At 38.4% G+C, this 288,358-nt stretch overlaps 1 protein-coding gene across 1 annotated transcript; it reads left to right on the top strand.

Annotated features, from left to right (window-relative positions):
• Positions 1 to 38,230: 38,230 nt before the first annotated feature.
• Positions 38,231 to 164,650, top strand: DKK2 (dickkopf WNT signaling pathway inhibitor 2). Its single transcript, XM_004009640.6, has 4 exons — positions 38,231 to 39,187; positions 157,995 to 158,145; positions 159,407 to 159,562; positions 162,257 to 164,650. Exons 1-4 carry the CDS (start codon positions 38,966 to 38,968, stop codon positions 162,505 to 162,507), a joined length of 780 nt encoding a protein of 259 aa, XP_004009689.2. The 5' UTR covers positions 38,231 to 38,965; the 3' UTR covers positions 162,508 to 164,650.
• Positions 164,651 to 288,358: the final 123,708 nt, after the last annotated feature.

Genomic DNA, 288,358 nt, shown 5'->3' on the forward strand with positions numbered 1-288,358 from the left:
AATTTCCAAGCTTTCCATCAATATTCACACTGCCACCAGGCTAAGTTTTCTAACCATACTGCTCCCTCTGTCTGAACTACCTTGCTCCCTTGATCCTCCTGGAAAACTTCCACATGTTCTGACCTCCTGTCATAGTGATCTTCCTCTGATTGTGATCTTTGGCTTCTCTCTCCACCCATCATACTCCCTGTCTATAAACTGTCTGTATATTGTACGTATATCCACTATTTTACATTGACAGTTTTACTGTAGTGATTTGTATCTCTCTTTCTTCTGTTGGCCTAAACATTTTGAGAGTAAATACTATACCTTATTCAGCATTAGCATAGTGCCTGCCCTGTAGGATGTGCTGAATGAATAGGTTTAGAATCCAGCAAAGGGAGCTCATAAATCCCTCTAAATTATTTCTTCATTCATAAAGTAAAATGGATGATCTCTTAAGTTATCTACTGTGATGTTGTATTAATTGTAAATCTGTATCACCACACCAATAATTTACTTCTTTCAAGCATAATCACAAAAAAGATTTAAGGAAATTTAGGGAAAGACACACACAGTTGGGGGTAGGGGACAGGGAGGGAGGGAGGGAAAGAGAGAGAGCAAGAGAGAAAAATCCATGTATTTGTAGTTTGATATTTAAGTGCAAGTAATATTAACAGAAGTTCAGAAAGGGAGGACCGGAGAGATGTGGGACATTTATATTTAGAAAGTGTGAGAAAGAAGATCAATTCAGGGAAGATTTGGGTAAGAATCTGTGTTGAGAGGAGGGGCAGAGGACTGACAGAGAAGCCAAGGGAAGGAGTGGATCTCACCAAGAGGAGGGACAGCAGTGTCACTGAAGCAGAGCAGTTAAGATGAGAATAGAGAGGAGAGCAAATGCTTGGCTACATGTTAAATAAGAGCTACAATTTGTACTGGGCAGAGTGAAATCGTAGATCTACATGGTTAAATGTATTAGAACTGTTACAGTGACTTAAGATGATTTAAAAGGCAGCATAAGCTTTTGAAGACTTTTAAGAATTTATTTCTAAAGCATTTTCAAAATCTTTATTCAAAGTGAAAAGGTCTTTAAATGTAAAATTTTCATACATTTTTGTCATAATTACTAAGTATCTATATAACTTCATATATTCTCCCTTTGTTTATTCAGGATAAATCTCCATTCTCTTTGGAAAGCATGAACTTAATAAATGTTATATTACTTCAAAAGTATCAAATATACTTTCAGGATATACTCACTAATTTTATATGCTTCACTCCAAACACCAAATTCTGATAGTTGATGGTTTCATTGTATCAGAGTGAAAGTCAGGGTGGGCTTAAGAAAAAAAAAAGTGAAACTTTCAGAATGAACATTTGCTGTTGATTATAAGAATGTGTCAGATATGTGTGTGGGGAAGGGGGAAGGTGTATGGTGGTGGGTAGTTGCATGATCTATTAATAAGAAACAGTTTAGTGCAGGAGATCACTAAAGCATGGCTAATTCTGAAGCCAAAACCCACACATTCTTAACTTTCCCTCCAGCTTTAGAACCACTTTCCACACACTCAGTACAGGAACTGGAACATTATTCTTTGAAAGCAAAGCCAGTGTTTAGAAAATCTGAAATTGAGCTAACAGCACAGCATATAGAAGTCACACAGGATGTTATTTTAAGCTGTAATGCAGAAATGTCAGTTCATTTGATATCTTTATTTGTTACATGTGGGCTTGAAGAAAGCATGTTATATACATTTTTGCTTTACAGATACTCTGTTACAGGGTATATTCAACTGTCAGGAAATTTTGAGATCCATCAAAGAGACAGAATCTTTATGGAACAGCTTTGGAGAAAGGAACATACAGTGATTTATCTCATCCCTTCCCCTAGAAGAATGTATATTTAAAAATATCACTCAGGAGTCGTTCAGGAAGGATGTCCAGCTGGGTGAATCGCATAAATGTAATGGTTATGCAGTCTAAGCAGCTAGCTTGTGTTCTATCAACATGCTCCCTCTCCATTGCACATAAGTCAAAGACTTACATACACAGCTGGATCCAAAGACAGGGTTGTGCAATATCCAGAGGTAACGAACACGATGTTTAATTGGATGCACTTGACTAATGCTTGTGCTATTTTACAGACACTTCAGTCCAAATATCTCACCACCTCCTATATTTACGTTTTCTCTTTTTGCTTCATTACCAGCTTTATGTGGTTACTTCAGAATATTAAATCAGATGGTCAGTTGGTGACCTTCTACTACTTGATTAGCTGCTGTAAGAGGGAAAAATGAAATGTAAATTTTAGAATCAAGGACACATGCTTTGATGTCCTAACAGCCTGAAGATTATACATCTCTGTTTTGTATAAAATGTACAAATAGGACAGGGTTGAAATTTTCTGTGTCTCTGTATTATAGATAAGCAGAAAATTATTTTGGATGTAACAGTAAAATAAAGCAATCTTTGTCAATTTTTGTTGAATTGCTTCTAAAGGAAAAATAGGAAAGTTATTTCTCTTTAACAAGGATATAAGAAGAGAAAAACATGGAGTGAGAAAGGACCTTACTTGTATTGGTAGAAAAAAATAGAAATGAATTTCTGTAAGCTAGAGCTGTATCTATATACATTCAGTTCAGTTCAGTTCAGTTCAGTTGCTCAGTTGTGTCCGACTCTTTGCAACCCCATTACATAGATATATAGCTGTAGGGATGGAGAAACTACAGTTTGGTGAAGGCTCTACCAGTGGGTGATAGTGGTTTTGCATCTTGTCAGAGGTCTGTGTGTGAGTTGCCAGAGCACATTGGAGATAATGTACTACAATGTCTGTCTACTGCAGTTTCACTGAAAGAATACACCTATAAGTATAGATAATTAAAAAATATGTGATGGGCTATTTTACATATTGTGTGATTATTTAAAACTTTATTACCTTTCACAAAACATATTTTAAAAATTTTGTTTACTTTTGGCTGTACTAGTTCTTTGTTGCTGCACATGGGCCTTCTCTAGTTGCAGCAAGTAGGAGCTACATTTTTTTGCAGTGCATGGGCTTCTCATTGGGGTGGCTTCTCTTATTGTGGACCACAGACTGTTCATGAGCTTCAGCAGTTGTGGCACACGGACTTAGTTGCTGCATGGCATGTGGGATCTTCCCAGACCAGGGATCAAACCCATGTCCCCTGCATTGACAGGCAGATTCTGAATCACTGGACCACCAGAGGCAGCCCCAACAAAATATTTTGATAGGACCACATCTCTTTCTTATAAGAGTGAAAACAAGCAGAAACAATATTTAATGTGGAAAGATTTTATAACTATGTATGTTCAAAAAAGTAAAGCAAGCCTGTTTTTAAAATGATTGTATTTGTTCAAAATATGTGAAACTAAAGATACTGAATAAATTTTATTTAAAAATGTGTTTAAAGCTGCTTATGTAGGAGAGGTGGGTATTGTATACGCCCACACGTACATGTTGCAAAAAAGAAAAAAAGAGAGAGAGAGTAATTAGGTACCAATCAAGAACAATTTTGCTGAAAACTATTAAATTCCCTACAGGTTTTCATTGTTTTACAATTCTATGTTTTTACTTATATCCAATTATCATTTGTGGTGAGATAGGTGGTGTTTTATAATGATTTAAATAATGATAGGCTGTACAAATCACTGTCAAAAATGTCAAAAAGTATTTTTGACAATGAATACATATTTTATCGAAGAATCTGAATAGCTCTTGTCTTTAAAATGATTGTATTTATTCATTCATATAATCATCCAAAAAATGTATGTTTTATGATCTTTATCTACTAAGCACTGTTTGGGCATAAAGGTTAGAGTATTCACTAGTTCATATATAATTGACGCTTGAATGCTGACCCAGTACACAGTGGAAAATCCACTTGCAACCTCACAGTTGACCGTCCATGTCTGTAGTTCCACACCCTCGGATTCAACCGAGGCTCATGTAGTGCTATGGTACTTGATGAAAAAAATCTGCACAGAAGTGAACCCTCGAAGTTCAAAGCTGTGTTGTCCAAGGGTCAGATTAGTTTCTGTCAGTCATTTTCCTGGGATTCATGTTCTGATAGGGGTGATAGGGCTGTTTTGAAGAGAATGAAAAGGAGTCTTCTAGGGACGTGGTATCCCTCCTTCTGTGGACCAGCTCATTATTATCTTTAAGTACATCTTATCTTTTTTGGGTTTTTTTTTTTTTTTTTGGTTCATTTTACTCTATCTTCTCTACTTCAGTCTGTTATGGCTCTTTTGCACTATTCTAATTTCCAAACTAGTTTCCTTGATTTCTTCCAAGCCATTGCTGCACAATATGGGCAGACTGGACTTTTCAAGATATGGTGGTTCACGTTGTTCCTCTGTGTAAATCTTTTCAGTGGTGTCTCTGTTTTTAGAATAAAGTGCTAACTCCGTAGCATAGCCTGCATGATGTGGCTTCTGCCGGCATGTTCTTCTCACCTCCCATCACGCTTCATCTCTCACCTTGCGCCTCCATCTACCTTGCTCTTCTCTAGGTCAAGCTAGCAGAACAAGCTCATTCCTGCTCCTCTCATGTGGTCCCCGTTGCTCGGAATGCCTTTCCACCACTCCAGCACTTTTCTTTAACCTGATTTGATGCTATCCATCTTATCCTAACTTCAGTATTACTTTATCCAGGAGAACTCCAACATTCCAAGTTTGTTTATCCTTACTTTCTCTCTAAGTGTCCTGAAGTTTCTCTTCCCACCTTAAGGTATTCTGAAGCTTCCCATGATAGTTATCTAAATTGCAGATTTATTGTTTGCTTGTTCAAGTCTTTAATAATGCAGCTGAAACTTTAGCTAAGTCTAAGACTGTGTCTTCTTGCTTATTTTTGCATTTTCTGGCACAAGGTGACTGATCACTTATTTCTGAATAAATAAATGAATGAGTACTGCTGCCTTCACTAGGAATTTGGATGTTAGAAAAAGTCCCTTACCCTCCTCTTCAGGTTATCACAGTTCACCATTTACTACATGAGTTTGGACATTAGCCTCAGCTTTAAACTCTGTAGCTAGCAGAGAAACTGACTGAGAAATTTAATTATTTCAAACCAAAATATGACAAAATATTCATTCATTTAATCATCAAAAATATGTGTGTTTTATGACCTTTATCTACTAAGCACTGTTTAGGCATAGGGGTGAGAGTATTCACTATTTCTCTTATGGTAAAATAATGTGATTATATGATTTTATAATTGAAATGTACCATCAGTTACTTTGGGTACATTATTTATGGCCATCTGTAATTTTGTGTTCAATAGTGGAAGGTTGGGCATGTTAGTTAATCTCTCTTTGACTTGATTTTCTCATTTTTAAGTTTGACTATATGCTTGATCATCTACCTAAACTCTTTAAAGACATTCTTGGACTATAGTACAAACTCAATAAATTATAGACGTTCTTTAAGATCTTTTTATTAATATTTAAGCCAGATATAGCAGCTATACCTGAGAGCTGCATATATATAGCAGCTGCATGTAAAAGCTGCACATATATATTGAAAAGTCTGTAAATAAGAGCATCCATTGCCAGCATGCTCGCTATAGCTAACCTAAGAGCAAACTATGCCATATGAAGGGACCCAGAACAGAATTTGGTATATAGCGGGTATGAAATACATGTTTGTTGAATGAATTAATAATAGCATGATAATAAATAATTAATAATAGTAATACTATTCTTACTATTCATAATAGTATTACTATCATTATTATAATACTACAGATCTTCCATTTCTTGGATATATAGGAAGAATGGAAGTAGTTTCAAAACTAAAGGGTTAATTTAGCAAAGTTAGGGTATTTAAAAATCTTCCATCTCCTTTGTTGATTGTTTAGTCATTAAATCATGTCTGATTCTCTGTGACACCACAGACTGCAGCACACCAGGCATCCCTGTTCTTCACCATTTCCCTGAGTCTGCTCAAACTCATGTCCATTGAGTCAGTGATGCCATCCAACCATCTCATCCTCTGTTGTCCCCTTCTCCTCCTGCCTTCAATCTTTCCCAGCATCAGGGTCTTTTCCAGTGAGTCGGCTCTTTGCATCAGGGGGCCAAAGTATTGGAGTTTCAGCTTCAGCATCAGGTCTTCCAAAGAATATCCAGGGTTGACTTCCTTTAGGATTGACTGGTTTGATCTCTTGCAGTCCAAGAGACTCTCAAGAGTCTTCTCCAACACCACAGTTCAAAAGCATCGATTCTTTGGCACTCAACCTTCATGGTTTAACTCTTACATCTGCACTTGACTACTGGAAAAACCATAGCTTTGACTAGACAGACCTTTGTCAGCAAAATGATGTCATAGCTTTTCTTCCTAGGATCAAGAGGTTTTTAATTCCTTGGCTGTAGTCACTGTCTGCAGTGATTCTAGAACCCAAGAAAATAAAATTTGTCACTGTTTCCAATTCTTCCCCATCTATTTTCCATGAAATGATGGATGCCATGATCTTAGTTTCTGAATGTTGAGTTTTAAGCCATCTTTTCACTCTTCTCTTTCATGCTTAACAGGCTCTTCAGTTCCTCTTTGCTTTCTGCCATTAGAGTTGTGTCATCTGCATATCTGAGGTTGTTGATATTTCTCACAGCAATCTTGATTCCAGCTTGTGAGTCATCCAGCCTGGCAGAGAACCCCAGGAACAGTACAACTCCATATTGGTTGATAAATTTATTTCTTTCTATTATTTTGGATTTTAAGTGTAATATCTGTATTATTAAACATTTAAATTAAAATTGATAAAGAAGTCTTGATATGCAGCAATATGAATTATTTTCATATGGAGTTAATTTTTAAAAATCTCTTTAATGCTTCCTAGTTGTGATGGAATCCCTCTCACAAGGGTTTAATTCCTATGTTACTATTTCTGACCATGGACCTTGTTTCTAATTGTCTTATGTTGGAGATTTAAAAAAGAGTATAGCTATCATCTATGTCAAATGTCCCAGAAATAGTAATAAACATAAATATTTAAGGTTTACTTGAGTTAGTTGGCATTCTAGGTGTATCTCATGAAGAAGTAACTCTGTTTCTGACTTCTCTTGGAGCAGATTCAACTAAGTATTGATTACTATTGCCTTCCTTAATAAAGTTGTTGATCTCATGATACAGCTTCTGCGTCCCTGAATTGATCTTAGAAGTATGAAGCAGATGAAAGGTAAGCCTCTGCTTCTACTATATTCAAGTCATGAAGTGGACTGCTAAGAACATATTTTCTTCTGATGAATTAGTTGGATGGTCATGTTGAATGGAAGCTCTGTGGAGTGTCTGAGCTCTGGTCAAAAACAAGGGAAGCCACAAGTGACATTCTAGACCTGTACGGTTAAGGACAATGCAAGAGGCAACCCGACTTTCCCATTTACCTTTGTGTGGAAGCAAAGAGGATTCATGTAACCAAACATAGCTAAGTAGAGGCATTAACATCACACAAGTCAAAAGTGACAATTATCCCTAAGAGGTATAGCAGGAACTGATCCTGGGATAGAGCCTTGAGATAGAAAGGGAAGCCTGGGAGTACGTATTACTGGTGCCACTATTCACTGCATGCCCTCCACCTCCAGAAAATAAAACTTTATGATCTATTTTTAAGTGCTATGAGCTGAATATTTATATCTCCAAAATTCTTTTGTTGAGAGCATAATTCCCAGTGTGATGGTATTTGAAAGTGGGGGCCTTTGGAAACTAATTAGTGTTCTTATAAAAGAGGAGGTGACATGAAATCTCTATGTCTTCACATGCACACCAAGGAAAGGCTGGATGAGGACAAAACCAAGAAGGAGGCTCTTGAACTTGACCAAACTAGCAGTCTGATCTCTGACTTCTAGCCTGCCAAATCTTGAGAAATAAATGTTTGTTGTTTTAACAGCCACCCAGTCTACGATAATTTTTTAATTGCAGCCCAAACTGACTAAAACAGTAAGTTCCTAGAACTGATAGCCCAGTTCATGCAAACTGTCAAGATCATTTTGGGGGTAATTGTCTTCCAAATCAAGTAACTTTCTTGAGACCCTTTCTGAAAAATGCCTTGGTTGAAATAATGAAAATGTTAGATTGGAAGCATGTAAACCTAAAGAACATGGCAGAAGTCTTAAGTGTACACTGAGGTGCAGAGTTAGAGGTGGTGCAAATCAGATTTCTTACTCCTACACAAGCTCTACAGTGGAATTCTAAGTGCCATAGCTACACAGCACAGTCACCAGCTGGAGCTTACCAGACAGGAAATAAAACTGTTACAAAAAAGCAGAGGATGTGGAATCAGACCTGCCAACCTTCTTTACCACTAACAATTTTATGTTGATTTAAGACAATCTGAGTCAAAGGTCAAAGAGCAAATCATGGACATTGGTGGAAACAAGCATATTTTATAAGATAATTTATCACTTTGTAAAATGTTTAACCGGAGGATCGTTGGTAAAGAGAACATAAACATATACAATTAAAAATAGTTAACCTCTTGGTAATGAAGTCACTGTCCATTGTGAGATTGTTACTCTTGTGCAAAAATATCCATCTGTCTGTAAAATTAAGAACATAGTAACTCCAGACCAACAAATTTCAAATTCTTTTCCATGAAATTCTGGAGTTTAAGCAATAATTTAAAGAGGTTTATTGAAATACAATGTAGCCAAGGAAGGCATGCTTTAACACCACCACTTTGGGGACTTGATGCTGACAATGAAAGTACATGAGGGACAGCAAATAAAACTGTCTGTTCTGGTTTGGGGGATTTGGATCTGTGTTAGGGAAACAGTGACTGATTTATGATAGGTATTTGGAGAAGAGATAGTCTGTCAAAATAAACATATCTCCCTTTTTTCTTGAGAGGAAGCAAGCTGTTTTATGGATTTCCTTGGAATTCTTAAAAATAGTAGGGAGAGAAATGTTTCCATTATTAGCAGCACGCTTCAGTTTTGCAGACTGAGCAGGCGAAAAGCATTTGTACTTGTACAGGTAGAGCTGGAAAGTTCCACACCATGTTGGATATTGAGCTCTTTAAGGATGAATCACATCAACAGCTTACATCCCCCACATCCAAGATGTCTGGGCTTCCTCATTCAAAGGGCTTTGGCATGACTTAAGCCACACATGGACTCTGAAATTTAGGAAAGTCAGACACAGTAGCGAGGAGGACACAGCACAGGGTGGCCCCGCTCTTGGTGGATGCGAGTGCTTGCTGTCCTCCTGGGTATAAAAGAGGCAGAATCAACGCTTCAGATGCTTTGGTCACCTTGCTTCAGACCGGTTAATCTACCTGAAAAGTCCTCCGTATTTTCTTTCCTCCCATCCTCAAATTTAGCCTTATAGTTTTGTGAAGCTTCTGAAGACTCTTAATTCTGGAGTTCAAACCCTCGTGTCAATTGGGTATTATTTACTTGCAAGGAAGCGATAAAGACCAGATGGAAAAATGTATATGCAGCCCTCAGTGAAGGGCCTGGCATGCAATAGGTACTCCATCAATGATTTTTGTTGTTGTTCAGTTGCTAAGTCATGTCTGACTCCTTGTAACCTCATCAATGATAACTTTACTAAAAAATACTAGCACTTGCATCTATATTCTTTGAACCAGTGACATAACAATATTATCCCCAAATGATTTTTCCTTTATTGTATCCTCGGAGGCTACTTTCAGTGCACAGTAGGAGAGCATGCATTAGGTCTTTGATTCTGAAAACGAATTCTGAATATTTAAAGACATATAGGTCATGCCCTGACCATCTCTGGAGTAGGACAGCTATACAAAAACAACCTTCACTCTACTAGAAACAAATGTGCAGGATAAATTTATGGATGGTATTTGGCAGATTAAGATCCTTTTGGAAGATATGGAGGAAAATAATGCTTCATAATTATTGTAAATTCAATTTAAAATTGATTTAAAAGGCTTTCTCTTTGATTATTATGATTGTTTAAGTTCTGGCCCTTCTCCTCTAATTGCCATGATTTCTGGCCCCTTGTACTCCTTTATTTCTTGCCAAAAAATAAAATCAAACCCTGCTGTGATGATCCTTCTTCATTTTTCCAAACAAGCATTGTCTTTTCAGGAATACAGAGAGTGAAGTAGGGGAAAGTGAGCTTCTGGTTGAACTATTTAGCTCAGAATTCCCCTCCTCTGGGAAATTTTCTTCTATACTTTCCTTCCCTCGAATCTCTATAGAAGTAATTAGTCATAATTATTAATTTTTCTCTGCTACCTCTGCAGTTTGCTCAGACTCTTCAGCTTTCACTTCACTGTACTGTAACTTATTTCTTTGCATATCTGCCTCCCTTCTGAGACTGGGGGCCGTTTGAGAGTAGAGACTATACTGTAAACATCTTTGTATCCTGACTTGCTGCTTGACTATACATGTGGCAAGTATTTACTGAACTGAATTATTGAGTTCTTGAGTCGTTAAGTGAACACATAGTGAAAACATTCATTTTCAAAACAATGATGACTATGTGAATAAGTCATGGTTTTGAAAAAGTTCTCTTTGTAACACGTTTATATTTTCTACTTGTCAAAGTTAGGGTTGTTGTTATGCTTTTTATTTCTAAACTCTTGGCAGTGAATTACTGCTGCTTCACATTGCGGTTTTAAACTCTTGGTGAAAATTTTCCTGCCTGTTCTGCTGTTTGTGATGAATGTTTTCCTATTGTGTGTGTGTAAGTTATTTACTTTTCCTGTAATGACAAATTTTGTCCAACTATATAGTGCCTCTCTACCTACATTGTTATATAAATATCTTAGATTTAATTGTCCCTAAGGAACTAGCCTGAATTTAAAAGATTCATTTTGTCTCTGTTGTTCCTCTGATAAATAAATTCAGCAGATCTAGGAAGACTGTTCTTTGGAATATTGTGTACAATGTTTTTGTTTAACTACTTCAATTTTTTTGAAAAGATAAAGGTGAGAATATATAAATTAATAACTGAATTCTGTTTCTCTCTCTTCCTTATTTTCAACATTTACTCTTTAAAATTTTACTTTATAAACTTCCAAAAGTAACTGCATCAGAGTATTAATACTGTTTTTCTTATACTCAGGAGAGAGAAAATCAATATATATATATGTGTGTGTGTGTAAATATATATATTTACACACATAAATTTATATGATTAATGGTATGACCGTATATTGACAACAGTAAAATAATTTTCTGCATATAGTTTGGGAAAAAGGGAAGAAATTCAATCATTACACAAAACTATTGTCTGCATAATAGCAAACAAGTGAGATAAATGTTATTTTTAGAGTATTTAAAATTATACTTAAAATGACCTCTGCATCCTGTTATATTACGGGACTTAAAGGGACAGTTGTGCTAGTTAGCTTAATGATGAAATTAAGTTACCTGTCCAGGGTCACACACCTAGTTCATAGCAGTGTTTGCCTGACTTGCAGACCAAGCTCTTATTATTTTTAGGCAGGCAAATCAGAAAGAGATATGAGACCATGTATTGTCAATCCATTTCAGGTATTTCATTATTAACCATGACAGTTACATAACAGGCTATGCTTTAGTGCCCAGTTTTTATTAATTTTCATTGCAAGGCCTTCTAGAAATAAGCAGAAAGTTACTGCTTAGCATTTGTTTCTTCTTTCATTAAACATTTATTAAGCACCAGCGGTGTGCTGCATGGGGCTAGGCACTGAGGATACCGAGTGGCAGAAAGTAGCTCTCCCTAAGCAGGTATGGCTGCAGAAGAGCCACCCCTGTGAGCACGTATTTTGAATGTTAAAAATCCTTTTTAATATTTGATGAAGAGTGTGTTTGAGCAAGGACAGGTGATATTCCTGGAGTTGTCCAGGTTTAAGGAGATAAACTTTCAGGGGAACATAACTGGACAAACCTGAAACTGTGAAATAAACCGAGGGTGTGGCACTCTCGTCCTTGCCTGAGACACTGGTTTCCCGGAACTGCTGCTTTACAGGCTCCTCGCATTTGTCTCCAGTCCAGCCTGAGCTCTGCCCACTCAGGCTTGCAGCTCAGTGTCTTTTTTGTTCCTCTGGCCTCTGTCACCGTCCTCTGGTTCACTATTTCCTGTTCATTCCTTAAATCTCAGGTCAGATATCATCTCTGCTTGGAAGCATTTTTTTGGATCCCCCCTTCAAAAGCTGAGCTTATTACTCAGTTATCTGAAATGCCATATCTAGTTGAAGAGGCCACTCTTATAAAATACTCATATATCTACTTAGTTTTCTTGTGATTTTGTACTTTGTTAATTAAATACTAACACTTTTCTAATACAACAAATAACATGTGACTCTCATTAGGACAAATTTGTCTTCTTCCTCAGAAATTAGATTGTAACAATTTAAACCATTCTTGTTTTGTTTCTAATAGTGATTATTTAAATAATCAGTCCTTCCAATGAACACCCAGGACTTATTTCCTTTAGGATTGATGGGTTGTATCTCCTTGCAGTCCAAGGGACTCTCAAGAATCTTCTCCAACACCACAGTTCAAAAGCATCAATTCTTCTGCGCTCAGCTTTCTTTATAGTCCAACTCTCACATCCATACGTGACCACTGGAAAAACCATAGCCGTCCCATAGCCGTGACTAGATGGACCTTTGTTGACAAAGTAATGTCTCTGCTTTTTGATATGCTGTGTATGTTGGTCATAACTTTCCTTCCAAAGAGTAAGCGTCTTTTAATTTCATGGCTGCAGTCACCATCTGCCATGATTTTGGAGACCCACAAAATAAAGTCTGCCACTGTTTCCACTGTTTCTCCATCTATTTGCCATGAAGTGATGGAACCGGATGCCATGATCTTAGTTTTCTGAATTTTGAGCTTTAAGCCAACTTGTTCACTCTCCTCTTTCATCAAGAGGCTCTTTAATTCTTCTTCACTTTCTGCCATAAGGGTGGTGTCATCTGCATATCTGAGGTTATTGATATTTCTCCCAGCAGTTCCTTTAATCAGTCTCTTTCTTAAATTTTTCCTGTATTTAAACATAAGCATAATTTCATGTCCAGATTGCTTCATTAGTGAAAAATCATCAAATCACCTTTATAAGCTTGAAATACTAAGCAGTTCAGTTCAGTTCAATTCAGTTGCTCAGTTGTGTCTGACTCTAAGCCTAATTTCATGTCCAGATTGTTTCATTAATGAAAAATCATCAAATCACCTTTATAAGCTTGAAATATCAAGCAGTAGAGAAACCCTAAACAGTTACAGCAAGTATTGTACATTTTCTATTTTATATTGTTGATTGTTAATATGTCATTTGCTTCTTTCATCTTGTGAACTAATATCGTTTGCTCAATTGCCTCATCAGTACTCCTTTTAGTAGAGATTATTTCAATATGTCATATTTCAGAAAAAATATCAGATCTCTGAGAGCTTAAATTTTTTACTTTAGTTTCCTCCAAAATTGCTTTGCATATTAGGTCATAAAGATCCCCTAAAACTAAATCAGATGCATTTGATTTTGTATGGTTATAATTTCTTTGCTTTAGATAAATATTATCTATAGCTATATGAATATGTTTTAAATTATTTTATGATGTCTTGAGAAATTAGGTTGGTTGTAACATCAGAAACAATTTTGAATTTTTCAATTGATTTTGTAGGTTAGTCGTTGATTTTTTTTTTTTTTTCATTTCCTTTGTCCCTCCTCAACTTTCCAGTGAAACCAACATCTCTAAACAATTATCAGAGTGAATGTAATGTCTGGGTTGTTTTTAAAATCTTTCTTTTGTTCAGAAATATACCACACATTAATGAATGCTATAGAGGTAATACTGTTGATTTTCAACTTTCTAAAACATAATGGACAGAATAATTTTGAACATGTCTAAAGAATCTTCTAACTTATGTATATTTTAATTTACTCTTAATAGAAACCAAAGTGCTCTGTATGGAACACAAACCATGCAATAGTACCCTGAAAGTATGACTTAATGATTCAAATCATTATTATTTATTTTGTAAGGCCATCTCCTATAATTTTAATATGTTCCCCTAGTGAGAATGAATGTAAATATTTTTGTGGTAATCAAGATTATTTATATATTACTCTCTGCAGTAGAAAAATTAATCCCTGCCTCCCTCCTCACATGCTTTCTGAAAAGTACCTGTCCCCATCGGACGCTTCCACTATGGGAAATGGTGAACCCAGGTAGATTCTTTGTACCAGATGACCCTGCCCCCAAAGGGAACCAAACAGATTCTCTTAACCAGGAATTTGGAATTTAGAAAAATCAAACTGAGTGATTCATCCTGCTAAGAAAAACTGAGTCCCAAGATAACAAAGAAATATTACTGGAAGTTGGCTCTCCAAAAAAAAAAAAAAAAAAGCCAAATCCAGTTATAAAGAGAAGACTACAACAAGTCAGCAAAGAAGTGTGGTTTTCAGAAAAAAAAAAAAAAAAAAAGCAGAATTAAGCAGTAGCACAAAGGTAGGCAAGAACAAGAAGCAGAGAGTCTGATGAAAACCAGAGGGTTCTCAGTTCTCAGGCCTAGGCCAGTGTGATCGAGCTGAATTGTGCTTCTCTGTCTTATTCTCAGGTGCCAACACATTTCTTCTCTCACGTGCTTCAAACTTTCTGTGCAGACTTGGGTAAATTTTTGTTTATTGCAACCTAATGATCCTGAAAGTGAAAGGTTAGTTGCTCAGTCATGTCTGACTCTATGCAACCCCATGGACTGTAGCCTGCCAGGCTCCTCTGTCCATGGAATTCTCCAGGCAAGAATACTGGAGTGGGTAGCCATTCCCTTCTCCAGGGTATCTTCCCAACCCAGTGATCAAAACCTGGGTCTTCTGTGTTGCAGGCAGATTCTTTACCATCTGAGCCACCAGGGAAACCCTTAATAAATACCTCTTAGGAGAGGTATTTAAAAATCAAAAAGTATTTATAAATTGAATAACACATAATACTCATTAAAAATCGAAAGAGTTTAAGAGATTCTCCTTACAATTCCATTTCATATTAAATTGCCAGATCCAAAGTATGTGAATAATAAAATACATTTGAATCTGAAAAAGAACTTTTTAATCTTAAGGTATATTTCCATATTAGAAAATCATAAGCAATTTTGGTATCTATCACATAGGATGATAGTTCTCTAGTAAATTCTCAAACATCTTCTTGGCCCTAGTTAAACCTGAACTCTAGTTTCTGCTAAGCTTAAACTTAATGAAAGTATACTTATTTGCTCAAGTAACAAATGTTGTCTATTTGTTTCTAGACTGGAAAATTTTAACTGTTTATTCCAAACTCAGTGTATTTTTTTATGACCTCTTTTGACCTGCGTGGCAAAATCCTCTACCTTGAAATAACTTAGACAAGAAGGAAAGTTTATCAGTTCTCATGACAGGTCCTCTTATATTAGACTTCAGATTTGGCTCAGACCCTAACTAGTAACTTTTCTCTTTCTCTTGACTCGGTTTTCTCCTTGAAGAGCCACCTTTCTTGAGTAGGTGCTTTCCTATCTTAGGTAGGTAAGTAGGTTTAGTTGCTCAGTCATGTCCAACTCCTGCAACCCTATGGCCTGTAGCCCGCCAGTCTCCTCTGTCCATGGGATTTCCCACTCAAGAATACTAGAGTGGGTTACTATTTCCTTCTCCTGGGGATCGGATCAAACCCAGGTTTCCTGTATCGCAGGCAGACGCTTTACTAACTGAGCCACCAGGGAAGCCCTCCCCTATCTTACCTCTTGCAAATTCAGAAATCTTGGCAGGAGAACTTCTCATTCCACTGTTTCCAGCAAATGCCTGACCCTGCCGCTAAGAATCAGCTTCTGTGGCCAAGGATAGAATGCTCTGAGTTTCAAGGTCTGGGTCCTGTGTCCACTCTGAAGTCACATGAACTAAGAGTAGGGCAATGGGGAGTGGGTAATTTCACCAAGAAAAACAAAGATGCTTTTATTATGAGAAGGATAGGTGGTGCTGGGAGGCATAAGCAAAGATATCCTCTATATCTACCCACTATATTTTGCATTTTTGTAGTTATTCTGACTGCGTGCCCACCACAGTTATTACAGCTTTGTTCTTATCAGTTGTGGTCTGTTAACCTACACATTCTTATGTACTGTGTGTGTTAGTAGCTCAGTCATGTCTGACTCTTTGCGACCCATGGACTGTAGCCAGCCAGCCGCCTCTGTCCATGGAATTCTCCAGGCAAGAATACTGGAGTGGGTTTCCATTCCCTTCTCCAGGGATTTTCATGACCCAGGGCTCAAACCCAGGCCTCCTGCATTGCAGGCAGATTCTTTACCGTCTGAGCCGCCACTGATAGTGCATTATCTTCCACATTAAGTGAAAGTTACTCAGTCGTGTCCAGCTGCAACACCATGGCCTATACAGTTCATGGAATTCTCCAGGGCAGAATCCGGGAGTGGGTAGCTTTTCCTTTTTCCAGAGGATCTTCTACCAATTGAAAAATCACTCATCCAGTGACAGTCTTAGGAGCTGAGACCTTTTATGTAATATGATTCAAAGAGAGCCTGGATATTGCCTCTTTTCCCAAATATTCCCTCCTACTACCTAACATGGAGATGTACTGTTTTGTATCCTTGGGGTCTCAGAGTTTTCCAGTTTAATTTAAACACAGATATCTCCTTAGAGCTGCAGTTATCTTAAGGCACTCAGAGTTGGTGCTCTAGCTGGGATAGCTTATGGCTAGTGATAAAACAGTTTTCTGAGGGACAGTGTCTAAGAGAGATGGAATAGTAGATGATTTTTGTTGGCACAGCATCAAAGATTTACTTGGTCTAACTTCACAGTTTTCTTATGGTTATTCCATCTCTAAGTCATCTTTTGTATTTCTTCAACTCCAATGGAAAAATGCAGATAAATTATATTGTATAAAAGAGAAGAAAGTTACAGAAAGATTTATTATTCATAGATGCTTTAAAAAGAAAGGGGACTTCAAGTGCCAAACCACAAGGAAGACATGACATGATGGCTATCCATCAGTGCTTGTGGAATAAAACTCTATGTCAAAATAATGTTGTTATCTTTGCAAGGTTTTCTGGTAAGAAAAACTCACTGAATAACAGATGTTGAGATCATGAAAAATATTATTAAATTCAAGTACAAAGCAATAATGTTTTATTGAATTAAACTGCAGAGGATTTAATTAAGTCTTTTAACATTTAGTACCTTTTCCCTGCCAGGCATTAATCTAGGTGTTTGGGCTACAGTGATATGAAAACAGACTGACATCCTTACTCTCATAGAGCTTATATGTTAGTAAAGGACATAGACATCATGTACTGATTATTATCAACAAAACAAATAAGTAAACTATGTAGAATAGAATAATAGAATTTATACATAATAGAATTTATACATAAATGCATGGAAAAATAAAACATAGAATAAGTTAAAGAAATAAGATAGGATGTGTGGCATGGTATGTGTGTGCTCAGTTGCTCAGTCGTGTCAGAGTCTTTGCGACCCCATGAACTATAGCCCACCAGGCTCCTCTGTGCATGGGATTTCCTAGGCAGGGTAGATTTGATTGGGGAGATGACATCTGGGCAAAGACTTGAACCTCTGAGGGAATGAGCTGTAGGATGTTGGCAGGAAGAAATTGTGGGCAGAGGGATCAGCCAGTGAGAAGTTCCTGGTGAGAATGTGTCTGTAGGACTCAGGACTAGCAATGAGGCTGGAGTGCTGGGATTGAGTGACCGAGGAGAGTGGGAGGGAATGAGAACACAGACGGTTTTATTATATTGTAACTATTGTTCAGTTGCTCAGTCATGTCCCACTCTTTGCCACCCCAAGAACTGCAACATGCCAGGCTTCCCTATCCTTTATCATCTCTTGGAGTTTGCTCAGACTGATGTCCACTGAATTTATGATGCCATCCAACCTGCTTTAGTACAAATTAGTTGTATCCTCTGAGGTTCCAAACGTTCAGCTATTACATTTTTAATGTATTTTTCTTTGTAATTATGATTAAATCAACGAGTTCTGTATGGACTCCTTTGGTTTGATGTTAGCCTTACCCGTTTTAAGCTTCCTCAATTTGTAATCTCATTTTTTAAATAAATATGAGCTAAAAACCACCACCACTACATATGTTAGAAGAACACTCATAAAAATGTGTGGTTTTGATAGGGCCAAAGGATAGGAAGCTGCCATATGTGACTATTCACAGCAGCCGACTGGATGGTGATGAGAAGGACATAGCCTTGCTGCAAAATCCACCTAAAAGTGGATGACTGCAAACAATCTCCCTCTAGTGTCCAAGAAAGAAAATGTGCAGACCTTGTTCCACTGGAATTTGTTGGAAATGCAGCTTAAGTGAAGTCGAGATAAAGTTTAGTTTAGACATGACCACTGAGGCGCTGGTCAACTATGGGCCAAGTATTTAAGACCAGAATCTTAAATACATGAAAAGGTCTGATGAGACTATTGTGAAGTAACTTAGTAGCTGATTAAATTTATCTGAGATTAGTTTGGCAATTGGCAATTATAATTCATATGTGATCATTTCATAAATATTTGTTAATATGAAACCCAGTGGATGAAGCTAAAGAATTTGGGGAAAAAATACAAAACCAGAAAATCAGAGTCCCTACTCTTGATAACTATGATATATTTTGAATTTTCTGTCCTGAGTATATATTCCCAGCCCTGCCTTTGCTGCTAAATGACACAATTTATGGCTTCTTTCTTCCAGGGAATGTGAATGCTTAGAGAATAGCAATTTATTTAGTGTTAGCCTAAGTAAACACAAGAGAGCAGGTCTGTGAAAGGAAATAAAATATTACATCCCCAAAATGGGTCTTATGCTTTTACTTGTTTCTTTTAAGAGTTAAGAATTGATAATTTTTTTAATTGGTAAAATTTTAAATGTTTTACTAATTGTTTTGAAGTAAAAAATTTTCCCCTTTAGGTCTTGGGTTCTTGCTCAGTATTTCCTGGATATTGACAGTTATAAAATTTGTTTTTCTATCCACTTAAATATTCTGTGAATATAAGTATATCTTAACATTTGTATAAGCAAAACAAAAATGCAAGTTGATCTAGAAAAATTAAATAATATTGGAATATATATATAAATAATAATAAAAAGCACCCTTCAGCAGCCTATTTCCCATCAGTACTACATTCTTTCCCATGGTGAAACCAACCTATTAGGAGTATGAGTTTTATTTATTTAAATGTTCAGTTTTTGTGTACATACACATAAATAAAATGTTTTACTTCATTTTGCATTTCTCATTATCTGCATAACTTGGACATATCTGTGTGTAATAATTATTCAGTTATCTCTACCATTTTATCTCTATATCTATTTACCTACTTATCCATCCAGCCATTTAACTATTTGATCTCTCATTTTCAACATCATCACATAAGCTTATCAGTCATCTCCACCTCTTTCATCAATCATCTCCATTTCTTTCTGCTTACCTGCATCAATCTCTCTCCCCAAAGACTGACTCACTTTCCTTCTTGGTTGCAAGACAGAAAATATCACCAGCTGATTCTGAGTTTGCATCTTATATCAAGAACACACATAGAATCAGACTATTATTTTTAATGCTGATTCCCAGTTTCACAGGGAAGGAAGGGGCTCACTGGCCTTATTAGCTCAGATGTGACACCAAATGGAAATACCATGTGGCCAGAGGCAGATGGTGTTGTGGCAACATGACTGCCAGAAATCCTGTTCTCCAGCTGAATGACAAACGTTACTTCTAAGTGGGATCTACAAAATAACACAAGTGAATCTAGATACAAAACAGAAACAGACTCACAGGCATGGAAAACAAACTTTCGGTTACCAACGGGGAGAAGGACGGGGGAAGGACCAACTGGGAGCATGAGATTAACAGATACAAACTACTGCACATAACATAGATTAGGAATAAAGATTTACTCTGTAGCACAGGGAACTATATTTCAGTTCAGTTCAGTCACTCAGTCGTGTCCGACTCTTTGGGACCCCATGAATTGCAGCATGCCAGGCCTCCCTGTCCATCACCAACTCCCAGAGTTCACCCAAACTCATGACCTTCGAGTTGGTGATGCCATCTAGCCATCTCATCCTCTGTCATCCCCTTCTCCTCCGGCCCTCAATCCCTCCCAGCATCAGAGTCTTTTCCAATGAGTCAACTCTTTGCATGAGGTGGCCAAAGTATTGGAGTTTGAGCTTTAGCATTGGTCCTTCCAAAGAACACCCAGGACTGATCTCCTTTAGAACGGACTGGTTGGATCTCCTTGCAGTCCAAGGGACTCTCAAGAGTCTTCTCCAACACCACAGTTCAAAATCATCAATTCTTTGGCGCTCAGCTTTCTTCACAGTCCAACTCTCACCTCCATACATGACCACAGGAAAAACCATAGCCTTGACTAGATGGACCTTTGTTGGCAAAGTAATGTCTCTGCTTTTGAATATGCTGTCTAGGTTGGTTATGACTTTCCTTCCAAGGAGTAAGCGTCTTTTAATTTCATGGCTGCAATATCTTGTAATAACCTATAATGGAAAAGAATCTGAAAAAAATATTTCATGACTCATTTTACTGTATACCTGAAACTAACACAATATTGTAAATCAACTATAATTCAATAATAAAAATTCACGTATCATGTAATACCAAAAAGGAACTGCAGATGAGAGTCTGTTTTCAGTGAAAATGGTTCCCTGAGAAAGAGATGGGGGTCTAGGCATACAGCTCACTCAGGGCCCACTTATAGGTTGTTGTGTTGTGCTCAGTCGTGTCTGACTCTTTGTGACCCCATGGAGCCCACCATGGAATTTTTTCAGGCAAGCATGCTGGAGCAGTGGCCTATTACTTAGCCGTAAAAAGGAACACATTTGAGTCAGTTCTAGTGAGGTGGATGAACCTAGAGCTTATTATACAGATTGAAGTTAGTCAGAAAGAGAGAAACAAATATCATATATTAACACATATATATGAAATCTAGAAAAATGGTACTGATGATCCTGTTTGTAGGGCAGCAGGAGAGATCCAGGCATACAGAACAGACTTGTGGACATGGTCAGGGAACTAGAGAGAGGGATGAATTGCGAGAGTAGCTTTGAAACATATATATTACCCTAGGTAAAATAGACAGCCAGTAGGAGTTTGTCCTATGACCCGAGGAGCTCAACTTGCTGCTCTGTGACAATCTAGGGGGATGGAACGGAGTTGGGGGTAGGAAGGAGTTTCCCGAAGGAGGGGGCATGTGTATACCTGTGGCTGATTCCTGTTGATGTATGGCAGAAACAAACACCACATTGTACAGCAATTATCCTCCAATTAAAAGTAAACAAATTAAACAAAAAAGAACACTGGAGTGGGTTGCCAACCCAGGAATTGATCCCCTGTCTCTTTCACCTCTTGCATTGACAGGTGGATTCTTCACCACTGTGCCACCTAGGAAGCCCCCACCACTTTTAGGTTATGTCCTCTTAAAAAAAATTTAATTCAGTTGTAAAACTTACCTCTCAAAGGTAAACTCTAGTATCAATAGGATTATTTTGCGTATTTGTACAGGAATTATCTTCTACAACTATTTCTAGGGTAGTCTTCTATTCTTCTCTAGCTTCTAAACCTGCATTACAATTATGCATTCTGTGCTACAAAATGCAATGCTTTGGGATCTGAGTACACTCTTCCTCCACCCGCCCCCAAACTAAATCAGAAAACATAGTCTGAGATGTTATTACTGAAACAAAAACTATCACTGAAATTGGATGTCACGTAAAAAAAAGAAAGTCAAAACGTGCTTGTTTTTGATATGTCTCCTGGTAAGAAATGTAAATGGATAGTGGCAGTGAAGCCAACTGGTCATGGCAGAAGGATTTACAAGAGATTAATTCCTCATGAAAACTTTGAGTTACAGCCCTAATATTTCAGTGTTTCCAGTTCTCTTGAAGAGTTTAGAAGAATATGAAATGATATAATCAATATTCATGAAGATACTTTGCTCCAGAGGCCACCTGTTTGTATAATTGGAGTTTTTGCCTTTAATATCTTATTGTTATTGCTATTGTTACTTTTGTTTATGGAAATTTTCATAACTATAAAAATAGAGTATACTTACAATGAATTCTTATATATATGATATGTACACATCACTGAGCTTCAACAATTACCAACTCATGACCAAACAGGTTTCACTTAATCCCAAAATCCCTCCTTGAGATTGTTTTCAAGCAAACTCCTGACATAAAGCCATCTCATCTTGTAAATATTCTAGCATGTATATATATCTTTAAAAGATAAAAATTTTCTGCAAAATAAAATTCATTCACAGAAACTACGATCACATCTTAAAAATTAATAATAGCTTCTAAATTTATCAAGTATCCATCATATAATTATTCATTTAACTTAGATCCATATATGATGCATGCATTACAACCGTTTAGTGTGACTCAGTTATCCTTTAATTTATGAGTTTCTTCCTTTGTCATATTGTTTCCTTGAATTTTTTGTCATTTTTTCTGCTGTTCATAAAAATTGAGTCATTTGTTATACAGTTACACATGTAGTCAGGGTTTACTGATTTCATCCCCATGGTGCTATTTAATTAGTTCCTCCATTTCCTATATCTCTGAAAATTCATACTTCAATATAGAGGCTTGGTCAGATTCAATATTTTGGCAAGACACCTTGATAGGTTGTACATAGGTTGTACCCTTGAACAACTCAGAGGTTAGGGACACCAACCCTCCACACAGTAAAAAATCAACATATAACTTCACAGTCAGCCCTCCAAATCCTCGGTTCCACATTTACCAATTCAACCAACCTTAGATTATGTAGTATCATAGTGTGTATTTATTGAAAAAAACTTTGTGTATAAGTGACCTGTGCAGTTCAAACCCATGGGTGTACTGACATCAAGTAGTATTTAATAGTTGGCAGTCTCAATATTTGTAATATAATCAAACATTGATGATAATTGCCTAGATTCCATAGTTCCTTAAGGATTACAAAATGATAATGTTTTAATTCTATCATCTATTCTTCACATTTTAACCCCTATACCTGGAAAACCCTATATGAAAAGCACATCTTGATAATTTATTTGGTTACCCTGAAGTATTGTGAGACTAGAAAAAGCATAATAAATGCTTGTTTTTTCTTTTTCTTTTATCATTTTCAAAATAATTAGCTTGGTCTTTTATAATTTCCTTGCTGTCTGATTTGTCAAGATAATAAGGCTGATTTTGTATATTTCCTACTTTAGCCTTTTCTATAAAGAGCCCTTAGTCCTTTTAGTAAAAAAGTTAATAATGATACTGAAAATTCAAATTCCAGTGAAGTGAAGGAGTACATCAAGGCTGTATATTGTTACCCTGCTTATTTAACTTATATGCAGAGTACATCATGAGAAATGCTGGGCTGGAGAAAGCACAAGCTAGAATCAAGATTTTTGGGAGAAATATCAATAACCTCAGATATGCAGATGATACCACCCTTATGGCAGAAAGTGAAGAAGAACTAAGTAGCCTCTTGATGAAAGTGAAAGAGGAGAGTGAAAAAGTTGGCTTAAAGCTCAAGATTCATAAAACTAAGATCATGGGATCTGGTCCCATCACTTTATGGGAAATAGATAGGGAAACAGTAGAATCAGTGGCTGACTTTATTTTTTTGGGCTCCAAAATTACTGCAGATGGTGACTGCAGCCATGAAATTAAAAGACTCTTACTCATTGGAAGGAAAGTTATGACCAACCTAGTTCAGTTCAGTTCAGTTCAGTCACTCAGTCATGTCCGACTCTTTGCGAGCCCATGAATCACAGCGCGCCAGGCCTCCCTGTCCATCACCAACTCCTGGAGTTCACTCAGACTCACATCCATCAAGTCAGTGATGCCATCCAACCATCTCATCCTCTGTCGTCCCCTTCTCCTCCTGCCCCCAATCTCTCCCAGCATCAGAGTCTTTTCCAGTGAGTCATCTCTTCACATGAGGTGGCCAAAATACTGGAGTTTCAACTTCAGCATCATTCCCTCCAAAGAAATCCCAGGGCTGATCTCCTTCAGAATGGACTGGTTGGATCTCCTTGCAGTCCAAGGGACTCTCAAGAGTCTTCTCCAACACCACAGTTCAAAAGCATCAATTCTTCAGCGCTCAGCTTTCTTCACAGTCCAACTCTCACATCCATACATGACCACTGGAAAAACCATAGCCTTGACTAGATGGACCTTTGTTGACAAAGTAATGTCTCTGCTTTTGAATATGCTGTCTAGGTTGGTCATAACTTTTCTTCCAAGGAGTAAGCATCTTTTAATTTCATGGCTGCAGTCACCATCTGCAGTGATTTAAAGTGCTGTACTCAATATGCCAGCAAACTTGGAAAACTCAGCAGTGGCCACAGGACTGGAAAAGGTCAGTTTTCATTCCAATCCCAAAGAAAGGCAATGCCAAAGAATGCTCAAACTACCGCACAATTGCACTCATCTCACACGCTAGTAAAGTAATGCTCAAAATTCTCCAAGCCAGGCTTCAGCAATACGTGAACTGTGAACTTCCAGATGTTCAAGCTGGTTTTAGAAAAGGCAGAGGAACCGGAGATCAAATTGCCAACATCCGCTGGATCATGGAAAAAGCAAGAGAGTTCCAGAAAAACATCTATTTCTGCTTTATTGACAATGCCAAAGCCTTTGACTGTGTGGGTCACAATAAACTGTGAAAAATTCTGAGAGATGGGAATACCAGACCACCTGACCTGCCTCTTGAGAAACCTGTATGCAGGTCAGGAAGCAACAGTTAGAACTGGACATGGAACAACAGACTGGTTCCAAATAGGAAAAGGAGTACATCAAGGCTGTATATTGTCACCCTGCCTATTTAAGTTATATGCAGAGTACATCATGAGAAATGCTGAGCTGGAAGAAGCACAAGCTGGAATCAAGACTGCTGGGAGAAATATCAATAACCTCAGATATGCAGATGACGCCACCCGTATGGGAGAAAGTGAAGAGGAACTATAAAACTTCTTGATAAAAGTGAAAGAAGAGAGTGAAAAAGTTGGCTTAAAGCTCAACATTAAGAAAATGAAGATCATAGCATCTGGTCCCATCATTTCATGGGAAATAGATGGGGAAGCAGTGGAAACCATGTCAGACTTTATCTATTTTGGGGGGGCTCCAAAATCACTGCAGACCAACCTAGACAGCATATTAAAAAGCAGAGACATTACTTTGCCAACAAAGGTCCGTCTAGTCCAGGCTATGGTTTTTCCAGTGGTCATGTATGGATGTGAGAGCTGGACAGTGAAGAAAGCTGAGCACCAAAGAATTGATGCTTTTGAACTGTGGCGTTGGAGAAGACTCTTGAGAGTCCCTTGGACTGCATGGAGATTCAACCAGTCAATCCTAAAGGAGATCAGGTCTGGGTGTTCATTGGGAGGACTGATGTTGATGCTGAAGCTCCAATACTTTGGCTACCTGATGCAAAAAGTTGACTTATTTGAAAAGACCCTGATGTTGGGAAAGATTGAGGGCAGGAGGAGAAGGGGACAACAGAGAATAAGACGGTTGGATGGCATCACCAACTCAATGGATATGGGTTTGGGTGGACTCCAGGAGTTGGTGATGGACAGGGAGGCCTGGCGTGCTGCCGTTCATGGGGTCGCAAGGAGTCAGACACAACTGAGCAACTGAACTGAACTGAAGAAGTGAAAGTCACTCATTCATGTCTGACTCTTTGCGACCCCATGGACTATAGAGTCCATGGAATTCTCCAGGCCAGAATCTGGAGTGGGTAGCTGTTCCCTCCTCCTAGGAATCTTCCAAACCCAGGGATTGAACCCAGGTCTCCCACATTGCAGGCAGATTCTTTACCAGCTGAGCACCAGGAAAGCTTACACTTAGCCTCATAGATCTTACATCTGTTTCTTCTGTCTCTAGTATCTCCAATATCAAAAGTCCTGGCCCCCACCACACAACTTACAATTAAAACCCCATAGAAACCACAGGAAAGTCTCAAGATAATGATACTACCCCTACCACTAAGAATCTGATGATTGAAATAGTTCAGTAATGAATAATTGGGCTTCCCTGATTGCTCAGTCAGTAAAGGATCCACCTGCAATGCGGGAGACCTGAGTTCGATCCCTGTGTTGGGCAGATCCCCTGGAGGAGGGCATGGCAACCCACTCCAGTATTCTTGCCTGGAGAATCCCATGGACAGAGGTGCCTGGTGGGCTTCAGTCCATGGGGTCACAAAGAGTTGGATGCAACTGAGCAACGAAGCACATGAATAATTATTTTATAGTTATGTAAAGTACTTCTACAGTGACAATGCCAATTAGTGGAAATGAGACTAATTTATATTCATGGTGCCCTCTACTCTGTTTCTGTCCTCCATTTTAATTTTTGTGGTGGCTTATCGTTAATATTTTTTAAACTGTAAGCAAAGACAAGTAGATAGAATTACCGTTGTAGATACATATTTGTAACTATCCTTTCCTAGTTGAGTGATAGTGCACAATTTCCCATCTTGCCTTTTTCAGTTAATGATGCATCTTGGAGATCACTCTATTAAGTATATTAAACATTTTACTTACTCATTTTTAAAGACACATAGAAATTCATTATGGATTTGTGGATAGGTTCTGATGGCTCAGACAGTAAAGAATCTCCCTGGAGCTCAGGAGACCTGGGTTCAATCCCTGGGTCAGGAAGATTCCCTGGAGAAGGAAATGGCAACACACTCCAATATTCTTGCCTGGAGAATTCCATGGACAGAGGAGCCTGGTGGGCTACAGTCCATGGGAGTCACAGAATTGGACAGAACTGAGTGACTTTCACTTTTTTCTGAGTTTATTCAACCAGTGCTTTGCTTATAAACATTTACATTCTTTTCAAAGCCTGTTGTTACAGACAGGGCTATAGTAAACACTGTTCTGTTAGTATATGATCTTTCTTTTAGTATCTTTGGAATAGAGTCCTAAAAGTGGGATTACTCACTAAGTCACAGGTAAACGCATGTGTCGTTTTACTAGGTTGACAAAACCCTCCATGTGGGATACCATCACTTTGTATTCCCATCAACAAAGCTGCTTGTTTTCTAACAGGCTTGTATAGAGATATTGTCAAACATTAGGATTTTTTCAGTCTTATAGATAAGAAGTCATATATTGTGTAGTTTTAGTTTATATTTCTCTTATATGCAAGTGCTTTTCCACATTTTCAAAGCCAATTGCTTTCTTTCTCTAAATGCTGTTCATATCACTAGGCTATATTTAATTAGAGCTATTGGATTGTTCTATTTTTTAGAAGCTCTTTACGCATTAAAGGATAGTCATCATTTATCTCTGACAAAAGATCCAATTACTTTTCTTGTTTGTCATTAATATTTTATCTTTGTTTATAGTGATTTTTCACCATGAAAAATCATCTTTTTGATATCAAAATTTTCAATCTTTCCCTTGGTTACTTCTGGATTTTAAATTAGGTGACTGTTAAATTTCAAATTGTTATTATTGTTAAATATTACATTTAAAAACTGATTCTTCGGTGAATTCCATTTCCCTGGTTAAGGAGGAATTCAGTTTATGGAGGAACTAGTCCATGTTTTCTTTTTACCTCTTGGATTATTTGGGGTTTTTTTACACTTAGAATTTATCTATTAGGGTGTGAAGAATAGATTCATTTCACTTTTTTCCCCCCATATGATTATCTAGTTAAACTAATCATCTTTTAGCCCACTCATTTGGGATGGTACTTTTATTATATACTCAGTGTCCATATGCAGTTGGGTAAATTCCTGAGTTTTCTGTTGTTTTATGTTGGTCTCTAAGTCTTTTTATGTGCCAGTAACAAACCATTTTTATGTGTCAGTAACAAACGAATGCCTTTTTTAGAGGTTTTAATTTCTGGTGAGTTTATCTCCATCTTTCCAATCACTATTCTTCTTTTTTAGAGTTTTCCTGACCTTTTTTGTTTACACTCCTGAAAGATTTTTAATCCAGTGAATTTTAGAAACAACTTTGTCAGTTTTGGGGGAAAAGAAACATGATGTATTTTTTATTGAGATTACATTAAATTTGTTAATCAATTCAGGAATAACTGATATCTTTATAATGTTTGGTTTTCTGCTCCAGGAATAGTGTATTACTTTCCATTTGCTTAAGTCTACTTATTTTTTTTTTAATGTTTCAGGAGTATTGGAAAGATTAAAAGATTAAATATTTAAAAAAATACTTTGTACATTTTAGGTTATGTTTATACCTAAAAATTGTATTATTAGTTTTTGGCAATTGACATGAGATTCTTCACTTCCATGATAACATCTAAACACTTTTTTTCTTATATATGAAAACTAGAGATTTTTAAATATTAAATTTAAAAGCGGATTCCTTGGTGAATTCCATTTTTTTTAGTTTTCCAAATATATACTTACATTATCTTCAAATACTAGTTTCATTTTAACCTTTCAAATTCTTACAGCTATATTTGATTTCTGTTGCTCAGCTGATGGCTGCTACCAGTAACACAGTGCCCATAAGTTGTGGAGATTGTGATCATCCTTATCTCATTTCTGACTTTCTCATTTAAGCATCAAGCGATTCTATAAAGTAGATTCCAAATTTTGTAATGATTTCTCTGTCCCTATTAACTTGATCTTGTCTAAGTCCATCCCTATGTCTCTATCTCTTTACCTATACCTATATGTATACCGATACCTATACAGTTGGTCCTTGAACAATGTGAAAGGATTAGGAACACCAACCCTCTGTGAAGTAAAAACATCTGAGTATAGTATGTAGTCAGCACCCTGTATACACAGTTCCTTTATATTCAAGGATATAACCAGCCAAGCTTCTGTGGTACTGTGGGAGTCATTACTGGAAAAAAAAAAATCTACATAAAAGTTGACCTGGGCAGTTCAAACCTGTGTAGTTCAAGGGTCAACTGAATATAGTTCCATAAATCCCCATTTTATTGAGGTGATTTTTAACATGAATGGATTTGACTTAGTATTGCCAAATGCTTTTTCTGCAACTATGCTACTGCTGCTGCTAAATCACTTCAGTTGTGTCCGACTCTGTGCCACTCCCCCCCTGCACTTAGCTCTATTATACTGATGAAGCATATTAATGGATTTTCTAAGTACATTACATTTCTGAGTAAACCCCATTTAGTCATGGTGTATTGTTCGAAAGATTTTACTAGAATTTTGTTTACTACAACTTTATAGAAGACTTCTTCATGTTCATATACATAAGTGCGTGCGCTCACTCTCCTGTTATTTGTTATCATAGACAGACTTTATATAATACTACATCCCTCTCTGGAGACCATCCTGTAGTCTTAGCTCTACAGGTAAATTGTGTTTTCAGTACCTTGCTTCATTTCAGTGTCTCCCAAATCTTTGTGGTTGTCCAAATCTTATTTTCTGGCAAATTTCGAAGGAAGGGGTTATGTGATAATGTTCTCTGACTCTTTGGATTCACAAACCATTTCTCTGAAACTTTTGTCCATAAAGATCAGTTTTAGCTGTATTTAAAACCCTTGGTTCATATTTTCTTTCTTTGAATATCTTAAATATGTTACTTAATTGTCTCCTAGTATAAAACATGGTTGATTCAAGCGACACAACTTTTTTGCCTACTTGCCAAATTGTATTATTTATTTTTCAAGTTCAGTAGTTTAACTAGAATATGTTATGGGGTTGTTCATTCTAGGCTTTCTCCTGTGTAAAATTATCATATGTAATTTTAGATCTTTTTGCTTTTGTTCATGTTATTTTAGAACACTTTCTTATTTGGGGTTTGTTTTGTTCCATTGCTTGGTTTTCTTATTTGGGAAAACTATTTTAAGTATGTTGAATCAGCTTTTCCTATCTCTGCATTTATTTTTTTTGAACTCTTTTCTTTCCTTCTTTCTTAATATATCAACATTCTTCCTTTTTATCTGATATTTTTCCTAAAGATTTTCTTTAGGAGATTCATTCAGTCTTAATTTGTGAAATGATTTTGCTTATACATCTCTTTTTATATCTTTCTTTTCTTGAAACATGTTATTAAAGTTTTCTAATCCTGACATGTGTTGTTTCATAGTTACAAATTTTTCTTAATTTTCTTTATCATGTTTTGGAATATTAGGTTACTGTTTGAAATATTAGGTTACTGTTTTTATGTGTGTACTGGGCATTGTATTTTTTGTGTTTCTTTTCTTTTTTCTTTTTTTTCTTGCAGGTAGTGTTGCTATTCTAGTCTGTATTTTTTTTTTTTGCATATTAAGTTTATATAGGATTGGACCATAACCCTCTTTTGTTGCCCATTGTTAATTCAGATAAGCATTTCTTTATATTAGAGTTTTGGGATAAAATAACTTTTCTAGCTACATATCTCTAGCATTCTCTCTTCTCTCGTGTTTACGAAGTGATTTAAAAACTGGTCTCATATTTTTGAGATCTACTTTCTCCCTTTGTTCGTTTTTACCTAGACTTTTTCTTTTGTCTTGATTGCTCTTGCAAATTCTATTTCCAAAAGTTACTCTTCATTGAGGGGCATATAATACATTTTGATACCTAAAAGGCAAACTGATCAAAGATTTAAGAATGTCATTCTCTTGTTAATTAAAATATACAATACTGGTATCAAGAGCAAAGGTAACCCAATTTTAGAATATGGAAACAGTTATTGTGTTCTATGAGATGTTGTTTTATCTTCGTTACATACAAATCTGCACATACATTCTTGACAGCAATAATCAAATGGCATTTTATGGGTTTTAGACTAGATTGGGTGTGTTCAGGGTGGTATTGATGTAGATAAGTTTTATGGATCTCAGGGGAAACAACAACAGTAACAACTAAAAAAAATGAAGTTTGAGCTTATTCTAACTCAGATTTCTTAATAACTTAAAAACCAAGTGGTCAAAGTGCACATATATTACAAAATGATTTCATGAACAGTTTCAGTGAAATTAGATAGTCCCTCTGCTTCAACATATTTAACGCTGCCTTGAATTAATTAAAGGTACTGTGATTCCAAGTGACTATTAATTTACTGAGTAAACTGAAAAAGTTAAATTAAATAAATGGATAAATTAAGTTATTAACAGAACAATGTGCTGATTGCTAGATCACTCTATTTTTGATGGCTGCTTCCTTTTTCCTTGACCTATAATAACTTCATTTTTGTATCATTCACTCCTGTATTTTATTGTTTCCATCTTTCATTAACAAAGTGCTGTTTTTAAATGTAGAAATGATCTTATCTTCTTGGCAAATAGCTTGTATTTTCTGTTGTCTTTCTCAGGGCCCCTGTGGAATCTCGACGTTCACATTTAGACTCAGCTGCGTTCATATTTGGCCATAATTTACACAGAAGAAAGGTGAAGAAGTTAATATCATTAACACAGGTAAGAGGTAAAATGAATGTAGGAAAATTTTAAATAACACTTTCAATTAAACCTATATGCCACTGCTCCCACATTATGTTTAGGAACTCTGGTAGAGTTCCAGAAATGTTACCCTTTCCTCAAATGTCTTATATTCCTGGTGTCTATAAATCCATCTGTTTGGGGCTGAACTGCATGCCCCCTCCCCAAATTTATATGCTGCCACCCTAACCCCCAGTACCTCCATAACTCCTTTAATGCCTTTGGAGATAAGGCGTAATTACATAACTGCCTTTGGAGATAAACTTTTTCAAAAGGTAATTAAGTTGAAAAGCAGTCTTTAGGATAGACCCTAATTCAAATATGGCATGTATTCTTTTAAAAAGAGGAAATTTGGAGAAATGTCTATTTAGTTCTTTGGCCTATTTTTTGATTGGGTCGTTTATTTTTCTGGAGTTGAGCTGCATAAGTTGCTGGATGGCTAACAAACACATGAAAAGATGCTCAACATCACTCATTATTAGAGAAATGCAAATCAAAACCACAATGAGGTACCACTTCACACCAGTCAGAATGGCTGCGATCCAAAAATCTGCAAGCAATAAATGCTGGAGAGGGTGTGGAGAAAAGGGAACCCTCCTACACTGTTGGTGGGAATGCAAACTAGTACAGCCACTATGGAGAACAGTGTGGAGATTCCTTAAAAAATTGCAAATAGAACTACCTTATGACCCAGCAATCCCACTTCTGGGCATACACACCGAGGAAACCAGAATTGAAGGAGACACATGTACCCCAATGTTCATCGCAGCACTGTTTATAATAGCCAGGACATGGAAACAACCTAGATGTCCATCAGCAGATGAATGGATAAGAAAGCGGTGGTACATATACACAATGGAGTATTACTCAGCCGTTAAAAAGAATTCATTTGAATCAGTTCTGTTGAGATGGATGAAACTGGAGCCGATTATACAGAGTGAAGTAAGCCAGAAAGAAAAACACCAATACAGTATACTAACACATATATATGGAATTTAGGAAGATGGCAATGACGACCCTGTATGCAAGACAGGGAAAGAGACACAGATGTGTATAACGGACTTTTGGACTCAGAGGGAGAGGGAGAGGGTGGGATGATTTGGGAGAATGCCATTCTAACATGTATACTATCATGTGAATTGAATCGCCAGTCTATGTCTGACGCAGGATGCAGCATGCTTGGGGCTGGTGCATGGGGATGACCCAGAAAGATGTTATGGGGAGGGAGGTGGGAGGGGGGTTCATGTTTGGGAATGCATGTAAGAATTAAAGATTTTAAAATTTAAAAAAATAAATAAATAAAAAAATAAATGCAAAAAAAATAAAAAATAAAATAAAATAAAAAATAAATAAATAAAATTAAAAAAAAAGAGGAAATTTGGACAAAGATGGAAGGAAGGCACAGTGAGAAGAGGGCTGCTGCAAGCTAGGGGAAATGCCCCCAGAGGAAACCAAACCTGCTAACACCTTGATCTTATGCTTCCAGACTGTAGAACTGTAAGTAAAGACATTTCTGTTGTTTAAACAGTCCAGTCTGTAGTGTTTCACTGTTGCAGCCTGAGCAGATGAAGACACCATCTTTATAACAGAGAGTCTTTGTAATATCATTGTTTCCGAGAGGCTTTTACTCTATTGGTCGAAGCTGCGATATACATACTCATCCACTTGTATTGTTGGTGTTATTTTTGGCCCTTTATCAAAGGATTAATCTTGGCTCTTTTGGAGGAATCAGTGTTTAAGTCCTCCTTCAGTGATGCAAAGGTGTCTCCATTTTCTTCAGATGAATTCTCCTTTTCTTAGGTGCATTCCATGTTGTTGCCACGATTGCACCTCTGTAAGTACAACTGAGGGCCTGAGGTGCTGCAAGTTATTAACGTTGGACATGTCTTTAAAGACATGAACTGTGGGATACAAATAAGAGATAATACATGTAATACATGTAATGTACCTAACAAGCCTGGCCCATAGGAAGCATTTTGTATATTTTGGTTATTATTATATTTTGTTATTCCTGTATCTTCCAAGCCAGTTACCTGTAAAATCCCTTAAACTGATTGAAAGTTTAGTACCTTGATTTTTTTCATACCTCAAGCTGATTTTGAGTATTGGAGCCTATTTGCAGGGTATCAGAAGGTAAGATCTGTTACAGAATGATCATTTTGAAGATGAACAACACAGCAATTCCTGTTACTAAGCCTGGTTAGGCTTCAAACACAGATTTTAAATTGCCACTTAGAAACTTTTTCCCCTAGTTTTTTGCAAATAGTTTTCCTATTATTTTCAAGTCTGTGCCACAATTTATTTTATAGTTGAAGCTTTTCTGTTTTTATACTCATAGATTTAGATAACTGACCAAGAACAAACACATTTTACCATGACTCGGTTAGCTACTCTGCCCTTCCATTGTTTAGTATTCTTTACTTCAAATGATCATATCTGACTGGAAAAACTGCCAGATTTTCAATAGTTTCTTCCTTTGAGTAATGTTTGTTTTGGAAAACATCTGCAACAGTAACAGGATAGCAATCAGTCCATGTAGTTGGCAGGTTAAGGGCTCATACAGAACTTTGCCCAACTCATTGCTGCATCCATATCTATGCAGCTGATTAAAAACAACCAAGCAACTAACACAGCCCTCCTCCAAATAAAAACAGTAGCAAGACAGGCATTTACAAATCCATGTTGTTGGAGCCATTTCCCATGAGATCCTGTCAAAAATAAGAGCAGGTCTCACTTCCTTGTCAGACTTCTGCAGAACTCTGGAGATCCAAGGAACAGAGTTTGGAAACCACTGGCCTCTGTCAAGAATTAAGTAGAATTCCCTTTTGCCACCAAGTCTAGTACTCTTTCCAAAGATGAATCTTGAAACAGCCTGCCAGAGCTCAGCAGTAGAGGTGTAGAACCAGCAGAAATTGTGACAGGTTTGGTGTTAAACATTTGATGATATCTAATTTCAGTTCTATTTAAGGTCACTCGTATGCACAAGAATCAATAGAAGTTTCTCTACCTGAGTTTCTGACTATATTATTTGCATGCTTTTTACAGTTGGATTCAGTCTCTTGGGGAGGGACTACTTTAATAAATTTCTTTCATTTGGGTGGCAGATTAAGTATTGAGAAGACTGATGTGTTAGGATCAAAAAACAAGACATTGGCTAAGAAATCATGTTTCTGATTGATTTACTCCAAAATAAACTTGAACCATTTCACCTGTGGTTGTTTATATCAAGTACAGCTAGTGCCTGAAATGTGAGTGACATGGTCTTTTCTAATGAGCTGGTTCTGTTGTTTAGGAGATCAAGTCAGAAGAGAGTGAACAGCTGAACTATTGCAAGGATAGTGTGTACAGGAGATGCAATTTTTCATATCTGGTAATGTGTACAGTACTAGTGCTAACAACTATTTATTATGCATTATTTAAAATGTAATTGGTGCTGACACATGGTACTGTTTTTCCTTAGGCAAAGTGAGAAACATAAAATTGTCATTGGTAAGATCCAGAGTCTTGCTAGAATAGAGGACCAGTTAGGCTGATTCACTGATTTATTATGGAGAGAGGAAACCTACAATAATATAAATTCCAAATCCTTTAACACCAGCAGGATGAAGATGTTTCATGTCTATCTCATGTGAACAAAATGATTGTGGACCTATGGTTCCTACTGAAAATTAGTGTCCCTTTCCAAGTTTACTGTAGTACCCTACTTCTATTCTTATTTAGTGTCATTTATCTGCATTTAATCACAAATATAGGGATACTGTCTCCCTGTATGCTATTAAAATGCAATTCAGGAGAAAAGACATGACTCTGGAGGGACACTCCTAATACTTTTATTTCCATAGTCATGTGAAAATTCAGTCTAGCTTGGAAGATCCAAATACCCTCTTAGAGACTGAGGCTGGCAGAATTCAGTGGCAGATGAGAACAGAGGAGGGTCATGGCAGCAACTCCTGAGATGGGTGGAGGCAGATTTCAGTAAGTCAAGGCCTTCACAGTGGAATGTGAGCCCCTCTAATGCCAAGGCCCTTACTTGCTCACTTTTATATACTCCAGGCCCTACGTTTAATAAATTTACAGTGAATAAATGAGCAGCTGATAAATAGATTATTGTTGGAAGTAGTTGCTAATGTAGGGAGAGGTAATAGGATGAAAAACAAGAATCAGGCAATGAGGTGCACACTGAGCTCACATTGGTCCTAAGTATTCAGAAGGAAATCAAGACCTGGTAGGAACTACTGAGTCAGTTGTGATTTTTCTGTGGAACCAAAGTGACCCTACGCTGAGGAGCAAAAAGAGGGAGATTATGGCCAAAGGAGAAAGAGGCACTTTCACAGAGGCACTTTCCTCTGGTCAAGAGGACACTATACTTCTGTATAGTGTTGCTTTTATACATTTGCTTCCTAATGATGTTATTGCAAAAGGTATAAAAGTCTGTTTTTGTAGAATATGAAATTTGTGTCTTCATACTTACAAAAACACATAAGAAAACACGTGTGGGATCATGACAGTAATCCAAAGGATGATGTTTATTTGCAGTTAGTTGATTGTGTGTATGCGTATCTACTTGTCTGCATGTGGGTTTTGTGTGTCTGTTTCTGTCTTCTATACAGTGTTACAGAGAGCGTCTGGATCATAAATGAAGTGAGTTTTCTACCTCCTTTTTAGCCTCAGGTGTAGTTGTGTGTGTTTTAGCAGTTGATTTTGTTTTATATAAAAGGGACAGTGTTTGTGAAAGTGACTTTCATGTGAACTTTGATTTTTAACTGTATTTGCAAAGTTTGCTTTTGGAATTTGTAGGATCCTGTGTAAACCTCTGAGATAATCTCTTTATCCTGATATCCAGAGCCTAGGGGTTTCTCAAGAGTACGTACGCTGAGCTTTACACTTATTTCTTTGTAGAACATGCCAGGAGTTAGGTTCTGACTATGTAGCATCTTACTTTGATTGGTGGTAAAGAAAGAGGGAATCATCAGAAACAGGCAAAGTATCTTCAGATTTTCTTTTGACTCATTTGAGGTGGTTCTTCAGCAGATTGTATCCACACTCTTCAAGTGGAGGTTAAGCAATTTATTGCTTACATATTTAACTCTCTTTTCCTCTTGCTTTAAAATACTCTTGAAAAATATACAAACCTTTAGGCTCCTAACTTAATTTTCTCTATTTCTCTGATTGGCAAATCCCCATGAAGACAAAAGATACCCCCTTGTGTAAAGTCTATGCGTTGAATCCCAAGTACTGATCTACAGAGTGTAAGTCAGTTTTCTTGCCCTCCAGTAGTGCCTGGAATGTTTCACTTGTCGTTACAAACCCATTTCTTGGCACATTTTTAAAAAGTGAAAAAAAATTTTTTTTGAAGGTAAATCTCTTATATTCTGAGGAAGCACATGGCAATCTGAAGAAAACATACCTGAGGGCTCCTCAAATTTTAATCTTTTGCTTGTGTATTCAAAAAGAAAAAAAAAAATCGTTCTGAAAATGAATTCCACACACAGATTCACACATCAGGGCAGAGAAACATGCAAGGCTGGTGCAGCCTGGGGGACCCAGCTGTAAATTTACACTTTAGACCTCAGCCCTTTTGCGGGAAAAGAAAGGAATGGCTAGCGTTCTCAGTACCTCCTTGACTGTGTGCCCCTGTCCGTGCCCTTGTGTGCCAGGATCCGGTGTGAAAGCTGAGGAACTCAGGTCTGAAAATTCGACAACGTGTTCCCAAAGAACAGCTTCCTGAGTGGTGGTGCCGCACAGCCTCGGCTTCTCTGTGCACAGATGGTAGCACACCAGAGAAGGAGAAATGCAACAATTTCCTGAGCCCTCTGGTTGTTTTGGAAGCCTGGGCGCTCTATTGCCTCTGATCGTCTCCAAACCAGGAGATTGCCTGGGACAGTTCTCATCTCTAGCTTACTTCCTCGCCTCGCCAGCTGCCACTGGCGCCCCCAAGCGCCGCGCTCCAGCCCTTCTCTGAACCTCTTTCCCGCCGAAGCAAAGACCAGGCGAGCCTCCGGGTCTCCCAGGAAAGGCACTGAATATGATTGCCAGAGGCGAAGAGGCAGAAAGCAGAACCTCAGAGACTCCCTAGCCCGCAGTTCATTCCTGTCTTGGATTTCCTCTTTGCAAAGGAGGAGTTGCCTAGGATGGTAAAGATGCCCGGTAGAAGTGTGAGGTTCAGAGCTCAGGTCCCCTGCCCCCATGCCTGCCGCTCCTCAGAGACAGACAAACAGCTCCTTGTGTGGTGGGGAGGGGGTCTGTAGGGTGAAGAAGGAGGAGACGAGAAAGTGCCAAACGCCTCTTGGTAGCATGGTGGGACTTTCTTTCCCCTTCTCTGATGCTCTTCTTCCCAAAGCCCCATCTGGATCGGTTATACACTCCCTAGCGCACCAATACAGCGCCAGCCTCACACATCCTCTGGGAGGCACAGGCTAAAACCCAACTGTACACAGACCATTAACGCCCAGATGCTCATTTTCCTTAACCTTCTATCGGGCTTTGCTAGGGCTCCTCTCGGAGTCAGGGACTGGAGGTGGGTTGGGGAACCCATGGAAGGGTGCTGGCAGTCCTGAACCGCGGTGGCGGTTCGCCCCTGCTCACTTCCACATTTGCCCTCCGTTTGTTGGCAAAGGCTCTTCCACCCTCTGGAGTGGTTGGTTGTCAGGAATTAGGAGTCCGCCTGTTACTCTAGGGGTGAATCCCATCTTCTCAGTTGCTGTTCGGTGGAAGGGTAGGGGGAGGGGGCGAGGAGAAGCAGAAGGGGAAGCCTCAGAAGGAAAAGCCTCAGGAAAAAGAAAAGGGGGGCGGGCGGGGACGTGGGGGTGATAGAAACGGTTTTACTCTTTGTCACTCTTGAATTGGGGGCGGAGGGAACCCCCCCCCCAACCACCCCGCTGTGAGAAGCTATAAAAAGCAAAGGGGGCGGCGATGAGAGAGCAGATGCAGCGAGGGAGCCGCGAGACCGCGCGGAGCACAGGGAGCGCAGGGCAGCTCCGGGGGCGACGCAGCATCCCCGGCAGCGTTTGGCTGCGGGCTGGTTGAACACCGCTTCGGGCGACTTTGCATGCGCGTGGGAAACCTTAGCTGGCTTCTGATCTCCAGGGTCCGGTCTGGGGGCGGTTCCTGATCTCCCATATTAGTGCCCGCTAACTTTGAAAAGGAGGACTTGAGTCCCACAGAGGTTGAGACGTAAGAGGTAGAGAAGGACGAGAGGAGAGAAAACGCAACTGAGGCCGAAAGAGAACGAACTCATGTGGACCTCCTGAGCAGTTAAGAGGAGGACTGGACCTCTGAGAGCCGAGGCAGGACCTCGGAGGAGGTGTGGGCAAGGAGCAACGGAAGCGGTGCGGTCCGTGGGGCTGGGTCTGCCTGCACCTCGGGTCACGCCTCCTTGGCGAGAAGGCGCCTCGCCTTTGATTGCTTCCAGTTACTGCAGAACTTCCTGCCCTGGCGGAGAAGCGGGTCTTGCTTGGGTCGTGCTTCCTCCGGGTCTGAGGCTTGAGACTGAGTTCACACGGTGCTGGGCCCCCAAAGCCAAGTGGGGTTGGGGGAACAGAGTCTGCGAGTCCCGGCGCCCCGAGTGCAGGGCCCCGTGTTGGGGTCCTCCTTCCCATTTGTATCCGTATCCTTGCGGGCTTTGCGCCTCCCCGGGGGACCCCTCGCCGGGAGATGGCCGCACTGATGCGGGGCAAGGACTCCTCCCGCTGCCTGCTCCTACTGGCCGCGGTGCTGATGGTGGAGAGCTCACAGTTCGGCAGCTCGCGGGCCAAACTCAACTCCATCAAGTCCTCTCTGGGCGGGGAGACGCCTGCCCAGGCCGCCAATCGATCTGCGGGCACTTACCAAGGACTGGCTTTCGGCGGCAGTAAGAAGGGCAAAAACCTGGGGCAGGTAGGAAAATACCCCCAATACACTCTTCAACCAGAAGAGGTAGGGACCCGGGCTCTTGGGCACTTCATTTGACTTAGCCCACAAGGAGTGCGCCCCCAGGTGTGGCGCGCAGGATAGCTGGGGAGGGGTTCCCAGATGCACGATTGCGCTGGCGGAGATGGCTGTGTGGGTGTGGGTGCTGGAGGATGTGGAGCGGGCGGGATGGATAGGGGATAGGGTACTTTCTCATCTCTGTTTTGGGATATGGGCATGTATGGAGCGCTAGTGAGTACCGATGGGGAAAATGGCCAGAACGGTCCTTCTCCGCATTTAACACAGCGGATGTCGAGGATGCTGTTACTAGCTAACACAGAGCAACTATTGGGTGTCAGGTATTGTTCTATGAGGTTTCCATATATTTAATCTTCACCACCCTATGAGCTTGGCGCTGTTACCATGCCTTCCCTGCAAATGAAGAAACTTAGGCAAGGAGTAGAAGCTATTTGCCCAAAGCATACACTTCGTGTAGGTGGCAGAGCGGATTCCAATTCGGACAGTCTGAGTCGTTTCTGGGCTCTTATCCCATGCACTTTACAATCCGAAGGGAAAATTGACCGTTTTTCAGGTTCTCCTTCCTTCTCAGTTCCGGGAAGTAAGGTCACATACAGAAAACCTCAGCACATGTGCACTTCTCACGTCTGGATATAAATCATCCCAGAGGAAACAAAATGATGAGCTGACAGAGGTAGTATCAGGTGCGGAGGACCAGGGTACCTGGGACATGGCCAGGAGAACTCCCGAGGTATGTTTTCCAGTGAAAACTTGCCCGAGCACCTTTGTCTGTCACCCAGGCAGACAGGGAGATTGACAGTCATGCCAGTAGTCACACAAACAGGCACACACAGAGAGAGACAAGAGCTCGCATGCTCCACGCGGCGCCCACTGTGGCCAGCATACAGCGGCCAGGAAAGGGGGCCCTGTGGGCACTGGGAACCACTACAGCTCCCCCTTCCGCTCCTTTTGTGGGAAGCCAAGACTGAGAGCCAGTTTGCCCAGCAGCACCGGCATCTCACACAGCCCAACTGTCAATTCATAAAGGCAGCTCATTGCCCCACAGATCGTGGGTTTCCTTGTTTTACGAGAGGAGCCTGCTGCAGCTGCTGTGCGCGCTCTCAGCAGCGTCTTCCACTGCCCATGCCCGCGGCGCAGGCATCAGGGTGAAGATTGACAGCCAAGCCCGGTGCTGGAGGGACCGCAGGGAAGAGTCTGCTCCACTTGGCCCCCTACTGCCCTCTCACGGGAGAGTTCTGCTAGTTCTGCAGTTCCAGAATGCTTCCTGGGTTCTGAAGTGTCAAACATTTCAGCTCTCCTCTGAAAGGATAACAAAGTCTGCAAACACAGGATTCTTTTTAATGACTCAGGGGAAATAAACTATACATCTGCATACACACTACAGGCATACATGTCCGGTGCATATTCTCACACATGTGCACACACCTCCATCCACACTTACAAGACCACTCTCGTTGCCTTTTTCTCCTCGTTAGGAAATGCTCTGCCGTTTTCAATAGGAACTGACAACATTCTCTTAGAAACCCATCACACAATGGGTCAAAGCTTACAGAGAAAGGGTGCACTCAGTCCAAATCATCTGACTTTTCCCCCTAATGTTACTGACTTCAAATTCCACCTTATCAGTTGTTGAAAAGAGCCGTGTTGAGTTCAGCCAAGAACAGAGGGATGGACCCAGTAATCTTTGAGGTTCCTTTTGATTCTAACCTATGTACATTCTATGAATTTCTGTAAAGAAGTTTAAAAGTTTCTGTTTCTGACACCGTGGGCCCTAACACCTAATGTTGCTCAAATTATCAGTTGTCAGTACTGCCACTAGCCATAGAGTTATATGGGCTAGACTGTGGGATCCATCTAAAAACCTGGCTTATCACTTATGTGTTGATATTACATCCATATACAAATATGTTTGCTTATTTTTCTCTCTCTGCAAATTTCTGCTCCTTAAAAAGTATGTGAGTTATGTTGCATGTCTTCAAATTGAAGATTTCTTTTATACATCAGTTGAAGTTCCTTCTTTTTTTAGTTGAATATCTTGTATGCTCTCCATATCTTAGTGGTTCAATGGAATATATTTCATTATATTCACTTAATTGTAATACAGGATCCTTAAAAATTGACATCATATTTGTGAGAAAATTGTAACATATTAGAGACAGTGGGAACATGGAATGAAACATTGAGTTGAATCATAGGAAGATAGCTGGAAAATAAAATTATTATCTTTTATATATTCTGGCTTTGCACTTGTTTATCGGGTGGTCTAAAATGTGTACTGCTGTGAAGGAACAAATAGAAAAAAAAATCTTTTTCTTGTAGAGGTAGAGGAATTCTTTGTATACTTATGGATCTCTTTATCTTCTTTCTTCCACTTCTTATGTGGTTACCAAAAATTTTAGCACTCTTATTTTCAACAATGGAATGGAAATTAGAAAGACTGTTCCAAACGGAAGATGCCACATCCTTTTATGGAGAAAAACTACAAATAAAAATCAGTTGAGCTGAATTTTTATCCATCACAAAATAATTGATTGAGGAAATTTGTAAGTAAAATGCCAACTGTTAAAACTAATTATATCGTGTCATCTTGAGGCCTAATAAGTCTGTCTCCCATCCCCAATCTTTGATTGATGATGGCCTGTCAATCAGTCACTGTCTTGGTCACTCAGTCATTTCTGACTCTTTGCGACCCTGTGGACTGTAGCCCGCCAGGTTCCTCCGTCCGTGGGATTTTCCAGGCAAGAATACTGGTGTGGGTTGCCATGCTCTCCTCCAAGGGGTCTTCCCAACCTAGGGATTGAATCCAGGTCTCCTTCATTGCAGGTGGATTCTTTACTGTCTGAGCCGCCAGGGAAGCCCTGAACAGTAATACAGATACAGGGACCAGAGACTGTAAGATATAACCTCAAGGATGAATGTCAGAAACTTAGTCTTTAGTCTTTTCCTTAAGTGAAAGTTGAATGATTGTCTACTTTTCCTGATTTATTTTCATAATGGAGAATAAAAATAAAAATGTTATTGCTATTGCAGAAGAAATTATTGAAAAAATTCAATAATTCATTAATCTACCAATGTGAAAATGAGACTAAATGGGCTCCAAGGTTTTCTTGATCCTCCGTAGTCTGATCTCATATGAAGAAAATATTCTTATTTATAGGAATTCTACTTGTCTTGTCAGCAAGGTGGATTATTTGTAAATCACTTCTGGAAAAGTTGTCTTTGAATTTCAGGAAAGATTTAGAGGGCACCCAGAGAAAATGCACTGTTCTCCAAGGGTGTTAAAATTCTCATCCTTAGGTTTGTTTTCGAAGACAATAGTTATGAGTTTTGATTCAAACTGCCATAGAAAGTTGAAATGTCTTAGTCTTCATTCAGGTGGTGGAAACAGAAGTAGCAAAAATTATTTTGGTGAATTATTCACATTGTTTTAATTTGACTTTCCACTTGCATCTATTATTACTGATGAGTTTTAAAAGGTAGTATGCGTTTGTATATGTTTATTGGATAAATTAGATCATAGGACTATAACTAGCATGTATATGAATAATGTATACATCTCAATTTATGAAGAGACTTGCAAACTTTCTAAATCAAAAGCATTATTAGACAAAATTTTCAATATCATGTGAACAAATATATTCTGATTAAGTACACTTTTGCTCAACATCACCTCAGTTGTATGAGGTACCGATTTTTAAAGGCCACTTTAAACGCAGATTTTTTTTTCAAAAAGCAATTTATAAAATCAGTTTACGCTTGAAATGAACAGTGATTTTTTATATGTGAATGAAAAATCTTTTGAATGTGTTTGTAATTGCTTCTTTTAGCCTTTATTCCTTGTTTTGTCTTTTTGAGACCAGCAGATTTAATTTGAACACAACGCTGTATGAATTTGAAGTATTTGTAAAACTTATGATGAGAACTGTGAAAAATAATTATATTTTAAAGGTAGAAAAGCTTCTTGGTATATGTCCCTAAAAAGAAGGTGAAATTGGTTTCATGTAAATTCAGATTCCATTATTTTCTAATATAATTTGGACATTTGAGGGACAGTGGTTTGATGAAATTATGTTGTAAGAAAAGAACGCTTGAAATACACTGAAATGGAAGTTTGAGGAAGTTGGTAAGAGAACACTAATATTTTTTTTTAATTTCCTTTAATAAAAATGCCATATCTTTTTGCATCACTCATGAAAATGCTCATTGAAAAAAACTATATATCCTATTTTCTGTAGGTGATCGCTTAACTTTCTAAAATTAGCCATGACCTGTTTTTTGAAAACCCCAGCCCAACTTTCCCCTCTTAGAGGTTAAATATTTGCTATCTCCTCTGTACTTCAGTTGACACTAAACATAATCAGGAAAACAAGTCATCTCTAAAATTCTTTCAAAACAAAAAAAATATTTGAAATAATCTACACTACACTATTTCTTTTTCTTTCTCTATCGATAGTAGAAAGTTGATGGTTGATACAAGTGATGGTTACCTAGTGAATAGCAAGAAAAGCATTTTAATGATAATCTAAGTGGGGACATCCATCATTTTATTTCTGTGTTAGAGAAGAGAAAGCAAAGGACAAGGTTACTTAAACTCACTCCAGCTGTGACTCTGACCTTACCATAGTCTTCTTGAGTACTCCTCTCCGATACAAACTCCTTCCCAGGATGTTTCAAATCGTATAATTTTTAAAGTAGAGAGAGCAGTGTAATAGAAGGGTACCTAGGAGACTATCATGCGCTCTTCTTTTCCCTGCACAGTTGCATGAAGTGTACAGTACAATGACCTGCTAAATTACAGAGGCCTTTATCATGGTCAGCATATTTAGGATTTTAGACTCAGGCTCTTCTGGCTGTTCATTCTTTGGTATTGATGTAGCACTGAAAAGAGTTACAGTCTTATTTCTGTGATTTCCTGATGGCCCTTTTAAGTCATTTTGCTTCATTATACCTCTAGTCACTTGTATTCATCTATAAAAAGGTGATAAAGCTACTCCTAGTTAATTATTGAATTATTGAAAAGATTTATGCAATATTTATATTCCTCTTACAGTCATTGTTTAAAAATCTGAAGCAACCTCCCCAAAAAACAAAATTAATAATAATAGATAGGTTTTTGTGTCATGTAGCATTGCTTTAAGATTACATAGAAATATGTTAATATGGAACATAAAACAAAAATTTAGTATTACTGTTTAAGGAAAGCAGAAGTTAATTTTTTTTCTTCCTCTGTCCCCACTTTACTTTCCAGGAATTAGAGAACGATACATTTTTCTCTAATAGCTGTTTTTTTGTTTGTTTGTTTTTTTTTTAAATTTTTCAGAATAAATTCTCCCACACACAGAGGTCAACTGATATTAAAATATGGGTAATTTTTTTTTTTTGATAGGAACATCTGTCCACAGGAGGAAAGTCAACATCCAAATATTTTAAATAGTGGCTTCCCAATGAGTCTCTCACGTTAACAATTTTGGGTCACTGCTCACTTCTTTGGGTTCAAAACAAGAAAGGAAAACCATGAGTAACACTAACGTCTAATCAGAGTCCTTAGGGACAGTTCATCCTGTAAATCCTTGTCTTTGTAATGGTAAATTAAATCAGAAACCACTAAGGCAGAAGAGATTTCAATATCAGATGTAAACTGCCGTATTTTAACTCAGTTTATGCTGCACTAAAAACAGAATTAGTATTTTAATTTTTATCCACAACCAGTGAACCTGATTAGGATAATACATTTGTGGGATTTTAATAGTAGCTTAGATTTATCTATGTGCTTCAATGTAGGAATAAAATCAGCAAAACAGAAAAGTAGTAAATATTTTAATAAGTTACTTATCTTTTCTACAGTCAGATGAAAGGGACAGATGTGCATCAGATATCTTTTGAAATATATTACAGGGTCTAATTTAATTGGTTGATTCTACTTAAGTATAATTTTGGCACATACAATAGGTTAAATTTAAATATTTCATTATCATACATTTTAACTATCCCACCCTGTCTAAAGCAAGAAAATAAATCAAAGCAGGGAATGAATATGAACATTAATTAGAAAAATAAAGCATTACAATTAGGGAGAGAGACTTTTTGAAGTGTTAGATTTATCCAAATATCTCCTAAAAATTTTATTCTCTCTGTTATGCTTTACCATGTAGAATAATAATGTTCTTCCCAGGACTGGAAGACAAGAGTGGCTTTCAGATATCATTTTCTTAAATTGGCTTGCAAGTAGGTATAGGACACATAAAATTATAGTAAGAGGTTCCATTTGTTACTTATTTACTCTGCCAGGCATTGCTTCAAATACTTCATTTGAATTAATTTTTTCATTCTCTCAGTAGCCCTTTGAAGTGATTAAGTCCTAATATCACCCTTATTTTTATAACTGATAAAGCAATAATTCTCCTGGGACACAGAGAGGTTTTGCAATTTGTACAAGTCACACAGCAGTAGGTGCAGAAAGCCACAACATGAACCTAAGTGATGTAGTGTTAGAGCCTGAATATTTACCTACCAGGCTGCACTGCCACAGAATCCAGCCAAATGAAACATGGTACACTATCTGTACAGTATGGAGTTAAGAGGAAACATGGGCCTTTATTTTATTCTTCCCTATTCTATTTCCAACTCACACAGGTATGACTCTAGGTTCATTAAAAATCATAGCAAAACCCAAACCCTCTGCTGATGCCAACTGCTACTCTGAGTAGCCAGAGTATGAGAATAGTTTATGGACTTAAAAGCAGGCACAGAATAGTACATGAGTGTCATCTCTGCCTTTACTTGCCTCCCTGCCAGAGAAAATTCACTATCAACAAGGCACACGCATGTGCGCGCACACAGACCCCCCCCCACACACACACCCTCTTTCTTTCTCCTACTCTGCTTCATTAAATTATTGCATTGCCACAAGTAGAAAGGAACGCTACTGCATAAATCCTATTTTGCTCTTGGTAACCACCACATAGCACCCATCCCCCTGCCTCTGAGTGACACCATGTGCCCACTGACATCAGCAAAGTGGGGGCCTTCCCAGCGGCCTCTCTGCAGTGACTTTCCGTTGGTCTGGCTGGCATCCATCACACTCTGATCAGAGAGGGAGAAGCCATTTCGAACCTGCTATTGGCTTTGTTTTTCCTTTACTTTTGACCTCCTCCTAACTGCCTTTCAGATAATCGGTTGATTTGTAGCAGCACTAGAGTTTCATAACAATTCCTAGGAGAGTTTTTCTCAATTGCATCTGGCTAGCTTAATGGCTTTGGAAAAGCCACTTAATCTCTGGTCCTTTTTAAAAAATCTGTAAAATAGGATAATAATAACAATAGCAGCCATAATAATAATAACAGTCAACTTACTGGGCAACAGGGAGGAAGAGGAAAGTGCACTCAGTCATTTAACTGATGTTATTATTTCTGTTACCATTACAGAAATATGGAAGGTCAAGTGCTCCTGTGAAAAATAGAAAGTGGTTACTTAATTTTCCCCACCAAGATGGGCAGGAGTGACTAAATGAATGCGTATGATATACATGAAGGAAACAAATGAACTCAATTACACCAATGCCAAGAATTGTAAATCAGGAGAAAACAAGGCCAAAAAACATACATGTACACATATACATATGCCGTCATGTTTCCTGTACTGCATGTCAGCATTAAAAGTGATAATAGGTCAGTGTTGTGAAAGAAAGCAAAATAGTGCATAATTGAATAATTTGTGAGATTACACAGAAGCAAGAGTGTACCAGACATTAAAAATACAACCATGTTAGGAGGGGGTCCTAACAATGATGGAAATATTAGTTATTTAAACATAGGAACCAAACCCAGTTGAATAACATGTTAGAGTCAGCTGCCAACAGCATTAATTTGATATTCTCCAAAGTAAGACAGGCTGTGTAGAGGCAAACTTCTTGACACTTTATGCAGAGTGCTTGGACCCTGAAGAGCTTGCTAAGAATTTGGAAGACTTAAAACCCTCTTTGAGTGTCAGCCTGTTATATACAAAGCAGACTCAGAGATTTAGAGCTCATTATTCCCATTTCATCCCCTTGTTTGTTTTGAGTTCTTTTTTTCAAGATTCAGGTAACCTGGAAATATTTTGATAATGTTAAATTGAGAGTGAAAGACAACTCCCTGGAGTATGTAATATACTTCTTTCAATGTACTAGATATAAACTGCCAGTAAGAGTTTCTATCTGGTAATGAACTAAAAAACTTCATTCCGATGGGGAAACTGTCATTCAAAATCAACTGAGATGACAGCTCACAATCAAATAACAGTGCTCACTTCTCATTCTCATTTCATCTCAGCCTTTTGAAATTTGGCTCAACGAGCACTGTGTTAATTTGTCACTTGAAATCCAAAGTCTGTTTTCTAGTAACCATCCTGTATACTCTGTAGCCTGTTATATCTCTCTTACACCTGATATATTCCCCTACTTCTGTAATATTACACATTTCTCTCTTCCTCTCTGGTTCGTTCCTCTTTCTAGTTTTCGCTGATTCCTCCACGACGTTGTGCCTATAAATGTGGGCATTCCTTCACCTTCTCTCCCCAGTCCTCTTTTCTTTCTGTTCCATGTTCTTTTCTTTCCTTGTGTGCTGGTGTGCTGTGCTTAGTCGCTCAGTTGTGTCTGACTCTTCGAGACCCTTTGGACTGCAGCCTGCCAAGCTCCTCTGTCCATGGGATTTTTTCAGGCAAGAATACTGGAGCGGATTGCCATTTCCTTCTCCAGGGAATCTTCCACTCAGGGATTGAACCCGGGTCTCTTATGTCTCCTGCATTGCAGGCAGATTCTATACTATCTGAGCCATTAGGGAAACCCATTATTTCCTTATTTGAAATCGTTTGTCACTTATGGAGGTATGCTTGTTTAAATTACGAAGCCTCCTTGCCTACTCAACTGGTTCTGGAAGTCCTTCCAGAAACAAACAAATCTCCATATCAAAATTTAACCTTTTATGGGTAACATCAAATTGTCAGGAATAAGGCAACCAGGTCTTTTTGATTTCTAACTGTTATAAAACAGTCTGCTAGAAAGTCCGGGGTCAGACTAATGCAGGTCCCAAGAATCAAGTCTGATTACCCCAGCTTCTTATGCTCTGGTCTGTTTCATCACTCGCTGCTGATGAAAGAAAGCTGTGTACATTCCCATCAATGCTTTTGTTTCTTTACCTCTGTGTATTTGAATCCTTGGGATTTAAATGGCCTCCAATTTTTTCTCTATGATGAACTTGTTACATTAATATCTGATGACAAGAGGCAAGTATCTATTATTTATGCTCAGGAAATGTTACATATTATAATATGCACACAAATATTTTAAGCAATATGTAATGTTCATTTTTATAGCTTGAACTACTCACTAAAGAGTCATTTTTTGCTACTTCCAATCTTATAAATAACTATTAATTTTTAGAGTGAGAAACCTCAATGTTTACATAACATTTACCTCAACATTTACTCAACATTTATCTGATGCACTCTTAAAAGTGCTTGATATTTAATAACTGAATAAGAAGATTCTTAAAGTGTACTTAATCACTATTAATCAAGATGGAGAGTGTTAAAGAAAGAACCAAGAAAAATTTTTATCACCTGCAAGTTTCAAGAACTTGTATAACAGACTAAAGTGGGCATGCTTAGAGCTGGGATATACATTAGAAATCACCTAGTTTAACACAGCTTATTTTACATATGAGGGAAGCAATTTAGGAGATTGTTGTGATCTGCTCTAATACTACAAATAATACTTTGCCTGTGACAAAGAAACTTCTGCTGAAACTTGTATCTTCTGACATTTAACAAGGGCCTTTCAAATAATAACAAAGCTCTGTAGACGAATTAATTTCAGTTGATTAAAAAAACTAATGGGAGATAAATTATATGTAGAACCCCCTTTCAGCTCTCAATTTGTGTGTGTCAAAATGTATTAGCAAAGAATACAATACCATGATGACAACTGTGTCAGTAGGATTTAAAGAAAATTAATGAAAGGACAGGGCTTTGGCTATATTTTCCTTGCCTGCTCTTTTAGTCATGATACTTTAATAATGCATTTAGCAGGAAGCCTGGCTGAAGAGTCTCTACCAAAGAAAAATATTTCCCCTTGTAATCAAGAACATGCATGCACGCATGCACACAACCCTGATAGAAGTTTCAACAATTAATACTCTTAAGATGCAGTTGTGTTCAGTCGCTCAGTCGTGTCTGACTCTTTGTGACCCCATGGACTGCAGCAGGCCAGGCAAAAAAAAAAATTTCTTTAGTCCTTTCCTTCTATTCCATGCTGTGGTACTCTCTTGCTCTGTTCTCTTTGCTCTTTATCTTTGAATACTGGTCATCACTATAGAATAGATTGACCAAAACCTGTTTTTTGAAAAACCACTGAGCTGTCTGCTATTGCCCTTGCCTTGCAGCAAACTCAGGGCATGATGGTTGAAGATCGGTAGTACTTGAGGAGTCAGCCCCAGTGAGGGAAGGTAGACGGCAGAGGCAGGCAGGTTTTCATGGAATGAAGCATCCATCATCTCAGACTGCTCCCACCTTCCCTTCTCAGCTGCCTGTCAGCCTCTGGTCTCGATGGAGGGGAGCTCTTCACCTGGGATGGACCGAACCTCTGCCTCTCTCTCTATTTCAGGAGTAATTGGCTTAAAACAATGCTGTGTTTGGTACTTGGATGTTTCAGACATCTTAGTGTTAGTCTGTTATCCCACATTGGTATTGTTCTTTCTGGGTGTGTGCCCAGAATGTGTATCATCATACTTTATTTCTAAGAGTATACAGCTGAGCATACAGTTTCTACACAGGATAGCAGGGGAACGTGACAAGGCCTGGGATATAGATTGAGAAGACCTGGTTAGCCTATTGTCTAACATGCCGGACATGAAGAAATCATGACACCTTCAAGCCTTAGTTTTCTCATCAGAAAAGTAGGGCCTGTAATGATGGTGTTTTATCTTATCTGTTTGCAAAATATAAAGCATTGCTTATTTACATGATATCTTTAGAGGCTGTTTTAATGAAAAAAACTAAGACCTTTCCACTCTGAATTTATGAACGATAAACCTGAATTAGTGTTAAACCAAGAATAAGTTATTCTAGATGGATTTTATGATTCTGGAATTATAAATTCAGTTTCTGTTTTGATAAACTGCCTCTTTTTTTTTTTTTTTTCCTTTAAGAAAGACCGAGTGTGGAAGGTGTTTCTTTGCTTTTGTTTTCTTTCTTTGCCTTTGTTTTCTTTCTTTGCCTTTTTGTCTTGATTCTCTTGGGTTTCTTGGGAAAAAATAAGTGCCAGTAGTAATACTTCCACATTTCTGACTAGAACTTGGTGATGTTATAATGACAATTATTATTTTTATTCCTGCAGGCTACAGACAGCCTGCTATTAGAATATCCTGCCTATGACTTCAAGAAGAGCCCTATGCATTTTTATTCTATCATGTATAAGATATGTTACTGTTTATATATTTTTAAAATGTCTTGGAAAGGCATAATAAGGGTCTCAATAATAGAAGTAAGTGTATTTTAAAGTTCTGGAACTAAACTTGAGCATCATATTTTGGGCACGTTATATGTTATAGGGTTCACAAAGCATACATTTCAGGGAAACAGCCAATTGTAAAGTCAAGTTGTATGGCTGTGAGATCACATGAACTGTGACAGACAAAATATATTTTTGCCACAAACCCTTCAAACAGGAAAGTGGGTATTTTTCAAAGCTGGTGAAAACATACTATTGTGTTGCTAAGTTGGCATTTCCTAGTGAACAGTGTAGTGGCTCTGATCTTTCATGTTACATGTGCACGAATCTCACCCAAACATTTGTTGAGGCTGTAAACAGTGCAGGCTTCCTGCTTGCCGTTCCTGCTCCTAAGTAATTATCCTCTGATTTAGAGGATTCTTCTTCTTGTTCAATAATGATTGCTTTTGTTATTTTATTGTCATCCCAAGTGTCATGGCCTTGATTCAGACCATTATCATTTCCCAGGGGAACATTACACTATTGTGGTAGTTTTTTGCTTCTCCAAACCATCCTCCACACTATTTCAGAAGTGAGCTTTCTAAAGTCGAAACTCTGTTAAAGCTGTTCTAGAAATGCTCACTTCTAGGGCATGAAGTCTCCACTTCTCCACTTGGCACACAACATCGTCAGTTACCTTATTTCTCATACTTTGGCCCTGAGACCACCCAGCTGATGAGTGGCAGAGCTAGGGTTTAAAGCCAAGCAGTTTTACTTGAGTCTACTTAGTCGTGCTATGCTGCAGCCTCATATAAATTGGAGGCCAGAGAATCCAGCTAAAGACTTTTTACTGGTATGTTTGAGAATTCAGATGTGATGAAATGCTTCTGGTAAGCCAGTCAGCTTGCTAATTGCTTACTTCTTAGAGGTATTAGATGCTACGGTCATAGTCAACAAACATTTATTAGACACATATATTCTACGGGGTCCTTGGTATAAGTAGCCATAAAAACAAATATAGTGTATCTGAGGAAGCCGGTTGGAATTTTAAGGTTGAATGAGACCCCTAGATATTGTCCAGTTCAAGCCTCAATTTTCAGTACAGGATGAGAGCTGAACAGTTTGACGAGCTTTCCTTTTTATGAAGATTTTTAAGAGGAACACTTGTATCTCAGTTATCTGGTTACCCTGACTTTAATTCTGGTAAGAACAGGAACCTTCTCTGTGCTGCTGTAAGTGAAACTTGAATAAAATGAAGCTGGATATCGATCTCTGTGTAAAAACACTTCCTCGCTAACAGAAAAAGTATCTACTTATTTTAGCCATTTGTCACAGAATATACTCTGGTTCCTTTGACAGAGAGCCAGGTTGTCCTTGAAGAGTTATACTGTATTCATCAACCCGTTAAGAAAAGGTCTGACATGCTGGACATTATGGTGCTCATGTTAAGAGGTGGTGCCTGCCTGCCTCTTTGGTTCCAAATATTTTGGAAAGAATTAAATTTTTATTATTTTTTCCTGTTTGTCAGTGCCTCACTGCTCCTGGAGGAAGCCAGATCTTAATTTTATCATTTACGAAAGCACTTTGGAAACATAAGTGGGAAGAGGCAGTTGTTGTTTAGTAGCTCAGTCATGTTTTGATTCTTTTGCAACCCCCATGGGCTGTAGCCCGCCAGGCTCCTCTGTCTATGGGATTTCCCAGGTGAGAATTCTGGAGTGAGTTGCCGTTTCCTCCTCCAGGGATCTTCCTGGCCCAGAAAAAGGCAGGCTCACAAGGAATTAGAAGCATGGTAAGAACCAACAAAATAGTACTAGTAGAAGGTAAGAGTCTGGAGACTTCAGAATGGATGGTAGAAAGGTTGTATTAATTAAAGTGGGCAAGTTCTTACAAACTGGGTGGAGGAACAGGTGGACTGAAATGTATCAAAGAAAGAATGTGGTAAAGTGCAAGTTTAAAATGATGTCATATGTTTTTTTAAACGAGCACACTCAAGCATTTATTCTTCCAAATTAGTCACTGCAGAAAACTTATTCCTTTGATATTGTCATGTAGACCTTTCTTTTGAAATCAACTTCAGAAATAATTGACATGTTTATTAAAGGCCATAACTTTATGACCATAAACAAGTGGTCATATATACTGGTGGTTATATATACTGATTAACATACCGTATTCAAAATCCTTGATACTGAGTTGCCTTTGTGTTGTTTCCATAAACAGAATATCCCACGGAAGGTGAGGACATCGAAGAAATGTGGTACACTGGGTGAAACCAATTCCAAAAGGCTCCAAAAGGCATTCGGAGTCACAGAATCAGTATTGTAGTTATAATTGTAAACAGTTCAATGTTGATTGCTTTAAGGTGGTATACCCCAGTTTGGTTGATAGCCTTAAACAAATCTGTCATGTCACTTTGTAATCAAGTCCACTCTAGGAGAAAGAACCTGGCTGGAATTTATGTAATATGGTTACCATTTCTCAGGGAAGCGGGAACTTCAGGAAGCAATTAATGAGTGCAAGCCACGAGTATGTTCCCCACCCAAAACCCACTCTTTCTGTGAAAGAGGAAGCAAAAGCAAATCATACCAGTGCATTTCCCTAGAGTCCAGTCTGATGACACTCATTACTTCATGTGCCGCTTTTTAGTTAAAATATATGCACTGAGGTCAGGGGGGGGAAAAAAAATATGGTCTGTCAAAAGTTATTTTTTTAATGCAAAAACATCCTATTAAAGTTTCACAGAAAAGACTAAACAGCCTAACTCAGTAAAAATGTTTTTCAATTGTTCAAAATTAATCCAATGCTTCCAAAATGCTCTTTGGAAATCCTTGTAAATTTCCTTGCCTATGTGCCCTCCTGCTATCTTCCCAACACTCTTTAGAAGGAAATTGTTTTTTAACAGAAAATATCTTCTTGAAGTCACATTTCCAATGGGGTCCTGGCCACACCAGCTGCAACGCATTGTGACTAAACCATTGTCTATTTTGGTTCTCATTGTTAAAAGGACAAGTGACCAACACTCAGGTCTTGTGCCATAGCCACCCCAGTGATTGATTACAAATTGGATTTGAATGTGTGCTGTGAATTTTATTGTTAAAAAAATACAAGCTTTCAACACAAAAGAACAACTCTATTTGATAGCCTGTCACTTAAAAAGTAAGACCAAAGTACAATTCTGGTTCTTAGTAGACAGCAATAAAAAAATGTAGCCCAACCTCACCAGTAATTCTGTTTTATAAAAAGTCCATTTCTGGGAGAGTCAGAGACTAGCTGAAGAAAATGCTCTAATTGTGGGAGTAAGATATTCCTAATTTTTAAGAACTCTTTAAAATATCTCAGGGAATCAAGGCAGAGTGGCCAGAGCCTTGGACAAATTATTGATTTCAAATCCCTGATGGCAGATTAAAGAATGGCATGTTCAATGAAGAGCTAGTATCAATCATCATAATAAGATTTAATATGAGAAATTGAAGGAGTGATATTCTGAAGCTAAGATGCATGGAAAGGAGAGGAAGATCATAAATGATAGCTATTTGTATCTTAAACACAAAATTAAGCAGGATAAACAGGCCAACCTCCAAACTTTAGTCGCCCCATGGATAATGTAGCCTGATATTAACCATGTTGTGACTATACCTCTCTAGCATATTTCTACCAATATCTTACAAACAGCATCAGTGTGGTTGGTACTGTAGTTGGATTCTAAGCAATACACAAGACCTTGTTTCTAGAAGATAGTGCAACCAGCATTTGTTGAGAACCTACTTTATGTCAAGAAATTTCTGTTAATTTCACTGTATTAATAACATTAGTTCATTGTCTCAATACCCTATAGCACCTGTTATGTGCAGAGCCCTCAGTAAATACTTGAGGGAGGCAGTCAGGCAGGAAAGAAAATGCTAAAAAAGTGACCATATGCATTGTAAGTGAGCTCAGTATTTGGTATCTGTGGTCCCATGATGGATCAGCTTCAAACTCAGAGTTATTTGAGTATAGTTTTAATACAGAAAAGTTTTGTCTTGATGAGTGCAGTGGAAAGAACACACTTTTTTTTTTTTTTTTAAAGTGAATGAGACTTTTCCATATTGGGTTTTATTTATTTTTTTCAGGAATTTAACAGCTTTATAGAACTGTGCATATAAGCTCTAGAAACTATACTGAACTTTGTTTTCTCATCTCTGAAGAAGAAATCATAGTTGCCACAAGCTTCAAGTGGAGTAGAGTATATATATCCATTAAAAGAAATACAAACCTTTTAAATATATAATAATTACTAATGGTCACTTAAAGATAACAACAGATTGCTAGGTAAGCACCTAAAGATAGACTATAGGACATTCAGATCCCAAGCTGCAAATAGTTTATACTATTCTAGATGTCAGTTTTAGTGGGGAAGAAAAAACAATTAATACTAATTAATTGTTCAGTTGCTCTGGATGGTCCGCCATGTTTTCTCTGACCAGAATTTCATTAAAGGTTAGTCAGTCAAGGTAGGGGCCAAATGGCTCTTTACAGCTTAAGGGAACTAGGGAAGAGAGAGAATTCCTTGCTGGTCTGATTGTTGCAAACCCGGTGACAAGAACACAGAGTATTTTTGGAATTTGCACATGCTTAACACCTGGAATATTCTGAGAGTTATAGTCATACTTCATCAGTCACCAGAATGAAAAGCCAAATGCTGATCTGAAGGAGAACTTCTGAGGCAATTCTTCTGGAGCTCACTATATACTCTACTTGTCATCTTTCAGACATAAGCCTTTAATCCCCTCTTCCTAAAATTGTTTATTTTAAAATGTGAGAAAGGCTAAGGATGTCACAGCCGAGTGGTGAGCTTTCCCTTTAAAGAATCCCATCCTTCAAACCCATCTTTAGCAAAGAAACTGGCATTTCATGTGCTGAGCAGATGACGTCCCGCGGCCCCGGCCAGCCCGCCTGTGCAGCTGCGCCTGTCTGGCATACAGGTGTCCTGATTTGGACCTTCTTGAAATTCTGACACCACGTTTTCCTCCACTGGGAAGTATGACTTGGCTATGCTGTTTTCCAGTGACAACAGATATAGCGGGCTAACAATAACAGCCCCAAGTAAGGTGATAACATAACCCTCTAACTCATGCTTAGCTGGGACCCAGGGTACAGGGTTTGTTCTAGGAGTCTGGGCCAACTTTTTGGTTTTGATTTCCTCTTTTATATTGTGTTTTGTCGTTCGTGTTCCCTCCTCTCACCTCTTAGGATTTGGGAGGCATCTCAGAAGGATGGGAAAGTTTCTTAGAGAAGGAAAATACTGCTGTAATACATAAACAAAGCTAAAAATTGTACATACATAGTATGATAGTCTTCCAATCATTAGTATGTATTGAGCAACCACATTCCAATGTTAAATAGTCTTCAAGGGTTTAAAAATAAGCAAAACTAGACAGTTTCCTAAATACTTTTCATAGTATTTTACAAAAACAACTGTGAAAGTAAAAGATATTTTTCAAATGCAGGCAACAAGGAAGAAATTTAGTTGTTCTTTTCTGCATAATCTTTTACATAGTCATTTCGGTTTCACCAAAAATATTTCTCAGTGCAGAGCCCAGATGTTCTAAAGTTTTTTTTTTTTTTTTAAAGACAGCAATATTTAAGAACTTTCTCATTCCTTTCCATCTTAGTAACAGCTGCTTCTAACAACCACTTATAATGAATGTGTCTAAGTAGGAAAAACATAAGTGGGAATAATGAGGGAAGTAGATGGTAACATATTTAGTGCCATAGATTGTGTTCCTGCCCTGACTCTGATTCTCCCTCACAAAAGATAATTCTGAAAATGATGTCTTCTTTGCCAAAAGCTATTCATCTTTACGCAAATATGTCCTACAAATCTGATCGGCTTTGCCTTTAGATAAGTAGACATAATTACTCGCTCAGCTCAAGAAAGAAAAGTTTATTACTCAGAAGTGATTTTATCCCACTGCTTTAAGATAATTCAGCTATTACCTTTGACCTAAAAGGAATGATATAATATGGAAGAGATATCCTAATTTTCAAAAAGTGATGGTTTATTCCATAGAACGATGAGTTTGATACTGATTGTGGCCTACATTGCAAAGCAGATTGTAAAATTAAGTACTTATGGAAATAGATTTACCAAAGGAAAGACACAGGTTTACTTAGATTAAATCATGACAAGCTAACTTTATAATTTCTTGAACATGGGAATCAGTCTGATGACACTATGATGCCATTTATAGCCATTTTCTTTGAGAGGAAATTTGTCTTTAAATACCACTATATGCCAGTGACTCTCATATTTGTATTTCTTAGCAATACGTCTCTCTTGAACTTCAGAATAATAAATGTCAACCTAACATTTCCAGTAATATATATTTTACACTGACCATATCAAAATAATCTTTTCCCTTTTCCAAAGCTGTAGCACCCATGGATTTCCTCAACCCATTTGATGGTAAATCTGTTTCTCTAATTGCTCAACCAAAAAGGCTTGGATTCATCTGTAACTTCTTTTTTTCCCATACATTCATGTTCAGTCCCTCAGGAAAGCCCCTTAGCTCTATCTTAAAAACATACCCATAGATCAAAACAGGCATTTCAGCTTGTGAATTAATAGTAGTTCATAGAAAATTGACTTAGGAATTTAACTTAGGACAAGATCAACCCTGAATATTCATTGGAAGGACCAGTGCTGAAGCGGAAACTCCAATACTTTGGCCAACTGATGTGAAGAGCCGACTCATTGGTAAAGACCCTGATGCTGGGAAAGATTGAAGGCAAAAGAAGGGGTGGCAAGGATAAGATGGTTAGATAGACTCACCGACTCAATGGGCATGAATTTGAGTAAACTGTGGGAGATAGCAGACAGGGAAGTCTGGTGTTCTGCAGCCCAGGGGGTTGCAAGGAGTTGGACAGGACTTAGCAACTGAAAAACACCATCACCACACAGGGCAGAGCAGAACTTCCCGAGAAAATACCTTAATACAAACATGAGAAACACGTTTATATTATAGTCTAGAAAGTGTTATATCTGTATACATTTAGAGTATTAAAAAATCTGGTACCCTAAAAACCAGTGCTATCATCAAGTCTACATTGCCAGGGCAGGAAAAATTACTCAAGTAGCATTTACTGACCATAGCCTATAAAAACAAAAACATTTTGAAAATCCTGTTCTTTGTTATACTGTATTCCTCAGTCATTTTTTTAGTGACCAGACAGAATCAAAACCCATGTCTTAGTTGTGTTTTCTTGACAGTTCTCTTTGGCTTTTGGGGGTCTTCTTCTTTTGGGTTTTTATAGCTAGCAGACAAAGAAGAATGATTTCTTAGATTGGCCACTGGGTTCTCTAACAGTCTTATAGGGACTTCCCTTGTGGCTCAGATGGTATTGAGATGTGACTTAGTTCTCCAAACTCAGACTTTTAAATAACTTTTGCTCTTGTTTGATTATTTGAAAGAGCAGGCCTAATTTATTGTTTAGAAATAGGGGAAATGATACCACACAAGAAATGTTATGATGTTATTATGCCATTTATCCTGGTCTCAGTTTTTATCATAATTATTCAATTTCTCTTTTTTAGTGTTCACTTATATTGGAGAAGGAAATGGCAACCCACTCCAGTACTCTTGCCTGGAGAATCTCATGGACAAAGGAGCCTGGTGGGCTACAGTCCATGGGGTTGCAAAGAGTTGGATACGACTTAGTGACTAAACCAGCACCACATTACCAATAAATGATTTATCTGTCATAGATACCTGAGGAAAATTGTATTTCATTTTAACACCAAAAAATATTTTATTTTGCCAAATTTTCAGGTTATTCTGTAATCCCATTTACAGGAATTAGTATTTGTGTCTTGAGATATGAAAAATATCAGACTGTGTTAGTTGATCTTGTGATATTGACAGATTAACCAATGAAACAGATTAGAGAGTCAAGGAAAAGATTGAGACACGGATCATTAAGAGAAAGAGGAACTATTTAAAAACTGATCCTGAAAAAAAAGAAATAAAATAAAAATAAAAACTGATCCTGGAAAATTGAGTATCTATATGGAAAAATCTGATATTGTAACATTATCATACTAAATACAAAGATTCACTCTAAATGAATTAGTATTTTCATGCAAAAACAATAAAATGAAAATATTTAGAAGAAAATATAATAAATATTTTTTGAATCTTAAAAAGGAGGATTTTAGAAAGCAAGGCACCAACCAGGAAATAGATGATAAATTTGGCTATGTTAAAAGTAACAATGCTGACCTACCCAATGATACCATAAAGGAAAAGTATATCACTAACTGGGCAGTACATGGAACTGGATAATTGGAAGTAGCACATGTAGCCAACCCAAATCTTGTATGACTAAGGATTAGTGTCTAGAATATTCAACAGATTTCTGTGAGTTAACAAGAAATTAAAACTAGGTTAAACATTCCATAAAAATGAAAAAAAAAACATGAATAGGCACTTAACAGAAGAGTAATAAAATGGCCAATGAAAATTTGAATAAAGTATCGATATTAATTAGTAATAAAGAGAATGCAAATTAAGATACTGACTTTCCTTTTAATATACACTGGATGGTGAAAAATTAAAAACTTGATAATACCAAGTGTGTAAGAGAATATCTGGAATTTCAGTATATTGTTCATGAGTGTGTAATCACTGTATGCACATAAGCCCCTGGCTTCGTGCTTGTGTGCAAAGTCACTTCAATTTTGTCCGACTCTTTGTGACTCTGTGGATTGCTACCAGTCTCCTCGGTCCGTGGAATTACCCAGGCAAGAATACTGGAGTGGGTTGACATTTCCTTCTGCAGGGGCTCTTCCCGACCCAGGGATCAAATCACAAACTTTGACAGGCAGGTTCTTTAACACTAGTGCCACCTATAATCAGTTGACAATGCCTTGTAATTATGAATGTTCCTATAATCTCTGATCTAGTAGTTCTACTCCTAAGACTCCTGAGGATATAACCCAGATAAATGTTTATTTATGTGCAGCAAAAGATATGTATAAAAAGGGCTATAGCACCATGGTGTGTAGTATAAAAAAACAGGAAACCAGCAAGCTCATAGACAAAAGAATGTACATATAAATTATGGTATATTAATGCTATAGAGTGTTATGGAACAGTGAAGATACATAAATGAACTATAGCTAGAACCAAGCACAAATGAAGCTTTGAAATATAATGGTTAGTGCCAGGAAATAATATATAAATAATATGGAAGACAGTGTTAATTTTGGAGAGTCAGGAGGGTTGGGATATAGGAGATACACTACATTGAGATGAATTATTGATATTGTTCTAGTTCTTAGGTTGGATGGTGTGTTCATAGTTACGCTTTGTAATGTATAGGTATTTAAATATATTTTGCATGTACCAAATATGTTTTAATATATTTTAAACATAAAAAAATAAAAGGTAATAAAAAAGAGAGATCTGAGAACCCTTGTATAACTTGGGGATGATCCACTAAGGTGAGATATAGGCAGATGAGAGTTGAGAGAGAGGTAATTATCTCTGCTGCTGCTGCTGCTGCTGCCAGGTCGCTTCAGTCGTGTCCGACTCTGTGCGACCCCATAGATGGACCAGGCTCCCCCGTCCGTGGGATTCTCCAGGCAAGAACATTAGAGTGGGTTGCCATTTCCTTTTCCAACGCAGGAAAGTGAAAAGTGAAAGTCAAGTCGCTCAGTCGTGTCCGACTCTTAGCGACCTCATGGACTGCAGCGCACCAGGCTCCTCCGTCCATGGGATTTTCCAGGCAAGAGTACTGGAGTGGGGTGCCATTGCCTTCTCCAAATATCTCTGAGCATACCCTTTAAGAAATATTATCATTTTAAAAGTGATGTTTGGAGGTCATATGTTGACACTATGGTAAACAGATTAGGGAGAGTTGAATAAAAGTAGGACTCAGACCTTAGAGAATGTAGTTAAAGCCTTTATGAGTTTCCTACCCAACCAGGGATGAGCCTCTTTCCCTCTCACCTATCCCGCCTTTTGGCATATTCCCCTGATCTATGAGCCTAGATATCCCTCTGCTTACTCACCATCTCTGAAAGTATTATGATTTGGGGTATTTTCTCCCTAACCTCTTTCCTAATCCTTAGAAAAGGATTCATGGCTTCAGTAAGCAAGCCTTTCTACAAAACATGTCTCTATCCTATTACTGCAACTTCTTAGGCGATTCAATAGAGATTAAATTACTTATTAGAGATGAAGAGAATATTAATGCTAAGGCCTCAGTGCTGAAGCTGATATGAATCCTGGATGGATTTAATTACATGTAGGAAAACCTTTTGCTGAACTCTTCTATTGGGAATTTTATTAAATCTATTTGCTTCGTGGGTTCCTTGCTTGTAAAGTAGGTGATAATTCTTAAGCTGTAGTAAAGCAGATTGAAATATCTTTAAAACCTGTGTTAAACTTTTGCTTCAGCAAGATGGCTTGTATGGGATATGAGCTATGTCAGCAGTTCAGCTTTGGATGCATTTTGCCTGTTGCATTTGCTGAGTGTGATTAAAGTGATTTTTATTACATGAATGGTAGGTTATATCTGGTTAGCTACTTCCTGTTCTAAAGAGAATAGAGGTGGATACTGATTCTTTTCTTTAAGAGTAAAAATTACTTTTTCTAATTTATTAGCATGAAAATATTGCCTTACATAAGTGGTTCTTAATGTTTGGTGCACAGACTCTTGGGTATATCCAGGACTTAAGATGTTATTTAATGTGTTATAAAAAAACACATTGCAAAAAAAATGGTGAGTAACTTGCTGGTGCCTTAGCATGAATCAATGTAATGGCACCAAATTGTGCCAATAGCCATTGTGTTCTTCACCAATATACTCATAATAAAGTTATACTTACATACATGCATACAAGCATATGTATTTTACCTTAAGAATGTCCTTGAAGAAGCGGTAAAATTTAATTGTGCATATATTCAAACATTCTGTGTGATGAAATAGAAAATACGCATAAAGCACTTCTGTTGCACCTCATTATACAACTGCAGTACTTGAGTTGCACGTGGAACTTGCTGCTGTTTTTTAGTGACAGCAGTTTTTTTTTTTTTTTTTACCTGAAAGAATTATTGAAAAACAAGCGGTAGTTATTCAGACTTAGCAAGTATTTAGCAAGTGTTTTCTCAGAAATGGACAAAATGAACCTGTTAATTCAAGGAAAACAGCTCATGATATTTGCTGCCATGATAAGATATGATTTTTCAAGGTCTGTATAAGTCTGTGAACCAACATTTCCTAAAAGATCAATGGATGATGTTGCAAAGGACAGCAAAGGATTTTAATGTAATACAGTATGAAAGACTCATTAATATGGCCTTGGGTTCTATATTGTAACTAACCTTTAAGAAACTACCATCTATTGAGTTTTGGTATAGTAATCAAAGAAGAATATTCATAATTATATGAAAAGGCTATTAAGATACTCCTCCCCTTTTGAACTACATATCTAAGTGAAGCCAGATTTTATTTATCTGCTTCAACCAAAACAACATATCACAAGAGATTAAATGCAGAAGCAGATAAGAGAATCCAGCTGTCTTCTGCTAACTCAGACTTTAAAGAGATTTTGAAAAATGTAGAACAATTTCATGCTTCTCACTACAGTTTTCTCCTGTTTTAGAGAATATAGTTATTTTTCATAAGAAATAATGGGGTTAAGTTATTCTTTTGAAATGAACTATTAAATATTGTGCCTTAAAAAGCTTTTCTGTCTGATGTGGTCATTATTGATAGCTGTCACAAACATAAAGAAAAGGTTTTGGGGGCCCTCAATAGTTTCGAGGATTCTAATAGGGTTCTTAGACTCAAAAGTTTGAGGATAATTCTCTTTTGCAAACTCTTGGTCTTTCTATTTCAGTGGTTTGGAGCAAAGTAAATAGAAAACTTTCAGGAGTTTTAGTACTTAACAGGAGAACTAGAAAGGCAACTTAATCCATTCTCTTTATTTATTTATTTTTTAATTTTTATTTTTACTTTATTTTACTTTGCAATACTGTATTGGTTTTGCCATACATTGACATGAATCCACCACGGGTGGTTCTAAGACTTGTCACCTCTTACTAAAATTGAACCCAACATTTATTCTCTTAACCACAAATTTTTGAGAACCTTTTATATGACAAGTATTGCCCTAGAACTGGGAACATAGAAAGAAAAAAAAAAAAGACAGATGTCCCTGTCATCTCTTAGAAATGTTATTTAAATTAAATACTGGATTTAGCTTAAATTGATAATAGTGAAAGATTGTGTGAAGGTACTTCATGTGTATTTTGTCAACCAAAAAATAAGACCATTGCTGTAAGGTGACAAAAGCATTTATTTGGGGCCTTAGGAATTATAATTCTGGAGACACAGAATCTGGCAGAAACCCAAATGTACTCTGAGGAGAGGTGAAAACCAAAAGGTTTTTAATGGAAAAAGGAAGAATCTAATATAAGTCGTATTGCAGAAATTATGATTGGGGCTGGCTGACTGGAACCATTTTTGTCTGTACTTGATTAGTTGCTAAGGTGGTTATTATTCGAGAGTCTGCTGTGTAAGCCTTCTTTCAGGACACTGTGGCCCAGTTCAAAGTTCATGTTCCATCCAGGTGCAGTGTTCATAGATCTGCTTACCCAGAGGTCTCCTGGCTCCATTTTAGTGCTCTCTTGGCATTGTAGTTAGTTAGTTAGTGTTAGTGGCTCAGTTGTGTCCGACTTTGCAGCTCAATGGACTGTAGCCCTCCAGGCTCCCATGTCCATGGGGTTCTCCAGGCAAGAATAATGGAGCAGATCGCAACGCCCTCCTCCAGGGGATCTTCCTGACCCGGTGATCAAATCTGGGGTCTCCTGAATTGCAGGCAGATTCTTTACCATCTGAGCCACTTGAGAAGCTTTAGCATTGTAGACTCCATTTTATTCATTCCTTCACAGATGACTTCAATTTTAAACAAGGAATAGAAGTATTATCTATTTTTATTGCCTAACAGCTCTCATGTTTATGTATTTTAATACATTTGAATCCATTCTAATGAGGTGGATGAAACTGGAGCCGATTATACAGAGTGAAGTAAGCCAGAAAGAAAAACACCAATACAGTATACTAACGCATATATATGGAATTTAGAAAGATGGTAATGATAACCCTGTATGCGAGACAGTAAAAGAGACACAGATGTATAGAACAGTCTTTTGGACTCTGTGGGAGAGGGAGAAGGTGGGATGATTTGGGAGAATGGCATTGAAACATGTATACTATCATGTAAGAGACAAATTGCCAGTCTAGGTTCGATACAGGATACAGGATGCTTGGGGCTGGTGCACTGGGATGGCCCTGAGAGATGATATGGGGAGAAAGGTGGGAGGGGGGTTCAGGATTGGGAACTCATGTACAACCGTGGTGGATTCATGTTAATGTATGGCAAAACCAATACAGGATTGTAAAGTAAAATAAAAATAAATTTAAAAAAATGAAAAAAAAAAGTTAACCTATACTTTGAAAGGGAATCATGGAATAGTGTATAGTCTTTAGTTGATGAGGGTTTAATCAAGACTTGTGGCTGTCATCTAACTCAAAGCACACACACGAGTATAAATGTTATTATATCATTGTTGGCTTCCCATCAGTAAATAAAAGCTCTGATAAGCACTGCAATAAAAGGATCTGTTTAAGGTTAAAAAAAAAACAAAAACAAAAACAAGACAGCCGACTTGATTTAAATGGGAGAAATAAAAAAGTATGCTTTTTTTTTTTTAGTGTAAAAAACAGCTCATTTAAACCGATAAAGTGATGGTACACTTCACAGATGGCAAAATGCTTTGGGATCCTTAGAGGAAAATAAATTCTTTTGAAGTACGAACTTGAACAATTGAGGAACAGTCAGTCACCTGGGGCCAAAATCTTATTCCTTGTAATTGAGAATAATTCCCACAGAATTACAGAGATTTAGAAAACTGGTTAGCAAGTACTCTTTAAAAGAAAAATCTCTGTTGTCCAAGGAGCCTAAAACTGTTTTTTGTTCGCATAAGAAAATGCCTTAGTCCACTTTGATACTGATTCAAGAACGTCCCTTCCAATGCTGTCAAAGTGAGGGTTTGCATATTTTATTAAAGTGACTTACTTGAAAAATATTGCTGTCCCTTTGCCCTCCCCCAGCTGCAAGTTCCCTTGTTGAAGCATGATTTCATAAATTTATTCTGAAATAAAATTTCTTTTTTCCTTTGCTCTACCCCTTCCAGCTGCAAACTCCTACCATGCTTTGTTCAATAATTAATACATATATTGAAAATAAGAACTCATCTCCCCCCCACCACCCTTCCAGCTGGAGATTTCTAGCCCTTTCATGGTTTTTTCCAGCTTCTTGTTTGTAGTAATATTTCATAAATACAGAACAAGTTCAGATTCTCTGGTTCCTCTTTCCAAACCCACACTGTTCTCTGGACTCTCAGTGGTTCTGATTGTTGCCAGTGGAGATTATCCCAGGCCCTTCCTCAGCTGCAACATTACTTTTGAATTCCACTATTTTTATTTTACTTTTGAATTCCTCAGTCCTAAAAACATTACTGAATGAGCATTAGCTAAGGAAGGGCATGTTATAATTTTCTAGTGTGAAAAGTGAGGAGAATTTTCTTTCTGTGCTTGAAGATGATAGACATGGACCTTTTGAACTGGTCCATTAGTAGGTAATCTAGAATTCCTTTTTATGAGTAATGTTAAGCGTATGAAAAGATTTCAGTTGTTGAGAACATTTATTTGGTTCTACTTTGATAATCTTTGATGTTCATGTTCATTTTCGTTTATCAGGTTGCAAACAGCATATTCTGTTATTTGGCATTTCATGAAAAGACATTACAAATAACGAAATATCCCTGATAGCAGAGTGGCAAACTGATACTTCTGTTATATAATCCAGTTTTGATTATATTTGTTCATCATCTTTCTAAATACTCTTGAAAACATCTGTCTAGTAAAATGTCAAGTCTAGGAAACCATTCTATGTTATTACTACTAGTAACAATTTTATTTGATTTTTAATTTTCTTAGAATATTAAATCCTAAAACTTGGAAACAAGTATAAGTCTTACTTGGCACTAAAATAACCTGAATTGTACAGAATGTTCAGTTTGTGTGTGTGTGTATGAGACACTAAAAGAGGTTTGGCCTCTTGCTTTGCTATTCAATTTTGTGGCTGGAATGAACTTTCTAAATTGCATATCTGATGGTGTCTCTCCCCTTTAAGATAAAGTCTAACTGCTTGACCATGACTTACAGGTCCGTGTTACAAGAGTGTTTATTTTCGCCTAACGTGTGGGCTGCTTCTTTTTCCCATTACACGTTTTACTTGGATAACTCTTGCTCATCCTACAGGCTTTCCTGAACTTCTCAAGAGAAAGTACGATTCCTAGGTGTTCTATCAGTTCAGTCGCTCAGTCGTGTCCAACTCTTTGCAACCCTATGAATTGCAGCATGCCAGGCCTCCCTGTCCATCACCATCTCCCGGAGTTCACTCAGACTCATGTCCATCGAGTCAGTGATGCCATCCAGCCATCACATCCTCTGTCGTCCCCTTCTCCTCCTGCCCCCAATCCCTCCCAGCATCAGAGTCTTTTCCAATGAGTCAACTCTTTACATGAGGTGGCCAAAGTACTGGAGTTTCAGCTTTAGCATCATTCCTTCCAAAGAAATCCCAGGCTGATCTCCTTCAGAATGGACTGGTTGGATCTCCTTGCAGTCCAAGGGACTCTCAAGAGTCTTCTCCAACACCACAGTTCAAATGCATCAATTCTTCGGTGCTCAGCCTTCTTCACAGTCTAACTCTCACATCCATACGTGACCACTGGAAAAACCATAGCCTTGACTAGACGGACCTTAGTCGGCAAAGTAATGTCTCTGCTTTTGAATATGCTATCTAGGTTGGTCATAACTTTTCTTCCAAGGAGTAAGTATCTTTTAATTTCATGGCTGCAGTCACCATCTGCAGTGATTTTGGAGCCCCCCAAAATAAAGTTTGACACTGTTTCCACTGTTTCCCCATCTATTTCCCATGAAGTGATGGGACCAGATGCCATGATCTTCGTTTTCTGAATGTTCGGCTTTAAGCCAAGTTTTTCACTCTCAACTTTCACTTTTTTCAAGAGGCTTTTTAGTTCCTCTTCACTTTCTGCCATAAGGGTGGTGTCATCTGCATATCTGAGGTTATTGATATTTCTCCCGGCAATCATGATTCCAGCTTGTGTTTCTTATAGCATCCTGTATTTACCTTCACTATAATTGTTGCTGCTGTGAATATTTTTGGTCAGTATTACTGCTGAGCCCGCCTTCCCACTCAGACTGAAAATCTTATTTTCACTATTGTTTATCCATCCTTCATTTAGCACAGACACAGAGTGGACATGTAGTAAATATAACTTAAATGAATGAATAAGTGTTGAATTGTAAATCTTTTAAAGTACCTCTTAAATATGGAATGTGATTCCATATTGCTTTTTTATGTTGTCTATTTAGTTTTTATTGGTGGTAATTAGAGAATACCTATTTTCTTTTATCCTATTTTATCAAAGGCTGAAACATTAAGTAGGGAGATTACTAGTAGAGAATACTGGAGTTGAATCAAGCAAGGTACAGCCCGGAAAGGAGTAAAAGTCAGGAGATGAGATGGGGGTCTAGTTTGGAAGTTTCTCATTCTGAAAGTAGGTATTTCCCAAGGAATCAGCAACCACGTTTAATGGCATGCACTCGCCTCCCACTGTTCACGACAAGTCTTTCCAATATCAAGTATGTCATTATCTATCTTTGCCCAAAGCATGACTTCATCCACTAGTATATCAGCTCCTAAACTTAGCTACATACTAGAATCATCAGATTCCCCAGTTGCCCCTCAGAACAATGAAGTCTCCTGGTGTAAAATCCAGGCATGGTTAGTTTTTAAAGCTCTTAAGTGAGTGCAATATGCAGCCAATTTGAGATGTGATGTACTTGAAGATGACAACAGAGCTGCTGCCTTGGAATTACATGAAACTCCATGAGCATACTCAAGGAAGGGCATCTTTGGGTTAGAAAATCGTCTCGAGTTGTGAGCCATAGCACCACTTCAAGTCTTTGATTTCTTAAAACATTTCTTATTTTGTAGTGGTATAATTTAAAACTGTGTTTATTTGTACTAATGGAGTCACTATATTTTCAGGAATGCTGAAATAAATGTCTACTTTGTGAAGAAAAAACAAATACATATGAAAAAATAATCTATTTTCTTACCTTTCTGAAACCTGTGCCACAAATTTTTCATGACCGTATAGATAAAACAGAGCCTCCATTACTCTTGAGTCCATTGACACAGAGGTCATATTAAAGTTTCATGCAGGAGCTTAAATTTAAGCACAAACTTAAAGAAAGAACAAATCTTCTGTGTTTTTTTTTTTAAATGAATTCAGGATCATTCTACATTAATTAACCTATAAAAGCAAAGTTACTATGATAGGTGCTCCTTCAGAATGCATGTGCTAACTGATTTTATCCATTATCTCTGAAAATGTAAAGTGAAGTTCTGTTTTAAAGAAAGTTTCTCTTTATAATATCTAAAATACTATCCTTTTGAAAGGTTTACAGTTTATCAATGTTTGACATATTTGTCATATTAACATTCCTTATTTCCCTTTACTTTCTCCTCCAAAATAGCTGCATTTTACTTACAACCAAGGAAGATTAAAATTTTCTTTTAATTTGCTCTCAAAATTCTGTCCTTTCCAATCAAAATTTGAGAACAATATTTTGCCAAAAGATTCTTACTTAACATCCTTAATTTTCACGTGATTTGCTTTGTCTAGTAACAGGACCTAAGCCAGAGATTGTCACCTGACTTTTTACTTCTTTCACTTAAGTCAGATTGGGAGGTGGGAAGTATAAGTGAGGGGAGGGGATGAGCAGAGCATAAAAAGAAAAGAAAACATCTGCACTCAATTCAGCCATCAAATGAATCACATAGAACTGAATACTTGACAAATAACTGTGCACTTAACATGATCTTGGAGTCACTAAAGGTTTCAACCAGACTCTAGAAATTTTATTCAAACAAACAAACCTTCTTGGTTACCCAAAGATTGTTTGCTGAAGGTATTCTCCCCCCCCCCCCCACAACCAGGTGCATCTAAGCATGGAGAGAGGAGCTAAGAAACCAGGGAGGACTCCCTCCTGGGGTTTAGTTAGGTATACAGAAAAGTGGACTGCTTTGAAATGTTGAGATGTTGGAATTCTGAATCATGCTGTAACACTCTATCCACTTTATCAAAATTGTATATTTAACTTTATGATAATCATTAATAAAACAGAAAAAGCTGCTTTTTTTTTTCATTTTTTGATTCATTTTAATGTGAGCCTCAAACCATTACCCTCCAGCCCTTCAATTTTTATTTCCAACATTTACCTTCCAGCTCATTAGTGACATTCTAGTTCTTTGATTACCTTCTCAGCTCTTTAGTTTTTATTTCTAACATTTTCGTAAATGAATTGTCTTTGAAGCCAGGACTGGGTTTTACATAGAAGGGTGTTATTTACTTTAAACCCCCATTACAATTCTAGTTTCTGTATAGTTGTGCTGTTTTAAAACAAGAGGAGACCATCATCTTCGTTGAGGAGCTTGTCCAGTGATTATGGTAAGCCGCCAGATTTGGAAACGCATTGCTCTAGAAAACGAAGTATTTACTAAGTGAGATTTAAAAACTTCTGTTGACTAGTGTAGCGTAGTCAGTGAAACTACTGATAATTGTAAGATCATAATGTAATTTGTCTAACAGTATGTATGAGCCCATAGGATATTGAAAGAATAGAAACTTCAAATCTGTGCATTTTATCCTCCCACTTAAAAACAAATACTGGAAAATAGCTTCTACCTCTTAAGTTGCAAGTTCGAAATAATAATGCAAGTAGACTACAAGAGATGCGGAGGTGAATTAAGAGAATCGTGCTCATCAGAGGCCATAGAAAACACCAAAAATGCCGTGGTGTTAGAACATCATCCAAGTATTTCTGTGTATTTTGGGGAGGCATCAAGAAGGAAGAAACAGATGTTCTAGGTCTCTCTGCTGTTTTGTTTCACATTAAAATTTTTTTCTATTTCTTGTTTTCTCTTGCTGCCATAACAAATTAGCATAAACTTAGTGGGTGAAAGGAAGTTTCCGAGGAACTTCAACACCCTCTTTCTCGTGGAGATACTTCTTCTCCCCTCTGGATGGCCTCAAACAGAAGGTGAAGAACTGGTATTGCCCTCTAGCACCCAATGGAAGATTCTTCTTTTTTATTATTATTTTACTTTACAATACTGTATTGGTTTTGCCATACATTGACATGAATCCACCACGGCTGTACATGAGTTCCCAATCCTGAACCCCCCCTCCCACCTCCCTCCCCATATCATCTCTCTGGGTCATCCCAGTGCACCAGCCCCAAGCATCCTGTATCCTGTATCGAATATAGACTGGCACCAATGGAAGATTCTTAAAACTCTACATCAAACTTTCCGTTTGGTAAAATACTTACCAATTTGCTAAGAGTCTTTTCAAGAGAAAAGGATTAATAGAAACTATAAGCAGATTGTTAAAGGATGTGAAGTCTGTCAAAAGAATAATCCCCATAACAACCAGTCAGCTCTCCCAAATTTACAGCTTACAGGAAGATATCCTGGAGGGGACTGGCAGATAGACTTCACTCACGCCAAAAGCAAAGAGACATCAGTGCCTACTGGTTTGGGTTGACTAGAGAAGGTAACAGCAACCCACTCCGGTATTTTGACCTGGAGAATTCCATGGACGATCTATGGGGGTCACAAAAGAGTTGGACACGACTGAGTGACTTTCACTTCACTAGTGGGTTAAATCAACCATTTAAATCAATCAATTATTTTATAGATTTATGTGTCAGAAATTCAACACTAGTCTCACTGGGACTAAAGTCATGGTGTCAGCAAGCCTGAGTTCCTTTCTACAGCCCTAGGGGAGAATCCATTACCTGGACTTTTCCACTTTCTAGAGGTTTCTCACATTCCTTGTCTCACTGGACCCCTTTCTTCCATGTTCAAAGCCAGAAACAGAGGTTGAATCATTTCACACTGCATCACTCTGGAATCTTTTCCAGTTTTAAAATCTGTGTACCCCAATATTCCAGACTAATCTCATCCCAAGGGATTTACTATCTGCAGAGTCTCTTTTGTCATGTGAAGTCACATGTTCACAAGTTCTAGGGACTAGAATACGGACATCATTGGGAGGACATTATTCTGCCTGCTGTATGTGTGATTTCTAGTCATACATTGTGTATACCGCATCTTCTTTAAGTTTATTATATCATTTTAATACAGTGAGATACATTTTAAAACTGTAAAACAATATTTTGGCAACTGCAGATGACTTGTGGTTCATGGTAGAACAGACGTTAATAAATTTTTAACTGGGGCTTTGGTCCAGACCACTCTCACAAATCTCTTAGGAAGTCATCATTATGGACCTCAGCATAGGCCTATCAATAATAGCTAATACAATCCATTTTTCTTCATGATTGGAAAGGACCACTAGAATTATGATCTGTATGAGCATCAGACACAGTAGTTAATAGGTTGAAAATGTATTTCTCCAAACATCTGAGTCACAGTGAAATGAAATACCATGTCACAAAATATAAGAAGCGTTTTGAATAATTCAGTAGCGTATTCATACACCCAAACCTCATTCACTCTGATCACACAATTTGGAATGGTGGGCTTAATGTAAATTATTCTCTCTTGAATTCTGTTTTGTAGATTCTTGCTCTCTTTCAATCTACATAGAATTATTAATATGTTATGCTGAACCATTAGTTGCTTTATCACTTCTAATTTTGACCATCACTCATAAGAAAATAAATAAGTAAAACAAACAAGAGTATATGAATTCCATCCCTATGCGTTTTTCCCCCATCCTGTAGTTCAGTTTGGAATGCAAGACTTAACTTCTTAGAGATGGCTTAGCAAATCATAATGAGCATACAGATTGCCTGGGAATTTGACTAGAATGCCGATTCTGCTTTAGTGGATCTGGGGTGGAGCCTAACATTTTGCATTATAAGAATGTCCCAGGTGATGGGTTTATGGTAGAGAATCCACCAGCCAATGCAGGAGATGCAGGAGACCTGGGTTTGATCTCTGGGTCAGGAAGATCCCTTGGAAGATGAAATGGCAATCTTACTCCAGTATTCTTGCCTGGAGATTCTGATGGACAGAGGAGCTTGGCAGGCCACAGTCCCTGGGGTCACAAAGAATGGGCTACAACTGAGCATGTGTGTGCACACAGGTCACGTGATGATGAACCCTGACCAGGACAGATTAGTTGTACCCTAATGATTTAGTTGTACCCTGATGATTTGTTGTTGCCATGGTAACACTGCCGGCAGGAAAGGAAGCTGCTAGTTGAGGCATTTGGTGCGTATTCTTGGCCAAGAAGCCAAAAGGGCCAAGCTACTATCACGGAAGTTTCTGAATGCCTCTAAGTCAGCACTCTGCCAAGGCCAGCTTCAGGGCAATGCCAGCAAGCCTGAGCCTCCTGTATGGCCTTTGGCTCAATAACAACGAAGGTTACTGGGCTGGGATCCCGAGGCCCCTCTAGTCAGCTAAGGGAATTCTGGGAACAGGAACACATTTGTTAGGATTAGAGTGACGGTAAACTTGCCTGGGCTGAATGAAGCCTGAGGAGACTCTGGTGGAGATCCATAGGCATCCTGTGCTGATCCCTCTTCTGACTTTGGCTGTAGGAGAGGAAAACTGAGCCATCGAGTAGCTAGTTCCCTCTGAAGATTCCATCAGAGTAGCAGGCACACACGGAGAATGCCATGTGAAGAGGAAGGCAGAGATCTACAAGTCAAGGATGGCTAAAGACTGCCAACAGCCCCACTCAGCACCCCCAGAAGGAACCAACCCTCCCCTACCTGTTAAATAACAACGTTTTATGGACCTGAGCTATGGAAGAGCTCACTTTCAACCTCTCCATAATCCTGTAGGAGGTGCCCTGAATTATGTACTATTAACCATTTATGGAATGTGATAACATCTGATACTACGTGCACGTGCTCAGCTCAGTCTCTCAGTTGTGTCCGACTCTTTGTGACCCCATGGACTACAGCCCATCAGGCTCCTCTGTCCATTGGATGTCCCAGGCAATAATACTGGAGCGGGTTGCCATTTCTTCCTCAAGGGGATCTTCCCAACCCAGGGATCAAACCTACACTTCCTCCATTGGTAGATGGGTTGTTTAGCACTGCACCACCTGGGAAGCCCTATATGATACTATACTAAGCATTTTACTTATGTTATTTAATTTAATCCTCACAGTGGTACCAAGGGATGGGTATTATCCCCATTTTATAGAAAAGGAAGTGAGAGCTGAGGAAAGTCAAATGATTTGTTCAAGATTACATAGTTTGTAAGTGGCACAGTCGAATTCAAACACGTTATCTGTGTTATTCTAGAACCTGGGATTTTAATCACTGTGTTATGGTAAGTAATTCAACAGAGAGTATACTCTGAACCCCAGGTCCAGAAGTTAGAATATTAGAATGAAACTGATTTTTAATTTTTCATACCACTTTTAGGGCATGCCAAATTTGCTTTTGACTCAACATTTGTTCCATGACTAGTGGTTTTTCTATGCCTTTTCCTTCTTTTTTCCCTTCCTTTTCTTTTTGGCAGTGGAAATCATTCAGCCAGCAAAGCAGATGCATGTGAAGCCCTCCAGCAGATAAACATTTTCCATTCACATTTTGAAGAGAATAAAAAGCCAAATAAAATAACCCAAATGGCAAACACTGTAAAGCCACTCCTTCATAAAAATAAATTTTTGGTGAAGAGGTCTTTAATTTGGAAATGAGATCCAGCTTCTGATTATGGAAAAAGCAAGTAAAAGGCAGGGAGAAGACCAGTTGGTCTGCTAACTATAGAGCCACACAGTGATACCCTGAGTTTCAGAATACAAAAATGTAGACTTAAAAGATCTGAACAATTTGTTTGCATATCTGTGCACTGTGAAATCAGGCATTATGAAGAAACAGCATCCTGTAGCCAATTCACTTCAGTTCAGTCACTCAGTCGTGTCCAACACTTTGCAACCCCATGAATCGAAGCATGCCAGGCCTCCCTGTCCATCACCATCTCCCAGAGTTCACTCAGACTCACGGTCCATCGAGTCCGTGATGCCATCCAGCCATCTCATCCTCGGTCGTCCCCTTCTCCTCCTGCCCTCAATCTCTCCCAGCATCAGAGTCTTTTCCAATGAGTCAACTCTTTACATGAGGTGGCCAAAGTACTGGAGTTTCAGCTTTAGCATCATTCCTTCCAAAGAAATCCCAGGCTGATCTCCTTCAGAATGGACTGGTTGGATCTCCTTGCAGTCCAAGGGACTCTCAAGAGTCTTCTCCAACACCACAGTTCAAACGCATCAATTCTTCGGTGCTCAGCCTTCTTCACAGTCTAACTCTCACATCCATACGTGACCACTGGAAAAACCATAGCCTTGACTAGACGGACCTTAGTCGGCAAAGTAATGTCTCTGCTTTTGAATATGCTATCTAGGTTGGTCATAACTTTTTTTCCAAGGAGTAAGTGTCTTTTAATTTCATGGCTGCAGTCACCATCTGCAGTGATTTTGGAGCCCCAAAAAATGAAGTTTCACACCATTTCCATTGTTTCCCCATCTATTTCCAATGAACTGATGGGACCGGATGCCATATCTTCGTTTTCTGAATGTTGAGCTTTAAACCAACTTTTTCACTGTCCTCTTTCACTTTCATCAAGAGACTTTTTAGTTCCTCTTCACTTTCTGCCGTAAGGGTGATGTCACCTGTATATCTGAGGTTATTGAGATTTCTCCCAGCAATCTTGATTCTAGCTTGTGCTTATTCCAGCTCAGCATTTCTCATGATGTACTCTGCATATAACTTAAATAAGCAGGGTGACAATATACAGCCTTGACGTACTCCTTTTCCTATTTGGAACCAGTCTGTTGTTCTATGTCCAGTTCTAACTGTTGCTTCTTGACCTGCATACAGGTTTCTCAAGAGGAAGGTCAGGTGGTCTGGTATTCCCATCTCTTTCAGAATTTTCCACAGTTTATTGTGATCCACACAGTCAAAGGCTTTGGCATAGTCAATCAAGCAGAAATAGATGTTTTTCTGGAACTCTCTTGCTTTTTCCATGATCCAGCAGATGATGGCAATTTGATCTCTGGTTCCTCTGCCTTTTCTAAAACCAGCTTGAACGTCAGGGAGTTCATGGTTCACGTATTGCAGAAGCCTGGCTTGAAGAATTTTGAGCATTACTTTATTAGCGTGTGAGATGAGTGCAATTGTGTGGTAGTTTGAGCATTCTTTGGCATTGCCTTTCTTTGGTATTGGAATGAAAACTTGCCTTTTCCAGTCCTGTGGCCACTGCTGAGTTTTCCAAATTTGCTGGCATATTGAGTCAGCACTTTCACAGCATCATCTTTCAGGATTTGAAACAGCTCAATTGGAATTCCATCACCTCCACTAGCTTTGTTCGTAGTGATGCTTTCTAAGGCCCACTTGACTTCACATTCCAAGATGTCTGGTTCTAGATTAGTGATCACATCATCATGACTATCTGGGTTGTGAAGATCTTTTTGTACAGTTCTTCCATGTATTCTTGCCACCTCTTCTTAATAGCTTCTGCTTCTGTTAGGTCCATACCATTTCTGTCCTTTATCGAGCCCATCTTTGCATGAAATGTTCCCTTGGTATCTCTAATTTTCTTGAAGAGATCTCTAGTATTTCCCAATCTGTTGTTTTCCTCTATTTCTTTGCATTGATCGCTGAAGAAGGCTTTCTTATCTCTTCTTGCTATTCTTTGGAACTCTGCATTCAGATGCTTATATCTTTCCTTTTCTCCTTTGCTTTTCACCTCTCTTCTCTTCACAGCTATTTGTAAGGCCTCCCCAGACAGCCATTTTGCTTTTTTGCATTTCTTTTCCATAGGGATGGTCTTGATCCCTGTCTCCTGCACAATGTCACCAACCTCTGTCCATAGTTCATCAGGCACTCTTTCTATCAGAATTAGACCCTTAAATCTATTTCTCACTTCCACTGTATAATCATAAGAGATTTTATTTAGGTCATACCTGAATGGTCTAGCGGTTTTCCCTGTTTTCTTCAATTTAATTCTGAATTTGGTAATTAGGAGTTCATGATCTGAGCCACAGTCAGCTCCTGGTCTTGTTTTTGTTGACTGTATAGAGCTTCTCCATCTTTGGCTGCATAGAATATAATCTATCTGATTTTGATGTTGACCATCTGGTGATGTCCATGTGTAGAGTCTTCTCCTGTGTTGTTGGAAGAGGGTGTTTGCTATGACCAGTGCATTTTCTTGGCAAAACTCTATTAGTCTTTGCCCTGCTTCATTCTGCATTCCAAGGCCAAATTTGCCTGTTACTCCAGGTGTTTCTTGACTTCCTACTTTTGCATTCCAGTTCCCTATAATGAAAAGGACATCTTTTTTGGGTGTTAGTTCTAAAAGGTCTTGTAGGTCTTCATAGAAACTGTTCAACTTCAGCTTCTTCAGCGTTACTCGTTAGGGCATAGACTTGGATAACTGTGATATTGAATGGTTTGCCTTGGAGACAAACAGAGATCATTCTGTCATTTTGAGATTGCATCCAAGTACTGCATTTCGGACTCTTTTGTTGACTACTCCATTTCTTCTGAGGGATTGCTGCCTGCAGTAATAGACAGAATGGTCATCTGAGTTAAATTCACCCATTCCAGTCCATTTTAGTTTGCTGATTCCTAGAATGTTGACGTTCACCCTTGCCATCTCTTGTTTGACCACTTCCAATTTACCTTGATTCATGGACCTGACATTCCAGGTTCCTATGCAATATTGCTCTTTACAGCATCAGACCTTGCTTCTGTCACTAGTCACATCCACAACTGGGTATTGTTTTTGCTTTGGCTCCATCCCTTCGTTCTTTCTGTAGTTATTTCTCCTCTGATCTCCAGTAGCATATTGGGCACCTAATGACCTGGGGAGTTCCTCTTTTGGTATCCTACCATTTTGCCTTTTCCTACTGTTCATGGGGTTCTCAAGGCAAGAATACTGAGGTGGCTTGCCATTCCCTTCTCCGGTGGACCAGGTTCTGTCAGACCTCTCCACCATGACCCACCCGTCTTGGGTTGCCCAGCAGGCATGGCTTGGTTTCATTGAGTTAGATAAGGCTGTGGTCCTAGTGTGATTAGATTGACTAGTTTTCTGTGAGTATGGTTTCAGTGTGTCTTCCCTCTGAACCCTCTTGCAACACCTACCATCTTACTTGGGTTTCTCTTACCTTGGACGTGGGGGTATCTCTTCATGGATGCTCCAGCAAAGCACAGCCGCTGCTCCTTACCTTGGATGAGGGGTATCTCCTTACCGCCACCGTTCCTGACCTTCAACGTGGGATAGCTCCCCTAGGCTCTCCTGAGCCAGAATGATAAAATTCAGGACAGATTTTTTTTTTCCCCTCCAACACATGGTTTTAAAATCAGAGATTTTTTGAAGGAAGATGGAAAAGTCATCATGTACCAAGTGCAAAAAATTACGTATAGAGTAAGTTTCATGGTATGTAACATTTCACTTCCTGCTTATTTTTGATTGGGTGAGTTATTTCTTGTCAGCAAAGACCATAGTGCTTTTCAGGGCTGAGGTCTGCAGTAGCCCACTGAAGGTAATGATGTAATGATAAGGCTTTCACATCCCAAAGGACAGTGATTTTTCTCTGTTGTGAATTAAAATGTTTATTTGTTCCTAATTGTTACAGAAGATTTCTTTAATACATTGTTATGTGCCTTTCCTTATGGAAAACAAATACCTTCTCATTCCTTTAGGTTAAAAAAATAACAGTTTATTCTTTTGTAAACACAACATATCATACTTTATGAGCAAGACAATGCACCAAATGGTGTGAGAGGTGGCAAGCCATAATTCTCTGCCCTGCATGACCTTAAAACTTGCAGATAATCTGAGATACAAAGGAAGAAAAAGAATGTACTATTTCTTACTGAGTAAGAGATACCACCCAGGCTTGGGGCTAAGAGCTTTAAATTTTATTTAATCCTTACAGCAATCAGTGCCAGTTATTTTTAAACTCCAGTCATGCTACCTCAAAAAGCTATTTGTTAATCTAGTCTTGAAGGCATGAATTTCATCATATAAGGGTTAAGTTGTTTATTTAGAAAATTCTTAGAAATGCAAAGCCTTAGGATTACCAAGATCTCTATTAATTTCCCAGGGCTGCTGTAATAAAGTGAGTGGCTTGAAACAATAGAAATTTAAATATTTAAGCCAAATCAATTAGTTTTAAACAACAGAAGTTTATTCACTCTCAGGTCAGGATGGGAGAAGCCTGAAATAAAGGTGTTGGCAGCACCATTATCCCTCTGAAGGTTCTAGGGAAGGATTCATTCTTGCCTCTTCTGATATTATTGGCAATCCTTGACATTCAGTAGCTTTGTATGTTGTATAGATTGATGATGCTAAAAAGTGGTAAAGCTTGGCCTCACTGAGGCTATATATTTCTAAACAAAGGGTTGTTGTTGTTCAGTTGCTAAGTCATGTCCAACTCTTTGGGACCCTGTGGACTGTAGCCCACCAGACTTCCCTGTCCTTCACTGTCTCCCAGAGCTTGCTCAAACTCATGTCTATTGAGTCAGTGATGCCATCCAACCATCTCATCCTCTGTCATCACCTTCTCTTGCCCTCAATCTTTGCTAGCAGCAGAGTCTTTTCTAGTGCTCATCAGGTGGCCAAAGTACTGGGGATTCAGTTTCAGTATCAGTTCTTCCAGTGAATATTCAGGACTGATTTCCTTTAGGATTGACTGGTTTGATCTTCTTGCAGTCTAAGGGACTCTGAAGAGTCTTCTTCAGCACCACAGTCCAAAAGCATCAGTTCTTCGGCGCTTACTTTTCTTTATGGTATAACTCTCATATCCATACCTGACTACTGGAAAAACCATAGCTTTGACCAGATGGTTCTTTGCCGCAAAGTGCTGTCTCTGCTTTTTAATATGCTGTCTAGTTTTGTCATAGCTTTTCTTCCAAGGAGCAAGTGACTTTTAATTTCACTGCTACAGTCACTGGACACAGTGATTTTGGAACCCAAGAAAATAAACCATTTTCATTTTTTCCCATCTATTTGCCATGAAGTAATGGGACTGGATTCCATAATCTTCGTTTTTTTAATGTTGAGTTTTAAGCCAGCTTTTTCACTCTCCTTTTCACCTACATCAGGAGGCTCTTTAGTTCCTCTTTGTTTTCTGCCTTTAGGGTGGGATCATCTGCATATCTGAGGCAGTTGATATTTCTCCAGGCAATCTTGACTCCAGCTTGTGACTAATCCAGCCCAATATTTTGCACGATGTACTCTGTATATAAGTTAAATAAGCAGGGTGACAATATACATCCTTGATGTACTCCTTTCCTGATTTGAACCAGTCTGTTGTTCCATGTCCAGTTTTAACTGTTGCTTCTTAACATAGTTTTCTCAGGAGGCAAGTAAGGCGGCCTGGTATTCCTTTTCTTTAAGAATTTTCCACAGCTTGTTGTGATCCACACAGTCAAAGGCTTTAGTGTAGTCAATGAGGCAGAATTTATTTTTGGAATTCTCTTGCTTTTCCTATGATCCAGTGGGTACTGGCAATTTGATCTCTGGTTCCTCTGCCTTTTCTGAATCCAGTTTGTACATCTGGAAGCTCTTGGTTCATGTACTTTTGAAGCTTAGCTTGAAAGATTTTGGGTATTACCTTGCCAGCATGTAAATTGAGTGCAATTGTGCAGTAGTTTGAACATTCCTTGGCGTTGCTCATCTTTGGGATTGGAATGAAAACCGACCTTTTCCAGTTGTGTATCCACAGCTGAGTTTTCCAAATTTGCTGGCATATTGAGTGCAGCACGTTAACAGCAGCATCTTTTAGGACTTTCAGTAGTTCAGCTGGAATTCCACCACCTCCACTAGCTTTGTTCATAGTAGTGCTTCCTAAGGCTCACCTGACTTCACACTGCAGGGTGTCTAGGTTTGCAACCACACCATCGTAGTTATCGATGTCATTAAGACCTGTTTTGTATGGCTCTTCCATGTATTCTTGCCATGTCTTCTTAATCTCTTCTGTTTCTGTTAGATCCTTACCATTTCTGTCCTTTATTGTGCCCATCTTGCATGGAACACAGTGTAGGTTTTTTGTTTTGATTTGTTTTTTGTTTTTAGCAGAGAGAAGAATTCTGTCCATATGATATGGAGAAAAGTTAAAAGAGGTTACTCCTTCAACCAGTCATACCTGGATTTTCCCTCTCAGGATGCTTCAAATCTATGATTTTAGAACCAGCTGCAGTTAGTATGTTTCAGGTAGTTGTGAACCAGAAAATAACTATTTACCCCAACTCTCACAGATTTTCAAGGTGGTGAGATCTAAACTTCCTAGCTGTGTTGTCCATGGACAAGAGACTGAACTCAAATGTCAATTTCTTCATCTGTAAAGTGGAGATAATATTCATTGCAAGAGGATTCTATGAGATATTACATTTGAAGAGTTGGCACCATGTCTTGCATGTAATGGACCATCTGTTCTCTTTGTCCTTTGATATATGTGGGTGTACTGTATCTCAGAGGGGTCACAATTTAGGAAATCTGATACAAGCCTCCTCTATTAGCATATGAAATAGAAAAGAATAGGAAGATAAAATGATTAGCATCGAGAAAGTCACTGAATAGTTACCAAGTAACAAATTGAGGTATGCAGTATAATGCCCTTTTGCTCCTTGAATAGAAGCTTGCACTCTGGGTAAAAGCCTCTGGTACTAAAAGTTTAGTGTTCAGTGTTGAAAAATCCACAAGTTTTGCTTAGATTAAAAAATCCATAGTCATTTTGTCTAAATCTTATAAACAACATTGTTAATTCTAATTGAAATGAGTGTTATATTTTTGATGAATTAAACAGAAACACTGAAATTTAATCTCTAGCTATTAACATCACTTCAAAACTGTTAGACTGGTTTTTCACACTGTTAACAGTAAAAAATAAAAATCCATAGTAAAAGCAAATTCACCATTAATCAAGGATCATTCTTCTTAGAAGTAAGAATTTTAGATATCTAGCAAATTTTAAGTCTAATAAGTAAGTTTTAGTGGATTTTTATCTTTGATGATTTTTAAAACTATGCATTGTTTTTAAAATATTTTGGCCCGTTGACGTTTATATTTTCATTTTATCACCCTTTACACACTTTCCTTTTATGCAAATATATCTACTCTTATCACCTCTTTGTGTATTTCCTTCATATTACATGTTTCATTATCACATTTATTCTTTTTCATAGTGATAAGGTTTCAAAACATTCCCTTCCTTTCACAGGCACAGTTCTTTCTCCTAGAAATATCTGAGGAGTTGATCTCTTACCATTTTAAAATACTCCAGTTTATACTTAAAATTGACATTATGCATATGTCTATAAAATATTAAAGTAAAAAGAAAAATACAAAATTTGACTTAGATTTTTTAACAAGTTATTTGTTTTTCATGTAGCCGTATCCTTTCTAACTAAAGAAATAAAAGCTGAACTAGAAAAAGAAGCCACCTTAAAAAAAGATATATACGTATATATGTATGTATAGACACACAGACACACACACACAGATTTTCTTTATAAAGTAGGGTCGCTTCTAATGTATTCTTAAAACCCTAAAATATGCAGTGACCCAGGCCTTGTGCTAGGTGATTTACATACTTTAGTTGTGATTAGTATAGTAACTCTGGAAGGTAGGTTTAGGATTGTCACCAGGAAAATAAAATAGTTTTGCCTAAGGACACAAAAGTAAGAGGTCAGGATATTAACCCAGGTCTTTCTATCTCCAAAGTCTGTATACTATCCCTGAAGCCAACTCCTACCTGTTTTTTCCCCTAAGGTCTCTGTTGTTGTTCAGTCGTCCAGTTGTCTCTGACTCTTTGCAGCCCCATGGACTGCAGCACGCCAGGCCTCCTCGTCCCTCACCATCTCCCAGAGTTTGCCTAAGTTCATGTCCATTGCATCGGTGATGCCAACCAGCCATCTCATCCTCTGATGCCCTCTTCTCCTTCTGCCCTCAATCTTTCCCAGCATCAGGGACTTTTCCAATGAGCTAGTTGTTTGCACCAGATGACCAAAATACTGGATCTCCAGCTTCAGCATCAGTCCTTCCGACGAGTATTTAGGATTGATTTCCCTTAAGATTTATTGGTTTGATCTCCTTGCTGCCCAAGGGACTTTTCAAGGGTCTTCTCCAGCACCATAGTTCAAAGGCATTGACTCTTCGGTGCTCTGCCTTCTTTATGGTCCAGCTCTCCATAACTGTAAGTGACCACCGGGAAGACCATAGCCATGACTACACAGATCTTTGTTGGCAGAATAATATCTCTGCTTTTAATACACTGTCTAGGTTTGTCAATGCTTTCCTGCCAAGAAACAATCGTCTTCTGATTTCTTGGCTGCAGTCACCATCCACTGTGATCTTAGAGCCCAAGCAAAGGAAATCCGTCACTACTTTCCCCTTTTCCACTTCTTTTTGCCATGATGAGTTACTTTTTGCCATAAGGAGTTACTATACTACCTCTCGGTTAAGTCAGAGACACTCAGTTTTAATGTTTCAGTTGTTGCTCTGCTTTTCACATATTATTCAGGAAGCTGTTTGTATCAGCTGCAGAATCACATACTTATAATCAATCTATGTGATTACCTGTGATTTAGTGTCTCAAATGTAGGCTTTCTAATATGGTCATCAATTTAAAGTACTATTTCATGTTTTCTGTAATCAGCACAAATAAATAAGATTGTTCTCTCAAAATAAGACTTAGGACTATTTTTCTGATTAGCTATAGCTATTTGTATATGGCTCATTTTAAGGAAATTTGACAATAAATTATTTGGACATACATTTATGAAAATATTATTATTTTGTAGAACTATTCCCTTTATATGAGAATACATTGAAGATTTTTTTAAAAAATTATATCAGTATTCTCTTTGACTAGTACTACTGTGTTAAATGAGATTTATTATAAATCCTTGGTGGCATTCATTTCAGAGAGTGCTTCTGTAGGGAAGACTGACTGGTGGCCCTTACTGGAGTAAAGGAACAGATGTAAATATACCTTTGTGGGCATGCTAACTTGCTTCAGTTGTGTCTGACTCTTTGCAACCCTATAGAATGTAGCCCACCAGGCTCCCCTGTCCATAGGATTCTCTAGGCAAGAATACTGGAGTGCGTTGCCATGCCCTCCTTCAGGGGATCTTTCCAACCCAGGGGTCAAACCCACATCTCTTATATCTCCTGAACTGGCAGATGGGTTCTTTACTACTAGTGCCACCTGGGAAGTCCAAATATACCTTTATGCTCCTGCAACACCAAAGAGGTTACAGTAATTTGAATCTAGAAAAATCTGGATACACTTATTTTACTCTTCTTCCAGAAGAAATTGAAGCAGAATCACTTGTTTGTGGCCAGATGGAGGCCTACAATACTGTGAGACTGAAATAGAATGGACAGAAAAACTCAGTGCATTGAAAATAGAATAGAAAATAGGATTCATTTATTTTGTGGAAAAACAGGATATCTTGAAAGCTGAAAAGGAAAAAAAAAAGTCCTTTGCTTGAATATTTCAAGTTCTCTTTGCCAGTTGTTTCGCATTCTCCTGCCTCACCTGCTTAAATGTTCAGAAAATGGTGTTTCATATGCCGAACAATTTCATCCCTGATCATCCCTGTTCTTAAACAGTCCTGGCAGCTTTAAGACTGTAATCCTGGAAACAGGAGCCTGATATGATGCATCTGCACACGCTCTCCCTTATTTCCTCCTGAAGAAAGCAATAGTTGGGTAAGGTTACACTCTAATGGACTCCATTTTCAGATGTAATTTGGTAGACTATAAAAGAGAGAAAAAAAGAAAATGTTTAAATTGAGAAGGGCAAGTATAATGCCCATTAAAAAGTGTCTGAGTAGCTGATTACACATACATGCATAATTGCGGATCTGAATATTTGTTTCAATACACCTGAGTCTTGGAAATTGAAAAGGAATATCAGTATTTAAGTTACCATGTTTATCATGGATGTTTTGGTTTATGGACTTACTATTAATATGTTCCAGTCTTCCAATATCTTTTTTTAGATGAAATTACATGGAGTATTTTTCACTGGCATGATAAAGGAAGAATTGAGCACTAAGAGAATTAAAAATAAATCTCTTGAGTGCCTGGATAGCTGATTGGCCCCAGATAAACTTGTTGATAATCTTAGTAATTTCCTGTATTTCAGGAGAAATTGAATCTATTTGCATATTTATATTATAAGCATAAGTATAATCTAAATATTCTGACCAAAACATGTGGCACTTGGCTGATAAAAAATCTGAAAATCATTTCATAGGATGAACAAATAAAATAATTGAAGCTTTTAACCTGGAAAGAATATCTAGCAGTATTCTAAGTGCTGGTATGGAGTAACTATCCATTCACTCAATTATTTATATAACAGACATCAAAAGTCCACTGCATGTTAGGACCTGTGCTAAATACAGAAAGAATTAATGCACTATATAGCTAGTATGGTGGAAACAGTTTTTCTTTGTAACTGGAAGAAAGAACTGGCACTAATAGGCATTATAGGTATTATAGAGATTACTTGAAATTTGATTAAGGTCAAATGCCAGGGTCCAGCCCCAGTGGATCCAGGGTGATTCGAAGGTGGGAGCATAAAACAGACTCTGGTTTTGGGGTTAGATGCTCGGGAACAGGGGGTTTCCTGAGGCTTGATCACAGCGTGAGGAACTCCGCCCATGGCAAAGGTCATGAGGAAGGAGGCTTGGCATAGTCAAATTTTTTAAAAGCCAGAGATTTTATGAAAGTAAGTAGGTTGTTTTGTGTTATAGAACTCTCTAGGAATGTTCTAGAGATAAATGTGCCAATTTATAGGGAATATTTAATATATACCATTATATATATTAATATAGGACTTCCCCGGTGACTCAGAGGGTAAAGAATCTGCCTGCAATGTGGGAGACCCAGGTTCAATCCTTGGGTCAGGAAGATCCCCTGGAGAAGGGAATGGCAACCCACTCCAGTACTCTTGCCTGGAGAATCCCATGGACAGAGGAGCCTGGTAGGCTGCAGTCCATGGGGTCACAGAGAGTCAGACACAACTGAGTGACTTTCACTGTTATATACATTAATATGGGAAACTTCCTATGCTTCCTCTCAACTCAATGATTTCTTTTCAAAATTACATGTAATTTATTATTAGCCAGAGTTAACTCAAAGTTAACTTTGGCCTACAGAAAAAGGATAAACTAGGTGTCAGGCACTTTTCAGAGAAGCAAGGAAGTCTACTAGCTGTATTCCTGTCACAACTGCCTTAGAAAGCAGAGACCTAATCTTGGGCAGCTGTTTTTTTGTCACCTCACTGATTTTTAGACTAGTGAAACAGGCCACTAAAGGAACTATGAAAACCTGTCTGCATCCCCTGGCCCAGCCATTTTGTGTGAGATTAGTCATCAGATCCTGTCCTTTTTTTGATGTCTTGGAGGGTGAGGGTGGTTGTAGCCTCTGAGATCTGTCAGCTTCAACATCCATGTGACTTCATAGTTTACCATAGAACTTTGGGCTCAGAACTTCATTCAAAACCCTTTCTTGACATCATATTAAATTTATAATCGTATAGTTTTGAAATAGGAGGGGTTCAGTTACCTTTCCTAGAAACAAAATAGGATCCTGATCAGAATACCTGAAATAAGAAATCTCTAAGTTTCTACTTTTTTCCTTAATAGTTGCATATTCTATGTTGTCCATAAATTGATTCACACTTAAAAAAAAAATCTGATCTAGAAATTATTGCAGTTGGGGCCAGTTTTGTATCTGAGCACTTATCAATTAAAAGACTCTGTGACTCGGAAGGTCTAAAATGACAACTATAATTTGTCTGTGTGCATTCTGTTTGAATTTTCATGACAGTTGAAAGTTTTCCAAAGTCTGCTTTTTTGGTTTTTATTCTCCAGCACTTTTCTCCATCTTAAGGATTTCTCAATATCACAGAATTGAGTTTGGGACAGATGGCTAACCAAGTAAAAATATGGAAGTAAAATTTCTTTTGGATTTCTCTTGGTGAATGGGTACCTAAAAGTACATAATGTCCTGTTCCTTAGTGACCTTATGATTCACTTTCCCTTCTACATTATGTAGCATCTTGAAAATTCATATCGGTGAACTTATTTTTTAAAGATGTCTTCAATGAAAAGTGAATGAATGAAATACAAATGAGGAAATGAGTCCTACTATCTTCCTGGAGATGTTTGAGCAGTTAACAGCATGTGTCCACGTGTTGGTCAAACAAGAGCCATTACTGAACTTTCTCTTATGTTGGGTGTGTAAGGCAGTGCTCAGAGGAGCATTGGGACTTCAGAGGAGAGTGGCTGGGCCCGAATGGGGCAAGTGGTAGCCATGAAAGAGTTAGTTTGGTAAGTTCCTTAGCAAAGTTTCTTCTTCTTTCCTGGTGACTTTCCTGTTATTTACACACACACAAAAGCCATGGTGCTGAATTATAAGATAAAAAGAATTGGTCTCTAACCCTCAAATTATTTTTCTTTTGCAGTGTCTGGTTCACTTAGTATAACCTGGTTTTTGAGTTATTTAATTCAGAATTATTACCAACTCTAATTGAGAACTGGTTATGAGGATTCATCTGTGGGAGGGTGTGTGTGTGTATGATTGTTTTGGAAGAGGGATAGATGCTCCTAAATCACAGACTAAAATCTGAAAATTTATCCTAAGTGAGTATAAGCAAATCTTCAGATCTGTTGTGGCCATACTAATCTTCCGAAGTAGTCTGCGGCATATGGGCATTGCATTGCAGATTCTGAAAGCTTGGCTTCTGTCCTCAAGAGGTCTTAGGCTGGTAAAAATCCAGAGATAAAGATAGTTAAAGGGCCCCACTTGGTGAGAGGAGAGGATGGTATGTGAAGTTAATAGTGGAGAGGCTGCTAAATACAGTGTCTGCTGGCTGTTTTCACAAACCACAAAATGCTCTTTAAGTTCTTCAAACCAAATTACTTCAACCACTAGATAAGGTTTCAATGCACGATATTATTATTCTGCAGGCTTTTTTCCCCCTTCCAAGTTAATGTCTTTGTTTGGATTTTGGCTGGGGAAGTTCCTTTGTTGGTCAGCCACAACATTTCCATTAACTCACATAAAATCCCTATCTCACAATGCTTGCCAGTTTTCTCCCTGCCCAAACAGGATAGATAACATTAGCAGTGTTGCATGAAATATCTAAAATTAAAAGTATGTTTCCCACAGCTTCTGACCACTGGATTGTGAATAGCTTTGATACTATTCACAACCTTCCTAATCAAACCAATGAACTTGGAAATACTTTTTATTTTGCCTAGGAACTAAATCTTTATGATATTAGAAATTGTTTATAGGTTTTTAAACATAAAGAGGTACCAGAGTTCCTTCAGAGATTATTTTTGATCTTGTGAAAAAACCAGTTTGGCTGTTTTAGTTGCCCAGGACACTGGTCACTGAGCCTGTATGGTATCCCCCTTCAATTCCTAATGGCAGGGAGTTACCCACTAGGCTTCAGGAGTCTAATCCAGCAATCCAATCAGTCAGCAATTCAAGAGGCCAATATATTTACTAAATACCTAGCAGATGTGAAGCAAATAGGACTCCCCTGAGAGCTGAGTTGGTAAAGAATCCAACTGCAATGCAGGAGACCCTGATTCGATACCTGGGTTGGGAAGATCCCCTGGAGAAAGGAAAGGCTACCCACTGCAGTATTCTGGCCTGGAGAATCCCATGGACTGTATAGTCCATGGGGGCACAAGAGCTGGACTCGACTGAGCAACTTTCACCTTCACTTGTGAAGCAAATTGGTCCCCATAGATACTGTGGCAATGATTACATGGGCAACTGAACTACTATCTCACAGTTTAAATAAACTAGAGACATTATTCTGTTAGTGAGATAATTAGGAACCTCCACTTACTGAGCATTTCAGCATGTATCACTCCGCTCTTCTTGCCTGGGAAATGCCATGGACAGAGGAGCCTGATGCGAACAGTGCATGGAGTCGCAAAGCTTTGGGCAGACTTAGCAACTAAACAACAAATAAAGCCATCAGTCATGGGCTAAGTACTTCACAGGCACAATCTTTTAAATTACTAACAACAACCCGGAGAGATAAAAAGATTTTAAATAATTTTACAGATTTTTTGGCACCTTTAATCAATTTGTCCAAGGGTATGTGGTCATTGGTGGAAGAGTCAAGATTTAAACCACTCTGGGCTTCCCTGGTGGCTCAAATGGTAAAGAATCTACCTGCAATGCAGGAGACCCAGGTTCAAACCCCAGGTCGAGAAGATCCCCTGAAATAGGCAATGGCAACCCCATGCAGTATTCTTTCCTGGAAAGTCCCAATGGACAGAGGAGCTTAGCAGGCTACAGTCTATGGGGTCACAGAGTTGGACATGACTGAACACCTAACGCAACACTGAAGGCTATACTCTAGACCGTTATTCCATGCAATTTAATTGAACCCTGGTCACCCAGGCTTTGGGAAGAACGGAAAAGAATAAACTTCTTTGCACTTGAACCATTTTCTGATTCAAAGGAACCCAAAGAGAGAGGCATACTTGTTCTATGCAGTATCTGTATGAGATCTTCATAACTCCTAAAAAGAACTCCATTCAATCCACATGCAGTTCTTTCTCAAGAGCACAGGAACACCAGTAAGGTCTAATTTAAACCGTGTCATGTGATTACAATGGCAATAATAAGCCCAAAGAGCACTTCTGTCAGGCACTGTTTTAAGTGCTTTCCATGCAGTAACTCATTTCTATCTTTACAACAACCCCATGAGGGAAATTCTCATTTTCTGGGGCCAGAGTTTAGGTGGGGGTCAGGAGGTGATTTTTTTCTACTCAAATATACATGTAAATGCTTCCTAGTATATCTCTTTTTAATGATTCACAGTTCACATGAGCTTAGTAAAAGCTTTGAGAATCTCTGCAGCAAAGAAGCTTATCTTTCTTCTAACCAGGGTATTCAAAATTTATTTTATTATTCACTCCTGTTGCCACTAACACCTATTAATGTGCTACAGAGTACAGGTCAAGGATTGCTGTTTCTGATTTCAGTAACAGCCTGAATTCAGAAGCAAACCCATGGACAAATCTTAATGGCTAGGAGGTGAGGAGTGGAGCAGCAGGGCAAGAGGGGTATTACTCTAGCAATTCTACAGACCATACCAGAGACACTGGGCTCTGGTGAGCAAAGCTACATTCCATGTGCCAATCAGAGAGTTGTTTGCCAGTGCAGAACTACATAGAGGGAAAGTCTGGCACTTAACTGCAGGTCAGCACTTAACCCAAACCTTTTAGCATCTCTACTTATTTCCTCAGAGAAGGCAATGGCACCCCACTCCGGTGCTCTTGCCTGGAAAATCCCATCCATGGAGGAGCCTGGTGGGCTGCAGTCCATGAGGTCTCGAAGAGTCAGACACGACTGAGCAACTTCACTTTCACTTTTCACTTTCATGCATTGGCGAAGGAAATGGCAACCCACTCCAGTATTCTTGCCTGGAGAGTCCCAGGGACAGGGGAGCCTGGTGGGCTGTTGTCTATGGGATTGCACAGAGTTGGACACGACTGAAGCGACTTAGCAGCAGCAGCAGAAGCATCTTATTTCCTAATGCAAATCTCTCATCTAATAATCCAGTGATTCCATGGCTTAAGGCAGATGATGAGCACCATGAATGTAACTGATGATAATATGATAAATCTGTTCAAGCAGAGATACTCTTGGTACATTTACATGTGACAATGGTTGGTATTTCACAACCTGCTGCTTAACTCAGGCCTCTGAGGGAAGGCTTTAGCAAGTGACCTAGATTCAAAATCTGGTCACATTTCTGGCTCCATGGGATCACTTAAGAATTTAGCATTAGGATGGAGACCGAAGGGAGCAGTGCAAGGTTGGCCATGGAAACAACTGGAGGTAGAAGATCCAAGTGGCAAATGAGAGAGGAAATGGACTCTTGCTGGAGCTCAGGGTTTGAAAATGAGGATGTAGGATGAATGGATTACCAGGCCTCAAAAGTTTGAGCCCCAGTGAGGAACCTCACTGATGGGTGGGATTTGGAAAAATTTAGAAGAAAAGCAGTATTCTGATGTGCACATATGTGTACATGCATCTGCATATGTGTGTATTGGAGGCCAGAAGAAAATGAGTTAGTGTGGGAAAAAGTACTGTTGTAAATTGAGCCTGTATTCTGAAGATTGCAATAACTTGATCTGGCTGCATGGAAATGCTCATAGGAGACTTTTGAAATGTAGGTTAAATTCAAGTGATGGAGTTCTTTGAAGGCCAGGCCAAGGGTTGGCCTTATCTTGGTAGAGAAGAGAGAGCCCTGAAGGTTCTCGAACAGTGGGATGATGGAAGAAGTGGTGTCTTAAGAAGATGAACCCAGCAGTGCCAGGTGGGATAACAAAAATACTACACGTTTTTATTGCTGACTCATTTATTCTTAAAAACATCATCCAGCAGTGCCAGGTGGGATAACAAAAATACTACACGTTTTTATTGCTGACTCATTTATTCTTAAAAACATCGTCTTAGAAAATGACATTAGGACTGTATGAATCTCAATATTCAATTTTATGAAATTCTGGAAACAAAAAAGGAAACAAGTTGGATTATAGGAAATTAATCTTTTAGGTAACAGTTTTAGTTTACACAAGATTAGTACTGTTAATGGATTAGTACTGTTACAGATAATAATAGTATTATCTATAACAAATGAAGCCAGGTTTTTAAATAAAATAATACCCAGTCCTGAGGAGTATTACATATTTTAATAGAATAAAAGCACAGTATACTTTTTGGTCCCTCTGTACTGGGTCATCTAGGTTGTCTATGTACCTTAACCAAAGGTGTGTGGAGGACACTTTCTCCACATAGCAACGCTGTTCAGGTTTCTGCCACCACCACTTCCTCTTCAGGCTTAAGAGAGAGAATGGTTTCCTTTATTTCTCTAAACCTGTACCATTCGATATGGTAGCCACCAGATACAGGAGGCTATTGACCATTTGATGGTATGATTAACATAATGGTATAACTGATGACCTGAATTTTTTATTTAGTTAAAATTAATTACATTTAAACTTAAAAGCCAGAAATAATGCTTCCCTGGTGGTGCAGAGGTTAAAGCATCTGCTGCAATGCAGGAGACCTGGGTTCGATCCCTGGATCGGGAAGACCCCCTGGAGAAGGAAACGGCAATCCACTCCAGTATTCTTGCCTGGAGAATCTCATGGACAGAGGAGCTTGGTGGGCTACAGTCCACGGGTCGCAAAGAGTCGAACACGACTGAGCCACTTCACTTCACTTCAAACACAGCTTTATTACTTTGGTAGGGCTATATTTTACTTGAGAATTTATTATTTAAACTGAGATGGACTGTAAATGTAAAATACCCATCAGATTTCAATGATTTAGTATGAAAAAAGAAAAATTTAAAATATTTATTACATTAAAATAACTGGGATAGGTTGGGTCAAACTAAGTATATTATTAAGATTAATTTTACCTGTTTCTTTACACTTTTTAAATGTTGTTACTAGAAAGTTCTGAATTACTATGTGGCTACCACTAATGAACATTCCTGCTATAAATCTTGCCCACATCATTGTAAATAGCCCCTTTATACTCTTCAGATATACACAGTTTAAATAGGCTACCACTTTCTGACTGGTAGAACCCTAACTGATTCCACTGCAACCCAAAAAAAAAAACTATGACCAATTAATTTTATTTCTTGTGAACTAAATCACCACTCTGTTTTTAAAGAGAAAAAAAATATATAGACTTCTTTGGAGGAAGATACATATATATATATACACACACATGCACATATATGTGTGTGTGTGTGTGTATGTGTGTGTGTGTGTGTGTGTGTGTGTATATTCAGTGGGTATTATATGAGTAGCTAGGCAATATGTGGCTTCTAAAGATGTTTCCTAAACAATGTTTACATTGTGGACTAGTAAAATAATCTTCAAAAACGTTTTCTGAATGGAAGTACTAGTATTAAGCAGCTATCATATGCCAGAGATTGTTTTGACAGACTATCCAGTCTATCCAGCTCCTAGACCACTTTCTACGTCTTCTGCAGCCTCATGGGTAGCCACTTTCAAACAAACCTCAAGTCAGTCGTCTCCCAGCAGTCCTTTGAGGTGGGAATGTTTTGAGTTGCCCTCATTGTACAGACCAGGAAAGTGAGGCATGGAGAGGTTACTTGTTTAAGGTCACACAGCAGGCAAGCATAGAGGCCAAATTAAGTCCAGATTTGCTTGACTTTATAGTCCAGGATCATTCTAGCACACCAAACAATAAAATATTCCTTACTCGAAGACATTTTAAACAAAATTTAAGGGGGAAATTTGTTGATTTTACCAAGTATTGATTTTAAAACTTTCCTTGCAATGTAGGTGGTCTTTGGGGCTGTATTTCTGTCCTACCCAATCTCTCAGACCACATTCCACCTCTTCAGCAGCCCCAAGGGTAACCACTTTCAAACAGACCTAGAAAAGACCATAGCTCACAAAACTTCCATGAAAAGGAGCTTCTAGGGAGGGCTTGTCAGGTCACTAGCCAGAAGGGAGAGACAGAAGTTTGGTAGAATAAATCAGGCCAGTCTAGGCAGGCTGCATTCTGTGAGCCCAGCCCCAGTCCCCGCCGCAGCCTCACCCTATCCTCAGTCAGAGTGCCATGTGCACCCTTAGATAGTCTTGCTTCCATTTAGTGACACTGGGGAAGGATGTAAACAGTATCCAAGTCACAAAAGGACAAAGGTCCTTGAGCCTGGGGTTGAAGACATCATAGTGCTGCCTCCCGTTCTTGTTTTCAATCTATGCATAGTCTGATCCTCCTGCATTTGATTCTGACTGATGATGTAATTTCTTCATGGGAGTTTTAAAGTGATGTTTACAGATGTTAGCACATGTTGCTTTGGACTTCACTATATCGTCCATAGCTAAATGGGTGTGAAATAAAAATGTGTTTTTAAATGCAGGTAGCAACTGTACTTGAACCCATGTTAATTCTGGAATTGTGTACAGCTGTGTCACAATAAACACTAAAAGGAATTACAGGAACCTCCGGATTCATTGGAAAATTGGTCATGGTTTTGTACTCTTTATTTAGTGCAAGGCATTCTTCAGGTGCACAGTGATTACTATTTAATACTTAAACATTTAATAGTTAAGTATGATCTGATTAAATGTAACAAAGAAAGGGATGTTTCCTCCTCTCTTCATTTTATATTTTTGGTCTGACCTAATATTACTGTGTGACCTTCTAGATACTCTCTCATCTAAACTCTTCTGAAACTGAAAACAGAGGCAATGTTACTTAGGGATTAAAAGAGAGCTTGAAGCAGGCAAGGTTTAGCTGTGTTGTCTAAATGTTGTATGGGTGTGGTGGGGCTCCTTCACTTCTCTACGTCTCAGCTGCCTTGTCTGCAAGAAGGTAGCGGCATAGCAGGTAGAGTTCTTCAGGTGTAAGCAACAGAAATCAGCTCTTGACCACACAAAATTATTTTTAAAAAGGAATTTACTGTAAGGATATGAGAGAGCTGAAATAATCAAATGAAAGAATGAACTGAGCCTCAGAAGAGCTCCAGGGTTCTAGAAAACAAGATATTTGGGCATTGTAAGGGCACCTCAGCCAAAGTAAGATTTCTTACCTGATTTCATCCTTTGGCTCTTCTACTCAAGATGCAAACTCCCAGAAAGAGAGTCAGTGAACTGACTTCATTTCCTTGATGAAGGGAAGGCAGGAAAAGGCAATGTGGCCCGACTGACAAACTGTAGTAAATGAGGGAGGCTGAGTTCCTAAATAAAACATCAGGGTGGTATTACCCAAGAAAGAGATATGGGCGTTGAGCAAGCAAAAGAAATGTATTTTACATGCTCTTTACCTTATAGAGTGATTATGCTATTCAGATCAGATCACTGACATAGGTCTACACAGTAACAGTACATATAAATTATCAATAATTTTTAAAAATTATCAGTAAAATAGAATTTTTGATTTATTCTTCCCATTATGTTTTCAAAGAGCATATTTCAAACACACACACACAGAGCAGTCCCTCAGATTTTACTAATGGGGGTATTGTAACAATTTGCTATCTAACTAGATAGAGATATATGGAAAACAAAATAAGTAAGAATTATGTCCCAAATAGTTTGCATACAATTATTTAACTTAAAAGTATGCCTTTGGTTTTTCAAACATAAGCCAACAATAAATCCCACGCCATCTATTTTAGTTATGGTAAATCATAGTCGTATGTGGTCATGATTATGGCTAATTGTGGGATAAAGGATTTAATTTTAGAGTATGAATGAAATAAACTGTTTCTGACATTTATGCATGACATTCTGGGAACAATAGGGGAAGTGCTAACAGCTATGTGATATAAATCCCCCTACAAAGAGAATATTAAAGAACATTTTAAAATCAAGGATTCTGATTCTTAATGAAGGTACTGATGATTCTAGAAGCCTGGGCTTTCCACATTTAGAATGTACCAACTGCTTCAAATCAGAGAGGCTATAAACTCTTCTGACATGAGTTCACTGATGGGGTGTGTGTGTGTTGTGTGTGTGTGTATGAATAAGTCTTTTCAGCTAAGTGCAAACAGAAAGTCTAGAACACTTCCCTGAACTGTTAGTTTTTAGAGAAATACATTCTGTGGTGGGCTTCCCTGGTGGCTCTGTGGTAAAGAATCTGCCTGCCAATGAAGGAGACACAGGTTTGATCCCTGGGTCAGGAAGGTCCCCTGGAGTAGGAAGTAGCTACCTACTTCAGTGTTCTTGTCTAGGAAATTCCATGGACAGAGGAGCCTGGCAGGCTACAGTCCACGGGGTGGCAGAGTTGAACATGACTTAGTCACTAAACCACCACCAATGTTCTGTGGTAAACTGCTATCCCACACTAAGATCTCCAATCTACATTGAACTATGTAACTGTATAAAGAACATTAAGATTAGAGAGGCTATTTACACTTGGCCTGAAACTGCTTATGAACTGAATGCCAATACCAGAAACTTAAAAGGAACCATCTCTATTTTTTGTCAACTTCTGCTTTCACGTGACAATGTCTTCCACTAATACTAAATGATTAGATCAGAGAACAAGATGGCAGAGGAGTAAGTGGATGTGGAGTGCACCTCTCTCCACGGATACATCAGGAATACACCTTCAGACACAGAAGTGCATGCAGACCACCAGCTGAGAGCGGACAGGAGTGCCTGACCAGCGGAAAAGAATATATAGAACCACGCACAGCTCAGTAGGATGAAGGAACTAGGGGGGAAAACAGGAGTGTTAGTAGGAAGGGACCTGCCCTCAGCAGGTGGGGGAACTGAAGCAGGGACCTGATCCCCACATCAGGGCAACTGTCTGAGTCAGAGAAACATTTAAGGCTTGGACACAGACAAGGCTTGGAGTGAAGCAGCTGATCTGTGGCAGCCTAAATGGAATGAGAATCTGACAGTCTTTGCCGCAGCCATACATACCCCAGATGACGCAGTGGCTGTGAGCTGGAGTTTAGGGACTGTGGAACAATTCCCGGGTGAGGGCTGCTGCTGACTGCAGAGAGGATTGAGAGGATGTGAGGGAGGCCATTGTGGTGGGAATGCCTGTGGAGGAAAGCCAGGCAGCCATGGCAGCAAGGCAGTACTGCTGAGTCACATGTAGTGGGTGGAGCCACCGCCACAGCCTCCCTCTCCCCACATGCCAGCATTGGCAGCTGAACAATAGAGAGGCTGGCCCATCAAACGCCTGACGCACTGAACTACAGAGTAGGACCCCCCCCCCCGCCCCCGCAGGGTGCTCCTTTAAGTGACTGATGCACCAAACAGAGAAGAACCCCAGGCAAGGAAGCCCTCTAAGTGATGTATGGGTGGACCTGTGGAGAAACACTGGCCAAAGAGGCCTTCTGATCGCCAGCTATAAGAGGCTGGAAAAAGACTGATAGGGCCATAACTCCTGCGGCAGTGGCAGTCCATGTCCCTGCACACTTGGTGCCGCCAGGGTCCCCGCAAGCCAAGCAGCTGTGCCACCTTCCTGCTCAACTCTCACTGGGGCAGAGCTGCCACAGGCAAAAAAGTCTTGCGCCTATGTGTGCAGGAGCAACCCTGTGGACTGTGGCCTGCCAGGCTTCTGTCAGGGAGGGGGTTCTCCAGGCAAGATTACTGGAGCGTATTGGCCAATACTGGCTGCCATACCCTTCTAGAGCACTGTATTTCCTGCTGCCCTAGCTGCCAACTCCCCTGAGTACCTGGTGCTGCCAGAACCCCTGCAACCCAAGCAGCTGCACCACTTCCACACCTGGCCCTCACAGGGGAAATCCCAAGTCCTCCAGGGCAGCCTCAGGAGCAACCCCCAGAGGATGACCCACATGCAGAGGTGGAGATAAAACCACAGTTGAAACCCAGGGGTAGTGTAACTAAGGAAGAAGACCCAAAACCCTCCCACCAGCTGTACAAGCTGCAGATTAAATCCACAAGATCAACTAGGCAGACTCTGTGTCTATGGAATATATGAAAGGTCCTTGAGAGCTCCCACAAAAGAAAACGTACTAGTTCTGATAGCTGTGTGTGTTGGAGGCAAGAACACAGAGGAGTAGGACCAGATCAGAATCTGAGCTGGCCCCAAAGCAGGTCTAGAGATCAGCACAGTGTTAGAGGGCATCCTAGGGAAGTGAAGTGGACTGTGACTCCCAGTGAGGTAAAGAAGTCTTGGCAGCAGTGACTCAAGAAAAACATTTATTATTCTTATGTTTTGACTTGTTCTGTAGATTCTTTTGGATTTGTTTTTTTTTTTTTTCCCTTTTTCTCCCCACTCTTGTAGTTGTCGATTTTATTGGCACTTTTGAGCTTTTTTTTTTTTTTCTTTTTTTAACTGTCACATTTTTTATTGTTAAAACCTCTGCCTCTGTGTTGGGCTTTTGCAGTTCTAGGGAGTTGTGTTTTTTTGTTTGTTTGTTTGTTTTTCTCTCTCTTTTTTTAATTTTAATTTCTAATTTTTTAAACTTATAATTATTTTTTCCAAACTTATTCCTTTGTTTGCTTTTCCTACTGTACTTTTCCCCCTGCAGTTAATCTTTAATATATATAAATCTTCTTTGTCTACCTCTGTTTAACTTTGCACATCTATTCTTTCTTTTCTTTCTTTCCTTTAGTCTCAACATATTAGTTAGTTTTATTTTCATTGCTTTATTCCCAAATTGGCACCTTGCATTAGTTTTATTTTCCAATTTGTGCTTTAGTGAGTTTTGTTCTGGTAGACATACTTTTTGGTTGCCTTTGTTCGCTGGGTCAATCTATTGTACTTTATTGGACTGTTTAGATTTCGCTTATGGGTGTATATGTATATATGTACATTCAGTCACACTTTTTACTGTTGCTATAAACCTCTGCCTCCATGTTGGGCCTTTGCAGTTCTGTGGAGTTTTCCTTTTTATCCTTTTTCTTTCTTCTTCCTTTTTTTTCTCTTTTTTATAATTTTAATTTTTTAAACCTATTATATTTTTTCTACATGTATTCCTTTGTTTGCCTTTCCTACTGTTCTTTCCCCTTGCAGTTAATCTTAAATAAATCTTCATGCCTCCCTGTCCATCACCAACTCCCGGAGTTCACTCAGACTCACATCCATTGAGTCAGTGATGCCATCCACCCATCTCATCCTCTGTCATCCCCTTCTCCTCCTGCCCCCAATCCCTCCCAGCATCAAAGTCTTTTCCAATGAGTCAACTCTTCGCATGAGGTGGCCAAAGTACTGGAGTTTCAGCTTTAGCATCATTCCTTCCAAAGAAATCCCAGGGTTGATCTCCTTCAGAATGGACTGGTTGGATCTCCTGGCAGTCCAAGGGACTCTCAAGAGTCTTCTCCAAGACCACAGTTCAAAAGCATTAATTCTTCAGCACTCAGCCTTCTTCACAGTCCAACTCTCACATCCATATATGACTACTGGAAAAACTATAAAACTAACCCTGCTGCTGCTGCTGCTAAGTTGCTTCAGTCATGTCCGACTCTGTGTGACCCCAGAGACGGCAGCCCACCAGGCTGCCTCATCCCTGGGATTCTCCAGGCAAGAACACTGGAGTGGGTTGCCATTTCCTTCTCCAACAACTAACCCTAGGGGGTATCAAATAGTGAGAACTCACAGACAGGCAAGCGTTGGAATACAAGACCCAGCATCACTGAACCACCAATAGTACCCTGTGCAGGACACCTCATCTAAACAACAAACTAAAAATAATACAAAGGGAATCACCAGCAGACAGGATTACCACCTCACTCAGCCTTGGCCAACAGAGGAAAAACAAGCAAACAAACAAAAACAGCACAAATCTCACCCTATAAGAAGGTTACACAAACCTCTGGACAAACCTTAGGAGGGCAGAAACCAAAAGGAAGAAATAATTCAACCTGGAAGCCTGGGAAAAGGAGACCTCAAACACAATAAATTAAGAAAAAAAAAAATGAAAAGGCAGAAAAGTACTACACAAATGAAGGAGCAAACTAGAAACATAGAAGTCCAAACAAATGAAGAGGAAATAGGCAAACTACCTGAAAAAGAATTCAGAATAATGATAGTAAAGATGTTCAAAAACCTTGAAAACAAAATGGAGAAAATGCAAGAATCAATTAACAGACCTAGAAGAATTAAGGAATAAACATACAGAGACAAATGATACAATTAATGATATTTAAATACTCTAGAAGGAACCAATAGCAGAATTTCTGAAGCAGAAGAACGAATCAGTGAGCTGGAAGATAAAATGGTGGAAATAACTTCTGAAGAGCAGAATAAAATAAAAATAATGAAAAGAACTGAAGATAGTCCCAGAGATCTCTGGGATGATATCAAATGCACCAACATTCAAAATATAGGGATCCCAGAAGAAGAAGAGGAAAAGAAAGGGTATGAGAAAATTTTTGAACAGATTAGAGTTGAAAATTTCCCCAACATGGAAAAAGAAAGAGTCAGTCAAGTCCAAGAGGCACAAAGAGTCCCATACAGGATAAACCCATGAGAAACATGCCAAGACACATACTAATCAAATTAACAAAGACTAAACACAAATAAAGAATATTAAAAGCAGCAAGCGAGAAGCAACAAGTAGTATACAAGGGAAACTCCATAGACTTAACAGCTAATCTTTCAGCAGAAGCTCTGCAGGCAAGAAGGGAATGGCAGGAGATAAAGTACTGAAAGGGAAAAATCTACAACCAAGATTACTCTACCTGGCAAGGATCTCATTCAAAATTGCTGGATAAATAAAAAGCTTTTCAGACAAAAAGCAAAAGTTAAGAGAATTCAGTACCACCAAACCAGCTTTACAACAAATGTTAAAGGGACTCATATAGTCAATAAATATAAGAGAAGAAAAAAGATCTACAAAATCAACCCCAAACAATTAAGAAAATGGCAATAGGAACATATATATCAATAATTACTTTAATTGTAAATGGATTAAAAAAAGACAGACTGGCTGAATGGACACAAAAACAAGACCCATATATATATGTGTACAAGAAACCCACTTCAGACCTCAAGACACATATAGACTGAAAGTGAGAGGATGGAAAAATATATTCCATGTGAATGGGAAGCAAAAGAGAGCTGATATAGTAATCCTCACATCAGACAAAAGAGACCTTAAAATGAAGAAGATTAAAATATATAAGGAATGACACTACATAATGATCAAGGGATCAATCCAAGAGGAAGACATAACAATTGTAAATATCTATGCACCCAATATAGGAACACTTCAATACATAAGACAAACACTAACAGACATAAAAGGAGAAATTGCCAGTAACCCAATAATAGTAGGAGACTTTAACATCCCATACATACCAGTGGACAGATCATCAAAACAGAAAGTTAATAAGGAAGCATAAGTCTTAAATGATACATTAGATGAGATGTATCTCATTGATATCTTCAGGACATTCCATCCAAATGCAGAAGAATACACCTTCTTCTCAAGTGCACATGGAACATTCTCCAGGATAAGGCACACCTTGGGTCACAAATCAAACCTCAGTAAATTTAAGAAGACTGAAATTGTATCAAGCATCTTCTCTGACCACAACGTTATGAGACTAAATATCAATTACAGGAAAAAAAAAAACAACAACTAAAAAACACAAACATGTGAAGATTAAACAACACATTTCTAAATAACCAATAGGTTACTGAAGAAATCAAAAGGGAAACAAAAAAATTTCTAGAAACAAATGACAATGAAAACTCGACATGTTTTCATGGGATGAAACCTATGGGATGCAGCGAAAGCAGCAGTAAGAGGGAAGTTTATAGCAATACAGTCCTACCTCGAGAGACAAGAAAAACACTGAATAGACCACCTAACTTTATACCTAAAACAACTGGAAAAAGAACAACAACAAAAAAACCCCAAAATTAGTAGAAGGAAAAAAAACTCATAAAGATCTGAGCATAAATAAATGAAAAAAAATGGAAAGAAACAATAGTAAAGATTAATAAAACTAAAAGCTGGTTCTTTGAGAAGATAAATAAAATTGACAAACCTTTAGCCAGACTCATCAAGGAAAGAAGAGAGAAGAATCAAATCAACAAATTTAGAAATGAAAAAGCAGAAGTTAGAACAGACAATGCAGGAATACAAAGGATTATGAGACACTATCATGAACAACTATATGGCAATAAAGTGAATAACGTGGACGAAATGGACAGGTTCTTAGAAAGGTTCAATCTTCCAAGACTGAACCAGGAAGAACTAGAAATTATGAACCACCCAATTACAGGCACTGAAATTGAGGCTGTGAGCAAAAATCTCCCAAAAAACAAAAGCCCAGGACCAGATAGCTTCACAGGGGAATTATATCAGCCATTTACAGAAGAGCTAATGCCTATGCTTCTAAAACTCTTTCAAAAAATTTCAGGGGAAGGAACACTTCCAAACTCATTCTGCGAGGCCACCATCACCCTGATACAAAAACTAGACAAAACAACACACTAAAAGAAAACTACAGGCCAATATCACTGATGAATACAGATGCAAAAATCCTCAACAAAATTTCAGCAAACAGAATTTGGCAACACATCAGAAAGCTCATACACCATGATCAAGTTGGGACTACTCCAGGAATGCAAGGATTCTTCAATATACACAGATCAATCAATGTGATACAGTATATTAACAAATTAAAAGATAAAAACAATATGATAATCTCAATAGATGCAGAAAAAATACAGCACCTAAAAATGGGCATAGAAGGAATCTACCTCAACATAGTAAAGGCCATATATGATAAGCCTACAGCAAACATTATTCTCGGTGGTGGAGAACTGAAAGCATTCCCCATAAGATCAGGAACAAGACAAGGGTGTCCACTTTCACCACTATTATTCAACATAATTCTGAAAGTCCTAGCTACAGCAATCAGAGAAGAAAAAGAAATAAACAGAATCCAGACTGGAAAAGAAGAAGTAAAGCTCTCACTGTTTGTAGATGACATGATACTGTACCCAGAAAATGCTAAAGATAGTATCAGAAAATTACTAGAGCTAATCAGTGAATTTAGCAAAGTTGCAAGATACAAAATCAATACACAGAAATCACTTGCATTTCTATATACTACCAATGAAAAATCAGAAAGAGAAATTAAGGAGTCAATCTCATTCACCATTGCAACAAAAAGAATTAAATGTCTAGGAATAAACTTACCTAAGGAGACAAAAGAACTGTACACAGAAAATTATAAGACATTGATGAAAGAAATCAAAGATGACATAAACAGATGGAAAGTTCTTCCATGTTCCTGGATAGGAAGAATCAATATTGTGAAAATGTCTGTACTACCAAATGCAATCTACAGATGCAGTGCGATCTCTATTAAATTACCAATGGCATTTTTCAGAGAACTGGAAAAAAAATTCTCACAGTTCATATAGAAACACAAAAGACCCTGAATAGCCAACGCAGTCTCGAGAAAGAACAGAGCTGGAGGAATCAACCTTTCTAACTTCAGATTATATTACAAAGCTATAGTCATCAAGTCAGTATGGCACTGGCACAAAAACAGAAATATAGACCAATGGAACAAGATAGAAAGCCCAGAAATAAACCCATGCACCTATGGGTCCCTTATTTTTGACAAAGGAGGCATAATATACAATGGGGAAGAGACAGCCTCTTCAATAAATGGTGCTGGGAAAACTGGACAGCTACATGTAAAAGAATTAAATTAGAACACTTCCTAATACCATACACAAAGATAAACTAAAAATGGATTAAAGACCTAAATGCAAGGCCAGAAACTATAAGACTCTTAGAGGAAAACATAGGCAGAACACTCCATGACATAAAGCAAGATCCTCTATGACCCACTTCCTAGAGTCATGAAAATAAAAACAAAAGTAAGCAAGTGGGACCTGATTAAACTTAAAATCTTTTGTACTGCAAAGGAAACTATAAGCAAGGTGAAAAGACAACCATTAGAATGGGAGAAAATAATAGCAAATGAAACAACTGACAAAGGATTAATTTACAAAATATATAAGCAGCTCATACAACTCAATACCAGAAAAACAAACCACCCAATCAAAAAATGGGAAAAAGACCTAAACAGACATTTCTCCAAAGAAGACATGCAGATGGCTAACCAACATGAAAAGATGCTCAACATCGCTCATTATTAGAGAAATGCAAATCAAAACCACAATGAGATATCCAGTCAGAATGGCCATCATCAAAAGTCTACAAATAATAAATGCTGGAGAGGGTGTGGAGAAAGGGGAACATTCTTGCGCTGTTGGTGGGAATATAAATTGATGCAGCCACTATGGAAGATGGTATGGAGAGTCCTTGAAAAACTAGGAATAAAACTGCTGTATGACTCAGCAATCCCACTCCTAGGCATATACCTTGAGGAAACCAAAATTGAAGCAGACATATGTATCCCATTGTTCACTGCAGTACTATTTCCAATAGCTAGAACATGAAAGCAACCTATATGTCCATCAACAGATGAATGGATAAAGAACTGTGTACAAATACACGATGTGATATTACTCAGCCATGAAAAGGAACACATTTGAGTCCGTTCTGATGAGGTGGATGAACCTAGAACCTATTACACAGATTGAAGTGAGTCAGAAAAAGAAAGATAAATATTGTATTCTAATGCACATATACAGAATCTAGAAAAATGGTACTGAGGAGTTTATTTACAGGGCAGCAATGGAGAAGCGTACACAGAAAATAGACTTATGGACATGGGGAGAGGGGAGGAGAGGGTGAGATGTATGGGAAGAGTAACATGGAAACTTACATTACCGTATGTAAAATAGATAACCAACCAGGAATTTGCTGTATGACTCAGGAAACTCAAACAGGAGCTCTGTATCAACCTAGAGGGGTGGGATGGGGAGGGAGGTGGGAGGGAGGTTCCAAAGGGAGGGGATATATGTATACCTATGGCTGATTCATGTTGAAGTTTGACAGAAAACAACAAAATTCTATAAAGTAATTATCCTTCAATAAAAAACAAACAAACAAACAAAAACTACATGATTAGCACCCTCCTGGCAAAGCCTGCAACAATTAACATAGACTCAAAGTTATTTCCCTCATTGGAAATTTTCAGTGATAAGCAAAATATTCATTCAGTATGAAGAGGAACCCGAGTATGCCCTCTGCTTCCATGAAACATCTCTAGTAAGAGAAACTCCTACTGAACTGAAGGTAGTAGCTACATAGTGTCAAGATATAATGCCTGTCAAAACTTTTTGAGGAATTCTCTAAATAAGCATGAGTTGAAGGAAATTTAAAATTGTGCCATTTTATAGTTGTACTTTGTGTAGTATACACTCTGGATATTTAATCACTCTTTGTATTCTGGAAATATCTTAGTATTCACACAGTATCTGAGCTACCATTAGTGGGCAATGTGGAAGAAGCTTGACTAGCTGGGAACCACTGATTGCTTTTAGTGTATTTTTTCATTTCAGTTATGGTATTTGTCATCTCTGGTTGTTCTCTATATTTTCTAATTCTTTGTTTAAAAATTCTAACTTCTGGCTCTATACCTCTATTCTCTCCCCAAATTCCCTGATCATCTTTATGATGATCACTCTGAACTCTTTCTCAGGTAGACTGCCCATCTCCACTTCACTTAGTTCCTCTTCTGGGGTTTTATTTTGTTCCTTCATCTGACCATATTCCTCTGCCACCTCATTTTGTCTAAGTTGCTATTGGCACTTTTATGTAGGTGGTAGGTTAGTTACATTTCTCAACCTTGGAGAAGTGGCGCTCTGTAGGAGGTGTCCTATGGGTCCCAGAAGTGCACCTCGCTCTGGTCAACCAAGCTATAGGCTCTAGGGGTTTCCCCTGAACAGGCTGTGTGGGCCTTCCTTTAGTGGTAGGCTGGCTTTGTGGGCAGTCTGTTAGGCTTGGTTGGCTCCTACTCTGATTGGCTGCCAGGTCCTGTCTTGTGTGGATGCAGCTGACTGCTGTTTAGTGGGGTCTGGTCACGAGGTGGCTGGTTGAAGAACCCTAGGGGCCCTGGGGCTAGTGCCATATCACCAGTGGGCAGAGTCAGGGTCCCCAAAGACTTGGGGGCTGTTGCCCACTCACTGGCAGGTGAAGACAGAACCTGGGGTTAGTGCCAGTCTACTGGCACGCAGAGTTGATTCCTGAAGTCTGGTTATAGGACCCATGAGTCCCAGAGCTTTCTTCCGATTGTTGGGGTGAGGCATTCCTGACACAGCTGGCTGTGAGGTCTGGAATGTCCTGAAGGTTGTGCTGGCCCGTTAGTGGGCAAGGCCAGTGCCCAGCTAGTCACATGGGACAGTCTGGCCTGTGTTGGAGGATCACCGTTTTCTTGCTTCTGATGTCTGTCCCCTAGTGGGTGAAGCTGGTCTTGAGGCTTGTGCAGCTTCCTGGTGGAGGGGCTGGTGCCTGCCCACTGATGTGTGGAGCTGGGTCTTGGCCCTCTGGTGGGCTGGACCGCGTCTAGTGGCATGTCTGGGAGCAGCTGTGGGCTCTTTAGTCTTTAGGCAGCCAGTCTGTTGGTTAGCCAGTTCGTTGTTTGGTGTGGTGTCCCCTGCAGCACTGAAGCCTATAGGCTATCGGGTAGGGCCAGGTATGGGTACTAGTGAGCCAATATGTAGCTGCCAGGGTTCATTTTTTGCATTTGGATGTCCCCAGTATGTCTCCTACTGGTGTCTACATCCTGTGGGTGAGCTGCAGTCCCCACCCACTCCCAGTACAGACACATCTGTCTCCAGGAGACCGAGACCAGCAGGTATGACTGGCACAGGTTCCTGTCAAGTTACTTGTTTTGCCCTGGGTGCTTGTGTGCATGAGATTTTGTGTGCTCCCATTAAGAGTGAAGTCTCTATTTTCCCCAGTCCTGTGGGGCTCCTGCCATTAGGCCCTGCAGGCTGGCATCTTCCTGGTGCCAGACCCCTGGGCTGGGGTGGGGGTGGGGGGCTGACATGTGGCTCAGAATTCTTACTCCTGTTGGAGAACCTCTGTAATACATTTATTCTCCAGTTTGTGGGTTGCTAACCTGAGGGTATGAGATTGGATATCACCGGTTTGCCTGTCTGTCTTGGACTGTGCTTCCTTACGTCTTTAATGCTCCTAGAAGATCTTTTCTAGGAGGTTCCAGTCTCTTTCATCAGTGGTTATTCTGCAGATGGTCGTAGGTTAGCTGCACTCATGACAGGAGGTGAGCAGTTTCTTTCTGCTCTGCTACCTTGGTTGCTCTGATCCGGCATCAGCTGGGATCTAAACTGAGTCGTGATCAAAGATGCAGGTTGATTTTGTATTGTATATTTGACTATCTGAGTGAAATTCCTTTCCTTCATTCCCTCCCACCTTCCTCCCTTTCTTCTCTCCTTTCTTCAGTCTAATATTTTGTGACAATTAGATTCACAAGCAGTAATAATAAACGAGAGATTTACTGTGTCCTTCACCCAGCTTCCTTCAGTGGTATCATAAAACTATGGCATAATATCACAACCAGGATATTTACATTGGTATAGGTCAAGGTACAGAACATTTTCATTCCATGGGGATCTACTGTGTTGCCTTTATAGTCACGCTCGCTTCTCTCTTGCCCAAATTCTATCATTTCAGGAATGTTCCATAAAGGAATCTTTCAGTATATAATCTTTTGAGATTGGCTTTTCTCACTTAGCATACTTTTCTGGAACTTCATCAAGCTGTTATGCGTATCAATAATTCATCTTTTTAATTGCTGAGTAGTATTCCATGGTATAGATATACCAGTTTGTTTAATTATTATTCACCAGTTGAAAGACAACTGGGTTTGTTTCCAGTTTTTGTTTATTTAGAATAAAGCTGCTACAGAAGCCTGTATATGAATATTCATAGCAGTATTAGTCACAGTAACCAAAAGGTAAAAACAACACAAATGTATATCAACAGATAAAGGGATAAAAAAATGTGTATATATATGTGTGTGTGTGTGTGTGTGTGTGTATATATATATATATATATATGTATGCATGTATGTATATTAGCATGGAATATTGTTCAGCCTTAGAAAAGAAAGAAGTTCTGTATATGCTACAACACAGAGGAACCTTGCAAAGATTATGCTAAGTGAAATAAGTCAGACACAAAAGAACACACTGTACAATTTCCCGTACTAATATGAATTTCCAAGAATAGGCAAATTCATGAAGATAGAAAGTAGAATAGAGGTTAGCAGGGGCTGAAGAAGAGAAAGAAATGGGGAGTCATTATTTAATGAGGATGAAGTTTCTGTTTGGGATAATGAATACTATTGATGATTGCATGATGTTGTGAATGTACTTAATGCCAATGAATTGTACATGTCAAAACTCTAAATTTTCTGTATATTTTCCCATAATTAAAAAAAAAGATTACATAAGCATTTGTGTGTAGGTTTTCATATGAATAGAAGTCTTAATTTCTCTGGGATAAAAATCCAGAGGTGCAATTGCTAGTTTGTATGATAGTTACATCTGTGTTTTTCAAGAAAATGCCAGAGTACGGTACATTTTAAATTCCCATCACCAATGCATGAGTGGTCCAGTATCTCTGCATACTCACCAAAATTGGTGTTTTCACTAATTAAAAAAGTTAACCATTCTGATAGATGTGTACTGGTATCTATCTCACTGTAGTTTTAATTTGCATTTCCCTGTAAAGCTGAAACTCCAGTACTTTGGCCACCTCATGCGAAGAGTTGACTCATTGGAAAAGACTCTGATGCTGGGAGGGATTGGGGGCAGGAGGAGAAGGGGACGACAGAGGATGAGATGGCTGGATGGCATCACTGACTCGATGGACATGAGTCCAAGTGAACTCCAGGAGTTGGTGATGGACAGGGAGGCCTGGCGTGCTGCGATTCATGGGGTTGCAAAGAGTCGGACACGACTGAGCGACTGAACTGAACTGATAACCAGTGACGTTGAATGTCTTCTCAGATGCGTTTTGCCAATTTTATATCTTCCTAGTTGAAGTATCTCTTCATGTCTTTTGCCTACTTTCTAACTGTGCGGTTTGCTTTTTCACTATTGACTTTGGAGAGTTCTTTACATAGTCTACATACTAGACCTTTGGCGGAGGTATAGTTTGCAGACAATTTCAGCGACTATTATCTGTCTCTCAATCCTTCTAATATCATCTTTCATACAACAAAATTTTTAAGTTTGATGAAGTCTGATTTATCATTTTTTCTTTTTGTGGATTATGATTTTCTGTGTCAGATCTAAGAACTCTTTGCTTAGTCCTAGATCCCACAGTTTCCTCCTACTTTTTTTCCCTAAATGTTTTATAATTTTACATTTACATTTAAATGCATGATTTAGTTTTGAGTAAATTTTTGTATAAGATGTACAATTTAGGTCAAGATGATTATTATTTCCCTTGCTGCTGCTAAGTCGCTTCAGTCGTGTTCGACTCTGTGCGACCCCATAAGACGGTAGCCCACCAGGCTCCCCCATCCCTGGGATTCTCCAGGCAAGAACAGATTATCCCTTAGGGATAACCAATTTCTTGTACACCATTTGCTGAAAAGACAATCCTTTCTTCATTGAATTTTAAAAATTTCCCGAAGATAATGCTTTATCCTTTCTTCCTTCCCTCTTTCTCTTTTTGGCCACTGCTTTACATAATCTACACTGTCTTCATTGTGGCTATAAACAGAGATTGGCACCTTCATGCTATGAAGTTTGATGATTGTGTATATGGAAGGCGCACCTTTATATTTTCTAAATATTTGTAAAACACCTAAATCAGTATTATGCTGGTCCATTTTTGCACTTTCATAATCCTCATTTAATTAATGAGCGAAAGAGAGATGGAGACAGGTAAGACCTTTTAGTTCCCTCTTTCTTGTACAGTGTGCTCAGTGTCAGCAGCCTCAGTTCATCTGGGTTTATTTCTATCCTGGTGTACTGGGAGCACCAGGGACTTGGGAATGAGGCACAGGTGTCTGTAGCAAATGTGGTGATTTATGCAAACAGATCTTATACATTACTTCTTCCCTCCCTCCCTTTCTCCTTCCTTCTACAAATGATAAATAACTAGGAGTAATATGTTACACAAAGTAGACATTTTTTCTTTCATAGAGATTTTATTCTGGTGAAGAATAAAATTTTATTCTGGAAGAAGATAAGCAAATAAAGTGAAAACAGAATGAACTACACTCATTCTGATAGTAGTTGTGTTGATTATAATGTTAGAGTTACAAAATGTGTCATTAGAGTGATATGTTTTGATTCATTGACAATGTTTTACTGATTTCCCAATATTTATGGCATATACCAGTAATGTGCTAGTTGATGCAGTAATCTGAAAGAAAAAAACTGTATAAGTTTGATTTCCAAGAATTTATAATTTAGCTGAGGAGGTAAGAATATACATAAGCACAAATATTTTCAATTAGTGTCATATAAAGAGAATGATAAATAAACATAAAAACACTAAAATAGTCCAGTGAAGAGGAAAAGTCTCTTCCCTTGGGAATAATCATGGAAAAGCACCACTAAGTAACATCATAAAGCTGGGCTTTGCAGCCAACAATAACAGGCAGACTCGATGGACATGGGTTTGGGTGGATTCCGGGAGTTGGTAATGGACAGGGAGGCCTGGCGTGCTGCGGCTCATGGGGTCGCAAAGAGTCGGACCCGACTGAGTGACTGAACTGGACTGAACTGAACTTCCTGTTGTTGCTGTAATGATAAAATGAGATCATATATATGGATTTAAAAAGTGGTATACAGTGCCAATTTAATATTATTAGGTAAGAAACTTCCTGATGGCTTAGACTACTCCCATATAACTTTGCCTTCTCCATGCACCTGTACCCAGCACACAGAGTCTACCTACAATCAGCAGCATTATTAAAAGTAGCAATGATTCCACAGTACATTTATTTGCCTATACACATAGAATCTGTTTAATATGTCTGATAAATGAATGTTCTGTGAACTTGTTTACAAAGAATTTAGCATGTAATTACTCTGTTTAATCACAGTGAATCCCTCAGAAGAGAAAAGTCCTATTACTTGTGTCAAAAAAAAGAATACCCAAAGAATTATTACTTGTTACACTTCTGTGATGATATATCTAGTGTGATGCTGAATAAAAGTCAAATTATATATCTTCCACTGGCTTCACTTTATGTAAGCAGATTTATAGTCACAATATAGCATGCAAAAAAGAAGTTTAAAAGGTTTGAGCCTAAATATTTAAACATAAGTTTTAATAATATATGATTAGATATATACATATTAATATATGTGTATATATATAAACAGATATCTAGAAGTATATACCTATATATGTAAATATATAGATGTATAGCTATTATAAATATACAACCATATGGTCTAAATTGAAATTAATATTGCTAGTGTCTCAGAATGTGCTGAGTTTCAAGTCACATTCATAGGGAAACAAAATCAGAAATTGTGTTGTTAAAATTAAAACTTTATTCTAGAACTCTTACAGCATCCTATATGGGAGAAGCTGTCTGTAATAAAGATTGATGTAGCAGAAACTGTAACATATCCACCAAAATGAAATTTTACGTTCAGGTTTGTGGATGAAAAATTTAAGACCTGTGGTAGTAAAGTGACGAGTTTTATGTATTATCCCCTTATGAATCTTTTTGACCCTTTGGAAAAGTCTTATGGGGTTAAACATCCAGGTTCAACAAACAAACAAACACCTGGACACTGTGACGGATGAGGAAAGACAGAAACTGCATCTGTGCACGAGTGCAGGGAGTCTGAGTAAGTCAGTAGTAAGGACGGGAACAGCATGGTTTCTGCCGAGTGTGCTACACACTTAGCAGAGCAGATCCTGAACACGTGCAAGGCCTCATGGTTTGGGTCAGCAACAGTGTCTAACAGTGATGTGGAGCTCCTTCTAGGATAAGTCACAAGTGTGTAATTTACCATGGAGTGGCCTATTTATGGTACACAGGGGGATACCTCGCTGGTTGCTTTTTCACACAGTTATTAAATCTTAGTGGCAGTTAAAATCCAGGATACTGTATGACTTTGCACAAGATGACAGGATGCTTCCTACATGCCTCTTGTCTTTGGGAAAATGATATTAAGTATAAGCTAATCAGAACTCAAGGAATGGGAAAAACGTGAGTTTTCGAGCCAGATGAACTTGTCTTCAAATCCTGGCTCTTTATTTAGCTTTTGTTGGCCCAAGTTTTATGGTTTTTTGTACAACAGACAGAACAATATGCACCTTGTATGATTATTCTGAGTATTAAATGAGATCAAAGTGAGTGAAAGTTGCTCAGTCAGGTCCAGGCTCTTTGTGACCCCATATAGCCCACCAAGCTCCGCTGTCCATGGGATTTTCCAGGCAAGAATACTGGAGTGGGTAGCCACTTCCTTCTTCAGGAATCTTCCCAATCCAGGGATTGAACCCAGGACTCCTACATTGCCGGCAGACTCTTTACTCTTTTCATCCATTAAATGAAATAATGGATGCAAATATTCAGTGTAATGCCCAGTATGCTTTAGATCTCACACTCCCTTGCCCTTGAACACCACCTCTCCTTTCCATTTCCATAGCTCAAGGGGAAATTAACAACAAATTTTAGAGTTCTATAAATTCTAAAAATAAAACTGTGAATGTTTTCCTACTGAAAACTAACACTAATTCATATGAAAAGAATGCAATACCTTCTCAGTTATTGGTACTTATAAGAAAAAAAAAGCAGCAACTGTCCTACCTATAAACTTTATATGCATTATTATTTTTTAAATAATTTTATTTATTTTTGGCTGTGCTGGATCTTCATTGCCGTGTGAGATTTTCCCTAGTTGTGTGTGCGAGGGCTACTCTCTAGTTGAAGTGTGCGGGAGCATGGGCTCTACACGTTCAGGTTTCAGTAATTGTGGCTCGTGGGCTCCAGAGCACAGGCTTGGTAATTGTGGCACATGGACTTAGTTGTTCCATGGCATGTAAGTTCTTCCTGGATAGGGACAGAACCTGTGTCTCCGGCATTGGCAGGAGGATTCTTTATCACAGAGTCACTGGGGAGGCCTTATATATGTTATTGTTTTGATCCATACGTCAATAAATACCCCATCTGGTAGGTATTATTGTAAGTATTTTGCACATGCTTATCATAACAATTATGAAGAAAAAAGTACCAACTTACTTACACTGGCCTTATTACAAGAATAAGGGCTTCCTGGGTAGCTCACCTGGTAAAGAATCCACCTACAATGCAGGACACTGTGGTTCGATTCCTGGGTCAGGAAGTTCCAGGGATAAATAGGCTTCCTACTCCAGTATTCTTGGGCTTCCCTAGTGGTTCAGATGGTAAAGAATCCACTGCAATGCAGGAGACCTGGGTTTGATCCCTCGGTTGGGAAGATACCCTGGAGGAGGACATTGCAAGCCACTCCAGGATTCTTGCCTGGGGAATTCCACGGACAGAGAAGCCTGGTGCACTATAGTCCATGCGGTCGCAAAGAGTTGGACATGACTGAACGACTAAGTACATTACGATGCAAGCTCAGCAGAAGGAAAGCAAGTTTAACTGCCTTTTGTTTTAATGTTATTCTGTTCTGCACTTAATACGTAGTCAGGAAACATTAGCTGATTTCTTTCCCTTGAGAACTTTCATTGCTAAACCCAGAAAGATGACAGCATAGAGACTGTTTCACTGATCTAAGTACTAGTCAAGAAGCTCTAGGTACCTAGGTAGTACAAGAAAAGGTATGCTGTGTAATTTGTGAAGAACCTTGATAAAATCCAAACCTTGTGATTTGATCTGTTCCTTTACATAAAGATAGTGTGGAGGGGTGTGGGCAGAGAAAGAGAGAGGGAGGAAAGGAGAAGACACAGTTTCCTACATCCTCAGGTATGAGAATTACTAGCAAATTACTCTTGGAAATACTCATTGTATTTCAGGAGTTGCACTGAAAAAGGTATTTTAGCTAAAAATTTATTACAGCATTTCCAGTCTGAGACCCTTACTTCTTTGGATCTGTTAACTAGCATCACAAATAATGGATGCTCCTTACAACAGATTTAGAGTACCAAAGGGAACAGCGTCAGGTTGCTACATCTGGATACTTTTCAGGAGTGGAAAATGTAATAACGAGGATACCAACTGGGCCACCCACTGCAAACTGTGGGTGACCAAATAAGCCAATGGAACCTCTAATGAGTATTTACTCCAAAGGACTCTGCATGTAAACGACTTCCAGACTGATGTGGTGCCAAGCTTAGAGGATTAAGTCTTTCAATGGCTTTTGTTGGTTAGTAGCCAAGTCATCTAGGAACAAAGGAGGGGGTCTCCTTGTTAAACATATCAAGAATATTACTTTCAGACAAGAAGAATGCAAAGAATGGATCAAAGAATACCATAAAATAGATGGAAGACAGTAGAAATAAGTAATAACAGCATCATTCCTACTCTTGAGTTTAGGGTGATTATGTTTAGTTAGGGCATTATTTTTCAGAGGACTTTAAAGCACTGCTTAGCATTTATGTGGTCTGGCCTACATTATAGGTAGTTGTGTACATGTCTTAGGTTTTGATGATCTTGAGGGCAAGAGTTTCCTCTGCTTTGTCTGATGAGTGTGCCATTAATCTTCCGTTTCTTTCTTCTAGCACTAAGCAGAGTATAGATATAGGTTGTTGAAGAATTATTTTTGAAACATGTTAAAATGAATTTGCAACCACTTTTGCTTTAATAACATAAAAGGTACCAGGAGGAACATATCATGGTTTTGTTTTTGCTTTTTTAAGGAGAAGTAAATCTGTAATACAAAGAAATTGCAAGTCCAGAGGGAACAACTCAATATCACTTAGAAAGTTAGTCGCTGAGTTTATCCTGACTCAGGGTTCTTGTATATCTCAGACTAATCAAATCCCCCAAAGCAATGCAAATGACAGAGTACATATGGAAAATCACATTCCCTGTATGTTTACCCGGAGAAAATACAAAGCAAGAAAATGTTTGCACACTATGACAAAAGTCAGTGCTAGAATAGATTCTAAGATGGCCACCCAAACAAATGTTTACTTCTGTAAAGCAAAGCAAAACAAAACAAAACCTAATTGGGTATTTTAAAAGTTTGAAACATAGCAACAAACTTATTTGATTCCTTTTTTCTGTTTCCAAATAGCTGTGTTAACATTGTGGAGCCTTTACCTTTCTGACTCTTCTCAAAGAAGTGGTCAATCATATTTTACAGCGAGATTTCCTGATAGACATTGTCAAATGTAAACTCTGGGCACCAATTTCTCCTCCTTTAGGCAAAAGGTAGCCATAGTTGGCCTGAAAGTTTGGAACTGCACTGTGTGGTCTAAAGACTTTCCCGATGATCAGCACCGCCAGTGTGGCCACAGTCCTAACAAAGATAGCCATTACTCTTTTCTTAGCTGGATAGCAGTTGCATGCCTGCAGTTACTCATGTATTCAGAACGCTTCCAAAATGTTTGTTTATTTATATCCTTAATTTAACAGGCTCATATAGTGCCAGAAAGTGTTCTCTGTGAAGCAGATAGAAACATTATCCCTGTTTCATAAATGTGAAATTGAGGTTAAATAAATTGTTGAAAGTCATGCATCTCAAAAGTGGTAGAACTGGGATGCAAACCCAAGCCACCTGGTTCAAGTGCACTAAAGTCTGACTCAAACTCAAAAACACATGTTTTAAGGAAAATCATGGCAATGGCTGGGTTTTCATACAGTCCTATCTAGCTTAATCTCTCTGAAACTGTGTGGTGTACATCTCCCTCCTGAAGTCCACATCCAGTTCCTCAATAGAAACAGGAAGTTCTCCAGCTCTTATCCCCCTGGGGGGAGGCGGGTCTTACATAGTAGATTTGAGAGGAAGCTTAGACTCAGGAGAGTGAAGGAGGTGTCTGACTAGACATCTGGGGTTGTGTCTGTGCTCATGAGGACTCCTTGTGTCCCTTTTTTGACAGCTCCTTTCCTTTGCTGCTACCAGTAAATTCCAAGTTGTTCTATTTCCCATTAGTTCAGAAAGTGGTAGAGTAAAACTCAAGTGCTATGGTACATAAAAATCATTTAAGGTTTCTATCGCTGGGGAGTGGTGCAGGCAGAAATAAACAGGTTGAAAGTACATCAGGAGCGAAAACATATTCCTCCTTTTTTTTTTTTTTAAACTATCCTTTTTCCCTCCCCACCCCATCCTCTGTTCCCCATTTAAACACTTACCGCTGGTCCAAGTTACGCAACTGATTTTCAGAGTAAAGCTTTTTTGGTGTGCGGTTATGGAGTCAGCTTGGTGCTGGATTTCTGAGGGGAGGAGGGCTGGGACATGTGGAAACAGAAGACAAGGGAAGAAGGGGCCCTAGAGCTACCGAGAGAGTAGGTCCCTAGGGAAACAGTCCTGGTGAAGGAGAAGGGGCAGCACCGGGGATGGCTCCAGGCTGTGTGAAACAGGAGGGAAGAGGGGTCTCAAACTGGAGCTTAAAAGTCTGAGCAAAGGCAGAGTAAGGGAAGCCAGGTTTGAGTTCTCAGCAAAGATCATGAAGAAACTGCCTCTTTGCAGCGCTTGACTCTTAAATTAAAAAATAAAAAGAAAGGAAAAAAAGAGCATGCTCCAGCCTTATCCTCCAGGAACCTAGCACTCAACTTAATTCCAGAAAAGAACTGGGATTTGTTTGAGGTCAAATGCTAAAATTTCTTCTTGAGTACTTTAGTTTTGCTCTGGGAGTGTCTCTAAGTTGACCAGTCATGCTTCTGTGAAATCCAAATTGGCAACGTGGAAAAGAGAGGAAGAATATGATCGTATATCTTGAGGGAGTGTCTTTTTATCTTCTCTTTAGTGGGGGAGTCAATAATATTTTTAACTCCTTTTCTCTTAACCTGAAGAACTACACCCAGAGCCAGCTCTTCAGTTGTCTGTAAATCCCATGTGTGACAAGCGTTCAGGAATCTTGCCAACACATTTAAAGCCAAACTGCCCAGAAAGCCATATGGAGAAGGGAGACTCAATGACTCATATGCAGACCATTTTATGCATTACGTGTTTCTGCTATCTGTTGGGCACACTGTGATTCACAACAACTTTAATTCAAAGTAAATGTAATATTTGCAATAATTTGAAGAATATGAAGCATGGCCCCAGTATTTAGACTCTCTGAATCTTTGTTACTACCAAGACCCCCTCAGTGGAGAGAGGGGAAAAAAAAAGATTTATATGTATATGTGCATGCAGACACTCACTCTGACAAGCCAGAGAGAGGGCTGGTATGGCTGACTCACTTTAAGCAAGTTGCTGAGCTATTCTGGCTTTATTATCCCATCTATATAAAAATGACAATAACAACCAAAATGAGATAAACTCTGGAAAAAGTTGAGGAGCCCCATAGTGGATGGGGGCTCTATTTGACTTGTGTGTGTGTTAGTCACTCAATTGTGTCCGACTCTTTGTAACCCCCTAGACTGTAGCCCACCATGCTCCTCTGTCCATAGAATTCCAGGCAAGAATACTGAAGAGAGTAGCTATTTCCTTCTCCAGGGATCTTCCCAACCCAGGGATCATTGCAGGCAGATTCTTTACCTTCTGAGCCACCAGGGAAGCCCTCTATTCAACTTAGATATCTCTAAATCTTGCAATTCTACTGTTTCACTCTCTGAGGTTTCCTTTCTTCCTTTTTTCCTCCATCCATCCCTTTCTTCCTTTCTTTTTACGTGTATTTATCAACTTTATTAAGTGCTAAGCACTGTGTTTAATGTAATTAACAAAACCCCCAGCAGAGAAGAAAGATCTGTATCTCAAGGTCAATGCATCCTTCTCCTTAAAATCCTTGTGTGACTTCCTATTTCTTTTACAATAAAGACCAATATCTGGGTCATGGCTGAGCAAGCCTCATCTCTCTTCACTGTCACCTTGTTCTCATACTTCTGGACACTTCCACCTTCTTTTTCACCACACAGCCTCCTGCCACAGGGATTTTTCACAAACCATTTCCAATTTCTGGAACTTTTCCTCAGCATGGCTCTCCCTTCAATTAGTTAACTCCTAGGTACCCTTCACTCTTAACTTTCATGCATTGGAGAAGGAAATGGCAACCCACTCCAGTGTTCTTGCCTGGAGAATCCTAGGGACGGGGGAGCCTGGTGGACTGCCGTCTATGGGGTCTCACAGAGTTGGACACTGAAGCGACTTAGCAGCAGCAGCAGCAGCAGCAGGTACCCTTCAACTCTCAGCTCAAATAGCACTTCCTCAGAAAAACTTTCTCCGACCCTTCATCTGGATGAGGTTCTTTGGCTGTGTGCTTCTATGTGCTGTATCTCATTTACCTATCTGAGCTTATATGTATTTATTACTCTCTATTCCACCAAGCAGCAAGTTCCATAAGACCAAACTCTGTATTTGTTTACTTCCACCATTGTGAAGCCAGAGCTTCCCACAGGCCCTGATCAGTGATAAGTGCTCAATATTTGTTATCTGAATGAATCGATGAGTAAGTGAATCCACCAGGAAAATTCATTGTCCTCAATTCTTGTCCTATCAGTTGTTGTGTAACTTTATAAAGCAATTCCTCCTTTAAAAAAAAAAAAAGTACACTGATTTATTATACAAATGGACTATAATAATGAAGATAAATTTTTGAAGACAGTGCCTTATTGGGACCTTTCTTCTACTCGTAATCTATCAATATTATTAACCAGATTCCTGCAGCTGAAGAGCTTGGTAGTTTTGAGATAGCCTCCAGAGAATTAAGACTTCCAGGCTGTTCATTAAGATGCATATTGTTTAAAGAAAGAAGGAACCCGGGGGCTTACAGCATGCTGTTTCAAACATGATTTGAGAACAATGATCAAGACATTTAGTTTACTTCCTAACAGATGAGGTTTAAAAAAAAAAAAAAGTACTTTCTTAGGAAAATTAAAATGACTGAAAATTTAGGAGAGATGGAGAGTTGGCTACTAAGGAGAAAAACCCCAGGAAATTGATCAGTTGGTATTCAATTGCAGCTTTTGTGACTGTAGTTGAGAGTAATGCTACATACATTTTGTCCTATAATGTATATACTGACATAAATTCCATAGTGTAAGAGGCATATAAAAAAAAAAATGAATGAATTTCATGAGTCTGATATTACATCACAAAAGCCACTTTTTACTAGAGACAGCATTATTAGCTACTGTTTTTTTGGTGAATTATTATTTAAATTTCTTGGTCATTATATCATAATTTCAATCATCTTAGAATATAAATTAATTATCCATGACTTACTACAAACATCTGAACCAAGTTCATTTGAAATTAAGTATGTAAAAGCCTTTACATTTTTCTAAATTATTTTTAGATCTTAAATTACTATATGTATCCCTGGATTTTTCACTAGACTTCAAATATAACCAAGAACTTCTCAGTGGTATTAAGATATTTTGGAAGAATACGGAAATAATTACATAAACAAAAACAAGTCAAGTGGGTTATATATATTAAATCTTGTAAACTGTTTGGAGCATCCCACCAAAAATAATCATTCCTTCTTTTAGTTTCTCACCCCTTAGTCATTTTGCTGAATATTGGTATAGTCATCTGAGAATGAGAGTAAATAAAGCTCCCTCCATCCATCCAGGTACTTTAGTCAGTAGGTCAAGTACACAAGTCCCCTTTGGCAGTCTGGCGAAATATGATTGGTTAAATATGATTAACCAAGTTTGTAATATGTCAATATATGTATTTATATGTTAAATAATAAGATAGAGCTATAGATTTAATAAATACCATGATTTAAAAATAATGATGGGTAGGAACAGTATTTTGAGTTCCAGAAATGACTGTAATGTGATATGAAGATATCTGTGATTTCTGTTATTGACAAAGTCACAGATACTGCTCGTACCACTGTGATCCATTGTGTGTATTTACAATTGAAAGACATGGAGCTGGAGGTTAGTGAAAATACAGATGTCACGATTTTGCAACCAAGTTCAGAGGCCTCTGGTTAAGAATCAGTCCACTGTTTGATAAGGAAAAAAAAAAGATGGTTTAATCAACTGAGAGTTGGATATTATCCATGGATTTAATTTCTTAAGTTTGTGATGACAAGAACAGTAATAGCGGTAGCTAAACACTTAAAACAATTATTAATTGCCAGATATTGTTCTAAGTGCTTTAAATATGTCACGTCACGTCATTCTTGGAAAAACTCTATGAGGTAGGATTTTACAGGTATACAAAGAGCTGAAGTAACTTGTCTAAAAGCCAGACAGTTTTGTAAGTGATAGAGCCAGGTCCATCATGGTCTTTTAACTATTGTGCTATATAACTGGTTTCTTTGTATTTGCTTGAGTTTTGTGGTAAATGATGGAAGGCCAGAAATATATGAGACATTTTTTCCAGTAGAAAAGGTTATGAAACATATTTTAAATATCTGTAAATTTGCATAAAGGATTTACTATTGTCTATCTAATTTATATACTGTTGAAACTAAATGTCAGAAGCACAAGAAAGGGAAAATTCACACCAAGAGTCTGTGATTGTTAGTCATTACCAGATTTTATTTTTCTTCTTCTTCTTCTTCTTCTTTTTTTTTTTTTTTTAGTATAAGCTGTTAGTGGTTAAAATATTGAGTTTGAAATTTCTTTATAAGGTTAAAACATTTTAAAATTTATTGTCGTATTTTTTTTTTTTTACTCTTTTGAAATTCTAGAACCACTTTGTTGTGAAAATGTCAAGGTCTCAGAAGTTTTAATAAGATTAAAAATTTAGGAAAATTAACATGGCATTAAAACATGGCTGCTATAATATAATACTAAATATTTTTCAACTCCAAATTTTGCAAAAGAGAAAGCCCACAATATGTACTAACTTTTCAACAGGGTGAAAACACCATCTTTTTTTTCCTGAAAGATTTAATGAATTTAGGGTTACTATTTTAGAACACACAAAAATTGAGCCAACTCTTAACTTTCCAGAGAAGGGGAAGATGAGATGGCATGAGAATTCATATGTGGTGTCAAGCCAAACATAGTATTTAACGTAAAACTTCTATTTCATCAAAATATTAGTTAAGCTTCTAACAAATAGATGAATTAAGTGGAACTAACCTCTTTATTGGGGCTTCCCTGGTGGCTCAGAGGTTAAAGTGTCTGCCTGCAAGGCAAGAGACCCAGGTTCAATCCCTGGGTCGGGAAGATCCTCTGGAAAAGGAAATGGCAACCCACTCCAGTATTCTTGCCTGGAGAATCCCAAGGACGGAGGAGCCTGGTAGGTTACAGTCCATGGGGTTGCAAAGAGTCAGACACGACTGAGCGACTTCACTATCTGTCACTAACCTCTTTATGTATAAAGTTGTCAAAAGAAAAAAAAAAAACTTTGGGTAAAAAGAGAAAAAAGTCACATGCTTGGATTGCCCAAATATGCATAATTATACTGAATAGTAAACATCAGTGACCATATTATTAAGGCTTCTGAGGTGGCACTAGTCATAAAGAACCCACCTGCCAGTGCAAGAAACATGAGAGATGCAGTTTCTCTCCCTGGGACAGGAAGATCCCCTGGAGGAGGGCATGGCAAACCATTCCAGTGTTCCTGTTTGGAGAATCCCATGGACAGAGGAGCCTGGTGGGCTACTCCATTCCATGGGGTCATAAAGAGCCAGACATGACTGAAGTGACTTAGCACATACACTATATTATTAAACTATTTTCCTCAGTAGAGCAGGCATATGACAACAGTACACCCGTGGTGGATTCATGTCAATGTATGGCAAAACCAATACAGTATTGTAAAATAAAGTAAAAAAAAAAAATTAAAAAAAAACAAAAACCTAATGACAACCTAGGGAAAAAAAAAAAAAGAATTAATAAAAGGAGGAAAGAAGAATATAGGGGGAAAAAACCCCATCCATTTCAATGTTCCTTTATAGTTTAATCACTATTGCTGACTCAATGGAAAAAGAATTAAGTTAGTTAGTTGTTAATTAATAGAAATTAACTAGTGCTAGCTATAAAGTATAACTAGTGTGAAGGAAAGTTTGCACATTTTATAACAATACAAATGTTAATATGAAACATCCTGAAACTTCAAGTGGTGTGTCTTAAGCCTAGTCAACCATTTATTTACTGAGACATAAATCACTGTTAACAAAATAAATTTATGATAGATACCTTCCCCAGTGATTCAGCTGTTAAAGAATCTACCTGCAATGCAGGAACTCTGGTTCTGTCCCTGGAGAAGGGACAGGCTACCCACTCCAGTTCTCTTGGGCTTCCCTGTTGGCTCACTTGGTAAAGAATCCATCTGAAATGTGGGAGACCTGCGTTTGATCCCTGGGTTGGGAAGATACCCTGGAGAAGGGAATGGCTACCCACTCCAGTATCCTGGCCTGGAGAATTCCATGGGGTCGCAAAGAGTTGGGCACGACTGAGCAACTTTCACTTTCATCTAAACATGCAAGTTCTTTCTAAGCACAATTAGTTTCATCCTTTTTTTGTCTAAGTTTGTACCCCCTTACTTCAGTGTCCATGCCAGTGAGAAATTGTTTCATAAATTGAGGACATCTTGAGCAAACTTAGAAATCACATTTTAAAAATTACTTGAGCTTCATTGTATATGAACTTAATTGAATATCTGCAGTAAGAAGAGCAAATTGGCTTCACAAGAGTCAAAAAATATTTATTGAATGAATGAATGAGTAAAAGAGCACTTCAGTCAATGCTAATTTTTTCAAAATGCTTCACTTTTGACAATATACTTACTGTTGTCATGGACTTGCTCATGTTCTGTGTTTATTCTTTATTAAGTATATTCAACAGTTAAACACAAAACTGAAATTCCCATTAAAATCTGACCATTATGTTCTAGGAACAAAGTAACTTATGGAAATTTTACAAATTATGGGTCTAGCTCCCACTTAAAACTGTATCCTCTTAAGAAACCTTTGAAAGAATAGGCAGAAAGAATCACTTAGACTTCCCAGATAACTTGAACAGATTTATATGACAAGGAAAGAGGTAATTTCCTTGCATTGAGTACAGTAAGCCAATCAACCACTGCTTAATGACATGGAAGACCATTCTAGAGTCACTGAGGAAAAAAAAAAAAAAAAGTGAGACCAGTCAAGAACATAAACTTATGAAAGGCAATCAGGCACTCATTAAAAAAGCTTCAGTTCAGTTCAGTCACTCAGTCATGTCTGAATCTTTGTGACCCCATGAAGCGCAGTACGCCAGGCCACCCTGTCCATCACCAACTCCTGGAGTCCACCCAAACCCATGTCCATCGAGTGAGTGATGCCATCCAGCCATCTCATCCTCTGTCATCCCCTTCTCCTGCCCTCCATCTTTCCCAGCATCAGGGTCTTTTCCAATGAGTCAGCTCTTCACATCAGGTGGCCAAAGTATTGGAGTTTCAGCCTCAACATCAGTCCTTCCAGTGAACACCCAGGATGGATTTCCTTTAGGATGGACTGGTTGGATTTCCTTGTAGTCCAAGGGACTCTTAAAAGTCTTCTCCAACACCACAGTTCAAAAGCATCAATTCTTCAGTGCTCAGCTTTCTTTATAGTCCCAACCCTCACATCCATACATGACCACTGGAAAAACCAGAGCCTTGACTAGACAGACCTTTGCTGGCAAAGTGATATCTCTGCTTTTTAATCTGCTGTCGAGGTTGGTCATAACTTTCCTTCCAAGGAGTAAGCATCTTTTAATTTCATGGCTGCAATCACCATCTGCAGTGATTTTGGAGCCCAGAAAAATAAAACACCACTGTTTCCAGTGTTTCCCCATCTATCTGCCATGAAGTAAGGGGACCAGATGCCATGATCTTCATTTTTTGAATGTTGAGCTTTAAGCCAACCTTTTCACTCTCCTCTTTCACTTTCATCAAGAGGCTCTTTAGTTCTTCTTCACTTTCTGCCATGAGGGTGGTATCATCTGCATATCTGAGGTTATTGATACTTCTCCTGGCAATCTTGATTCCAGCCTGTGCTTCCTCCAGCCCAGCGTTTCTCATGATGTACTCTGCATATGGATCATCGAACAAGCAAAAGAGTTCCAGAAAAACATCTATTTCTGCTATATTGACTATGCCAAAGCCTTTGACTGTGTGGATCACAATAAACTGGAAAATTCTGAAAGAGATGGGCATACCAGACCACCTGACCTGCCTCTTGAGAAACCTGTATGCAGGTCAGGAAGCAACAGTTAGAACTGGACATGGAACAACAGACTGGTTCCAAATAGGAAAAGGAGTACGTCAAGGCTGTATATTGTCACCCAGCTTATTTAAAAAAGTTTAATGTAATGAATTTTTGTGATGTGGATACTTGCAATATTTAATTTTTATCCACTAGGAAAATCCTTATATGTTTGGAATATGTTTCCCACACAGACAAAATCTTTTTTTAGACATCTTGTGAAAGTCAAGTACAATAATTAGGCACATTTTTTTGGTGTTCCAAAATGTGTGCTTGACATGATCAACTGTAAAGAAAACAAATGTAAACATGTGTCTCTATTTAAAGTCGTTTTTCATCTCTTAACTTTTTAATGATAATTTGCTGATTCATTATATTTGCGGAATTGGGAGAACATAAAGAAAAGTGACTCTATTAGGCAGGAGAGCAACTGGTTGAACTAGACACCAAAAATTAGAAACAGCTATGCTCAAGTACATAATTTTTGTACTCCTTGCTTAATTAAAAGTTTACCAAACTATATCCTTTAAAAATGATGCTAGCCATGTGACCATGAATTTAGATTTCCTTCACAGGGCCTATCATATATTCAGTGCAGTAGGACTCTTTTTTTAATATGTATGGTATAAATGATGATTAAGAGTGACAGTATCACCTTGTTTCTTGACTAACAGTACAGATTTTGTAAAGCTAAGTAATGTGTAATCCAAGCATATTCTCACAGATCTCATCTGGTTTTTTTTTGCATCTATTTTTGATTGATTCTTTTAAAAAGGATTGAGATTAGTATTGACACTTGAGCTTGGGATAATTAAAATTTTGTTAATAAAGCTCTCAACAAAGACAAAAATATCAACAGTCCATCCAAGGATCCTATAATATAATCTATATATAATTTATATGATTCCCTGGAGAAGGCAATGACAACCCACTCCAGTATTCTTGTTTGGAGAATCCCATAGACAGAGGAGCTTGGTGGGCTACAGTCCATCCATAGCATCATAAAGAGTCAAACATGACTGAGTGACTTAGCATGCACACCAGTGCAGGAGACATAAGTGATGCAGGTGCTATCCCTGGCTCAGAAAGACTGCCTGGAAGAGGGCATGGCAACCCACTCTAATATTCTTGCCTGGAGAATCCCCAGGGACAGAGGAGCCTGGCGGGCAACAGACCATGGGGTCACAAAGAGTTGGACATGGCTGATATAAATTAGCACACATCATATTATTGGTCATTTCTATTCTAGGTCAGAGAAATTGCAAAAATACAGTTTTGCAATGCAGACAATTCTGAATCAATTCTCAGTTCTTTTACTTCAGTAGAAGTGGTCAGCTAAATGTTTTGAAGAGTTCTTTTTCTTTTTTTAAATGCTAGTATATTACCATCTTAATATGGAGTGCATTCTACAATTTAGATGAAATTATCTCTGGAGTTCAGAATTTCTGTTTTCAATAATTATTCACTGACCCTTTTCTATATATCAGAAACTACTACGAACATGAATATAGAGATGAGTCTAACACCTTACCTGCACTAAGGAAATGTCTAAACAACTAGAATAGTTTGTGATAATTGCTGTAACAAAGGGAAATGAGTTCTGCTGGGAGAAAAAGTGGGACTTATGTTTCTAGGGTTCGGTTGCAGGTGAGGGAGTGAAGGAAAGGGCTCCACCAAAGGGGTCACATTCACTTAACTCTTTACTGGGCTATGTCATAGATTAAACCTAGGATTTCTCTTTCAATCAGTATTCTGTAGTTGATACCAATAGCCTACTACCAGGCAATGTTTTCATTTGCTGCCTCTGTATTTCTGACTATGGCAAAACCATTTAGCATATCTAGGGTTGGCTACAATTCACCAAAGCTTCTGCGGTACATCAGAAATTTGTTAACCTTTTTGGAAAAATGTAATAACTTGCTTTTCCTTTGTATTTTTAGGAGTGAAAAGATGAGTGATAGTGAGTTCATGTGTGGTGTATTGAAACCTACTGGGTGTGACTGCATAGGTGACAAAGCAGCTATTCCACAGACACACTCTAGGGCGGTGGTGCTCTTGCCAACCCTCTGAAACGTTCCCTGGTGAAGAAAAGAAAGAGTGGAAGTTCTGTTTCTGGGGTTGGGGTGCAGATGGAGGGAATGGAGGAAAGGGCTCCACCAGAGGGGTCACATTCACTTAACTCTTTACCAGGCCGTGTCATAGTTTAAACCTAGGATTTCTCTTTTAATCAGTATGCTCAAGCATAGTGAATGGAGTCAACAAGAAGCCTGTTTTAAAAATGTATTCACCTTACACTTGCTTTCAAAGAGTTTCAGCTGTAGAGAAACTATGCCTTTCTGACTTTAGAAGGATGGGTTGGAAATATGGGTAAAAAAGAGAAGCATAAAAACTTGCTTGGCCTTCAGTTTGGAGAAGGGCATGAGTATATGATTAAAAGAGAAAATAAAACCTACTACATTTCCAGTAAGTTGTTAATTTAAGAGATAATTAACATTACAATCTAGCACACTGTCTTGTTCATTATTACTTGATTTGTGGATTAAAAAAAAAAAATTCCATTGGGAAGTCCCATGGAGAAGCAAAGTTGCCTCACAGTGCAGTTTCCCAAAGCTCTCCAATTGAGACAAAGCAGTGCTATTAATTATGAACTTGTGGGATCATATTCCACAATGGGGAGATCTCTCCACACTGTCTGGAAGTGTTTCCATTCCAGTCTTACAGACACAGCCATCTAACACTGATGGTGGTTTCTGTACATATGAACTTTCAGATACCTGCTCTTCTCTGTCTCATAAAAATGAGCATTTCTCAGCTCTGAATTAGGCTGTCATTTGAAGTAATGGAGTGGTTTATTAAGGAATGCATTGTGCCTTAATTAGGATGCAATTACGGAACTCATACCTCTCTCCTCTCTAATTTTGCTATGATGAAAATATAAAAATTAAGTAGTCCAAATAGAAAATATAAAGCAGCGATGATGACATTAGGCAAAACAAAGCAACAAACAAAACAACTCAAAGCTTCAAAATTCACATGCACATCCTAGGACTTTTAGATCATCGCTAATCTTGTGTCTGTGAAATTTTAGCTGGTACAGTGGTGACCCTGGATATATATGGAAGAAGGGACAGATTTTCATCATGCAGTTTATCATCTATTTGGGGAATTTTATGTAAATTACTGAGAATAATAACACTTTTACAACATTTATAATGTACTTTATTTAACAGGTTATCTCATTTGACCACTCAACAGTCTAGTAAATAGTGATTATTATACTCATTGTGTATTTGTGCAAACTGAGACATTACTTTGCCAACAAAGGTCTGTCTAGTCAAAGCTATTGTTTTCCAGTAGTCATGTATGAATGTGAGAGTTGAGCCATAAAGAAAGCTGAGCACTGAAGAATTGATGCTTTTCAACTATGGTGTTGGAGAAGACTCTTGAGAGTCTTTTGGACTGCAAGGAGATCCAACCAGTCCATCCTAAAGGAGATCAGTCCTAAATATTCATTGGAAGGACTGATGCTGAAGCTGAACCTCCAATACGTCGGCCACCTGATGCGAAGAAGTGACTCACTGGAAAAGAGACCCTGATGCTGGGAAAGACTGAATGCAGGAGAAGAAGGGGATGACAGAGGATGAGATGTTTGGATGGCATCACTGACTTGATGGACAGGAGTTTGAGTAAACTCTGGGACGCCTGGAGTGCTGCAGTCCATGGGGTCGCAGAGTCAAACACAACTGAGTGACTGAACTAAACTGAGGCTTGGCTGATAATTTGCAAAAGATGGTGCTCAAACTCCATCTATAACTTGTATTTTCCTCACCATAATGCATAGTAGGACTTTCACACTGTACGAAAACTAGATGTCTAGAGCCTTATGATAAACTAACTGGAATTATAAAGTGAGTATATTTTTGAAGTCTAAAATATTTGATTTTATTACTTGAAAGTGATAGAATTTATTATAATGTAGTGCAACCCTATGTCCCATTGTTGTGTGATTCTGGAATGTGAGGAGGAGGATGAAATAGTCTCCTTTCTGCTGGGAACACTCTCAGTCTCCTGCTGCTCAACTCTTCACTGGGCTATGTAGTGACATAAATGTAGGGTTGCTGTTTTTATGTGAGGGACTACCTCCCATGAACACAGTGGGGAAAAAGTCTCAGTAACCTCTGAGCTTCTAAGGAAAGGGAAGGAAAGATGAGAAGTCTCAGCTTTCCCTTTTATCTACTGGATGAGGCAAATTATCTATAGCCTTCAAAATAATCAAAATGTAATTGATCTTCCAAGTGGTAATGGTTAAAGCCTTCATCTCATATTTTTCTGTATTAAACATTTGTTACTTTGTCCTCCTTCTGTAGAGCAAAACCAGTGGGATGGTATGAACAAAATTTACACCAGAAGGGAGTTCTAGCCACCTCTTTAGATTTGTGTTACAAGTATGTTTTTGTCTGTTTTATTTCCATAGAGGAGAGTGAAGCGCAATCCCCACTTTGGAGCAGTGAATACAGTGATGGGATGGCCGGCACGCAGTGCTGGTTGTCCTGGTAACAGCATCTCAAATCTTACACTCACATCTGGTGTTCTTAAGCTTAACAGCTGGTTGTCTACAGAAAAAATTGAACAAGGAGTTGAAACACAAATGGGAATAGCATAAAATAAAAGGAGTTACCTAGGAGGAATACCAAGAAATAACTAAGCTAAAGCAGGAAATGAGATGCAACTTGCAAAATGCAGAGAGAAATATATCAGGGATTAAAAAATGGATAAAAGATCATGTCACTTGGAAAATAATGAATATTGTGAGTTTTAAGTTTTGCATGATTTTTATAAGCAAATTGACCAACATGTTGGAAAGATGAACGATCAAAATTAAGTTTTGGAGAATATGAACCAACAGACTATATTTTGTACTCCGTAAATCCCAACACAAGTGGAAATCATGATTGCAAGTGTAGTCAAACCTTTTGAAAATTCTTGGTAAAGTGTTTGAAGATGAGAAAACACTTAGGATTTCTTGTAGAAGTAGTTGATCAGTAGCTTTTAACTACTGATTTCTACTCATAGAATTACATGTTATTATAGTTGAAGGTTATTTTTATTTATAGTTGAGGTTATTTTTATTTTGAGGAGGTGTTTTTTTTTTAATGGACTCACTGAATACATACTGAAGTAGTACTCATTTTAAATCACAATGTCAATACAAATAAATAATGTTGGTACCAATATTACTCATTTTGAAGGGCACAGGATATTATTTACAAAAAGTTGTTAACAGAGATTCATAGTGATAATTCTCCACCTTCACCTCTAAACTTGGAAAGTTCATTAAATTATATACAATAGTATAAAAAAATTCCTGCTATATCTACTCTCATACTAGGTAATAAAATATATGATATAGAAATAGGTTCTTTCCCATAAAGAAACTGACTGAAAATAAGCAGAGGCTTTCTTGTGGTTTAAGATATAATCACAGAAAGTTAAATAAAGCCACTGGACTCATAAGAGTGTGAGACTTATTCTGAGTAGATTTAATAGGCAGAACCAGAAAATCTAGACAAGAATGGAAAGGGAATCCAACTTTTACTTGTCACAGAGAAGAGTAATTTAGGAATTTGTTTCCAAAAGGGAAGAGACAGCCCCTTGAGGCCATCATGTCCAGAGTTGCAGGGGACTAAATTTGAGAATGCTGTATATAGAAGGCAGTCAGGGCCATACATGGACAGAACTCTGGAGTGAAACATTCTACCAAAAAACTGGAAAATCTGAGAGCAGAGCTGTTTAGAATTATTGTGTTAGGAAGATGAAAGAATGAGGATGACCCATTTAAGATAAGGTGAAGAACCAGGAATGATGAGTGCTAGGCACTAAGAAAATTGGTGTCCATTAAGGACAATCATGTCCTTCAGAAAGAGACAGAATGAAATGAGTAGGGATAACTCTCTGTATTGAGCTCTTTGAAGGTTAAGTACAACCAGGGATAAATTATGAGTTTCTGCACATTGATAGCATCAGATCTCAGGTTACGTGATGAATTAAGGAATAGATTAGCAGCCACAAAGAGCCTGTGTAAACTACTCTCTCAAGAAATTTACTAACAAAAAGAGAATAAGCATAGAGATTTTGTTTTTAATAGAATTTTGCACAATTTGGTAGCAGATGGGAAGAAATAAAAATACACGCTCTTTCTAACTAAACTCTCACTAGTCAAATTCCAGAAAACAATATGTTCTGGTAGCAGGCCAAAGTTATACAAGAGAAAGGAAAAATCATTAGAGAAGTAAGAGTCTATGGAGCCTAAACGAGAGAGCAGTAGGGAGGAACCGTACCCTGTTAATGCTAGAAGTGCAAAACAATGTGCATATAGCAATTCATTCATCTGTTTTTAAGCATTTATGAGAGGCCAGGCACAGTTCCAGATGTTGTAGATACAGTCATATAAAAGAAAATAAAAACCCCTGCCCTCATGGTGCTTATACTTCAGTCAGGGGAGTGACGATAAATAAGTAAATGATTCAGATAATTAGCATGCCATATAGTGAGAAATGCTGTGGAGAAAAATAAAGTTGTAAAGGAGGTGAGGGAGCAATGGAGTGGGGTGTCAGGATGGCCTCAATAATACAGTGAAGGAAGGAGAGGGGCAACTGGGTCAGGTGGCTCTCTGGGGATGAGCCTTCCAGCAGAGAAGGGCTGGCTGCTGGGTCTTTAAGTATGAAGAGGCCTGGTGTGTGGGAATCGTGAGGAGATCAGCATGGCTGCAGTGGGGTGAGCAGTGTAAAACAAGCACAGGGTCAGGTCCTTTCAAACAGAAGGGGTTCAGGCTTTTGTGCTGAATGAGATGCATAGCCAGTGGACAGTTTCTAGCGAGTAACTGACAGGAGAGATCTTCCATTTCAGCAGACCCGCCAAGGCTGCTGTGTCGAGAATACAGTGGTGTGGGAGAATTCTGGGATGGAGGAGCAAAGATGGAAGGAGTGAAGCAGTGCAGATAGTGAGGAGAGGTTGGATTCCAAAAACACATTAAGGATAGAGCTCAGTGGATCTGGTCATAGATTTGAAGTTAGGAGTGAAAGGAATACAGCATGGTGTGAGGTTTTGGCCTGACAACTGCCAGTACAGACTTGCCATTCACTGAGATAGGGAAGACTTCTGTGAAAAAGAAATAGAATAGCATTTGTAATACTTTCCTGAAGGTCTCCAAAGGATCGTCCCCACCTATATGCATTTCCACAAAACATTCACTGGGATTTTTTAACATTCCAATTTGGAACTGAACTGAATTGAAGGTTTGCAATTCATGACATTTCACATTGTGCAGAAGCCTCGCACACATGTTACTGCATGTAAAGCACTTAACACATAACACAGTCCATAGTAACCACAAAAAATAATTCCAATAAATGTTACCTATTATTAGAATTTCTGTAGTGTCAGGCTGTTGAGATGCTGGTGCTATTTTATATTTACCAAAAGTTTTGTCTAGATCTCTTTTTTGTTCTACTGGATGGAAACAAACAATAAAAGCAGGTTGTATCATATTATTTCTGTAATGCTAAAGAAAAGAAGGTTAATGACATATAGTCCCTGAAAAATGGGCAACTTTTATATTAGTTGCAACAAATAAGCTTTTATAAATAGAAACCAAAATGGAGCTTTTAAGAGGTGATTTCCCTCATTATGTAGACAAAAACCAAAAGCCCACAGATGTTAGTGATATGTGCAGAGTCTACATGCTGATAAGGGAGAATCAGGACCTGAATCCAGAATTCCATCTCCCAGTCCTCAGCTACTTGGACCACAATAACACCACCTCTTTTGTTTGAATCCAAAATTCATCTGTACAAAGATTTCTATGTGTTTTCAGGCAACTGCGTTTATGTTCATCAGAGCCAAAAAGGTACACCCCCATTGTTTGTGCCTTTCTGTGATGATTAGGTAGAAAATAAATAGAAGTCATTAAAATGTGACCAAAGCTGTCATCTTTTTACTTAAAGTAAAAAAGAGTCCAAACAGCCACCCACCCGCAGAGCAGAGCTCTAGAAATGTGTGAGTAATTCAAGTCACCTGGGTACTATGGACTCTGCAGGTGTTTGTAACACATACCCTTTACTGGTAAATGATTTCCTGGTGTTTCATTTAGTCCCAGTGTCAGTACATAAAGAAGGAAATCTCAGACATCAAAGGAAGAAAAAAGATTAAAGGATCCTAGCACTTCAGAAACAAGACATTGTCAAATCTACCGTTTTCTTCCCAGCAATGCTCCTCTATACTCAACCCAAGCAAAGTGACTGGGAGAGCATGCACAATCTGGTAGGCAGATGTTGGAATACATGTTGGCTATATCGCCACTTGTCATCTATACACATGTACACACATGGGATAGGGCAAAGAAAGTGGTTTGGGGTGGATGCTAAGCTGGCATCACTCTTGCAGAGATGTAGGATAGGAGTTGATGCCCTAATTGGTACTTCTAAGACCTTTCAGTAAACATGGACTAGGACACAGGCAGAAAACTTTATGGGTAAGGATTGACCTGTGTCTTTATGTCAGATAGGTTGCTTACAGTTATATATATCTATCTATATTTCTATGTATCTAGAAGCACCTCAAGTAATACTAAAATAAGCCCTCTTACCTTTGACTGTTAAGGAAAATAATTCATTTAACATTGATGACTATTCTGTGCCAGGCACTCTGTGTCAGACCCAAGATAGTAGATATTAGTTCTAGAATTTTGCAAGTACAAACTTACACAGTTTAGTAATTTCCCCATACATGCTAGAAGAGATAGTAAGCTTAACTAGTTAAGTAAAAGGACTGATCTTCAGCCAGGAATAAGACACTACTTTACACGATCATTTTAAAGCTGACATAGCGCTTTCAGCTACATGTTTTCGTTTTGATGTTGACTCAGCCAGTGCACCTGTGATGTAGAAAAAGTGGACACCTTCTGGAAGCCTGTTCTTGTTGTTTAGTCGCTCAGTCATGTCTGACTCCTTGCGACCCCGTGGACTGAAGCACACTAGTCTCCTCGGTCCTCCGCTGGTTCCCAGAGTTTGCTCAAATGCATGTCCATTGAGTTGGTGATGCTTGATCTAATGATCTCGTCCTCTGCAGCACCCTTCTCCTTTTGCCTTCAATCCTTCCCAGCATCAGGGTCTTTTCCAGTGAGTTGGCTCTTCACATCAGGTGGCCAAAAGATTGGAGCTTCAGGTTCAGCATGAGTCCTTCCAATGAAGATTTAGGGTTGATTTCCTTTAGGATTAAGGGGTTTGATCTCCTTACACTGCAACAAACTCTCACGAGTCTTCTCCAACACCACAGTTCAAAAGCATCAATTCTTTGGCATTCAGCCTTCTTTATGGTCCAAGTCTCACATCCATACATGACTACTGGAAAACCCATAGCTTTGACTATATGGACCTTTGTCAGCAAAGTGATGTCTCTGTTTTTTAATATGCTAAGTTTGTCTTAGCTTTCTTTCCAAGGAGCAAGCATCTTTTAATTTGATAGCTGCAGTCACCATTGGCAGTGGTTTTGGAACCCGCGTCTTTAATTTGATAGCTGCAGTCACCATTGGCAGTGGTTTTGGAACCCGCATCTTTAATTTGATAGCTGCAGTCACCATTGGCAGTGGTTTTGGAACCCAAGGGGAAAAAATATCTGTCATTGCTTCTTCCACTTGTCCTTCTGTTTGCCATGAAATGATGGGACTGGACGTCATAATCTTAGTTTTTGAATGTTGAATTTCAAGCCAGCTTTTTCACCTTTTCACACTTGTGAAGAGGCTCTTTAGTTCCTCTTCACTTTCTGCCATTAAAGAGGTATTATCTGCATATCTGAGGCTGTTGATATTTCTCCCAGCAATCTTCATTCAGGCTTGTGAGTCATCCATCCAGTCATCCATCATACATCCACATGGTGTACTGTGCGTATAAGTTAAATCAGCAGGGTGACAATATACACCTTGTTGTATCCCTTTATCAATTTTTGAACCAGTCAGTTGTTTATAAGGCTATTTTTTATTTGTTTAAAGAGACAATGTCCCTGATTGAATTAGCAAAACCTGTAACTAGGAAATATGCTAACAGGCAACTCAGTCTAGCATGATGGTTCATGTCTTATTATAAACAGTGCTGCAATGAACACTGGGGATGCATGTATCTTTTTGAATTATGGTTTTCTCTGGATATATCCCCAGGAATGGGATTGATGGCTCATATGGTAAATCTATTTTTAGTTTTTTAAGGAACCTTCCTACTGCTCTCCATAGGGATTGTACTAATTTACATTTTGACCAACAGTCTAGGGGAGGGTTCCCTTTCCTCCACATCCTCTACAGCATTTACTGTTTGTAGACTTTATGATGATGGCCATTCTGCCTGGTATAAGGTGATACCTCGCTGTATTTTTGATTTGCATTCTCCTAATCATTAGTGATACTGAGCATTTTTACATGTACTTTTTGACTATCTGCATTTCTTCTTTGGATGAATGTCTATTTAGATCTTCTGCCCATTTTTTTTTGTTTGTTTGTTTGGGTTGTTTGTTTCTTTTATATAGAGCTGCATGAGCTTTTTGTAAATTTTAGAGATTAATCCCTTGTCAGCATCATTAACAAATATTTTCTTCCATTTGGTGACTTATCTTTTCATTTTGTTTATAGTTTCCTTTGTTGTGCAAAAGACTTTAAGTTCAATTAGGTCCCATTTCTTTATTTTTGTTTTTCATTTCGTTACTCTAGGAGGGAGATACAAAAAGATATTATGGCAATTTATGTCAAAGAGTGTTCTGCCTATGCCATCCTCTAAGAGTTTTATAGTATCTGGCCTTACATTTAAGTCTTCAGTCCATTCTAAGTTTTTGTGTCTGATATTAGAAAATCTTCTAATTTTATTCTTTTACATGTAGCTGTCCAGTTTTCAAAGCAACAGTTGTTGAAGAGACTGTCTTTACTGTATAGTCTTGCCTCCTTTGTCACAGGTTATTTGACCATAGGCGCGTGGGTTTATTTCTGGGCTTTCTATGCTGTGCCAATGATCTATTTATCTGTTTTTGTGCCAGCACAACACTGGTTTGATGACTGCAGCTTTGTTGTACAGTCTGAAGTCAGGGAGCCTGCTCTCTCCATCTTCTTTCTCAGGGCTGCTTTGGCCTGGGTCTTTTGTGGGTCTTTTGTGTTTCCATACAAATTAAAAAAATTTTTGTTCTAGTTTTGTGAAAGATGCCACTGGTAATTTGATAGGGATTGCACTGAATCTGTAGATTGCCATGGGTAATACAGTCATTTTGACAATATTCATTCTTCAATATAAGAATATGGTACTATCTTTCCATCTGCTTGTGTCATCTTCGATTTCGTTCATCAGCATCTTACAGTTTTTGGAGTACAGGTCTTTTGCCTCCTTAGGTAGGTTTATTCCTAGGTATTTTATTCTTTTTGATGTGACAGTAAATGGGATCATTTCCTTAATTTCTTTCTTTTCATTATTAGTGTATAGAAATGCACGGAATTTCTGTGCATTAATTTTGTATCCTGCAATTTTACTGAATTCATTGATGAGCTCTAGTGGTTTTCTGATAACATCTTTAGGTTTTTCTGTGTAGAGTATCATGTCATCTGCAAACAGTGACAGTTTTATTTTTTTCTTTTCCCATTTGGATTTTATTTCTTTTTCTTCTTTGATTAGCATGGCTAGGACTTCCAAAACTATTTTGGATACAAGTGGCAAGAGGGGACATCTTTTTCTTGTCTTGACATTAAAGGAAATGCTTTCTGCTTTTCACCATTGAGAATGATGTTAGCTGTGGGTTTGTCATATATGGCCTTTATTATGTTGAGGTATATTACCTCTTTGTCCACTTTCTTGAGCATTTGTGTCATAAATGGGTGTTGAATTTTGTTAAAAGCTTTTTCTTTATCTATTGAGATGATCATATGTTTTTAATTCTTCAGCTTGTTAGTGTGCTGTATCACATGGATTTGTGGATATTGAAGAATCCTTGAATTTCTAAGATAAATCCCTCTTGATCATGGTGTATGATCCTTTTAATGTATTGTTAGATTTGGTTTGCCAGTATTTTGTTGAGGAGTTGGTTTTTTAAAAGAAGAGGACTTTAGAAAAGTAACTGCAATACTATTATCAAGACTTTGAGTTCCTTAATATCATTAAGTATCCAATAAGTAGAATTCTTGAATGCTTACAATTTTGGAAGTCATCAAGGAAAAGTGATTACAGCTGAAATGCGTAAAGACAAGCGGTTGTTCTTTACCCCTCTGTGAGTAACATATCGATAAGGTGCTTAGTCACACTGTGAAATCATTTTGTAAAAAGCACATCTGCAAAGTATTTGCAGTTTCCAGGAGCCTGTTATTTTCAGGGTCTCATGAAAATACATGCAGTTTGTAGAGAAGCTCCAGCATCTGTGGCAGCTATTAGCAGGAGGAGTCTTTTTGGCTAGTGACATGGTGAATTTAAGGATTTACATCTGGGCTGAGGTTATGGGGGAGAGTACTGAACTCATCCTCACCACACCCAGGTTATGCACCCAAATTCCCAGACAACTTTTGTATTATTTTCGGCAAAGACTGTTCTCAATGAGAACCATCCTGGTCTATTGCTAGAAGCAAATTTTTGCCAATGATCAGGGATTGGTTGAGGACTTGGCAGTGAGCCAGCCAGACAGCAGGACATGGGTGTGTATTCTTATCCCATCTCTGTACATCCAAACACATTTATCTAGCAATGGAAAGATCCCCCCCCTGCCCCGCCCCCCAGACGTTACAGGGACAGGACCTACGAATGTTAAATGAACTTCTCCCTAGGGCTCTCCAGACGCATGCTGGCAGTTGTGGCAGAGAAAGTTAATTTGTTAATGCTTCAGAAAGCCACTGCTTTTGAAGACAAACAGCTGTATGCACAACTGATGTTAACTAGTGATTATTATTATTATAATCAGTAACTGGGTGATTACTCTTTGAACTGATTCATTCTATGAAACTGTGTTTTAAAGAATGATTAACTTCTTTTTGGAAGGTTCCCAAAAAGCAGGACTAGACTCTTCAGCAAATTTGTTCTTATTTATTAATGTCTATGTATAAGAAAGGCATTGTAATGTTTCTTGGAATCATCGTTTGCAAGTTGTAAACAGTTTTCAGTGTACCATTTATAAAAGTACAGCTCTTGTTACCATGGGATGAGCAGTATTATTTCAAGAGCATATTCTTGAAACAGGACTTTTCCGAAAAGTCCTGTTTAAAATTGCAGGTGGAATTTGGTCAGTGCATATTAGTCAGTGCGCGCTCAAGCAGGGGAGATGAAAAGCAGTGCATGACCAGACCCTTATACTTTTGATCCACCCTCAGAAAAGAGTCTGGCAAGTACTGGGTTTTGTAATAAAAAATCACTTCATCCAATGTTAATGTGGAAACAACTTGATTTGTTTGTGTGACTAAAGTTCTGGTGATCTCATTTAAACACAGGAAATGTTATAGTTAGGCCATAATCCATCCTATCTGATACCTGCTGGGCCCAGGTGTGGCTGTCTTTCCTCTTCCTTCAACAGGGAATCCAATCACTCACCTCACTAGACCATATCCCAAAATTATACGGGAGTCTTAAAAAGAGACTTAACCTTTTCAAACACACAGTGACATCCTTGCCTGGACTCACAACATGTAAGAAATATGTAACTTCTGTCAAAATTTCCTGAGGTAGAGTTATTTTTTGCCTTTTTGCCTAGGCAATAGGCTCTTCCTATAAATCTTTTTACAAATATGAAATATGATTCTAGTTTAGGCTGAGTAAAGTACTTTGCAAATTTCTCCAAGTTCATAAACTTGGGAGCAGGACCTGAAAAATGTATGGGTATCCTCAAAATTCTGATGCATGGGCATAACGAGGGGAGTTGATAGGTGTGTATAAGAATTATAGACATGATCTGAAGTAAATTTATTTCAAAACATAGACACACTGTCCATTTTGGGGTAAAAACTGGCATGCCCATGAGATTTAACAAAATTAACATGGTGGGAAACTTGCTTACTAACTCAATTTGTTTAGAATCATAAACAAGTTAGATTTTAAAATAAATGATTTGGTGGTGGTATTCCATGGGGCAAGCATTTTGAAAAAGTAGTTGTTTCGTACTAGTTTCTATATTGTGGTGACGAAGGTGTATCAAGAAACTGAATCCCATTAGTAGTCCATCTACATATCTTTAGGATATTTAAAGGAAGCCATGACTAGCTGCTCACCTTTTTGTTTCCTTACAAAAATATAGTGGTGAAGGTTAACTAGGAATGCTATAAGATACGACCACCAATGAGAAAAATATTGATAGACAAAGGCAAAGAAAATTTAGGAAGAAGTATTTAGGATGGAAGGTCAGCAGCTTCATTTGATCCTTAGAAGTACCCAGTGTCACAGCTCCCACCACCAAGAGGCTTAACCAATTTCCTGAGAACAGTTAGGGAAGAAATGAAATAGGGAGTCATTGTCATGTAGGACATGATTATGTCATCTAGGACAGCATTACTGCCGTGGCAGAGATGATCGATTCCACTTAGAGATGAAAGAGTTTATTTTTTCCTTTAGATAATTTATATGTGAAAAATATCAGCTATGGGAATGTAACATGTGAATTTAAAGTTTTTTAAATTGGAGTATAGTTGCTATACAATGTTGTGTTAGTTTCTACATACAATAAAGTGGATCAGCTATACATATACATATATACCTTCTTTTATGGATTTCATTTCCATTTAGGTCCCACAGAGCACTGAGTAGAGCTCCCGGTGTAACGCCACAGGTTCTCATTAGTTACCTATTTTATGCATAGTATGTCAATCTCCCAGTTCATCACAGACTCCCTTTGCCCCTTGGTATCCATACAGTTGTTCTCCACATCTGTGTCTCTATTTCTGCTTTGCAAATAAGATCATCTATCCCAATTTTTTCAATTCCATATATATGTATTACCATACGGTATTTTTCTCTTTCTGACTTACCTCCCTCTGTATGACAGACTCTAGGTCCATCTACATCTCTACAAATGACCCAATTTCATTCCTTTTTATGGCTATTATTCAATTGTATATATGTGCCGCATTTCTTTAGCCACTCCTCTGTTTATGGACATTTAGGTAGACCCTGATGCTGGGAGGGATTGAGGGCAGGAGGAGCAGGGGGCAACAGAGGGTGAGATGGCTGGATGGCATCACCAACTTGATGGACATGAGTCTGGGTGAACTCTGGGAGTTGGTGATGGACAGGGAGGCCTGGCATGCTGCGATTCATGGGGTCGCAAGGAGGTGGACACGACTGAGCAACTGAACTGAACTGAGGTAGTTTACGTGTGCAGCGAATGTAAATAGTGCCTCCTCAGTGAACGTTGGGGTGCATGTGTCTTTTTAAATTATAGTTTTATCTTAGTATGTGCCCAGTACTGGGACTACTGGGTCACATGGTAGTTCTATTTTTAGTATTTTTTATGGAATCTCAATATTGTTCTCCACAGTAGAGAACATTCCCACTAACAGTGCAAGAGGGGTCCATTTTCTTAAGACCCTCTCCAGCATTTATTAATTGCAGATTTTGTGATGATGGCCATTCTGACCAGTGTGAAGTAATATGCCATTGTAGTTTTGATTTGATTCATTTAATAATTAGTCACACTGTGCATCCTTTCATGTGTTTCTTGGCCATTTAGGGATGTAATGTAAAGGGCTGAGGACAGCACTTGAAGATGTGAATCTGAGGCTCAGCATGAAATATCTGCAGCCAAGTTGCTACCTGCAGAATTACTTTTCAATCAATTTTCTTTTTATAAACACATATGAGGTTCTTAATTTAAATGTTATAGGTTACAAATGATTTATGTAGGACTTAGCTGATTTTTAAAAAATCTTTCAAAATATATATAAAACCATCTCTTGATTTTTGAAATACTTAACATCTTCTTATGGGTACTTATGTGAGCACTCAGTGGTACAAATTTCAAACCACTATTGCAACAATATCTCATTCATTAATTCATTACCAGACAAAATGCAGAAAACTAACTTACTTAATTATGTGTCCATGGGGAAATATAAAGATGATTTCCATGATCAAAGATCATAAAAAAGGCAGAAGAATAATTTAACAGAACATGATCTATAATACAACACAGGACAAATAAGCATGAGGTGTTAGCAGAAGGCCAGTTAAACTGGATATCCAAATTAGCTGGGGTGTGAGGAGCCAGGCCAAAAATTTCCCCAAAAATGAAGTTAAGTTCAGTCGCTCAGTCATGTCCTACTCTGTGCAACCCCATGAACCACAGCATGCCAGGCCTTACTGTCAATCACCAACTCCCGGAGTCCACCGAGACCCACATCCATTGAGTCAGTGATGCCATCCAACCATCTCATCCTCTGTCGTCCCCTTCTCCTCCTGCCTTCAATCTTTCCCAGCATCAGGGTATTTTCCAATGAGTCAGCTCTTTGCATCAGGTGGCCAAAGTATTGGAGTTTCAGCTTCAACATCAGTCCTTCTAATGAACACCCAGACCTGATCTCCTTTACAATGGACTGGTTGGATCTCCTTGCAGTCCAAGGGACTCTCAAGAGTCTTCTCCAACACCACAGTTCAAAAGCATCAATTCTTCGCTGCTCAGCCTTCTTCACAGTCCAACTCTCACATCCATACAGGACCACTGGAAAACCATAGCCTTGACTAGATGGACCTTTGTTGACAAAGTAATGCCTCTGCTTTTGAATATGCTGTCTAGGTTGGTCTTAACTTTCCTTCCAAGGAGTAAGCGTCTTTTGATTTCATGGCTGCAATCACCATCTGGAGTGATTTTGGAGCCCAGAAAAATAAAATCAGCCATTGTTTCCACTGTTTCCCCATCTATCTGCCATGAAGTGATGGGACCAGATGCCATGATCTCAGTTCTCCGAATGTTGAGCTTTAAGCCAACCTTTTCACTCTCCTCTTTCACTTTCATCAAGAGGCTCTTTAGTTCTTCTTCACTTTCTGCCATAAGGGTGGTGTCATCTGCATATCTGAGGTTATTGATATTTCTCCCGGCAATCTTGATTCCAGCCTGTGCTTCTTCCAGCCCAGCGTTTCTCATGATGCACTCTGCATAGAAGTTAAATAAGCAGGGTGACAGTATACAGCCTTGACGTACTCCTTTTCCTATTTGGAACCAGTCTGTTGTTCCATGTCCAGTTCTAACTGTTGCTTCCTGACCTGCATATAGGTTTCTCAAGATGCAGGTCAGGTGGTCTGGTATTGCCATCTCTTTCAGAATTTTTCATAGTTTATTGTGATCCACACAGTCAAAGGCTTTGGCATAGTCAATAAAGCAGAAATAGATGTTTTTCTGGAACTCTCTTGCTTTTTCCATGATCCAGTGGATGTTGGTAATTTGATCTCTGGTTCCTCTGCCTTTTCTAAAACCAGCTTGAACATCTGGAAATAAATGGTTCACATATTGCTGAAGCCTGGCTTGGAGAATTTTGAGCATTACTTTACTAGTGTGTGAGATGAGTGCAATTGTGCGGTAGTTTGAGCATTCTTTGGATTGCCTTTCTTTGGGATTGGAATGAAAACTGACCTTTTCCAGTCCTGTGGCCACTGCTGCATTTTCCAAATTTGCTGGCATATTGAGTGCAGCACTTTCTGGATATCATCTTTGAATGAGTTGGAATTATTCTGATGATGAAGTGAATGGAGGAAAGGTATTCACATGGCAGAGGAAAAACATCTGCAAATGCGTAGACATGAGGGTGTGTGGCTAAGGGATGGGCAAGCAGCCCCTTATTTCTGGCATATATAATGTAGTAGAGAGGGTAGATAGGGATCAGAATGCCATGCTAAGAAGATAAATATTTTCTGCTCGTCTTTATTGCAACAAAATTGCCTGCTTTGGTTAAACCAAGCAAACCAAAGCAAATGGGATAGATTTCAGATAGCATCTCAAACATAGTCCCAGAACCACTTTACTGTTGGATATGAGGCGGGGGTGGGGGGGGGTGGTAATCTGGAAAAAAAAAAAAAGTGTAAGATTTCTGATTGCCTAGCAAAGTTGTATCAAAAACTCTATTAACCATTTGGCTAATTAATAATTTTGTTTTAATGTTTGTCTAGACTTCCTTCTGACCAAAACAGCAGTTGAGGAGTTGTGCTGAGGCAGTACGTTATCTACCCCAGTCTGTGGGGTGATCCTGCACTCCACTTCTCTTTCCCACTCTCTCTCCACCAGATCACATTTTAAAGCCCCATAGTTGCTGAAAATTCTGCTGGAATGTGATGCCAGGCACAGAAGTGTTAAAGAGTCCAATGCCAGCACATCTGGGGATCCTTAGTAATGAACAAGGTCCAAAAAAAGAAGCAGCAGAAATACATAGGAGCATACTCTTTCCACAGTTTGTACCGTTTGGAAAAACCAATAGGATGAAGGGGGAACTGACCTGAACCTGAGACGGGATTTCATTTCTGTCATTTAGGAACAAATCATCTGACCTCTCCTGCACTACTGAGAAGGTCCTGGTCGCCACACCAAGTAGATGTATTGAGATGCGTGTGGTTTGGGGGATTAATGTCTTCTACGTGTTTTCTTTGAGATTACTGACACACTGAATATGTCATCACTAGAAGAACCACATTTCTGAGGCTGAGATTTGAACACAAACATCACACAAACCAAAGTATCTGTCATCTGGCTCATAATTTCCTCCCTTTCCCATCTCAAGAAAAGCATTTAAATAGAATTTTTTGACAGCAGATTATAGGCTAATGAGTGATGTTGTGCTCTATGCCATATTGTTCACTAGAAGTAGATTGTCTTTATGTGCTAACCTCCCTTTTCTTCTTCTACATAATAAGAGCTTAAATTTGGTCATGAGGGTAGAAGGCTGAGAAGAACCACATGTGTATTAAAATACTGATTATTTTTTGAAGAATTTTAATAAACATCATGTAGTCATATAATTGCTATTATCTGACACTAAAACTCTCCAGGTTGTGGCTTTTCAATCCAATCATCTTGTGAATGTCTGAAATAAATGAGTAGCCTTATATATTATAATTTCATCTTATAGAAACTCAGGTAATAATTTTCCTGGATGATTTAACCCTATGATTATGTTAGAATCTCTTAGACTAATTGAAACATTGTTTGGATCTTTGGAACCCAGAAATGATGACATGGGTGTACTTAGAGTGCTCTTTGCATGAAGAACTTCCATGTGAGATCTGCCTTATCAACTAAATATTCCAAATAAATAAAAATAAAACAGATATGTGGCATAGATCTTTACGTAGTTTACAGGTTATGTATATATCAGGCATGTAAACTACCTAAAGAAAAAAACTAGAAACTGGAAAAGAATAAGTATGGTGAAATAACTGATGATGTAACTCCTATTCCTTTCTCTTAGTAACATACAAATTTATCTCTCAGTAACTCATCCAAAGTGCAAGAGTTGAAGTCTTTCATCTCATTGCACCTATAGCTTGTATCTTAGTCCCTCCATAGACTCTTCATGCACTTATTGTTTTCTTCCAAATGGGAAAGGCAGAAATACACTAAGTTACTTAGGCAGAGTTCTGTATTAGCATTGTGAATCACCTCTTCATCTTACTCTTTTAATTAAAAGGTTTCTTAGGTTTCAGTCTAATCTCTGTGGTTATTGCTATTGAGTAAACCTGTTGTTCCAACATTCTGGATCATCTAGGGCCGCGCTTTATCTCAAGTGAGTGCTTCTCCCCATAGAATATCTAGAGGATAAAATGTTGCCTGCTTTCTGATTTATGACTCTAAATTTAAATAGTAACATTTTATACTTTCAAGAAATATTTATAAGGAGCTTCAAGCAGAATTTGAGTATTTTCATGACAAATGAATATTGAGTGTTATATTTTGCTATGCTTTTTCCATCTTCCCAAGTATTAAACAGCAATATTTTCAGTTTTATCAGCTTCCATCAACTGTTGCATCAAAGTCAGAATAGAATATGGCAAGTGGCTATTTGACTATTGGTCTAGCTTGATTCTTAGAAGAAATAAAGGAGAATCAAATGAGATTACAGAAGCATAAAGTTCATACATTATATACTGAATTATATGAGTCAAGACAATAAACATTAGCTCAATTAAATAATTGTTGGGACAGTGGATTGTTTATATGTGAGTACGTGTGTGTGTGTGTGTGTGTGTATGTATAATTTGAATGTTGCATTGATGGTGTGATTCTGCTAATAAGATAAACACTTTATGAAACAAAAGAGAAAATTTTTAATCAAGAAACTTCAATCTGTATTCTTGATACTCTTGAATAAACCCTGGCTTTAAGAAATCCAAGTTCTTCCAAGCCTTCCTAATATGAAAAAACATGAGGCATAAATTAGCAAGGAGTACAAAATTCACTTTGAATCTCATAATATTACAGTTTTTCATCAGTATTCATAAGGAATTGGTTCCAGGGACCCTCATAGTTGCCAAAATTTGAGGATGCTCAAGAACCTTAAAAGAAATGGCTTAGTTATAGTCAAGCTTCTGCTTTGGTGTGTTCTATGGAGCCTATTAACTGTAGACCTTTAAAAAATTATGTTAATTTTAGTAGATGATACATGTACCCATCACATACTATAAAATGTTTAAAAGCATTTATATGGAAACTAAATGTTCTTCTGTTTTCTGTTCTCAGCAACCCTGTCCACATTCCCACTGGTAAATTTTGATATGTGTTTCTTGAGTATATCTTCCCAAGAGAAGGCAAGAAGGCAAGATATCTTATGTACATACACATACACACACACCTCCATAGGATTTTCATTTCTAAACCCATAATATTATAAGTGAAAAATGACTCCAACTCTTGAAACATTAAAAATTCACGATTGTTTACACTGGGGCACAGAAATATTTACCAACACTGACTTATTCTATCATCTTCAGCAATACATGAACTGTGAAATTCCAGATGTTCAAGCTCATTTTAGAAAAGGCAGAGGAACCACAGATCTAATTGCCAACATCAGCTGGATCATGGAAAAAGGAAGAGAGTTCCAGAAAAAACATCTATTTCTGCTTTATTGACTATACCAAAGCCTGTGACTGTGTGGACCACAATAAATTGTGGAAAATTCTGAAAGAAATGGGAATACAGACCACCTGACCTGCGTCTTGAGAAACCTATATGCAGGTCAGGAAGCAACAGTTAGAAATAGACATGGAACAAAAGACTGGTTCCAAATAGAAAAAGGAGTACATCAAGGCTGTATATTGTCTCCCTGCTTATTTAACTTATATGCAGAGTACATCATGAGAAACGCTGGGCTGGAAGAAGCACAAGCTGGAATCAAGATTGCTGGGAGAAACATCAATAACCTCAGATATGCAGATGACACCACCCTTATGGCAGAAAGTGAAGAGGAACTCAAAAGCCTCTTGATGAAAGTGCAAGAGGAGAGTGAAAAAGTTGGCTTAAAGCTCAACATTCAGAAAATGAAGATCATGGCATCCAGTCCCATCACTTCATGGGAAATAGATGGGGAAACAGTGTCAAACTTTATTTTTGGGGGCTCCAAAATCACTGCAGATGGTGACTGCAGCCATGAAATTAAAAGACGTTTACTCCTTGGAAGAAAAGTTATGACCAACCTAGACAGCATATTGAAAAGCAAAGACATTACTTTGCCAACAAAGGTCCATCTAGTCAAGGCTATGGTTTTTCCAGTGGTTATGTATGGATGTTAGAGTTGGACTGTGAAGAAAGCTGAGCACCGAAGAATTGATGCTTTTGAACTGTGGTGTTGGAGAAGACTCTTGAAAGTTCCTTGGACTGCAAGGAGATCCAACCAGTCCATTCTAAAGGAGATCAGCCCTGGGTGTTCTTTGGAAGGACTGATGCTAAAGCTGAAACTCCAATACTTAGGCCACCTCATGTGAAGAGTTGACTCATTGGAAAAGACTCTGATGCTGGGAGGGATTGGGGGCAGGAGGAAAAGGGGATGACAGAGGATGAGATTACTGGATGGCATCACCGACTTGATGGACATGAGTTTGAGTGAACTCCGGGAGATGGTGATGGACAGGGAGGCCTGGTATGCTTCGATTCATGGGGTCTCAAAGAGTCGGACACAACTGAGCGACTGAAATGAACTGAATTAAACTGAAAGACTGTTTCAAACAGCAGTTTGAAAGAATGTTTTCATATCTACTTGGACACCAATATTTGAATTTTCAATGTGCTTTTCATTAGAAAGGAAAATCTGATGCTATACAAAAAAAATAAAATAATAATAAAATCATACCTCATCTATTTTTCATACTTGGTATGGGGAGGAAGAGTACTTCTTTTGTAAAGACCAACAGGACACACGATGCAAAGAAAACTGCAAAGCTACGCATTGTCAACCAGAACCAGGTGGACACCACATGAGGATATGAAACAAGCCAGCCATAATGGCTGTGTTGACAGCTCTGAGTCTACACTGTGTTTCTCCCAAATGCACCAGTGTGTTATATGTTACTTTACTTTTTTATACAGTTTTAGAAATTCTTAAGCCACCCCAAAGCACAGTGGCTACGTACTAGCGCTGAGGAAATAGTTGGAAATAGTTGTTGTTAGTGAGTCTCTTACTTAGATTCATGCTGACGTTAGGGAACCAATCTCTACCTTATATACATGTCTGTCTGGAACACTACTGAGTCCATATCTCATGTAGACCAGACATTGTCAGTATAATACATGCACAAAAGCGTCTGTAATTTTTGCAGCAATTCTATAAAGCAGTGTTTCCCTATCTTACCTTATCATATAATTACCAGGACAGTATTCATTAAAAATAAAGATTCCTGGGCCACATCTAGTTCTACAGAATTAGCCTCTATGAGTAGTCTGTGAAGAATAAGTTGTTTTTAAAGAAACCCAATGCAATTTTTAAGATTAGGTAAGGAGGGGGAAGGGCTCCCTGGTGGCTCAGTGGTAAAGAATCCACCTGCCAATGCAGAAGATATGGGTTTGATCCCTGGGTCAGGAAGATCCCCAGGAGAAGAAATGGTAACCCACTCTAGTCTTCCTGAAAAATTCCATGAACAGAGGAGCCTGGTGGGCTATAGTCCATGGGGTCACAAGAGACTTAGACATAACTTGGCAACTGAACAAACAAAGAGGGGGAAATGCTGCTGAAGGTAAGGATTATTTCCATCTTATCATGGAGGAAACTGAGACTCAGTTAAATAACTTAAAACAACAAATTAATTGTGAATGCATAATTCAAACTTTAGTATAACTCCAAATTTCTTCCTACCATATTACTTTGCTACAGGTCATGAGGTCGGGTAAGTTTGAAAGGCTACAATGAAAATTATATATTACAGACCTTTGATCCTGGATTTAAAAGAAAATGCAAAACTGTGGAATTTCTTTTGCTGTTTTGGTTAGGACAGTTATACTGAATCAATGCAGAATTACCAAGGGCTTTATGATTACATATGGAATATAAAGGGCTCCAGCCACTGCTACAAAAGCACTCTGGAAATGCTTTTTGAACAGGGATAGAAATGTTCTGCCCTATATATTCCAAATGAGGGGGAAATGGCCTAAAACCAGCAAAATAAAAGCCAAGTTAACAAGATGGTTTAGATTTCTCAGGTCCTGAGACCATAAAGGAAGCATTCCTCTTTCCATTCGCCCCCTGATCAACAGCAGGGAAACAAACAATGCAGTTGAGAATGTGGTCTGTGTTCGAAGTGGGGAATTCCTTAGAACCTCTTTTCTACTTAATGACATACAGAGGACAGGGTGAAGAACTGAAGTGGGAGAGGACCCTGAATTTATTTCACAAAATTATTGTTTCTTAGGATTTAGGTGAGGCTTTCTGACCACTGAGGAGGTTAATGAACCCTGCCAGAAATCTAGCATTCCTAATTTATAATCCAGGAAGTATTAGTAGAAATTCTCTAAATTCTGAACTTTTATATAAAAAAGTCAAATGTCTAACAAACTTAGTCTTAAAATGAGCATGTGTAAAAGGTATTCAAAGGTTTTCCACAGTGTGCACAGTATGAATTGTTTTAGGGAATCAATTTCCAGATCTTCACCTTCCATGGTTCTTTTCCTTAAAATTGTCTGGGAAAATGCCTGTGTTTACAATAAGTCTTTTGCTATTTTATGGGGAGAGAAAAGGAAAACAGTTGAATTCAGTTCAGTCCTTTAGTCCTATCTGACATTTTGCAATCTCATGCAGCACAGCAGGGTTCCCTGTCCATCACCAACTCGCAGAGCTTGCTCGAACTCATATCCATCAAGATGGTGATGCCAGCCAACCATCTCATCCTCTGTTGTGCCCTTCTCCCCCACCTTCTATCTTTCCCAGCATCAGGGTCTTTTCTAAGGAGTCAGTTATTCACATCAGGTAGCCAAAGTATTGGAGCTTCAGCCTTAGCATCAGTCCTTCCAATGAATATTCAGGATTGATTTCCTTTAGAATTGACTGGTTTGATCTCTTTGCAGTCCAAGGGACTCTCAAGAGTCTTCTCCAACACTACAGTTCAAAAGCATCAATTCTTCAGTGCTCAGTTTTCTTTAGGGTCCAACTGTCACAACCATACATGACTACTGGAAAAACCATAGCTTTGACTAGATAGACATTTGTCAGTAAAGTAACATCTTTGCTTTTTAATATGCTGTTTAGGTTAGTCAAAGCTTTTCTTGAAGGAGCAAGCGTCTTTTCATTTCATGGCTGCAATAAACATTCACAGTGATTTTGGAGCCCAAGAAAATAAAGTCTGTCACTGTTTCCATTGTTTCCCCATCATTTACCATGAAGTGATGGGACTGGATGCTATGACCTTAGTTTTTTGTATGTTGAGTTTTAGGCCAGCTTTTTCACTCTCTTCTTTCACTTTCATCAAGAGGCTCTTTAGTTTCTCTTCGCTTTCTGCCATAAGAGTTGTGTCATCTGGATATGATATTTCTCCCGGCAATCTTGATTCCAGCTTGTGCTTCATCCAGCCCAGCATTTCACATGATGTACTCTGCATAGAAGTTAAATAAGCAGAGTGACAATAAATGCCTTGATGTACTCCTTTCCCAATTTGGAAGCAATCTGTTGTTCTATGTTTGGATCTAACTGTTGCTTCTTGACCTGCATACAGATTTCTCAGGAGGCAGGTAAGGTGGTCTGTTATTCCCATCTCTTGAAGAATTTTCCAGTTTGTTGTGATCCACACAGTCAAAGGCTTTAGTGTAGTCAGTGAAGCAGATGTTTTTCTAGAACTCTCTTGCTGTTTCTGTGATCCAATGGATGTTGGCAATTTGATCTCTGGTTCCTCTGCCTTTTCTAAATCCAGCTTGAACATCTACACATACACGGTTCATGTACTGTTGAAGCCTCACTTGGAGAATTTTGAGCATTACATTGCTAGTGTGTGAGATGAGTGCAATTGTTTGGTATTTTGAATATTCTTTGGCATTGCCCTTCTTTGGGATTGGAATGAACACTGACCTTTTCCAGTCTTGTGGCCACTGCTGAGTTTTCTAAATTTGTTGGCATATTGGATGCAACACTTTAAAAGCATCATCTTTTAGGATTTCAAATAGATCAGCTGCAATTCCATCACCTCCACTAGCTTTGTTCATAGTGATGCTTCCTAAGGCCCACTTGAATTCACTCACCAGGATGTCTGGCTCTGGGTGAGTGATCACACCATCATAGTTCTCTGGGTCATTAAGATCTGCTTTGTATAGTTCTTTTATGTATTCTTGCCATCTGTTCTTAATATCTTCTGCTTCTGTAAGGTCCATATTATTTCTATCCTTTATTGTGCCCATCTTAGAATGAAATGTCGACATTCACTCTTGCCATCTCTTGTTTGACCACTTCCAATTTGCCTTGATTCATGGACCTGACATTCCAGGTTCCTATGCAATACATCTATTTCTGTTTTATTGACTATGACAAAGCCTTTGACTGTGTGGATCACAATAAACTGTGGAAAATTCTTCAAGTGATGGGAATACCAGACCACCTGACCTGCCTCTTGAGAAATCTGTATGCAGGTCAGGAAGCAACAGTTAGAAATAGACATGGAACAAAAGACTGGTTCCAACAGGAAAAGGAGTACGTCAAGGCTGTATACTGTCACCCTGCTTATTTAACTTCTATGCAGAGTACATCATGAGAAACACTGGGCTAGAAGAAACACAAGCTGGAATCAAGATTGCCGGGAGAAATATCAATAACCTCAGATATGCAGATGACACCACCGTTATGGCAGAAAGTGAAGAGGAACTCAAAAGCGTCTTGATGAAAGTGAAAGAGGAGAGTGAAAAAGTTGGCTTAAAGCTCAACATTCAGAAAACCAAGATCATGGCATCCGGTCCCATCACTTCATTGGAAATAGATGGGGAAAAGGTGGAAACAGTGTCAGACTTTATTTTGGGGGGCTCCAAAATCACTGCAGATGGTGACTGCAGCCATGAAATTAAAAGACGCTTACTCCTTGGAAGGAAAGTTATGACCAACCTAGATAGCATATTCAAAAGCAGAGACGTTACTTTGCCGACGAAGGTCCATCTAGTCAAGGCTATGGTTTTTCCTGTGGTCATGTATGGATGTGAGAGTTGGACTGTGAAGAAGGCTGAACGCCGAACAATTGATGCTTTTGACCTGTGGTGTTGGAGAAGACTCTTGAGAGTCCCTTGGACTGCAAGGAGATCAGCCCTGGGTTTTCTTTGGAAGGAATGATGCTAAAGCTGAAACTCCAGTACTTTGGCCACCTCATATGAAGAGTTGAATCATTGGAAAAGACTCTGATGCTGGGAGGGATTGGGGGCAGGAGGAGAAGAGGACAACAGAGGATGAGATGGGTGGATGGCATCACTGACTCGATGAACGTGAATCTGAGTGAACTCCGGGAGTTGGTGATGGACAGGGAGGCTTGGCGTGCTGCGATTCATGGGGTCGCAAAGAGTTGGACATGACTGAGCGACTGAACTGAACTGAACTGAACTAGTGTGAAATATTCCCTTGGAATCTCTAATTTTCTTGAAGAGATCTCTAGTCTTTCCCATCCTATTGTTTTCCTCTGTTCCTCAGCACTGATCACTGAGGAAGGCTTTCTTATCTCTTTTTTCTATTCTTTGTAACTCTTCATTCAGACAAATGTATCTTTCTTTTTCTTCTTTCCCTTTTGCTTTTCTTCTTTTCTCAGCTATTTGTAAGGCCTCCTCAGACAACGATTTGCCTTTTTGAATTTTTTTTTTTGAGCATGGTTTTTATCACCACCTCCTATACAATGGTATGAACCTCCTCTGTCCATAGTTTTTCAGGCACTCTGTCTATCAGACCTAATCCCTTGAATCTATTTGTCCTTTCCACTGTATAATCAAAAGGGAATTGATTTAGGTCATACCTGAATGGTCTAGTGGTTTTCCCTACTTCCGTCAATTTAAGTCTGAATTTGGCGATAAGGTGTTCATGATCTGAGCCACAGTCAGCTCCTGGTCTTGGATTTACTGACTGTACAGAACTTCTCCATCTTTGGCTGCAAAAAATACAATCAATGATTTATGTATTGACCATCTGGTGATATCCTTGTGTAGAGTCATCTCTTGCATTGTTGCAAGAGAGTGTTTTTTATGACCAGTGCATTCTCTTGGCAAAACTCTGTTGGCCTTTGCCCTGCTTCATTTTGTACTCCAAGGCCGAACTTGCCTGTTAGTCTATGTATCTCTTGACTTCCTACTTTTGCATCCTAGTCCCCTATGATGAAAAGGACATCTCTTTTGGTGTTAGTTCTAGAAAGTCTTGTAGGTCTTCATAGAACCATTCAGCTTCTTTGGCATTAGTGGTTCGGGGCATAGACTTGGATTACTGTGATATTGAATGGTTTGCCTTGGAAACGAAGAGCGATAATTCTGTCATTTTTAGGACTGTACCCAAGTACTGCATTTCGGACTCTTTGGTTGACTATGAGGACTACTTCATTTCTTCTAAGGGATTCTTGCCCACAGTAGTAGATATAATGGTCACCTGAACTAAAATCACCCATTTCAGTCCATTTTAGTTCGCTGATTCCTAAAATGTCAATGTTCACTCTTGCCATCTTCTGTTTGACCACTTCCAATTTACCTTAATGGCCCTAACATTCCAGGTTCCTATGCAATATTGCTCTTTACAGCATCGGACTTTACTTCCATCACCAGACACATCTGCAACTGGGTGCTGTTTTTGCTTTGGCTCCATCCTTTCATTCTTTCTGGACTATTTCTCCACTCTTCTCCAGTATCATACGGGGCACCTATGGACCTGTGAGTTTATCTTTCAATGTAATATACCACCCATCAACAGAAAATTGGATTAAAGATTTACTGAGTATGGTCTAGCCCATCAGAGCAAGACCCAGATTCCCCCATAGCCAGTCCCTCCCATCAGGAAGCTTCCACAAGCCTCTTATCTGTTAGAGGGCAGACAGAATGAAAACCACAACTACAGAAAACTAACTAATGTTAACTAATTACAGAAAATTAATCTCATGGATCACAACCTAGTGTAATTCAATGAAACTATGAGCCATGCCATGTAGGGCCACCCAAGATGAATGGGTCATGGTGGAGAGTTCTGACAAAACATGTTCCACTGGTGAGGTGAATGGAAAACCACTTTAGTATTCTTTCATTTATAACCCCATGAACAGTATGAAAAGGCAAAACTTTCACACATTCCAAATCTTGATATACTGCATTAGTCAGAGGTTAAAAACAACAACAACAACAACAAAAACACTTTTGGTGGCAAACTAAAATAGAATTCAGAATGTTGGTTTAACAAAGATATCCTTAGTGATTGATCAGGACATTCTAAACACAGAAAGGCACTTTCTTTCCTTATCTTCTTGGATTAATCCCTTGATCATTATGTATTACATTATCCTTATCTTTTGTAACAGTCTTTACAGTCCATTTTGTCTGATATGAGGATTGCTACTCCATTTCTTTGGATTCCCATTTGCATGGAGGACCTTCTTCCATCCCCTGACTTTCAGTCTGTATGTGCCCCTGAGCCTGGGATAGATCTCTTGTAGGTAGCATATATACGAAACTAGTTTTCGTAACCAATCAGCCAGTGTATGTCTTTTGGTTAGAGCATTTAATCCATTTGTATTTAAGGTAATTATCGACATATATGTTCTTATTGCCATTTAAAAAACTGTTTTGGATTTGTTATTGTAGGTTTTTGTTCTTCCCTTCTTTTTGTTCTTATGGTTTGATGACAATCTGATACTCTATTGAGTTGTGTTTGCACTGATTTTTCTTTTTTTGTGTATCTATCTATAGTAGTTTTTTGGTTTACTGTTCCCATGAGGTTTTGATATAGCAGTCTACACACACACACACACACACACACACACACACACACGGTTGTTTTAAGTTGCTGGTCTCTTAATTTCAAATGTGTTTCTCATTTCTTGCATTTTTGCTTTCCTATTCTAATGCTTGCTGATTTTGATATCATATTTGTGTACGGATGATTTCCCACTTTTACTGTACATTTGCCTTAACTGGTGAGCTTTCCCATTTGTGATTTTCATCTTTCTAGTTGTGGCCTCTTTTTTTTCCCTGCCTAGAGAAGTTCCTTTAGCTTTTGTTGTGAAGCTAATTTGGTGGTGCTGAATTCTCTTATCTATAAAGCTATTGATTTCTTCTTGAATCTGAGTGAGACCCTGAATGAGAGCCTTACTTGATACTCTTGGCTGTAGGTTTTTCTTTTTGATCAATTTATGTATCCTTCATCACTTTAAACATCCTTATCATTTTTTTTTTGAGTGAGTCTTGGCTCTAGTCGGAAAGTTCTGAATATAAAACATTCAAAACAGTTGTGATGACTTGTGCATTTTAAAATTTAATTGAATGTTTTCTAAGATTATCTTTCTCAAGGAAGAATATCTACTGATAAATACATTGTCATTTACTTTAGGATCAGGCTGCACTGCACAGGATTTTATTGAATCATGACAAATTACTGTGAACTTCATCTTATAAAATGTTTAACATTATATATTAATAAACTACACTGAAACATTTTACATATCAAATGCATGTGATGGTGCATGTTTTTCAAAATTATTTTAGGGGCGATGATTTTCAGATCACAGAATATAGTTTTTAGTTTCTATATTATAGTTGGGAGTTCAATAAATAAAAGCCAAATAAGTAATTACTGAATACTAAAGGAATATCTAAGCAGCCGCCTTAAGAAACTATGGTGCGCATCCAGAATATCATGAAATATCTGAAAATTTCCCCTCAAAGTTAAAACAGCTCAATTCTCCTGGCAATAGGTTCAGGAATCCTCAAAGATGCATCTAGTAAACCCCTGTCCCCTAGAGGTAATTGTGGACAAAGGGAAAGATCAAATTGCCTAGCCTTTGGCATGAAGTGTACAGCTACACAGATTGAGTTATATTGCCCCGCACCTCCTGCAGTTACAATGTTAGGGTATGAGTCTGAAACGACCACGTTAAAGGGTAGCATAGTTTGCATGTTCATTCTGCTCTATCATGCAGAATGTCATGGCAAGGGAAATTAATCTTTTCCCTAGGGACTGAGAGGAAGTCAGTCTGATCTGGTTTCCCAAATGCAATCGCCAACCCTTTGCTGTGTTAAGACCTCAGACATGTTCTAGTCCCCAGCCCTTTTGGCCACCTCCCTCTATCCACTTGCTTCAAATGTTTTCCATTCCCACAGCTGGGTTGTCCCCCTGCAGGCTTTCTTCTGCCTGCCCAGCTGACGACGTTTTTCTGGCTCCAGAAAACTTCCAAGATTGTTACAAACAGTGCTTGCGGGGACAAAGGATTGTCCCGAGTGAAACAACAACAACAAAACTAGGACGCTCTTGCAAGAATCCGGATGGGTGGCTCCCCACATGAAAACTGTGTGATGTTTCTCTCTTCTTTTTCCCTCCTCTATTAAACAGGAACAATGTCACTGTTTCGAAAGCTTGGGAGTTAAACTAAGGTTTTACTTGTGGCAAAAGGTCTATAAAAAGTAGTCAGTGCTGCTGAGATACCTGAAGCACTTCCCATTTCATAATCGCTTCTCTGTTGCATTGGGGCAGGGAGAAGGTTCTAAGGGATGGGCAGTAATTGAAAAGTAAGAAAAAAATACAGTCAGCCCTAAATCTAAGTCTTGATTTAATACGCCTTTTCTCTCTGCAGTTTTAAGAATAATAGGGGAAAAAAGAGGCTCAATTAGTTTAAGAAGAGGCAGTAACATTTTATTTTATTCATTAGAATATTATTTGTCATTATTTGCATGCTGGGATTTTGCTTATAACTCTGGTTCCACTGAATTTAAACAGCCATAAAACGGTTGTCAAAAAGATGGAAAGAGAAAACGTTGTTTATAGTCTTGTCAGTGTTTTCTGCCAGTATTCTGTTTTTCCAACAGCTGCAGCAGGACATGCTGTTGGTATTTGGAGGCTTCTAGAAAGGGAAGTGGCCAAGTTTATTTTCCTAATCTCTAAATTCAGCACACTGGTCACCATTCAAATACCTTTTCTATGTGTGCATTAACAGTCATTAAAAGATCAGTCGTGACACCTTACAGTGAGGTCTACAACCCAGGGCAGGGCTCTGATCCCCAACTTTTCTGCTGCTGAGCACATAAGACTTATTTGCAGAAGTTACTTAACCTCTCTTCACTTCGTTGTTAAAACTGTAAAGAAAGGTTCCCGATTAGCACAGAGTAAATGGATGTCAAAAAATACCCTTTATACTAAACAAGAAATGCTCACTTCTGATGGACGTTATTTTCAAGCTGTGCCCAATGTGTTCACTCTTATTTTAGTCCATGGCATCCTGCTAATGATAACTAGCACTTCTATTTATGGGAGCCACTGTATTTTTAGTCTGAAAGGGGGGGTGGGCAAAACTTCTCTGTTTTTTGGCTTCATCAGGGACAGCTCTCATGCTTTCTTAATTTATGGCCTATCTTCTGCTATTATTAGGCCTCGCAAATGAATTCAGTCCCTAAGTGTGACTGAGGATAAGTCATGAATGATTTTGCATGAAGGCGTGTGCGTATTCCCGGATGCTCAGGGAATGATTTCTGATGCATAAAGCCTCTAATTCTTTCATTTGATTTCAGACATCCACACAGACTGTCACTGTTCCTTATACTGTTCACTTAAAGTCAAGTGAATGAAGAGCCAAAGAAATTCACTATTAATAATTTCCATATCAGGCAAAGAGAATCAGTCTTCTTACTCATTTATAAGAACCAGAGATGCATATTATTATTTTTGTTAAATGGAAACTTAGACTGAGGTGCTCAAATGTAAAAATCATCATTAAATGGGACCTTTGGAGGCCAAAGTAAAGGAAAGTACTTTCCCACGGGAAAGTTTCTTAATGACACTTTTATTAAAGTATATAAGTCCCTTTAGTGGGCTTGTTAATTGCCACAAGTCATCACTTCTTCAGGATTCTCCATAACTATGTTAACTATGTGCTTTTCTTCTCTGTCTCTCCCTTCCTCCCTCTCTTGCCTAATATGATACCATTTCCAGACATGTTAAAAGGGACTAATGTAGGATGGGGAAGACTGGTGTGCTGCAGTCCATGGGGTCGCAAAGAGTCGGAAACGACTGAGCAGCTGAACTGAACTGAATGTTCAGGAAAAACTCCATAGCAAACTGCAGAACTCTCATACCTGAGTTTAAAACTCTTTCCTGAAAAATAATGCATTAGGCCAAAAACATGAGAATCCCTTTTAACCAGTCAGAGTGGTGTTTTCTCCTGTTCTGCATTTTTTTGCTAATGGTTACATCAAGTAAACTTTATTGCTGACTAGACCCATCCTGAGGGACACTGATTTTCAGAAGACAAAGCGTGTCCCCAAATATCAGTTCCTTTCCCTATAGCGTGTTTCAATCAATTTTTCTCATCTATTCTTGATTTTATTCATACATAAATGCTGTTTATCAGAGCCAGGAGTTCCATAAGCATGCTAGAAGCTATGTAATAGAACCTTGTATTTTAATTATTAAACACTTTTATTTTTGTCAAAGAACTTCCCTGAATATTATGTTCTGGGATTCCATTCCAAGGCCAAGTTCACATTAACAATAACCTTCCATTAAAAAAAAAATCCTGCATACTTTTTCTGCCTATATCATTTCTAGTTCATTAAAAGATACACTGGAACATAATAACACTGCCTACTATTTTTGCTCTCTCCTCTGAAAAATTGGTGAGAATTTTACTGTGATCCCATTCACAAAGTACTGCTGTGCATACTGCTTTCTGTAACAGTGTCAAATATTTTCCACCAAGTATTTTCCATTTCCCAACAACTGAGAACAGGAAGATGATAATGTGCTTTCTCTAATTTTCTGCATAAATAAACTTCAACTTTTAGAAAACAAGTTGCTTTCTACCATACAGGCTGTTTTTTTAGGAATGGAATCAAGTATTTCTCTATATTCAAAATCCCTTGAAGAGTCATTGTTTGAGTTGAATTACACATGATGTTTTAGGTGGCAAGTGTTTACTTCCATTGAAAGAACATGTCCTATTTTTGAGGAAAGAAAAAAAAAAACAAACCTTGTGATACATCAAATGTTTCTTGCAAAACAATTTGGTGAAACAAATGTAAATGAATCAGAAACATGTGAAGTGTATTTCAGTTAAACTTAATGGGTTTAAATATGAAGGCAGTAAAGTGCTCGGGGGGAAAGAGTGTAGCAAGTCCGGAAGTGACATTTGTTTTGTTTTCATCAGTCCTGGACTCTTGAAAAGTGGCCTGATACTCTGAATTCAAGCTCATTCAGATTCTTTCTTAAGCCTAATGATGAAGTTACAGAATGGGACAGTTATATCCAAATTAATTTTATAGTTTTATCGGGCTTCACTTATAAAGTGGGCATCAGCTATTGCCAGTGTGCAATGCTTCAAGAACACTTTTCAGTCCGAAGTTAGAGGTTTTTCTATTTTCTGTTCTCTTCTGAGGGTAAAAGTAAATTGTAATGATGTTAAAGGTTTATCTTTTATCACCGAATAACATGTAAAGTTTCCAGAGTCACACATCAACTTCACACTTATTTCCTCTTTCTTACATGATCAGATCTGAATGGAAAACACGGGGTCTGAACGCATGCAAACATACCCAGGAGGAGGGCCCAGGGAGAAAAGGCGAGGGAAGAAAGAGAGGGGTGGGGGTAAGGGAGAAGCAGTGCATGCAGGGTAAAGCCATCAACCTCATTTCAAAAGTAAAACGTTCAAACCACACTAATCATTTGAGAGTCACAAAAACTTTATCCTGTAGTTTTCTGGTCCTATCATTTATGCTTGCTTAAAAGCTATATTGCTTTTTAAGTTTTTTTATTTTGCAATTTTAAAAAATTCATTATTGTGAAAAGTAGGAAAAACAACAAACTACAGCACAGCAATAAAAAAGACTTCCAAATAAGTCTCCCTGTCAACATGCCTCAAAATGTGAGTTAATTTGATGTGTGGTGTGATAGTTCTGTTTCTCCATTCTCAGTCTCTGAAAACAGGGACATTTTAAGCATTCCAGTAACTTCCTAGATACAAGGAATATATAATTGGAGGGTGTATATAAATGCATTTTTTGAGATAATATATGACATTGCTTAAGTAGCCTTCTGAATCAACAACTTGGTAGAGAAGCGTAGGAACAGAAGTCCTCCCTGTGTAAGTAGCCTGTAGGGCTATTTTGTCCCAAGTCTGCTTTTTTGTTTCCTGAGACCATAATGATATAACTGGAGTTTACCATGCTCCGACCACTCATAATTCTACTGCTGCTCATCACTGAATTTGGAGTGAAGATACTGCTCCTTGAATTCTTTGTTCCCAAAGTTTCATTGCTTCAAACTCTCTGGAAGCATCTCTGTCTGTGTGTTCCTCACAGGCAGGAACTGAGAAATCACTCTTAGAATATCTGTTCCATAAATGGGCAGGAAATGTATTTTAGCTGCTAGCACAGCCCATTGTTGCTTTTTGTAACCTTCTCCTTATGCTAGTTCAGTGGGTAAAAAAAAAGAGTGACTAGGCTGTTTCATTTACACCTTAAATCAGTGGCAGTATAACAATTACAGCTATTTTTTGAGCCTCCAGAGTCACACGTTAGGGCTCTACTAATCAAAATAAAATCTAAATCCTAACCCCAACGTCGTGTCATTGAAAATACATGAACACTGTCAACTTTATCTTTGTCATCACCATCAGCAATCAATGTTTATAAAGCCCTTAATTAAGTAATTGTTACTACATAGTACCTCTGCTCAGAACATTTTTAAATATTTCCTTTGAGGAGGGAAATATTCTGATTTTCCATCACGATTTGGGGCAATAGCTTTTTGCTTACAAGATCTAATCTTTGCTTTTGGTGTTCTTGTTCTGCTTCATGACAGGCCTACCCTTGTAGCAGTGATAAGGAATGTGAAGTTGGGAGGTACTGCCACAGTCCTCACCAAGGATCGTCGGCCTGCATGGTGTGTCGAAGGAAAAAGAAGCGCTGCCATAGAGATGGCATGTGTTGTCCTGGTACCCGCTGCAATAATGGTAAAGGGCTCATTCAGTGCTGATGGGCCTCTTTCCTTTCATGTAGGAAACCTGGAGACTTCTCCTTAGTCATACTTCTAAAATATAAGGAGCCTTCCAAACTGGCAGGAGTGGGATCAGGGTTTAGAAATGTATAAGATTACCTGGTGTGTGTGTATTAGTCGCTCAGCTGTGTCTGACTTTTTGCGACCCCATAGACTAGAGCCTGCCAGGCTAATCTGTCCATGGTATTTCCCAGACAAGAATACTGGAGTGGGTAGTCATTCCCTTCTCCAGGGCGTCTTCCTGACCCAGGGATCAAACCTGTGTGTCCTGCATCGCAGGTGAGTGCTTTACTGTCCCTCTCAGATCTTAGTTTTCCTGGGCTCTGATCACCTGCTGTAATTTATAATTTATGCTGACCCAGGATTTGCCATGTTGAAATGTTGCATATAAATAGCTAGACGTTATATTCCACTGAACACTTCAGTGAATATGTGCAAAGGAATCAAAGACAGAAACCTGTGATCCATCAATACACTTGTGAGTTTGTTTTCATTTTCATACCAATTGTATAGCTTGATTCTCACACTCAAGGTGCCCTTTTTTGAAAGCCCCACACTGTGGCACACACAAATGCTGATAGAGTGATTGTTTCCTCCAAACAGAAACATAGTCTATTACATGGCCTTCACCCAATCTCAGTGACCTTATGGGCAGACAGTTCAGCACTGATGATGAAATGAAGAACCTCCAACACGTGGTAAACCATTAAATACTTGCAGAACATGATCAGGAACACAATTAGTCCTGCAAAACATCATAATCAGGCTCATATTCCTACACTTGTTCCTGACCTGTGGGCCTGGTCCTACTGAGAGTATCCTGGACAAGAAGCGAAGGGAAGAAGACCTCATTCCATTAGAGATGTTTCCAGTGTGGATGGGGATTTTCTTTTTGATTAAAAAAGGAACCTTGATCCTGAACACAGATGTCTGATCAGACAATTTTAAGCTACTAAGATTTGATAATACTTCACTCTGTCACTCTTCTAAACTCTTCGTATGTATTCACAGTAACTTTATGAAAGGAATTCTGTTTTTATCCTTATTTTTGCCCAAGGTCACTTGGTCATGAGACTGGCAAGACTGAAATCAAGAAAGCCTGGCTTAGGTCCAAACTATTGAGTTCTCAAGTCTAGATAGATGATAGATACATGGCCTCATACTTCACATCGGGAGACTACTTGAACAAGTCTAACTAATTATCTGACCATCTCCAGGCATCTGCATCCCAGTCACCGAGAGCATCTTAACCCCTCATATCCCAGCTCTGGACAGCACTCGGCACAGAGATCGGAACCACGGCCATCACTCAAACCACGACCTGGGATGGCAGAACCTGGGAAGACCTCACACTAAGCTGTCACATATAAAAGGTGGGGATAGTTGTAGCTCCAGAGAAATGTAGATAATTAATTCCATTGCTTCTGAGTGCAATTTGAAAAAAAAATAATGGGAAGTTACTGAAATAGTAAGATTTTAACTGAATTTCTTCTCAATTTTGAGGATTCTAGAGGTTTCTTGGAGATCTTAAATTGTGAGAAATACATATGACAAGAATTGTGGTACTCCAGTTAACCATGCCATTTTCTAAATAGTTCAGCCTTTTTACAAGATATTTAGAATAAACCTTTTACACAAGCATTTCTCTTCCATAATCAAGAATAAAGCATTGCAAAACATAAATGGGAAAATGTTTGCTGCCATAAGATTAAATTACTAAGATTTAGAGTCCTTTTCTCACCTTTGCAGATTCAGAAATTTTATTTCACTAAACAACCAGGTAATATACTATGCATAAACCAATTTTCCAAAAATAATTGGTTTCTAGAGGGATTATGTATGCCCATAAAAATTCCCTTCCTTGTGTCACAATATTTGGTAAGCCTAATCACTAATAGTAAATTTTTGAAAAGTAGAAATACCTATATTTTTAAAGGAGGCTTTTGCAAGTGTATTCTGTGGAGCACTGTTCTTTCAAGATACTATATGACTAAAAGAGCCTCTATGTTCAAGAGTTTTATAATAGTGTATCTGCCCATTTTTGGAACTTTAAAATAAACATTGATATATTGAAGGCTCTGACAAGTTCAGCAATGAGGAAAACAGGTTAACTTTTTTAGATACTGTATTTCCCTAGTTTACTTAACCATAAAACCATTTCCCCATACTTTTACCTTCTGTGGATCTAGTATCCTACAAAATACCTGACTTGTTAGTCCAACCTAAAACACTAATGATTCTATCAATAGGGTTAAAGTGACTGACAGTTCCTCTTCAACCAGCCCTCGTCTACGCGTCCTGAAGGCCTTATCTCCTATCTCCTATTTCTATCCCACTGAAATCACATGCATTTGTTAGTACATGCATGCTTAGTCACTCAGTCGTGTCCTACTCTGTGACCCCATGGACTTGTAGCCCCCCAGGCTCCTCTTGCCATGGGATTTCCAAGGCGAGAATACTGGAGTGGGTGGCCATTTCTTTCTCCAGGGGCTCTTTCTGACCCAGGGATCAAACGCGCATCTCCTCTGTCTCCTGCATTGCCAGCAGAGTCTTTACCTGCTGAGCTGTCTGAGAAGTTGTCAGTACGTGAGTGTCCATCTTTATTCTGACAGATCTCTAAGTTACAGTACAGTTTCTAATTTATTAATCACTATTAGCTAATTATATGTGTAATTTCCTGATGGCAGCTAGCAAGAAATGTTGATGGCTAGTGAGTTGTGCCCACATTCACACAGTGGGACTGGCGACATCCAGGATGGCAGCTAACCTTTTAGATCAGGCTTGGCGCACTACGGCCCATGAGCCAAGTCTGTCCTGCTGCCAGTTTTTTTATTTTGTTTTAATTTTTATTTTTACTTTACTTTACAATACTGTATTGGTTTTGCCATACATTGACATGAATCTACCATGGGTGTACATGAGTTCCCAATCCTGAACCCCCCTCCCACCCCATATCATCTCTCTGGATCATCGTAACACAGGCCTGCCCATTCACTTAGGCATCATCTGTGGCTGCTTTTGTGATACAAGAGCAGAATGAAGAGCTGTCACACAGATCACATGGCCTAAAAAGTCAGAACTATTTACAATCTGGGAGATGACAAAGAAGCTTGCGGGCTACACATCAACCCCACTGCGACATGTGGGTGCTCTCTGCTGACTTCATCCTTTTACTGAACTGAATCTCCAGATCTGTGCTCCTGTGATTTTTTTTTTTTGATGGGTTCTTGGTTGACCCTGGGGCTGTTTGCCCTTGCTCTGCTCCACTCTGCATCATAGCCTTTCACAGACTTCATTGCCTAGACTCCCTGTCAGGTGGCTTCCAACCGCATGGGTTTGGCTGTGCTGAGAGATTGAGAGGCAGAGGAGGGGAAAGGCCAACGGATTCTCTCTGCCTCTGGGAGTGTTTCTGGCAGAGCTGCACCTCCTCGGGGCCTCAGCTCCTGCCGGGATTCCAGTCCCCTGCCCTTGCCCCATGCTGACGTCACCAGCTTCTCTGGATCCTCCAGCCTAAATGTGGTGGTGGCTTCCTGTGGTGCTGCTCTACGTTCTCTGGTGCTTTTTAGCCTCGCAACTCGCTGCCTGTGTGACCCGTTCTCTGCATTAAATATCTTCTCTTTTCAATACTCAGCTTCTGTTTTCCTGGCTAGATTGTAACTGGTACCTGGCCTTAGGAGGTACAGACAACTTCAGCCTTTTTTCAGACTCAGTTTGTTTACTTTTTCCAAGAAGGTATCAAATTAAATAGAAGGCATTTCTTTCTACCGTCATTCACCTAAGTAAACAACAACACAAAACAGAAATATCTAAGATCACACCATACCACAGTGAAGAGAAGATGCAACCCTCTCCTAGCTATTCATTAAACTTAATATTCAGACAGCAAACAATGGAAAGAGATGATACTTGGTTCACATGATTAGAGGGAAAGTCAATTGTTACGACTCTAAGACATCACGGAAGATAGGAAGATAGTTTAAGTACAAATATTTTAGGTGCTTCTGATTGCAGAGTAGATTTTTCTCCTACACTGTCATGGTAAAATCTTTCGGTCATCATTTCTTTAGGACATGAAGGAGATCCCTGTCTACGTTCATTAGACTGCACTGAAGGGTTTTGCTGTGCTCGTCACTTCTGGACCAAAATCTGCAAACCAGTGCTCCATCAGGGGGAAGTCTGTACCAAGCAGCGCAAGAAGGGCTCACATGGGCTGGAAATCTTCCAGCGGTGTGACTGCGCAAAAGGCCTGTCTTGTAAAGTATGGAAAGATGCCACCTACTCCTCCAAAGCCAGACTCCACGTCTGTCAGAAAATATGACCACCTCTGAGGACAAGCATCAGGAGCAGACTGTGAATCCATGTATTTAATGCATTATAGCATGGTGGAGAGTAGGATTTGGATTTCAGAAGAAGGGGTAAAATGAGGAATATGATAAGAACATAGATCAAAGAAAAAGGAAATGGAAGATCAGAAAGGGTGACAAGTGTGGTCAGTGTGTTTTCCATCATGCAACTTGTTTATGTAAATAATGTACACATTTGTGAAGATGCCATGACTCAAAATAAATAAATAAATAAATAAATAAATAAATAAAAGGCACACAGAGGGATTACTGATGAATACCATGTGACTTTCCAGGAGTTTAGGTTGTGCTGGAGGATCAATTTCTTTCACAGTGGTGACTGCCTATAAAAAATAACTATAAAGCCTTATTTCTATTTAAACAAAGTACTCCCCATATACCCTGGCATACAACAGGCTCTAAAACATGAAAAGAGGAATTGTTTATGGGAAATAAAAGCATGGAGCACAGAGAATCTGCAACACGGAATCACCTTTTAATTTGGAACACTACGTCTTCCTGTTCAATTAAAGACCTTGGTAGGAAAAAAAGCAGTCAATATATTCCAAATAATTTCAAAATAATCACAGGTCTTTAAGTCCTTCAGGAAAAAAAAAAAAAGAAAACAACTTTGTTTTTCCTTAAGCTGCTTGTTTATATTTTTGAAAAGTTTAATTTCAGCTACAATTAATAAGAACCAGTAGAATAAGACCAAAATAATCCATTCAGGTTTCTAGATATAAGTTGCATCTCTTGATTTTGCATTATCCCTACTCATTTTATTCTCCAAATTATACCCATCGTGAATAACAGAGCAGAATTTTCAGGTTGTAAAAATTTTAAGATGCCCAAAGTAAAAGTTACTAGATCATATTATTCAAAGCTTTGGCATTCCCTATGTTAGATAGAACTAGACATTTACTCTTCACATACTCTGCAGTATAGTAAAAATGATAAAAGAAATGAGATATATCTGTTCTGCACTGAAGCACAGCAAGGAAATTTTGTCAGCTGTCCAGTTTTGGCAACACATGGATCATATGTTTGAAGCACAAACTGACTTTTCATATGTGAAGCCCAAGGCTGCACAGCCTACATGGAAGTTGTCCATGGGATTTGCTATCATAATATTTACTACGCAGATGAGTTCAGTGTGAGGTAACTACTTGACCACAAAATATTTCTTTTATATTTCTGAGGTCATAAAATCATCTTATTTTGAGGAGGTCTCATTAAATGGACTGCAAGGCAGTTAGGATGGTAAGGTTCCATTGCTCTTGGTAAGCTGCTTTCTAACTGGCTGATGGCACCATCTGACTTTTTTCAGCATCAACTCTTTCTGCAACAGCTGTGTTTTTTTTGGTTGTTGGTTTGTTTGTTTGTTTGTTTGTTTTTGGCCAAAGATACAGTTTCTGTCTTCTACAGTCACTGAGATTAAAAATTATAAATGGAATATCTTGTAAAATCTACATTGTGCTAATCTATAGAAACCACAGGTTCTAAATTTTTTACATCCATTTTATTACTTTTTATTTTATTCAGTTCTATTCAGTTCTAAATATTATGCCTAGAGATTAAAGCCAAAAAGTCATCTTATACTTTTTACTCTGGACCTTTTCTTTTATAGACTATAAATCACTCCATAGTTTTCATTTACTTAAAGCTCATTTGCAGTCTCAAATTCAAGTTCTCCCAGTAGAAACTGAACCTGAGCCTGCATGTCTATTAAGAATTTCACCTTTCCACATAGGTTCACTAATATGATTAAGAGTTGCATTTTTCCCCACATGTCTGTTAAAACAAAAATTAAGAACCAAAGTCTGTACAAACAGGTTTCTATAAGCTTAGCAACGTGAAAATGGAACATTTCAGGGAAACATTTCCTATACAATAATTACATTTAAAATCTGGTTTCTGCATTATTTCCCTTATGTACATCCCTTCAAAAATTATTATTTGAAGTAATTTATTTACAGGAAATGTTAATGAGATGTATTTTCTTATAGAGATATTTCTTACAGAAAGCTTTGTAGCAGAATATATTTGCAGCTATTGACATTGTAATTTAGGGGAAATGTATAATAAGATAAAATATATTAAATTTTTTGCCTTCAAAAATGGAATTCAAATTTCCTTGTGTTTTTGCTTATGGGAAAAACTTTTAAGAAGCACAGATTCTCAGAGTTCAACTGAACAGATGGGTCTGATTTTGCAGTCTTAGCAGATATCCTTTGGATGACATCACTGTGAGATGATCCAAGGCAGTTTATGGTTAGGTGCTTATTTCATGGTGGGACAGCTGTAATTGTCTAGAGATCTCTTCAAGAAGATTAGAGATACCAAGGGAACATTTCATGCAAAGATGGGCTCAATAAAGGACAGAAACTGTATGGACCTAACGGAAGCAGAAAACATTAAGAAGAGGTGGCAAGAATACACAGAAGAACTGTACACAAAAGAGAGTCATTAAGAAATGGCTCAGAAAACCACAATGGTGTGATCACTCACCCAGAGCCAGGCATCCTGGAGTGTGAAGTCAAGTGGGCCTTAGGAAGCCTCACTATGAACAAAGCTAGCGGAGGTGATGGAATTCTAGCTAAGCTATTTCAAATCCTATAAGATGATGCTGTGAAAGTGCTGCACTCAATATACAAGCAAATTTAGAAAACTCAGCAGTGGCCACAGGCCTGGAAAAGGTCAATTTTTATTCCAGTCCCCAAAAAAGGCAATGCCAAAGCATGTTCAAACCACTGCACATTGCACTCATTTGCTCACACACTAGCTAAGTAATGCTCAAAATTCTCCAAGCTAGGTTTCAACAATATATGAACCGTGTATGTGTAGATGTTCTAGCTGGACTTAGAAAAGGCAGAGGAACCAAAGATCAAATTGCCAGCATCTGTTGGATCATAGAAAAAGCAAGAGAGTTTCAGAAAAACATCTGCTTCATTGACTACACTAAAGCCTTTGACTGTATGGATCACAATAATCTGTGGAAAATTCTGAAAGAGATGGGAATACCAAGCCACCTTATCTGTCTCCTGAGAAATATGTATGCAGGTCAAGAAGCAACAGTTAGAACCAGACATGGAACAATGGACTGGTTCCAAGTTGGGAAAGGAGTACATCAAGGCTGTATATTGTCATCCTGCTTATTTAACTTCTATGCAGAGTACATCATGTGAAATGCCAGACTGGATGAAGCACAAGCTGGAATCAAGATTGCCGGGAGAAATATCAATAACCTCAGATATGCAGATGACACCACCCTTGTGGTAGAAAGTGAAGAGAGACTAAAGATCCTCTTGATGAAACTGAAAGGAGAGAGTGAAAAAGCTGACTTAAAAGTCAATATGCAAAAAACTAAGATCATGGCATCTGGTCCCATCACTTCATGGCAAATAGAAGGGGAAGCAATGGAAACAATGACAGACTTTACTTTCTTGGGCTCCAAAATCACTGCAGATGGTGACTTCAGTCGTGAAATTAAAAGACACTTGCTCCTTGGAAGCAAAGCTATGTAGACTGCATATTAAAAAGCAGAGATGATACTTTGCCCACAAAGGTCCATCTAGTCAAAGCTATGATTTTTCCAGTAGTCATGTATGGATATGAGAGTTGAACCAAAAAAAAGCTAAGTACCAAAGAATTAATGCTTTTCAGCTGTGGTGCTGGGAAAGGCTCTTGAGAGTCCTTTGGACTGAAAGGAGATCATACCAGTCAATCCTAAAGGAAATCAGTCCTGAATATTCATTGGAAGGACTGATGCTGAGGCTGAAGCTCCAATACTTTGGCCACCTGATGGGAAGAACTGACTCATTTGAAAAGACCTTGATGCTAGGAAAGATTGAGGGCAGGAGGAGAAGGGGATAACAGTGGATGAGATGCTTGGTTGGCATCACTGACTTGATGGACTTGAGTTTGAGCAAGCTCTGGGAGTTGGTGTCAGACAGGGAAGTCTGGCAAAGCTGCAGTCCATGGGGTCATAAAATGTTGGACATGACTGAGAGACTGGAATGAACTGATTTTTTTCTTTATTAAATCTATAGTGTTGTAACTTGTTCTTTCTACTCAATTATCCTTTTTTTCCCCCTTCTGAAACATCTTAGAACACAAATATTCCACAAACCTCTTTAAAACACTTGAAGTCACCTACTGTATTTCTTATAATCTTCACTTTAGGTTGAAATTTCTCCAAATAGAAATGCTAATATGCTTAAGGTATTGGTTCATTCCTGTATGGCACAAATAAATTACAAAATATGTTTACCCCTGTGACTACAGAGGGCCCCCATGAACTAAAATCTAGTTCTCTGGAAGGTTTTTCCCCTTCTTCCCGAACACAAAGATGTCAGGAGTGTTTGACAAACGTTACTCATCAATTATGAGACTGGGGGTGGTTGCAAGAGCACATGTTGTATTAGATGCTAATGGGATGGAAATGTGGGAAATAAACATTCTGTGACATAGTGGAATGAATTAAGTACAGCCATGGCAGCTGAATGAAGCTAAAACAGTCTGATGGAGGTCAGGATCGAAGACATCTCAAGCATGTCTGAAATAATTCCCCACATTATTCTAATTAGTCACTCAGTGTTTTCACAAATAGTTATCTATTTCTTCAAATTGAGAACATTCAGATTTCTAAGCTACAGTGTATTTTTAGATTATAACAATCATACGGGTGGTATTTTTCTTTTCCACTGAGCTGAGTGAGATGCTCTGAGAAGTGAATTGCCCTGACTTTCTTTTTAGCCAAGAAAAAACAATACCCTATTGAAGTCTTAGAATTTAAGGGGAAACAATCAATTACACTCTTCTCCTCCCTCAAATTGAGACCATTTCAGGAAAAGGTTAAGAAAGGCAGATGACAGATAACCCTGTGGCTGATAAAGTTAATAATGAAGAGTGTGGCATGTATCCTTGGGCAAGGAGATAGAATCTGTGCCCACTGTCAGGCAACAGCAGACAATATCAATTCTACCTGTTGGAGCTGCCCCTGCAAAATTTACAATATACATGGGCAGAATTGAATGAGACACTTTCTTCTGGAAGTTACTGCCAAAGAAGAAGGGTGAAGAGAAGATGGAACAATGAATTTATCATTCAGTTCAGTTCAGTTCTGTCCAGTCGCTCAGTCGTGTCCGACTCTTTGAGACCCCATGAATCACAGCACTCCAGGCCTCCCTGTCCATCACCAACTCCCGGAGTTCACTCAGACTCACATCCATCAAGTCAGTGATGCCATCCAGCCATCTCATCCTCGGTCATCCCCTTCTCCTCCTGCCTCCAACCCTCCCAGCATCAGAGTCTTTTCCAATGAGTCAACTCTTCGCATGGGGTAGCCAAAGTACTGGAGTTTCAGCTTTAGCATCATTCCTTCCAAAGAAATCCCAGGACTGATCTCCTTCAGAATGGACTGGTTGGATCTCCTTGCAGTCCAAGGGACTCTGAAGAGTCTTCTCCAACACCACAGTTCAAAAGCATCAATTCTTTGGCGCTCAGCTTTCTTCACAGTCCAACTCTCACATCCATACATGACTACTGGAAAAACCATAGCCTTGACTAGATGGGCCTTTGTTGGCAAAGTAATCTCTGCTTTTTAATTTATCATTCAAGCATCTGTTATTTGAAATTCTCAGCTGCTGCTAAGTCGCTTCAGTCGTGTCCGACTCTGTGAGACCCCATAGACGGCAGCCCACCAGGCTCCCCCGTCCCTGGGACTCTCCAGGCAAGAACACTGGAGTGGGTTGCCATTTCCTTCTCCAATGCAGGAAAGTGAAAAGTGAAAGTGAAGTCGCTCAGTCGTGTCTGACTCTTAGTGACCCCATGGACTGCAGCCCACCGGGCTCCTCTGCCCATGGGATTTTCCAGGCAAGAGCACTGGAGTGGGGTGCCATTTTGGGTTCATGTCAATGTATGGCAAAACCAATACAGTATTGTAAAGTAAAATAAAGTAAACATAAAAATTTAAAAACAAACAAAAAACGAAGTGGGTAATTCATACCACATGAAAGGAGTGAGGGAGGGATGAAGTGAGACAAAGATTATTATACATTTCACATAAAACTAAATTAAGGATTAGAAAAGAAGACCTTCTCTCCATTTTATTCCCCAGATCTTTATATTAATCGAGTGTACATTAGCATTGACTATGGTGAAGATAAGGGTTGTAACCAAAATCTGAGAAGCTATCTAATAGTTGAGGTCATTTCCCCAATTCCAATTACTCCCTCTTCATGGATCGTCTAGGCAATTTAGGTTTTATCTGCAGAAAATTGTAAAATGAATGAAAATAGTTCACTAATTCAACCGACTCTAAAATCACACTATCATCAGGACTGAAAAAAAAAATCCAATAGCTGCATCCTTCTTTTTATAATCCAAATTATGTCCATCACATTACTAATATAGTTGATTAGAGGTTCTGTAGTGGGATTAAATAACATATGTATCTGGTAATAAAATGTATAAAAACACTTCAGTCATAAATTCTGAGAAAACTGATACCCTAGTTTTTAATATAAATCCTCTTCCATTAAAAAATTCCTGTTATGAATTCAAGTACAAAATTTATATCTTGTTGCATGTTAAAACCAAAATAAGTTGAAGTCCAGAGAAATCAGTCTATATTTGCTATCTTCAATGGACAACACAGAAGAAATGGACAAATTCTTAGAAAAATACGACCTTGCAAGACTAAATCAGGAAGAAACAGAAAATATGAACAGACCTTTCACAAGTACTGAAAATGAAATAGTGATGGCTTCACAGGCAAATGCTATCAAACAGAGAAGAGCTAACACCTATCCTTGAAACCCTTCCAAAAAATTTCAGAGGAAGACTCCCAAGCTCATTCTATGAGGCCACCATCACCCTGATACCAAAACCAGATAAAAGTATCACACAAAAAAACAAAATCACAGGCCAATATCACTGATGAACATAGACATGAAAGTGCTCAGCTCAACAAAATAGCAAACCGAATCCAATACAAAGGATCATTTACCATGATCATGTAGGATGTACCCGAGGGATGCAAGGATTCTTCAGTATCCACAAATCAGCCATTGTGAAACACCACAGCAACAAATTGAAGAATAAAAACCATATAATCATCTCAATAGAGGCAGGAAAAACTTTCGATAAAATTTAACACCCATTTAAGATAAAAGCTCTTATCTCTCTTGCGGTAAGTGGGAACTTACCTCAACATAATAAAGGCCATATATGACAAATTCATAGCGGACATCATTCCCAATGGTGGAAAGCTGATAGCATCCATCTAAGATCAGGAACAAGGCAAGGAGGTCCATTATCACCATTTTGATTCAACATGGTTTTGGAAGTCCTAGAAAAGAAAAATAAACGGAGTCCAAATTGGAAAAGAAGTAAAACTGTGACTGTTTGCCGATGACATAATACTGTAGGTTTGCTATCTTCCTCTACAGAATAGAGTCAAAGGAAATCAAAATTCAAAATCCTCAAGTTCACAGCTACAGTATTTCTCCCTCATTCCATTTTCTGCTCTGACTCAGCCAGAGGAGTTATTTTTTGTTTGTTTACTGTAAAATAATTCACTTTTTAATTTTGTTGTAGTAGGTCCTTACTGGTTTTCTTTTTTAAATTCAGTAGTGTGTACATGTCAGTGGGCTTTCCTGGTGGCTCAGACAGTAAAGAATCCACCTGTAATGTGGGAGACCTGGGTTTGATCCCCGGTTTGGGAAGATCCCCTAGAGGAAGACATGGCAACCCACTCCAGTATTCCTGCCTGTTGAATCCCCATGGACAGAGGCGCCTGGTGGGCTATGGTCCACGGGGGTCACAGAGTCAGACACAACTGAGCAAATAATCACAGCACATAGTACATTGTCAGTGCCAGACCTTTGATCTATCCCTCCCCCTAGCACCTCCCCCCGGTGACTGTAAATTCATTCTCTCCGTCTGGGAGTTCTCAGCACAGTTCTGGATGCCTGGATGAAGTGGGATTCCAACAGCTATGGAATGGGCTGTGTCTTACTGGAATGAGAGACTTTAACTTTGAATAAAGTCCAATAAATTTTTAGGATGCACAAGATTAAGTAAAAACTGTCACCACATTGAGAAAACAAGCCCCTCTCTACCTCACAGAACAGGTATCTCAGAGAATGTGCTATTAACAAATCTAGGACTTGGTGTTGTCAAAAACCACAGTAGAGATGCTTGGAATCTGAATGAAGAAAGATGGATGGAGAAAATCTTTGATTTGCTTTGCTAAAGTCAACCAATCCCAACTAGCTGTCTGGAACCCACGGCCTATATACCTAAACTTATGTGCGAAAAATGTCCCACCAAGATAATAGCTACAGAACTATATTTTACCATAAATTGGGGTGGAGAGAAGGGAGAATCCCAGCTATGTTCTTCACCCACTTTTAGAGACTGTTAGTTGCAGTATTGCTGCCTTCGTGTAAAACTGGTCAAGTTAGAAGTCTGCCGTGGTGAAGGCCTCTTTGAGGCTTCTTTTGGTCTCAGCATATTCCAGGCATTACCAGTGCTTATCTGAGGACAGGTTTAGTTAGGGGATGTGGCCTTCATAGTCCCTGCAAGCTGACCTTTTCAGGATTGTACCGCAGTGGCTGCTCCTACGGCTTCATTCTGTGGAATTCCTTACTCCCTCTACCCCACATTTGTTCTAATTGTAGAAGCTCACCAACACACATTCCTGAAATTAAACTGCTACGGATATTTCTGAAAATTATTTTAGCAAAGAGCGCACAGGGGCATAGACGACAATCCCAATTTAACATTCCTTCACTCAACACGTACTTACGAAGAGCGATGTCTATTGTGCTAGGCAACTTTGCAGGCACGGTGGGCAGAAACAGAACCGCAAACCAGTAAAGTTTATTCATTCATTGGGTTTACCCTCCAGCTATTTTTCAGGGAAATGGCTAGGAGGCAGAAAATAACTAAGGAACAATTGTATAAATACTACAGGAGAGGAGATATGAGCCCTATGAAGAAAACCAGAGCAGCGTAAAGGAACAGAGGGAGCTCAGGAGTGTTATTTTAGCTTTTGCAGTCAGGGACGATCTCTCAGAGGAAGCAAACCTGAGTAGAGACCTGAATGAAATGAGGGGTGGTCTGGAGAAAGTGTCACGGGAAGAGCAGAAGTAAACGTTTGACCATGGGAAGAAGTTGAGAGGCAGACTGGAGTCGAATGGATAAGGGAAGAGAGAAAGAGGATGAGGTCAGACAAAGAGTTGAGTCAGATTGTGTAGACCCTTTCTGCCCATCATAAATACATCTATTTTGAAAGAGATACGAAGGTGGCAAGAGCTTTTGAGTAGGAGAGTAGCATGAGCTGAGACCCTTTGAAAGGACCACCTAAGCTGCATGTAGCAAAGAGACTAGTGCATCCAGGCAAGGACTGTTAGTGACTTAAATGGTGAGATAAGGTGGAAGTACTGACAGATCACTGGACTTAGGATATGCTGGAGATGGAGGCAACCGGATGTGCTGTTGATCTGGATGAGGGTTGCGAGAGAAAGTAAAACCTCTTTAGCCTCATATAAGGATCAAGAACCTGGAGAAACTATTGATGAGAAAAGAAAGATTAAAATAATACCTCTTCCCTGAACCATGCTATCATAGTTAATAGATAAAGAATTGCCCTCAGTAGAATACTGACAATTCTTTAGAAAATTTCCCTTAGTAAGTTTCTCACCAGACATCTTGAGAACATAATGAAAAGTTATATGAAGGAGGGATTGCATCAATAAAAAGAGAGAACTTGTTGGATGCACTAAGGGAAGCAGTTGCAGACAAATGAAAGGATGAGGGGCATCGGCAAGATACAGAAAAGGGAATAAACAGGTGCCAGAGCCTAGAGACTGAGGAGGGAGAGCATGAGATGCCTGGAAAGACATGGTAGAAATACTAAAAGGTGGTAATCAGGAGCTTCAATCCGAGGCAGATGTCAAAGAGTGTCAAGGAAAGCTTCCAGGAAGAGAACAGTTGACTCTCAGCAGTAGGTTTAGAAAACTATTTTAGCAAAGGGTGTAGCTCAGGCAACACTCCCATTGACACGGGGCCAGTGCACTGCATTAAAGGGCAATTTGTCAAAGCAAGTCATAGTTATCTTTTGAGTCTTACGTAACTGTAGAGTGTAGGACCTGGGGATTCTAAAGAAATAACAATATGCAAGTAACTGAAGTACTTTCATGAGAAATACGCTGGCTATCATACCTCTCACACATACGTCATGAATACCACAGTGCACGACCTTTGAAAATTTCCTGGGGGTCAGCATTTCTTACAGATGCCATGGACTTGTTTGATTTGTTCCACACCTTCCCACTTCACTGCACCTGCTACACCAGTCATCATTCTCTGTTTAATGGCCAGTCAGCCTCCAGGGCCCAGTAACAGATGGAGAACATCAGATCAGCTAGTGCACGTAAAATATTTTAAGTCCGTCTTAAGCTTCTCAGGCAGACTTTGAAATTGAGATCATTTTATCAACCATTTATTTCTCTATCTTGGCTATTGCTCCTGGCAGCGGTGTTTTTTGCCTGTTTCAATAGCTATTTATTCTGTGCCCAATTGTATGCCATTACTTCAAGCTTATTTAGATAACAGGAAGACTAAGAAATGTCTACAGGAATTGCACAGCATCATTCAAGCTATTTAACATACTGGTCTTATAACTTTCTAAGATCAAAATATAGTGATGCCACCTTTTAATAATGCCTCAAAGGAAGATACAGCAAAATTCATTTTTACATTTTAAGGGACCTTGAGTTCTCTATGGGGAGTAAATTCCCCAATATACCATGGACTCCAGTTTGGGACTGTTAAAAATGAATATTACCTAAGGAAAAGTTGGGGGTGCTGTGCTAACTTCTCTTGAAATAAAAGTGGTTTAAGAAAAACCCTTGAAAACAGGATTTATTTTGTAAATGAGTGTGAAGTCACTCAAAACACTATTTTAAGGTTATAGAGGAGAGTGGGTATCTGTTATTTAACAGGGAAAACCCACCTTGGGTGGGGGAGAAACTACTCAGTGTTAAGAGGGAGACAGGCTGAAGAGAGTGACCCTGTGGAAGGAAGAAAAGCAGGGGCAATTTGGGAAAATGTTAAAGAATCAGGACTGTTACGTGAGCTCTCCTTGAAAAAATCTTTGTTTTGGTAGCTTTGAAAAAAGTCAAATGCAGCACGGGAAAAGGAGGACTGACTGGGTGAAAACTGGTTGTTATGGGTGGGGGCTTCACAAAAAAAAAAAAACAGTGATTTAGAGACTATCCGAAAAGAACCCTGCACTAGTCCAACATTCCTTTCTGATGCTTCAAGTCATCTTACTGAGAATCCAGCTCTTATCTCATCGTCAATTGGCAAAGAGGAATGTTCATAAGGACTTTCCCATAGGAAACATACACAAGAGTGATGATAATAATCATTACTATCTACACAGCACTTCTTATTTGCTTCAGAAATGCCAAGTGTCTTACTGTGCTTTATTCCTTATAATATGATTGCAACTCCTGTCTCTTTTGACGGTTGACTGTGGACCAGGTGCTGGCTTACTGATGTCTCCCCATCATCTCTGGTCACTTTTCACAGCAACTACTCTGTCGCAGAGTGTGGTGAAGCCAAGATTTGAGATTGACTCTCTGAAGCCAGACTCTGCACTCATCAATTAGTCCATGCTGCCCCCATTTGGAAATGATGACCCTTTTCAGCACTGTAGGGGATTCTGTGGCCTGCCTACTACCACAGAGCTCATTAGTATCAGACTTGAGGCTAAAGTACATCTTTTATAACCATTTCTTCACTCCCAAGATTTACTGAGTACTTCCTAAAGCACTTTCCTTATTTCCCCTGAAATCATAGTAGCTAGTGCTAGCATGTGGGCTAATTGGAAAAACATCATTTTCTCCCCAGCAGATATTACTCCCCACCTACTTCTTTCCAGGGGACAAATCTGTCTAATTAGCATTTTGGACAATGTTACCAAGAATAAGTTTATAAAGTTTACAAATAAATGATCACTTGACAGGTGCACAACTGGAAGGTAATTTAAAAATTCAAAATTTCACAAGAATGGAAAGCAGGAATGGGATGTTTCAAAGCAGGATTTGGAGAATATATGATTGGAATTTGCTCTGGTATGATTAACATGCTAAAATAGTGATTGAAACTCCATCCCACCACACCTCACATCCTGCTGTGAACATAGTTCATATCAGAAAATTAATCATTAGTTCTTTGAACATCTTCAGTTCAGTTTAGTTTAGTTCAGTCGTTAAGTCATGTCTGACTCTTTGCAACCCCGTGAATTGCAGAACACCAGGCCTCCTTGTCCATCACCAACCCCCAGAGTTCACTCAGACTCACGTCCATAGAGTCAGTGATGCCATCCAGCCATCTCATCCTCTGTCGTCCCCTTCTTCTCCTTCCTGCAATGAGTCAACTCTTTGCATGAGGTGGCCAAAGTACTGGAGTTTCAGCTTTAGCATCATTCCCTCCAAAGAAATCCCAGGGCTGATCTCCTTCAGGATGGACTGGTTGGATCTCCTTGCAGTCCAAGGGACTCTCAAGAGTCTTCAACAACACAGTTCAAAAGCATCAATTCCTTGGCACAGCTTTCTTCACAGTCCAACTCTCACATCCATACATGACCACAAGAAAAACCATAGCCTTGACTAGACGGACCTCAGTCGGCAAAGTAATGTCTCTGCTTTTCAATATGCTGTCTAGGTTGGTCATAACTTTCCTTCCAAGGAGTAAGCGTCTTTTAATTTCATGGCTGCACTCACCATCTGGAGTGATTTTGGAGCCCAGAAAAATAAAGTCTGACACTGTTTCCACTACTTCCCCATCTATTTCCCATGAAGTGATGGGACCAGATGCCATGATCTTCGTTTTCTGAATGTTGAGCTTTAAGACAACTTTTTCACTCTCCACTTTCACTTTCATCAAGAGGCTTTTTAGTTCCTTTTCACTTTCTGTCATAAGGGTGGTGTAATGTACATATCTGAGGTTATTGATATTCCTCCCGGCAATCTTGATTCCAGCTTGTGCTTCTTCCAGTCCAGAGTTTCTCATGATGTACTCTGCATAGAAGTGAAATAAGCAGGGTGACAATATACAGCCTTGACGTATTCATTTTCCTATTTGGAACCAGTCTGTTGTTCCATGTCCAATTCTAACTGTTTCTTCCTGACCTGCATATAGATTTCTCAAGAGGCAGGTCAGGTAGTCTGGTATTCCCATCTCTTTCAGAATTTTCCACAGTTTATTGTGATCCACACAGTCAAAGGCTTTGGCATAGTCAATAAAGCAGAAATAGATGTTTTTCTGGAACTCTCTTGCTTTTTCCATGATCCAGTGGATGATGGCAATTTGATCTCTGGTTCCTCTGCGTTTTCTAAAACTAGGTTGAACATCTGCATGTTCACAGTTCACGTATTGCTGAAGCCCGAACATCTTGTTATCTTGTAGAAAATCAGTTTAAGGTTCCACTGAGTTTACACTATGTTCTATGCTACTTATACCAAAATATTATACCTATTTAGATAATACACAATATTACTACACATGATACAAATGTGTTAATCACTCTTTGACTGTATACATTCAAAGCGGGTCCAGTCATCTGTCAGGGAAACAGAAATACTAACTGAACAAAACGACTCACCAGTGTCACTGGAGTGGGGGCCAGAGGAAGTGAAGGCGGGGATTTGCCCAAACCATGTCCAATATGCTTTGATTTGACACTTGTGCTTTGCTTGTAGGCCAGTTCTTTTATATATTTTTAAAAATATTACTATACATATATTTTTCTTCTTTGCCTAGTGTGGCCTAGAGAACTGAACAGCTCCTGGAAGAACGGTGATTCTTATAAACAGTGCTTCGCAGATACCCTCCTTTGTTCCCTCCATTCATTCACTACATCCGAGTCCTTAATAGGAACGTGAGGCCGACTGTGAGTTCAGATTGTGTTTTCTCAAAAACCCTGGGTTGGATGAATAATTTTCACCCGAATACGAAAAGTACTCTTGAGAAGCATGTCTTTCGTTTAAGGAAAACAAAAACCTGAAGAATCAGAGTCAGGTAAGAAAAGGCTTTGCATAATCGCCACAACTTGCTAGTTAAAAAAAAACAAAACAAAACGCTACAAGTTTCAGTTTGCAACTTGTTTTCATAAAAATATCTTAAATTGGAAAGGTTTTTAATGCTTCCTGGATGGATATTAAAGGTTATAAAGTACTTTAAATCACTTTTTAAAAGAGTTGCCTGACTGTGTGCCAGGTGGCCTACCTTGGTCCTCCTGTGTCCCACGAGACTGACCAATACCAACTGCGGTCAGGGGGCTCTCTAAACCTCTAGCTCCTTTCTGGGTTTGGCCATTGGAAAACACCCGAGGAAGGTCTGGGAATAAGAACAGATGGCTCGGAGTGTATCTACATTTGGCTCCTGCCCTGCTGTGGCAGCGTCTGGCAGTGGCTGTATTCTTCTACCAAAGGCCACAGGCAGGGATGAACATATTTCTTCTAAGTCCTCTCCAGGTTTCAGGAATGATTCCTTCAGTCATACCAACATTACTTCATGCTAATCCTAGCCCTGAAGACGTGAATATTCCTCGTTGCCTTTTCCTAACCCTGCCCACACCATTTTAAATGGTACTTCATCAGTCTCTCCTCAGTGGCCTGTCTCTGTCTGCCACCTGCTTCCTGCCAGGAGCCTGCCTGATACCTGACCAAGTCCAGAGGTTAATGTGCTTTTCCTCTTCACTGTTCTCACTCACCGTCTATGCAAGCCAAGATGCAGCATCATCAAGGCCAGGGCTTCATCTGGCTTCCCACTTTGTTCAGTGTTGTCTACTAACCACTTGAATTTACAAGCACTGAGTTGTATGCTGATTTTAGAAAAGTGTGGATTAATCCTAGCATTTCAAAAATAGGAAGTGTTTTTTACGAAAAAATCTGACTTTTAGTATATTATATGTAAGATTAATTTCTAAAAAACATATTTTCCATCTACATGTGATATAGCTTGACTTTTTGATTAAACGTGCTTCAATTTTTTTTTATATGAGAGTATAGTTGACTAACAATGTTGTGCTTGTTTCAGGCGTACAGCAAAGTGATTTAGTTACATATATACATGTATCTATCCTTTTTTAAGTTATTTTCCCATTTGGGTTATTACAAAATATTGAGCAGAGTTCCTGGACTATACAGTAGGTCCTTGTTGATTAGGGTTGCTTCCTTTCTCTTTTATTCTGTTCCTCCTTATGTTTCCAAGACAACCCACTGAATCTCTAATGTTTTAGGAAGATGAGTCACCACTTATCCTAATCTGCCAGGCATCCCACAGTCTGTTACCTGTGCCCTTGTTGATATGCCAGCTAGCCTATCTGAAAACCTAACTGCTAATGCTGTGTAAAGGCAGTTATTCATTACTCATATGCTCATAAAAGGATATCGCTATGACTTTACAAGTAATTTTTTGCATAAAAATATTAAAGCAATAAAATAAAAGCTATATTATCTTCACATATAGCCCCCCATAAAAACTTTGAATTTCTAGATCCTCCTGAAAAAGAAAACATACTACCCTGAACTATAGGAAAACGCTGGATCTGTATTTCTGCCCAACAGCAATTGATTAGGGCCTTGGGGAGCTGGAGTCTCTTCCTTTCTTCAGTTGCCATGACTCTTGCATTTGATTACCAACTGCTATTTTTTCAATTGAATGTGGGATCTTTTCTTATTGTATATTTGGTAACAAAATGAAATATCACAGATTTCTCTGCTACAAAAACTCCAGTCACTCATTACCCTCAGAATAGCCTCTAAATTCAATGTGGTCTGGCCTCTGCCTATCTTTTAGAGCTCCTCTCCCATCTCTCTCCCTTTCTCTCACCCCACTCCAGTCAAGCTTTTTTTTTTTTTTCCTGTTCTTTGAATTCACCAAGGTTGTTCTCATCAAACTCACCCTGCCTTCAGTCCTTTTGCCTAGTGTAGCTTCCATACACACATTCCCACCTGATGTTCACATGGCTTGCCTTCTTAATTCATAAAGATTCATGCAATGCTATTTCTTGAGAAAGTCTCTCTAGAATCTGGAGTATCCATTCTGAAAGCAGAAGCTAGCATGTAGGACTTCGCTGGTGGCGCAGTAGATAAGAGCCCACCTGCCAATGCAGGGGACACAGGTTTGATCTCTGTCCCGGGGGGAGGATTCCGCATGCTGCGGAGCACCTGAGCTGGTGTGCCACAACAACTGGACCCATGTGCTGCAACTACTGAAGTCCGCCTGCCTGGAAAGTGTGCTCTGCAACAAGAAGCCACCGCAACGAGCAGCCCTCTACCACAACTGAGCAGCCCCAACTGACCGCACCTAGAGAAAGCCTGCACAGCAACGAAGACCCAGCACAGCCAAAAGTAAATAATTAAAAAAGAAGCTAGCATGTATGCGTACAACTCTAATATCTTTCTTCTGGATCCTCGACCTACTTTTTATACAATCTCCAGCACCCCTATCTCTCAGGATCCTCCACCAACAAATCCATAAATTGTAGCAGCAAGCAAGCTAACACCACATGACCTCTGCATGGTCCAGATTGAATGTTGCTTCAGCCCTGGGATTAAGAGGAGGAAGAATTATTATGCAGTATTAAAACCAGATGGTGTTATTTTAATTAGTGGGGGTTCTTTATTTAAGGGGGTTCTTAATCAGGAAAAGTGTGCTAATAAAGCCAGGATATATCATGATCATTAAAAAAATCAGGAAAGACATTACTTTAGGATATCCTTGAAATTTTTCTACAGACATATATTTCCATTAACATGTACTTGTGAGCCTTCTCTAAAATTCCTTCCATATTTTTAAATTCACTAAGTGAAGAGACAAAAAGCATAAGTGTCTTCAAAGGTACAGAGTTTTGGTGCTTCATTTTTGGGGTGTGGGTATGCATGTGTGTGTATTTTCTGTGTGCAAAAGGTGTGTTTCCTCCAAAATAAATAAAACAAAAGATAAGTCCTCCCTTTGGAACCATTAACCACAAAAGATTCCTACGAGGAAAGTGAAATTTAATTTGGGAAGAATGAATGGAACAATCTGGTCCCATAAGTAGTGCAATATACTTAGTTCTATTCCAATCATTTTATAATAACTCACACCCACTCTTTATCCTTTTCATTTGCCTGTGTTTTAGCACTTCTATGCATATCTCTAGAGACCTAAGCATTCTTTCCATGTTTTTGACACTTGTGCTTATACGTATGGGGGCTGATCCTCTCTCCTCCATTAGATTTTAAATTTATGGCGCACCATGAAGTTTATAACTCCCCACTCCACTTAGTAGCCCCACAGCTGAAGCCTTACCTCTTTCATGAACTCTCCCTTAGACCTTTCTGACCCCTGGTGATCCTTTCCTTCTCCAAATTCATATTGCGTTTTTCATTGCATCACATCCCACAGCACTTTCTGTAATAACATTTAGTGAGCACTTGTATGACACACACTCCTCTGTACTTTACATGAATCACAAAATTTAATTCTCACAATAACCCTATGTATCAACCCTATTGGCTCTTTATGCCAACTCAATAGACCAGATTAAAATATTTGCTCAAGTCATACAGTCAGTAAATGTTATCACCTACCAATATTTCTGAATTTAGAAACATTCTTTTCAACCATTCTGTTTGATTATGTTACAGTATCTCCCACATAAAAAAATCTACTCATACATGAATTATGTCTTATATATTCATTGAGTCTCAGCCAAATGTCATACTGTACTCAAATAGTCCCTATAGTGCCCAGGTCTGTATTACGGGAGTCATTCAATAAATACATCTTAGAAATTCAGAAGCTGTAGTTAGAACTAAACATTCCTCATGAGAGTCTCCACAGTCCTATATCAGCTCACCTAGCTGCACGTGGAGAAGGCAATGGCAACCCACTCCAGTGTTCTTGCCTGGAGAATCCCAGGGACAGGGGAGCCTCGTGGGCTGCTGTCTATGGGGTCGCACAGAGTTGGACATGACTGAAGCAACTTAGGAGCAGCAGCAGCAGCTGCATGTAGCCAAGTATTTTAAATCTATGAGACTTCAGCATTTTTATTTTTGAGATCATTAGAATATTCCAAAGAAATAGATTTATGCTATGTAACTGCGGTTACTATTTTTAGGATCTAAGGAAGGAAAGCTGAGCTTGCAAAACCTTCCATTCACCAACATGATCAGAAATAATATTTCTTTCTGAAATAGAATGAGTTACGATATAACTAGAAACACTTTATACTCTGGGGAGAAATAGAGATGACAAGAGAGAGAGGATAAAAAGAAATCACTATTCATTAAGCCTCTCTGTATCTTATTACCCAAATTTACATTAAAACTGTATTATAAAGCAATTTAAAGACATCAATTATAAGAAACCAGGATTTCTTGGTTTTCTTGTGCAGTTCTTAGAACTCTATGGTGTCAACGGACAGACTTTGGGGTGTTAAAAAACATTATGAAATTCTCTGTAATATCTGTGTGTCCATTGTTGTGTTTAGTTAAGAGGCTTCATGGTTTTCATCAGTTCCTCAAAGGAGCTTTGACCAATACCCTCAAAATAAGAGTTCAATAAGAGCCACTGCTTTCCTGATGATTATAGTACATCATAAATAACCTAAAAGTTACTCATCTGCTCATGAGCAGATAGAATAATATCTATTAAGTTTCTATGAATGACAATTTATAGGCCTTAATGTAAGGAAACTGGCAACCGAAAAACTTGTTCCTATTTTAGAACAGAACTGTTTCATACTCTTAACAATTGAATTTAAAGCGCTTTTGTGTATGTGGAATGTACCATGTGAGGAGCTGAAACAAATACAAACACATACAGGCACATAAGGCTGATTCCATAGCCTTCAGCGTAACTCCACCATCAGAGTGACGGTCATGTGATCTTTGGAAAATTCCATTGTGTGATCAAGAGACAGTAAAGAGAGAGAAGGCCAATAATGTTTTTGTTTTATCATGAAAATAATTTCACTTTGTAACCTCCAAAGTGTCTGCTGCTGCTGCAAAGTCGCTTCAGTCGTGTCTGACTCTCTGCGACCCCACAGACGGCAGCCCACCAGGCTCCTCCATCCCTGGGATTCTCCAGGCAAGAACACTGGAGTGGGTTGCCATTGCCTTCTCCCCCAAAGCATCTAAGGGGAACTAAGGTGTACTCAGATGACATTTTGAGAATTACTGCTTTAATTGGCACTATTTCACCATTTCATTAGGGTTCTCATCTCTGGGAAATGGAGTGAACTATATGAAAGAGTTAATACTATCCTCGCTATAATTACACCCCTTAGTTTTTTGTGGTTTTTTTTTGCCTCACTTTGATCATGTATTTATTTCATCTTACTATACTGTGAACATATTTACAGATCCCTTTAAGTCTCTTTGGGGACTAGATAGTATTTAAAGAGATAAACAAAGACAGCACTAAATGATCATAAAATACTAAGAGGCAGGCAGCAGTTTCTTTTTTAAAGTAATTGTTCTGAAATTACTAAGTGCAGTGTCATGATATTATTAGAATATCTGAAATTTTTAGCAAGTTAAAAAAAAACATTTTAAACCTAGAAGTTTTGATGTTTTACTTGTTAATCTTTTTACAGAGGAGAAAACTGAAACAAAGTTTTCTTTTAGCTTCCTCAACTATGGAATATAAAGATTCCTTTAATATTTGAAAATAGAAATTCCCTCGATAGAAAGTACTTTATCATATTTTTTATTGTTAATGGTAATGAACATTTGATGGTTCTCTTACATAAACGAGCTGTGATGCCCCCAATCTACTATGTGCTCAATCTATAATGGCTGATGTCAAATCTATCAAAGGAATGGGGACTGCGAGTGGGAGCAGGGTCATCAGAAGCAACCAGGGTCTGTGCCAGAGCATTGCTCATCATCGACACCAGGATACCACACTTTTCATGTGCAACTGGTGGCCTTCCCTTCCTGCCAGTAGCCTACTGTTAAAGATAAATGTTTGAAAACAGGAGATTTTTCCCATGAAACCATAAATCTGTGTTTGTGGTATTGTCTAATCTCTGTTGTGGGAATGGATCTGACATCACCACGTGAAAATTATGACTGCTTTCAACTCAAAACCAGGATGCAAACAATGAAGAAAAATTTCCTCTGCATATTCAGGCAAATGTTATAATTGTGTATAATTCTATTACCCATGTTAGAAGCAAATGGACTTAGGGTTTACTATCCTTTAATTAGAATTATCTTCCAGGAGAGGTCATGGTTTATGTGCTCACTAAAGCAATTGAACTGAGCCCTTCCTTCCTCTCCAGCTAACCCTGAGCTGCAGAATGCAAATGTCATCACGGTGATATTACAAGTCATGGAAACAACCCAGAAAAGAGGATTTTCATCGAAAGGTTCAAATCAACTCCATATTTCCAGGTCCCCAATCACTTCCCCATGTTCTTTCATCAAACATTTCCAGCGTACATCACACCTTGCTGGAAATATCTTTTAAATTCCACTTGTCAGAGTGACATGATGCAAAAGTTGTGCTTTATGGTAGGAAAACAATCTCCCACCTACTTATCTGTGCATCCCTCCTACAATCCCTGAAACACCCTCCAAGAAAAGAGGCTTGCTTTCCTTATCCTACCTTCTGTTTTCTTTTTTTTAAAACATCTGAGCATACGTTGGAAGCAATGACATAATGCAGGAACCTTCCTTCCTCAGAGCACGCAACACCTTTCAGGCAAGATGCTCACAGTGAACACTGACCACGCATGCTAACTCTTCCCTGCACAAGGCAACCAACTCCACATCACACAGACATTCACTTGCAGAAGGTCACTCTGATCTGATGGTGCAGCTGGGAATAGACGCCAGAAGCTCCAGCGCTCTATGAAGGGTTCCAACTCGAAAACTCTAGGCCTGCTTCTTGGAGGGAAGGAAGCCCACTCTGGGAGCAGGCTGATGATCTGGCTAAAGGGAAGACAGTTGTCACTTCCTCATCCCCCCGTGTGCACCCTTTCAGAAACCTGCACAGGGGTTTTAAGCAGGTGTGACCCTTACAGAGCAACTATTTCTATCAGCACAAAGACTATCCTATTCCATCTTTGAGAGTAATATGAAGGCAGTTTTATTTCAAAACAGAATTAAAGACTGGAGAAGCACCAGTCTGGAAAATTCCAATCACATCCCTTGACTTACAGAACAAATCAAAACAGAACAACAACAACAAAAAAACCCCACTGTGAACCTTTATGAACATCAGGGGAATATATATGCCTTTTTGGGGAAGGAATTAATTAATTTTTGTTGCTATGAGCTGAATTAGGTATTTGGAATAGCTGCTTTAGGTGGTACTATTAAAGCTTGAATATTCTTAACTTATTCAGACCTTAGAATCTGACAGTTTCAGTACCTTCCTCACTATGTCCACTCTCTGCCCTTCAACCTACCAGCAAGGCCTAGATCAGCATTATGGAGGCCATATATTGAACTGAATGTGTCCTTCAATTTACTTTTCCATCCTGCATAGCTCTCTCCATTAACATGACTGATTAGCCAAGGTAATGAAGCCACTGTGTTCATTTAAGTTTTATTTTTTCAAAAAGGCAAGACCCAAAGGAGGAGTCAGAATCTTTTCCTTATAGAAATGCAGCCTGAGAGCTAATTTTTACTTTTCATTCTTATTTGTAAAATTTCCCTATGAACTATCCCTTCTTAAGTAAGGCTTAATGTTTTCAACTTAAATAATTATAACCATATAAAGACAGACATTTGTCAACCAGTAGCCTGGAAACCAGTATATGGTGACACACAACTTGTATAAAGAAGCGATAGACGTTAAGTTAATTACTGAGACAATGGGGAGGGGTCAGAAAGAGACATTACAAAAAAAAAAAAAAAAATCCAAAGACACAAAGTAATTTTAAAGTTAGTAACCTTTTAACCTGACTCACATTGGTTGGAATCCAATATTGACCAGAGGGACTGGAATTCATTCTGATGATGTGATGGTAAAAAGTTGTGAGCTCAATGAGTCTGGTGGTCTTGGCACTATTCCCAGAGAAATCGAGTTCCCAGCACATAACTAAAGGACCTCAACTTTGGTCCAACTAGCCATCTTTACTCTGTCAAAAAAAAAAGACTCAGGGTGGAAATGGGCCATGGGGACATATTTTTTCCTTCCTACTGACAGGTTTCGTCTCTGAATGAGTGGAAGGAACTCTGGTGGTCACCTCTGGAGAAGTAGTGGCCGAGACCTCAGTCTCAATCTGACCTGTGACTGCAGTAGATTTGGGTTTCGAAGGAGTCCTTCTCAAAGCCTAATGCTATCTTTGGGGAACATAAAGGAACAGAAAATTTATCACTTGGAAAGATAGAATAATTTCATCTGCAGCCTTCATCTCAGAGTCCTTATGGAGAAATGATGAATAAGCTGAGAAATTTTATCCAGCAGAACTATTCCCTTGGGTGGGAGGAAGAGTGAGCCACGGTCATCTTTATTAGAAATTATGCACCTGAAGGCTCCCAGACAGAGGGAGAGAACATGCACAACCCACTGTAAGACACTTTTAAAAAATCTTTGGAAAGCACAGTGCACTAATACACAAGGGGTTTGCTCTGATTGCCTGATATAGAAATCCCAGCTGCTCATCTTTAACAGTTAACACTTTCCATTATAAAGTGGTTTTTGCACTGTTTTCCTCTTTCTTTTAATTTGTGGTATTCATCAATAGAGTCCTTATATGGTCCCTATGGTTTATAAAATTACTAAAGGAAGAAACTCTTCCCAAAGTCATTGTTAAGTGACTGAGGTGAGTGATTCTCGTTCGTGGATCAGGCTCCAAAAATACATGAAAAAAAAGTTCAAGCTAGGTTACAGTGAAGTGATTCTAGTGTCTGTAATTACATTATTTCACTGGTGTTCCAAACCAAATGGATTATCGAAAAGAAAATGATGCAAAATCCATTAATTTCTTGGAAGGGTTCAATTCCAGTGTGAACAGGATGTGGGCAATTAGAAGATACATTACAAAATTAATTTTATAAAAGAGAAAAGGAACCCTGAAAGAATATTCACAAAGGGGGAAAACAATAACACACTAAGTAAGAAGGTGCAAGATGAAAATTTAGTCAGATCTTCCAACTTAAATTTTATCAAAAGGTCAAATAAAATACAACATTGTTTTTCATGCCCTCTGGCTTCAAATATTCTGTTCTCTTGATTCTGTAACACTGATTTTCTATCCGGTCTCCTGTTCTGATATCTTTTTGCCTGGAAAACGTGATGCTTTTTTCAGGGACCTGGATCCTCTCTTCACAGACTGCAGACTCTCCTAGGGATAGTCTGTCTTATTGTTTGACTTTAGATTTCATCTACTTGATGACATTGCAGATGTAGTGACATCTTATATTTCTTATCATAGTAAATGGTACAACCATCTTTCCATTTGCCCAAGGAAGAGAGCTGGGAGTTATCGTTCATTTCTACTTGCCCTTACATTCAATGAATCATAAAGTCCTGTACATTCTCTATTCTGAATATCTCTTCCTTTGGGGCCACCATCCACAGGATTATACCTGCAGCTCCCTGACTAATGGCTTTATTCTTAAACCAACCATTATTCTAATTAATTTTTCATACTGCAGACAGTGATGTTTGTCCAAGAAAATACAATTCTATGGTTTCTTTGCCTAATGTCCTCTAATCAGTCCTTGTTAGAATAATGCAGCTTCAAAGGTCCCTGCTTACCTCTCCAGTTTCCTGCTCAGTTACTATTTACCATTCAGGCAATGTTCTCAGCATACTAAACACATTCAGTTCCTTGAAGGAACTCAGGACTTCCCTCTTATCTTGGGCTATTGAATATTTGGTTTCTTTTCCCTGGAATATATGTATTTCAAGATAGACCTCATTTCTTTTAGGAAATATTTTCAACTCGCCCTTCCACTGTTCTCGGTTGCTACTCTTCTTCAACTTCACTATAGTTACACTATAGTTACACACTTTATATGGTGTTTTATTGACTATTTAATTGCCAGTAACCAATCACTATATTTTAAATTTCATGAGAGTAATGATTATGTCTTTTCTCTCTCAGTAATTGGTTCATACTAGTCAGTCAAAGTATCCTATGTATCAATGAATAAACTCTGACCTTAAACTTTTTGTAAGGAAAATATTAATCATCACATAGCAGACATGAACTTCATTTAAAGTTTTGCTGTTGTTCTTTTAGTATTATGGAATTCATCCTCAGAAAAGTTTGTATCAGAGGCAGGACAAAGACTAATCTAAAAAATCAAAGAAAGAGAAAGGAGTATAGGAAAAGATTTATGATGGTGAGAGTCAATTTTTCAAAAAATCAAAATGGGAAAATTCCTATTTTATTGCTTAGGGTTCATCAGTGGAGGCAGAAGAGATGCAATGATTGCTATGGAAAATTTATTATGGTTATTATATTTTAGGCAATTGTGGGAGGCGTTGAGAAATGAACACCTGGAATACAGAGACGGAAGCTAAAGGAGAGATGCCAACCAGCCAGGCTCCTCTGACCACAGAATTCTTCAGGGAAGGATACTGGAGTGGGTTGCGATTTCCTTCTCCAGGGGGTCTTACCAACCCAGGGATCGAAGCCGTGTCTTTCACGCCTACTTTCATTGGTAGGCGGGTTCTTTACTACTAGTGCCCCCTGGGAAGCCCAGAAACCAAGTCTGTCCAGTTGCTAAAGTAAGTCTCCTCAGTGGGAACCTGTGGCTACATCTAGAGAAAACTGCTACAGCTACCAGCCCTGTGGGGTGATGGTCAAGGGCACCTGCTAACTGTCCTGAAGCCACTTTGGTCAATAGGACCTGAAGTGGGAAAGATCTGAACATAGAACAGAGGACAGAAATGATAAGCTGGGCCTGATGCGAATTGCTAAACAATGTTCTTGAAGACATCTGACTGCAAAGAGCTCTGCCTCATGTCTCTTTTCTAGATCTCACTCAAACTTCTAACATGGATCCACATAGGCAAGGAGTTTCTAGGAAACATTTTTCCCAGCTTCACAAATTTAACCAGCATCAGCTGATGGATACTAAAGGCTTTCTTCAGGTGCTAAAGACACATGTGGCTTTACTTACCCATCCAACCTGAACCTGGAAGAAAAGCAGACATTTATTAGATATTCTTTTGCCCTCCACAGCACGGTGACCTTAACTCAGACTTCATTCTGAGTGTCTGTAGTGTAAAGAAAAGGATGGAAATGCCAAAAAGTCTACGTAATAATCTAAATAATCCTGAAGATCAAATAAATTCATTGCATATGGAAGAAAGAATGAGATCTAGTCTTATTTATATGGGTTTTTAAAATAGAAAACATTCTGCCAAGAAATAAAGAACAAAAATGTTTAGAGTGAGCTTCAATTATAGTTCAGTTCAGTTGCTCAGTCATGTCCAGCTCTTTGCAACCCCATGGACTGCAGCATGCCAGGCATCCCTGTCCATCACCAACACCCAGAGTTTACCCAAACTCATGTCCACTGAGTCAGTGATGCCATCCAACCAGCGCATCCTCTTTCATCCCCTTCTCCTCCTGCCTTCAATCTTTCCCATCATCAGGGTATTTTCCAATGAGTCAGTTCTTCACATCAGGTGGCCAAAATATTGAAGTTTAAGCTTCAACATCAGTCCTTCCAATGAACACCCAGGACTGATTTCCTTTAGGATGGACTGGTTGGATCTCCTTGCAGTCCAAGGGACTCTCAAGAGTCTTCTCCAGCACCACAGTTCAAAAGCATCAATTCTTTGGTGCTCAGCTTTCTTTGTAATCCAAATTTCACATCCATATATGACCACTGGAAAAACCATAGCCTTGACTAGATGGATCTTTGTTGACAAAGTAATGTCTCTGCTTTTGAATATGCTGTCTAGGTTGGTCATAACTTTCCTTCCAAGGAGTAAGCGTCTTTTAATTTCATGGCTGCACTCACCATCTGGAGTGATTCTGGAGTCCAAAAAATAAAGTCTGTCACTGTTTCCACTGTTTCCCCATCCATTTGCCATGAAGTGATGGGACCAGATGCCATGATCTTAGTTTTCTGAATGCTGAGCTTTTAGCCTACTTTTTCACTCTCCTCTTTCACTTTCAGCAAGAGGCTCTTTAGTTCTTCGTCACTTTCTGCCATAAGGGTGGTGTTATCTGCATATCTGAGGTTACAGATATTTCTCCTGGCAATCTTGATTCCAGCTTGTGCTTCATCCAGCCCAGCGTTTCTCATGATGTACTCTGCATATAAGTTAAATAAGCAGGGTGACAATATACAGCCTTGACATACTCCTTTTCCTATTTGGAACCAGTCTGTTGTTCCATATCCAGTTCTAACTGTTGCTTCCTGACCTGCATATAGGTTTCTCAAGATGCAGGTCAGGTGGTCTGGTATTCCCATCTCTTTCAGAATTTTCCATGGTTTGTTGTGATCCACACAAAGGCTTTGGCATAGTCAGTAAAGCAGAAATAAATGTTTTTCTGGAACTCTCAAGCTTCTTCAATAATCCACTGGATGTTGGCAATTTGATCTCTGGTTCCTCTGCCTTTTCTTTTTTTTTTTTTTCTTTTGTTTTTTTTTTTTACAAACTCAAATTTATTTTATTTTTTTATGTTAAAAAAATAAAATTGTATTATTATTATTTTTTCAATCAGTTAGAACATATCCATCTTATAAAATTTATTTCAGATTTCAAATGTATTTCTAATAGCTTTTAGGTTACATTCAGTTTAAATTGTTGTCCCTAAATACACATCATCCAAATTTAACACTTATGAAATTGTTAACATATCATAATTTTGTTGAAAAGATGATAGTCAGTTTTGCTTTATAATTATTAATACAAAACATTTTCATTTTCAGATTTATAAATCCTAGTTAGAATGGTTAATATTTTTGTTGTGTTATCTTTTTTTTTTTAGTTTTTTATTTTTTTAATTTTAAAATCTTTAATTCTTACATGCGTTCCCAAACATGAACCCCCCTCCCACCTCCCCTCCCCATAACATCTCTCTGGGTCATCCCCATGCACCAGCCCCAAGCATGCTGTATCCTGCGTCAGACATAGACTGGCGATTCAATTCTTACATGATAGTATACATGCTTCTAAATCCAGCTTGAACATCTCGAAGTTCCTGGTTCAACTATCACTGAAGCATGGCTTGGAGAATTTTGAGCATTACTTTACTAGCGTGTGAGATGAGTGCAATTGTGCGGTAGTTTGAGCATTCTTTGGCATTGCCTTTCTTTGGGATTGGAATGAAAACTGACCTTTTCCAGTCCTGTGGCCACTGCTGACTTTTCCAAATTTGCTGGCATACTGAGTGCAGCACTTTCACAGCATCATCTTTCAATATTTGAAATAGCTCAACTGGAATTCCATCACCTCCACTAGTTTTGTTCATAGTGATGCTTCCTAAGGCCCACTTGACTTCACATTCCAGGATGTCTTGCCTTAGGTGAGAGATCACACCATCGTGATGATCTGGGTCATGAAGATCTTTTTTGTACAGTTTTTCTGTGTATTTTTGCCACCTCTTCATAATATCTTCTGCTTCTGTTTGGTCCATACCATTTCTGTCCTTTATTGAGCCCATCTTTGCATGAAATGTTCCCTTGGTATCTCTGATTTTCTTGAAGAAATCTCTAGTCTTTTCCATTCTATTGTTTTCCTCTATTTCTCTGCACTGATCACTGAGGAAGGCTTTCTTATCTCTCCTTGCCCTTTTTTTTTTAAACTCTGCATTCAAATGGGTATATCTTTCCTTTTCTCCTTTGCCTTTCAGTTCTTTCCTTTTATCAGATACTTGTAAGGCCTCCTCAGATAATAATTTTTGTCTCTCTGCATTTCTTTTTCATGGGGATGGTCTTGATCACTGCCTCCTGTACAATGTCACGAACCTCTGTCCACAGTTCATCAGGCACTCTATCAGATCTAGTCCCTTATATCTATTTCCCACTTCCACTGTATAATTGTAAGAGATTTGATTTAGGTCACACCTGAATGGTCTAGTGGTTTTCCCTACTTTCTTCCATTTAAGTCTGAATTTGGCAACACACAGTTCATGTCTGAGCCACAGTTAGCTCCCAGTCTTGTTTTTTGCTGAGTGTACAGACCTTCTCCATCATTGGTTGCAAAGAATATAATCAATTATAGTTAGAAAATGTAAAACAATGACTTAGAAATGTTATATTTATTTTATGGACTTGGGATGAAAATTAAATGTCCAATAGGAGGTGTCACATGAGCTAGTAACTTTCAATATGAAGTATCTCTGCTGCTGATGTTCAGGATATACTCTCTAACACTGATTCCTCTGAGGCTATCTATCTCTTTGAGCCCTTTGCCCAATTTCTAATAAGATCTTGGTTTCTTCTCTGACAAACTCTTTCCCATAGCTTCAGAGCTTTTTGCCAGAGGAAACTGGGAAAATACCGAACTTCACAATACTCTCTCTGCAAAGAGGATGCCTTCATTCATGACACAGCCTTTTAAAATCATTAAGTACAACAGCATGCCAACCTGAAGCATTTGGATGGTTTCCTGACTGTCCTCTTCCAAAACACATGCAATATCAACTCAATGGCAAAGAAGCTCATCAAACCAACAACAAAAAGATCATAACAAACACAACTACTGTCCTCTTCCTTAAAGTTACACAAAACCAATTTCTGACACCTTTTTCGTTGTCATTTTGTCCTGGCGGTCAGCCAATAAAGCTTCAGTTATATTGAGGTACCGTGTCAGAACACTCTAATGGATAAATTACAAACTTTAAATGTTATTCCCATAATGAAATTAAATATGGATTTTCCAAAAATCACCTCCCTTTCACTAGGTGGAACTTCGTCTAAACTACCTTGAAGAGATATCTATCAAGTAGATTCAAGCTGCATCTTCATCATTTGTTTTCAAAACCAGTGCAGGAAGTTTAGTGTTTCATTCAGTTCATTCCCACAACCATCTCCCCTGCATCTCACCCCGGGAGAGGTGCCTTCTTTTTTTATACTGTACTGTTTCAAATTAATGTGCTTTAATTCTGCCTTTTAATTCCCTTTCAAGGCCCTTCCTACAATTTTGCCTTTGTCTTATTTGTTAAGTTGTCTTCTTTCTGGGCACACAAGAGTCAGAACAAAAGATTCTGTGGACAAACCTTCCTTACTACAGTTCATTGCTCATCTTCTGACTCAACAGGCCTGGAGGCTTCGAATCTCTCTTTTAGTTACAATTCATTTTTAATAGAAGTGAAACAACTGTGTTGAGAACTGTGACATTTTCATTGACTGTGGGGGAGGGGTGCTTGCCTTTAACATAGAGCAGACACTAGAGAAGGTCATGACACACAGTTCTTAAAATTAAGTTTAAAGATACAGTACAACAGCTTGTTTAAATAAATTAACAAGCTAACAAGCAACTTTAATTCTATACTTTCAAATTAACCATTTTTAGGAAGTTAAATATTAAAAGTTACTTCCAGACTTAACATATTCTTGAATGTTAGTCAAGAAAACAAATTAGAAACTTCAATGTCAAAAAACTAAGAAAAAAAAATTAAATCTTATGAGTCTCATGTTGTTATATTTTTTAAATTTATCTTTAAAATAGTCTATTAACTTTTATGTTATCAGCGTGATTATTTTAACAGAGAATTTGGCTGTCTTCACTGAATAGCTGACACTAACCAAGAGAAAATTTAAGACTGAAGTAGCTGTAGAGAGTGATGAAGACATCATTCCCTGGTATTCACCTTTTCCCAGGAAACCGACTGCCATATTTGGACAAGTCTTGAAGTTAGAAACTGACTTAAGTAGAGGATAAAGGGCATGAAGCTTTAACATATTAAGGCATATGAGATGGGACAAATTCAGATTTCAGAGTTGGAATTAATACAGATATAATTATTTTTGGAAAGAACAATCTCAAATTTTTCTACTAAAAAAGGAAAAAAAGTCACTATCCCACCCAAGTCATCAAAGTGAAACTATTTATACATATGCAACTGAAACAGAAAGAAACTAGACTAACGTTCTAAATATATTCCAGTGAAGTATTTTAACATTTTTCTGAACTAAAACAAAGGAATAAAAGATGTCACTATGTAATTCAGCAACCAAATTATATTTAGGGGCTTTATTAAGCAATACTGATACTATTTCATGAGTTAATTACAACACATGAAGTTTAAATTTAGAGCTCCAGAAAAATCCGACCCTACTTTTAATAGACACTACACTTCATCCAGTAGAGGGCAATGGTGCATACTTACAGCTCAGCTCTAACCAGGGAAAGGGGGAGAATCCGCGGAAAGGAAAGTGTGGAGCAGCCAACAGGCAAGGTACAATGCGGTTAGAACTCATTATAAATATCCCCAAAGTTTGTTACCAGTGGGAGATAAGGCATTTCAGATCTACGAGGTGTACTGAGATATTGGTAGGAAGAGCCAAGAAATGGGGGAATTTCGCTTCTGAAATGCTTTATCTCAAATTACAGAGTCAGCCAATTTAACAGTGGTAGGAATTATGCAGCTTTCTCGTTCTCTCTCTCTCAGCCCTTTAAAGCCTGTTTCTTACTTTTTTCACTTAATACTACTAAAACTCATCTTGTCATATTCTTACATGCAAGAATAAAAATTCTGGTAGCTAGTATTTATTGGGTATTTATAATTTATAATATTGTTCTGTCAAAGTCTTTACATATGCTTCAAGATATGAACTGAACATATATGTTCCTCCAAAATTCATATGTTGAAGTCATACTCTCTAATTTGATGATTTTAGGAGGTGGAGCTTTTGGGAGGTAATTAAGATTAGATGAGGTCAGGGGGACGGTGCCCTCATGATGGGACCCGTGACCTTCTAAGTACCTTGAGAGAACTGCTTTCCTCTCTCTGCTCTCCACCATGTGAAGACACAAGGAGAACTCTTGATAGCTATCCATCAGAAGGCCCTCAACAGAACCTGTCCATGCTAGCAATCTGATCTCAGACTTCATGCTACTAGAACTGTGAGAAATAGATTTGTTTTTAAGCCACCCAGTCTACAGTCCTGTGCTACATCAGCCCAAAGGGACCAAGGTGCTATATCAACTCATTAATTTTTTCAGTAACTCCATTGTATATGTATTTTTATTATTTCTACTTAAAGGTTAATAAACTAAGATTAAGTAACTTTTGCAGTGTAGCTTATTGCTCCTCACTGGTGAATCATATTTTAGAGTTTTCTCTCTAACACATCTTATATATTAGGTTCCGCAAAGACACAGATGACCTCCAACTTCCCTTTATGGCCAATCTTAAGGTGTAGAAAAAAGGGAACCCTCTTACACTGTTGGTGGGAATGTAAATTGATACAGCCACTATGGAGAACAACATAGTGGTTCATTAAAAAATTAAAAATAGAACTACCATATGATTCAGCAATTCCACTACTGGGCATATACAGAGAAAACCATAGTTCCAAAAGACACACATGCCACAGTTTTCATTGTAACTCTATTCACAATAGCCTGTGCATGGAAGCAATCTAAACGTCCATCAACAGAATGGATAAGGAAGATGTGGTACATAGGTACAGTGGAGTATTACTTAGCCATAAAAAGGAACAAAACTGGGTCATATGTAGAGATGTGGATGGACCTACAGACTGTCATCAGGATGAAGTAAGTTAGGAAGAGAAAAAGAAATATTGTGCAGTAACACATATTTGTGTAATCTAGAAAAATGGCATGAAAGTGCAAGTGCTAGTCATGTCCAACTCTTTGCGACCCTGTGAACTGCAGCACACCAGGCTCCTCTGTCCATGGAATTCTCAAGGCAAGACACTGAGTGGGTTGCCATTTCGTCCTCCAGGGGGTCTTCCCAACCCAGGGATCAAACCCAGGTCTCTTGCACTGCATGCAGATTGTTTACTGAGTCACCACTAGGAACTAACACAACATTATAAAGCAACTATACTCCAACAAAAATTAAAATAAAATATATCATATAGTGAAAGGGCATGCATAGTTTACTTGTATAGAAATAAATCCTGCTAAAGCAATATCCCATGATTTTAAAAAAAGAATTACCTGTCTATTTCAAAATCATAAAGGTCTTTTTTCTCACATAAATTTTCTTCTCAAAGTGTTTTAAGTTTGGGTTTTACAATGAGAAATACAATCTATTTTAACATAACTTTTATAAATCAGATTGACTATATTCTTTGCAGCCAAAGATGGAGAAGCTCTATACAGTCAACAAAAACAAGACTAGGAGATGACTGTAGCTCAGATCATGAACTCCTTATTGCCAAATTCAGACTTACATTGAAGAAAGTAGGGAAAATCACTAGACCATTCAGGTATGACCTAAATCAAATCCCTTATGATTATACAGTGGAAGTGAGAAATAGATTTAAGGGACTAGATCTGATAGATAGAGTGCCTGATGAACTATGGAATGAGGTTCATGACATTGTACAGGAGACAGGGATAAGACCATCCCCATGGAAAAGAAATGCAAAAAGCAAAATGGCTGTCTGAGGAGGCCTGACAAATAGCTGTGAAAAGAGGAGAAGCAAAAAGCAAAGAAGAAAAGGAAAGATAAAAGCATCTGAATGCATAGATCCAAAGAATAGCAAGAAGAGATAAGAAAGCCTTCCTCAGCAATCAATGCAAAGAAATAGAGAAAAATAACAGAATAGGAAAGACTAGAGATCTCTTCAAGACAATTAGAGATAAATTTCATCCAAAGATGGGCTCGATAAAGGACAGAAATGGTATGGACCTAACAGAAGCAGAAGATATTAAGAAGAGGTGGCAAGAATACACAGAAGAACTGTACAAAAAACATCTTCACGACCAAGATAATCACAATGGTGTGATCCCTCACCTAGAGCCAGACATCTTGGAATGTGAAGTCAAGTGGGCCTAAGGATGCATCATTACGAACAAAGCTAGTGGAGGTGATGGAATTCCCGTTGAGCTATTTCAAATCCTGAAAGATGATGCTGTGAAAGTGCTGCACTCGGTATGCCAGCAAATTTGGAAAAGTCAGCAGTGGCCACAGGACTGGAAAAGGTCAGTTTTCATTCCAGTCCCAAAGAAAGGCAATGCCAAAGAATGCTCAAACTACCGCACAATTGCACTCATCTCACACGCTAGTAAAGTAATGCTCAAAATTCTCCAAGCCAGGCTTCAGCAATACATGAACTGTGAACTTTGAGATGTTCAAGCTGGATTTAGAAAAGGCAAAAGAACCAAATGAAAAAGGAAGAGAGTTCCAGAAAAACACCTACTGCTGCCTTATTGACTATACCAAAGCCTTTGACTGTGTGGACCACAATAAACTATGGAAAATTCTGAAAGAGATGGGAATACCAGACCACCTGACCTGTGTCTTGAGAAACCTATATGCAGGTCAGGAAGCAACAGTTAGAACTGGACATGGAACAACAGACTGGTTCCAGATAGGAAAAGGAGTATGTCAAGGTTGTATATTGTCTCCCTGCTTATTTAACTTATATGCCGAGTACATCATGAGAAATGCTGAGCTGGAATAAGCACAAGAAGCACAAACTAGAATCAAGATTGCCAGGAGAAATGTCAATAACCTCAGATATGGAGATGATACCATCCTTATGGCAGAAAGTGAAGAGGAACTAAATAGCCTCTTGATAAAAGTGAAAGAGGAGAGTAAAAAAGTTGGCTTACAGCTCAACATTCAGAAAATGAAGATCATGGCATCTGGTCCCATCACTTCATGGGAAATAGATGGGGACACAGTGGAAACAGTGTCAGACTTTATATTTTTGAGCTCCAAAATCACTGCAGATGGTGATTGCAGCCATGAAGTTAAAAGACGCTTACTCCTTGGAAGGAAAGTTATGACCAACCTTGATAGTATATTCAAAAGCAGAGACATTACTTTGCCAACTAAGGTCCGTCTAGTCAAGGCTATGGTTTTTCCAGTGGTCATTTATGGATGTGAAAGTTGGATTGTGAAGAAAGCTGAGCACCGAAGAAATGATGCTTTTGAACTGTGGTGCTGGAGAAGACTCTTGAGAGTCCCTTGGACTGCAAGGAGATCCAACCAGTCCATTCTAAAGGAGATCAGACCTGGGGTTTCTTTGGAAGAAATGATGCTAATACTGATACTCCAGGACTTTGGCCACCTCATGCGAAGAGTTGACTCATTGGAAAAGACTCTGATGCTGGGAGGGATTGGGGGCAGGAGGAGAAGGGGACGACCAAGGATGAGATGGCTGGATGGCATCACCGACTCGATGGACATGAGTTTGGGTGAACTCCGGGAGTTGGTGATGGACAGAGAGGCCTGGCGTGCTGCGATTCATGGGGTCTCAAAGATTCAGGCATGACTGAGCGACTGAACTGAATTGAATGACTAATTATGATGAGCATCTTTTCATTTTTACTCCTTTAATAATTTGTCTCATGTTTTTCTCCGAGGAGCTTTATGTGCTGTTTGTTATTTTTACTTGTATTAATTTGCAACATAAGTTATATATTTTACACATCTCTTGTAAATCCAATCCCATTTAAAAGTATTTTTATTTGCTTGATGCTAGTAAAGAATTGTATCATTGATTTTCTTTTTTTTTTTAATTTTTACTTTATTTTACTTTTACAATACTGTATTGGTTTTGCCATACATTGACATGAATCCACTACGGGTGTATACAAGCTCCCAATCCTGAATCCCCTCCCACCTCCCACCCCATATCAACTCTCTGGATCATCCCCATGCACCAGCCCCAAGCATCCTGTATCCTGTATCGAACATAGACTGGCGATTCGTTTCTTACATGATAGGATACATGTTCCAATGCCATTCTCCCAAATCATCCCACCCTCTCCCTCTCCCTCAGAGTCCAAAAGTCCGTTCTATACATCTGTGTCTCTTTTCCTGTCTCGCATACAGGGTCATCATCACTATCTTTCTAAATTCCATACATATGTGTCAGCATACTGTATTGGTGTTTTTCTTCTGGCTTACTTCACTCTGTTTTCTAAGCAGAACTTTCATTCAGGTGAACTGTCACTATTATTTAAAAATTGTTTACTACTGAAGTATCTATAACAGATTTTTTTCCTTCCCTTATAATCCTAAACACTCTTCCTGCCTGCTTGTCAAATGTTGGCTGTCTTAGTCCACTTGGGCTGCTCTAAGAAAACACTACAGGCTGTGTGCCTTATAAACAGGAGAGATGTATTGCTTACAGTTTGAAGGCTGGAAGTCTGAGAAGAGCATAGTCAGATAAAGGCCTTCATCTGGGACACAGACTTCTTAATCATATTCCCACAGGACAGAAAACAAGGATACTCTCTGGGATCTTGTTCATAAGGACACTAATTTCGTTCATGTGGATGATCTAATCGCCACCCAAAGATCCCCACCTACTAATACCTTCACCTCGGGCATTTGGGTTTCAACACATAAATTCAACAGGAAGAGTAGGGGGTGCACACACAAACATTCAATTCACAGCCACTGGCAGTGATCTTCAATATTATGCTAAAAAGTAGCTGTGATGAACTCTGTATCATACCCCTGATATTATGCATGTAAAGTCATCTAAATTTCTTGCAGTAAGAATGCTTTCTTTCTGTGGGTTTAAGGTATACAGATGTTTATTGTTAGGAAAGTTCAATCTAGTCCTTGTTTTATGAATTTTAAAAACCAAATATAAGTAATTAGTTTTATGAAATGCTTTATCTGCTTGTTGTAATACTCAATTATGTGGTAAAATGAAGGTAGTTTAAACAAATAGTAGTTTATAATGATGAACCATTCTCAGTTTCCTAGTGTATTTTGGACTTAGATAAAATTTACTTAAGATATTTATTTCTATATTTAAAATAAAAATTATCTATCACATATTTTTCTTATACTGTTCTTAGATGATTTTACAGTAGTGTTGTGGTAGCCTCATAAAATTTATTCGTGAACTTGTCCTTTTTTCCTATGTCCTGAAACAAAATACATATGGTAGATATTTCTGTCAATATAAAGTTCAGCAAAATTCAGAAATAAAGCAATACAGACCAGGGCTTTTTGTGGAAGAGCAAGGATAGAAAAAGAGGAAAATGGTGTATCTTTCTTTAATCGTTTCACTTTTTTTTCAATATTTTAGTTTTCTATCCTGGGCTCTAGACACTAAATATATCACATCCCCGGCCACTATGACAATTATAAAGACCCACAGGTTTCCAAATGCCAGCTAGGAACTGATATTGTCTCTGATTGAAAACAAATTATCATATTTATATTTTATAAAGTATTCATATATTGCTTTTTAAACATCTGTTACATCTGAGATTACTTCCCCCTTTCCTAGAATATTTTTGCTAGCATCTTCCTTTTTAATCCATACATAAATCTTGCCAAAATTTTGACTTCTCTCATTATTTGTTTAAATGATTTCTGCTTTATGTTTGTTGTTTTCTTGTCTCATTGGCATTATTCTGTTGCTCTTTTTCAAAAGGAAATTAGTATGACTTCAACATTTCCTGCTTTGTGACTAATTCCATACAAGGCTATAACTTCTTTCCAAACTCTGTTTTAGTGTACACAATAAATTTTAACTGTAATGTTTTCATTTTTGTTCAGTTTTTACCATTTTATAATTTCCCTAAAGATTTGCTGTTTAATTCAAGGTTTTTTTTCTAGTACATTATTTTGTTTTTTCCAGACATTCAGGATTTTTTTAAGTTTCTTTAATTATTAATTTTGAATATTATTGCTCTGTGGATCAGAGAACACATTCAGTATATTTGCTTGTTAAAAATATAATGATGCCTTGAGAAAATTTTAATTTTTGACTGCTTCTTGTTTAGTCATGTAACAATATTTAATGAACATTCAGTTTCTGTGTTTCTGATACACTTTTAAGCACTTGGGTAAGTTAGTGAATAAAAAAGATAAAATCTCTTTCCTCGAGGAGCTTATATTCTACCAGAAATAAAAAAGATAATTAATACTAGTTAGTAGATAAATGGAAAGCTAGAAATAAACAAACATTATGGGAAGAAAAATGGAGAGAAGGGTAAAGCAGATTGGCAATGTCAAGTGAGACAGGATTTCAATTTTATAAAACAAAATGATCAAGGTTGGCTTTCTTGAAAAGGTGGCATTAAAACAGATAGTGAAAGGAGATGAGAGCTTGAATTAATAATATATCTGGAAAAATATAATTCCAAGGAGAAGGACCAGCCCCTTCAGTGTCCTGAGGTAGCCAAATCCTTCAACGAATGTGTGGTTATGGAGGCCAAATGATGGAGGGTCTCACAGGGCACTGTAAAAAACTCGCTTTTTTATTCAGACAGAGAAGCTTTCAGAAGTTTTAAAACAAAGGATTAATATGATTCTCACATTTTAAACACTGGCTATTGAGTGACTTATTGGCTATGGGGTCAAGGATGGAAAAGAGAAGAATTAAGAGACAACAGCAGATCCCTTGGAGGAGGAAATGGCAACTCATTCCAGTATTATTGCTTGGAGAACCCCAAGGACAGAAAAACTCATGGGCTACAGTCTATGGGGTCACAAAGAATTGGACATGACTGAGTGACTTAGCATGCATGCACCATGCTGAATCACATCATGGATGTTGCATTGGAAACTGAAATATGGCTGGATTATATTTTTCAGTCCAGTTTAGTTGCTCAGTCGTGTCTGACTCTATGCGACCCCACGAACTGCAGCACACCAGGCCTCTGTGTCCATCACCAACTCCCAGACTTTAGCCAAACTCATGTCCATTGAGTCGGTGATGCCATCCAACCATCTCATCCTCTGTTGTCCTTTTCTCCTCCTGCCCTCAATTTTTCCCAGCATCAGGGTCTTTTCAAATGAGTCCGCTGTTCGCTACTAAACCATCAATGGGTAACTGAAGAAATCAAAGAATAAATTAAGCAATACTTAGAGAAAAAATGAAAATGAAATCACAATGAGCCCAAACCTATGAGATGCAGCAAAAGCTGTTCTAAGATCGAAGTTTAAAACAATACAAGCCTACATCAGGAAACAAGAAAAATTTCAAATAAACAGTTTAAATTTATACCTAAAGCAACTAGAAAAAAGATGAACAAAGTCCAAAGTTAGTAGGAGGAAAGAAATCATAAAGAAGAGGGAAGAAATAAATGAAATAGAAAAATATAAAACAAAACAAAAAAGAGGTCAATGAAATTAAGATCTGCTTTTAAAAAGATAAAGAAAACTAATAAACTTTTGTGGGTTTCCCTGGTGGCTCAGTGGTAAACAATCTGCCCACCAATGCAGGAGATATGAGTTTGATCCCTGGGTCAGGAAGATCCCCTGGAGGAGGAAATGGCAACCCACTCCAGTATTCATGCCTGGGAAATCCTGCGGACAGAGTAGCTTGGTGGGCTACAGTCCATGAGGTTGCAGGAGAGTCAGTCACAACATAATGACTAAACAATAGCAACAATACATACAATAACAATAACAGCAAACAACAACAATAAATCTTTGCCTAGCCTCATCAAGAGGGCAAATCAAATAAAATCAATAAAATCAGAAATGAAAAAAGAGAAGCTAAAAATAACACTGTGCTATGCTGTGCTTATTTGCTCAGTCCTGTCTGACTCTTTGCAACCTGATAGACTGTAGTCCGCCAGGCTCCTCTGTCTGTGGGCTTTCTCCAGGCAAGAATACTGGAGTGGGTACAAAAATATGAGATAAGACATTATTGCAAACAAATATATGTCATTAAAATGCACAACCTAGAAGCAATGGACATATTTCTAGAAAAATATAATCTGCCATGATTTCACCAGGAAGAAATATAACATATGAAGAGACCAATTACCAGTAATGAAAGAAACTCCTGACAAACAGAAGTCCAGGACAAGAAAAATTTGCAGGTGAATTCTACCAAATATTTAGGTTTAACTTCTCAAACTTTCCTAAAAATTGCAGAGAAAGGAATGCTCCACAACTCATTTTCAGATCAGGATCATCCTGATATCAAAACTAGACAATGATATGACAAAAGAGAAAATCACAGGCCAGTATTACTGATGTACACAAATACAAAAATCCTCAATAAAATGTTAGTAAAACAAATCCAAAAATACATTAAAAGGATCATACAACATGATCAAATGGGATTTATTGTAGGGATGCAAGAATGATTCAATATCTGCATATTAATCAATGTGATTAATATGTGTCCAACACTTGTGACCCCATGGACTGTAGCCTGCCAGGTTCTTCTGTCCACAGGGATTCGCCAGGCAAGAATATTGGAGTGAGTTGCCATTTCCTTCTGCAGGGGATCTTCCTGACCCAGGAATCAAACCCAGATCTCCTGCACTGGAGATTCTTTACCCTCTGAGCTACAAGGGAAGCCCAATCAATGTGATATCATATTAACAGATTTAAGAATAAAAGTCATATGTTCAACTCAATAGATACAGAAGAAGGTTGACAAAATTCAATACCAATTAAAGATTAAAATTAAAAAAAATCCTCTCCATAAAGTAGGTATATAGAGAACATAATGTAATAGAATCCATATATGAAAAGCCCACAGGTAACATCATACTTAATGATAAAAAGTTGATAGCATTTTATCTAAAATCACGAACAAGAAAAGGATGCTCACACTCATCACTTTTATGAAATATAGTTTTAGAAGTCCTAGCCACAGTAATCAGACAAAAAAAGAAAAAAATAAATAAAAAGACTCCAAACTGGAAAAGAAGCAGAATCATCATGTTTGCTAATGACATGACATGACACAGAAAATTCTGAAGACACCACTAAAATACTACTAGAGCTCTTTAATGAATTTGGTAAAATTATACGATGTAAAAGTAATATACAGACATCTGTTGCATTTCTACACACTAACAATAAACTATCAGAAAGAGAAATTAAGGAAACAACCCCCCTTACAATGCAATAAAAAAAAACAAACTAGGAATAAATCCATCTAAGGAGGAAAAAGACATGCATTGAAAAACTATAAGACACTGGGAAAGAAATCAAAGAAGACACATATAGATGGAAAGATATACCATATTCATGGCTTAGAAAAGTTAATATTGTTAAACAATCATATTACCCAAGGTAGTCCCTACCAAAATACCAGTGCTATTTTTCATAGAAACAGAACAATTTTAAAATATTTCAGTTTAGTTCAGTCACTCAGTCATCTCCGACTCTTTATGACCTCATGGACTGCAGTTGTCAGGCTTCCCTGTCCATCACCAACTCCTGGAGTTTATTCAAATTCATGTCCATTGAGGCAGTGATGCCATCCAACCATCTCATCCTCTGTTTTTCCCTTCTCCTCCCACCTTCAATCTTTCCCAGCATCAGGGTATTTTCAAATGAGTCAGTTCTTCGCATCAGGTGGCCAAAATATCGGAGTTTCAGCTTCAGCATCAATCCTTCCAATGAATATTCAGGACTGATTTCCTTTAGGATGGACTGATTGGATCTCCTTGCAGTCCAAGGGATTCTCAAGAGTCTCCTTCAACATCATTTTTTGGAACCAAAAAGACCTCAAATAGCCAAAACAATCTTAAGAAAGAAGAATAGGGCTGGAACAGTGAAGTATCACACTCCCTGACTTTTGACTATGGTTTAAAGCTACAGTAGTTAAAACAGTATGGTACTGGATCAAAAACAGACACATTAAAAACAGAAAGACCCATAGATTATTGGAACGGGACAGATAGTCCATAAATAAACCTACCCACTTATGGTCAGTTAAACTATGACAAAAGAGGCAAGAAGATACAATGTAGAAAAAAGAAGTCTCTTCAATAAGCAGTGTCGCAGGGAACCCATTCTGGTGCTCTGTGATGCCCTAGAAGGGTGGGACTGAGGGTGGTGGTGGAAGGGAGGCTCAAAAGGAAGTAGATTTATGTATACTTACAGCTGATTCATGCTGTTGTACAGCAGAAATTAACACAAATTGTAAAGCAATTATCCGCTAATTAAAAAATAATTTTAAAAAACAGTGTCAGGAAAACAGGACAGCTACATGCAAAACAATTAAAACATCTAACAACATATACAAAAATAAACTCACATGAATTAATCATTTAAATATAAAACCAAAACCCACAAAACTCCTAGAAGAAAGACAGATTTGACATAAATCATAGCAATATGTTTTTGATTTCTTAAGGAAAGCAAACAAATCAGATCTAATTAAACTTAAAAGCTTTTGCACAGCAAAGGAAACCACTGAAAAAATAAAACAACAACCTACCGAATAGGAGGAAACATTTGGAAATGATATGACTAATAAGGGGTTAGCGTCCGGTCCCATCATTTCATGGCAAATAGATGAGGAAAAAATGAAAACAGCAACAGACTCTATTTTCCTGGGCTCCAAAATCACTGCAGATGGTGACTGCAGCCATGAAATTAAAAGACACTTGCTCCTTGGAAGAAAAGCTATCACAAATCTAGATAGCATATTAAAAAGCAGAGACATCACTTTTCCAACAAAGGTCCATCTAGTCAAAGCTATGGTTTTCCAGTAGTCATGTGTGGATGTGAGAGTCGGACTGTGAAGAAAGCTGAGTGCCGAAGAATTGATGCTTTTGAACTGTGGTGTTGGAAAAGACTCTTGGGAGTCCCTTGGACTGCAAGGAGATCCAACCAGTCCATCCTAAAGGAGATCAGTCCTGGGTGTTCATTGGAAGGACTGATGTTGAAGCTGAAACTCCAGTACTTTGGCCACCTGATGTGAAGAGCTGACTCATTTGAAAATACCCTGTTGCCTGGAAAGTTTGAGGGCAGGAGGAGAAGGGGACAATGGAGGATAAGATGATTGGATGGCATCACCGCCTCAATGGACATGAGTTTGGCTGAAATCCGGGAGTTGGTGATGGACAGGGAGGCCTGGAATGCTGCTGTTCATGGGATCGCAAAGAGTTGGACACAACTGAGCAACTGAACACAGCCAATATGTTATAATAAATTTAAATGGGGTATAATACTATAATAAATAGTCTATATAAAATTTGTATCACTATATTATATATCTGAAACTAAAGCATTATAAATCAATAATACTTCAATAAAATATTCTAATTTAAAAAACTAAAAAATAAAATTATATATACAATATACACTATAGTTTTACTGACACTGCTGATACAGATGATTACAGGTCAGATTGCTAACTATATTTTTTAAAATTCATATTTCTAACCTGACTTTACTTAGTATGTTAAGAAGTAACAGGGATGGAATATAGCTAGTGGTGGTGGGTAGATATAGAGTATAGGATCAGTAATATTTTAATTCCCAACTTTGAGAATAATTTTGCTTCAAAATATGTGCCAGAAAATCAGTCATCAGTGTCATATACCATCATTTCACTAACACAGGGGAAAAGCAACCTAAAAGCTATAAAGGTAAAGTAGAAGACAGAAGTCATTTAAAGAATGTTTCCTGAAACTTCAAACTAAAAATGGTACTTTATGGAAGAGAAATGGAAGTAAGTCAGTGAAAAAGTCTTTGCTTCTGGATGTTCTCCAGCCTTGCAGTATCTTGAGAATTTCACCCAACATAACCATGGTCTTAAAGGACATCAACCCTGAATACTCATTGGAAGGACTGATACTAAAGCTGAAGCTCCGATACTTTGGTCACCTGGTGTGAAGAGCTGACTCACTGGAAAAGACCCTGAGGCTTAGAAATATTGAAGACAGAAGGAGAAGAGGGTGACAGAGGACGAGATGGCAGGATGGCATCACTGATTCTATGGACATGAACTTGGGCAAACTCTGGGAGATAGTGAGGGACAGGGAAGCCTGGCTTGCTGCAGCCCGTGGGGTCGCAAAGAGTTGGACACGACTTGGCAAGTGAACAACAACTACCATGGTCTAAGCTAGCTGTAGCTAAAACCCCACCCCAGGCAGTGATCCGGCCTCACCAGCACTGTTGGACTCTGCAGTAAGTGAACCAAGGAGCACATGGAGAAGTTGCTTTCATGGGATCTGCAGGGGGAACTGGGACCATGGACCAAGGCACTTATTTCTAAAACCTTCAAGCAATTTTCTTATTATTACAGAAGTCCTTAATTGCACGTATTTCCTTCTCTCTGCACATAACCACAGTTATGGAGACTAAAAACAAAATCAGTTATTTTTTTTTTCCTATGCCAGTATAGTAGCTGATCATGGGCCTAGAATAAACTTGGATTTTAATTGGCTTGACCACTTCCTAACTCTGTAACCATGGATTTGTTACTTCTCTAAAGCTTATCTTCCTCTGGCAAAATGTGGAGGACACAATGGCATTTATGGCCAAAGGCTGTTGAAAGAATAAAGAAAATAATTCAAGTCCCAGGCATTTACTGAATAAATGACAAACATTATTTTTTAATATAACCAAGGAGATAATTCTAGTATTATCCCCAAATAACTATCTTACTTTTCATAAAAGTTAAATTAATGCACACAAAAATTTTTAAATATTAAAATCAACCCAAAGCTTAAAATATAAAATGTATATTTTCATAAAAAATTAGAGGTGTTTTAAATTGCCTACAAATAAAAACTGATTTTCAAAATGAAGTATTTTTAGGAAGCAGTTATCCTTACTGAAAAGTTCCATAGGCTACATTTCAGCAAGGATGTCATACTAAAGGTATCCATCAATTATACTATATGTTGCAAAGATCTTAGAAGAGCACAAAATAAAAGTGGTAATAAATTGACCATGTCCTAAGATACATAGTTTTATCATTGATTGCCTCATCTCTTGTGGCTTGACCACCCAGATACAATTTACAGTTAGTACCATTCATGCCAGTAAAAACTTCATTATGCCCCAGCCCTTGCACAATTTGTTTATTTCCTCCTTTATTGTTCTTTTTTATTACTTTATTCTTACCATACTTTTACTTCTAGGAAACAGATATTATTGAACACAGTCTTCTCTGAACATACAAATTTGAGTTAATTTGAAACCACTTACTGAAGAGAGAGAAAGTCCATATTCCGTATTTCAACAAACATGTCACACTTGTGGATAAAAATGGCATATTTTAATTGACCTTGACATTAAGTTGAGCAAACTCTTCAAGGGAATTTGCTAACTCTATTAAAAAGAATAAATCAAATATATTTCAATATGCATTGTTTTAACAATTAACAACATATGCTATGACATAGGTATTATAAAATATTCATATATACAACCACTACTTTATCAGTATAAAGCAAAGATAATCACTCTCTCCTCATTTTTGTTATTTAAAATTCAACTGTTTTCAACTTTTTTCCCATCTGCTAAATAAATGACCAGTCTGTATGTCACTGTTTTTTCCCTGCAAACATTACTTGTTTTGTCAATTAGGTATTAAATATTTTATTGAAAAGACTGAAAATTCAGTTGTCTATTCTCTCTCTCCTATGAGTTGACTGTCACATGAACTAGTCTTCTGATAGTGACCACTTAACAACTATAAGAAATTTGCACTGATTTTAGAATATGGGCGAAGGAGTTTGTGTAACTCAGTGAAACTATGAGCCATGCCCTGCGGGGCCACCAAAGATGGACGGGTCATGGTGGAGAGTTCTGACAAACTGTGGTCCACTAGAGGAGGGAATGGCAAATCACTTCAGTATTCTTGCCGAGAGAACCCCATGAACACTATAAAAAAGCAAAAAGATATGACGCAAAAGATGATCCCCCCAGGTCAGAAGGTGTCCAATATGCTACTGGGGAATAGCAGAGGACAATTACTAATAGCTTCAGAAAGAATGAAGTGGCTGGGGCAAAGCAAGAATGACATTCAGTTGTGGATGTGTCTGGTGATGAGAGTAAAATCCAGTGCTGTAAAGAACAGTACTGTATTAGGAACTTGGAATGTTAGGTTCATGAATCAAGGCAAATTGGAAGTGGTCAAGCAGGAGATGACAAGAGTTAAACACTGACATTTTAGGACTCAGAAGTTCTACACAGTCAGCAAAAATAAGACCTAGATCTACTGTGGCTCAGTACATTAGCCCCTTACTGCAAAATTCAGGTTTAAACTAAAGAAAATGGGGAAAACCATTATGCCAATCAAGTACCACCTAAATCAAATTCCTTATGACTCTATAGTGGAAGTGATGAATAGATTCAAGGGATTAGATCTGGTAAACAGAGTGCCTGAAGAACTATGGACAGAGGTTTATAATACTGTATAGGAGGCCCTGACCAAAACCATTCCAAAGAAAAAGAAATGTAGGAAGGCAAAGTGGTTGTCTGAGGAGGCTTTAAAAATGGCTGAGAAAAGAAAAACAAAAAGCAAGAGAGAAAGGGAAAGGTATAGCCAACTGAATGCAGAGTTCCGGAAGATAGCAAGGAGAGTCAAGAATGCCTTCATCAACGAACAATGCAGAGAAACAGGAAAACCACAGAAGAGGGAAAGACTGGAGAGCTTTCAAGAAAACTGGAGATATCAAAGCAGCATTTCATTCAGAGATGAGCACAATAAATGAAAGAAACGGTAAAGACCTAATAGAAGCAAAGAGATCGAGATGACAAGAATACAAAGGAGAACTATACCAAAAAAAAAAAAAAATCTTACTGACTTGGATAACCTTGATGCTGTGGTCACTCATCTAGAGCCAGACATCCTGGAGTGGTAAGTCTAGTGGGCCTTAGGAAGCACTGCCAATAAAGATGCTGGAGGTGCTGGAATTCCACCTGAGCTATTTAAAATCCTAAGAGATGATGCTGTTAAAGTATTGCACTCATTGTGTCAGCAAATTTGAAAAACCCAGGAGTGGCCACAGGACTGAAAAAGGTCAATCTTCATCCCAATTCCCAAGAAAGGCAATACTAAAGAATATTCAAACTACTGGAAAATTGCACTCACTGCCCATGCTAGTAAGGTTATGCTCAAAATTCATCAAGCTAGGTTTCAGCAGTACTTGAATCAAGAACTTCCAGATGTACAAACTGGGTTTAGAAAAGGCAGAGGAACCAGAGATCAAGCTGACAACATTTTCTGCCTCATACAGAAAGCAAGGGAATTCCAGATAAACATCTACCTCTTTTTCACTGACTATGCTAAAGCCTTTGACTGTGTGGATCATAACAAACTGGAAAACTCTTAAAGAGATAGGAATACCAGACCATCTTACCTGTCTCCTGAGAAAACTGCATGTGGGTCAAGAAACAACAGTTAGAACCTTATATGGAAAAATTTACTGGTTCAAAATTCAGAAAGGAGTATGACAAGGCTATATATTGTCATCTAGTTAATTTAACTTATATGCAGAACACCTCATGTGAAACACCGGGCTGCATGAGTTACATGCTGGAATCAAGATTGCTGGAAGAAATATCAAGAACCTCAGATATGCAGACAGAGAAGGCAATGGCACCCTACTCCACTACTCTTGCCTGGCAAATCCCATGGATGGAGGAGGCTGGTGGGCTGCCACCCATGGGGTTGCGAAGAGTCGGACACGACTGAGTGACTTCACTTTCACTTTTCACTTTCATGCATTGGAGAAGGAAATGGCAACCCACTCCAGTGTTCTTGCTTGGAGAATCCCAGGGATGGTGGAGCCTGGTGGGCTGCTGTCTATGGGGTCACACAGAGTTGGACATGAGTGAAGTGACTTAGCAGTAGCAGCAGCAGATGTGCAGATGATACCACCCTAATGGCAGAAAGCAAAGAGGAACTAAAGAGCCTCTTGATGAGGGTGAAAGAGGAGACTGAAAAAGCTAGCTCAAAATTCAATATTTAACAATCTAAGATCATGGTACCTGGTCCCATCACTTCATGGCAAAGAGAAAGGGAAAAAGTGGAAGCAGTGACGGAGTTCCTCTTATTGGGCCCTAAAATCACTGCGAAATTGTGACTGCATCAACAAAATTAGGGGAGAATTCCTTCTTGGAAGCAAAGCTATGAAAAACCTAGACAGTTTTTTAAAAAGCAAAAACATCACTTTGCCGACAAAGGTCCATATAGTCAAGACTATGGTGTTTTCAGTATTCATGTATGGATGTGAGCTGGACCATAAAAAAGGCAGAACACTGAAGAATTTATGCTTTTGAGCTGTGTTGCTGGAGAAGAATCTTGAGAGTCCCTTGGACAGCAAGAAGATCAAACCAGTCAATCCTAAAGGAAATCAACCCTGAATACTCATTGGAAGGACTGATGCTGAAGCTGAAGCTCCAATCCTTGGCCACCTGATGCAAAGAGCTGATTCACTGGAAAGGACTCTGATGCTGGGAAAGACTGAGGCAGGAGAAGAGGGCAACAGAGGATGAGATGACATCACTCATTCAATGGACATGAACTTGGACAAACTCCAGGAGACAGTGAGAGACAGGGAGGCCTAGTGTGCTGTAGTCCATGGGATCACAAAGAGTTGGACATGATTTGGTGACTGAACAAGAACAATATTTGAAAATGGAGTGGAAAAATTCAAGAAGACTAAACACTTTCTCATGTTGTGGAGGAAATAAAAATTTGTCATTTTGGATATATTTTATATGTTTGCAGAGGAAGGTATAACACTGAATTGAGACATCATTAAAATTATTTTCTGGCTTACCTTTCAATTTAGTTGTATTTTGATAGATAAAGGACATATACTGCTTACATATAAGTCACATAAAATAAATAGATGGTGGTAAATACTTCATGAGAAAAATCAATATCAAATTCATTAAGTTTCTTTAAAAAAGAAACAGAAATTAACTTTTTGAGTACCTTATAGGTGCCTAGCACAGTTGATGTGAAAGGGAAAGTTTCTACTGTGATTAAATTCCATAATAAACTAAACTTTTATAAACTTTATGTTAATAAACATATTTGAGCAACCTTATAAGACCCGGAATATAAAGCACCATTATACATTTTGACCTATGAAATTTATTCTGATATTTAATTTGTGTGTGTGTTAGTTGCTCAGTCATGTCCAACTCTTTGTGGGTCCATGGCTGGGCCCACCAGGCTCCTCTGTCCACGGGATTCTCCAGGCAAGAATTCTGGAGTGGGTTGCCATGCCCTTGTCCAGGGGATCTTCCTGACCTAGGGATTTAACCCAGGTCTCTCACATTGCAGGCAGATTCTTTATGGCTTGAGCTACTGGTATATTTAATTTAGATAGGATTATATATATATATGTATAAACATATATGTATGTATGTATGTATGTCTCTTCCTCTTTCTTTTCTCATTCCCCTTTCAATTCTCCTTCTCCACCCTTAATTTGCCTTTCCTTTCTTCATTCCTCTCTCTGAATAATTAAGTTCAAAGACATTTGGTGAGGCTGAAAACCAGGTAGGTATCTGTACTGGGGAGATGGAATGAGTCATGGTGGTCTAGATGGAGGAAGAGCTGCCTTCTATGCAAGGAAGGCTTCTGCATAGAAGGACTTCCAGGCCTCAGTGTTGAAACTTAAGAAGGCTAAAAGGAATATCCGTGCATTAGAAAATCTACTGTAGGCTGTCAGAATTCAAGCAGGGTGAGTAGGGCATCCTTGCAGAGGGTTGACCAAATGAGGTTTCAGAGACTAAATGTGGATGGGAGGAATGACCAGAACTGGGTGTCAAAGCCTGAAGTGTGTGGGAAATCATCCACTCAAGGGACAGTCTCACTTAAGAACCTGAAGATAGGGAAGAGAGGATTCAATAAGAAGGCCTGGCATGGATTATCAGAGCTTGAGGGAGATGAGGAGGTGTCCATGCATAACAACTGCCTGGCATAGCACGCCAGCAATTCAGCACTTGAAAAGAGCGTTTACATGGAAGGATGAGCTGACAGGGACTGTCTTGAGTTCAACTAGGACAAAGCAGACATCAACTCAAGGATAGGACATAGGCAGCCTGGCTTGAGGATCACATTTCAAGCAGAGTAAAGAGAACGTCTATGGTGGCAGGGGATGGAAGCATGGGGAAGGAGCAGTAAAATTTGGGGCAGTATATGAGAACCTCACGGTGACTGGGAGGGTGTCTGCAAAGAGGAAGAAGCATTGTGACAGAAAGCAGGAGATAATCAAAGAATGATGGCCTCATGTCAAAGGACACAGAAACCCTACAGCAGGGGTTCACACTGGTAAACTCTGGGACAATAAGAGCATTGAAATAAATGATGGTAAAGAATTAGAAACCATAGGTCAATATTTATAAAAATAAGTGAGTAAATTGCCAGTTTGATTAATATATGAGTTTTCTGCTGCTACATCACAAATTACTCCAGGCTTTGTGGCTTTAAACAATACACATTTGTTCTTACACAGTTTCAGCAGGTCACAAGTCTGGGCACTGCTTAGCCCAGACTGCTCTGTTCTCATTCAGGGCCTTGCCAGGCTGCAATCCAATGGTCTCATCAGAGGCTCAGCTAGGGAAAGATCTGCTTCCAAACCTCCTCAGATTGTTTGCAGAATTAAGTTCCTTGCAGCTGCAGGCATGAGGGTTTTGACTTTTTTGTTGAAAATCACCCTTGGCTCATAGAGGCTACCTCCAGTGCCTTACAATGTGATCTTTTTCACACTGCCCCTAATTTCATGGCAGCTGGCTTCTTGAAAACCAGCAACAGAAGCTCTAGTCTACTGGAAAGACAGAGCCTTACACAAAGTAAAGTAACAATTATGGGAGTGACATTCTATCACCATTGCCATATTGAGAAAGAAGCAAGTCATAGGACCCAGCCCTAGTCCAGGTGAGAGATTATACAGGGTATGAATTCAAGAATAAACGGATATTGGAGTCTCACTGGGATTTTCTAACCACCACTTCTTAGCCCTCTGCCTTCCTATGCTTCACTCCCTTCCATATGCAAATGGATATTTTCATATATCATTAGGGGAATTATAACTCATTAAAAATTTTCTGGAGTGAAATTTGGCTGAGACCCATTTTGTATTATTTCTCTTCAGGGAAACGTATATTAGAGCAACAATTAGAGATAAGTGCAAAATTTAGCTACAAGGAATGTTCTTTGTTTTCAGTTCAGTTCAGTTCAGTCACTCAGTCATGTCCGACTCTTTGCAACCCCATGAATTGCAGCACGCCAGGCCTCCCTGTCCATCACCAACTCCCGGAGTTCACTCAGATTCACATCCATCGAGGCAGTGATGCCATCCAGCCATCTCATCCTCTGTCGTCCCCTTCTCCTCCTGCCCCCAATCCCTCCCAGCATCAGAATCTTTTCCAATGAGTCAACTCTTCGCATGAGGTGGCCAAAGTCCTGGAGTTTCAGCTTCAGCATCATTCCTTCCAAAAGAAATCCCAGGGCTGATCTCCTTCAGAATGGACTGGTTGGATCTCCTGGCAGTCCAAGGGACTCTCAAGAGTCTTCTCCAACACCACAGTTCAAAAGCATCAATTCTTCGGTGCTCAGTCTTCTTAACAGTCCAACTCTCACATCCATACGTGACCACAGGAAAAACCATAGCCTTGACTAGACAGACCTTAGTCAGCAAGGTAATGTCCCTGCTTTTGAATATACTATCTAGGTTGGTCATAACTTTTCTTCCAAGCAGTAAGCATCTTTTAATTTCATGGCTGCAATCACCATCTGCAGTGATTTTGGAGCCCAAAAAAATAAAGTCTGACACTGTTTCCACTATTTCCCCATCTATTTCCCATGAAGTGATGGGACCAGATGCCATGATCTTCGTTTTCTGAATGTTGAGCTTTAGGCCAACTTTTTCGCTCTCCACTTTCACTTTCATCAAGAGGCTTTTTAGTTCCTCTTCAATTTCTGACATAAGGGTGGTGTCATCTGCATATCTGAGGTTATTGATATTTCTCCCAGCAATCTTGATTCCAGCTTGTGTTTCTTCCAGTCCAGCGTTTCTCATGATAGACTCTGCATAGAAGTTAAATAAGCAGGGTGACAATATACAACCTTGACATACTCCTTTTCCTATTTGGAACCAGTCTGTTGTTCCATGTCCAGTTCTAACTGTTGCTTCCTGAACTGCATATAGGTTTCTCAAGAGGCAGGTCAGGTAGTCTGGTATTCCCTTCTCTTTCAGAATTTTCCACAGTTTATTGTGATCAACACAGTCAAAAGCTTTGGCATAGTCAATCAAGCAGAAATAGATGTTTTTCTGGAACTCTTGCTTTTTCCAGGATCCAGCAGATGATGGCAATTTGATCTCTGGTTCCTCTGCCTTTTCTAAAACCAGCTTGAACATCAGGAAGTTCACAGTTCATGTATTGCTGAAGCCTGGCTTGGGAGAATTTTGAGCATTACTTTACTAGCATGTGAGATGAGTGCAATTGTGTGGTAGTTTGAGCATTTTTTGGCATTGCCTTTGTTTGGAATTGGAATGAAAACTGACCTTTTCCAGTCTTGTGGCCACTGCTGAGTTTTCCAAATTTCCTGGCATATTGCATGCAGCACTTTGTTTTAGATAATAGCAAAAAATAGTAATACTAAACTTTTACACAGGTTGGAAGAAATGTTTACTCATTGTATGGAATGCCACAAAGCTTCTGAAAAGAGGCATTTATATTTTCAAAGCCAAATGTGCAAAATACATTAAGTGAAAAAAGTAGGTTGTCATATAATATTTAGAGTATAATCTGATTTTTATAAAATCTATATTATATCCATATGCATAGACAGCAAATTGAGAAATAAATATTTCAGTTTTAAAAATAATTGTTGTTCTCTTTTTCTTATATATAGTTTCTTGTGTTAAAAAAATATATATATATATAGTTTAATTTTGAGTGTTTAAAATTTTAAGAATACTATAGATACAAACTGATTCATTAATTCAGCCTCTATAATATAAAAATGATAAATTCACTGAAGGACAACAAATTATAGCTGATGAAAATTATAATATGTAAGTAACAAGAAAATAATGGTAACATAACAACATGAATAAAATTTCTAATCAATTACAGTGTACTTTATCTCAGTGTAAATGTTCAGGAAAAGGGATATTCCCCAAACATTTATCCAATTTGAGACAGCATGGTTTTGTTTTTAATGGGAGTGACATTCTATCACCAAAAAAAAAAAATTTTTTTTTCACGAAATATTTCCATATCACATTTTCCTATGGATTTTAGCATAAATCTCTTATTTTCCCTACCTGGCATGGTCAATTGCTCTTTTTCCTCTCACCTAATTACACACCTCTTTTTTTTTTTTTTCCAGTTTACCTAAATTATCTTAATGGAGCAAGGAATCCAGAACCTAAAACTTCTTTATGAAGTAAAATAACTTTCCCTTTAAAACTTCTATATCTGAAAGCCTCTTCTAAATTATTAACAAATTTTCTTTTTTCTTTTCCCATATAACCGAGACTCCTCTTCCTTTTTATTTCTGTATATTTTTAGCCTTTATTCTCTTCTTCCCAAGCCATTTCTGCTCACTCTTCCTCTGCAATCTTCACTTTTCCTGTTAGAGCACTTGCGTCAGGCCTGCCTATTATCCTCCGTTGACTCTGATTTAAACTTAGCCCGAATGCAGTCCTTTTGGGGATCAGGAACCACATGTTTGCCCAAATTATATTGTCATTGTTAATATGTAATATGTCATAGCTTGGCTCTGGGTCGAGAGCCAGGGACTCTTAAACCAGCTTTATTGAAGCTATCTCTTTAAGGTTCCATTTGCCCCAGATAGTACAATATTTAATTGTAGTTTTACTTAGAGCTCAGAAGAGGGACCAAAAAAAAAAAGGATCAAGGAGTGACACAGCTAAAGATAAAAGTGCCCTTTCTTCAAGTCATGCTTGAATGAACAAGGAATTCAAGGAGCTATTTCAGGGGAATGATATTCAGGACAAAAAGCCAGAAGAAAACTGGAGCATCACTTATTTCTGAGGATACAGGAAGAATCCAATTTAACATGGCAATGACGACCCTGTATGCAAGACAGCAAAAAAAGACACAGATGTGTATAATGGACTTTTGGACTCAGAGGGAGAGGGAGAGGGTGGGATGATTTGGGAGAATGGCATTCTAACATGTATACTATCATGTAAGAATCGAATCGCCAGTCTATGTCTGATGCAGGATACAGCATGCTTGAGGCTGGTGCATGGGGATGACCCAGAGAGATGTTATGGGGAGGGAGGTGGGACGGGGGTTCATGTTTGGGAACGCATGTAAGAATTAAAGATTTTAAAATTTTTAAAAAAATAAATAAATAAATACGCCAGTAGTGACAGACCTATTGCTGATCTCGAACTGTGGTGCTGGAGAAGACTCTTGAGAGTCCCTTGGACTGCAAGGTGATCAACTCAGTCAATCCGAAAGGAAACAAATCCTGTATATTCATTGGAAGGACTGATGCTGAAGCTGAAGCCCCAATACTTTGGTTACCTGATGTAAAGAGCCAACTCAATGGATAAGACCCTGATGCTGGGAAAGCTTGAGGGTGGGAGGAGGAGGGGACAGAGAGGATGAGATGGTTGGATGGCATTATTGACTCAGTGGATGTGAGTCTGAGAAAAATCTGCAAGCTGGTGAAGGACAGGGAAGGCTGGCATGCTCCTGTTCACGGAGTTGGATAGACTTGGACATGACTGAGCAACTGAACAACTACAACAAATGGCTAACTTTGTTGGTTTTTACTGGATCCTGTGGTTCCTGGATTTATTTCCTTATCTGGATTCTGGTGAGCAGGCACTTAATGACTTTCAATAATGTTGATATTAAAGCTTTTTTTTTTTTTTTTGAGAAAAAAATCATTTCAAACAGGCCCCCAAGTACCATTTTTTTTTCATTAATTCTATCTCAATTTGATCCTCAGTTAAAGTTTGTGTGTGTGTGTGTGTGTGTGTGTGTGTGTGCGTGTGTGCGTGTGTTTCCCCTCCAAAAGCAACAAGATCACATATTCAATAGGCCCATGAGTATACGACTTGGATTTGAATTCTGGTTTATAAGTTTACAAACTATGACTCTGGACAAGTTACTTAATTTCTTTGTGCTTCGGTTTTCTCTCTATAAACTATGAATAATGGTAGTATCTATTTCAAAAACTGAATTAATATATCTGAAGTAAATAATACATATGGGGCAAGCAATAAACATTCCAATGAATGTTATTTTATCTAATATTTATATTAAATGTATACCTATTAATGTATAAAACACAATAAGTTTTACTTAATATTAAGTTTAGATATTAGAGCTAGCTCTAATTTTTATGACCTAACCTTTCCAAATTACCTCTTTGTAATGTAATAGCATAAATGGTGAGGCATTAGGAGGAAGCAATACATTCTGATATTTTCCTTGATGACTTTTTGGATATTAAAGTTAAAAACAACAACAACAACAAAAAAAAGTGCTTTGGGAAAATAAACTACAAATAATTATCATAGAGACCACTCAGGAAATGTTAAAAAACAAGACAAAATCCCCAGAGGGTGACCTTAGTTTACACTGCAAACAGAATGCTAATTAGATGATAACATATTGATTACCTTTTCAATTAACTGAGTATTTTTAAAGTTGACCCCCAATAAGCTATTATCCTGACCTCACTGATGTTATACCCTCTTATTTCTCACTATCATTCCCTCATCAGCATTTAGACAAGATAATCACGAACATACATATAGCTCTAATTATGCCCCTAGTTCTTTATAGTTTCTGAGACATTAACATGAGAGGCCCTCCTTACGTTTATGCAACTTGAACTCACACAACTCCATCACTTCTCTGTCAGTTCTTGCTTCTTAGACTTTGGCCTTGACCCTCATTAGGATTCAGTCTCTCCATTAGCGCCTACAATAGGCCGAGACCCACTGGGTTTTATATTCTTGGCCTGCCTTCAACATTCAGAGTTTTTCTCACTGCTGGCCCACTGCTGGCTGATCAAGGGCTCCCTAGTGGAAATGGATCTAGATGCCTGTTTAACTTCTGTCTTCAGCATTTCAAAATTATTAGTCAGGATCTGGACTGGAGCCAGGAGAATATGAATATTTTTAGATGCACAGTTGCTCCCATACTTTCCTGGCCCCTTGCATCTGGAAGACAGATAATGACTCCTCCAGAGTCTTGCTTATCCATACCCCATATTAATTTTAGTTATGATCCTAAGCTAATAGCTTACTCCTGGCTGTTAAGTTTAGGATGTGGACATTTCTGGCATTCTGCGACCACAAAGTAGGTTTGGACACAACAAGAGACTAGTGGAATTGAAGACTTGGGCCATGGAGTACTTAAAGCACACCCTGAGCCCTCCCTGGTATCAGTTGATTCTGCCATTTTCATTCCAACAGGATGGGTTCATGACAGTCTGAATTAACTGTAAGCCAACTTGTTGTCAGTGTGATCCATGGCTGAAACCCACTCAGTTCCCAAGCCTTTGTGCCTCCAGCTGTACCACAATAAATACAAGGTCCTTCTTTCAGAGGAGCCCAACTGTGAAATTCATCTGCAGGCATGCAGTGCTGATGGAAGACCAGTCTCTAGGCAGCCCTTTTCTCTTTAACTTCTCTGGTCTCAAGTCTTTTCTCTCTGGGGAAAGATAATCCTGATCTCGCTAACTCCTAATTTCTAGGGATATCAAAAAACAAGCTGAATCTGTAAATGGAATACGGGTAGCCAATGATAGTTCTTCAGCCAAATTTGGATGGTGAGGCTCCTGACTTCTAATCCTGTTTCTGCATTCTCCACCACTCCACAGTATGTGTCTTTTCCCCATTTCTTGATCATTCCTTTGATCACTTGACTGCTCGCTTTCTCTCATCTGTCTTAACTTTTTTTATTATCACCAAATTCTACTCTTACTGTTTTCCTTCTTGATATCCATTTTTTCCCTTTCTTTAGAACACTTGCCCAGAAGACTACTCCTATTTTGTATAAGCATATGGCTTTGCTGACCTAAAAAATAGACTGTCAATCATTTCTCAAGAAAAAAATAGGCTTATTCACAATCAATAAAGAATTGCAATTCAGGGTGTACAACCATGGCAAACAAGTGAAACGCAAGGCCCCCCAGATGGGGGAAAGAACTCTTCTAGAGAGGAAAAGTGGGGAGGGCTGTAGTGAACAGCTCAGGGCATTTCATTGGCTATGTCCTTGCTGGCAAGGTCGAGTTTTCCTTTGTGTTGGGCTCCGCTGGCATCACAGGGTGTGAGAGTCCCCTCTTTTGTTCACCTGACACTGCTGCTGCTGCTGCTAAGTCACTTCAGTCGTGTCTGACTCTGTGAGACCCCATAGACGGCAGCCCACAAGGCTACCCTGTCCCTGGGATTCTCCAGGCAAGAACACTGGAGTGGGTTGCCATTTCCTTCTCCAATGCATGAAAGTGAAAAGTGAAAGTGAAGTTGCTCAGTCATGTCCGACTTTTTGCAACCCCATGGACTGCAGCCCACCTGGCTCCTCTGTCCATGGGATTTTCCAGGCAAGAGTACTGGAGTGGGGTGCCATTGTCTTGTCCTCACCTGACACTAATTGAGACTAAATTTTCACAGTTTCATACATGAAAGTTTTTCCTCTCCTTTTGACTTACACTTCAATAATATTCTATAAACTCAAAAAATTAAAGGCTAATTTGTATTTTATTAAGGCTAAATGTTTATCTTAACAAAATGTTTTCCACATTACAGAAAAATTCATCACATGATTATTGTATCTTAGGTACACATTTCAAGTCAATGAAGTACGTCTCTATATATTCCCCATATTTCCAGAAGAATCAAAAATTTAAACAAAGCAAGAAATGAGAAACTGTGGACCAGATGGGTTCACTAGGGAATTCTCCCAAACATACAAAGAAAAACTTAAAAGGATTCCTCTCAAACTCATCTAAAAGACTGGAGGAAGGAATACTTCCAAAGACATTCTGTGAAGCAACCATCACCCTAATACCAAAACCAGACAAAGACACTACCAAAAAATACCATAGGCCAATATTTTAATGAACATAGATGCAAACATTCATAATAAGATATTAGCAAAATTAATCCAACAGTGGACAAAAGAAGGGCATACAACACAACCAAGCTGGATTCATCCCTGGGTCACAAAGATGGTTCAACATAAAGAAATCAACAAATATGATACACTACATCAACAAAAAAGGATCAAAACCACATGATTAGCTCAATAAATGCATGACATGTATTTGATAAAATTCAACATCTATTTATGATAAAACTAAAACAACTTTATGAAAGTTTGTATAGAGGGAACATATCTCAACATAATGAAAACTATCTACGACAAACCCACAGCCAATATAATACTCAATGATGAAAAACTGATAGACTTCCCACTAAAATTTGGAATGAGACTAAGATGCCCCTCTCACCACTTCTATGCAAGTAGTATTGGAAGTCCTAGCCATGGAAATCAGACAAGAAAAAGAAGCAAAATTGGTAGAGAAGAGGTAAAATTGTCATTATACACAGATGACATGATACTGTATATAGAAAAGCCTAAAGACTCCACACAAAAACTACTAAAACTGGTTAACAAATTCATCAAGGTAGCAGGACAAAAATTAACATATAGAAATCAGTTGCATTTCTTTATACTAATAATGAAATATCAGAAATGGATGTAAACAATCTTTTTAAAATCACATCAAAAATTTTAGTAATAAATCTCACCAAGGAGGTGAAAGATATATACTGAGAACTATAAAACATTTTTAACAAGGAAAATCAAAAATGATTCAAAGAATGGAAATGTATCCATGTTCTTGGATTGGAAGAAATAAAATGGCCATATAACCCAAAGCAATCTCCAGATTTAATGTGATCCCTATCAAATTACTCATGACATTTTCCACAGAACTTGAACAAATAATCCTAAAATTTATATGGAAAAATACAAGACCCAGAAATGCCAAAGCAATCCCAAGGTGGGAAAAAAAAAACCAGGAGGCATAACCCTCCCAGACCTCAGACAATACTATAAGGGTATAGTAATTAAAACAACATGGTTCTGGCACAAAAAACAGACATATGGATCAATGCAATGGAATAGAGTACAAAAATAAATCCCACACCTATGGACAATTAATCTTTGACAAAGAAGGCAAGAATATACAATAGGGAAAAGACAACCTCTTCAAAAGTGGTATTGGAAAAGCTTGACAGCCACATGTAAATCAATGAAGTCAGAACAGACCCTCACAACATAGGTAAAAACAAATTCAAAATAGCTCAAATACTAAATATACGACAAGACACCAAAAATCTCAAAGAGAACATAGGCAAAATATTCTCTGACATAAATTATACTTATGTCTTCTTAGGTAGTCTCTTAAGGCAATATAAATAAAAGCAAAAATAAACAAATGGGACCTAATCAAATTTATAGGCTCTTGAACAGCAAAGGAAACCATTAACAAAATGAAAAGACAACCTATGGACTGGGAGGAAATATTTGCAAATGACGCAGGCAACAAGGGCTTAATTTACAAACTATACAAATGGCTCATACAACTCAACAACAAAAAATTCACACACCTCAATAAAAAAAATAGGCAGAAGACTTAAAACAGACATTTCTCCAACAAAGACATACAGATGGCCGACAGACACATAAAAAGATGTGCATCATCATAAAATTATTATAGAAATGCAAATCAACACTACAATGAGGTACCACCTCACACGGATTGGAATGGCCATCACTAAAAAGGCTACAAGCAATAAAGGCTAGGGAGGTGTGGAGAAAAGGGAACTCTACTACATAGCTGGTGGGAATATAAATTGGTGCAGAAAAATATCATGGAGGTTCCTCAAAACACTAAAAATAGAATTGCAATATGATCCAAGAATCCCACTCCTAGGCATACACTCAGACAAAACTATAACTTGAAAAGATATGCATCACCACTTACATCAGTCAAGACAAAACAATAGCCTAAATGTTTATTGACAGATGAACAGATAAAGAAGGTGTGGTACATATTCACAGTGGAATGCTACTCAGCCATAAAAGAGAATGAAAGAATGCCATTTGCAGCAACATGGATGGACCTGGAAATTATCATACTAAGCAAAGTAAGTAAGTGAGAAAGAAACACAAATGCCATACGATATTACTTATATGTGGAATCTAAAATATGTCACAAATGAACTTATCTACAAAACAGAAACAGACTCATGGAGATAAACAACAGATTTGCAGTTTCCAGGGGTGGGAGGAAATTGGGAGTTTTGGGTTAGCAGGGGCAAACTATTACATATAGGCTGAATAAACAAGAAGGTTTTATTGTACAGCACAGGATACTATATTCAATATCTTGTGATAAATCATAATGGAAAAGAACATTAAAAAGAATACACACATACATATATATATGTATGTAATCAGTGAATCACTTTGCTGTATAGCAGAAATGAACACATTGCAAATAAATTACATTTGAATAAAATTTGTAAAAATTTTTGTAACAAATTAAAGCAGTCATTGCCCATAAATACACAGAATGATCTTTAAATATTATATTTAGGCTAGCAGAATATTTGCATGAGGTACAGAAAATATCCAATCCAAGTATAATCCTGGCTGAAGTGAAATAAAATATTTCTTCTCACAATCTGTCATGACAGAAATGGAATCTTTTACAAACTACATATAAATTATTATTCAAGTATAAATGAAAATTGGATATGAAATTATTGACTTGTATAAACAAATAATAAAAGCTGATTCTGTTTATTGTAGTTAGAAGAAGAAATGTGGGCTGACAAGTTGAAATTGTCTTTTAAGTCCATATTGTTAATTACACTGCATATATAAGATACAATTCATCACAAAAATTTAATCAAAAATGGTACTAGTACAAGATGGTAGAGTTTAAGAACATGGGCTCATCTTCTCCTGTGAGAACACCAAAATTACAACTAGATGCTGAACAAACCATTGACAGGAGAATGTTGGATCCCACCAAAAAAAGATACCCCATGTCCAAGGGCAGAGGAGAAGCCCCAGCAAGATGGTAGGAGGGGCACAATTGCATTTAAAACAAAATCTCAGACCTGCCAGCGATGCTTAGAGGTGACCGAAGGCAAGGAGCAGTGACCCTCACAAAAGACTGAGCTAGACCTACCTTTGAGTGTTTGAGTGTCTCTTGCAGAGGTACAAGTCAGCAGTGACCTGCTGCAGGGACAGGGGCTCTGGTTGCAGCAGACCTGAGAGGTGCAGCATATGGTGTAAGTCCTCTTGGAGGAGGTTGCTATTAGTACCACTATAGAGCCACTGAGCAGGCAACTGGTAAACTGGAGAAAAATTACACCAAATAAGTTCTGGCACTATAGCAAAACTTCGAGGGCCCACAACAGATTTCCCAACCTGGGGATCCGGCAAAAGGAATCAGAAGCCCCCCAGGGAAACAGACTCTAAGAGGGCACAAACAAAACCTTATGTGCACCATGGCCCAGGAGAAAGGAGCAGGGACCCCAAAAGATACTGAGCCAGACTTGGGGCCAATATCTGGCCAGCCAGACTGAGCCATTGAGCATGGCCTTGCCCATGAGAGCAAGACCCAGTTTAACCTGCAGCCAGTCCCTCCATTAGGAAACTTCACAAGCCTCTTATCCTCATCCAGACAGAATGAAAACCACAATCACAGAAAACTAATCAGATTGATCACATGGATCACAGTCTTGTCTAACTCAGTGAGTTGACAATGAGCCACACTAAGTAGGGCCACCCAAGATGGACATGTAATGATGGAGAGGTCTGACAAAATGTGGTCCAATGGAAATGGAGTGGCAAACCATTTCAGCATTCTTGCCTTGAGAACCCCATGAACAGTATGAAAAGACAAAAAAGATATGACACTGGAAGATGAACTCCCCAGGTCAGTAGGTGCCTAATACATTACTAGAGAAGAGTAGAGAAATAGCTCCAGAAGGAATGAAGATGCTGAATCAAAGAGGAAACAACACCCAGCTGTGGATGTCTCTGGTGGTGAAAGTGAAGTCCATTTTTGTAAAGAATAATACGTCATAGGAACCTGGAATGTTAGGTCCATGAATCAAGTTAAACTGGAATTATTCAAACAAGAGATGGCAAGAGTAAATGTCGACATTTTAGGAATCAGTGAACTAAAATGGACCAGACTGGGCAAATTTAATTCAGATGACCATTATTTCTACTACAGTGGGCAAGAATCCCTTAGAAGAATTGGAGTAGTCCTCATAGTGAACAAAGAGTCTGAAATGCAATACTTGGGTGCAATCTCAAAAACAACAGAATGATCTGTTCATTTCCAAGGCAAACCATCCAATATGACAGTAATCCAAGTCTATACCCCAAACACGAAAGCCAAAGAAGCTGCAGTTGAATGGTTCTATGAAGACATACAAGACTTCCTAAAACTAAAGCTCCCCCAAAATGTCCTTTTCATATAGGAGATTGGAATACAAAAATAGGAAGTCAAAAGATACCTGGAGTAATAGGAAAGTTTGACCTTAGGACAACAGAGTTTTAACAAGAGAACACATAGGTCATAGCAAATGCCCTCTTCCATCAACACAAGAGACTAATCTGCACATGGACATCACCAAATGGTCAGTACTGAAATTAGATTGATTATATTCTTGCAGCCAAAGATGGAGAACCTCTATACAATCAGAACAAACAAGACCAGGAGCTGTGTGTGGCTCAGATCATGAACACCTCATTGAAAAATTCAGACTTAAATTGAAGAAAGTAGGGAAAACCACTAGACCATTCAGGTATGACCTACATCAAATCCCTTACAATTATACAGTGGAAGTGACAAATAGATTCAAGGGAATAGATCTGATAGACAGAGTGCCTGATGAACTATGGACAGATGTTTGTGACATTGTATGGGAGGCAGTGATCAAAACCAGCACCAAGAAAAAGAAATGCAAAGAGGCAAAATGGTTGGCTGAGGAGCTAGGGGAGGTGATGGAATTCCAGCTGAGCTATTTCAAATACTAAAAGATGATGCTGTGAAAATGCAACACTCAATATGCCAGCAAAATTGGAAAACTCAGCAGTGATCACAGGACTGGAAAAGATCAGTTATCATTCCAATCCCAAAGAAAAGAAATGCAAAATAATGTCCAAACTACCACACAATTGCACACTAGCAAAGTAATGCTCAAAATTCTCCCACAAAAACAATAAAATACTTAGGAATATATCTACCTAAAGAAGCAAAAGACCTATATATAGAAAACTATAAAACACTGATGAAAGAAATCAAAGAGAACACAAATAGATGGAGAAATATACCATGTTCATGGATCAGAAGAATCAATATAGTGAAAATGAGTATACTACCCAAAGTAATCTATATCAAGCTACCAACAGTATTTTTCACAGAACTAGAAAAATAACTTCACAATTTGTATGGAAATACAAAAATCTCGAATAGCCAAAGCAATCTTGAGAAAGAAGAATGGAACTGGAGGCATCAACCTGCCTGTTTTCAGGCTATACTACAAAGCTACAGTCATCAAGACAGTATGGTACTGGCACAAAGACAGACATACAGATCAATGTAACAAAACAGAAAGCCCAGAGATAAATCCATGCACCTATGGATACCTTATCTTCGACAAAGGAGGCAAGAATATACAATGGAGAAAAGACAATCTCTTTAACAAGTGGTGCTGGGAAAACTGGTCAACCACTTGTAAAAGAATGAAACTAGATCACTTTCTAACACTATACACAAAAATAAACTCAAAATGGATTAAAGATCTAAATGTAAGACCAGAAACTATAAAACTCCTAGAGGAGAACATAGGCAAAACACTCTCTGACATAAATCACAGCAGGATCCTCTATGACCCATCTCCCAGAGTAATGGAAATAAAAGCAAAAATAAACAAATGGGACCTGTTTAAACTTAAAAGCTTTTGCACAACAAAGGAAACTATAAGCAAGGTGAAAAGACAGCCTTCTGAATGGGAGAAAATAATAGCAAGCAAAGCAACTGACAAAGAATTAACCTCAAAAATATACAAGCAACTCCTGTAGCTCAATTCCAGAAAAATAAACGACCCAATCAAAAAATGGCCAAAGAACTAAACAGACATTTCTCCAAAGAAGACATATAGATGGCTAACAAACACATGAAAAGATGCTCAACATCACTCATTATCAGAGAAATGCAAATCAAAACCACAATGAGGTACCATCTCACACCCGTCTGAATGGCTGCTATCCAAAAATCTACAAACAATAAATACTGGAGAGGATGTGGAGAAAAGGGAACCCTCTTACCCTGTTGGTGGGAATGCAAACTAGTACAGTCACTATGGAGAACAGTATGGAGATTACTTTAAAAATTGGAAATAGAACTGCCATATGACCCAGCAATCCCACAGCTGGGCATACACACCGAGAAAACCAGAATTGAAAGAGACACGTGTACCCCAAAGTTCATCACAGTAGCCAGGACATGGAAGCAACCTAGATGTCTATCAGCAGACGAGTGGATAAGAAAGCTGTGGTATATATACACAATGGAATATTACTAAGCCATTGAAAAGAACACATTTGAATCAGTTCTAATGAGGTGGATGAAACTGGGGCCTATTATACAGAATGAAGTAAGTTAGAAAGAAAAACACCAATACAATATACTAACATATATATATATATGGAATTTAGAAAGATGGTACTGATAATCCTATATGTGAGACAGCAAAAGAGACACAGATGTATAGAACAGTCTTTTGGACTCTGTGGGAGAAGGCGAGGGTGGAATGATTGAGAGAATAGCATTGAAATGTGTATATTATCATACGTAAAATAGATCGCCAGTCCAGGTTAGATGTATGAGACAGGGTGCTCAGGACTGTTGCACTGGGATGACCCAGAGGGATGGGATGGGGAGGGAGGTGGGAGGGGGTTCAGGATGCGGAATACATGTACACCCATGGCTGATTCCTGTCAATGTATGGCAAAAACCACTACAATATTATAAAGTAATTAGCTCCCCATTAAAACAAATAAATTAAAAAAAAAAATCTCCAAGCAAGGTTTCAACAGTTCATGAACAGAGAACTTCCAGATATTCAAGTTGGATTTAGAAAAGGCAGAGGAACCAGAGATCAAATTGCCAACATCCACTGGATCATAGAAAAAGCACGAGAATTCCAGAAAAATATCTACTTCTACTTCACTGACTTCCCCGGTGGCGCTAGTGGTAATGAACCTGCCTGCCAGTGCAAGAGACCCAAGAGGCACTAGTTCCATCCCCAGATTGGGAGGATCTCCTGGAGGAAGGCATGGCAACCCACTCCAGTATTCTTGCCTAGAGAATCCCATGGACAGAAGAGCCTGGTGGGCTACAGTCTATATAGGGTTGCAAAGAGTTGGACATGACTGATGTGGTATAACACACAAAGCCTTTGACTGTGTGGATCACAACAAACAGTGGAAAATTCTTAAAGAGATGGGAATACTAGACCACTTTACCTGCCTCCTGGAAAACTTGTATGCAAGGTCAAGAAAGAACAGTTACAACCAGACATGGAACAACAAAGTGGTTCCAAACTAGGAAAGGAGTACATCAAGGCTATATACTGTCACCCTACTTATTTAAATTCTATGCAAAGTGCATTATGTGAAATGCCAGGCTGGATGAAGCACAAGCTGGAATCAAGATTGCTGGGAGAAATATCAATAACCTCAGATATGCAGATAAAACTACCCTTATGCATAGGGTGAAGAGGAACTAAAAAGCCTCTTGATGAATGAGAAAGAAGATAGTGAAAAAGCTGGCTTAAATCTCAACATTCAAAAAACGAAGATCATGGCATCCAGTCCCATCATTTCATGTCAAATAGAGGAGGAAACAATGGAAACAGTGACAGACTTTATTTTCTTGGGCTCCAAAATCACTGCATGTGGTGACTGCAGCCATGAAATTAAAAGATGCTTACTCTTTTGGAAGCAAAGCTATAACAAACCTAGACAGTACATTAAAAGGCACAGACATTACTTTGCCAACAAAGGTCCATCTAGTAAAAGCTAAGGTTTTTCTGGTGAGAGTCAGACCATAAAGAAAGCTGAATGCCAAAGAACTGATGATTTTGAACTGTGGTGTTGGAAAAGACTCTTGCGAGTCCCTTGGACTGCAAGGAGATCAAACCAGTCAATCCTAAAGGAAATAACTCCTGCATATTCATGGAAGGACTGATGATGAAGCTGAAGCTCCAATACTTTGGCCATCTGATGTGAGGAGCTGACTCTGTAGAAAAGACCCTGATTCTGGGGAAGATTGCAGGCAGAAGGAAGAGGGGACGAAAGAGGATGAGATGATTGGATGGCACCACTGATTCAATGGACATGAGTTTGAGCAAGCTTAGGGAGATGGTGAAGGACAGAGAAACTCAGCATGCTGCAGTTCATGGGTTGTAAAGAATCAGACATGACTGAGTAGCTGAACAACAACAACAATAAATGTTTAGAATAAACACATCGTAAATATTGTGTTCTATTATTATTGTTGTTTAGTTGCTAAGCCATGTTCGACTCTTTGGGACACCATGGATTACAGACCACCAGGCTCTTCTGTCCATGAGATTTTCCAAGTAAGAATACTGGAGTGGGTTGCCATTTCCTCCTCAAGGGGATCTTCTCCACCCATGGACCAAACTTGCATCTCCCGCATTGCTTGCAGATTGTTTACCACTGAGCCACCAGAGAAGCTATCATTACATTTTATTAATATGTATTTTGCCAAAAAAGAGGTGCTTTTAAAGCTCATGTATCATTAAATAAACAGAATGAATGAACACTGGGAATTAAAGATTACACTAGAATAAATTTTATTTACATACCTATAGGTTATGAAGCACTATTCTGACAGTATCAAAATAAAAATCCTCGACTGTTACAGAACTCACTATATACAATAAAGAACACATCAAATATATAATCACATGCATATACATAGTAGAAAAAGTGTTAACTTTTAAAATTCCTTATTTGAATTATTTGAGTTTACCAAGATACTTTGTTGAATTTATTTCCTTAAAGCAAATACGAGTTTTTAAAGATGAAAAAGGATGATAGTCATTCTCACTTTAGATGCTTTTTTATGGTATAGGCCCTATAGAAATCCTCTAGAAAAATATTTTGGTAAGGTGCTAAGAAGGTAAGTCAGCAGCTTATCAGATACAAATAAAAAACAAATAATATGAAGATTCTAGTAAACAGAATTAGGCTTCTGAGCTCTCACCAAATAAAGCAAAGACACAGGATGAAATATCACATTACAATTTAGGAAGCTGAAAAGAAAGATTAGGGCCACCAGATGAAACCCACACTGTTGAGTGAATAAATAAGACATGGGTGTTCTTTGGAAGGAATGATGCTAAAGCTGAAACTCCAGTACTTTGGCCACCTCATGTGAAGAGTTGACTTACTGGAAAAGACTCTGATGCTGGGAAGGATTGGGGGCAGGAGGAGAAGAGGATGACAGAGAATGAGATGGCTGAGTGGCATCACCAACTCGGTGGACGTGAGTTTGAGTGAACTCTGGGAGTCGGTGATGGACACGGAGGCTTGGCGTGCTGCAATTCATGGGGTCGCAAAGAGTCGGACATGACTGAGTGACTGAACTGAACTGAGCTGAACTGAAGGTACCAAAAAAAAAAAAAAAAGGCAAAACAATAAAAAGCAAAGGGAAGCAAAAAGAAAAAAACAAGAGCTGATTGCTGCTCAGATCATGAACTCAAGACTATCCCCAAGAAAAAGAAATGCAAAAAGGCAAAATGGTTGTCTAAGGAGGCCTTACAAATGGCTGAGAAAAGAAGAGAAGCAAAAGACAAAGGAGAAAAGGAAAGATACACTCATCTGAATGCAGAGTTACAAAGAATAGCAAGGAGATGTAAGAAAGCCTTCCTCAATAATCAATGCTAAGAAATAGAGGAAAACAACAGACTGGGAAAGACTAGAGATCTCTTCAAGAAGATTAGCGATACCAAGGGAACGTTTCATGCAAAGATGGGCTCAATAAAGGAAATAAATGGTATGGACCTAACAGAAGCAGAAGATACTAAGAAGTAGCAAGAATACACAGAAGAACTGTACAAAACAGATGTTAATGACCCAGATAACCACGATGGTGGGATCACTCTCCCAGAGTCAGACATCCTGGAATGTGAAGTCAGGTGGGCCTTAGGAGGCATCACTACGAACAAATTAGTGGAGGTGATGGAATTGTAATTGAGCTATTTCAAATCCTAAGAAATAATACTGTGAAAGTACTGCACACAATATGCCAGCAAATTTGGAAAACTCGAAAGTGGCCACAGGACTGGAAAAGGTCAGTTTTCATTCTGATACCAAAGAAAGGCAATGCCAGAGAAGATTCAAACACAACTGCATTCATCTCACACACTAGGAAAGTAATGCTCAAAATTCTCCACGTGACAATTCCTGATGTTAAGCTGGATTTAGAAAAGGCAGAGGAATCAGTGATCAAATTGCCAGCATCAGTTGGATCATAGAAAAAGAGTTCCAGAAAAATATCTACTTCTGCTTTATTGACTCTGCCAAACCCTTTGACTGTATGGATCACAACAAACTGGAAAATTCTTAAAGAGATATGAATAACAGACCACCTGACCTGCCTCCTGAGAAATCTGTATGCCGGTCAAGAAGCAACAGTTAGAACTGGGCATGAAACAATGGACTGGTTCCAAATTGGGAAAGGAGTACATCAAGGCTGTATATTGTCACCCTGCTTGTTTAACTTCTATGCAGAGTACATCATGCGAAATGCCGGGCTGGACGAAGCACAAGCTGGAATCACCAGTGCTGGGAGAAATATCAATAACCACAAAAATCCAGATGAAACCACCCTTATGGCAGAAAGCAAAAAGGAACTGAAGTGTCTCTTGATGAAAGTGAAAGAGGAGAGTGAAAAAGCTGGCTTAAAACTCAACATTCAAAAAATGAAGATCATAGCATCCAGTCCCATCACTTCATGGCAAACAGATGGGGAAACAGTGGAAACCGTTAAAGGTTTTATTTTCTTGGACTCCAAAATCACTGCAGATGGTGACTGTAGCCATGAAATTAGATGCTTGTTCCTTGGAGGAAAAGCTATGACCAACCTAGACAGCATATTAAAAAGCTGAGACATTACTTTGCTTACAAGGTCTATCTAGTCAAAGCTATGATTTTTCCAGTAGTCATGTATGGATGTGAGAGTTGGATGACAAAGAAAGCTGAGTGCTGAAGAGTTGGTGCTTTTCAACTGTGGTGTTGGAGGGGCCTCTTGAGAGTCCCTTGGACTGCAGGGATATCAAATCAGTCAATCCTAAAGGAAATCAATCCCGAATATTCATTGCAAGGACTGATGATGAAGCTGAAGCTCTAATACTTTGGCCACCTGATGCGAAGAACTGACTCACTGGCAAAGACCCTAACTCTGGGAAAGATTGAAGGCAAGAGAAGGGGATGGCGGATGACGAGCTGGTGAGATGGCATCACCAACTCGATGGACATGAGTTTGAGCAAGCTTTGGGAGTTGGTGATGGACATGGTGGCCTGGTGTGCTACAGTCTATGGGGTTGCAAAGAGTTGTAAATGAATGAGCGACTAAACTGAACTGATGGTATGAAAAACATTAAATTATAGAAAAACAATATTAAAATGTTTCAAAATTTTCTAGCAATACATAAGTTTTAATTTCACTCTGAAAAAATTTTTTGGCTATATAGGACTTCTAAATGATACTGAAAATTGGAAAACAAAACAAGATTATATCTAAATGTTAAAAACATTTTTTACTCAGTCTGTAAGATCATGATTAAGTAAAGACTCTAAGGTTTGTTTAGCATTGATTTTATAATAAAGAAGCAGGTACCTCCTGTAAGTAACTTCTTAAAAAAAAACATTTTTATGACCATCAGATGATCTCTTTGGCTTCTATTGTGATATATCTTTGAGAACAAATAATCTGTCATTATCAGAGAAGATTTTTAGTCTTCCAAGACTTGGTGTATGATATTCAGTTATTATTTGGGGTAAGTCCAATGCCATATTGCCATATTCTTCTGAGGAAACCAGATAGTCATTGTAGCACATTTAGTTATTTAAGTCATGAGAGAAAATGTCTCTCTGTCCCCTGCTGACTGACACCAAAACTCAAATCAGGAGAATTAACTGTCATTGCATTTTTCCTTAAAGGCTAATGACCGGAATTTACATGGAAATATTTCATCACTTTCAAAAGAACTCTTTCATATATGAAATCACAGCAGATCAATTTAACCATGGCAAAAGAATAATGATATGATTTTGTGTTTTAGTGTCAGCAGAATAATTTATAATGGTAACAATTAGCATTTGGATAGGATTTTAAGTCCTTTTAAGTCTTGCTCAAATACTGGATTTATTGTGTTTTTTTTTTTTTTCATTTTACTTATTCAGAAAATATTTACTAAGCATCCATTGGTACTTTGTGACAAGGCAACTGATGAGGCTCTAGAGATAGAATTGCAAGGGCACCAGGCCCTATCCTCAAACACAGTTGTCATAAAAACCCATGAGGTAAAGCATAATGCCTACTCAACAGATTAAAAAACGACCTCAGAGAGACTGAAGGCCAGCATGTATGCAGGTATGTGTGTGTGTATGTGTGTGTGATATATATACATATATATTAGAGATGTGGGTTCAATTCCTAGATAAGGAAGATCCCTTGCAGTAGGAAACAGCAACCCAATCCAGTATTCTTGCCTACAAAATCCCATGGACAGAGGAACCTGGCAGGCTATATAGTCCATGGGGTCACAAAGTCAGACATGACTCAGAGACTGAGTAAACACCAAAAAACAAAACAAAACAAAACAAAAACCTGAATATATCTGCATATGTGTGGTGTGTGTGTATCTAATTTTTTTTAACTCAAGAAACTTTTTGGGAATAGCTGTAGGAAAATATGTAGTACTTTTTGTAGAGAGCTTCCAAATTATGCTCCTTATCCCTCAGGATAAGGAAGGGACTTCAGGACTCTCTGGCTATCTTACAGGAATGAAAAAGTTGAGCAAGTCCAAATCTGTAGCTACTTGAGGGGCTGTTCTTGCTCCCAACACTCATAGGTAGACCCCTGTTGCTTTTAGGTCACTAAGGAACTCAAGCAGACCATGATTGTAGGATCCACATTGTTCTGTTCCCTAGCTGCTTCTTGAGTTTTATTTCCCCCTGTATCTTTTTCTATCATGATTCATTAAAAGGGAGACAGGATATGTTTAGTGTCACTTTCTGAAACACCATTGGAGTCATCTTTTTTTTTTTTTTTTTTTTTTAGTTTTCATTCTCCTCTAGTTTTTTGATCGAATTTCCTTAGATGTAAATTACTTTTGAGGTACATTCTCTGAATTAAATTTTCTTTTTAACCTGAAGTATAGCTTGGAGGAATTCCCTTCACATATGCTTTGTGACTAGATTTTAAGACCTGAAAATTGAATAAATACTGAGGTAGCTTGAAAGTCATTTGGCAAGTCAGCATTCTCTGTAAGTTAAGCTTCATACCAAGACTTAGAAACATTGAGATGATTACTTTAAACACGACAGCATTTTTAGCTTTTAAAATATCAAGTTCCAGAGTTAAAATGAAAACCGTTTAAGTCTTTTAAGCTGGCCTCTTGTTCCTGGTAATAGATCACAATACCATAGTGAAGTAGAAATTCAGATCTGGACAGAAGGGCTGAAAAATCCTATGCCATAGTTCTGAAAATTAAGGAATGTTATGTCATATTTCTTCCAGAGAGGGGCGTATAGCATTTCACTCAACTGCTGTACTCTTGGATAAAGGCAGGAGAGGAAAAGACAGGAAGGAATCTTAAGAATCTGAGTATCAAAGAACTTCCTAACAACATCTCAGAAATGACCCTATGAAAGTTCTCTCTTGGAACAACACGGCACAGAAGTGTATAAAGTCAGTAAATAAATCTTCTATTTGTTAAAATGATAATAATGATAACTTAGATTCATCATTTCTTAATCAGCAACATTAGGAAAGTCCTGAAAAAACTTTTGGAAACTAAAGTGAGAACCACAGTATTTCCCAAAATGCTAAATATTTTTCTTCATTTTGTAATCCCTGTCCCTGTCAACACTACCCCTCTGCCTCTGCCAAAAAATTTCTGATTGTCTCAAGAGTAATGGTAAAAGTCTTCAAATGAAATGGATTTTAACTTAATTTCCGATAGAATATGTGTTACAGAGAACATCTGTAGGTATGCAAGGGTAGTATTCTTTTATTTATGTTTGCTACTCTACTACAAAGCATGGTGACTGCTATAGTATAGGCAACCAATAGGAAAAAACTGAATCAATTGTTAAGTACTTGAAAAAGACAGGTTTTTAAAACAATCAAAAGGTCAAGTATGCTTGCTTTACCTTTAGAACTGAAATACATTTCTCTTAGTTTAGCTAACTGCAGGTTTCCTGGGGAAGGCAATGGCAACCCACTCCAGTACTCTTGCCTGGAAAATCCCATGGACGGAGGAGCCTGGTAGGCTGCAGTCCATGGGGTCGCTAAGAGTCGGACATGACTGAGCGACTTTACTTTCACTTTTCACTTTCATGCATTGGAGAAGGAAATGGCAACCCACTCCAGTGTTCTTGCCTGGAGAATCCCAGGGACGGGGGAGCCTGGTGGGCTGCCGCCTATGGGGTCGCACAGAGTCGGACACGACTGAAGCAACTTAACAGCAGCAGCAGCAGGTTTCTTAGGAAAAATGACCTCCCCTAGTAAGATAAGGTTCACAAAGCTGTAATGCAGGAAGAAAATTAACCCTTTAAATATAGGTGCTATTTTGAAGTACATGCCCTATGCTTAGTGTTAGTCACTCAGCCATGTCCAACTCTTTGTGACCTTATGGACTGTAGCCTGCTAGTCTCCTCTTTCCATGGGATTCACCAGCAAGACTATTGGAGTGGGTAGCCATTCTCTTCTCCAGGTCATCTTTCCAACCCAGGGATCAAACCCGGATCTCCTATAGTCCAGGCAGATTCTTTGTCTTCTGAGCCACCTGGTAAACCCATGGAACTATTTTAAATGTATTTCTCATAGTTTACACCATTTAGTGGTTATAACGACACTAATATATATTAGTTTTGTCCCCATCCTAGTAACCATAAAACAGGTTAGGATGATTAAGTGACTTGTCTAAAATAATACAAAATCTAAAATGGAAAGGCAAGTGCTTAAACCCAAAGCCTGTGTACCTCCAGGGTGCATACTCTTAATCACTACACTAATAGCTGTTCACGTAAAGTAGGATGTATACTAAACAAACAGGTTATTTTCTTACTGACAGTAACTTCAATTTTCCAATATGTACAGTACTTTCTTCTATGCAATCAGTTAAGCCTTCTGCAAATTGAGATCCTACTAACATAGTTTGGAATCACTTTGGCATGTGGTAGCTATCCTTTCAGTTCAGTTCAGTCGCTCAGTCGTGTCCGACTCTTTGCGACCCCATGAATCGCAGCACGCCAGGCCTTAGCAAAAAGACTAAATGGCTTCCCTTTGAAATCAGCCAAAGGTTTTTGAGCTAGATGCTGAATGCCTGACAGTCAGTCACTTGGAGCCACTTTGATAATACTTTAGTCCTTTTAGAGCTAGGAATTTCTATTTCCTTTAATTCATTTATATGTAGTCAAACATCATCAATATACTCAGAAGCTCTTTATTAATACCAAAAAGCTAAATGAGAATGTAAATTCTAAAGCCATTTTAAACGACAATTAGAAACCATATTTATCTTTATTTAAGTATCCATCTGTCAAGAAGCAAGCATCTCAGTTTCTCAAAGTTTAAACAAAGAGAGAAAGTTTTACCTACTTTATCTATCTGTGTGTGCTCAGTAACTTCAGTTGTGTCCGACTCTCTGTGACCCTATGGACTATAGCCTGCCAAGCTCCTCTATCCATAGGATTCTCCAGGCAAGAACACTGGAGTGGGTTGCTGCGCCTTCCTCCAGGGGATCTTCCTGATCCTAGGATGGAACCCGGGTCTCCTGTGTCTCCTGCACTGAAGGTAGATTGTTTACTGCTGAGCCACTGGGCAAGGCCCTATCTATCTGGAATCTTTGGATCTGTTACAATTTGGATATGAGATAATCAGCTCTTTCCCAGATAATACCATAAAGACCAAAAGCCCTGTGTTATGGAAAGATTATAGAATCTTTCCATGCTGTAATGTTCCCAGTTGTTAAATAAGAATAATGGCCAGCAACTACTAAGGAATATTGCAATGAGAAGACTCTGAGATGATACATTGGAAGTCCTTACCACTATGCCTGGCATAATACGAAAATGTCCACTGTTTTACTGTTACTGTTATTTTTTGCTATGATTGACAGAATACCACAACCATTGGGGTTCCATATAAAAATAGTGTCTTGATTTTTCAATTCAGTAATGTCAACTAACTTGAGATGAAAAATCAGCATCTCTTGGTAAGTAAGTAGCTGTGAGTTTGGAAAAGATTAATTTTTAAATGTGAAAGAATGAAAAGTAAAGCCACAGATTGGGAGAAAATATTTGCAAAACACATATGCAATGAAGAGATTGAATCCAAAATATACAAAGAATTAGTAAAACTCAACAAAAAGAAAGTGAATAGCCCATTTAAAAATGGGCAAAATACCTGAACAGACACCTCAAAGAAGATATACTACATAAATGGCAAGTAGGATATGAAAAGATGCTCAATATCATATGTGATCAGGGAGTTACAAATTAAAACAACAAGATACCATCTTTTAGAAATGTCAAACTCAGGAACAGTGACAACATCAAATGCATGTAAACAGTGGGAACTTTCATTTATTGCTGATGGGAATGCAAAATAAAACAGCCACTCTGGAAGACAGTTTGGTGGTTTCTCACAAAACTTAATATACACTTTTCATATGACCCAGTAGCCAGGATTCTTAGTGTTTACTCCAAGGAGTGAGAAACTTAAATCCACATGAGAACATATACATGGATGTTTATAGAAGCTCTACTCATAACTGTCAAAACCTGGGACAGATGAATGAACATATTCATACAACAGAATATTATCCAGTGCTAAAAAAGAAATTTGGACTGCAAGAAGATCAAACGAGTCCATCCTAAAGGAAATCAGTCCTGAATGTTCATGGAAGGACTGACGCTAAAGCTGAAACTCCAATACTTTGGCCACCTGATGCGAAGAACTGACTTATTTGAAAAGACCCCGATGCTGGAAAGATTGAAGGTGGGAGGATGCCAGGAGCCAGCGTGAGGAACTCCACCCATGGCAAAGGTCATGAGGAAGGAGGCTTTGGCATACACAAAGGTGGGATTGAGCCTCAGGAAACCCCCTATTCCCAAGCATCTACCCCCAAAACCAGAGTCCTACTTTACTGTTTTATGCTCTCACCTATACCTCTGACTTTACAGGGGGCTGACCTACCACCACCTCTCTCGGAGAAGGAGTTAACCTACAGTTCCAGTTAATAAAAATTCCTGGGCGTGACAAGAGTGTTTCAACTTATGAACTCCTCTGAAGGTTATCTAGCCTGCTTGTACAGGTTCGTCCAGCCACATGTGATTGTTTACAGCCTTCCACCCATGAGAGGCATGAGATGTTTTAGACTTACTAAAGGCAGATTCTTTTAGGAAGTTAGAAATTATTAGTATAGTGGGTTGATTAGGAATTATATTGGTGAAGGGTTTTTTTTCATTTATTGGGCCAATGTTTGCTGCTAAATCCACTGCCCTCATACATGTTAATGAATATATAACTAGCATATAGGAGAAATAAGTATTAACCTTTAGATTAATCATGTTAACCTTAGGCTAAGTAAATTCCTTTCTTAGTTGTAACCCACTACACCCTCACCCTATAGGAATGCAACTTTATCTGGTACCTTTGGAGGGTGGTGCCTGGTTTAAGAAAAATAACCCCTGGAAAGTAAGTTTTTTGGTTATCAGAAAGAAAGGATCATAAAATGTCAGCAGGCCTCATGGCCATAAGATGATGTAAAACTCCTAAGACCTTTGTATAATTTTATATGAAGCACCTGATTTTGACATGGGTCAGGTCTGCTGACCCCGCATGACTCTGTATTCATCCCTATGTATAACAGAAAGTATATAAGCAAACTTGAAAATAAAGAAAATGGATCAGTTTCTGGAAAGACTGATTCCCCCGTGTAGTTTCTTTCTTGTTTTCCGTTTTTCTGGCTGAATTCCCATCTGGAGGGTGGGTACTCACCAAGCCTGCTAATTTTGCCTGGGCTTCTAAGATTGGACCGGGGAGGCCTCAGTGCCTCCTCTCCTTTGGGAGAATGGAAAGATGCCTGTGGCCTGTGTAGGTGGTGCAAGCTTCTTGTCTTGAAGCTTTATTGGTATCCCACGTAAACCAAGTTATTCAGCCTCTTTTTCTCCACTAATTTTCCTACTACACTATTCCTTTCTAATCTCTCTTTATACTTTTAATTAAATAGCTTTTTCCTAGGACGCTGATTCCGTCTCCCCTTCGAATTACCCTGGATCCACCGGGGCTGGACATGAGTCTGAGCAAACTCTGGGAGTTGGTGATGGATAGGGAGGCCTGGTGTGCTGCAGTCCATGGGGTTGCAGTTGGACATGACTGAGAAACTGAAATGAACTGCAAAAGAAATGAGCCATCAAGCTATAAAATGACATGGGAACTTCCCTGGTGGCCCAGTGACTCCAGGGTCCCAATGCAGGGGGCCAGGTTCAATAGGTGATCAGGGAATTACATACCACATGCCAGCAACTAAGAGTTTGTGTGCCGCAACTAAAGAATTTGCACATGGAAATGAAGATCAAAGATTCCATGTGCTACAACTAAGACCAGGCACAGACTCCCCCCACGCCCCACCAGACAAAAAGACAGTTGGAAAAGAATGTAAATTTAAAAAAAAAAAAAAAAAGACGTGACAGGACCTAAAATGCATATTGTTGAGTGAAAAAGCCAGCCTGGAAAGGCTCTCAGTTCAGTCACTCAGTCGTGTCCAACTCTTTGCAACCCCATGGATTGCAGCTCACCAGGCTTCCCTGTCCATCACCAACTCCCAGAGCTTGCTCAAACTCATGTCCATTGAGTCAGTGATACCATCCAGCCATCTCATCCTCTGTCGTTCCCTTCTCCTGTCTTCAATCCTTCCCAGCATCAGAGTCTTTTCCAGTGAGTTAGTTCCTCACATCAGGTGGCCAAAGTATTAGAGTTTCAGCGTCAGTTCTTCCAATGAATATTCAGGACCAATTTCCATTAGGATGGACTGGTTGGATCTCCTTGCAGTACAAGGGATTCTCAAGAGTCTTTTCCAACACCACAGTTCAAAAGCATCAATTCTTTGGTGTTCAGCTTTCTTTATAGTCCAACTCTCATAACCATAATGACTACTGGAAAAACCATAGCTTTGACTAGATGGACCATTGTCAGGAAAGTAATGTCTCTGCTTTCTAGTATGCTGTCTAGGTTGGTCATAGCTTTTCTTCAAAGGAGCAAACATCTTTTAATTTCATGGCTGCAATCACCATATTCAGTGACTTTGGAACCCAGGAAAACAAAGTCTCTCATTGTTTCCATTGTTGCCCCATCCATAGGCTAAGGCTATCCATGATTCAAACTACACAATGTTTTAGAAAGGGCAAAACTGGGGGCAGTCCTAAGATGGCAGAGGAATAGGATGGGGAGACCATTTTATCCCTCACAAATTCATCAAAAGAACATTTCAATGCTGAGTAAATTCCACAAAACAACTTCTGAATGCTGGCAGAGGACATCAGGCACCCAGAAAAGCAGATCATTGTCTTCAAAAATAGGTAGGAAAAAATATAAAAGATGAAAAAAGAGACAAAAGAGATAGGGAGGGAGCTCTGTCCCGGGAAGGGAGTCCCATCCCGGGAAGGGAATCTTAAGAAGAGAGGTTTCCAAACACCAGGAAACACTCTCACTGCTGAGTCTGTGGCGAGCCTTGGAAGCACAGAGGGCAACATAATAGGAAGGAAAAATAAATAAATAATTAAACCAACGGATTACAAGCCCAACAGTAACTCCCCCAGTGGAGAAGCAGCGCAGATGCCAGCATCCGCCACTAGCAAGTGGGGCTGGGCAGGGAGGCATGGGCTGCAGTGCTTTTTAAGAACTGGGCAGGAACGCCCCATGCGTAACCAGAACAAACTAACTTGGGCTAGCAAACCCGACTGTGGGATAGCTACCACGTGAAAAGGTCGAATATAGGACACCGCTGGGACCGCACACAGAACAAAGGATGGAACAGAAATAGCCTGCCTCAGACCATCCCCCTCTGGTGACAGGCAGCCAGAGCCGTAGGGCTGGAAAGGGGCAATCGCAGCCCAAGAGAGACATTACCTACCAAAATGCAAGCAGGCTTCTTTGCTAACTAAGACTTCTGGGGATTCTGGACAGTCATCATCCGCCTGAGAAGGGATGCCAGCGGTACTCCCAGAAAACTGAGCACCAGAGATGGGAAAGGCGATAAGTCACAGCGACCACACTCGCCAAACACCTGAGCTACTTGGACCTGGGAAGGGCACAAAATGCAGGCCCAACCGAATCTGCACCTCTGAGGGCTACCTGAGCACCAAGCCTGAGCGGCTTAGACTGGGGAGGTGCATGTAGCCTAGGGCTGGCCTCAGATGGTTCCCAGTGGAGCAACATAGAGCCTGAGCAGTGTGTACCGCGAGCAGGGGGAGGCCCAGTGGGGCTGAGACACTGCGAGCACATGCCAGTGTTATTTGTTTGCAGCATCCCTCCCTCCCACAGCGCGACTGAACAAGTGAGCCTAAAAAAAAAAAAGTGTCCACCACCCGCCCCTGCATCAGGGCGGAAATCAGACACTGAAGAGACCAGCAAACAGAAGTTAAACAGAGGGAACTGCCTTGGAAGTGACCCCACACCGCCCACAACACCAGAGAAAGGGCCAGATATATCTTTACTATTTCTACGATCATTCTTTTTTTTTTTGGTTGATGTTGTTGTGTGGTTGTTTTCTCTTCTTTTACTTTTTAACATTTTTGAAATTTTAAGTCCTCTATTTCTCCTTTAATTTTCATTTTTATGACCTACTATTACTTCTCAAAAAAAAAAAAAGACCCTATTTTTAAAGCAAACACCGTATATAGTCTTTTTGTGGCTGTTCTTGCTTTTTAATAATTCTTGTGGCTCTTCTTCTTCTTCTTCTTCCCCTTCCCCTTCCCCGTCCCCGTCCCCGTCTTCGTCGTCTTCGTCGTCTTCGTCGTCGTCTTCGTCTTCTTCTTCGTCGTCTTCTTCGTCGTCGTCTTCTTCGTCGTCTTCATCTTCGTCTTCGTCGTCTTCCTCTTCTTCTTCATCTTCTTCATCTTCTTCTTCGTCTTCTTCTTCGTCTTCTTTGTCTTCGTCTTCTTCGTCTTCTTCGTCTTCTTCTTCTTCTTCGTCTTCTTCTTCTTCTTCGTCTTCTGCTTCTTTTCTTTAATATTGTATTTTTGAAAATCCAACATCTACTCTAGATTTTTAATCTTTGCTTTTTGGTATTTGTTGTCAATTTTGTACATTTAAAAACCCAATCTTCAGTACTCAGTTTTACCTGAGAGCAAGATTACTGGCTTACCATTCTCTCCTCCTTTGGACTCTCCTTTTTCTCCACCAGGGGGCCTCTGTCTCTTCTCTCCCCCTTCTCTTCTCTACCCAACTCTGTGAATCTGTGTATTCCAGACGGTGGAAAACACTTAGGGAACTGGTTACTGGCTGGATCTGTCTCTCTCCTTTTCATTTCCCTCTTTTAACCTCCTGGCCACCTCTGTCTACTTCCTCCCTCTCCTCTTCCCTGTATAATTCCGTGAACAACTCTGAGTGGTCCAGACTGTGGAGCACACTTAAGGAAGTGATTACTGGCTAGCTTGCTCTCTCCTCTTTTGATCCCCCCTCATCTCATTCCAGTCACCTCTAACTACCCCCTCCCTCTTCTCTTCTCCATGTAACTCAGTGAACCTCTCTGGGTGTCCCTCAATGTGGAGAAACTTTTCATCTTTAACCTAGATGTTTTATCATCAGTGCTGTATAGATGGAGAAGTCTTGAGGCTACTTTAAAAATAAAACTGAAAACCAGAAGCAGGAGGCTTAAGTCCAAATCCTGAGAACATCAGAGAACTCCTGACTCCAGGGAACATTAATCAATAGGAGCTCATCAAACACCTCCATACCTACACTGAAACCAAGCACCACCCAAGGGCCAACAAGTTCCAGAGCAAGACATACCACGCAAATTCTCCAGCAACACAGGAACACAGCCCTGACCTACAATATACAGGCAGCTCAAAGTTACTCCAAAACCACTGACGTCTCATAACCCATTACTGGTCATTTCATTGCACTCCAGAGAGAAGAAAGCCAGCTCCACCCACCAGAACTCCAACGCAAGCCTCACTAAACAAGAAACCTTGACAAGCCACTGATACAACCCCACCCACAGTGAGGAAACTTCATAATAAAGAGAACTCCCACAAATTCCCAGAATATTAAAAGGCCACCCCAAATGCAGCAATATAACCAAGATGAAGAGACAGAGGAATACTCGGCAGGTAAAGGAATAGGAGAAATGCCCACCAAACCAAACAAAAGAGGAAGAGATAGGGAACCTACCTGAGAAAGAATTCCGAATATTGATAGTGAAAATGATCCAAAATCTTGAAATCAAAATGGAATCACAGATAAATAGCCTGGAGACAAGGATTGAGATGATGCAAGAAAGGTTTAACAAGGACCTAGAAGAAATAAAAAAGAGTCAATATATAATGAATAATGCAATAAATGAGATCAGAAACACTCTGGAGGCAACAAATAGTAGAATAACGGAGGCAGAAGATAGGATTAGTGAAATAGAAGATAGAATGGTAGAAATAAATAAATCAGAGAGGAAAAAGAGAAAAACGAATTAAAAGAAATGAGGACAATCTCAGAGACCTCCAGGATAATATGAAATGCTCCAAAATTCAAATTATATGAATCCCAGAAGAAGAAGACAGAAAGAAAGACCATGAGAAAATCCTTGAGGAGATAATAGTTGAAAACTTCCCTAATATGGGGAAAGAAATAATCACCCAAGTCTAAGAAACACAGAGAGTTCCAAATAGGATAAACCCAAGGCGAAACACTCCAAGACACATATTAATCAAATTAACAAAGATCGAACACAAAGAACAAATATTAAAAGCAGCAAGGGAAAAACAACAAATAACACACAAGGGGATTCCCATAAGGATAACAGCTGATCTTTCAATAGAAACTCTTCAGGCCAGGAGGGAATGGCAAGACATACTTAAAGTGATGAAAGAAAATAACCTACAGCCCAGATTACTGTACCCAGCAAGAATCTCATTCAAATACGAAGGAGAAATCAAAAGCTTTACAGACAAGCGAAAGCTGAGAGAATTCAGCACCACCAAACCGGCTCTCCAACAAATGCTAAAGGATATTCTCTAGACAGGAAACAGAAAGGGTGTATAAACTTGAACCCAAAACAATAAAGTAAATGGCAACGGGATCATACTTATCAATAAATACCTTAAACGTAAATGGGTTGAATGCCCCAACCAAAAGGCAAAGACTGGCTGAATGGATACAAAAACAAGATCCGTATATATGCTGCCTACAAGAGACCCACCTCAAAACCAGGGACACATAAACTGAAAGTGAAGGGCTGGAAAAAGATATTCCACGCAAATAGAGACCAAAAGAAAGCAGGAGTGGCAATACTCATATCCGATAAAATAGACTTTAAAACAAAGGCTGTGAAAAGAGACAAAGAAGGACACTACATAATGATCAAAGGATCAATCCAAGAAGAAGATATAACAATTATAAATATATATGCACCCAACATAGGAGCACCACAATATGTAAGACAAATGCTAACAAGTATGAAAGGGGAAATCAACAATAACACAATAATAGTGGGAGACTTTAATACCCCACTCACACCTATGGACAGATCAACTAAACAGAAAATTAACAAGGAAACACAAACTTTAAGTGATACAATAGACCAGTTAGACCTAATTGATATCTATAGGACATTTCACCCCAAAACCATGAATTTCACCTTTTTCTCAAGTGCTCATAGAACCTTCTCCAGGATAGATCACATCCTGGGCCATAAATCTAACCTTGATAAATTTTAAAAAATCGAAATCATTCCAAGCATCTTTTCTGATCATAATGCATTAAGATTAGATCTCAATTACAGGAGAAAAACTATCAAAAATTCCAACATATGGAGGCTGAAAAAGACGCTGCTGAATAATAAATAACAGAAGAAATCAAAATATGCATAGAAACAAATGAAAATGAAAACACAACAACCTAAAACCTGTGGGACACTATAAAAGCAGTGCTAAGAGGAAAGTTCATAGCAATACAGGCATACCTCAAGAAACAAGAAAAAAGTCAAATAAATAACCTAAGTCTACACCTAAAGCAACCAGAAAAGGAAGAACTGGAGAACCCCAGAGTTAGTGGAAGGAAAGAAATCTTAAAAATTAGGGCAGAAATAAATGCAAAAGAAACAAAAGAGACCATAGCAAAAATCAACAAAGCCAAAAGCTGGTTTTTGAAAGGATAAATAAAACTGACAAACCATTAGCCAGACTCATCAAGAAACAAAGAGAGAAAAATCAAATCAATAAAATTAGAAATGAAAATGGAGAGATCACAAAAGACAACATAGAAATACAAAGGATCATAAGAGACTACTATCAGCAGTTGTATGCCAATAAAATGGACACCGTGGAAAAAAATGGACAAATTCTTAGAAAATACAACTTTCCAAAACTGAACCAGGAAGAAATAGAAAATCTTAACAGTTCCATCACAAGCATGGAAATTGAAACTGTAATCAGAAATCTTCCAGCAAACAAAAGCCCAGGTCCAGAAGGCTTCACAGCTGAATTCTACCAAAAATTTTGAGAGGAGCTAACACTTATCCTACTCAAACTCTTCCAGAAAATTGCAGAGGAAGGTAAACTTCCAAACTCATTCTGTGAGGCCACCATAACCCTAATACCAAAACCTGACAAAGATGTCACAAAAAAAGAAAACTACAGGCCAATATCACTGATGAACATAGATGCAAAAATCCTCAACAAAATTCTAGCAATCAGAATCCAACAACACATTAAAAAAATCATACACCATGACCAAGTGGGCTTTATCCCAGGGATGCAAGGATTCTTCAATATCCGCAAATAAATCAATGTAATTCACCACATTAACAAATTGAAAAATAAAAGCCATATGATTATCTCAATAGATGCAGAGAAGGCCTTTGACAAAATCAACATCCAATTATGATAAAAACTCTCCAGAAAGCAGGAATAGAAGGAACATGCCTCAACATAATAAAAGCTATATATGACAAACCCACAGCAAACATTATCCTCAATGGTGAAAAATGGAAAGCATTTCCCCTAAAGTCAGGAACAAGCAAGGGTGCCCACTTTCACTGCTACTATTCAACATAGTTCTGGAAGTTTTGGCCACAGCAATCAGAGCAGAAAAAGGAATTAAAGGAATCCAAATTGGAAAAGAAGAAGTAAAACTCTCAGTGTTTCCAGATGACATGATCCTCTACATAGAAAACCCTAAAGACTCCACCAGAAAATTACTAGAGCTAATCAATGAATATAGTAAAGTTGCAGGATATAAAATCAACACACAGAAATCCCTTGCATTCCTACATACTAATAAGGAGAAGGTAGAAAAAGAAACCCATTCACCATTGCAACGAAAAGAATAAAATACTTAGGAATATATCTACCTAAAGAAACTAAAGACCTATATATAGAAAACTATAAAACACTGATGAAAGAAATCAAAGAGGACATTAATAGATGGAGAAATATACCATGTTCATGGATCGGAAGAATCAATATAGTGAAAATGAGTATACTACCCAAAGCAATCAACAGATTCAATGCAATCCCTATCAAGCTACCAGCCACATTTTTCACAGAGCTAGAACAAATCATTTCAAGATTTGTATGGAAATACAAAAAAACCTTGAATAGCCAAACCAATCTTGAGAAAGAAGAATGGAACTGGAGGAATCAACTTGCCTAACTTCAGTCTCTACTACAAAGCCACAGTCATCAAGAGAGTATGGTACTGGCACAAAGACAGACATATAGATCAATGGAACAAAATAGAAAGCCCAGAGATAAATCCACAAACATATGGACACCTTATCTTTGACAAAGGAGGCAAAAATATACAATGGAGTAAAGACAATCTCTTTAACAAGTGGTGCTGGGAAAACTGGTCAACCACTTGTAAAAGAATGAAACTAGATTACTTTCTAACACCACATACAAAAATAAACTCAAAATGGATTAAAGATCTAAATGTAAGACCAGAAACTATAAAACTCCTAGAGGAGAACATAGGCAAAACACTCTCCGACATAAATCACATCAGGATCCTCTATGAGCCACTTTTCAGAATACTGGAAATAAAAGCAAAAATAAGCAAATGGGATCTAATTAAAATTAAAAGCTTCTGCACAACAAAGGAAAATATAAGCAAGGTGAAAAGACAGCCTTCTGAATGGGAAAAAACAATAGCAAATAAGCAACTGACAAACAACTAATCTCAAAAATATACAAGCAACTCCTGCAGCTCAATTCCAGAAAAATAAATGACCCAATCAAAAACTGGGCCACAGAACTAAATAGACATTTCTCCAAAGAAGACATACGGATGGCTAACAAACACATGAAAAGATGCTCAACATCACTCATTATTAGAGAAATGCAAATCAAAACCACAATGAGGTACCATTTCACACCAGACAGAATGGCTGCGATCCAAAAATCTGCAAGCAATAAATGCTGGAGAGCGTGTGGAGAAAAGGGAACCATCTTAGACTGTTGATGGGAATGTAAACTAGTACAGCCACTGTGGAGAACAGTGTGGAGATTCCTAAAAAATTGCAAATAGATCTGCCTTATGACCCAGCAATCCCACTGCTGGGCATACACACCGAGGAAACCAGAATTGAAAGAGACACATGTACCCCAATGTTCACTGCAGCACTGTTTAGAATAGCCAGGACATGGAAACAACCTAGATGTCCATCAGCAGATGAATGGATAAGAAAGCTATGGTACATATACACAATGGAGTATTACTAGCCATTAAAAAGAATTCATTTGAATCAGTTCTGATGAGATGGATGAAACTGGAGCCAATTATACAGAGTGAAGTAAGCCAGAAAGAAAAACACCAATACAGTATACTAACACATATATATGGAATTTAGAAAGATGGTAATTATGACCCTGTATGTGAGACAGCAAAAGAGACACAGATGTGTAGAACGGACATTTGGACTCCAGGGAGAGGGAAAGGGTGGGATGATTTGGAAGAATGGCATTGAAACATGTATACGATCATGTAAGAAATGAAACGCCAGTCTACATTCGATACAGGACACGGGATGTTTGGGGCTGGTGCACGAGGATGATCCAGAGAGATGATATGGGGTGCGAGGTGGGAGGGGGGTTCATGATTGGGAACTCTTGCACACCCGTGGCCGATTCATGTCAATGTATAGCAGAACCAATACAGTGTTGTAAAGGAAAATAAAGTAAAAAAAAAAAAAAAAAGAGGGTGTGTACAGGAATAGTGTCAGGCAGGCTGTGATGTGTGTTTGCCCTACTCCTTGCCATGTGGGGTCATTGTCATCCAAGGCCCAGCACCTACTTGCTGACAAATGTAGAATATAATTGCTTGGTAATAAATACCATAAGAGTACAAATGATACTTTTTTGCCTGCATTTTCAGAGTCTTTCTCGGTTACCTCTTGGTAAAATGCATGATGTTATTTATTTATAAAATCTGAGGGATGAGCTAGTTAGAAAGCAAATTTCCTTTAATAAATCTCAATAACCTTTGGCAGTGGTTTCTAGTTTGAAATTGTGGGGCTCTCTTCCTCAGTGGCTGTGGCCAATCCTGAACCGATATCACTTTTTGGTTTTTACATCCCAAGTCTAGAAAACTTTAAGCATGGTCCTAGGTGTTTATTTCAAATATTCAACTTTCTCTCTGCTCAGCAGTACTTGAGCTATGTTATTACATGGCTGTCTTTGTGACTCATGTTTTATATTCTCACTGACTAGCAGAAGATAGAAATATAGCATAAATGTTACTATTTGGTGATTTTTTTTTTCTGCTTCCATTTACAGTATCCCTGAACTAGTTGGTAATTATAGAATGAGTTTCATAACTGCGTTTTAAATGAGTTTCAAATAGCACTATGAGACCAAAAAGTCATCAGGCTTAATAGGAAGGTGACAATCTGACAGGGCATAAATTAAGAAATATTATAGAGGTGTCGTCATTATAATATAGACATATACTTGAAATAAGATAAAAAACTGAAGGCACTGGAACACCAGCATTGAGAGAAAACTAGGGAAGACTACATATATAGATATAGATATATAGATATAAATATAGATATGGACTCAGAAACCTGATATATAATCAACTTTGTTTACAAACAGCTTTGTTTGTCGGCGGGTATATAGGTGCTGGGCTTTGGATGGCAGTAGCCTTGCATGATAGGGAGTGGGGCAAGCATGTATCACAGTTTGCCTGATACTATTTCTGAAAAAAAAAAAAGAAAGGGCAAAACCTCTCAGACAGTGAAAGGATCAATGATTGTCAGATATTGGTGGGGGCTGAGGGAATGAATAGGGGCAGCAGAGAGGATTTTTAGTGCAGTGAAATTATTCTGTATGATATAGTAATTGTTGATTAGGCATGCATCAAAACTCATATAACTGTAAGGGCTTCCCAGGTGGAGCTTATAGTAAAGAACCTTCCTGTCGATGCAGAAAATGTAAGAGACACAGATTCAGTCCCTGAGTTGAAAAGATCCTCTGAAGTAGGAAATGGCAACCCACTCCAGTATTCTTAGCTGAAAACTTTCATGGACAGAGGAGCCTGGCGGGCTATAGTCTATTGGGTTGCAAAGAGTCAGACATGACTGAGCACATACATACACAAAGACACACAAACAACTGTGTAAAAAAAAAAAAAGCAAACCCTATTGAAAACTATGAGCTTTAGTTAATAGTAATATATCAATATTCATTAATTATAGTAAATATACCACATCAATTCAAGATATTCATAACAGGGGAAACTATGTGTAAGTGACATGAAGGAAGCTTGCCTTTTTTCTACTTAATTTTTCTGTAAACTTGAAACTGTTCTAAAACATAAATCTAATAATTTTTTAAGAGTAACCAACTATAGTGATGGTGGGGATATAAATTCATATAACAGGTATGGAATAGTATGGAGGTTCCTTTAAAAACTAAGAATAGAGGTACCATATTACCCAGCAACCCCATTCCTGGGTATATGTCTAGAGAAAACCATGGTTCAAAAGGATACATACACCCTGATGTTCACTGCAGTGCTGTTTACAACACTGGAGATGAGGAAGCAATCTAAATGTCCATTGACAGAGGAATGGATAAAGAAGACGTGGTACATATATATAATGGACTATTACTTAAATATTACAAAGAATGAAATAATGCTACTTGCAGCAACACAGACGGACCTGGAGATTATCATACTAAGTGAAGTAAGTCAGACACAGACAAATATCACATGATATCACTTATGCATGAAAACTAAAAAATAAAAGAATCCAAATGAACTTGTTTATAAAACAGAAACACTCACATACTTAGAAAAAGGATTTATGATTACCAAGGGGAAAGGGTTGGTATTGGGGGATAGATTGGGAGTTTGGAATTGACCTGTACACACCACTATATTTAATATAGATAACCAACAAAGACCTACTGTATAATACAGGGAACGTGGCTCAATATTCTACAATAACCTAAATGGGAAAAGAATTTGAAAAAGAATGAATACTTGTATGGGTATAATTGAATTACTTTGCTGTATATCTGGAACAAACACATCATTGTTAATGAACCATAATATAAAATAAAAATTGAAAGTTAAACAAAATAAAAGTAACCAACTATAGAGGTGATGAATCTAATTAAAAATCATAGGAGTCTTATTTGTGCTATGTTAAAAAATACTTTGGTGTATTTGTATTTTTAAATATTTTCATACTTAATGTTTTATATTTAAGAAAGCTGACATATTTGTTCTGTGATTTTGAGCTGAAATATACACAGAACTTTGTTTGCAAACTGTAAAGGAATAATTAAAAGTGGTTTTACTCATTTATATATAACTTGCAATGCTTCAGTTTTTAAATTGTGGCAAATTAGAATTGTAAATTTATTTTGTCAAATATACATAGAACACAAAACTTTTTAATATATTACATTTCTGAAATGCAGCTTAATATGGCGAAGGATGTTAATTAGGTCTATAATTGGATCTGATAATTTAGGAGTTTACTGTGTTCAATCTGATACAATAGAACACAAAATTTTCCTTAAATGATATGTGTGCTCAGTCACTTCAGTCACGTCCAACTCTTTGTGATGCTATGGACAGTAACCCACCAGGCTCCTCTGCCTATGGGATTCCTCAGGAAAGAAATACTGGAGTGGGTTGCCATGCTTTCCTCCAGGGGATCTTTCTGACCCAGGGATTGAACCCGCATCTCCTGCATTGCAGGCAGATTCTTTATAGCTGAGCCACTGGGGAAGTCCTTTCTTAAATGGTGATTGTTCTTATTTTATGGGATCTATAAACAACATAGCAAGTTGAACTTAATTATCCAAGAAAAATAAAGTTTATGAATTTTAATTGGTATAAATTAAACATTATTTTAAAGCATAATTAAAGAAGCTCTTCATGCAAAAATATCTCTCTTAGACAATCTTAGATTGTCAGCTAAGTTAGTAAGATTTAAACAGATTTTTTTACTCAAAACTTATTAGAGCCTTTAATTTTCTAATGTGAAATTAGAATTTCTAAAAAGTTATTGCAGTATTCAGTGTTTACATATATATTTGTCCAAGGAAAACATTTTAAATTAGCATTACTATTAATATTATAATTTATTTTAAAATGCTATTTATAAACATGGAATTTTTAGAAATAAATCTAAATGGTAAAATATCCCTTCTTAAGAGAGAAAAGCTGAAACTCCAGTACTTTGGCCACCTCATGCAAAGAGTTAATTCATTGGAAGAGACTTCGATGCTGGGAGGAATTGGGGGCAGGATGAGAAGGGGATGACAGAGGATGAGATGGCTGGATGGCATCACTGACTCGATGGATGCGAGTCTGAGTGAACTCCAGGAGTTGGTGATGGACAGGGAGGCCTGGCATGCTGTGATTCATGGGGTCGCAAAGAGTCGGACACGACTGAGTGACTGAACTGAACTGAAGAGAGAAAAATAGGTAAGAACAATTAAGGGTGTTTTCAAACAGGTACATTTAAAATAAAGTAACCTAAATAGTTAACACTGAAATAAATATATTAAGTAAACAGATATAAAAGGTAAAGCAGAGTGTACAGTTTTAATACCAAATTAATCTGGCATTGAAAACACTAATATTATATGGTAACCAATATACCACAGTGAAAGTGAAAAAGCTGGCTTAAAACTACACATTCAGAAAACGAAGATCATGGCATTTGGTCCCATCACTTCATGGCAAATAGATGGGGAAACAATGGTAACAGTGACAGACTTTATTTTATTGACCAACCTAGACAGCACATTAAAAAGAAGATAACATTACTTTGCTGACAAAAGTCGATATAGTCAAAGCCATGGTTTTTCCAGTAGTCATGTATGGATGTGAGAGTTGGACCATAAAGAAAAGCTGAGTGCCAAAGAATTAGTGCTTTTGAACTGTGGTGTTGAAGACTCCTGAGAGTCCCTGGGACTGGGAAAGAGATCAAACCAGCTGATTCTAAAGGAAATCAGCCCTGAATATTCATCGGAAGGACTGATGGTGAAGCTGAAGCTCCAATACTTTGGTCATTTGATGCAAAGAACTGACTTATTGGCAAAGACCCTGATGTTGGGAAATATTGAAAGCAGGAGGAGAAGGGGACAACAGATGATGAGATGGTTGAATCGCATCATCAGCTTGATGGACATGAATCTCAGTAAGCTCCAGGAGTTGGTGATGGACAGGGAAGCCTGGTGAGCTGCAGTCCATGGGGGTGCAAAGAGTCAGACACGACTGAGTGACAAAACTAAACTGAACAATATACACTTGATTGTATCAAATCATATTAAAGAATATTACAAGTACATAATAGAGTTGTTCAAAACCTGATATATATATATATATATATATTTAAAAATTGAACATTACTTTATTGGGAGATTTTATATATATATATATTTCATACATATATACATATACATTTTATACATATTTTATACATATATAAAATCTCCCAATAAAATAATGTTCAATTTTTTAATATGTATGTCCAGAGTACTTTTTTGATCAGCATCAATAAGATTTGGAATGATACTAGAAATCAAAGAGCAGAAAATTAGAAACTAATTTTGCTCAGCTATAACCTGGGCTATCCATTATACAGGATGTACATAAAAGTAATGATGTAATAAATAATAATGATTTAATTGTTTCATATAATTTAACTCCAATAAAGAACACTTCTTATACTCCCATGGAAACCTTAAAATTGATTATATATTAGGCCAGAAAGAATATATTTAAAATTTCCAGACATAGAATTTATACAAATTACATTCTCCACCCACAGTGAAATAAATTAGGAAGTAGTAGGAAGGGTTAAAGGAAAAAGAAACATCCAGAATATCTATCCATTTGGAAACTTAACAGCACTTTCTCAAATAAGTCCTGTATCATTAAGAAAATAAAAATTGCAACTGCTTTCTAGTTAAATATTATATTTGCACTACAAGTTGTGGAATACAGTGGTGGAATACAGTTGTGGAATACAAGAGGAAAAAATAAACAGGTTTTAGCTTTAAATGAAAACACATTCAATATTCAGCTCTTCAAACTAGTGAAAGCACTCTACCCTACAAAACCCAAGCTTAAAGAAACCCATGAGGAAATTAAAAAAAAAAAAAAATTCCAGCAGAAGCAAAACACAAGAAAACAGAAATGCAGCAAAATTCCTAATTGTATTTAAAACCTAGTTCTTTGAAAAGATCCATGACATAAATAAGTCTCTGGACTAACTTGCAGATGAAAGGACAAAAGACAGGCATAAATAACATCAGGAATGAGAAAAGGTATATGACCACAAATAGGAAGTCATACTGTTTTAAAACATTAAAATAAATAACCAAGTTGTAAACTTTGAAATTTCGATTGCCTTTATGCTTCTTTAGAATATAAAAATAGTCAACAATGGACAAGAAACAGGTTGCCCAAACTATAAAAGCAATGGAAAATAATGTCAAGGAACTACCATCATCTGGTCTTGGGTCTAGAGGCCATATAATTCTGGGAATGAGTTTCTCCAAACCAATAAAAAAATGATAATTCCTCTTGTTTTTGTTGTTGTTCAGTCACTCAGTTATGTCTGACTGTGACCCCATGGACTGCAGCACACCAGGCTTCCCTGTCCTTCACCATCCCCTGCTGCTTGCTCAAATTCACATACATTGAGTCGGTGTGGCTATCTGACATCCCTTCTGCCCTGCCTTCAATCCAGCTTGTGATTCATCCAGCCCAGTATTTCGCATGATACTCTGTATAGAGGGGATGATATCTGTCGTCCCCTTCTCCTCCTGCCTTCAATCTTTCCCAGCATCAGGGTCTTCTCTAATGAGTCTTTTCACATCAGGTGGCCAAACTATTGGAGCTTCAGCTTCAGCATCAGTTCTTCCAATGAATATTCAGGACTGATTTCCTTTAGGATTGACTCGTTGGATCTCCCTGCAGTTGAAGGGACTTTCAGGCGTCTTCTCCAATGCCACAGTTCAAAAGCTTCAATTCTTGGGTGTTCAGCCTTCTTTAAAGGTCCAACTCTATCATCCATACATTACTACTGGAAAAACCACAGCTTTGACTATATGGACTTTATTGGGAAAGTAACATCTCTGCTTTTTAACAAGTTGTCTAGGTTTGCCATAACTTTTCTTCTAAGGAGCAAACATCTTTTAATTTCATGGCTGCAGTCCTGTTCTGAAGTGATTTTGGAGCCCAAGGAAATGAAGTCTGTGACTGTTTCCATTGTTTCTTCATCTATTTGCCATGAAGTGATGGGACTGGATGCCATGATCTTCATTTTTTGAACGCTGAGTTTTAAGTCAGCTTTTTCACTCTCCACTTTCACCTTCCTCAAGAGGCTGTTTAGTTCCTCTTCACTTTCTTCCATAAGGGTGGTTTTATCTGCATATCTGAGGTTATTGATATTTCTCCCCACAATCTTGACTCCAGCTTGTGATTCATCCAGCCTGGTATTTCGCATGATATACTCTGCATATAAGTTAAATAAGCAGGGTGACAGTATACAGCCTTGATGTACTCCTTTCCCAATTTTGACCAGTCTGTTGTTCCACATCTGGTTCTAACTCTTGCTTCTGGACCTGCATATGTGTTTCTCAGGAGGCAGGTCAGGTGATCTGGTATTCCCATCTCTTGAAGAATTTTCCAGTGTGTTGTGATCCACACAGTCAAAGGCTTTAATGTAGTCAATGAAGCAGAAGTAGATGATTTTCTGGAATTCTCTTACTTTTTCTATGATCCAACAGATGTTGGCAATTTGATCTCTGGTTCTTCTGTCTTTTCTAAATCCAGCCTGAACATCTGGAATTTCTTGGTTCACCTGTAGTTGAAGCCTGGGTTGGAGAATTTTGAGCATTACCTTGCTAGCATGTGAGATGAGTGCAATTGTGTGGTAGTCTGAATATTCTTTGGCATTGCCTTTCTTTGGGACTGTAATGAAAGCTGACCTTTTCCAGCCCTGTGGCCACTGCTGAGTTTTCCAAATTTGGTGGCATATTAAGTGCAGCACTTTAGCAACACCATCATTTAGGATTTGAAATAGCTCATCAGGAGTTTCATCACCTCCACTAGCTTTGTTCATAGTGATGCTTCCTAAGGCCCACTTGACTTTGCACTCCAGGACATCTCGCTCTAGGTGAGTGATCATACCATTATGCTTACCTGAGTCATTAAGATCTTTTTTGCATAGTTCTGTGTATTCTTGCTACCACTTCTTAATATCATCTGCTTCTGTTAGGGCATACCATTTCTGTCCTGTATCGTGCCCATCTCTGCATGAAATGTTCCCTTGGTATCCCTAATTTTCTGAAAGGGATCTCTAGTCTTTTGCACTTAAGAATCTAAGATAAATATATTTTATTCTCTGTGGAACATGGAGAGCTCTTTTAGTATTTCATCAGGTTTTTTCCCCCCATATCATAAAACAGTCTCTACTATGTATTATTGATTACTGCTTCTTTTCTGTTTGGCCTAATATTTTCTCAAGGAGTATTAATTTTCAGCTTAAGTCTTTGGCAAATCCATGTAAGTTGTTTCTATTTGTTACTCATTAAGTTGTATAGAGTATCAGCATAGAGTAGTATCTTGTGGATTTTTAATCTGATACTGAATTAGATATTCTCAAGGTTCTTTTTAATCTCCTACCATTATTTTCAACCCAGCCTATTGTCTTTTTTCATCTCTTAGTGCTTTCAGGTTTTCTTTTCTCTTCTAAGACAATGTTTAAAGATTCCATACAATTTTTTAACATTTTCTTCTGGATTTCATAAGAGATAATTCTCAGAGGGGGTTATTCCTTTGGTCCATTAGGATATTTCTTTTCTCGTGTCAGGTCATTTTTCTCATTGATTCTAATAATGCTTTATTTCATTACAAATTCTGAAGTGATGGATCATTGAGTTAGGTCTGGTGCAGAGCCAACCTGGGTCCCTATCTCTTTCTGTATTGCAAAATGATTCAAAGTCAGACATTGCATCCATATTGCCTGGTTTCAAATCCAAATTTCACTGCTAACTAGTTTTGTGAATTTTACATTTCTATACTTCAGTTTCACATCTGTAAATCTTGGGTAATACAATGATAATATCTCCCTCATATGGTGTCTAGTAAAATTAAACAAGTTGATTTACACAACATTTTTAGAATAATATCTCATGTATACTAAGTGCTGTAGAAAGTGGTAGCAGTTTTGCCTTAGATGAAGGGTGATCTTTTCAGACCAACAAAAGAGCTGGTTAATGATCATAGTTCTATATTCAATTTCAAATTTTTGTCAGGGAGGTCAATCATATAGGCATATTATTTTATTCTTCTCCCCACACCTGGTTCTGTGGTACTCTGAATTTTTGAAAAAAAGTGAGAAAATAACATTCCCAGTAATCTGGCAAACAGCATTCTTCTTATCTCCTTACCATGAGACAATCAAGTTTACATAATACCAAGTCATTTTCTTTCCTTTATGTCCAGTTGTTTGCTTGGAGTTGCTATTTCTGTATGAATGTGAAAACAAATAGACGTATCTGGAGATAGGGATTATAGACAAGAAGAAACTGGAATCTGGGCCTCAACAAGTTAAATAAATGAATAACTTTAAAAAGTAGCACCTCGTTGGTAATGGGGAGGATCCTTTAGGTATTTTATTCAGCTGGGAGCATGCTGTGTTGGGGAGATACCATCTTCCCAACATCCATGGAACTCTACTGCACATGCAAATATCCAGATATGCCATGAGATCAGGGTGCATGTTCTTATCCTGGTTCACTCTCTCTGATAGTGAATGTGCTAAACAGGCCCTGGTACTTTCATGTTGATTATTATTATTGTTCTTGTTATTTTTGTGGCATAAATACTTGAGATCTACTCTCCTAGCAAATTTTTGGTATATAATGTTAACTAACATGCTATAAATTAGGTCTCAAGAATTTATGCATCCTATATAACTGAAACTTTGTACTTTTGACTAATATCTCCCCATTTCCCCCACCTCCTCACTCTTGGTAAGCACCATTCTACTCTACTTCTATGGATTCAACTTTTTTAGATTCTCCATATAAATAAGATCATACAGATTTTTCTTTCAAGTTTAAATTATTTCATTTAGCAAATGTATAACTTTTTTTGTGATTTTATCAGTATTTTAAGCAAATTTGAAGGGCAATATATTGGGGGTTACAAAGTGGATAAAATTTTAAACTTTATATATTGTTAATATAAGAAGATATTACATACAAGTTTCCTAGGTTCATGCCTCATCCTTCCATTGCCCTGCCCACCACCAGCTTTTTGAAACATAGAATAATTATTTATCTATGATGTATTCATTTGACTGAGGGGGAAAATGTCATTTTTATGCTTATTCCTCAAAATGTAACAGTAATAAATAACTCTAGCTGAAGAATACAGGTATGCTATATGTAACTTCATACAATATGAAGTACATGAAGAAACCACAAACTAATATAGTCATGTCTCCCATGTTTAAGACTAGTTACTACTCTTTTTCCAGGAAAACCTCCTTCATAAATATGCAATCTTTTGCAATAAGTTATTCATGTTTTTTTTAAATTATTTATCTTCAGTTTAGTTCAGTTCAGTCACTCAGTCATGTCCAACTCTTTGCGACCCCATGAATCACAGCACACCAGGCCTCCCTGTCCATCACCAACTCCCAGAGTTCACTCAGACTCACGTCCATCGAGTCAGTGATGCCATCCAGCCATCTCATCCTCAGTCGTCCCCTTCTCCTCCTGCCCCCAATCCCTCCCAGCATCAGAGTCTTTTCCAATGAGTCAACTCTTCACATGAGATGGGCAAAGTACTGAAGTTTCAGCTTTAGTATCATTCCTTCCAAAGAAATCCCAGGGCTGATCTCCTTCAGAATGGACTGGTTGGATCTCCTTGCAGTCCAAGGGACTCTCAAGAGTCTTCTCCAGCACCACAGTTCAAAAGCATCAATTCTTCAGCACTCAGCCTTCTTCACAGTCCAACTCTCACATCCATTATTTATCTTACAGCCTATTTAAATGAGAACTTTCCACTCTACCACATTCCAGTGTTATTTAGTATAATTTATCTCTTTCTCACATGTGGTTTTCACTTGATTTCAGAATATTTGGCAGTTTTTCTCTTGGGCAAATTAAATTAATTAACTGAAGTCAATTGAAACAAATGTTACAACTTTTGAAAATGTATGACATCTGCTATCCCTTTTGGTCAAAAGTTCTCTTTAACCATTCTCTTTTTAGCATCTATTTTCTCACTAAGTAAAGAGAGGCTAGGAAACAAATGCAATTTCTTGGCTACTTTGGTTAATTCATTTAAATTTAAACTAAAACCATGTGTAAGGAGAATATCAATATTAAAGCAGGTGTAAAACAAAGAAAAATCAAGAGGGAATGTGGTCATTTATGCAATTACTGAATCCCTTTCTCTTTCTTATTGAACTTTGAATAATCTTATACTTGGATCTACCAAGTATTTTTCCAACTCCAGTAGTTGGCTCACTTGCTAATTAAAAAATAATGTCTCTGTGGTTGACTGGTATTTCAATCATGTAGAAGATGACTATTGTGCACAAACAAGTCAGGAGTTCCATGATATAACAAATTTCATAGCTTTTGTCTCTCCTTTACTTAATACCACAATCTGATTTTTTCTTTAAAGAAAAACACTAACGATAACTGGTTTTGATAGCCCCTCATGCTGACAAAAATGGTCTTGGTTGCATATGCTGTACAAGTAGTTGCAAAGACCATTTATAAAGATCACTGCACATATGGTCAACAACTGGAACTCATACAGAGGTTTCATCAGTGTAAACAATTATCCAAATAATGAAATTGTCTATTTTGGTCCTCTGGGTTGCTTTGTGAATTGGGATAAGTAATTAATCATTTCTACCCTTCTCATTAAGAAAAATATATCAAAAATTTGAACTAAGTTATATACATTGTTCCATTAGTCCTCAGCAAAGATATTTATAATACAAACACTAGCATTTTAAAATTAGATTTAAATTTTGTTGTTGTTCAGTCACTAAGTCATGTCTGACTCTTTGAGACCCCATGCAGCACACCAGGCTTCCTTGGCCATTCACTGTCTCCTGGAGTTTGCTCAGATTCATGTCCATTGAGGTAGTGATGCTATGTAATCATCTCATCCTCTGCTACCCTCCAATGAACAGATTTAAATTAGAACCCCATGAACAGATTTAAATTAGATAGCATTTAAAATATAGATTAAAATCTCTTATACACAGGCAGTCTTCTATGCTAAGATTGCCTAGTATAATGAATAGATTATTGATGACAGTACATTTTCATGACAGTAGTAGTTTTCCATGATATTGCATTTATACTTATGACCTAATTACCACTCTAATAAACTCAACTGGACAGCTTCATTGTCATATCAAAATTCAGGAATAATAAGAGAGAAATGAAAATTTGAGACATGCAGCAAGAATATGGCTTCATAAAATACTTTCTTATTCTCCTGAAATCCATAAAAAGTCAACTAGAAAATAGAATAAAACCTGAAAGCTACATTTTCAACAAATCTAAGTGTACATGTATGTATGTATGTATGTATACGCATATATACACATACACTCCAAAGTTTGTAGAAAGGCTTGTAAAATACCTGATATCTCGGCAAAAATACGTAACAGGAAGTACAGAGAAGAATCTGAGAGAGACTCAGTATACCCCTAAATGCACCAATAGATGAGAGGCATGTCCCAGGAAAATGTTGCTATGAAGAATATGAAAATCCTACATTTTCTGACTCAAAATTAAAATGACACAATTGCCTTTAAAAAGAAAGCAAAATTGGAATAACTCAGGGGATATCAAGTCAATAGGATTAGTCAAAATATAGGTAGGTAAACAGTCAGAACTCAAAAAAAGTAGAAGAAAACACATGGTAGAAATAATGGATATGTCCTGTAAGATATAAAAGAACATCTTTTGGATAAAAGTAAAAGCTCAGTACCTCCAAAATTCTATTGTTCTCTTGAGAAGTACCTCAATATCTTATAAATTATCTCCATGATGGTGCAATATATGATCCAGGAGGAATGAAATAGGAAGGGACAGTGATCAATGAACTGATAGGATTCTCTGCACCCATTGACATTTTGACCATATTACATGGGATCATTTCTGTTTTGTATGTAGGAGTTCCCATAAACGTTCTTTTTTTTTTATATAAAATATTTTTCCCTAAACTACTTTGCTCTCTTTTTTTCCTGTTCTTTCTACCCATTTTTTTTTTCTTAAATAATGTTTTCAAGAACATAAAATGATATTCTACACTTGTGCTTTAGGATTCAGCTTTTTTTTTTTTTAAGTTTTTTATTTTTTTTTTTAATTTTAAAATCTTTAATTCGTACATGCATTCCCAAACATGAACCCCCCTCCCACCTCCCTCCCCATAACATCTCTCTGGGTCATCCCCATGCACCAGCCTCAAGCATGCTGTATCCTGTGTCAGACATAGACTGGCGATTCAATTCTTACATGATAGTATACATGTTAGAATGCCATTCTCCCAAATCATCCCACCCTCTCCCTCTCCCTCTGAGTCCAAAAGTCTGTTATACACAGCTGTGTCTTTTTTCCTGTCTTGCATACAGGGTCGTCATTGTCATCTTTCTAAATTCCAAATATATGTGTTAGTATACTGTATTGGTGTTTTTCTTTCTGGCTTACTTCACTCTGTATAATTGGCTCCAGTTTCATCCATCTCATCAGAACTGATTCAAATGAATTCTTTTTAACCGCTGAGTAATACTCCATTGTGTATATGTACCACAGCTTTCTTATCCATTCATCTGCTGATGGACATCTAGGTTGTTTCCATGTCCTGGCTATTATAAACAGTGCTGCGATGAACATTGGGGTACATGTGTCTCTTTCAATTCTGGTTTCCTCGGTGTGTATGCCCAGCAGTGGGATTGCTGGGTCACAAGGTAGTTCTATTTGCAAATTTTTAAGGAATCTCCACACTGTTCTCCATAGTGGCTGTACTAGTTTGCATTCCCACCAACAGTGTAGGAGGGTTCCCTTTCTCCACACCCTCTCCAGCATTTATTGCTTGCAGATTTTTGGATCGCAGCCATTCTGACTGGTGTGAAGTGGTACCTCATTGTGGTTTTGATTTGCATTTCTCTAATAATGAGTGATGTTGAGCATCTTTTCATGTGTTCGTTAGCCATCCGTATGTCTTCTTTGGAGAAATGTCTATTTAGTTCTTTGGCCCATTTTTTGATTGGGTCGTTTATTTTTCTGGAATTGAGCTGCATAAGTTGCTTGTATATTTTTGAGATTAATTGTTTGTCAGTTGCTTCATTTGCCATTATTTTCTCCCATTCAGAAGGCTGTCATTTCACCTTGCTTATATTTTCCTTTGTTGTGCAGAAGCTTTTAATTTTAATTAGATCCCATTTGTTTATTTTTGCTTTTATTTCCAGCATTCTGGGAGGTGGATCATAGAGGATCCTGCTGTGATTTATGTCTGAGAGTGTTTTGCCTATGTTCTCCTCTAGGAGTTTTATAGTTTCTGGTCTTACATTTAGATCTTTAATCCATTTTGAGTTTATTTTTGTGTGCGGTGTTAGAAGGTGATCTAGTTTCATTCTTTTACAAGTGTTGACCAGTTTTCCCAGCACCACTTGTTAAAGAGATTGTCTTTACTCCATTGTATATTCTTGCCTCCTTTGTCAAAGATAAGGTGTCCATAGGTGTGTGGATTTATCTCTGGGCTTTCTATTTTGTTCCATTGATCTATATGTCTGTCTTTGTGCCAGTACCATACTGTCTTGATGACTGTGGCTTTGTAGTAGAGCCTGAAGTCAGGGAAGTTGATTCCTCCAGTTCCATTCTTATTTCTCAAGATTGCTTTGGCTATTCGAGGTTTTTTGTATTTCCATACAAATCTTGAAATTATTTGTTCTAGTTCTGTGAAAAATGTGGCTGGTAGCTTGATAGGGATTGCATTGAATTTGTAAATTGCTTTGGGTAGTATACTCATTTTCACTATATTGATTCTTCCGATCCATGAACATGGTATATTTCTCCATCTATTAGTGTCCTCTTTGATTTCTTTCATCAGTGTTTTATAGTTTTCTATATATAGGTCTTTGGTTTCTTTAGGTAGATATATTCCTAAGTATTTTATTCTTTTCGTTGCAATGGTGAATGGAATTGTTTCCTTAATTTCTTTTTCTACTTTCTCATTATTCGTGTATAGGAATGCAAGGGATTTCTGTGTGTTGATTTTATATCCTGCAACTTTACTATATTCATTGATGAGCTCTAGTAATTTTCTGGTGGAGTCTTTAGGGTTTTCCATGTAGAGGATCATGTCATCTACAAATAGTGAGAGTTTTACTTCTTCTTTTCCAATTTGGATTTCTTTTATTTCTTTTTCTGCTCTGATTGCTGTGGCCAAAACTTCCAGAACTATGTTGAATAGTAGCGGTGAAAGTGGACACCCTTGTCTTGTTCCTGACTTTAGGGAAATGCTTTCAATTTTTCACCGTTGAGGATAATGTTTGCTGTGGGTTTGTCATATATAGCTTTTATTATGTTGAAGTATGTTCCTTCTATTCCTGCTTTCTGGAGAGTTTTTATCATAAATGGATGTTGAATTTTGTCAAAGGCCTTCTCTGCATCTATTGAGATAATCATATGGTTTTTATTTTCAATTTGTTAATGTGGTGAATTACATTGATTGATTTGCGGATATTGAAGAATCCTTGCATCCCTGGGATAAAGCCCACTTGGTCATGGTGTATGATTTTTTTAATGTGTTGTTGGATTCTGATTGCTAGAATTTTGTTGAGGATTTTTGCATCTATGTTCATCAGTGATATTGGCCTGTAGTTTTCTTTTTTTGTGATATCTTTGTCAGGTTTTGGTATTAGGTTTATGGTGGCCTCACAGAATGAGTTTGGAAGTTTTACCTTCCTCTGCAATTTTCTGGAAGAGTTTGAGGAGGATAGGTGTTAGCTCTTCTCGAAATTTTTGGTAGAATTCAGCTGTGAAGCCTTCTGGACCTGGGCTTTTGTTTGCTGGAAGATTTCTGATTACAGTTTCAATTTCCGTGCTTGTGATGGGTCTGTTAAGATTTTCTATTTCTTGCTGGTTCAGTTTTGGAAAATTGTACTTTTCTAAGAATTTGTCCATTTCTTCCACATTGTCCATTTTATTGGCATACAACTGCTGATAGTAGTCTCTTATGATCCTTTGTATTTCTGTGCTGTCTGTTGTGATCTCTCCATTTTCATTTCTAATTTTATTGATTTGATTTTTCTCTCTTTGCTTCTTGATGAGTCTGGTTAATGGTTTGTCAATTTTATTTATCCTTTCAAAGAACCAGCTTTTGGCTTTGTTGATTTTTGCTATGGTCTCTTTTGTTTCTTTTGCATTTATTTCTGCCCTAATTTTTAAGATTTCTTTCCTTCTACTAACTCTGGGGTTCTCCAATTCTTCCTTTTCTAGTTGCTTTAGGTGTAGAGTTAGGTTATTTATTTGGCTTTTTCTTGTTTCTTGAGGTATGCCTGTATTGCTATGAACTTTCCTCTTAGCACTGCTTTTATAGTGTCCCACAGGTTTTGGGTTGTTGTGTTTTCATTTTCATTAGTTTCTATGCATATTTTGATTTCTTTTTTCATTTCTTCTGTGATTTGTTGGTTATTCAGAAGTGCGTTGTTCAACCTCCATATGTTGGAATTTTTAATAGTTTTTCTCCTGTAATTGAGATCTAATCTTAATGCATTATGGTCAGAAAAGATGCTTGGAATGATTTCGATTTTTTGAATTTATCAAGTTTAGATTTATGGCCTAGGATGTGATCTATCCTGGAGAAGGTTCCATGAGCACTTGAAAAGAAGGTGAAATTCATTGTTTTGGGATGAAATGTCCTATAGATATCAATTAGGTCTAACTGATCTAATGTATCATTTAAAGTTTGCGTTTGTTTGTTAGTTTTCTGTTTAGCTGATCTGTCCATAGGTGTGAGTGGGGTATTAAAGTCTCCCACTATTATTGTGTTATTGTTGATTTCCCCTTTCATACTTGTTAGCATTTGTCTTACATATTGTGGTGCTCCTATGTTGGGTGCATATATATTTATAATTGTTATATCTTCTTTTTGGATTGATTCTTTGATCATTATGTAGTGGCCTTCTTTGTCTCTTTTCACAGCCTTTGTTTTAAAGTCTATTTTATCGGATATGAGTATTGCCAATCCTGCTTTCTTTTGGTCTCTATTTGCATGGTATATCTTTTTCTAGCCCTTCACTTTCAGTCTGTATGTGTCCCTTGTTTTGAGGTGGGTCTCTTGTAACCAGCATATAGAGGGGTCTTGTTTTTGCATCCATTCGGCCACTCTTTGCCTTTTGGTTGGGGCGTTCAACCCATTTATGTTTAAGGTAATTATTGATAAGTATGATCCCATTACCATTTACTTTATTGTTTTGGGGTCGGGTTTATACACCCTTTTCGTGTTTCCTGTCTAGAGAATATCCTTTAGCATTTGTTGGAGAGCTGGTTTGGTGGTGCTGAATTCTCTCAGCTTTTGCTTGTCTGTAAAGCTTTTGATTTCTCCTTCGTATTTGAATGAGATTCTTGCTGGGTACAGTAATCTGGGCTGTAGGTTATTGTCTTTCATCACTTTAAGTATGTCTTGCCATTCCCTCCTGGCCTGAAGAGTTTCTATTGAAAGATCGGCTGTTATCCTTATGGGAATCCCCTTGTGTGTTATTTGTTGTTTGTCCCTTGCTGCTTTTAATATTTGTTCTTTGTGTTTGATCTTTGTTAATTTGATTAATATGTGTCTTGGGGTGTTTCACCTTGGGTTTATCCTATTTGGAACTCTCTGTGTTTCTTGGACTTGGGTGATTATTTCCTTCCCCAATTTAGGGAATTTTTCAACTATTATCTCCTCAAGGATTTTCTCATGATCTTTCTTTCTGTCTTCTTCTTCTGGGACTCCTATAATTCGAATGTTGGAGCATTTCATATTGTCCTGGAGGTCTCTGAGATTGTCCTTGTTTCTTTTAATTCGTTTTTCTTGTTTCCTCTCTGATTCATTTATTTCTACCATTCTATCTTCTATTTCACTAATCCTATCTTCTGCCTCCGTTATTCTACTAATTGTTGCCTCCAGAGTGTTTCTGATCTCATTTATTGCGTTATTTATTATATTTTGACTCTTTTTTATTTCTTTTAGGTCCTTGTTAAACCTTTCTTGCATCTTCTCAATCCTTGTCTCTAGGCTATTTATCTGTGATTCCATTTTGATTTCAAGATTTTGGATCATTTTCACTATCAATATTCAGAATTCCTTTCAGGTAGATTCCCTACTTCTTCCTCTTTTGTTTGGTTTGGTGGGCAACTCTCCTGTTCCTTTCCCTCTGAGTATTCCTCTGTCTCTTCATCTTGGTTATATTGCTGCATTTGGGGTGGCCTTTTTATATTCTGGTAATTTGTGGCATTCTCTTTATTATGGAGCTTCCTCACTGTGGGTGGGGTTCTATCAGTGGCTTGTCAAGGTTTCCTGGTTAGGGAGGCTTGTGTTGGAGTTCTGGTGGGTGGAGCTGGGTTTCTTCTCTCTGGAGTGCAGTGGAGTGACCAGTAATGGGTTATTAGACATCAAAGGTTTTGGAATAATTTTGAGCTGCCTGTATATTGAAGCTCAGGGGAGTGTTCCTGTGTTGCTGGAGAATTTGAGTGGTATGTCTTGTTTTGGAACTTTTGGCCCTTGGGTGGAGCTTGGTTTCAGTGTAGGTATGAAGGCATTTGATGAGCTCCTATTGCTTAACGTTCCCTGAATTCAAGAGTTCTCTAAGGTTTTCAGGCTTTGGATTTAAGCCTCTTGCTTCTGGTTTTCAGTTTTATTTTTACAGTAGCCTCTAGACTTCTCCATCTATACAGCACCAATGATAAAACATCTAGGTTAAAGATGAAAAGTTTCTTCCCATTGAGGGATACTCAGAGAGGTTCACTGAGTTACAAGGAGAAGAGAAGATGGAGGGGGTAGTCAGAGGTAACTGGAATGAGATGCGGTGAGATCAAGAGAGGAGAGAGCAAGCTAGCCAGTAGTCACTTCCTTATGTGCGCTCTATAGTCTGGACCGCTCAGAGGTATTTACGGAGTTATATGGGGAAGAGGAGAGGGAGGAAGTAGACAGAGGTGACCAGGAGGATAAGAGAGAGGAATGAGAAGGAGAGAGACAAATCCTGCCAGTAACCAGTTCCTTAGGTGTTCTCCACCGTCTGGAACACACAGCGATTCACAGAGTTGGATAGAGAAGAGATGGGGGAGAAAAGAGACAGAGGCCACCTGGTGGAGAAAAAGGAGAGAGTGGTCAAGCCAGTAATCTCGCTCTCAGGTAAACTTGGGTAGTGAAGTTTGGGTTTTTAAATGTACAAAATTGACAACAAAAACCTAAGAGAAAAGGTTAAAAATCTAGAGTAGATGTTGGATTTTCAAAAATACAATATTAAAGAAAAGAAGCAGAAGGAAAAAGGAAGAAAGAAAAAAAAATAACAAGAATTATTAAACAACAACAACAACAAAACAACAACAAAAAACCACCAACAACCATCCAAAGACTATATATGGTGTTTGCCTTAAAAAAAAAAAAAAGTCTTTTTTTTAAAATAGTAGTAGTAGGTTATAGAAATAAAAATTAGAGGAGAAATAGAAGACTTAACAATTAAAAAAAAAGTTAGAAAAAAAAGAAAAACAAAACAAAACAAAAAAAAAGGAATGATTTTAAAAATAGTAAAAATGTATCTAGCCCTTCTCTGATGTTGTGGGCTGTGTGGGATCACTTCCAAGGTGGTTCCCTCTGTTTAACTTCTTTTGTTTGCTGTTTTTTTAGGCTCACTAGTTCAGTCTCGCTGTGGGGAGGGGGGATGCTGCAAACAAATAGCACTGTCGTGTGCACACCGTGTCTCAGCCCCGCTTGACCTGTCCCTTCTCGCGGCGCACAAACCGCTCCGGCTCTACGATGCTCAGCCAGGAACCATCTGGGGCCAGCCCTAGGCTGCGTGCACTTCCCCGGTCCAAGCCGCTCAGGTTCGGCCCTCAGGCAGCCCTCAGAGGCACAGATTCGGCTGGGACTGCGCTTTGTGCCCTTCCCAGGTCCGAGTAGCTCAGGAGTTTGGCGAGCGCGGTCGCCGCGGCTTGTCACCTTTTCTGCCGCTGCTGCTCAGCTTTCTGGGTGGACCGCTGGCACCCCCGTGAGGCAGATGGTGATTGTCCAGCACCCCCAGAAGTCTAAGCAAAGAAGCCTGCTTGCAGTTAGGTAAATAAAGTCTCTCTGGGTCTGCAATTGCCCCTTTCCAGTCCTTACGGCTCTGGCTGCCTGTTCCCAGCGGGGGATGGTCTGCAGCCGGCTTTTTCTGTTCCGTCCTTTGTTCTGTGCTCGGTCCTGGCGGTGTCTTATGTTCAAGCTTTTCACGTGGTAGCTATCCCACAGTCTGGGTTGCTAGCCCAAGTTAGATCGTTCTGGTTGCACGTGGGGCGTTCCTGCCCGATTCTTACAAAGCTCTGCAGCCCACGCCTCCCGCGCGTCCCTGCCCTGCCCCCACTTCCCAATGGCGGATGCAGGCGTTTGTGCTGCTTTTCCGCTGGGGGAGTTACTGGTGGGCTTGTAATCTCTTGGTTTTAATTATTTCTTTATTTTTCCTTCCTGTTATGTTGCCCTCTGTGTTTCCAAGGCTCGCCACAGACTCGGCAGGGAGAGTGTTTCCTGGTGTTTGGAAACCTCTCTTCTTCAAATTCCCTTCCCGGGACGGGCTTCCCTTCCCAGGACGGAGCTCCCTCCCCACCTCCTTTGTCTCCTTTTTTGTCTTTTATATTTTTTCCTACCTGTTTTTGAAGACAATGGTCTGCTTTTCTGGTTGCCTGATGTCCTTGGCCAGCCTACAGAAGTTGTTTTGTGGAGTTTGCTCAGCGTTGAAATGTTCTTTTGAGGAATTTGTGAGGGAGAAAGTGGTCTTCCCGTCCTATTCCTCCGCCATCTTTTTCTGAATTCCCCATAAACTTTCATTTCATTTAAAAAGTGTTTTTACTTTGAAAATCATGGAATTAGACAATTAAGTCCAGGAAATAAAACTAACCTCTGTGGTAAATATAATATGCTCTGGACATCATGTTATTAATATATGTACATTTTTCCACTTTTCCTGTCCAGTTAGGTAGAAGTCTTCAGGTGTTAAGTATTTTGTCTAGAATTATATGGCTCATAGTTGAATCTGAATCTTAAGTATGACTCCTAAACGTTTGTGTTTTCAATGTTTATGGGTGCTAACACAGCCTCTATGAAGTGGTTTGAGGTGTGATCTATTTTCCATACCTTTTGCCTATCAAGCAACAATCTTGTGATCTATGCTATTTCACTAAAATAAGTGAGGTCTAGTTTGAAGGCACAAATAGATGAAACATAAATGAAATATGTCTAAGGTAAGTTAATGTAGAAGAAGTCAAAACAGTAAAACAATTTTGTTATGGAGAGATAAAAAAGAAAGAAAAAAAGATATATCACTAAGGAACATACAAGAATGCTTTCCTATAATCTAAAATGGCTAAAACGATTAGGAAAAGCATATGATGGAGCTTGGATTTTTGTATGAAAAACTTGTCAATATAAAATAGGATTTTTCCTGTCACTATAAAAGTGTAGACACACTGATACGAATTTTAATTTAATTCTATATTAAATACATTCATCTCAAATATTTCTAAGGGTGGGATCAAGATGACAGAGTAGAACCCTGAGCACATGTCCCTTCATGAATATATCAATACTCCAACTACACGTAGAACAGCTCTCACTGAGAATGATCTGAAGACTAGCAGAATGCTTCTTCCGCAATCCAGGCTGTACAGAAAGAGCGACACAAAGTCTGGTAGGAAGGGAAGAGAAGCCAACTAGTCAGCACCTGCACCTCTTGTGGGGACCTGTAGGAGCACAGTAATATGTCAACAAACTGGACAACCCCGAAAAAAAAAAAGTATGAATTCCTAGAAATATATAGTCTCCCAAGAGTTAGGAAGAAACAGATAACCTAAAGATACAGATTACTAGTATAGAAATTGAATCAGGAATAATATTAATAAAGAAAAACTCCCAACAAGCAAAAGTCCAGGACTGAACTACTTCACAGGAGAATTCCAAACATATAAAGAAGAGATAATACCTATCCTTTTCGAAATATTCCTGAAAACTGAAGAGCAGGAACACTCCCATTTTCATTGTATCAGGCCAGCATTACCCTGATATCAAAATCAGAACAAGAAACCAAAGGAAAAAAAAAGAAAAAAGAAAATAGGCCAATATCTCTGATGAATATATATGCCAAAATCCTCAAGAAAATATTAACAAGTTGAACTCAATAATACATTAAAAGGGTCATATACCATGATCAAGTGGAATTTATCCTGGGGATGTAAGAATGGTTTAATATCCACAAATCAATATGATATACCCTATTAACAAAATGAAGAATCACATGATCATCTCAATTGATGCAGAAAAACATCTAACAAAATTCAACATCTATTCATGATAAACACTTTCAAAAAAGTTGGTATAAAGAGAACACATCTCAACTGAATAAAGGCCATTTATGACAAATTCACAGCTAACATACTCAACAGTGAAAAGCTGAAACTGTTTCCTCTAAGGTTAGGAACAAAACAGGATGCCCACCATAAACATTTCTATTCAAAGTAGTATTGACAGTTCCAGCCATGGCAATCAGATAAGAAAAACTACTAGAATGTTAACTCAGTACATTTGGAGGATACAAGTTTAATATACAGAAATCCATTGCTTTTCTATACCCTAATGAACAACCAGAAAGATAAAACAAGAAGATAATCACACTTAAAATTGCATGAAAGAGAATAAAATACCTAGGCTTCCCAGGTGGTGCTAGTGGTAAAGAACCTGCCTGCCCATGCTGCAGAAGTAAGAAACATGGGTTTGATCCCTGGGTCGGGAAGATTCCCTGGAGGAGGAAATGGCAATCCAGTCCAGTATTCTTGCCTGGAGAATCCCATGAACAGAGAAGCCCAGTGGGTTACAGTCTATAGGATCGCAAAGAGTCATATATGACTGAATTACTAAGCAAATCTAATCTACGAGGTGAAATACCCATACTCTGAAAACTGTAAAATACTGATGAAGTAGATTAAAGATAATACAAAGAAATGTAAAGATAACCCATCCTCTGTGAAAGTGAAAGTCACTTAGTCGTGTCCAGCTCTTTGCGATCCCATGGGCTATATACTTCATGGAATTTTCCAGGCCAGAATCAAACCCAGATCAAACCCAGGTCCCCTGCATTGCAGGTGGATTCTTTACCAGCTGAGCCACAAGGGAAGCCCCCATGTTCAAGGACGAGAAAAATTAATATTGCTAAAATGTCCATACTAACCAAAGTAATTTTCAGGTTTAGAAGTGAAGTCGCTCAGTCATGTCCGACTCTTTGAGACCCTGTGGACGGTAGCCTACCAAGCTTCTCCATCCAAGGGATTCTCCAGGCAAGAATACTGGATTGGGTTACCATTTCCTTCTCCAGGGGATTTTCCTGGCCCAGGGATCGAAGCTGGGTCTCCCACATTGGAGGCAGACGCTTTAACCTCTGAGCCACCAGGGAAACCCAATTTTCAGGTTTAATGCAGTTCATATCAAAATCCCCATATTTCTCATAGAACTAGAATAAACAATCCAAAAATCTGTATGGAGCCACAAAAGATCCTTAATTACCAAAGCAATTGATTAAAAAAAAAAAAAGTTAACATGTTGCTTGACTTCACTCTATACTACATAGTACTGGCACAAAAACAGGCACAGAGATCAATAGAAGAGAACAGAATACGGAGCCTGGGAATAAACACACACACATATGGTCGATTATCTATGAAAAATGAGGCAAGAATATACGATGGGGAAAAGACAGTAAGTGGTGGGAAAACTGGACAGCTACATCAAAAACAATGAAATCAGAACATTTCTTCACACCATATATGAAAATAAACTCAAAATGGATTAAAGACCCAAATGTAAGACTGGAAACCATAAAACTCCTAGAAGAAAGCATAGGCAACACACTCTTTGACATCTATCTTAGTGGTATCTTTTTAAATCTGTCTTCTCAAGCAAGGGAAACAAAAGCCAAAATAAATGAAACCTAGTCAAACTTAAAAGCTTTTGCACAGTAAAGGAAACCATTAGCAAAACTAAGGCTAACGGCAGCCTACTGAATAAAAGATACTTGTAAATGACATATCTGATAAGGCATTAATACCCAAACTGCACATCCCTCATGGCTCAGTGGTAAAGAATCCGCCTGCCAGTGCAGGAGATGTGGGTTTGATTCCTGAGTCAGCAATCCCCTCGAGAAGGAAATGGAAACCCACTCCAGGATTCTTGCTGGGAAATCCCATGGACAGAAGAGCCTGGCAGGCTACAGTCTAGGGGGTCACAAAAGAGTTGGCTACAACTCAGCAACTAAGCAACAACATCTAAATACATAAAAAGAACTCATATAACTCAACAGAAAAAAATGATTTTAAAATGGGCAGAAGACCTGAATAGGCATTTTTCCAAAGAAGACATACAGGTGGCCAACAGACACATGAAAAGATGTTCAGTATTAGTAATCATCAGAAAAATGATAATCAAATAAAAACCACAATGAGATACCATCTCACTCCTATTTAGTTATCCTCAAAAAGACAGTAAATAATAAGTGTTGGTGAGGATGTAAGGAAAGGGAACCCCAATACACTGTTCATCAGAATGTAAATTGGTACAGCTACTATGGAAAACAGTATGGAGGTACTCGCCAAAGATTTTAAAATAGAACTACCATATGATCCAAAATTTCATTTCTGGGTATACATGTGAACAAAATGAAAACACTGATTTGAAAAGTCGTATGCACCCTGATGTTCATAGCAGCATTCTTTGAATTAGCAAAGATATGCAAGCAACCTAAGTGTCCATCTACAGATGAATGGATAAAAAAGTAGGGGTATATACACAGTGAAATATTGATCAACCATAAAAAAAAGAATTAAATGCTGCCATTTGCAACAACACAGGTTGACCTGGAGGATATTATGCTTAGATGAAGAAGACAGAGAAGGAAAAAAACTGCACGTTTTTCCTCATATGTGGAAACTAAAACAAATTTTAGATGAATGACTATAACAAAACAGAAACAGACCAACAGATACAGATAAAAAAGTAGTGGTTACCAATGGGGAGGAGGGGTGTAAGAAATACAAACTACTAGGTATAAAATAAGATACACACATATAATGGACAATACAGATAATACTTTATAATAATTTTTAAAAGAGTATAATCTGTAAAAAATATTGGACCACTATGTTGTACACCTGAAATTAACTGCTAGAAAGGGTGAGTCGCTTAGTCATGTCTGATCCTTTGCAACCCCATGGACTGTATCCCACCAAATTCCTTTATCTATGGAGTTCTCCAAGCAAGCATACTTGAGTGGGTAGCCAATCCCTTCTACAGAGGATCTTCCTGACCAAGGGGTTGAACCCAGGTCTCCTGCATCACAAGCGGATTCTTTACCATCTGAGCCACCTTGTCCTAACTCTTCAAAAGGTGATGTTAAGCTACATCTCCAATTCTTACTATAAATTCCTACAACTATCCCACAGATGCTGCTCTTTAGGGACATCTTAATCATTCCCCTTACACATTATTTAGAGAAATTCACATGTAAAGATCTCAGTATCATAGCATGATGTCTCCTGAGAAATCATACAATAGAAGTCGAGTATGAAAACATTGTTTTTGGACTTAATAAATATTTGAAATCTTCCTTTCCATTCATATCAAGTTCCTTATACAGATGAGAGAAAATATATGAATAAAGCCATCTATTTTAGGTTTAGAAGACAATTATGGAATCCTCTACTATCAGATCAGTGGGATATATTTATAAATGGTAATTAATCTGCAATTTTTTTCTGAACAATTTAAGTGGTCAGATAAGCCATCTTTGGATCACAAGTGAAAACAGAGTGAAGAGGGAAATGCAGTTGACAGAAGATTTGGGAAATTATCTTTATTTTATTACAAATCATATTAAAATATACCTATGTATATGGCTTCCATAAATATCTTAAGGAGGGAAAATACCCTGCAATGACAGAGCCCAGACTCTTGTACTAGGTAGGCATCCTAGTCCAAATATAAGCACGGCAAGTTCAGAACTGTAGCTCTGAGCACTTTATCTGTATTTAGTCAGTTATCTTTTATAATAGCACCAGTATGTAGGAAACAGTACCATCTCCAATTTACAGGTGAAGGAATTTAGGCTCAAAGAGTTAAAAAGTTGTTTACATATAAAGTTATATATGATTTGTTTTTTTCCACTGAATATGAATGGAAGTGACCTGTGCTACTTCTAAACAAAATCTATAAAAGCCATGGTCTTATCCAACTTTCTCTCTTACTTGTCTGCTGTGAGATCAGCCTTCCCCAGAAATGGGTCAGGCCTACCAAGTTGGGTCCTGGAGTGAAGAATAAATGCAGTTAACCCAAAATGGATATATAACATGACAAGAAATAATTTTTTGACAGATCACCAAGATAATGGATCATTGGTTATCACAGCATAACTTAGCTATACTGATTGACATGGAAATTGGTACCAGAATTGGGGTTCAAATGAAAAAAATAGTAAATGTCATTGACTTTGGTGGTGGGTAATAGGTACCAAGGACATTTATCTAGGAATCTGGAAAGATGACAACCAATATTATCCTGTACAAAACATTATGTAATCGTGTCACTTGCGATAACTTGAAAGGCACATAACGTACTGATTTAGTTTCTGGTTTTAGATAGAGATTAGAAAGCAATATTATTAGTGTGCCACAGCTGCACACAAAGTGAAAGATATGAGTCAAGAGATAAGCTGGCCAGTTTTCAGGAATAAAAGAAAACCAGGTATTCCAAATAGTCCCACATTTTCTGGGATAGAAAATGTCATATTTCTCATTTTTGACAAATGAAATGGAATTAAGAAGGCCTTAAGCAATACAGGCCAACTGAAACTCACACTGGGGTCAAAAACCACATCAACAGTACACTGTTCACACTTGCAATGGACTGAAGGTTTGTGACCACCCCCCACCCAAATTCATATGCTGAAATATAATCTATAGCCAGATAATATTTGGAGGCAGGGCCTTTGGGGAGGAAATTAGGTGATGAAGGTGGAGCCCACATCAGTAGGATTAGTGCCCTTATAAGGAGTCAGAGAGACATCAAATATTTTTCTACCATGGGAAGATACAGTGAAAATTCAGCCATCCACAGCCTGTAAGAGGGCTCTCAGAAGAATACTGTCATGCTGGCACAAGGATCTCAGGCTGCCAGAACCATGAGAAATAAATTTCTGTTGTTGATAAACCACCAAGTTTATGATATTTCAGTATAGCAATCAGAGCTAAGACAACACATTTTATTAAAAACCTGTGAATCATTAAGTGGCACCAAGTATCCTTTCAGCTGGATGGAAAGACACAAAGTAAAGAAAGAGTAAGTTTCTCTAAAGTAAGACTGATAATCTTAAAGGTAATTAAGTAAAGACATTCTTAATTATCTCAGAAAAAATTTTGTTGGCGTGCCTATTGGTACTAGACAGAGCAGGAATCAAATAGATCAAAAGCAACTAAGACTACAGATGACCCAAGTTCTGGATGACAGACCCCATGATGGTAAAATTTATTATAGATATGAAATAGCTTGATTATTCATAACTGTCAGTTCAGGTAAAAATATCACATAATGATATTTTTATGGCTAAGCAGATAGATAAAAACATCTGTCATGACTGTTACATTCCTCCTTGTCAGGAGCTTCTTGGTGTGTATGAATGTCCTTTTTTAAAAAGAAATGTATCAAGTTACATATTGGAATTGATTTTCTAAGATACTAATATGATTATCACCCAACTATATTTCAACTCTGTATCACTTCACAATGGATGAAGTCCTATTTGAAAAGTTTCCGTTTCAAACAGTAATGAGGTTAAATGCTGGGGTTCTCAGTGCATGTAGATTTTTCTGACATAACATCTGAATTACGCTGTATGCCTATTCCAGGGATGCCTGTTCCTTTATAGATACTTTTCATTTTTATATACAAAGAAAAAGGAAAAAACTAACAAGCTATCCAAATAAATGTGGGAGGAAAACTCTTAGCCAATCATTGAAAAAAGATCATTTCCCCCAGGCAACCACAAATTATAGTGAAAAACAGGATTAATGAAGTGGAAAAAGATGTATACTACATATCTCAGGATTTTTATAGGAATCACATTTCAAAATTAAAAGGAGATATTGTGAAATTAGAAGGAAAGGACAAGATCGTAATTTTAAACCATAGATTGCTTAATTTCAGTATAATCTTAAAAAATCTTTGAAAGGTGTGATGGTTAATTTTACACGTCAATTAGGGGCATATTCTTGAATGATATTAACATTTAACTCTGTAAGAAGGCTGCCATCAATCAGTTGAAGGCCTGAATAGAAGAAAAAGATTGGCATTCCTGAAGTTTTTCTATCTACGTTAGACTGCTTCCAGACTTCATCTGCACCCTTGGCTCTCCTGAGTCTTCAGCCTGTCCATCCACGCTGAAGATTTTGGATTCTACATTGGATTTCCAAATGTAATCATGTGAGGCAATTCTTTGTAACAAATGTCCTTTTCTCTTATTTGTCTTAGTCTGCTAGGACTGCCATAGTGCAATACAACAAAGTAGATGGGTTAAACAATAGAAATTTATATTCTCACAATTCTAGAGCCTCAAAATACAGGAGCAAGATGCCCAGAGGGTTTGTTTCTGGTGGGATTCTTCTTCCTGGTTTGCAGATGGCCCTCTTCTCACTGTTTCCTTACTTGGACTGTTTTCTATATCTGTGCAGAGAGAGAGCTGTCTAGTATCTCTTGCTCTTATTATAAGGATATTAGTCCTATTGGATTAGAGTTCCACCCTTATGACTTCATGTAACCATAATTAACTTCTTAAACCATAAAATCATACTGAGGATTAGGCTCCAATCTATGAATTTTAGGAGGATGTAATTTGCTCCATAACAAAAGACATCTGGAAAGAAGTCATATTTTACTATTTTCTGAGACAGTGACAGAGGTGATTTGATCCTAAGAGGAAACATACAAATTTGGGAAACAAATATCGATATTTCATGACCCAATGAGAGATTTGCTTTTCCAGAAACACTCTTTCCAAATTTTAAAAATTCAAACTCCAGAAACTATGATCTATTCTACTCAGAAAATAACTGAAAAAAAATGCAGCATCATTTTATTAGGAGATAATTTGCATTTCCTGGGATATGATGAATAGGTATGTCAGAAGTTTGATATTGTACACTGTGAGATTATGATGTTCATCTTACGTTGCTTAAAAACCCAGTTCCTTTTATCTGGAAAGGTCGAAAAATGACACTATAGTAATAATGAGAGAAGATTATGAAGAAAATGGACATAGCATCTGTGAAGGGAAATTTGACATTTAGAAAAACTTTTCTGAGTTAATATCTTGACTGGTTGTAAATTAAATGCCTAATTTAAATATTATTTTTAAAGTTAAAGAATTGTGTTTTTTTTTCATCCAAAGAAAATGTCATGGCCTTTCATAAAAACTGTTTTAATTGTAGGTATTTGTAGAGGTTAGTTAGCTTGAACATTACAATGAACTATAAACCAATCAGCTCAAACCATAAAATTCACTCACCTCAAATTATTCTGGAAGAGCTACAACAATGCTTATACTATTTCTAAGAGTAAATTCATTTTAAATGAGTAAATACATTTTTAATTTCATCTTTATAATGGTAAACACAAGTTACCTATCTTATCTGCTACATTTTCCTAAGACAGAAGCTTTACTATTTTATTGTGTGACTGTCTCTAGTCAGAGTAATTAGGAAAGGAAAATAAACAGCATCCAAATTGGAAAGGAGGAAGTAAAAACTGTCCCCATTTGCAAACTACGTGATCTTATATACAGAAAATCCTAAAGATCCACAAAAAGTATTTGAATTAGAAAAGAAAATCAGTGAAGGTGCAAGATACCAAATCAATATACGAAAATCAGTTGCACAAACAAAAAACTGTATAAAAAGAAAATTAGAGTCTGTGGGAAAAGGCGAGGGTGGCATGATTTGAGAGAATAGCATTGAAACGTGTATATGCAGTTCAGTTCAGTTCAGTTGCTCAGTCGTGTCCGACTCTTTCCGACCCCATGAATCGCAGCACGCCAGGCCTCCCTGTCCATCACCAACTCCCAGAGTTCTCTCAGACTCACGTCCATCGAGTCAGTGATACCATCCAGCCATCTCATCCTCGGTCGTCCCCTTCTCGTCCTGTCCTCAATCCCTCCCAGCATCAGAGTCTTTTCCAATGAGTCAACTCTTCGCATGAGCTGGCCAAAGTACTGGAGTTTCAGCTTTAGCATCATTCCTTCCAAAGAAATCCCAGGGCTGATCTCCTTCAGAATGGACTGGTTGGATCTCCTTGCAGTCCAAGGGACTCTAAAGAGTCTTGTCCAACACTACAGTGCAAACCATCAATTCTTCGCCGCTCAGCCTTCTTCACAGTCCAACCCTCACATCCATACATGACCACTGGAAAAACCGTAGCCTTGACTAGACGGACCTTAGTCGGCAAAGTAATGTCTCTGCTTTTGAATATGTTATCTAGGTTGGTCATAACTTTTCTTCCAAGGAGTAAGCGTCTTTTAACTTCATGGCTGCAGTCACCATCTGCAGTGATTTTGGAGCCCCAAAAATAAAGTCTGACACTGTTTCTACTGTTTCCCCATCTATTTCCCAAGAAGTGATGGGACCAGATGCCATGATCTTCGTTTTCTGAATGTTGAACTTTAAGCCAACTTTTTCACTCTGTTCTTTCACTTTCATCAAGAGGCTTTTTAGTTCTTCTTCACTTTCTGCCATAAGGGTGGTGTCATCTGCATATCTGAGGTTATTGATATTTCTCCCGGCAATCTTGATTCCAGTTTGTGTTTCTTCCAGCCCAGTGTTTTTCATGACGTACTTCGCATATAAGTTAAATAAGCAGGGTGACAATATACTATATGTTAAATAGATCGCCAGTCCAGGTTTGATGCATGAGACAGGGCACTCAGGGCTAGTGCACTGGGATGACCCTGAGGGATGGGCTGGGGAGAGAGGTGGGAGGGGGGTTCAGGATGGGGAACATATGTACACCCATGCCTGATTCATGTGAATGTATGGCAAAACCCACTACAATACTGTAAAGTAATTAGCCTTCAATTAAAATAAATAAATTTTTTTAAAAAAAAGGAGATTAGGAAAGCACTATCATTTACAATAGTATCAAAAAGAACAAAATACTTAGGAATAAGCCTAACTAAGTCAATGAAGCACTGTACACTGAAAGCTATAAAACACTGCTGAAAGAAATTAAAGAAGACACAAATGGAAAAACATCTCATGTTCATGAACTGAAAGGCTTAACATTGTTAAAATGTCCACACTGCTCAAAGTGATCTACAGACTCAATGCATACCTATCAAGAGTCCAGTGGAAATTTTTATTGAAATAGAAAAAAAAAAATCTTAAAGTTCACACTGAAGCACAAAAGACCCTAAGCAGCAAGACCAATCTTAAAAAAGAACAGAGCTGGAGTCGTTAATGTAGGAACTATGTCTCAAGAATTAGGTTCCTTCAAGTAACTGTTTTACTACCTGAATGAAATAGATACGGAGAGGGCAGTTATTTTATTTTTATAAGTTACAGCCTATTTCTCTTACATATACTAGTGGGGATTTGGCTTGCTTTGCCACCCTACTTTGGATTCAATCAGTATCTCTATTACAAGAAACAGTTTGGTTTTCCTGAAAAATGTCAGAGGGCATCCTACAACTTCTCCATCATCTATAGTAACATGCAACTGAAATTAAGTTGTTGAAAAGTAATTAGACTCCAAGGATACATAGATAGTCTAGAGCCAATGTAATCACTTCTTGACTTTGTTTTACTATTGATTCACGGTTCAATGTCTGCTGATATTCTGTGATGTTGAAACTGTATGGCATAGTGAGAGGCAGAGAAATTTCTGTGCTTTTTTGCCCTTGGTTGTTCCTCATGCTTGTATCCAGCACTATCTTATTTGTATCTATTCCCTCTTCTGAAAGTTACCTTGCCTGTCCCATCCTCAAGACAACTCCACAGAGACTGTCCATATTTTATTTCCTCCTTGTCTCCCTAACTATAGACTCAAGCACTGAACCACAAGAACCACTACTGTTGCCTTGTACCTAGGCATCATGTTTCTATTTTTATAATTGTAACTTCATCTTGGTGTATAGGAGTTTACGTTGTATGTGCAAATTTCCCCCCCTGTCATGCTACGACTACATAGATAGGAACAGGAATTTATATAGATTGGAAGAAGATAGGGTCAAACTAATTCTCACATTTAACTTCATAAAATGATTTAAAAAGAGGATCTTTAGCCTTGTGTAAATATTGCCTGGATTAAGAAATAATTATAAAATTATTATGTACTCTGCAGTTGCTAAGAGTCATAACATTTGATAAAACTACAATTGAATTAAATAAGCACTTTTTCTCTGATTATGCAGGGCTATTTGAAATTTATTGCTTCTAGAATAGTAAAATTAATATTAAACTCCAGAATTATATACTACTCTTACATAATGATTTAAAAACATTTATGCATTAAATTATGCACAAAAGAAACCAACCAGAGTTAAAAAACAAATTCAGCAAAGTTGCAGGGACATGACACATAACACATCCAATATATATAGATATATATAAACAATTCCATTTACAACAGCATCCAAAGGAATAAACAAGCTAGAAATAAATTTAATACGACAGGTGAAAGAGTTGTACATTGAAGACTGTAAAACATTGCTAAAACTATGAAAAAATTAAGGAAGGTCTCAATAAATGAAAAGATAGCCTATGCTTTAGATTGGAAGAATTAGTATTATTAAGATGTGGCAATACTACCAAAAACTATCTACTGATTCTATCAAAATCCTAATGGCTTTATTTCCCAAAATGGAAAAGCTATTTCTCAAATTTATGTGAAATACAGAGGGTCATGAACTGGCAAAACAATCCTGAAAAAGAACAAAGTCATAATGCTCACACTTTCCAATTTTGAAACTTACTGCAAAGCTATAGTAATCAAAACAGTGTGGTATTGACATAAGGATAATGGAATATAATTGAGAATCCAAAACTAGCCGATGTATCTAAGCCCAATTGTTTTTTGACAAGAATGCCAAGACCATTCAATGGTAGAGAATAGCCTATTCAACAAATGGTTCTGGAACAACTCTATAGCCACATGTAAAATAATAAAGTTAGAACTCTACCTAACACCACAAAAATAAACTCACAATGAAGCAAAGATTAAATACAAGAGTTAAAACAATAAAATTCTTAGAAGAAAACATTAGGGTATTAATAAATCTTCAGGAACTTTAGTTTGGCAATGGACTCTTAGATATAACATCAAAAACATAAGCAACAAAATAAAAACTAGACAAATTAGACTTCTTCAAAATTAAAAACTTTTGTATATCAAACTACATTATCAAGGAACTGAAAAGACAGCCTACAGAATGGGAGAAAATTTTGACAAATCATATATTTGGTACCCAGAATATATAAAGACTTTTACAACTCAACAACAAAAGGCAAACAACCAAAGTACTTAAATAAACATTTCTCCAAAGATATACAAATGGTGAATAAGCACATGAAAAAATGCTCAGTATCATTATCCGTCAGAGAAATGTAAGTCAAAACCCCGGTGAAATATAACTTAACACCCACAAAGACAGATAATATATAATAAATAGTAGTCAGGGTGTGGCAAAATTGGAACCCTCGTACACTGCTGGTAGGAATGGGGCTGCTGTGTAAAAAGTTTGGTAGTTCCTCAAAAAGTTAATCATAGAACTGCCATAAGAATCAGCAATTCCCCTCCTATGCATATGCCCCAGAGAATTGAAAAAAAAAACCACAACCAAACAGGTACTCAAAACAAATACTCATAAATCATAAGAACCAAAAGGTACAAACAATCCAAATGTCCATCAATAGATGAATGGATACAAAGATTAATATATATGTAAAATGGAATATTTTTCAGCCATAAAGACAATGTAACGATGATGCATGAAGCCAGACACAGATTACATGTTGTATAATTCTATTTATACGAAATATTCAGACTAAGTAAATCCATAGGGAAAAAAAGCAGATTGGAGGTTGCCAGGGACTGAGGAAAGTAGGATAGAGGAGTAACTGCTTAATGGATATAGGTTTTAATTTGTGGATAATAAAAATATTTTGGAAGTAGATAGAGGTGGTGGCACACATCGCTTTGAATGAACTGAATGCCATTAAATTGTTCACTTCAAAATGCTTAATTTTATGACCTGAGAATTTAAAATTAATTAGGAAAAAATGAAAAGATAATACACCTGTCCATGGCATATTGCATAATTTGCATTTCAAAACTCCTAATTTTATCACTTTTCTGGGTTGTAATTTAATGAATCTATTTCATAACTCAATGTGAAAGGATGAGAAAATGGGTTTGTTTATTCTTGTCTGTTTTGTGAGTTTTCCTATGGATTTTAATTGATTTTATTTTAGTAGGAGAGTTACTTAGAATCAGACATTTTCTTTGGAAAATAATGTACTTAAATTATACTTTAGGAGTTGAAATAACTTCTAAAGTTCATCTTAATTTTAGTTACTGATCAGTTTATAACTATAATGTTTCTGTAATTTTTAGAAAATTCTATCAGGAAAATACTATATATGATACTTGGAAATTACTGTCCACCAGAGGGCTCTCATTTTTCTTCTACTCTGCTTTTCAAAAAAAAAAAGTCATATTTTAATAATTATAGCTTATACACCTGTGAGTAAATCAAGTGAATATCCTAAGTGTCTGTAGAAGATCGCTAAACAGTAAACTTAAACTTATTATGATGGACATGCAAACAAAGCATGCTTTACAAACACATGCTCATGTTTTCTACATTTCTCCATCAAAATTTCTGTGAAAGGGAATTAATACAATGAACTATTATGAGTTGAACAAGAGGGAATGAAACAAATGCTCCTTTAAAATTCACAGAGCACAACCTCCAGAATAACTAAGTGTATTGTTAATTCTAGATACTAAACTACACCAAGATGGATGAAAATTACTTCAACTTTATTTGCAAACAGTGTCTTAATGTGAAAACTGATAAACTGAGTTTATATTTTAAAATAATTTTATTGCACCTATATTATGTATGGTGGATGTGCCGGTGACTAAGATATAGTTGCTTTTCTTGAGATGCTCAGTCGATAATGGGAAACAAGCCTCTCAATAAATAACAACCATATACTCGAACTTCTATGAAGTGGTGTGCCAATCAAATGACTATCTTTAATTCTCAGGGAGAAGTGAAGGCTGGGAATGTTATATACGTTGAGGAAGTCCCTCAAGAAATTCTTAACTCTTCCCTCATTCCACATTGACAACCACTATGGCAAGTGAAACTGTCGAAAGAGAACTTGCCTACCCAGGACAATCAGGGAAATTTCCTAAACCAGAAATTGAAGATATGAGTTTAATCTGAGAAGCTCTCAAAGTAGAGGGAGGTGAGCTAAAAAGCAGGAGGGGCAATCCAAATAGAGGGAAATGAGTGATCAAAGTTCTGGGGTTAAAAAATTAACAAAATACACAAAAAAGCATATGACATCATCAGAGATCAGGGACATTGATCTGGGTGCTTGGGGAATGGAATAGGCTGCAGTGAATGATACGAGTTAAGAGTGAGTTTGGAAATCACATTTTGAAAAGCCTTGAATAAAGAGTTTTGAAAAGTCTTGAATAAAGCTTTCATCTTTTAGGAAATTTGGAAGCAAAGATTGTTTTTAAGCAGGATAATGACTTGAACAGATTGTGAATTTAGTTGTTGAATTTTATAGGTCAGGGGAGCAAATTAAGGGTATAGAAGAGCAGAAACTGGAGAAGGCAATGGCACCCCACTCCTGTACTCTTGCCTGGAAAATCCCATGGACACAGAAGCCTGGTAGGCTGCAGTCCATGGGGTCGCGAAGAGCCAGACACAACTGAGCAACTTCACTTTCACTTTTCACTTTCATGCACTGGAGAAGGAAATGGCAACCCACTCCAGTGTTCTTGCCTGGAGAATCCCAGGGACGGGGGAGCCTGGTGGGCTGCCGTCCATGGGGTTGCACAGAGTCAGACACAACAGAAGTGACGCAGCAGCAGCAGCAGCAGCAGCAGCAGCAGCAAGAACAGAAACAGCAAAATGTGAGAAAGTCTAATTAAGGGATAATTATTTAGGCACTGAGTAGATTAGGGCCTTAATCAAGGTTGGACCAGTGTGGATGGTGAAAAGGTGATTCAATAAAATATTAACATCACTAAGGAAACATTTCAACATGCTTCAAGCCAACCATGTAAGTCTGTCTCTGTATGACCTTGAGCTTGGCTAGAGCTTTATCGAATGCATGCCAGAACTTTTTGAAAACTGTGACATAGATTTGTGAGGTAAAGAGAGAAATGACCAATCCCCAATGATATGTTACTATTCTCTCTTCAACCAACCAAGTGATACCCTGTTTTATTGGAGGAACATTTCTTCTCCTTTGGAAATGATGAGGTGGGACTTGTAAAAGAGCAGGAAAGTATCCCTTTAGGATGGAGAGCTCATAGCATACTTACGAGCAGAAGAGAGGAGCTAGCAGAAAGTGGTTGATGGTGACGGACCAAAAAACAGATCTCATTCATAGAGTCTCTTCCTGTAACTATAGTAACATCTAAACTTGTTAGCTAATAGTACTGAGAACTCACTATATTTCATGCACTATTCTAAACTAGGTACTTTACATTGACTAACTTATTAAATTCCACAGTAATTTAATTTGTGTTAAATTTCATTATCATTATGTCCATTGTGCAGATCAAAAGAAAAAATGAAGAAAATGAGGCAATGACTGACAACGTAACTTGGCAAGCATATGCAGCCAATGAGAGCAAGTTCAGTTCAGTCGCTCAGTCTTGTCCGACTCTTTGCGACCCCATGAATCGCAGCATGCCAGGCCTCCCTGTCCATCGCCATCTCCCAGAGTTCACTCAGACTCACGTCCATTGAGTCGGTGATGCCATCCAGCCATCTCATCCTCGGCCGTCCCCTTCTCCTCCTGCCCCCAATCCCTCCCAGCATCAGAGTCTTTTCCAATGAGTCAACTCTTTGCATGAGGTGGCCAAAGTACTGGAGCTTCAGCTTTAGCATCATTCCTTCCAAAGAAATCCTAGGGTTGATCTTCAGAATGGACTGGTTGGATCTCCTTGCAGTCCAAGGGACTCTCAAGAGTCTTCTCCAACACCACAGTTCAAAAACATCAATTATTCGGTGCTCAGCCTTCTCCACAGTCCAACCCTCACATCCATACATGACCACTGGAAAACCATAGCCTTGACTAGATGGACCTTAGTCAGCAAAGTAATGTCTCTGCTTTTGAATATACTATCTAGATTGGTCATAGCTTTTCTGCCAAGGAGTAAGCGTCTTTTAATTTCATGGCTGCAGTCACCATCTGCAGTGATTTTGGAGCCCCAAAAAATAAAGTCTGACACTGTTTCTACTGTTTCCCCATCTATTTCCCATGAAGTGATGGGACCAGATGCCATGATCTTCATGTTCTGAATGTTGAGCTTTAAGCCAACTTTTTCATTTAATTCAGGCAAGGTGGATGTTGAGGCCATCCTCCAAAATACTACTCTATCCTGTCTCACCTTCTGGCAGGAAGTTCTGTAGGATGGGAAAGGAGGAAATCCTGACCTCTACTCACCAACTTTTTGGTTTAAAACTAAAAAGAAAAGGTAGAATCTGTAGAGTTTATACCTAAAAGCTGATTTGAGCAGGATATGCCTATCTATACTAATTACTATTAATAATCTGGAATTTATGCAACTATGGGATATAGCTGACCAGAGGATGGAAATTAAAGCTGTAATATCTTTGACCCTGAATGACTAAGCACATATAAAAGCTAAGCAGCTCTAAACCTAAGCAACTGAGCTGACACGCACACCACACATTGTTAGTGCTTGTTTGCTACTCCCAGTGTGGGAAAAGGGACAATTAGGAAGCTTTGAAGGCTCAGGCCCCTCAGGAAAGGAATACTACATGTGTGCATGCTTCTGGCTTGTATCTTTTGAATCATTAGTAGTTTGGTGTTGGGTAAGGCCTATGATTCATGTGAGTCTGTTTTGACAATTCTATCTTTTATGGCAACTTGCTATGGAAAGTAAAGAGGACGGTGGTGGGTGTCTTGGCTTTGAACATTGCTATTATTTAATCTATTAGAGTACAGAATTTAGTGTACTACCAACTTATGTACTCCCATAGAGATAATCAAGCATGTCAACAATTCCCAGATTTATATCTATGAGTCAGATCTTTATAGTTTGGTAGAATGCAGAATACAAAACTGGGGCCAGTGGAAACTGTCAGTATTAATCAAAATAAAAACAGCTAATGTTATTGGGCAATAACTTTTTGCTTATTACCTTCACTGGTAACTTGTTTACTTCCCATAACAAAATTATGAGGTCAGTACCATTTTTATTGTTGTTTATCAACGAAGAAACATAATAAGTGTGGCTCAATCACTGTACTCCGTCTGACACAATGTGTCCTTCCCACAGAGGAATGAGGAGTATGGAGAGAAGCACTCACCTCTTCCCTTAGAAGTAACACAGGAATCTGCCTTGGTTCTATTCTTTTTGGTCAAACCCTATGACTGGACTGGTCTGCTAAGTCTGACATCACACCATAACACAGACTGGATGGCTTAAAGAGAAGAAATTTATTTATCATCATTCTGGAAGCTAGAAGTCCACAATCAAGGTGCTCTCACATGATTGATTTTGGGTGAAGTTCTTTTCCTGGCTTCTAGACCTCTTGCTAGGTCTTCATGTGGCCTCTGTTTTTTCAGAGAGAGAGAAGGATCTCTGGTATCTCTTCCTCTTTTTATAAAGTCACCAATCCTATCACATCAGGACTCACTCTAATGGCCTCATGCGTTGTCAGTCACTCAGTTGCAGCTGACTCATTGTGACACTATGGACTGTAGCCCACCAGGTTCCTCTGTCCATGAGATTAACCCAGAAAGAATACTGGAGTGGGTTGCCATTTCCTACTACAAGGGATCTTCCCAGCCCAGGACTGGACCTGCATCTCCTGCATCGACAGGCAGATTCTTTACCACTAGTGCCAGAATTAACCTTAATTATGTCCTTAAAGGCCCCATCTCCAAATACACTCACACTGGGGCTCAATGCCTGAATTTAGAAGGATGTAGTTCAGACCATGACAGTGATTCCTGTAGCTTTCTGTTAATCCATGGTTATTTTTCCAATACTGTCTCTGCCCACTAAACTCTCACCTTCTAATCCTTTAGGAAAAAACTTCCCTCTTGTCTTGACTTCAACTTTATAGGACTCACAGAAGTGAAATTACATTTCTCCCTTTCCCTGCTGAGACTGAGGTAATCAGAGACTTGCTTCTAACTGTACTCCCTTCTAGCCTTCAGTCTCTGCCTCTCCAATAAATTTCTCACATGATCATCAGAATGATCCTCTTAAAACTTAATCGTTCTCTCAATTAAATGGGCAACAAAATACAAATTCTTAAGCATGAATTTACAGTCTTGCCCAATCTACTTTCCTTGCTTTACCATTCTGTGTTTCAGCCAGTATCTAAATGCCACTCTCAGTACTTTGGGCTTCCCTGGTGGCTCAGATGGTAAAGCGTCTGCCTGCAATGCAGGAGACCCGGGTTCAATCCCTGGGTCAGGAAGAACTCCTGGAGAAGGAAGTGGCACCCCATTCCAGTACTCTTGCCTGGAAAATCCCATGGACGGAGGAGCCTGGTAGACTACAGTCCATGGGGTTGCAAAGAGTTGGACACGACTGAGTGACTTCACTTCACTTCACTTCATTTAATACTTTCCATGTGCCTCTGCTATAAGACTTCATGCCTTTCACGCTGTATAAATGCCAGTTGTTTATACCACTCTTATAAAATGAGAAACCTCATTAGGGCAAAGACAACATTCATTTATCTCTGTATACTTATACTGACAAGTACAATAGGTCCTCCAGGTCCTTAATTTATATGATGATTCACTTAAATATTTATTCAATTTCTACTCTATAGTAGGCCCTCTACCTTCAAGATGAAAGCTAAAAAATGTTTTTACTACACTTTTTGTTTTCAGTAGAAAATGATTTTTTTAGTTTAGGTGACAGGTCACGTGGTATAAACAAATATTTTAAAACTCTGCAATCTTTAGCCAAATGTTCAAAAGTTCTATGGGTTATCTTTTATATTAATTAGAATTACCCACTAGTTGAATGTAACAAGTGGATAACTGAATGACATGGTTCAAATAAAGTGCCTTTCTCACAAAAAACCCAGATGAAGTCATGGCAAGAACTGGGACGCAGGGCCTCTGAGGTTGTCAAGGACCCTTGCGCTTCCATCTTTATTCCCTACAGCCCTCTGTCCTGCCCTGCTGCCATGGGACTCCAGCTACCACATTGTTTTTCTTGATGGCAAATTGAAAAAACTTCAAGAAGTCCAATAAAACAATTCTGTTTATATCTAACTGCCAGTGCATAATCATATGACTGATCCAAGCGTCAAGAAGGGTGAGAAATATAATCTTTTATCTGGGCACATTGCCACATTGAATAAATCAGATATTCCTATTAAAGGGAGAGCATGGATAATTGGGTGTTGCTAGAAGTACACAGACCTTTCCCCAAAAAAAGAAATGCAAAAAGGCAAAATGGTTGTCTGAGGAGGCCCTACAAGTAGCTGAGAAAAGAAGAGAGGTGGACCATAAAGAAAGCTGAGTGCTGAAGAATTCATGCTTTTGAACTGTGCTGTTGGAGAAGACTCTTGAGAGTCCTTTGGACTACAGGGAGATCAAAACAGTCAATCCTAAAGGACATCAGTCCTGACTATTCACTGGAAGGACTGATGATAAAGCTGAAACTCCAATACCTTGGCCACCTGATGTGAAGAGCTGGGAAATATTGAAAACAGGAGGAGAAGGGGACGACAGAGGATGAGATGGTTGGATGGCATCACCGACTTGATGGACATGAGTTTGAGTAAACTCCAGGAGGTGGTGATGGGCAAGGAAGCCTGGTGTGCTGCAGTCTATAGGGTCGCAAAGAGTTGGACACAACTGAGTGACAGAACTGAACTGAAAGGCTAAAGAGAAAAGGAAAAATATACTCATCTGAATGCAGAGTTCTAGAGAACAGCAAGGAGATATAAGAAAGCCTTCCTGAGTGACCAATGCAAAGAAACAGAAGAAAACAACAGAATGGGAAAGACTAGAGATCTCTTCAAGAAAATTAGAGATTCTAAGGGAATATTTCATGCAAACATGGGCACAATAAATGAGAGAAACAGTATGGACCTAACAGAAGCAGAAGATATTAACAAGAGGTGGTAAGAATACACAGAGGAACTGTACAAAAAAGAGCTTAATGACCCAGATAACCATGATGGTATGATCACTCACCTAGAGCCAGACATCGCGGTATGCAAAGTCAAGTGAGTCTTAGGAAGCATCACTACAAACAAAGCTAGTGGGAGTGATAGAATTCCAGCTAAGTTATTTCAAATCCTAAA

This window comes from Ovis aries, chromosome 6 (genome assembly GCF_016772045.2).
Source record: "Ovis aries strain OAR_USU_Benz2616 breed Rambouillet chromosome 6, ARS-UI_Ramb_v3.0, whole genome shotgun sequence".
Classification (NCBI taxonomy): domain Eukaryota; kingdom Metazoa; phylum Chordata; class Mammalia; order Artiodactyla; family Bovidae; genus Ovis; species Ovis aries.

Bases quoted from the DNA above. Each gene is read 5' to 3' on its own strand.
- DKK2 (XM_004009640.6), top strand. From the start codon at position 38,966: ATGGCCGCACTGATGCGGGGCAAGGACTCCTCCCGCTGCCTGCTCCTA. The intron at 39,188-157,994 runs GTAGGAAAATAC...GCTTCATGACAG, and splicing joins AGGGCAAAAACCTGGGGCAG to GCCTACCCTTGTAGCAGTGA. The intron at 158,146-159,406 runs GTAAAGGGCTCA...GACCATCTCCAG, and splicing joins TGGTACCCGCTGCAATAATG to GCATCTGCATCCCAGTCACC.